Source organism: Dermochelys coriacea, chromosome 8, assembly GCF_009764565.3.
Source record: "Dermochelys coriacea isolate rDerCor1 chromosome 8, rDerCor1.pri.v4, whole genome shotgun sequence".
Taxonomy (NCBI): domain Eukaryota; kingdom Metazoa; phylum Chordata; order Testudines; family Dermochelyidae; genus Dermochelys; species Dermochelys coriacea.
The window spans coordinates 78,165,270-78,421,802 of NC_050075.1; the positions used below are offsets into that span (position 1 = coordinate 78,165,270).

The 256,533-nt window shown below is 41.5% G+C and overlaps 2 protein-coding genes across 4 annotated transcripts; one reads left to right on the top strand and one right to left on the bottom strand.

Moving 5' to 3' along the window:
* Window positions 1-17,469: 17,469 nt before the first annotated feature.
* Window positions 17,470-184,769, bottom strand: HS2ST1 (heparan sulfate 2-O-sulfotransferase 1). Of its 2 annotated transcripts, none has more exons than XM_038413998.2 (7): window positions 184,318-184,769; window positions 53,335-53,573; window positions 44,316-44,401; window positions 40,691-40,829; window positions 26,617-26,714; window positions 25,084-25,241; window positions 17,470-18,277 (listed from the first exon to the last, which is right to left on the bottom strand). In XM_038413998.2, exons 1-7 carry the CDS (start codon window positions 184,439-184,441, stop codon window positions 18,051-18,053), a joined length of 1,071 nt encoding a protein of 356 aa, XP_038269926.1. In that variant the 5' UTR covers window positions 184,442-184,769; the 3' UTR covers window positions 17,470-18,050. The 2 variants fall into 2 exon arrangements, with proteins under 2 accessions (XP_038269926.1, XP_038269925.1); XM_038413997.2 differs by having other exon boundaries at window positions 53,335-53,594; window positions 184,318-184,670.
* A 193-nt stretch (window positions 184,770-184,962) lies between these two features.
* On the top strand, window positions 184,963-219,561 carry SELENOF (selenoprotein F). 2 transcript variants are annotated; one of them, XM_043491407.1, is made up of 6 exons: window positions 184,963-185,081; window positions 185,242-185,392; window positions 187,596-187,763; window positions 209,020-209,083; window positions 218,057-218,106; window positions 218,726-219,561. In XM_043491407.1, exons 2-6 carry the CDS (start codon window positions 185,324-185,326, stop codon window positions 218,855-218,857), a joined length of 483 nt encoding a protein of 160 aa, XP_043347342.1. In that variant the 5' UTR covers window positions 184,963-185,081; window positions 185,242-185,323; the 3' UTR covers window positions 218,858-219,561. The 2 variants fall into 2 exon arrangements, with proteins under 2 accessions (XP_043347342.1, XP_038270199.1); XM_038414271.2 differs by lacking the exon at window positions 184,963-185,081 and having other exon boundaries at window positions 185,154-185,392.
* Window positions 219,562-256,533: the final 36,972 nt, after the last annotated feature.

The window sequence follows — 256,533 nt, forward strand, 5'->3', positions numbered from 1 at the left end:
GAGCAGCTCACAGCAGGAGTTTGCCTGGGAGTTCGCCTGGAGCGAGCCCAGTGAGGCTTACATCTTGCCAACGTCTCTGAGGAAGCTCCGTAGTAGGTAGGTGATATGGAAGGGGGGGATTCAGCTGTTGTGACCTGCACTGGATGTGCCATGTTTGTCTTTCTTCCACAGGACAGAAGCGACTTTGTCTGTACAAAGTGCAAGCTGGTCTCCATATTGGAAGAGAAGATTGAAGGTCTGGAGCAACAGGTAACGACCCTGCGTTGTATACGAGAGACTGAGGATTTTCTGGACCAAACTCAGGATAGCCTTCTAGGGGCACAAAGCTCTAAAGATGTAGAGCAGGTTGCACAGAGGAGCCAAGAGGCCAGTGAAGAAGCTTGGCAACATGTGACCTCCAGAAGAGGTAAGCGGAATGTCCGGGTTCCAGTAACACAGACACAGGTAACTAACCGCTTTCATGTTCTCTCCACAGGTACCAATGCGGAGAGTGGACCAGATGATATGTCTGGGGGGAGAAAGCGGAAGGAGACTCCGCTGGTTGGGAGGCATGAGATGCGATGTCCTGAGGTTGGGGGTTCCACGACCACCACTCCCAAGAGGAGAAGGCGGGTGGTGGTGGTCGGGGACTCTCTCCTCCGGGGGACTGAGTCATCTATCTGCCGCCCTGACCGGGAAAACCGAGAAGTCTGCTGCTTGCCAGGGGCTAAGATTCGTGATGTGACGGAGAGACTGCCGAGACTCATCAAGCCCTCGGATCGCTACCCCTTCCTGCTTCTCCACGTGGGCACCAATGATACTGCCAAGAATGACCTTGAGCGGATCACTGCGGACTATGTGGCTCTGGGAAGAAGGATAAAGGAGTTGGAGGCGCAAGTGGTGTTCTCGTCCATCCTCCCCGTGGAAGGAAAAGGCCTGGGTAGGGACCGTCGAATCGTGGAGGTCAACGAATGGCTACGCAGGTGGTGTCGGAGAGAAGGCTTTGGATTCTTTGACCATGGGATGGTGTTCCATGAAGGAGGAGTGCTGGGCAGAGACGGGCTCCATCTTACGAAGAGAGGGAAGAACATCTTTGCCAGCAGGCTGGCTAACCTAGTGAGGAGGGCTTTAAACTAGGTTCACCGGGGGAAGGAGACCAAAGCCCTGAGGTAAGTGGGAAAGCGGGATACCGGGAGGAAGCACAGGCAGGAAGGTCTGTGAGGGGAGGGCTCCTGCCTCATACTGGGAATGAGGGGCGATCAACAGGTTATCTCAAGTGCTTATATACAAATGCACAAAGCCTTGGAAACAAGCAGGGAGAACTGGAGGTCCTGGTGATGTCAAGGAATTATGACGTGATTGGAATAACAGAGACTTGGTGGGATAACTCACATGACTGGAGTACAGTCATGGATGGTTATAAACTGTTCAGGAAGGACAGGCAGGGCAGAAAAGGTGGGGGAGTAGCACTGTATGTAAGGGAGCAGTATGACTGCTCAGAGCTCCGGTACGAAACTGTGGAAAAACCTGAGTGTCTCTGGATTAAGTTTAGAAGTGTGTGCAACAAGAGTGATGTCATGGTGGGAGTCTGCTATAGACCACCGGACCAGGGGGATGAGGTGGATGAGGCTTTCTTCCGGCAACTCACGGAAGCTACTAGATCGCATGCCCTGATTCTCATGGGTGACTTTAATTTTCCTGATATCTGCTGGGAGAGCAATACAGCGGTGCATAGACAATCCAGGAAGTTTTTGGAAAGCGTAGGGGACAATTTCCTGGTGCAAGTGCTAGGGGAGCCAACTAGGGGGAGCGCTTTTCTTGACCTGCTGCTCACAAACCGGGTAGAATTAATGGGGGAAGCAAAAGTGGATGGGAATCTGGGAGGCAGTGACCATGAGTTGGTTGAGTTCAGGATCCTGACGCAGGGAAGAAAGGTAAGCAGCAGGATACGGAACCTGGACTTCAGGAAAGCAGACTTTGACTCCCTCAGGGAACAGATGGCCAGGATCCCCTGGGGGACTAACATGAAAGGGAAGGGAGTCCAGGAGAGCTGGCTGTATTTCAAGGAATCCCTGTTGAGGTTACAGGGACAAACCATCCCGATGAGTCGAAAGAATAGTAAATATGGCAGGCGACCAGCTTGGCTTAATGGTGAAATCCTAGCGGATCTTAAACATAAAAAAGAAGCTTACAAGAAGTGGAAGCTTGGACATATGACCAGGGAAGAGTATAAAAATATTGCTCGGGCATGTAGGAAAGATATCAGGAGGGCCAAATCGCACCTGGAGCTGCAGCTAGCAAGAGATGTCAAGAGTAACAAGAAGGGTTTCTTCAGGTATGTTGGCAACAAGAAGAAAGCCAAGGAAAGTGTGGGCCCCTTACTGAATGAGGGAGGCAAGCTAGTGACAGAGGATGTGGAAAAAGCTAATGTACTCAATGCTTTTTTTGCCTCTGTTTTCACTAACAAGGTCAGCTCCCAGACTGCTGTGCTGGGCAACACAAAATGGGGAAGAGATGGCCAGCCCTCTGTAGAGATAGAGGTGGTTAGGGACTATTTAGAAAAGCTGGACGTGCACAAGTCCATGGGGCCGGACGAATTGCATCCGAGAGTGCTGAAGGAATTGGCGGCTGTGATTGCAGAGCCCTTAGCCATTATCTTTGAAAACTCGTGGCGAACGGGGGAAGTCCCGGATGACTGGAAAAAGGCTAATGTAGTGCCCATCTTTAAAAAAGGGAAGAAGGAGGATCCTGGGAACTACAGGCCGGTCAGCCTCACCTCAGTCCCTGGAAAAATCATGGAGCAGGTCCTCAAAGAATCAATCCTGAAGCACTTAGAGGAGAGGAAAGTGATCAGGAACAGTCAGCATGGATTCACCAAGGGAAGGTCATGCCTGACTAATCTAATCGCCTTTTATGATGAGATTACTGGTTCTGTGGATGAAGGGAAAGCAGTGGATGTATTGTTTCTTGACTTTAGCAAAGCTTTTGACACGGTCTCCCACAGCATTCTTGTCAGCAAGTTAAGGAAGTATGGGCTGGATGAATGCACTATAAGGTGGGTAGAAAGCTGGCTAGATTGTCGGGCTCAACGGGTAGTGATCAATGGCTCCATGTCTAGTTGGCAGCCGGTGTCAAGTGGAGTGCCCCAGGGGTCGGTCCTGGGGCCCGTTTTGTTCAATATCTTCATAAATGATCTGGAGGATGGTGTGGATTGCACTCTCAGCAAATTTGCGGATGATACTAAACTGGGAGGAGTGGTAGATACGCTGGAGGGGAGGGATAGGATACAGAAGGACCTAGACAAATTGGAAGATTGGGCCAAAAGAAATCTAATGAGGTTCAATAAGGATAAATGCAGGGTCCTGCACTTAGGATGGAAGAATCCAATGCACCGCTACAGACTAGGGACCGAATGGCTCGGCAGCAGTTCTGCGGAAAAGGACCTAGGGGTGACAGTGGACGAGAAGCTGGATATGAGTCAGCAGTGTGCCCTTGTTGCCAAGAAGGCCAATGGCATTTTGGGTTGTATAAGTAGGGGCATAGCGAGCAGATCGAGGGACGTGATCGTTCCCCTCTATTCGACACTGGTGAGGCCTCATCTGGAGTACTGTGTCCAGTTTTGGGCCCCACACTACAGGAAGGATGTGGATAAATTGGAAAGAGTACAACGAAGGGCAACAAAAATGATTAGGGGTCTAGAGCACATGACTTATGAGGAGAGGCTGAGGGAGCTGGGATTGTTTAGTCTGGAGAAGAGAAGAATGAGGGGGGATTTGATAGCTGCTTTCAACTACCTGAAAGGGGGTTTCAAAGAGGATGGCTCTAGACTGTTCTCAATGGTAGCAGATGACAGAGCGAGGAGTAATGGTCTCAAGTTGCAATGGGGGAGGTTTAGATTGGATATTAGGAAAAACTTTTTCACTAAGAGGGTGGTGAAACACTGGAATGCGTTGCCTAGGGAGGTGGTAGAATCTCCTTCCTTAGAGGTTTTTAAGGTCAGGCTTGACAAAGCCCTAGCTGGGATGATTTAACTGGGACTTGGTCCTGCTTTGAGCAGGGGGTTGGACTAGATGACCTTCTGGGGTCCCTTCCAACCCTGATATTCTATGATTCTATGATTCTAAGTGTTCATCTCTAGCTAATGAATAATTGAAGGAAAGTAGCCTAAACTATGATCCCTCCTTGAATTATGTTACACATGTGGTTCTAGACAAAATAGGGGTTAGGAAACATCTATTCTATCTTGAACAGCTACAAACTGGAAAGGATGGTGGCAGTATTCCGTTATTACTAAAACCCACATAAGATGACTCACTATGTAGTAGTAGGATTTTATGTTTGTATTTTGTATAATTTAGAATAAAGGAAAGAATAATAATGTAGCATGCCCAAAATGTATTGGTGTATGATTTGACCATATTCTGCCAGACATCCTTTCTGAAAGCAGGAAGGAATGGCCTAATGGGCCATTGATAAAGATAATCAGCCAGAATTTTGTGTCTGAAGCTGATTTCATGGCAATAACAGACTTCTTAGGGTTACCACTTTGTTGTAGGTTTAGCATTTTAAAGTAAGTAAAAGAATGCAATCATTGTTTATTTTGCGTTGCAATTTGATGTTCCTATTCAAATGCTGTGTGTAAATCAATCCTGTTTTGTGTGTGAATGAGGAATGTGTATGTTAGAAGATAATTGTGAATGCTATCACCAGACCAGATGTTCTAGGGAGGAATCAAGGACGGATGGGTAAGGGCGCCAGGAAGATTGCCCTCTATTAAGATGTCAGAGGAGGGCAGATTGATAACTCTAAAAGATGTGGCAGGCACCTATCAATGGGGACAAGATAGCTGTGATCAAAACCAGCATGAGGTAACCTGAGAGACTAACAAAAAAACAACCTAAAGAATAAAAAGAACAATTTAAGAAAATGGGCACTCAAACGACAATTGATTACAGAATGACCGTGCAAAACTCATTCGTCCCAATGAAGGAAAACCACAATATAAACAGGGTGTTTTGCCATGAAACTTTGGGTTCGTCCTGCCAAGACTTCCCCGGAGCATCATGTGACCAACAGAACCTGGCTCCTCTCTACCCAAGATCAACCAACCTGGCCACTATATTGATCCAGACTCTGGACTGGTAACTATAACATCAACTGGAGGGACAGTGTGTGTGTGTGTGTGTGTGTGTGTGTGTGTGTGTGTGTGTGTGTGTGTGAGTGTGAGAGAGAATGCATATGCTAATTGTTTCATTTCCAATAAACGCGGCATCTTGCCTTTTCCCCTGAAAAAGATCCCCTGTGCTTCTTACAAGCATAACAACTTCACCTCCACAGCACAAGTCTGGGACAACTATTTGGTTCTTCTCTTCACCTCTGTATTCTTCACTGAGATGAGAATTTATCAAAACAAAAAATCTGAGTGGAAGTCAACACAAAGTTGCTAATAAAAAAACCAAACTTGTTGTCTATATTATATAGACAATAGAGATCTGGGGGAAGCCTAGGAAGGAGCAGTAAACATCTCAACACTATTCCAACAGACTTCTTACAATGTTTCATTTGCAGACATATATTTGGATATTAGAAGATCTGGAATCTTAGAGTAGCATTTTTGTTTTTAATTGGTATGGCTGAAGTTGGTTTGAGCATTTTTTTCTTTTCATTTTCTCCTACTTAAAACTATGTTGCCCGAAAGCCTGAGTTCTTCGAGTTTGGTTTTGTTTTTTTATGGCTGTGACATCATAGGGAAGAAAGTTATTGCTCCTTGAGGTTTTTTGTTTGTTTTAAAGATTTGGACATAATGACAGCAGTATGGTTTCTTGATTTATGTGGAAAGAAGAAAATACCTTAGGCAAAAAGTCTGGAATCAGCAGAAGCAGCACTTCGTCTTCAAAGAGTTAGATATGAGGCTCTCAAATGATTAATTCTTCTAACTCACATTTTTTTTTTCAAGATGTGATTGCAAGCAAGACGATCCAGAGAAAATGATAATTAAATATGAACACAGGGACCTACCAATTCGGCTCTTAAGTAGAAAATTTTGGTCTAAACTTCTAAATTTTGAAAGATAAGCAGAAGATGAAATATTGTCCCTGCCACGTACTCAGGTTAATCATAGTGCTCGCAAATATCTCACATCAAATCATGGACAATGAGAAAGATTACAATATACATTTATATGGCTGTGATCCCTAATGGGAGATGGAGATTCCTTCCTATGCTTTTGCACTACCTTTGGAATTGATCTGTAAGAATACCAGCCACCTAAACTCCATGTTTGATGTCTTGGATCTGGATGAATGAAAAATTTTCTTGGGAGGGGTGATGTTTTGAGAGATGAGGAAAGATCAATTTAGGGTAAAAGGAGAAGTAAATCTGTGCCTCCTTTTGGATATTTGATCAGAAATGTTTCACACATACAAGAAAACCTGTTTAAAAGAAAAAGAATGGTTCAACCATGTAACTCTGAGAAAGAAAAGCAACACAGGGAGACAGACCATTTAAATGGTAAAATAAACCAAAACACCTCTTCATCCCACAAAGATACTGGGTAAGGCTAATGTAGTGCCCATCTTTAAAAAAGAAATAAGGAGGATCCTGGGAGCTACAGGCCAGTCAGCCTCACCTCAGTCCCTGGAAAAATCATGGAGAAGGTCCTCGAGGAATCAATTCTGAAGCACTTAGAGGAGAGGAAAGTGATCAGGAACAGTCAGCATGGATTCACCAAGGGCAAGTCATGCCTGACTAATCTAATTGCTTTCTATGACGAGATAACTGGTTCTGTGGATGAGGGGAAAGCAGTGGACATGTTGTTCCTTGACTTTAGCAAAGCTTTTGACATGGTCAAACAGTATTGTTGCAAGCAAGTTAAACAAGTATGGGCTGGATAAGCGGACTATAAGGCGGATAGAAAGTTGGCTAGATTGTCGGGCTCAATGGGTAGTGATCAATGGCTCCATGTCTAATTGGCAGCCGGTATCAAGTGGAGTGCCCCAAGGTTCGGTCCTCGGGCTGGTTTTGTTCAATATCTTCATTAATGATCTGGAGGATGGTGTGGATTGCACCCTCAGCAAGTTTGCAGATGACACTAAACTGGGAGGAAAGGTAGATATGCTGGAGGGTAGGGATAGGATACAGAGGGACCTAGACAAATTAGAGGATTGGGCCAAAAGAAATCTGATGAGGTTCAACAAGGACAAATGCAGAGTCTTGTTCTTAGGACTGAAGAATCCCATGAACCGCTACAGACTAGGGACAGAATGGCTCGGCAGCAGTTCTGCAGAAAAGGACCTAGGGGTTACAGTGGACGAGAAGGTGGATATGAGTCATCAGTGTACCCTTGTTGCCAAGAAGGATAATGGCATTTTGGGATGTATAAGTAATGGCATTACCAGCAGATCGAGGGATGTGATCGTTTCCCTCTATTCGACATTGGTGAGGCCTCATCCGGAGTAGTGCATCCAGTTTTGGGCCCCACACTATAAGAAGATGTGGAAAAATTGGAAAACGTCCAGCGGAGGGCAACAAAAATGATTAGGGGACTGGAACACATGACCTATGAGGAGAGGCTGAGGGAACTGGGATTGTTTAGTCTGCGGAAGAGAAGAATGAGGGGAGATTTGATAGCTGCTTTCAACTACCTAAAAGGGGGTTCCAAAGAGGATGGATCTAGACTGTTCTCAGTGGTAGCAGGTGACAGAATGAGGAGTAATGGTCTCAAATTGCAGTGGGGGAGATTTAGGTTGGATATTAGGAAAAACTTTTTCTTAGGAGGGTGGAGAAACACTGGAATGCGTTACCTAGGGAGGTGGAGGAAGCTCCTTCCTGAGAAGTTTTTAAGGTCAGGCTTGACAAAACCCTGGCTGGGATGATTTAGTTAGGGATTGGTCCTGCTTTGAGTAGGGGGTTGGACTAGATGACCTCCTGAGCTCCCTTCCAACCCTGATATTCTATGGGTATGTCTAAATAGCCTGAAACAGGAGGCTCTTCCAGCCAAGGTCAATGGACTTGCTAAACAGGACTCATGCTAATGCTCTAAAAATTACTGTCTAGACAGCATTTTGCAGTTGTAGTTCAGGCTCTGACATCAGAGGAAGAAGTGGGGCCGCTTAACACTGAGGATGGAGTGGAGGTTAAAGATAATCTAGGCATGGCCCAATATCTAAACAAATACTTTGCCTCAGTCTTTAATAAGGCTAAAGAGGATCTTGGGGATAATGGTAGCATGACAAATGGGAAGGAGGATATAGAGGTAGATATTACCATATCAGACGTAGAAGCGAAACTGAAACAGCTTAATGGGACTAAATCGGGGGGCCCATATAATCTTCATCCAAGAATATTAAAGGAATTGGCACCTGAAATTGCAAGCCCATTAGCAAGAATTTTTAATGCATCTGTAAACTCAGGAATAGTACCGAATGATTGGAGAATTGCTAATATAGTTCCTATTTTTAAGAAAGGAAAAAAAAAGTGATCCTGGTAACTACAGGCCAGTGAGTTTGACATCTGTAGTATGCAAGGTCCTGGAAAAAATTTTGAAGGAGAAATTAGTTAAGGACATTGAAGTCAATGGTAAATGGGACAAAATACAACATGGTTTTACAAAAGGTAGATCGTGCCAAACCAACCTAATCTCCTTTTTTGAAAAGGTAACAGATTTTTTAGATAAAGGAAATGCAGTGGATCTAATTTACCTAGATTTCAGTAAGGCATTTGATACCGTGCCACATGGGGAATTATTAGTTAAATTGGAGAAGATGGGGATCAATATGAACATCAAAAGGTGGATAAGGAATTGGTTAAAGGGGAGACTGCAACGGGTCCTACTGAAAGGCGAACTCATGTTGGAGGGAGGTTACCAGTGGAGTTCCTCAGGGATCGGTTTTGGGACCAATCTTATTTAATCTTTTTATTACTGACCTTGGCACAAAAAGTGGGAGTGTGCTAATAAAGTTTGCAGATGATACAAAGCTGGGAGGTATTGCCAATTCAGAGAAGGATCGGGATATTATACAGGAGGATCTGGATGACCTTGTAAACTGGAGTAATAGTAATAGGATGAAATTTAATAGTGAGAAGTGTAAGGTTATGCATTTAGGGATTAACAACAAGAATTTTAGCTATAAGTTGGGGACGCATCAATTAGAAATAACGGAAGAGGAGAAGGACCTTGGAGTATTGGTTGATCATAGGATGACTATGAGCTGCCAATGTGATATGGCTGTGAAAAAAGCTAATGCGGTTTTGGGATGCATCAGGAGAGGCATTTCCAGTAGGGATAAGGAGGTTTTAGTACCGTTATACAAGGCACTGGTGAGACTTCACCTAGAATACTGTGTGCAATTCTGGTCTCCCATGTTTAAAAAGGATGAATTCAAACTGGAGCAGGTACAGAGAAGGGCTACTAGGATGATCCGAGGAATGGAAAACTTGTCTTATGAAAGGAGACTTAAGGAGCTTGGCTTGTTTAGCCTAACTAAAAGAAGGTTGAGGGGAGATATGATTGCTCTCTATAACTATATCAGAGGGATAAATACAGGAGAGGGAGAGGAATTATTTCAGCTCAGCACCAATGTGGACACAAGAACAAATGGGTATAAACTGGCCACCAGGAAGTTTAGACTTGAAATCAGACGAAGGTTTTTAACCATCAGAGGAGTGAAGTTTTGGAATAGCCTTCCAAGGGAAGCAGTGGGGGCAAAAGATCTATCTGGCTTTAAGATTCTACTCGATAAGTTTATGGAGGAGATGGTATGATGGGATAATGGGATTTTGGTAAGCAATTGATCTTTAAATATTCAGGGTAAATAGGCCAAATCCCCTGAGATGGGATATTAGATGGATGGGATCTGAGTTACTATAGAAAATTCTTTCCTGGGTATCTGGCTGGTGAATCTTGCCCATATGCTCAGGGTTTAGCCGATTGCCATATTTGGGGTCGGGAAGGAATTTTCCTCCAGGGCAGATTGGAGAGGCCCTGGAGTTTTTCACCTTCCTCTGTAGTATGGGGCATGGTTGACTTGAGGGAGGCTTCTCTGCTCCTTGAAGTATTTGAACCATGATTTAAGGACTTCAATAGCTCAGACATGGGTGAGGTTTTTCATAGGAATGGGTGGGTGAGATTCTGTGGCCTGCGCTGTGCAGGAGGTCGGACTAGATGATCAGAATGGTCCCTTCTGACCTTAGTATCTATGAATCGGGGAGGGTTCACAGCTCGAGCCGCAACTTCAAAACACTTCTACTGTTATTTTCAGAGCATTAGCATGACCCCCTCTAGTCCATGTCTGTCGATCCAGGATAGGAGGCTTGGTGCCATGGGCTGTGTAGACACACTCACTCAGATCCCATAAGCCTCCACTAGAGCTCAGTTGAGGCCCAGTTCTGCGACCTGTATTCTATCCTAATTAGATTCTTCCACCATGCCCACCACTCTTACAAGTTCCTCCCAGTGAGGTATAAAGTGATGTAGCTACCCAGAGTGGAAATTACATGCAGATTTAAAACCAAATTAAATTTCTATTTATGTACAACATGCTATGAACGTTTACTAGCAGAGACAAAGTTGAAGAAATGTGCTTTGCACTTGGAATGGAAAGTAGTGGTTTGTGGTCATTCTTAGCAGCTAGTCCAAGACTATGGAGCAAACTGCCACAGGAACAAATATTGCTCTGTCTCCTGGAAAATTATCTTTACACTATGTGGCTGAGATTCCATTGTACCAGAGAAGCATGGCTGGCCCCACAGCATGAGGAGAGCTTTTAGGTACATCTGGCCCAGATCACTGAAAGCTCTGAAGACAAGGACCGAGGTCTTGTACATGATGCAATACTATAAGGGGAGCCTGTGTAGTATGCGACAACAGATGTTCACACAAGCAGTCCCACTGAAGTCTTGATAAAATAGAGAAAGATGTTGTAGGAATTGCTGACAAAGGAAAAAAATGTACGAAAAATTTAGTGCTGGAATGTCACTCTTCCCATAAAGTCCATCTGATCCAAAGCCTAAGTATTTTGGTGATTTCACCCAGTTACCATGTGATCTGGTGAGAGTAGATATTGCCATTTGCATGCCTATGGAATTCCATGCTATACTGCAAAAATCCAGAAAAAGTACTTGTAGGGAACAGTGATCTGGTAGAAAGAGCAGGGCTTGGAGTGTGATTTAACTGTATGTCAATACAGAAACCTTAGTGATGAGTTCAAAGTTGAGCTAAGGTCTTGGGAACCAAGGGGATAAAGTCTTGGATGCTACTAAGAGGGGATAGGCTCTCAGAAGCTATCCCAACATACTCCTGAGTGGATAAGGTCTCAAAGGCAACCCCAAGAGAGACTTATCTCTTTGCTTGCACTTTATCTGTGTTCATTCTATATTGGCTTCACACAAGACCACACGTTTTGTGTTACACCCTGAACTAGATTACATAACTGAAGTTACATTCTCTTTCACTTCCCCACCGAATATTGAGTATGTTGTGACAGTTCTGACCAAGCTGGGTAATAACCTAACAAGCATGTCAGTCATCTGAGCCATCCATCATTTTTAATTTTATTCTAAATAAAGGAAACAAAAAAGACTAATACTGTGTGCCAACAGACTCAACCAATGTTTATCAAGATAAATGTATGGTTTTTAAGGCTGGGAAGGACAAATATGATCATCTTCTCTGACTCTCTTGCATAACATAGGCCATGGAATTTCACTTGGTAATTCCTGCATCAGGCTCAAAACTTCTAGTTAAGTTAGAGCATAGGAATTTCTGTACCAAATTTGTAACATTTGAGACTTCCTGGACTTACAAAAAATAAACAATGAATTCTGTTTTGTTCCCAACATAGGAAAGTGGTTTTTTCCTTTATTTTTTAAAATTGATATCAGCATTAGAATAAGAACCACGATCAAGAAACATCATTTTAACTCAGAGGACAAATTCATATCAAATTGCAGGATGTTGCAATACATATAAAGGGTGTTTGAGCAGTCTGACTCAAATACATGCAAATCAAATATTTCTTAAATATCAAAGAAATATGATCCATACAAACTACAGCCACAATTCCCAAGCCTAATATTACTATTTTAAGATATATATATTAATTTATTTGGCTTGAAACTTTTATTATAGTTACTGACACGTATGGGTCATTCCTCATGCAGCCATATTTATATCTATTCTTATTATAAAAATTTAATGCTTGAGTGTGCAGCAAGCCCAAGAATGTATTATCCAGAATAAACCTTGTAAGTGTGTAGAAAATGGACAGAGTATATTTACCACAGTATTTTTCATTTGTATGGGGGATACAGTGGGTCACTATGACAAGGTGAAAGGTCTTTAAGCCTTCATTTTTAAGCCACAGGTGTTCTTTGTAGAGATTTTTTTTTTTTAAATAAAGACTATTATTGGTCCTTTAAATTAGCTCTTACTGCAAGTTACCACAGCTGTGCTATGTGGTAACGAAGCAGGGAAAGAGGTCATAGCGGGGGACTCATACTTGAAGAAAACATCTGGACATTGCTTTGAGATTCACTAGCAGCTTATATTTTATTAAGCAATAAGGAAATTTATACTAAATTCAACTGTAAGATTTAGACAGGTTAACGGATTAATAAAAGTAAAATGAAAAAGCAAGAAGTGGAAAAATTTAGCCCGGTCTTCCCAATTAATTCCAATTCAAGAGATTAAATTATCCATAGAATAGCAGCATTAATTTTATACGATTGCTTGGGCAATTAATACATTGATATATTATTGCAATATTTTCTCTTTTACAGTAGAACTCACATTAATTACTAATATACTATGTAGTGAGCTATGCGCCTCTTTTTGGGCAATAGTTATTTCCATTACTACATCGTTCAGTTCTGGAAAAGATGCCTTTAGAGGATGAACTTGCATCCTTTTACAGACCACAGTATGTGTGTGTGTGTGTGTGTGTGTGTGTGTGTGTGTCTCTCTCTCTCTCTCAACTTCCCACTGACTGATAAAAGGCCAAAGTCCGTATGCAACAATTGCATCTGCAAGGGTAACAAAAATCAGTTTTAATTCTGGATTTTATCTATCTATCTATATCTATATCCATATACACATATATATGGGGGGGAATTAGGGAAATAGTCTACTCATCAATGCAAGAGACATAATTAATCTTCAATGGACTCCTCAGTGGGAAATAGCACAAATCTTAAAGGGCTGAAATGCTATGTGACAATTGGTTCTCAAATAGTAATGCTCTGGCTAAATATTTATGAACTATCCTATTAAGTAATCAAAGCTGGGTCAGTTGACTGACTATTCAGCTACTTGAGACGCTGCTTCATGGAACAGAAGGGCTAGAAATGTTTATAAAGTAGTGTTTATAATACAGATTTAATAAGTCCTACATTGCAGCACTGGATAGAGTGCTCATGAGACATCTTCTCATTTGAACATATTTGCATTTGCAGCTGCCAATACTACATTTTGATTGTATATACTACACTCATCCCCATAGTATCTGAGCACCTTCCAGTAAAGCATTAAGCAATGTGACCATCATCTCTCATATGTATGTTCTCTCATGCTCTCCTCATGGTGAGAGGCATGTGCATTTCAGCGCATTGCTTAAATGTCAACCTATTTAATTCTTTCAAAACTTAATTTTTTTTTTTATTACACAGAGCTTCTTTCCACTGACACTTCCATTATAACATACACCCTATATGCAGTTTATTAATTTCCAATCAGAGGTTCCACTGCAAGTGATACAGGGCTATACATTTCAGTTTACTCACAGCAGTTTAATAAAATAATCCCACAAACAAGTTATAAAAACTATTATAGATCAACCACAATGGAAACTGCTCCAGCAACAATGGCTGTAAGTGAAGTTCATTATAATGTATATTGATGCCTGCTAAAAAAATATCAGTGCGAACACTACATGACAAATATTAAGACAGGACACTGGACTTTTTTTTCCCCTTCCCACTGGGTGTTTTATTTTATAGCATTTGCATCAGTAATCAACACTTCAACAACAGAAGCTGGCATGATAGCGAGGAAAACTGAGTGATTATCTCTCAAACAAATGTGACAAAATGGTTTCACATCGGGATAATATTGCACGAATGAATCAATATACGGAGAGAGAGGAAAAAGAGCAGGAGTGAGCATATTCAACATGGATTGTGAGGAAAAAAGGCACTATTTAGCTGTGTGTGTAGTTAAAAAGTAAAAGTCATGAGGCACAATCCAAGTTTCTCAAAGTTACATTCAGTACTGCTTTAGAGATGCTCACAAACCTAACTCTCAATACAGAAGCTACAGAAAATTGCTGATCTAGGTATTAGACAGTACAAGTGTCTAAACACATTTATAATTATGTGCTATCAAAGTCTTCACAAAGAGGGCTCAATTTATAAATAGTGCTACAAGGGTTACATAGCTGCATGGGCTTAAAGTACAGAATATATCCCGACAACTAATCACCCATTTCAATTTCTGCAAGTCTGATCTCCAGTAGTCATAAAATAAGCCCCACTTTTAAAGAGCTAAACTGGCAGTGCACTTTGAAACAGGTTTTTCATCTGTCTGCCTAAGCAGCATAGTTTAGACAGCATCACAAATATCTCTTTCTAAACATACCTTTTCAATACCAGTGAAATTAATGCAAAAACATAAAAGCAATTGGACCTCCCTTGATGTAAACATCATTAATGTAAGGTTATAATAGGCAAATGTGTACTATTGGAACGCAGAAGCAGCTAAACATCTTAAGAAATGTGAAACATCTAGAAAAAGCATTCCAAACTCCCAGACGGACTTCCCCTTTGCTACATTCTAAAAGTATAAACTATGATTCTTGTTTTAAATAATCTAAGAGGAATCCATGATCTGTGTATAATTAACAAACAGAATATTTGAACATAAATCCATGCACTGTGCACAGCATTGATTTTGTGGCTTCTATTTCCTAAAATATTTTAAATATTGTGCATGGACACAAAGGGTGAAATCCTGGCAACATTAAAGTCAACGGTAGAGCTCCCATTGAATTTAAAGGGGCCAGAACTTCACCCCAAATTGCTCCCCTAACTTAAATCTCTTCCTGCTACCTCTGCATACAGCCCCCATTAACTTCAATGTCAGATGTGCATGCAAAAGGCTGCATAATCAAGTCCAATGATCACACAATCTGCAAGTCCCTAAATTTGACTGGACTCATTAGGGGAAAACTATTGAGACAAATTCTCACTTATATACTGTAAATTACTTTTAACCAGTGATTTGGAGAATTACGGAGTACAAGAATAGAGTAGGTTATTAAAAATGTGTAAAGTTGATTATCCCCTTGAGAAGCAGAAGTTGGACTGTTTGAGGTCAAAGGATTTTAAAATACTCTCTGCATGAATTATTTAATATGATATAAAAGTAGCCACAATCTTGATTCCTCCTCCACTCCAACATGTAATATGTTTAAATATTTTTCAATTAGTAAGTTTCTAAAGAGATGCATATTTCTATATCAGCACTCTCAATTTTATCAATTCACAGCAAGGAGAGGACAGGAGTTGATATTATCTGAGGAAATAAAGATTTTTTCCATGATGTGAACTACAAAAAAATAAATGTCTCCTTTAAAATACAAAGATTTTTAATATATTTTTAAGATGACTATTTCATTCATTTTCCTAAATTTAAATCTTGGCACAAGAGGAGCGGAAGTTCAAAAACCGTATTTATAGGATTATATCCTGGCAAAACTTATACTGATTTCAGCAGGGCCAGAATTTCACCCATAGTTTTCTTCTCAAACTAGGGCATTTGTTTGTATGTTTAAATGCCCTATTTCGTTAGCTAGTTGGGTACTGTGTTTTCACTTTGTATCTTTGTTCAGAGATATTATTCTGAAAATTTTACAAAAGGATCAAGAAAATAAGGTGCTTTAAGCAAATAAATCCAAATTATATGGAGGAGACAAAATGTGATCTGCCCTAAAAATGTTCTTTTTTTAAAATGATAAATATCCATTGTATTTCCAAAATTTACCAGTCTAACAGAAAATTTCAGAACTGCTATAACCACTCTATGATGACTCTCCAGTACTTCAGTTCTTCTTGTCCAGCTAGACAACCAGCTACTAGAAGAAACATAAATCGAGTAGCAAATCCTGTTCCCCAGTGATGTGTTGGCACCATTAATGAAGCTGATACACAGGAAAGGTATCAAGCAAAATCCTGTCTGGTGCATGCTACATAAATCAGTAATCAGAAAGAAAGATCCACCAGTACTTAATAGAGGAGAACAGCTATTTGAAAAAGTGTGGTTTTTTTTTTAAATCTCAAAAGAGGAAGGTCCAAAGGATAGTAAAGCAAATTTAAACATTAATACAGGATAGTGTCTCAATTAATCTTTTCAATTAATCTTTTTGGCAGCAAACATCCAATGTACACATGATTTTCAGCTCCCAATCATTTTCATATTACAAAAAACAAATGCATTAAAGAAACTCCATCTTAACTTTATAATATTGCTTTAAGCACCATCCTTAGAAATTCAGATACATGTCACATTATCTCCTCCCTCCACCCCAATCAAACCCAGGGAAACTAATTTTTATAAACTGAAGGTGAAAAAAGGGGTAATTACTGTGATTTTTTAAAAAGTTATATGTTCTTGGTAGGTATTCACTGCAGTTTGTTAAAACACAGTGTCCCCAGTACCCAAACATCTGTTCACTAATCTCAACTATACTTAATCTACCAGGTGTTTCAAGCTGCTAATAACAGCAAATCATACAAGTTTACAATAGTGATGCAAGGCAGTTACATAAACACATTTATGTCAAGTTCAACGTCTCTCTCAACCACGCATTTGATTTTCTTTTTCCTCTTTCAAGTGTTATAAAAAGATACAGACTAATTTTAGGTAAAGAGAACTTCTGGACAATGTGCTGTGTTAGTAAAGTTGTAGAGGTCATTGAAGTGCATTTCAGTGATGTCCAACAGTTAACTAAAATAGGAAGCAGAACAGCAGATGAGATGGTTTTTACTTCACATGTAACAAAACTGGTGCAAAAACCACTTTCAGCTAATTACTTGTAACCTTTTGGTCCAAATACATAAAATATGCAGTATTTACAGCATTTTACTCCTTTTGTAAATGCAATGCTTTAAAACACATTATAAAGCACCTTAGTAAAAATATTCTACAGGTAAAAGTATAGAAGAAGTAGGAAAACCCAAACCATACCACAGCTCACTAATGGAGTCATAATATGGATTCATCAATATCTCAGTTTACAGTCATTACAAAGAATGCATGGAGCAACTTGATACTGAATTTACTAGGGTTTTTTATATTGATATATAAGCATTAATTAGAACTGCAGGCAATGCCAACTTTTTTTTGCAGAATTTTCTCAACTTCAGCTGGCAGTTGGGGAGAGGGAGGAAAAGGAAATACTGCCTTGATTCTCTTTTTACAATATTAATATGGAAATTATTAAACACTAATGATTAGTTATAACTTTTATTTTTAATAAAACCACATTTATATATATGGGCAAATCCAGCAGCAGCATTTCTTAGCAGAACACGATTAACCATTCCAATGAATATCATGTAACATGACTCACAAAAACAAAGCACAGATGTCAACCAGTTATTAACACTATTCATAATTGTATACAACCAAAATCTCCATGTAGGAACTGAGAAAACAAATGAGTTCTTGTTTGCAGAAGTTTAAATGAAAATAAATTGCTCTGAGAATCAACAACAGCATAAATAGAAGCATTTTTTGTTTATATTTTCAACCAGAACCTCTGTGTGGTTAATATCTGTAAAGGAAAATGTAGGTTTCTTCAGGGAAAGGGTAGTAACTCCCACTGAAACTATTAGTTAGATAAAAGAACTGAAGCTTAAGTCAAGTATCCAACACCTTTGGTGTGATCCACAGCCCACTTTCCTCAGCTCTAGAGAGAAGTACCTCAGAGGTCTACCAGCAATCTATTTTCCAGGGCTGAGAACTAAGATGTCAAAGTGACCAAAGGTTTAGTCCATTAATCTAACAGTAAACATTTTTCTTAGTTCGACTTAGGGTAAATCTTTTCATAGAAAAAGTTTTGCGCCAGAATATACAATTCTCCATCTTTTTCCCGAACTGCATGCGCTCTGACAAACTGAAATTGCTCCAGTGCAAATTCATAGAACTCATTCTCCATTTTCCAAATTTCCGATTGCTGCAGCTTGGCAATGGTTTCTTTTGTTGGGAGCTTTTTCTCTGTTGTTTTCCTAAGATGAGACTTTTTTCCTAAATGGAAAATGAAAACAGTTATAACTCCATTTGCACTTACAAGTTTAAATAATTCCAGAATTGTACCATACAGACTACAGTTGTTTTATTTGCACAGTTTCTTCAATCAACATGTTGATAAATTGTATAAAAGTTGATAGAACTTAATCCCAAATTTATTATTATAACCATGTGGAACTGGTAAATTGAAACCTTTGCCACTAAGCATTAATGCATTTTGCATTAGTGTTTTCTCAGAGAACCTGCTCCTCACTCTATGCAAAGGACTCAGTTATTAAAGCTCCAAACAGGAAATGGTCACTTAGTGAACTGTTACACCCCACATAATTGGCCTGTAAGATCTTTATTTCTTGATTAATATCTACTTGGAAATTACTATGGATACTAAATACTAAGAAATTAAGAAAATTCAAAGCCAGAAGCATCTACTACCAGGAAAGCTGGTTCAGAGAACATGCTTTGTTTAAGATGCAGCTTTTCTAATTTTAACACTGATGATCACTCTTCATAAGAGCGATAGTTGAATGATTAAAAAACTACATATAAAATGTTAATTTTGCATATTTAGGGGCTTCTAAAAAATAATCTTGTCCCTCTTCCTGTTCAGAGGCCGAAGTCCTGCCCAGAGTCCTACATCATCACATGCAGCAGGGCCAACTGAGGCATCAGCAGCTACCTAGAGAGGGTTCAGCTATTTCTAATGGCAGCAGTCTATGATAACCAAAGGAGAGGAGAAACATGGATCTGTATGTCCATAGCCCAAACAATCTGATGCAGGATGGGGACAACAAGCCCTTGCAAAGGTAAGACACCAGAGCAAATAGGTAGGATCATGCTAAAAACAAACCAAAACTCAGCAGCAAGATGTCCAATTTGAAATAGACTTTGAGAGGCTGTAAGTCTCATGGGGTATGACTACACTGCACTTTACAACCTAAAGCAGCAAGTCTCAGCTGAGTAGACACTTGGGCTCAGGATGTAGCTCAGGCTCTGAAGCCTGGGGAAAAGGGTGGGCTTCAAAGCCTGAGTTCCAGGTGAAGCATCTATTCAGCTGTTTTTAGCACCCAAGCACAAGCCCGAGTCTGTAGACCTGGGCTCTGAGACTTGCAGCCACGGGTTTTAAAACACAGTGTAGACATACCCATTGTGACTTTATGGGCTCCAAATGTACAGGTACCTTCAGACACAGGTAAACTGGGCATTCTCTATGCCTACAAGAAGGGGATTTAGATTTAGTATAATCAAACGTTATGCTCTTTGGAGCAGTGAATATTTCTTCATCTTGATTTGGAAAGTGCTCATCCCGTAGGTGCTACAACAGTAGAAGTAATAAAAAACGGTTACTAACCTTTCCGTAACTACTGTTCTTGGAGATGTGTTGCTTATGTCCATTCCACATTAGGTGTGCATACACCGTTGCCAGAGATTTCTCAATCGTATCCATTGGGTTGGCTCTAGCAGCCTTTGGTGCCACACATTTCAGTGCTAGTATAAGGGGCGTCATCGGCCCCTCACCCTCTCAGTTCCTTCTTGCCAGCTAACTCTGACAGAAGAGAAGGAGGGTAGGTTGTGGAATGGACATGAGCAACATATCTCAAAGAACAGTAGTTATGGGCAAGTCAGTAACCGTTTTTCTTCTTCGAGTGCTTGCTCATGTCTATTCCACATTAGGTGACTGACAAGCAGTACCCAAGGAGGTAGGCTTGGAGTTCATGGGCATGCTGATTGTAAATCACTGCTCTCCCAAATCTGGCATCATCTCCAGCCTGCTGGGTGATGGCATAGTGGGAAGGTATGCACTTGAATCAGGACCTGGGCCAGAAATGCCGCTGATGAGCCCTGAGCAATTGTCGAATGAGTAGTCAAGATAGCAGGAGGTGGAATATCTGCCTGCTCATAGCACACCTGAATACAGGAGATTATCCAAGATGAGATTCTCTGAGCTGAAACTGACAGGCCTTTCATCCTCTCTTCTACTGCCACAAAGAGTTGCATACATCTACAGAATGGTTTAATCCTCTCAATGTAGAAGGCTAGGGCACATCTGACATCCAATGAGTGAAGCTGCCACTCTTCTGAATTCCTGCGTGGTTTCAGATAGAAAACTGACAGGAAAATGGGCTGGTTACTATGGAATTGAAAAACTATCTTTGGCAGGAATGCTAGATGGGGGCCCAGTTGAACCTGGTCCTTGATGAACACAGTGTATAGTGGTTCTGATGCAAGGGCCTTGATTTCTGAGACGCTTCTGGCTGAGGTAATCACTATCATGAAGGCAACCTTCCAGGAGAGAAACAGCAGAGAGCATGATGCTAGCGGCTCAAAGGAAGGGCCTACGAGTCTTGACAGGACCAGATTTAAATCCCACAGGGAAATCGGCTCACAAATCTGAGGGTAAAGTCTTTCTAACCCTTTAAGAGAGCAGAAGGACATCTTGTGCAAGAAAACTGACCTACTGTTCACTGGCAGCTGGAAGGCTGAGATTGCTGCTGGGTGTACCATGATAGATGCAACGGCCAAGACCTTGCTGTTTTAGGTGGAGCAGGTATTCCAATATAGATTGAAGGGAAGACCGAGTGAGTTGGAGATGGACCTGGTTAGGAAAACAATTTTGAAAAATGCTTCCACTTGGACATGTAGGTAGCCCTAGTAGATGGCTTCCTACTACCTAGCAAGACCTAGCGGACTTGTTCTGAACAGGCTTGTTCCTCCAGGCGCAACCATGGAGCTTCCACAAGATCAGGCGAAGGGCTCCGAGGTTTGGGTGGAGTAAACAGCCCTGGATCTTGTGAGATTAGTTGTGTTACTGACAAGTCTAGCAGCGTACTGAACCACTATTGGTGCGGCCATACCGGAGCTATTAGAATAATGCTCGCCTTGTCCTGCTTGATTTTCAGAAGGACCTTGTGTACAAAAGGAACTGGGGGAAATTCATAAAATAGGAGATCTGTCCACGGACACAGGAAGACATTTGAAAGGGAGTCCATGCTATGGCCGTGAAGCGAGCAAAACTAATGGTATTTCTTGTTCTGCCTGGTTGCAAACAGATCTATCTGGGGAGATCCCCACCTTTGGAAGATGAACCTGGTGGCCCGGGAGTGGCCTGGTGAGGGGAGAAAGATCAGCTGAGGTGATCTGCCAGGGCGTTCTGAGCTCCCAGAAGATGGATAGCCTCAAGGTGAATGGAGTGCTTCATGCAGAATTCCCACAGATGGATGGCCTCCTGAAACAGGGCCCAGGAGCATGCTCCTCCCTGCTTGTTGATATAGAACATGGCTACAGTGTTGTCTATAAGTACTCATACTACTGTGCCTTTGATCTGGGGAAGAAACACTTGGCAAGCTAAGGGAACCACTCTGAGCTCTCTGACATTTATGTGTCGGGAGAGCTCTTCATGGGTCCACTGACCCGGTCGTCTTAGGCGGTCGAAATGGGCTCCCAACCTAGATCGGAAGCATCCGAAATTAGGGACGCTGATGGCTGGGGGACAGGGTGACCAGATGTCCCGATTTTATACCGACAGTCCCAATTTTTGGGTCTTTTTCTTATATAGGCTCCTATTACCCCCCACCCCGTCCCGATTGTTCACACTTGCTGTCTCGTCCTCCTACTGGGGGATGACAAAGGGAATGCCCGCCATAGTTGGCTGGGGGCTCCTTCTAACAGTTGAGGGAGGCAAGGACCAGAGCTGGAACTCTAAGCACAAGAAGCTGAGAAGCGGTCAAGTTGCTGAGACCTGAAATGCCTCCTCGAAGGATCTGGTGCACAGAGGCCCAGAGCATAGCCCTAGAGTCGTTCAGGCCATGAAGTTTTGTGTCTGTTTGCTCTGAAAACTATGAAGTACCCTTGAATGGGAGGTCCTGGATTGACTGTTAGACCTTTTATAGCAGCCCCAAGGATTGCAGCCAAGCATAAACCTCATGACCACTGTGGAAGGCATCGTTCTGGCTACTGTGTCAGCTGCGTCCAGCGTCGCCTGGAATAGGGCTCTGACTATGTTCTTTTCCTCCTCTCAGAGGGCAGAGAACTCTTGCATGAAGCCCTGAGGCAGCAAATCCTTAAATTTTGTCAAAGAATCCCACATATTATAATCGTACCTCTCCAGCAGGGCTTGCTGGTTCAAGATACAAAGTTGCAATCTGCCTGTTGAATAAATTTTTCTGCCAAACAGATCTAGTTTAAGTCTTTCTGTTTGGGGATAATGTTTGTCTGGCCCTCTCATTGGCTGTTATGACTAGGGACTCAGAAGGAGGATGAGAATATAAGTACTGGTACCAATTGGCTGGCATATAGTATTTCTTTTCTGCCCTCATCCAAGTGGGAGGAAGAGAAGATGGGGTCTGCCACAGGGCTCTTATCAGACCCATAACAACCTTGTTAATGGGAGGGCCACCTCAGATGGTGATGCAGTTAGAAACTCAGTCAAGAAGGTCTTGTTTGGGGAGGAAAAGGCCTGTACCGGTGGGGGAGCTTCCTCCTCCTCTTCTGCCCCGATTACATCCATCGGGCCCACATCTTGTGTATTGGTACTGGACTTGATACTAGAGTTGGGGTCCGATGCCGAATGGAGCCATGCAGGAGCCCACCTCTTCGACGCCACTGTGTAGGACTGGTGGGACATAGGCTGGATAACGGCAACAGCTCTTGGGATGCGTGTAGGGCTCCTCTTCAGACTAAAGAAACGTCCTCCTGAGATGAATACAGGGAAGCAGTACCCTCATTTCTGCCAGTTGGTGCTGAGGGTCCAGAGACCGGTGCCGGACCGGGGATGACCTCACAGATGAAACATGGTCTGGCTTGCCTTTGGAAGATGCCAAGGGTCCTGGTGCTGGGAAAGAGCTTGGAGCCCCTTGCTCTTTTTTGCTCATGCTCATTGGAACCGGAGGTTGTGGCACTGGAGTCAGTGGTACTGGGAGAGATAAGTCCCTGGCCGCTGCAAAAGGCTCCGGGGTAGAAGGCACTGTGATGACTTCTTGGCATATACGGGGTGGTGGTGGTGATCTTGCACCAGAATCAATGGTCCTCAGGGTGGAGTCAACAGTGGGACCAGGGTGGAGAAGTGGCCTGGCAGTGGGTTGTACTCCACTGCCTTCCCCGTTTGCCTTACCTCAGCACTGGGGAGCATCCTCTCTCAGATCACTAAAAGAAAAGGAGTACTTGTGGCACCTTAGAGACTAACAAATTTATTTGAGCATAAGCTTTCATGAGCTACAGCTCACTTCATCGGATGATCGGATCACTGTTTCTTAGCTTTTTCTCAATACCAGAGATGGAGAACAGTGCCAAGAAACACGCAGTGCTGGAGAGGAGCTTCACAGTGAAGCTGAAGTGCTCGGTGCAGAATCTGAGCTGCTTGGCTCTGACATCAGTCTAAGACCGCCTTCTGTTAGGATAGCCCTCAGTGTTGCCTGTCTTTCTTCATATGAGGCTTAAAGTCCCGACAGTGCTCTCATACATGAACCTTTCCCAGAGGCTTTGGACAACTGGAATGTGGGTTGCTCATCGGTAGAGGTTTGCTACAGGAGGCACAAGGTTTGAAGCCTGGGGCCCAGGGCATGCCCAGTTCCAACGGCAAAGGGAGCTCCTCTACACTAAAGGAGGGGGAACTAATTACCTACACTAATATTATTTACACTATTTACACTACTACTAATGGAAGACTAATAAACTAAGCTGAACAGAAAATACCACTGAAACACCTTGCCAAAGCAAAAGATGTTCCAGCAACTGTCACGGGCGGTAAGAAGGAACTGAGAGGATGCAGGGCTGGCAGCACCCCTTATACTGGCAGCTAAGCGCACAGCATCAGAGCGCACAAGAGCCAGCCCGACAGATACCACTGAGGGAAAAATCTCCAGCAGTGGTGCATGTGTGCACCTAACGTAGAATGGACATGAGCAAGCACTCGAAGAAGAAATAATCATATGTTTGTGTAGCAATAATTGTATACATAATACATACATAAACACACAAATCATTTTAACACCACTTCCAGAAGATTATATTTCTGAAAATTACACTGTGGCAAAGGAACTGCCTGTCACTTGTTCTGCAGTGACTTTCCTTAAATAATGATTTGCTTTCCTGGGACAATACTTTTGGAAATGTCCAGAAATACAACTTAATATTTTTTGTCTAAAGTCAAAATGATCCTTCTGGCTTTAAATATGTCAACATTTAAAAAATAAATTACTTAAAAACAAAAGTGTAGCCTTAAGGAATCAATCTGAAAGAAAAAAGTGCAAGCTTCCCCTTTTCTTGTTTAAGGCTGGCTCTCCTCCTCCTTCCAGCACCCTGTACTTTCCTATTGTTTTGGCCTCACTTTTGCAAGCTGATCCACGCAGACAGACCTCAATGTTTGTATGATTCTCACTGACATACAGGAGTTTTATACAGATTAAAGGATCCTTTAGTGGGGCTCCACCTGGGTGCAGAAATCTCCCAGTACAGAACAGTTTGCAAGATCAGGGCCCTAGCCTGTCAGTTCCTCTTTGGGGCTGTGCCCTTTTATTAGTAAAGCCTACCATGTTTTACCTGCATGTATAAACAGCAGCAAGTTAGTCATATTACTGCAGAACTGTTGCACAGACCAAATACTCCACCCTGGTTGTGTGTAATGAACATACGGGCTAAAGATTCTTGGCCTGCATGGTAAAACTGATAGAACTCTTTTGGAATGATTCCGCCTCAGTCAATTGAGAAGCAACCCCGGCAGAGACTCAAGACTGCTCATCCAGGTCTGAAGAGGTCATGTGAAAGCATAAAAAGAGGTGCGGAAGAAATGAAAACAGCTATTCAAATACCTGTCCGGTACAGTTCTGTAGCACCCCTAAAGAATCGGGGTAAAGTTGCCTCCAATAACATAATAAAGTCTTCAAGCTCTTCAGTGACTCCCACTAGGAAGTATTCATTAATCAGGTTGTACTTGGCTTGTTCCAAAGCCCATCTGCTCCCCACATTCCTAAAATGATAAAAAGTAATTACAGCAAGGTTCTGAAGTCAGCCAAGAATTCTTGATTCCTAGATATAGTTTTCTTCACATCATCTCTGCACATGCAAGAGACTCATTTTAAATCACACCCTCTCTAATTTCCTTTACCTAACTCCCCGCCCCCGACAATTTGTCTCCTCTGTGATTATGTCAACACCAACTCAAATGTCATGGATTATGGCTTTACAAGGCTGCTCACAACAGTCTCTTGCTAATGCTAACACCTTACCCACTAGGCTTTAGCAATTATATGGCCATTACTTTAATTCATTCAATTTCTAAAATTTTACTTTTTCTGTGTCTCAAGAATCAAATGGTCAGAACTACCATTTTTTGCCTACTCAAAAAATGAGATGGGGGGCACATGCCCTCCTTTCTTTATCCTTTGATAAATATCTCAATTCCTCTGATTTAGCAAGTATTATTCATTACCATAGTTAAATGCCCACAGAAAAGCAAAGCTGGCCTTATAAAGGAGAAAGAATAGAGCTGCCATCTCTCCCACTCATGGATTAATTGCCAGAGAGGAAAGGGGGGATAGAAGGGCTCAACTTTTCTTCTTCCTCTGGTCCCACTGGCAAGCACCATGTACCCCAGTCTGGCCACATTATACAGACTTTGCACTTGAGTAAAAGTCGCCAAGTGGCCACCTGCTTTGCTTGTGATTAACTCCAGCAAATTTAGTGATAATAGGCTTGATAATAATGCTCCATGTCTTCGCTCAGAACCTTTAAGTATATTTGTTTCCACAGATACTCAGTTATAGAGAAGTGGCTAACTGCTGTTAAAAGGATTTGAATGGAATTGTTGTGCACAAATAAGCCATTTTCAAACTTGCATTCCCTGGAGACTAACTTAAAATACATGGCTCTTGTATAAGAAACAAAAATGCTTGATCCACATGTACAATTAGTCTTCATCAAATTTCATTTCACCTTCTAACAACTAAGCTGCATTTATTATTGACAGTCTGGCATACAGTTTATCACAACAGCACCTCAAACCAAGCTACTTATATAATTTTCCCTCTGTATAAAACTCAAATAGCTTGAACAGGAGAACACTTAGTTCAGGCAAACATGTACACTAAGATTTAGCCTGATTCAACAGGAAATTGTCATTGCTGAATCTGTAATACTGGGGTCTATAATGGAAATGCTGATTTTTAGTTAAAGAATTGTTTGCACACTTCTATAATGTCTATTACAAAACAAATGTCTTTTAAACTTATTCATTGGAAAATAGTTTATCAACATCTAACCCTCCACCACACATTTACTTATTAAATGTAGATTATAGTGATAATAGACTTGACTAGCAGCTTAAGCCAATTTTATCTCCCTACCAGCATTCTGAGCTGTGGCCACAGAAGAATGGAATTTGAAGCCAAAGTTTCTCTGGAGCACAGTCTGAGCCTCCAGCTGCTACACATTCATCAAAGGTCTGGAACAAAGACAAAGTTGCACAGTGAGCTATAAACCCCAGCCTTCATATCAAACATCTTACCACAGTTAGTTGTTAAACGTGCTGGGGATAAAGGAACACGAGATGTGGGGGGAAAAGAGAAAATGTATTTTTTTCAAGCGTTGTTTTCAAAATACCTTATAAAAAGAGAATCTATTGGTCTTAACATTTTGTGATTGGAATTAACTGACTACTTTAAGTCCTGCTTGTATCCTTTGCAGGAAAGTGGATTCTGTCAGAACCAGCAAAACTATATATTGTTATTACAGTTTTTCCTTGTTACAAAAGTCATAACAATGGTCCCAAATGCTGAAATAACATTACTGCAAAACGGAGTGTGGACTGGATCATAACTGTATAATACAGTGAATTTTTTGTTTTTATAAATTATAGGATCAATAGTCTACCACTATTTTACTGTACCAACGAATTACTGGTATCTCTTCAAATCTGAGTCTGTAAAAGATGATTACTTACCTTCTTGTAACTGTAGTTCTTCGAGATGTGTTGTTCATGTCCATTCCAATCAGGTGTGCGCATGCCGCATACACGGTCCTCGAAACTTTTTCCCTTAGCATCTCCCGTCGGGTCAGCTAGGGAGCCCCTTGGAGTGGCGCCTTCATGATGCTCAATATATGACTCTGCCAACCCTACCCCCTTTTCAGTTCCTTCTTGCCGGCTACTCCGACAGAGGGGAAGGAGGGCGGATATTGGAATGGATGTGAACAACACATCTCAAAGAACAACAGTTACAAGAAAGTGAGTAACCGTCTTTTCTTCGAGTGCTTGTTCACGTTGATTCCAATCAGGTGACTCCCAAGCTCTCCCCCGGGGGTGGGGTCGGAATTAAGGAATCACTGACTTGGAGCACCACTCTACTGAGAGCATTGTCATCTCTAGCATGCTGGGTGATGGCACAGTGGGTGGTAAATGTGTGCACCGAAGACCAAGTTGCCGCTCTGCAGATCTCCTAGATGGCCACCTGGGTCAGGAAAGTGGCGGACGAGCTCATGTTGAATGGGCCATAATAGCCGGCGTTGGGACCTTAGCGAGGTACAGACGCAGTCCGTGATCCAGGAAGAAATGCATTCTGAGGAGACTGGAAGCCCCTTCATGTGGTCTGCCACTGCTACAAAGAGTTGTTTCGATTTCCTGAAAGGCTTTGTGGGCTCAGTGTAGAATGCTAGCGCTCTCCGCTCACTTAGTGAGTGAAACCTCTGCTCCTGTCCAGTAGCATGTGGCTTGGGATAGAATACTGATAAAAAATGTCTTGGGCAATGTGGAATTGGGATACCATCTTGGGAAGGAAGGCCGGGTGCGGCCTGAGCTGTACTTTGTCCTTATGGAAGACTCTGTGTGCGCGTGTGTGGGGGGGTGTCGGAGGTTAATGCTGTTAACTCTGACACCCTCCTGGCTGATGTGATGGCAACCAGGAATGCCACTGAGATATACAGAAATTAGCATGTAGCCAGTGGTTCGAATGGGGACCCCATTGGCCTATTGAGGACCAGACTGAGATCCCAAGCAGGTACCGGTGGTCAGGACTGTGGATATGGCCTTTCCATACTTTTCAGGAAACGGCCCGCCATAGTGATAGTTGGTGAATACTGAACGCCCCAACTTTCCTGGGTGGAATGCCAAGATGGCCACGAGGTGTTCTCTGATGGATGATCCAACCAAACCCTACCGCTTCAGAAGCAGTAGATACTCCAGGATGCATGGTATAGATGCCTGAAGTGGAGGTACGCAACTCTGCTCACACCAGCATGAGAACCCTTTCAACTTAGATAGGTAAGTAGCCCTGGTGGAAGGTTTCCTGCTACCAAGCAGCACCTCCCTCACCAATTCCGTGTATTGGGGCTCCACTGGGTTTAACCATAAAGCTTCCAAGCCATGAGATGGAAGGACTGGAGTTTCGGGTGAAGGAGGCGATCGTGGTCCTGTGTGATCAGATCTGGGTGGAGTGGTAGTGCAATCAGAGTGTCCATTGACAGCTCCAGAAGCGTGGTGTAACCATGTTGACGTGGCCATGCAGGGGGCCAGCAGAATTACCTCCGCATTGTCTCTGAGGAACTTGAGCAGTAGCTTGTTGACGAGTGGTATCGACGGGAAGGCATACATTAGATAGTCTCTCCAGGGTAGCATGAACGTGTCCAAGGTAAGAGCTCCGACTGTGCTTTTGGAAAGAGCAAAACGTTGGACATTTCCTGTTACTCCTGGTGGCAAACAGGTCTAACCATGGAAACCCCCACCTTTGGAAGATGGAATGTATGACGTCCGGAAGGATGGACCACTCATGGTTGCGGAATGACCTGCTGAGGTGGTCTGCAAGCTTGTTCAGAACTCCAGGGAGATAGGATGCCTCCAGGTGAATGGAGTGGGCTATACAAAAATCCCACAACTGGAGAGCCTCCCGACAGAGAGGGAAGGAATGGGCTCCTCCCTGCTTGTTTATGTAAAACATGGCGGTGGTGTTGTCGGTCAGCACAGCAACACTCCGACCTTGTAATCTGTTCAGAAGGTCTGCCAAGCTAGTCTCACCACTCTGAGCTCCTTTATATCGATGTGGAGCGGGATCTAGGACTGCCACCACTGGCCCTGTGTCTGTAGATCTCCTACGTGGGCCCCCCAACCCAGGTCTTACGCGTCCATTACTCAGGTCATGGCCGGTTGAGGGGTGCTGAATGGGACTCCTTCGCAGACCATGCAAGGGTCCAGCCACCACCACAGGGTATCTAAGACTTGCTCCAGCACTGTTATTACAGTCCAAACTGTCTCGACCTGGGTGATAAGCTGAGGTGAGCCAGGCCTGGAGTGATCTGAGCCTCAGCTTGGCATGCCTGACCAAATAGGTGCACGCCGCCACGTGTCCAAGGGACTAAGGCATGTCCTCATGGTTGTAATGGGGTATCGCCTGAGAATCTGAATGATGCTTGAAATCTATACTCTGGTAGTATTGCTCCTGCCTGAACTGAGTCCAGCACTGCCCCAGTGAATTCTATTCATTGGGTCGGTGACAGCATCGACTTTTCCACATTGAGGAGTTGTCCTAGTCTCTGGAAGATGTCTGACTAACTGGACTTGGGACTTCATCTGCTCCCGGGAGCACCCCCGCAGCAACCAGTCGTCGAGGTAGGGATAAACCTGTACCTGCCTCTTGTGGAGAAAGGCTGCGACTACCGACATGCCCTTGGTGAACACCCAGGGGGACCTTTGATGCACCGTGAACGGATAGTGTTTGTGGTTGACAACAAACCTCAGGAAAGGTCTGTGGGCCAGCCAAATGACTATATGAAAGTGCGTTTTTCACGTCAAGGGCAGCGTACCAGTCCCCTGGATCCAGGGAAGGGATAATCATACTCAGGGAGACCATGAGGCGCTTCAACTTTACCATGAACTGATTGAGTCCTCGCAGGTCTAAGATGGGTCTGAGACTTGCCCTTTGCCTTGGGGATTAGGAAATAGAGTAGAATCCCTTGCCCCTTAGCTCCTGAGGAACCTCCTCCACTGCCCCTATGGTGAGGAGTGATTGCATCTCCTGGATAAGGACTTGCTTGTGAGAAGGGTCTCTGAAGAGGGACGGGGAAGGAGGGTGGGGAGGAGCAGAATTGGAGAGAATATCCCACTTCTACCGTGCAGAGAATCCAGCAGTCCGATGTTATAGGTGACCATGCACTGGAGAAGTGGGATAGATGGTTCAGAAAACAGGGGTAAGGATCCGGGATAGTGAGGGGTATGCTGTCCTCAGGCGTTCCTTCAAAGCCCTTGTTTGGATCCCGACAGTGGCTTGGTTGGGCCCTGCCCCTGGCCTGAAGGCAGGTTAGAAGGTCTATGCCTATTGTTCCTGCACCTATGACAGTATGTTCCCTATGTTGGGTGAGGCTGATATTGTCTCTGCTGCTGCTGGGGTTGAAGTTTGAAAGGGTTTCTCTGGGTAGCAGGCGAGTGCATCCCCAGAGATTTCATATTGCCCTTGAGTCTGTCTGCTCCGAAAACAGCCCTGCGCCCTTAAAGGGAAGGCCCTGCAAGGTCTGTTGAACTTCCAGGGGAAGACCGGAAGCTTGGAGCCATGCGGTCCTCCTCATGACCATTCCAGAGGAGATGGTATGTTCCACCGAGTTTGCCGAGTCAAGGGAGGCCTGTAGGGATGTCCTGGCCACTGCCTTCCCCTCCTCTACCAGAGCTGAGAACTCTGCCTTTACTCTGTGAGGAACAACTCTTTGTATTTGGGCATAGAGTCCCAAGACTAAAGTTACACCTGCTGAGGATAGGCTGCTGTTTGGCTATCCTCAGCTGTAGGCTCCCTAAGACATACTTAACTGCCAAAGAGGTCCATACATTTGGCCTCCTTAGCCTTGCGTGCAGCGCCTGTTGCCCTTAGTGCTCATTTTCATTCACCGCCGAGACCACCAGGGAGCAAGGGTGTGGATGGAAGAATAAAAACTCATAGCCCTTGAAGGGGACAAATACTTCCTTTCCACTCCCCTGGCAGTGGATGGAATAGGAGTCTGGAGTCTGCCACAGAGTCTTGTTATTCTTCTGAATAGTTTTTATTTTAGGTAATGCCACTCTGCAATGGGGATCTGGAACAGTGCTGGTCCGGCGACGAGGAGAGACTCATCATCATGGGTTTGCCTCTACATGGGACCCATCTAGGAGGTGCTGGAGGCTTCTCTCCAACAGCTGGGGGTGGGTGCAATTATTTCAATGAGCTCCTTAGCAGCTTCAAAAGTGTCTGGGGTGGAGGGGGGCTCCAAAAACTCCACCAGGCACTGCCCCGCTGGATAGTCATTAGGTGCCAGGCACAACGGTGCTGCCTGGGCGCCGGAGTTGACGGCACGAGCTCTTGCTGCTTGGGAGCCAAGTCTTTCCTCTGGAGCAGCAAAGCCTCCCCTGATGGTGTCGCAGCTCTCTGAGGAGAGCACCCTCTGTCCACCTTCTTATGGCGCTTGTGGGGCAACAGCGATGTGGATTGGTGCCAGGGCACTGCTCCTTGCTGTGGTGCCGGGGATCTTCGGTGCCGAGAGTCTCTCGCGCCAGAGTCCCTCCTCGGCACCGATTCACGGACCAATGAACGGAGTGCAGCTTCCATCAGTAACTGTTTTAAATGGAAGTCACGCTCCTTTCTAGTTCTAGGCTTGAAAGCCTTACAAATCTTGCAGCGCTCAGACTGATGCGCCTCCCCTAGACAAGTCAAGCACAAGTTGTGAGGATCGCTATTAGGCATAAGCTTTCGCATACACTGCAAGACAAACCCTTGGGCTTGAGGCATGCCCAAGACGGGGTGAGAGGATAGGAACGATCCCACACACCAATTTCTATACTAACTACAAACAACAAGACTAACTACTAAAACAAGAAACTGGGTAGAACTAGGTACTAGGCTAAGGAAACACTTGCAAGCAAGTGAAATGCAGTTCCAACGCCACCACAGACGGTAAGAAGGAACTGAAGGGGGGTTGAGCTGGCAGGGTCATATATTGAGTGCCATGAAGGCGCTGCTCCAGGGGGCTCCCTATCCGACCCAAGGGGAGCTGCTAAGGGAAAAAATTTCTGACGACTGTGCACGCAGCGCATGCACACCTAATTGGAATAGACGTGAACAAGCACTCGAAGGAGAACTTAAAATACTATGGCTCCAAATAAGGGTAGACATGAAAGTAAGTTACTGCATCCAACTTCACTTTGAAGGAAAAAAACTAGCCCATGACATCATTCTACACACATGGATACCTGCAGTGAATCACAGTGTTTCAAGCTTATAATGTCAGTTACAATAAAAGTTCTATTAACATTGGAGAGAAGTTAGTATTAAAAACATGCTATACATACAATAGTCAGAAATTCAAGTATTTATGATTTCTCTAAGCCAGATATAGGATACATGTTTAGAGTACAGTACTGTTTTTATTCTGTGGAAGTATAATATACTGAAGACAGCTTTTTACAATATTTCTGTGTTCTGTGTAATTAAAAACATTACTATTTTGATAAGTTCATCAAACCTATCAAATGAAAATAAATTGGGGAAAAGATTAAAAAAATATAAGACTGGAATTTGTTTAATTTTAACTGACTATAGACCTAGTAAGATTTAGGACTCTACCACTCTTGTAACTGTCATTAGGAATCCAACCCAAGATGCAGACACTTACAAGTAGATTGCTTGAAATTGCTGCAGTTTGGTAAAATCATGCATTTCCAAATAAAGCTCTGCCCATACTTCAGTAATATATATTTGCACATTTTCACTAGTGAAGAACTTTAAAGTGTTCAGAATTCAGCTCTGATAACAATGGGGCATCTCACTGAAATGATGCTTTTCTGAAAGATAAACATGTTTTATCCTGTTTCAGAGTAGTAGCCGTGTTAGTCTGTATTCGCAAAAAGAAAAGGCGTACTTGTGGCACCTTAGAGGCTAACAAATTTATTTGAGCATAAGCTTTCGTGAGCTACAGCTCACTTCATCAGATGCATTCAGTGGAAAATATAGTGGGGAGATGATTTATATACACAGAGAACATGAAACAATGGGTGTTGTTATACACACTGTAAGGAGAGTGATCACTTAAGATGAGCTATTACCAGCGCGGGGGAGGGAAGGAATAAAACCTTTTGTAGTGATAATCAAGGTGGGCCATTTCCAGAAGTTGACAAGAATGTCTGAGGAACAGTGGGGGGTGGGGGAAATAACATGGGGAAATAATTTTACTTTGTGTAATGACCCATCCACTCCCAGTCTCTATTCAAGCCTAAATTAATTGTATCCAGTTTGCAAATTAATTCCAATTCAGCTTAAATCAATTTAAGAATCTGCTCAGCTCAGAATGAGGTGGTTAGTATCTTAAAAGTTGCCAGAGAGAAAGATTTATGCTTGAAACGACAGAGGAAAATGATGATTTTATTTTTTCCTCTTTCATGAGTGCTAGTTTTCCACTCTAAGTATTTATACAGCATCAAATCAACATATCCAAGCATTGACCTGTCCTGGGCACATTTCTCAACCTGTGCAGACATATGCCAAATATCAAATATGAGTTGGAATTGATCAGCCGGTAAGATTTCTCCAGCAGCACAGGTCACTTTGTAGTGACCAGGGAGGGGATGATAGAGGCCAAGGAGACCATGCAGAACTTGAGTTTGACCATAAACTGGTTCAGATCCCGCAGGTCCAGGATGGGCCTGAATCCCCCGTTGGCCTTCGGGATAAGGAAATAGCGAGAGTAGAACACTTTGCCTCTGAACTCCCCAGGGACCATTTCCACTGCTCCCAGGTCTAGGAGCCGCCCCATTCCTGGTCTAGCAGGGCTTTGTGCAAAGGATCCCCCAGAAGGAACGGGGGTGGGAAATGGTTGGGCAGGGGCGAAATAAATTGCTGCATATAGCCCCTGGAGACCGTGTTGAGGACCCAACGGTTTGAGGTTAGTCGCAACCGCTCCAGGAGGAAAGCACAAAACCGATTGCAAAAGGAAGCTTTATTGAGAGGGGATCCCCTTCGGGAACTGTCAGGGTGCCCCCCGACTTCCAATCAAAACCGCCTTTTCCCCCCGCTAAGGGCGCCTCTTATAGTCTCTCGACTTTTTATAGGCAGCCTCGTACTTAGGCAGGGCAGCCGGAGCAGGGGCCTGCTGCGTCTTAAACTTAGTTTTGGCTGGAGCCAGAACAAAGACCCAGGGTCTGCAGGGTCGTACAGGAGTCCTTCATGCCATGCAGCTGTGTATCCGTTTGTTACGCAAACAGAGCCTTCAAAGGGAGATCATGCATGGCCGACTGCGCCTCACTGGACAGCCGGAGCCACGATGTCCTTCTTATGGACACCGCCGATGCCATGGATCGAGCTGCCGTGTCTGCCGCATCTGACGCCGCCTGCAGGGATGCCCGGCAGCAGCTGCACCCTCCTCCACCAGTGCCTTGAACTCTTTCTTATCGTGCTCCTGGAGGGAATCCTCAAATTTGGGCAGTGAACCCCACAAGTTGAATTCATATCTACCCAGGAGAGCCTGGTGGTTTGCCATCCACAACTGGAAACTTGAGGATGAATAAACCTTTCTGCCAGAAGAGTCCAGCCTCCTTGAGTCTTTATTTTTCGGCGTGGGGGCTGGTTGGCCCTGCCGCTCCCTGTGGTTGACCGACTCGACCACCAGGGAGTTGGGCGTTGGGTGGGTGTAGAGGTACTTGTGCCCCTTGGTGGGTACAAAGTACTTGCGTTGTGCCTTCTTCGAGATGGGGGCCAGGGAAACTGGCGTTTGCCACAGGGCATTTGAAATCCTTGCCACCCCCTCATGAAGGGGCAAAGCCACCCTGCCCGAAGAGGACAGTATATTGAACAGGGAGTCCGAGGGCGCCTCCAGTTCCTCTACCTGGAGGTGAAGGCTCGATGCCATCCGTTTTAAAAGTTCTTGATGGGCCGTAAAGTCCTCCTGCGCGACAGAGGGCGGCGGGGCCGCTATCGCCTTATCCGAAGAAGGCGAGGAAGCCGGTACAGTGCTCTGGGTATCCACCGGCACCGGAGGGTTCACCACCTGGTCAGTCTCCTGGAACAGTGCCAAGGACATACATCCCACCAACCCTCTCCTTGGGGGCCTGGAGAGAGAGGCTGATGGTGCCTCTGAGACTCTGGCTACCGAGCAGACCCCCTCCAGGGGGCTGCAGCTGAGGCCATAGTGCCCACTGGTACCACTGTGCCAGCCACTGAGCCCGGTGCCACTGCACCTGCTGTGGCACCGATGGCCCCGGCTGTTCGGCCTGGCCCATGGAAGGGTGACTACGAGCAGAGCCCGGGCTGACGAATGACCTGCCGCTGCACGGGACCAGGAGGAATGGCGGTGCCAGGAGCGGCGTAGCCCACGGGTTCACGATCTCCATGTGGAGGACCAGTACCGCTTGTAGCTGCTACTCCGTAATCTGCTCTGACAGGCGGACCTGTGATGGCATGGTGCCGTTGATCTACGCTCTGGGCTGCGGAGACGGTGCCTTGGCGGAGACTTGGAGAGGGATTCCGAGTGGGAATGGTGACGACGTCTGTGCTGCAACCGGCTGTGGTAACCCCTGTGAGATGAGAACCTCTGGCGATGGCTGCCTTGGTCCCGTCGGTAATCGCTCCATGGCATGGAGCAGTGCTGGGAGTCCCGCTCAGACGGTACCCAGACAGTCTGGTGGGAGTCGAGAACGAGCCATGTGAATTATGTCCTAAATGGTCGCTGGGTGGAGAACAGCGTTGGGAATGTTCCCGTGACCAAGATCGGTGCTGCGCCAGGGGCAACTGTAGAGAACCCAGTGGTGGCTTGCTTCTGAAGCGGCGAGCCGACATCAGCAGCACTCCTAATACTGGCATGGTCATGACGTCTCTGGCCGCCTGCAGGCTCTTTGGCGTGGATGGCATCCAGATATCCAGGGAGGCCTGGTCCGACGTGGCCGGGCTACTCTGCTCAACGCGAGTCGGAGGCCTAGAGGCCTGAAAGGAATGAGGTCTAGTCTCTGCCCCTGGTTTACCTCGGTGCCACTGTGAAGAAGGCACTCTCTTAGCCTTCTTATGCCCCACAAATGGGGAGAGGTGTCGACTAGTCAAAGGCACCGGGAGGGTCGCCATGCACCGATGCCACGGTGCCGACTCTGAGCAGCGCGCTGGAGCCAGGGTCAACCCCGACTCCATGAGAATGGCCCGGAGCCTACAGTCTCTTTCTCTCTTAGTCTGAGGTTTAAACGACTTGCAAATTTTGCAACGATCACTGATATGGGTCTCACCCAAACAGCATAGACAGTCTGCGCGTGGATCACTCTTTGGCATAGATTGCCTGCAAGTGTTGAATGCCTTAAAACCCGGGGCGTGGGGCATGTAGAGTACCCGGGTACTCTAACTAAATGAACTAACTGTAACAGCTAACTAACTACAGGTACTAACACTGAACGAACAAAAAGTTCTGGGGATGAGCTACAACAAAGCTGAAGCAGCACAGTTCCGATGCACCTTCGCCGGCGGCAAGAAGGAACTTACACCGCGCCATGGAGGCGCCACTTCAGGGGTCACTGGGGTGGCTTCCCCTACAGGTACTGCTAGGGGGAAAACTTCCAGCAACGGTGCACATGGCAAGCACGCACACCTATTGTGGAATACACATGAGCAATCACTCAAAGAACCTTAACTAGTTGCTTATGTACTTAAGAATTTTTAAGTAACATGATTAATAAGAGAAAAACGTAACTCTTAGCAATCTTAACTGTTTTTCTAAATGCAAGTTTTTGGTTTTGGACTGTATCAAGAAAAATCGTATCAAATAAGCAGCTAAACTGTCTTGGTGAAAGAAACACGCAGAAGATGCTACAGTATTGTTAATGCTTAAATTAGTGGCTCTTTGGCAGTTATCTGAAATCATATGTACAATGACAATTCAGATGGGATTCTAAGATATAGTAAATGATTATGATGGATACTCCGGTTGGGTTAGTCAGTTGTTGATCATTCTGAATTTTATATCTGATGCAAGTAAAACTGTCATCCTCTTGTTAAATAACTTTGAAAAGGTTGCACGGGCAGCACTATAATCTGAATTATTATAGTGGAAGAAATTAAATCTTGGTGACAAAATTTTATCTGGGTAGAATAGGGTGCTTGTGGGACAATTCAAATGTGTATGGCAACAACAACAACATCTAAAATCAAAATACATTTATGTTAGCAAAAGTGACATGATAAAAGATTGAAAACAAGAGCCTGAAATACAAGAACAGAGAGTTATTAAGTAACACATTAGGAAGGTTTAAACTAATGATAATAGCTCTAATCCCTGAAGGAAGTTATTTAAAGTGCATTCTATTCTGAAAAGAGATTCCATAGAAGTCGCATTGTGGCATTTTGGCTTATTGGTTCTTAATAAATGGACACCAGATGTGTTCAGATTACAAATTACACGTAAAATTATGTTTTTATTTTTTGTTTTTTTAATTAATTTCCAGTCCAGTAAACTTATCCTGAACTTGGAATCACAGTTATTTCTCTATCTCACACATCTCCACCAATGAAAAGTTCTGCAGGCCAATTATGCCTCCAATGACACTGTGTAACCACACTACTTTCAGTAGTTTTGCATAAGGGAATTAGAAGTAAACAATCCACACATAGAATAGAATAGAATAGAATTCAGCCCATGCACTCTTGGCTGTGCTGAGTCTGCACTGCTAACAGAATTTACACCTCCACAAAACATTAGATACGAGAGTTTTCAATAAACTTTAGAATCTTCAGATGTAAGGAAGATTTATTGTTATCCCAAAGTCTATTTTAGAGCTTTACTTTCAATGTCCAACTAATATATGCTACACTAATATATGCACACTCTTTGTTTAATCTGAGTTTAACTGAATCAGTCATCCAAAAGAAAAGCAAACATCCATGTATAAAATGGACATTTTTCTAGGTGGTCTTGAATAATGTTTTAAAAATGAAAGTCTTCATGGTGTTATGCAAGAATATAAGACTGTCCACAGTGGGTCAGACCAAAGGGTCTATCTAGCTCAGTACCCGGTCTTCTGACAGTGGCTAATGTCAGGTGCTTCAGAGGGAATGAACGGAACAGGCAATCATCTAGTGATCCATCCTGCCATCCACTCTCAGCTTTGGGCAATCAGACAAATCTATCCAGTCAATATTAATTTTTTTTACAGCAAACTGAAGGAAAATAAAAAAATTGAACCGATTTAACGCCTTAACTGATGTGATTTTCTAAAAGCAACCTTAAGAAATCAAAGTATTCCTTTTATATCAGGGTCTGATAGAAAACAAAAAAAAGGTATACTGTATATGGAACAGTTTTATTATACAATGCTGGTTTTAATTCTGTCAGATACATGTCCAGTGAAATAACAATAGTTCAATATTTAATTTGCCAAATCACTTTTTTTCAAACCATTTCCAATCACTGTTTGGGGTTGAAAATAAAGAAAACCCTGGATCTAATGTCTTCCTATATCACTTTGGGACAGATCATAGCAGAGAATGCACAGAGGTGGATTTAGTGCCCACAATCTGTATAAGGTGATGATTTAGTACTTTTTAACCATCAGTGGAGTAAAAAAGGACACAAAGGACCAGAGAGTAGACTATAAAATCAAAACCTATAATCCCCCTCTTTTTTAAATCTGATATATATCATACCATCACTATAGCAAGTCTACAAAGGACACATTTTAAATCCTTATTTTCAGTTACTGTTCTGCTAGAAGTTTTCATGCTTTTTCTTTTACTGAAAAAAGATTTTCCCTAAGGAAAACTTACAGGAAATTAATTAGGCATATTTTGAGTTGGTTAAATGTTAAAAATGCTTAACAGTAAAAGCCCCTGAACAGTTGCTTGTACTCAGAAACACAAGCAAACTTCAAGTTATCTTCAAACTTAGCACATATGTTGTTACGATCAAGGCTTTGCAACGTTTGAAGTAACAAACTTGAAATAAAGTTCAGAATGTTCGAAAGGTTACAGGTAAAAACCCCACACTTAACATACCAATGACTTTATTTGCAGAATCCTCTCTCTACTCACATGGTAGAGTCTGGTGATTGGAGGTGGGATGCAGGGGCAGCAGATGGAGCCAAAACCTTAGTAACAGAGGCAGAGCTACTTCTAACTAAGGAAGCAAGGAGGAGCAGCAGCTTCCAAATTAGTGGTCTTGCCAAAAAAACCCCAAAACCAAAAAACAAAAACCAAACAAACAAAAATGCTAATTTTAAAAAGTAAAAACTTACTTACTATGTCATTGTTTCTTTGCATTTGGCTCAGCTTGCATAATGAAAATAATCTATTTGGTTTGACTTTTGTTTAGTCAGTTTCACTTTCAGTTTTCCAAGGTATTAGCATAACGTATTCCAAGGTATTAGCACTATTTAGATTGCAAACATTGCAGAAAAAGTTTTTTGTTTAAAAATCCTGTGTTTCCACTGAAATTGAAAAAAAAAGAATGGAAAAATTTCAGTTCTTAAGTTTTGTAAAAAGCTTACTTTTACAAAACTTACATTTTGGGTCAAATTCAATCTCTTTAAAAACTGTCCATTCATCAAATATACTGCATTACTTTGCTTACTTATATGCAAGTACAATCCAAAGTGAGGCATTCCAACAGTATATATATTATAGTAGATATATAAATGCATCCTGGGATAAATAAATTATGGAATTAACAGGAAGCTGTAACAATGCTTGAGCAAGGGAGGTTTTGCGGTTTGAATATGCTAAGTTGGGTCAGTCCCGGTCAGCTCTAAAGAAGGGTGGGAAAGTGCAGAACATGTATCGCTTGAACACCACAATTTTCAAATAGTGCACCTTGCATATTTAAAGTCCTATCACAATACTAAGTGTTCAAAATCAACAGCTAGGACTGCTATTGAAAGACAAAGCTAATATTCTTTTAGCATGATAGCTTTAGAGTGCAGGTTCAGTTCAGCTTCTTGCAGGAATGGATTTCTGGATACCTCTAATAGAATAGTCTTTTCATTTAATGCTTGCAACCTTGAATATTTACAACAGTGACATTTGGGCTGAGATTTTTCAGACTTTAAGCCCTAAATTAATTTGTTTGCAAAGTTTCAAGAACATTTTTTCAGGTTTTTTTTTCAGAATTAGTCATTCAAATAAACAGTTGTTCATAAGAGGTCAGAATCTTGGATTTATACTTTTTCAAAGGTCTTACAGCATGTGGAGTTGTACACCTTGGTTCAAAACCAACAAAAAGTGGAGCATGCCACCTACCAAAATCACCAGCATCGCCATTGTTGATCCAAGAACAGCTCTGATTTTCAAACTTCACACAAATTCAATGGTGTAATTTCAACCTTAAATCCACTAATATTTTGGAATTTTTTCCCCCCCAAGAAATATGGCTTTAGCCAAACCATATTTTAAAGCTGTTTTCAGATCAATTTTAGTACGAATAAGATATGAAAGCAGAATCTAAAGCTTAGATTACCTTTTTATCCCCCTGTTTTCGCCTTCGTAGCCCTGGTCTGTAATCATCTCCAAACCGTAAAAAGTAATAATAAGAAACTAGTCGTTCTATAGGATCTCTTATTACATTAATGTAAATTGGTTTCTTTTTAACACCAAATCTGAAATAGAAAATAAATAAAAATAATGTCAAACCAATGTTTTTTCCTGTAGTTTCTCAAAAATGTATTTCCTGACATTATGTAAATGTGAACATATATACATATTAGAGACAGGACATTTTAATCTTTAGAGCCAGGAAGTCAACATTTCACATTAGGGCTCTATATTATTGTTCGAAAGAACAGAAGAGAGCTGTCTGAAAAAGGACACATGAAAAAAGTATTGAAAAGAGATACTCTCTACCTTGTGATGGAGAGTTCCAGAGACGTTAACACAATAGATTCTTGATTACAGGAACAAGACAAACAGGAACAAGACAAACTCAAAAAACCAAGCCACACACCAGGTAAGTCAATTCTGTGTGTTTGTATGATTTTTTTGTTTGTTTTTAATATAATACAACCCTAGTCTTTGAGCTAAAACAATATTGAAATGTCAATAATTACACCCCACCTGCTTCTATACCAGGTGCAGAAAGTTTTAGTATAAGTAACCTGACCTTAGAAATTCCTTCCCTCAGTCTAGCAACCAAATATTCACACCACAGAAGCCCTCAGAAGGTTCAGTCTTCTTTTTCTGCTTCCTGCTGTTGTTGCCTTTCTAACTGAGCTATGCACTAGTGAAGCAAGTGGTATTCCTGGCATGACTCCAAGGACAGAGATGCAGACTACAAGGAAGGGGAGGTGCTCAGGGACTGTCATTTGGCTATGATTATAAAATGTGTGCGTCTTTGATACTAGCAGAAATTTCGTTTTCTATTATAGTAAGTAACTTTTCAAGATTTTTAAGGCCACTGTGCTACCTAAGGAAATTTTGATTTAGCGTAGTACAAACTGGAAGCCTCATAAAAAACAAAAGGTGCTAACTCAAATGACCAGACAAGTGATCAAAAATAGTTTTATATTATTTCCACCCCAATTGGTCTATATTTAGGGGAAATTTTCCTTATTTTTCTTCTCCTTTTGAGACTTGTCAGCCATAGTTTAGGTAAAAGATCATGATGAACTAAGAAAAAAGCAAAGAACATAAAGAGCATTTAAACATTTCAGAGACCCCAGGAGGCGCATCCAATAATATCATGAGCATGCATGACATCCTCAAGTGAAACCAGAAACTTTAAAATGTTCAAATGCATTTATGTTCAGCTATAACTGCTAGAATTTTGTATTGACAGAGAATCATGTGACCGTACTAGCTAAACCAGAGAAACCTTAGCAAAGCACAACTCAAGACGCAGTACAATTAGGGGGAAAAACATTTGAAAAAAGTTATAAACTAAACTAACTGTTTGTAGGGGAAAACTATTAGGTCTTGAGTTGAAAGAGTAAAGAGGAGAGATAACAGAAGGGCAAAAGGTTAGTAGTAGTAAATGAGGAAATAAAAACAACTGAAAAGATTATTATTTTGGGGGCAGACTGGACAGAGGCCTGAACATTTGGTCTTATAACGACCATGCTGACCAACTAATGCAAAACTCCTTGGAGCCTGGATTGTGTCATGACATATATTTGTACATCACCTAGCATTATAGGTCTCAATCCTGATTGGTGTCTCTTGGCACTCTGTAAATATTCATGGCACAATATAAATAATAAGTAATAAAATAATAATGAAACAATATTGTCCTGTGTCAAAGGAGGCTATTTTCCTATTCATTTAACGAAAAAAACCCAGCATCATAATGGAGATCAACTGTTATGGATGATTGAAAGTGACATCAGAATGAAAACAGGATAAAAACAAAAAACAGAGAATCAAAGGATTTTTGTTATTACTATTACTGAGTCAGTGGGGTTATGGCACCACGCCCTCAACACCAACAGTCTCGGATTGGCTCCTACTGCTGCAATGTTTTTGGTTTCAGCATAATGTAAGAGATGTTTCTGAAATATTTTAGTGCATCAAAGTCTCATTCAGCATTTAATACACAGCCTTAATATTTTCTGAAATAGTTTACACTTGACAATTACAAGAATGCAGAACATACTCAGAGTTTCTTTAAAAGTATAGGTCAAAAGCCAAGAGCAACCATGACGCTCAATAGATGATTTTAATAATGAAATCCAAAAATAAGAGAAAGGAAGCTGTTGTGGAAAAAAATTAGTCATTTAGGTAAAAGGGCAACAAACAGAAAACACAAGGATAAAACAGCCCTGGAAGGAAATATGAACATGAATGAAATCTGTGAAATTGCTTAGATGCCTTTCTACAGGTACTATAATTATTTTAATTTGAAAAGTTCCAGTACCTATAAGATGTTTTCAGCTTTATGCCTTGAGTAATGTAAAGAATAATATTCACCTAGCTGTTCACAAGGCTGTTATTCCAATAAGGGTTCAATTCAAAAAGTCTATTAATATAGTATTTTAACTTTTTAAAAAAGGTGGGAGGGGAGGTTGATGCAATGTGAAGCACAGAGTTTATTTTTTTTATTTATTTATTTATTTTAATTTAGGTTTCTCTCCTGTTTCTTTCAGCAATCTTGAAATTTCAGCTGCTGCCCACCGGTAATTTCCAGCTGCTGTAGTGGCTTTTAGGACTTTCTATTAGAGATGAGCTAAATTGGGAGTTTGTGATGCTCCTCCATTTTACTTTTACTTTTTTTTTTTTTTAAATAAAAAGTTATTAAAAATTACTTCTAGAGAGAGGTTTAAAGGCTACAAACCAAAAGATCTTTACCCTCAGAGGTTAATTGTCTGAGTGGAAAGGAGGAGGAACACAAGTGATGGGGAATATGGGCATGATCTTGCACCACTGAAGTCAATAGGAGTTTTATTAGGAGCAGGATTAAGCCCTACAAAGGGGAACATCTTTCAGTGTATTTTCTATGCATTTTTTTTTTAAAAGTAGCATTAGTGTATAGCACAAAAGTGACTGCTTTAAATGTACTGCTATGTTATTAACTGTGGCATGTTAAAAACTAAATTGAAAAAAAGTTTAAAATGCATGGTGAACGTGAAGAGCCACACACTTCAAAGTAACCTCACTGAATGTGGTGTTACTTATTGGATATGGTGTGTTTGGGAACAGACTGCGTCTAAACAACTCAGCCTGTGAAGCATATAACTAGGATGACACTCTCAGTATTCAGAAGAGCTAGCTGAAATTCTCAGGAAAAGGCACTCCTGTTGCTCATCCAAGGAATAATATTGCTAACTTGTGGAGTCAGGTCCTAAACGATGAGTTAATTCTTTTTTATCATACAATAAACAGGTCAAAGTTGTATTAAAAATCTAAAGGGAATATTGTTCATTTGAAAGACACTCAATGTTTAATTTTTTTTTTAAAAAACAGTTGTCAGATTCTGAACACTAGAGGGCAGAAATATTTAAGATGGATCAACAATCTACTGAACTACTGGACTCCACAACTGAAAACTGGTAAAACTATCATATTTCGGAAGGAAATATTTTATCTGCTATGTAGTTTTAAGAATATAAATAGTATTAACCATTGCAGATGAAACAAATCATTAGGTAACTTACTTTGCAAAATCCAAGTAAGATATATGTCCATGATAAAATCCTGGTTTCATTTCCTTCCAGGAAGTTACATTCTTCACAAATCGCACCTACAAAAGTAGAAAACAGTCAATATTCCAATATCATTTGGAATGGCTGATGCTTAGCCTACAATAATATGTTCCATTCAATAAGTAAAACTGAACAATGCATTATGATAAAAATCTATCACCATGAATATTACCAAAAGACACATGACTAACTGAAAAGGATACTTTATTTAGAAGCACATGGCAATTGACTCACTGTAGAGAGCCACAATTTAAAGCTAAAAAAATATGAAGTAGTATATAGCAATCAGAAAGGCAAAGAAAGAAAAGTCAGAAACATGACCAATACAAACATTTTAATTAGTATTTTTTGTTAGCCTGAAACATAGTTTGAAGGCAATATAGAGTGTCCTCAGCAGTGAGTAACAGGGCCAAATCCATCAATCTGTATTCAGATTCCAACAGATTTTCCACAAGAAGGGAATGATTTTTTCTTCAAATATGTTAGGTGAAACTCTGTTTTGTTTATAGGATCTATTTTACAGGGACATGAAGGCATCAAACCAGGTGGACCATTTGCTCAAAAGGAGCAAAATTTTAATTTTTGGATGGACCATCAGCCAGACTGCATTTCAGCACTATATTTAGTTTAAGGTACATCTGCATTCTTCTCTGGAGTTTATTACTAGGAAAAATTAATTTAAGTCCAAAAGCTCAACACAACAATCTAAATCTAAACAGAGATGATATCCCTAGCCTGTTTGCCAGAAACTGGGAATGGGCAACAGGGGATGGATAACTTGATGACTACCTGTTCTGTTCATTCCTTCTGGGGCGCCTGGCATTGGCCACTGTTGGAAGACAGGTTACTGGGCTAGGTGGACCTTAGGTCTGACCCAGTATGGCCATTCTTATGTTCTTAGATCATACCAAGGCATGAACTAGCTCTTAGACAAGAGCTGATCAAGATCTAAGCAGACCCTGGCAAAACTCCACAACGGATAGAAACAGACCTCACATTTGGAAGATGATCATGCGGTAGAAAATAAGATACATGGTCAAAATTGCGAAGTATGATCAATTTAAGATAAAGTAGGACAGCCAAATGCTGGTAGCTTAGTTTTATTAGATGAAAAGAGTCTTAACACCCAGAACAATAAAACTATGAATATTATTTAATAGCTGGTGCATTAGTTAATAAAGAAAGTTGATAAATTTGAATCTCATCAGCTGTAGGGTAGTGATATGCCATTTCTGAAGCTGAAAAGCAGAGGATAGATCACTCACATAATTAAAGGAAATAGTTAAGAATCACACTTGGATATTAACTAAAGCACCAGGAATTTGCCCTGTACTAAGCTACGACAGAGTGATTGCCTATACAACTAAACCACAGAAATATCAACTGCAAAATTCTCAGTGTAGCCATTCTCTGTTAAACAGAACTCATTTTTTGTAGCAGTGTAAATGTAAAAAGTATCACAGAACACTTCACAGATACACAGAATACATATATACAAATATAAATAAAGTAGGGAGACTGTAAAATATTGTACATAAAGCATTTATAGATGTGCAACGGAACAGTGAAGACCCGTTACTTAACCAAGTTTCAAAATAAGTGGAAAATTGAGAAGCACAGGGAGAAGAGAATTGCTTGCAAATCCCCTCCTAAGGCCAACCATTTCTCACTAGGCCTGGTGACTCCTCTCTCCAATGTGTCAGTGAGGCACAGATGCAGAGGTACTGAGGAGAGACAAAGATTCGGAAAAGAAAAGTCTGGTATCTACAGATAACCTGAGATAATGATCTGAACAGGATAAAATGAGCCACTGAGGAACACGTGCTGAATTCAGAAATGAAACAAAGCTAGTGAAGATTCTGTAAGGCGGATATGTTGCTATTTCTTGGAATAGATGAGATCAGTTGTCCATTGTCTTGAGGTTCCTTTGAACCACTGGTTCTTAAAATTCCCATGTAGAAGTGGCTCATGCTACTTTGTCATATGCAGCTTTTCCTCCTTTGATGCAGAGCTTATGTATGGCAACTCCTAAACGGATTGAAATAATGTGCTCTGCTTAATGCCAGTCTTGAAGTTAACTTTCATCAAGTCTGGTTGAGGACAGCAAGATGTTATTATAATGCTGCAAAGCAAACTGCACTGGTTTCCCATCCGTTTCAGGATGCAACTCAAAGTTTTGATTCGTATCTATAAAACCCTTTATTATTTATAACCTGGCTAACTCAAGATACACCAGTTCCACAGTTTCACTGACTCTGTGCATACAGAGGGTGTGATCTGGCTCCTCCCTGGTGGTTGATATAATACACGCAGGCTATGTTGTCTGTCAGGATGTTTATATGTGATCCTGTTATCAGTGGGAGGAAATTGGCACAGGTGTTCCTCACCACTCTCAACTCAAGGAGATTGATGTGCAGGGATGTCTCTGCAGGTGACCATTTGCCTTCTGTCATAATATTGTTTAAATGCATGCCCCATCCTATGAGGGAATTGTCAGTGGTAAGGAGTTACGAAGGTGGCACCTGTAAGAAGGGGATCCCTTTGCATGCACTGGCCGGTTCTTCCACCAGTCCATGGAGTTCTTGACTCTGGTGGGCAATGACAGGGCTTTGTCCAGATTGTCCCTGTTCGGTCTGTAAACCGAGCTGAACCACAAGTGTAGACATTGCATTCGAAGTCTGGCATGTGAAATCACTGCTGTCCCAGCTGCCATATGCCCCAGGAGCTGAAGGCAGATTCTCACTGGCACTTGAGGGCTGTGTCTATAAGCAACACCAAGGCCTGATGTAGGAAGGCTTTGGCCTATAGCTCATCTAGGTCAGCCCATATGAATTCTAGGCATTGCCCTGGTCTGGGGGTCAACTTCTGGGAATTGATCTGCAGGCCCAGCTCTGTGAACAAGCATATCGTGTTTTCAGTGGCTCGATAGCTTCTTGAAGTGACTGGTTCTGAGGAGGCAATCACACAGGTAAGGGTAGATCATTATCCCTGGACATCGTAGATAGGCGGCCATCACTGAGAGAACTTTGGAAAATACTCTGGGTGCCGATGGAAGTCCGAAGGGGAGGAGTGAAACTGATGAAACATCTGCGAGCCAGTAGTATTGAGATGTGAAAGTAGGCATCTTGTAGGTTGAGGGCCAAAAACCAGCCTCCCTGTTCCAGTGATGGAATGATCGTCAACAGGGTGACCATCTTGAACTTTTGAGCTTTGACGAACTTTTTGAGAGCTCTGAAATCTTTTCCTGGTGCGAATTAGAAAGTAACGAGAGTAGAACCCCTTGCCTCGTAGGTACTGGTTCGGTTCCATGCTGGGGTGGCGAGTTGTATGGGCCTGTGGTGCCCGGGCTCCAGCAATATTCAGGGCCCAGGGACCCAGCTCCACCAATGTTTGGGGCCTGGCCCTGCCTGCCGCCCCCCTGAGCGTCCCTGGCCCCCACTTGCTGCCCCCACACACCTCCCCCGAGTCCCAGACCATCCCTGCCTCTCCACTGCAGCTCCATGCTGAGTCAGCTCTTCTGGCTCCCGGCATGATCTGCCGCCGCAGGATCCAAGTGCCTCCGATCCAGCCTGCCCTGCCCCAACCCTGCCCTTCAAACTCGGACCCTTCTTTTTTCCAGCAGGACCCTCCACCAGCACAGGCCCCCTCCTCCTCCCCCCGCCTGCAGTCACCGCTCCTGCCCCACACTGGGCAAGGGGCAGTCCCATTCCCCACCCCCCAGTGAGGCTACAGTGAGGGGCAGCAGCGGGGAGAAAGGTCAAGACGCTTCCAATCTCTGTCATAGGACGCTGTCCTGAAGCGGTGTTGTCGGCCATTAGAGTTCACAGCATCCACCACAATGGAATTGGGCAAAAAGGTGAGTAAATAGGAACTTTAATTTCTTTGCAGGAACATAATTTTTGTCTACCCGCTTGCATGTCGGGGCCACCGAAGCTGGGATTTGCCACATCATCTTAGCTAGGTCTAGGATGGCCTCGTTCATTGGGAGGGTGATTTTGGAAGTAGTTGAGGCATGGAAGATATCGATAAGCTAGTGGTGCATACCTTTAACGTCTTCCAATGGTATGTGGAGGATGTCCACCGCTATCTTCGCCAGCTTGAAATATCTGAAAGTCATCCGCCATAGATGGTGGAGACAGCATGACTGCTTCGTCCAGTGAGGAAGGGGATATGGCCTTGAATGTGACCTCCTCCGTGTCCACCTCTCATTCCTCCAAATGCCTGGGAAGCTCTTGGGCAATGCTTGGTGCCCTCGAGACAGGCTGGCAGTGCGCCACCTAGGGGTCCCAGTATGGCCACTGAGGGGGCATATGGCCTGGTGGAGATGCCCACGCGTGACCATACCAAGATGGTAGCAGTGACATCTGGTGATTCATTCCCAGACCCTGTTCGTATCAGGTCCCATATAAAGCTTGGGAGGAAGAGAGAGAAACCCTGTCCGGCTCATTGTGGGATCCCTCACTTGACATCGGAGAGGCATGGCATGATTGTGCAGAAATACCCTTTGGTCGGCCATGGCTCAGTGCAATGATCTCGATACCGAGGGGCAGAGAATCAGGAGCTTCCTACATAGCCAGGTCACTGGACAGATGAAATTTTGCTGGTACTGTGCATCCCAGCATCAGTAGTGGTGCAGGGAGAGATGAGGACCTCACTTGTACCCATTTTTCCAATGGCAGATGGGCTGCTGCTGTTGTGGTACCGATGACAGCTTGCATTCTGTGAACGTTTTAGGGCATTTGCCCTTGTCTCTCTGTACCGAAGATTCTATGCCTATGCCCAAAGGATCCATGAGCTTGTCAACAGTACCAGACACCAACAAAGATGGTGATCACTTTTGGCTATCCCTCAGGGTTAATGACGGGACTTGAGTTTTTGACTTATGAGAGGAGTCCCCAGACCATTTCTTTGACCCACTATCATTCAAAGTCGAAGGTTATGGGGAAGACTCACACCAGCCGGAGGGCTAGGGGCCTCCCTACAGATGATTTTCTGGCAGAGTTCTCTGTCCTTGCGGGAATTTCAGTCGGAGCTGCTGGAAGACGGAACACTTTTGTTGGATGTGGCCCTTGCCAAGGCAGCAAATGCATTTGGAGTGCACCGGGATTGCCACGCTGCAAGTGCAACACTTCTTGAAGCCTAGAGAGCTGGGCATATCCTTCTCGGGGTGGTGGGGGGGGGTCTCCTTCCACCCATAAGGGGTCAAACGAGAACAAAATCTTTTTTCTGTCTTTAAGTAAACAAATAAATAAATAAAATGTGTCAAATAAAAGTCAAAAGAAGTCTAAAGTGTTTCTAAAAGCTAAAGAAAAGGCTCCATCTCTAACCAAGGGTGGGTGAGAAACAACTGAGGATGGCTAGCCCACACACAATGGCTAGCCTCATGAAACAGCACGAGGAGACAGTGCATGTGCGGGCCCAATGGACACTGTTATCAAAGTTCTCTGATCAGCAGCGCAGAGATGCAGACACACTTAGAGTGGAGCACCCATAGGGGCACTACTCAAAGAACCACCATTAACTTATTCTTTGTTTCATGCTGGTCCAGGCAAAACCTATGGCTAAGAAGGTAATATCAATCATAGTATACAGTCATCATGTATATCAGAGGCCTGCTTAGCTGATTTAGCCAGGACTTTTCTTAGCTCATCTTTCAGACACTACTCAGTCCAGCACAATCCAAGAGAGGGTAAGTGAGCTGCTATACAGCAGCTGTGACAATTGTAGTATAAGTCCACATTTTAAGCCAGATGCAAAGAACTTCTGAAGTTTTATGACAACCTATACCCAGGCTGGGGTAAATGATTTTTTTTTTCCCTCACTGGATCACTGATGACTATTTCTTGCAATTCTCTCTCTCTCTCCTGTTGAACATGGGTTGGCTTTTGTTTGCTTGTTTTATTTTAAAGGGCCGTGTAGCTACTGGGGCTCACATGAGAGTGAGTGATTAAAGTTTGTGTCCAAACTAAGCAAGATCTTTGAGGTTATTTTGGAAAATACAAGCAAATGTGAATGAGTTTCTAGGAAAGTGTTTTTCAGGCATTTTTAGAAAAATAACTGAAAGGCTATTTCAGAGCTCCTAATAGGTGTTAGCTCAGCTGAGCTTCACTGAATTGAAAACTGGATCAAATGTAATCAGAGGAGCTAAGAAGTACTGCAAGGAAAATAGGAATGAATGAAGAACTTCAGTTTTCTAGGTAACTGGAAGCTTAAAATGCTTCCAGTGATCAAAAAGGAGGTGCCAGAAGGTCCTATATCAACTCAGCAAAATAAGTCGGTAATATTTACATTAAAGAAAAGTGCATACAGCACAAAACTGGTGTCCTACTACACAATTTGCCCCCAATCACCTCTCCTTGTCCCCTAAATCCATCCTTCTTCCTCCCTGCATATGTCTAGTTTTTTTCCTAAGACTGTGTGTCCCAGGAACTTCTTTTGAGACACCTGAAACATTCCAGCTTTTCATTATGATGTTGGTTTTGTTTATAACAACTAAATATTTGTTCAAGACATATTGCTATACAGAGTAGAATTAGCTCTGTGTTCACCAGGAACAAACAGGCCAATAGAATGAGTGCATTATGGGGTGAAGAGAAAATTCTAAAGAAACTATCAAAACTGTCTTTTTGCTCAGGGTGAATGATGATGACATTTGTTAAGTGTTTCATGCTGAACTTATTCAGAGCACTAAGTTAGTGGAAAATATCCACTCTGAGAAATATAGTTACCTTAGTCTGAGGCCCCTTACTTCCCAGGCTTCATGCTCCTCTTGTCAACAGCAGCAGCTACTCCACTGCTATGGTACTTTTCTCCCAATAGGCAGGGCTAAGCATTTTGCTGTTGCAGTGCTGCTTCTTCCCACTGCCTTGCTGTTATACACCTCTCTTTCTCTGGCTGTATTTTTCCTGCTGGCTATCTTTGAATTCCTTGTTCTGGAGATAATTTCCTCCCATGCAGCTCCATCTGAGTTGCTTATTGGCGTAAGGGTGGAACAAATGACCATGTAGCAGCCTTACGGGCTGGTTCTAAAGGGAATGGAGTTACAGCAACTAGCCCTTGACTGGCTGCCAAAAAATCCAGACATTTGCAGGAGAGGCAACATGGGCTGGACAGAAAACCTGAGATTCCCCAGGTCTGGGAAGGACTTGAGAAAATCATGCTAACTGACCACTCTGAATTTAGGAACACAGATTGCTACATTGAAGCAGACCAGCAATCCATCTATTTTTGTACCATGACCAGGATCAAGAGGTAGAAATCCTACCTAGGCAGGATTGGCTTAACCTGTCATCAAGGAAAGTTTCATCACCCCAAAAAGTTAGGGCTTGTCTATACAACCTCATAGTTTGGGCTACTGGGGTGTGAACTGCAGTGCATGCCAAAATAGTCTAGCTCCCTCGTGCTAGTGTGAACTAAAAGGTATCTAGTTTGCATTAACATAAACCTGTTTGAAGAGGACTACATTCATGTGAACTAGGTACCTTTTAGTTTGTGCTAATAATAGCCATATGGTAGAGTTAAAACCAAAGAAGTTGACTTATGCCCTGAAGCTTAAAGGCATTACATCCTTTCCAGAGTTTTGGTTTATTTAAAAAAAAAAAAAAAAAAAAAAAAAAAGACTATCATCAAATATTTACTACACAGTTGGCCTTGTACCAGAAGCCTTGGTACGAAAACCACTTCAGTTTCTTTAGGTCAGTGATTCATATTGTCCATTGAAACACTGCTTTTTGAATTAAAATTATCAAAAATTCTGAAATAAAACCAATCTTCAATTGCAGGTGTTCTCTCTCAGAGACAGACACACATAGTTCAATTACTTGTTAAGAAAACAGCTCATCATCCCCTGCCAATTATTATTCTTATTTTAGTTTACCTATAACTAAGGGCTCTTGAGATGAAACCACCACCCAGAATCTTGATCTTGACAGTACACCACAAGCAGCTATAGCATTACCGCTAATGCTATATTAGTTGATCCATGTTCACTTACATTACAGAAAAAACAGACTGAAAATCAGATCCCAAATCTCTGTTAAAGTCAGGAATGTGCATGTGTGAGACTAATTCAGGCACATGATTTCATATGCAAATTGGACAACTGTATACTTTAACAGGACATTATGCATCTAATTGGTCACTTGCATATGCAATTACCTCATTTGTGAATTTACTAAAAGTAACTGCTTTGGAAATTAGATCCACAATTGTGCACAACTTATTTTGCAAGTAATGCTTTTCTGTTAAGCTAAACACCGCAAGCAGAGTAACATTATGTAGTGCTGAATTTTTAAAAATAAGGTTTAAAAAAGAAATAAATATTCAGGAACACAGAAGTGGACTGAAAATTTGCTGAACATTACATAATACCAAACACTTCCTAATACAATTGTCCTTGAGATCTTCATTGTATTATGTTATTTCCTCTCTAGTAATTTATAACTCACCTAGCTGAATGAGCTTTTTAGTCTTCTCATTTAAAATATATTTTGGAGAGTTAACTTTGATTCACATGAAAGTGGTAAACTGGAAGCACTATGTACAGCCAAGCATAAAGTGAGTAAACTATATACTAGACAAGCATTACACATTGCTACGCCAATCCAGGTCAGTCCTGACCCACTGTATCCCTTTTTATTCTAGTCTTTGACCTTTAAGCAGAGACTTCTATCATGCCAAGTAGTATGGTAAATTAATCTTGTTACATAATGAAACAATATTAACTTTCTCCATATACACAGAAAATGTCATTCTAATTATAAACTTATTTAATAAAGCTACATTATAATGGCATACAATTCCATCTGTTCCTCCAGTTATATTTACAATAGCAAATTACTATTCTCTGTGGATGTACACACTCAAAATGCTTTTTCCTGAATAGTGCTGAACACACAATAAAATAGCTAATATGTTAAAAATGCTCAAGTGGCTAAAAACCCATACCATCATCTCCACAAATGTAACTTACCTGATCTTGCAGTGACATAACAGGATTATTTTTGGTTGTATTAATATGCAGAACATGATATTTGTTCTTTGAACAAAGGTCATAGGCAATATTTGTGAAAGATGTGCTTGCAGTTTTAGGTACTCTGTTGTAAATTATCACCCCATCATCATCTTCATCCGGAGTTGCATCTTGTCGGGGACCATCTATTGTATGACGTTGTTCTATTTCTCTGACTTCATGTCTTGCAATAGCTCTTTCTGTAAAAAGTAACAGAAAAACTAAGCTTTTAGTGATAATGAAGTAGATAGTGCAATCTTGAAACTCAGTCCTTGGAATTAAAATGACAAAAAAAGGTTAAAAAAACATCTTACTAATAAAGTAAACTACTAATTGTTTGTTTTTTTAACATCTGGATTTAAAATTTTCCTTTCCTGCTCAATGCATTTTTATAGATTAAACTAAATTATGCTTGGAGACAGAATATGTTGTCTGGAAACTGATAAACAGTGAGGGATATTCTTTCCTTCCTTTAACTTATGTAAGCATTAAAGGAAGCTAAGCTCTTTTCTTTAAAAAGTTGTTTCTGATGCGGTATCAAAATGGTAACCCTTCTCACAAGTCCCCCCCCAAATCCTATAAAATACCGAGTACTCAGAAATGACTCTAGGTAAAAGGAATAATTGGTTCAAATATTAAAGTATAAAATATGTATTTTAAAAAATGATAAAAGTCACTGACCATAGATGGTTTAGTCAATTAATGGTGAAGAGGCACTGGAGTTTAAATAAAACTACTATTGTTCTTATTCCAATTAACACCACTCCCCATGTGTAAATACTACAATGTATGGCTTTGCAAAAATCTAATTAGATGTATTGGACTCAAATTTGATAAGAAAAGAAACAGGAGAAGCTTATGAAATGATTTACATTAAGGGGCAAAATTATTGCACCGAATACAAAACTATCGTATATACTCATTCATAAGCTGAATATTTGTGGTAAAAAAAGCGATGCATCAAAGAGCGGGGGTCGGGTTATAAATGGGTCTACACAAATATTTGGTGACTTTAAACTCTATGAAATCATTGAATTGAATATCTAATACGTTATCGTTTTATTTACCTGGGAGCATCTTCAGGCATGGAGCCCCTCAGCTCACCACTTCCCGCAGCTCCCATTGGCTGGGAATGGGGAACTGCAGCCACAGGGAGCTGAGGGGCTCCATACCTACAGTGGCTCCAGGTAAACAAAAATGTCCCGAGCGCCAGCGGCTTACCCTGACAGGCTGTGAGCCAAAGTTTGCCAACCCCTGAAATACAAGATTGGTTTATGAAAGGGTCATACAGTTTTTACTATTTTTACCTATCCATCTTGGGGAGGGCGGCTTATAAACGAACAGGCTAATGAACGAGTATATACGGGTATATCAAACACAAAGAAGGAAAAAAAAGAGAAAAGCAAGCCCTGAACAAGACACGTTTTGGAGAGGTGGGTAAGCTACAAATAAAAATAAAAATTCCTTTTACAAGAAGGACAATGCTCTGGGCAATTGGTCTCCTCTTCAAATATAAAGCTACTTGGAAAATGAGAAGCAGATCGTTATGGCTCTACAGTATGCCAAACATACTTTGTGCTGACCCAGACAAATTTCAAAAGCTTTGTTCTATTCTGGCTAAGTAGAGCACCCACCACTATTTACAATTTAATGTCAAAGCATCTTTTTAGAACCATGCATTTTGATACTGTGCTTAATGGTGTACCTTTTTTCCACATGGGTCAATAACAAGGTTTGACCTCAGGATCCAGAGATTTACAGCACAAACCTTTTCTATTTGAACTAAAGGAGCAATTGTTAGTAAAAATAAGCTGCTGTCCTTTATATGGAATACTTCCTAGAGCAGTGGTCCCCAAACTTTTTCTGTCATGCCTCCCCTTACCAGTAGTGGAATCTGTCCATGCCCCCTGAAAGCCATTGTGGGGCCAGGAGCAGGGCCACAGTCATAGCCGGGGTGGGGCTGAGGCCAGGAGTGGGGCCGGAGCTGCAGCCAGGGACTGGGGGCCTGAGGTCAGGAGCAGGGCCTGAGGCCAGGAGCTGTGGCCAGGGCTGGGTGGTATTCCCTTCCTGCCCACTGTAGGGGCTGGTCCGGTCCCCTGCCGAAAGTTCCTACACGCACACCCCAGGAGGGTGTGCCCCCCAGTTTGGGGACCACTGTCCTAGAAGGAGGTTATGACACACACTCAGCGAGGCACAGCTATGTGAGACAACAGGGGAATGTTAGTTATGATCATGGCTTCTCTTCCTGGCTCAAGGGCAGTGTGGTCTAGTATTTAGAGCAGTGGTTACAGACTGCATAGCTATATATACAGATTTGGCACATTCATTCTGAAAGTCAGTGCGACAGAATGGGTGAGAGTTTGCTTTGTCATATTAGAGACCTGAGTTATAATTCCAGGTCTGCTTGAAGTGACCATGGGCAACCTCTCGGTTACCTTATTTGTAAAATGGATAATACTCACCTTCCTTTTAGCTTACAGATATGAAGCTTTGCTTCGTAGTAAGGATTATGAACCAATGAGACAAGAACCTCATGTTCTCTCCTGGCTCTGAGCCCATGCACTTTCCCTCTAGGCCAAATGGAGTTCAGGGAAAGTTTCTCGCTCCCCACTCTCATATATACACAAGATTTCACCTGCAATGCAGGTAGATGTGACAGGACTGCCAAATATGAGATTGTAATGAAGGATGCATGACACTTGGTAGAGCTGCATCCTCCCCCTCATCTCCCATTCCTTATCTCCTCTTCCATCACCTTCCGTCTTCACTTTTCTTCCTCTTCTTGTACTACTAACTCACCCCCTCATACTGTTCTTCACCCTACCTCTATACCACAGTTTAAATGTGAAATATTAAAAAAAAAAAAAAAAAACAATTTAGAACTATCAAGCTGTCACACAAGTAGTCTATGAAACCAAATATCACTGCCCTCAGCTACAGTAACTCCTCACTTAAAGTCGTCCCGGTTAACGTTGTTTTGTTACATTGCTGATCAATTAGGGAACATGCTCGTTTAAAGTTGTGCAATGCTCCCTTTTAACATCATTTGGCAGCTTCCTGCTTTGTCCACTGCATACAGGAAGCACAGCCCGTTGCAGCTAGCTGGTGGGGGCTTGGAACCAGGGTGGACCGGCAGCCTCCCTATCAGCTCCCCGTTCCCCTAAGTTGCCTGTGCAGCAGCCGCCCCAGCAGGCTATCAATTGCCTACAGTTCAGCTGTCCTTCCCTGCACTGACATGTGCTTCTCCTGCCCTCTGCCTTGGAGCTGCTCTCCGAGCCTCCTACTTGCTGGTGGGAGGGGGAGAAAGGGGGGACTAATGTCAGGGTTTCCCCCTCCCCCTTGCTCCTGCACCCCACTTATCCCATCTCCATAGTACAGGGGGACAAACAACAGGGCTCAGGATGGAGGGAGCTTCCTGGCAGCAGCTGTGTACAGTATTAACTTGTTTGTTTAAAACTTATAGTGTGTGTGTGTGCACGTGTGCGCACGCACGCAGTGTAAGTTATGTCTTGTCTGGCAAAAAAAATTTCCCTGGAACCTAACTTCCCCCGCCCCCAATTTATATTAATTCTTATGGGGAAATTGGATTTGCTTAACATCGTTTTGCTTAAAGTCGCATTTTTCAGGAACATAACTACAACGTTCAGTGAGGAGTTACGTACACTCCTACAACTTCTCTCCTACTGTTTGTTACACTCATTTCACAAGTCTTGTTTTAGACTGCAAACTTTTCAGGCAGTACCATCTCTTCCTATGTACCTGTACAACTCCTAATACAAAACCCCATTCCTGAAGGGGCCATTGAGTGTTAATCACAATAATAATATTAAGAAGAAGTAAAAAAATGTATGCATCTTTCTGCTGTGCACACAGACTTGAACCAAGTAGTGCTGGCAGCACAGTAACCACTGACAGACAAGGTTTCCTCTGGCAACCCAGATGGGTGTTAATTTTCCTGTAAATGATTCATGTAGTTCTCAATTGAAAGCCTAGTCTTACCCATTTGCCTGAAAAGTAGGCAGATCTAGAAGGAAAAGAGGAATTTTGTGTTTTTTTTTCTAGAGTAAGTCACTTAATTCACAAAAAGAAAAAGGATTACTTGTGGCACCTTAGAGGCTAACAAATATTATTTATATATAAATTAATATATGTGAAAATGTGAAAAGGTAGAAAAATCCAAAATATTTAATAAATTTCAATTGATATCCTATTGTTTAAAAGTGCGATTAAAACTGCAATTAATCGTGATTAATTTTTTTACCACGATTAATTATTTTTTTTATAGTTAATTGCATGAGTTAACTGCCCCTAGTGCCCCAACTCTACTTGTGCTACATTGATGACTTCATCATCGTCTGGACTGATGGGAAGGAAGCCCCGGAGGAATTCCACCAGAATTTCAACAAGTTCCACCCCACCCCATCATCAACCTCAGCCTGGATCAGTCCACACAAGAGATCCACTTCCTGGACACTACAGTGTAAATAAGCGATGGTCATAGAATCATAGAATATCAGGGTTGGAAGGGACCCCAGAAGGTCATCTAGTCCAACCCCCTGCTCAAAGCAGGACCAAGTCCCAGTTAAATCATATAAACACCACCCTATACCGAAAACCTACTGACTGCTATCCTTACCTACATGCCTCCAGCTTTCATCCAGACCACATCACACGATCCATGGTCTACAGCCAAGCCCTAAGATACAACCGCATCCGATGAAGTGAGCTGTAGCTCACGAAAGCTTATGCTCTAATAAATTTGTTAGTCTCTAAGGTGCCACAAGTACTCCTTTTCTTTTTCCAATCCCTCAGACAGAGAAAAAGACCTATAGGATTTCTATCAAGCATTCTTACAACTACAATACCCACCTGGGGAAGTGCAGAAACAGAATGACGGAGCCGGAAGGGTACCCAGAAGTTACCTACTACAGGACAGGCCCAACAAAAAAAAGTAACAGAAGGCCACTAGCCATCACCTACAGCTCCCAATTAAAACCTCTCCAGCGCATCATCAAGGATCTACAACCTATCCTGAAGGATGATCCCTCACTCTCAGAGCTTGGGAGACAGGCCAGTCCTCACTTACAGACAGCCCCCCAACATGAAGCAAATACTCACCAGCAACTACACACCACACAACAGAAACTCTAACTCAGGAACCAATCCCTGCAACAAACCCCAAAACCAACTCTGTCCACATATCTATTCAAAGGACACTATCATAGGACCTAACCACAACAGCCACGCCATCAGGGGCTCATTCACCTGCGCATCTACCAATGTGATATATGCCATCATGTGCCAGCAATGCCCCTCTGCATGTACATTGGTCAAACTGGACAGTCTCTACGTAAAAGAATAAATGGATACAAATCGGACGTCAAGAATTATAACATTCAAAAACCAGTTGGAGAACACTTCAATCTCTCCGGTCACTCGATTACAAACCTGAGAGTGGCTATCCTTCAACAAAAAAGCTTCAAAAACAGACTCCAACAAGAGACTGCTGAATTGGAATTAATTTGCAAACTGGATACAATTAACTTAGGCTTGAATAGAGACTGGGAATGGATGGGTCATTACACAAAGTAAAACTATTTCCCCATGGTATTTCTCCCCCCCACCCCACAGTCCCTCAGACGTTCTTGTTAACTGCTGGAAATGGCCCACCTTGATCATCACCACCAAATGTTTTCCTCCTCTGCCCCCCCTCCCCACTTCCCGCTGGTAATAGCTCATCTTAAGTGATCACTCTCCTTACAGTGTGTATGATAAAACCCATTGTTTCATGTTCTCTGTGTGTGTGTGTATATAAATCTCCCCACTGTATTTTCCACTGAATGCATCTGATGAAGTGAGCTGTAGCTCATGAAAGCTTATGCTCTAATAAATTTGTTAGTTTCTAAGGTGCCACAAGTACTCCTTTTCTTTTTGCGAATACAAACTAACATGGCTGCTACTCTGAAACCTAAATTTTACAAATCTTACATTTACTGTATAGAGCAATATTTATCCCCAAGGCTCCAGAAGAACCAGGATTTAAGTTTATTTTTGTTGATACTCTCTCCTTCCCCACAGCCTAACCCTATCAGAGTATTTGAGGGTAAAATTAAATTTTTTGAAGGAGATACGAGTTTCTTTGGTCTCCCAATACAATTAGTTATTGAAGCCAACTGAATAATTAGCAAAACCCAAATACACATCCCACTCCCTAAACTACGCTAAACAGATGTTATTCTTAAAACTGGATTAAGGAAACTGAAGTGGACATATTTACCAGCCCTCAGATCTTGCAGAATCTTATTCAATCTACTTTTATTTTTAAGAACAATCTGATCATCTGAGATATTCTAATGCCATAAGCTTTTAATTTAATGTCCATGCTGAAGTGCGTGTTGATTTGAAAGAGCTTGCTTGTTGATTCGAAAGAGCTTGCTTTTATGCATTTCATCTTGGCTATGATGATGGAAACAGAGAATTTTTCTGTAAAGCTCAGATTTCTAGAGACACTGTACGTAGCTAACAAAAAAAAAGAAAAAAAGTAAAGCTCCATCAAGCATATAAAAATTGAACTCCAAAGTTATGATTTTGGGAAGAAAGGACCACTTGTTTTGAAAAAGTTAGACATTATGTAACAGGGCCCCCTTTGCTCCTATCTATTCTATCTCAGAACTGGAAGGGGACCTTGAAAGGTCATTGAGTCCAGTCCCCTGCCTTCACAGCAGGACAAAGTAGCGTCCCTTATTTTTGCCCCAAATCCTTAAATGGCCCCCTCAAGAATTGAACTCAACCCCAGGTTTAGCAGGCCAATGATCAAACCACTAAACTATCCCTCCCCTCCTGCCTCTGTGCTACTCCAAAAACCACTCCAAGAGCTTCTGGCTCAGCAATCGCTGGTGCAGTTTATTTACAGTGTGCAATTCCCACCACCTTCTCACCATAGCCAACTTGCGGGATTCAGCCTTAGGGACTTCTCTCCTGGCTGCAGAAACTGAGAAGAGCTCTAACTCTCCTTCCATTCTCTCATAATGACAGGTTTCAGAGTAGCAGCCGTGTTAGTCTGTATTCGCAAAAAGAAAAGGAGTACTTGTGGCACCTTAGAGACTAACAAATTTATTTGAGCATAAGCTTTCGTGAGCTACAGCTCACTTCATCGGATGCATTTGGTGGAAAAAACAGAGGAGAGATTTATACACACACACACACACACACACACACACACACACACACACACACACAGAGAACATGAAACAATGGGTTTATCATACACACTGTAAGGAGAGTGATCACTTAAGATAGTTGGCGACGGGCTTTGTTGCAAGGACTCTCACAGATCTTGGGAGACATACCAGTCCTTGCTTACAGACAGCCCCCCAATCTGAAGCAAATACTCACCAGCATCCACACACCCCACAACAGAACCACTAACCCAGGAACCTATCCTTGCAACAAAGCCCGTTGCCAACTCTGTCCACATATCTATTCAGGGGATACCATCATAGAGCCTAATCACATCAGCCACACTATCAGAGGCTCGTTCACCTGCGCATCTACCAATGTGATATATGCCATCATGTGCCAGCAATGCCCCTCTGCCATGTACATTGGCCAAACTGGACAGTCTCTACGCAAAAGAATGAATGGACACAAATCAGACGTCAAGAATTATAACATTCAAAAACCAGTTGGAGAACACTTCAATCTCTCTGGTCACTCGATCACAGACCTAAGAGTGGCTATCCTTCAACAAAAAAGCTTCAAAAACAGACTCCAACGAGAGACTGCTGAATTGGAATTAATTTGCAAACTGGATACAATTAACTTAGGCTTGAATAGAGACTGGGAATGGATGAGTCATTACACAAAGTAAAACTATTTCCCCATGGTATTTCTCCCTCCCACCCCACCCCCCACTGTTCCTCTGATATTCTTGTTAACTGCTGGAATTAGCCTACCTTGCTTGTCACCATGAAAGGTTTTTCTCCTTTCCCCCCCTGCTGCTGGTGATGGCTTATCTTAAGTGATCCCTCTTCTTACAGTGTGTATGATAAACCCATTGTTTCATGGTGGGTGGGTGTGTGTGTGTGTGTGTGTGTAAATCTCTCCGTTTTTTCCACCAAATGCATCCGATGAAGTGAGCTGTAGCTCACGAAAGCTTATGCTCTAATAAATTTGTTAGTCTCTAAGGTGCCACAAGTACTCCTTTTCTTTTAGCCAGTTCCAATTTATCTCCCTTAATTGGAGTTGATGTGACAAAGGGTTGGCTCAGGAGTCTCAGCCCAGCAACCTGTCACAATCTAACCCCACCTTTCACACAGATTTTGTGTTAAAAAAAAAATGCTGTTCAAAGTTGAGCTTCTGAGTTCCAAAAATATAAGAGGGAAGTTATAAGCATCTGTCTGTAAAACAGGAACTGTCCCTCACTGGGCACAGCTGAGTGAATGTATGATTGGTGTATTCCTATAATTTCAGTTCCAACTTTTTGCTAACCTTACATTTCTAAAGATTTTTTGAGCTGGGATTTTTTGACATTATTGAGATAATGCCTGTGGATTGACCCATAACTTCAAGGTGCCTGAAAATACCTACAAACCTGATGAATGAGTCTCTGGTTTGGTTTCTGATCCAAAGAGACTTGTGAGCCATGGAATAGAAGGTTCTTTGTTTGCATAAAAGTGACCCCATTTGGTGATGCTAGCAACCTCAGAAGCTCCTGGGAAAAGTTCCAAATGGAGGAAGGGGAAGAACCAGCCTAGGCAAAATCTGAAGAAAAGGAAGAAGCCTTATTGCTCTTGCTGGCTGGCTTGGTTGCCTGCAGTGATTGCTGCTGTGGCCAGTGAGTATGCAATCCTACCATGCCTGTCAAAGACGCTTGTGATTTCTCTATCCTCCCAGCCAGCCACCCAGGAGTAGGAATCCAGCAACATGCAACATCTACAAGCAAGTAACCTCTACTCAGCCATCAAGTTAATTGATGTTTGATATCTGAGCTGATAAGACCATTAGGTAATCTTTTCAGCTACATGCCAGCTTCCTGAAGTTCAATGAAACCAAGAAAGTTGCAATAACCATCCTGCCAAAGTATCAGCCTTTTCAGTTTGGTTTTGTTTTCCTATCTTTATAAAGTAGAGGGATGTATCTATCTCTGCATTCTTGCACTTGCTTTTAAACTCTTAACAGATGGCTGGTAGTGAGTGTGGGTGTATATGACGGAGTGCAGCACCTGTAGAACAGTTTCTCAAATACCCAAAACAGACCTTGAATAATCTTGTCTAAAAGATAAATACATATTTTTGAGATGTTAGGAAATGTATGTTTAATTCTGAGAAATGTTATTTTCACCTAAATTTGTTAAGGAATATTCAATGTAATAAGCCTTCTCATCATGTATTTTACTGTAATGTTTCATTGTAACCCTATGTTAAGGGATGAGGGAAAGAAGTTGTTGGCTATTGACTATTACCTAGCTATCAATAATTTGAGCAGGCTGCTGTAGTAGGAAGAGGGTTTGAAACATAAGCCCATGTATCAGAGGCCTGCTATGAGGCCTGAGCTAAAGTAGTGGTCAAAACTTTGCTGATATAAAGCAAAGTCAGGCTGTAAGCTAGAGTCTGATAATGCAAAAATGCACATTCCTAAGAAGTGCTAGGCACACAGCATTCACACAAACACATCCCAGAAGCGTGGTATCAGAACACCTCGATACCAACACACTCCCCAAAGATAACAGGAACACACTGACCCATCCTAAAGGTGGTCAGGATGACAGTGTGATGGCCAGAGATGTACAGGGCGATGGGTAGTAACCGGCTAAGTCAGAGGGTCTAAACTAACCACGCCAGAGGGGCAATACCTAACTTGTTTGTACTCATGTATAAAATGGGGTCACAAAGGCAGTGTCTCTGGCCAGACTAGAGGGGAATGGAAAGTCCCGCCATTCACTGTGCTGCGGCCATTGCCATGGGCACATGTGTTAGCGTAACTGCAGACAATGATTGGGGGAGCTAGGACTGTGCTTCGGCGCCAGTAAACCTGGCCGGGTGCCTTCGTACTGTAACGGGACTGGGGCGGTTTGCTCGAGATCTGCTGTGCCAGCTGTCTGCACAGAGCTGGGAAGGCACACAGAGAAAACACATACACACAGCCGAACATCTGACAACAGCTGCCTTAACTGGTATCAGAGCTTTAGTTTCAACATAAGCTTCAAACTGGGAGTGATCTGATCCTACCTATATCAGTGCTCTCTACATATATTCTACTTCTGGGTGTGCATTTTCCCCATTCACTTGAAATAAGTTTCTGGTTAGCAGCCATTGGGATCATGAACGCATCCTGTGTGTCTTGTGCTTGTGGGTATAAAGGACTGAGCTGACTGAATTACACCTCAGTTCCTTCGCCAATACCAAATCCAGGTTTTATAAGCCCCTGCAGTAGGAGGGAAGGAGAGCGAGTTGTTGTATACATACGGATAAGGTTAAGATTTTTGTCACGGTTATTTTTAGTAAAGTCATGGACAGGTCACAGGCAATAAACAAAAATTCACTGGAGCCTGTGACCTGTCCGTGACTTTACTAAAAATAATTGGGGGGAGGGGAAGGGCAGGGCTAATTGGGAGGGATGAATGGAGTCCTGTGGGGAGGTGGGACTGAGAGGCTGAGCCCCCCCAGCATGGCAGGGGGCACAGCTCCAGCGACCACAGCGGGGGGTGCATAGCCACCACTCTGGAGCTTGCCACAGCTGCGAGACAAGGATGCACAGCCCCAGAAGCAGCCCCCACCAAGCCCCAGCTGGAGCCAGGCGGGAGGTGCATGGCCCTGGGAAGCTGCAAGGTGGGCGTCAAGTGAACTCCAGTGAAACTGCTAACCCTGAGCTCTTTAAGATCAAAAAATAATCCAGGATAGCTGGAATTTGGGTGCCAGTAGCAGACGAGTGGTGCTGCTTAGCTCAAACAACTAATTTCTTCCACTTGGCTGCATATGTTAGTCAGGTAGAGTATTTTCAACTTTGAACTAATGTATTTTAGACCTCCAGTCAGCAGGATTTTTCTGTGTCAGGCATACACGCAGTATCCAAGCTGTGAGGTTGATGGAGGACAGATTTAGATGCAGGATGTTTCCACTGGAGGCTGCGTGGACAAGTTCATCAGGTCCAGACACCAAAACTGTCTGGGCCAAGCGGATACTATCAAAATCATTATTGCTGAATCCGGTATGAGTTTCCTAAAGACCACTGATATGAATGGGATGGGAGAGTAAGCATATATTTTGCTTGGAGTGCATGCAAGCAGGAAGGCATCTAATTGACCCTTGGCTTACACCTCCTCTCAAACAAAACCTAAGACACTTGTGTTTGTGTCTTTAGTGAAGAGATATATAGATGTTTGTCCCCATTTGTGAAAGATTTCCTGAGTAATGGAGTCTTTGACTGTCCATTCGTGGTCTTTGGAGAAGTGCTTGCTCAGGTGCTCTGCCAAGGCTTTTTATAGACCTGGAAGGCATAAAACTATCAGGGATACTTTGCATCAGATGCATCAATTCCAAACACACACTCCTTGGCATGGGGGATGGAGGAGACAACCAGGATCCTCCCTATCTGTTTATAGGGAACGTAAGTGTCATGTTGTCAATCATGATTTGTACAGTCTTTCCTTGAATCACTGGTAGAAAAGCTGCATGGGCTCGGCAACTCGTTCTGAGCGCAACACATTTATACACTGTCAAGTTTCCTTGTGGGCCCACAGTCCCTTGGTTTGATGATGGTCTACTCTCTACCTGAGAGGGAGGCATCTGTAACTAAGGTCTTGGTGGGAAGAGAATGGGAGAATGGTACTCCTTTGCAATCCTGATCAGGATCTTTCCACCAACTCAATAATTGGACTTTGGAGGGGACCTGCATTACTGTCTATATGGTGTGTTTGGAAGGTACACAGACTTCCGCCATCCTTGGTGAATGAAGATGAAGTCAGGAATGCTCCGTGATGGATGTTCAGGAAACCATGTGACCAAGCAGACTTAAGCAAGCTCTTCTAATGGCTGAGTTTGTAATTAGTTGATAAGGTTCACCATGATGCTGAATCTGTCCTAAAGCAAGCAGGTCTTAGTTGTAGAAGAAACCAAAACTGCCCTATGAATTCTATTCTCTGTGTCAGTACCAAGGATGATTTCTCTTTACTGATTCTTAGACTTATTGTGATGAAAAGCTGGAGAATTTGATGAATTTAATTTTCTATTTATTGTGCTGACTTCTCTCAAACCAATACATTGTTAAGGTATGAATACACTATTGTTCCCTTTTTCACAGGTGGGCTGCTACTACTTTCAAGCATTTGGTAAAGACTCATGGTGCTAACGACAGCCCAAAGGGCAAGATCCTGTACTGATAACGGGCCTATCCCAGCTGAAATCTTAGGCATTTTCTTTGTGCAGGCTGAATAGAGATGTAAAAATAAGCATTACTGCTGCAACTGTACGTGTACAGAGGTGTACGGCTCCAGTGTGCTGGGCATTGAGGACATATCTACATGAGCACTTACTGCGTGGCAAGCTGGGGTACAACTCCACAACACTTCAGCAGGTTGTACCCTGGTGTGGACCCTGCTGCTGCGGAATACATGTTTCCCAGTCACACATCAAAACGCACTAAGGAATTTTCAGTCCACAGCAGCTGGGTCCACATGGATACTTAGTGTGCTGCACACTGGAGCACTGTACATTTATATCTTGGCCTGCAGCACCGTTAGCGTGCATGTAGAAATTCCCTTAACTTCTATTCACTTTACAAATCAAAGTCAGGCTAAGAATGATAGAGTATGCAAACCGAAGGGTATAGTTGTTCCCTTTCCAGTTAATGAAATCTGTAGAAAGAAAAAAAAAAATGAGCAAGATACAAAAAAAACAGCTTGGAGGTTGACAATGTGGTCCCAGTTTTAGCATAGTTGTACTAGTCACCAGGAAATGTTTGCAATACATAGAATATACTTATTGAATGTACTCCTGAAATAGGGAACAAATTGCATTACCGAATCCTCTCAAGTGAGTGAAAGTCAACTGAGGTCAGCAAGAGGTCTCCAAGGATTTTCACTTCCAAAATCAGTCAGTCACTTTGGGAAGTTGGACATGGATTCTGTGGAACTCACTGTTAATGAGATCAGGAATGCACTTAATTTACTCTTAGTATTTAAATAAGACATCTGCTCTCCACGAAAAGAAAAGGAGTACTTGTGGCACCTTAGAGACTAACAAATTTATCCGAGCATAAGCTTTCGTAAGCTACAGCTCACTTGATCGGATGCATGCAGTGGAAAATACAGTGGGGAGATTTTATATACACAGAGAACATGAAACAATGGGTATTACCACACACACTGTAACAAGAGAGTGATCAGATAAGGTGAGCTATTACCTGCAGGAGAGAAAAAAAACCTTTTGTAGTGATAATCAGGGTGGGTCATTTCCAGCAGTTGACAAGAACGTGTGAGGAACAGGAGGGGTGGGGTGGGGTTGGGGAATAAACATGGGGAAATAGTTTCTTTGTGTAATGACACATCCACTCCCAGTCTTTATTCAAGCCTAAATTAATGGTATCCAGTTTGCAAATTAATTCCAATTCAGCAGTCTCTCGTTGGAGTCTGTTTTTGAAGCTTTTTTGTTGAAGTATAGCCACTCTTAGGTCTGTGATCGAGTGACCAGAGAGATTGAAGTGTTCTCCAACTGGTTTTTGAATGTTATAATTCTTGACGTCTGATTTGTGTCCATTCATTCTTTTGCGTAGAGACTGTCCAGTTTGGCCAATGTACATGGCAGAGGGGCATTGCTGGCACATGATGGCATATATCACATTGGTAGATGCGCAGGTGAACGAGCCTCTGATAGTGTGGCTGATGTGATTAGGCCCTATGATGGTATCCCCTGAATAGATATGTGGACAGAGTTGGCAACGGGCTTTGTTGCAAGGATAGGTTCCTGGGTTAGTGGTTCTGTTGTGTGGTGTGTGGTTGCTGGTGAGTATTTGCTTCAGATTGGGGGGCTGTCTGTAAGCAAGGACTGGTCTGTCTCCCAAGATCTGAGAGAGCGATGGCTCGTCCTTCAGGATAGGTTGTAGATCCTTGATGATGCGTTGGAGGGGTTTTAGTTGGGGGCTGAAGGTGATGGCTAGTGGCGTTCTGTTGTTTTCTTCGTTGGGCCTGTCCTGTAGTAGGTAACTTCTGGGTACTCTTCTGGCTCTGTCAATCTGCTTCTTCCCTTCAGCAGGTGGGTACTGTAGTTGTAATAATGCTTGATAGAGATCTTGTAGGTGTTTGTCTCTGTCTGAGGGGTTGGAGCTTTTTATAGGTACAGACTAACATGGCTGCTACTCTGAAACCTTGCTTTCCTCTGTTTATCAACATCTATCTATCTATCTATCTATCTAAGGTGGAATAACTCTACTTAACTGTATATTAAATTAAAATGTCTTGATTCTCAACCTTACAGAAGAAGTTTTAAGCTGTTTAACTGTTAGACAAAAAAAAATATATATTGAGACCTATATACATTCATTTATTAAAAGCCTAATCATCCCACAAAACATGGAGTAAAAACTTAATTTAAAATTTCTCTTTTAAAAAAAGGAAATCCCCAAACCACCTAGGATTTGACTGCATTCACGAATTCAAAGGACCAGATCCTCAGCTGGTGTAGGGCCAGTGCCGCTACAATGACTTACAACCATGTGAATGTCTGGCTAAAAGCATTTACAAAACACACGGGACTTAGGTACTTATTTTTGTAATATTAAATAAAATAATTTAAAAGAACTATACACCATAAAAATATAAACAAACCCAAAAGTCACGTGATTGTGTTCTATGACTATGAGACACTAGTTAACAATTTTAAATAATAAATTCCATTCCATATTTCTCTATTATAAACATTTATGGAAAAATTTACAAAGGACTTTTGGAGTCATTTTCTCCCATAAATAGTCTAGTGAACAACTAATAGTCTAAAATGTCCAAAATATTTCTTTTCTTTAATACTGGATAAAGCATCTTTAGAATAAAGGGGGAAAATAATTATGTTGATGACAATCTATAAAAAACAATTATTTTCACACTCAACAATTGCACCTTGCCTTCGTGTTACTGGTGGGTGAAAGACACAAGGAGCAAATAGGACTCAGCTCTAGCTGGGCTTTGAGATCATTAACTAAAATGTAATGCAGCAGCTGTCTGCAATTTAGAACTACTGATGCCGAAAACCTGCAACTGTTTCATAGAAGTGTTTGATACTCATTTAATTTCAAGATAGCATTTTTGTCTAAGCTTTATTTGGAACAAGAATATCAAGCCATAATGTATTCTATACAAATGCATATTGAAACGTGTTATAAAACAGTTCAAGGTTTGGCTTAATCTAACTAGAAAATTCTGTCCTAAAGCTGAAATCCTCTCATTATTCTGCAGATGTATTATATCTAAACTAATCTCAACATCAGATTCTACATTGTCCACTGTTCTATAGATATTTGACAGAAGACTTGTCAGCTGCAATTTTATGCAACACTGAGTTCAGGATTAAGTTTTGGTCATAATTTTGTATTTCTTGGTGGCCAGTGAACACTTTATTATGTAGTAGAATCTCAGAGTTATGAACACCTCGGGAATCGAGGTTGTTCTTAACTCTGAACAAAATGTTATGGTTGATCTTTCAAAAGTTTACAACTGAACATTGACTTAACACAATTTTGAAATTTTACTATGAAAAAACTTTCCATTTTTTTTTAAAAATGTTGAACCCAGTACTGTACTATATTTGCTTATTTTTTTTTCTCCCCTCTGCTGCTGCCTGATTGAGTATTTCTGGTTCCAAATGAAGTGTGTGGTTGACTGGTCAGTTTGCAAGTCTGTTGTTCGTAATTCTGAGGTTCCACTGTAGTTTGTGTGTACATTTTTGCTAGGCCTTCAACTAAATGTTTTACTTACAAAATCCTGTTAAATATACAATTTGAAAGATAAAACTTGAATTTGGATTTTATACCAATCCAAAGTACTGATTTCTTCCCCCAACACACATTTTGTTTTTTCATAGAGAACACAAGCCAACATGGTTCTATATTATTTATTCATAAGACCCAGGAATGATGTTAACAGAGCTCTGCAAACAAAATCGGTTATAGTTACCTTGCACTTTCTCATCTAGCTTTGCGTCAGCACCAGTTGGTCATACTCAGTAGGGTATTTTGTTTAGTTTATGTAATTTTTCAGCAAGTATAGGTTTAAAAAAGTACCACAGATATCTAGAATCCCAAAGTCGGTTCAAATTTAGGGACCAAATTACTTAATTGTGTTCCCTTAAACAAACAGTCAGAAATCAGGAAAGGTTACATACAATCTTTACTATGGAATTACATTTATTTGTAAGAAACTTGTCAGTATGAGTGACCATACGAAGTAAACTGGGGGAAAAAAAACAAACAAACAAACAAGTGAACAGAAGCCCCTAAAATATTGTTTTTTGAAAAAAATTTTAAGTACTTGAAAAAATGGTTACTTTCTTGTAACTGTTAATCTTCGAGATGTGCTGTTCACGTCCGTTCCACATTAGGTGTGCACGTGCCATGTGCACGAGCATCGGAAACTTTTTCTCTTAGCGGCTTCTGTCAGGCCGGTGGGCCCCCCTAGTCGAGCCATTACGCCCCGCATATATATCCCTGCTGGACCGGCCCAACCCCCTCCAGTTCCTTCTTGCCGGCGACTCTGACAGAGGGGTAGGAGGGTGAGTGGGTGGTGGAATGGACGTGAACACCACATCTCGAAGAACAACAGTTACGAGAAAGTAACCGTTTTTTCTTCGAGTGCTTTTTCACGTCCATTCCACATTAGGTGGATTATAAGCTTAGCTCTGAAGAGGATAGGAGTCACGGAACAACTCGGAGGATCGCTCTGCCTGCTGGTTGACTGCATAGTGGGTTGTGAATGTGTGCACCGAGGACCAGGTGGCTGCTCTGCAGACCTCCTGGATCAGGACCTGTGACAGGAACGCTGTGGAAGTCGCCTGCGCCCTGGTCGAGTGGGCCGTGACCGCCGGGCCCGGAACACCTGCAAGCTCATAGCACACCCAGATGCAGCTTGTAATCCAAGACAAAATCCACTGCGCCGACACTGGGAGGCCTTTTACCCTCTTGGCTACAGTCACAAACAGCTGCGCGGATTTGCGAAAGGGCTTGGTGCACTCCAAAGAGAACGCCAGCACTCGACGCACATCCAAGGTGTGTAAGCTGCGATGACTCTGGTCCGTATGGGGTTTTGGGAAGAACACCAGCAAACAAATGTCCTGGCCCAGATGGAATTGGGAGACCACCTTAGGGAGGAAGAGAAACTTGGGGTGTGCTGGAGCTGCACCTTGTCCTTGTGAAATACTGTGTACGGTGACTCAGAGGTGAGGGCCCTCAGTTCAGACACCCTTCTGGCTGAGGTAATGGCAACAAGAAATGCCACCTTCCAGGAAAGGTGGAGGAGAGAACAAGTAGCGAGGGGCTCGAAAGGGGGTCCCATAAGTTTAGAAAGGACCACGTTAAGGTTCCATGGAGGGACTGGGGGGCGGGAGTACGGGAACACCCTCTCCAATGCTTTAAGGAACCGCCCCACCATTGGGTGGAAAAACACCAAGCCACCCCGAGAAACCCAGATGGAAGGCAGAGATGGCCGCCAGGTGCACTCTGAGTGAGGATGGGGCTAGCCCGTACAGCTCTAGGAACGACGTGTACCAGTGCTGGCGGGCCCAGGCTGGGGCGATGAGGATCACCGCCGCCATGTCCCTGCACACCTTGAGCAGGACCTTGTGTACCAAGGGGAGCGGGGGGAAGGCATACATCAAGCCCCCTCTCCACGGGATCGCAAACATGTCCGCGAGTGAGCCCAGCCTGCGGCCCTGGAACGAGCAGAACCGCGGGTACTGGACGTTGGCCCTGGTGGCAAACAGATATACCTGGGGAAACCCCCACCTGCGGAAGAGCAAAAGCATGACGTCCGCCCTGAGCGTCCACTCATGCATGCGGTACAACCTGCTGTGGGAGTCCGCCAGCTCATTCCGCACCCCTGGGAGATGACACATGGGCTATGCAAAGGTCCCAGAGGAGGAGAGCCTTGCAACACAGTGGCACGGAATGAACCCCGCCCTGCTTGTTTATATAAAACATGGCAGTAGTGTTATCTGTCAGAACTGTCATGCTGTGACCACTCAGAGTGGCGTGAAAGGTCTGGCAGGCGAGACGAACCGCCCTGAGCTCCGTCACGTTGATATGGAGCAACCGCTCTGCTCCGGACCACAACCTCTGCATCGTGAGGTCCCACAGGTGAGCCCCCCATCCGTGTCTGATGCATCCATCACCAGCGTCAGGTCCAGAAGAGGGGCGGCAAGGGGATGCCTTCGCAAACCACAGGCTAGGACTGCCACCACAGCAGTCCCTTGGGGCTGTCACCAAGTCCAGGGGGTCCCTGCCTGGGCGGTACACCCAAGCGAGCCATGCCTGCAGAGTTCTGAGTCTCAGTCTGGCATGCCAGACCACGCGTGTGCATGCTGCCATGTGGCCCAGCAGCTGCAGGCAGCACCTGGCCGTTGTTGGAAACTGGCGCAGGGAGGCCGCTACTTGTTGGATAGCCCGGAATCAGGATACTGGAAGGCTTGCCCTGGCCTGCACCGCATCCAGGACCGCCCCTATGAATTCCACTCTCTACGTGGGTACAACTGTGGACTTGGGTACGTTGATCAGGAGCCCCAGTCTGCGGAACAATCTCAGGGCCACCGCCAAATGGCCCCGCACCTCTGCCTCGGATTGGCCTGCCAGGAGCCAGTCGTCGACGTACACGTACACCCGGATTCTCCGTCTCCATTAGAAGGCCGCCACCACCTCCATGCACTTCGTGAACACCCTTGGGGCCGCGGCTAGACTGAATGGGAGAACCGCAAACTGGTAATGTCCTCGGCCCACAGTGAAGCATAGGAACTGCCAATGTGCTGGGAAAATGGCGATATGAAAGTACGCGTCCTTCATGTCGAGGGCAGCATACCAGTCCCCCGGATCCAGGGAAGGGATGATGGTGCCCAGGGAGACCATGCGGAACCAGGTCTTGACCAGGAATTTGTTGAGCCCGCGCAGGTCTAGGATTGGGCGAAGGCCCCTTTGGCCTTGGGGATGAGGAAGTACCAGGAGTACCTTTTTCCCTTTCTGCCTCCACCGCCCCCACTTGTAGCAGCAAGCGGACTTCCTCCTCTAGGAGATGCTCGTGAGAAGGGTCCCTGAAGAGGGACGGAGAAGAGGGTGGGAGGGAGGCAAACTGCAGTGAGTACCCGTTTCGTACTGTGCGCAAGACCCAATGGTCTGACGTAATGGTGGACCACGCACGGGAGAAACGGGACAGGCAGTTCAGGAAACAAAGGGACAGATCTGGTGACTGGTCTGGTACGCTGTCCTCGAGCGCACCTTCAAAAGCCTGGCTTAGTGCCCGGTAGGGGTTTGTGCTAGCCTTGGTTCGGGCCTGGCGCATTATTGTTGTTGCGCCGTCTCCTGTTATCCCTGCCTCGCCAACAGTAAGGCTCATGCCTATGGTGAGGCTGGTACTAGTGTTGAGGGGGAGGCTGCAGCTTAAAGGGCTTCCTCTGGATTGCTGGGGTGTGCATACCCAGCGACTTGAGCGTAGCTCGCGAGTCCTTGTGGCTATGAAACCTCGCATCTGTATGGTCCGAGAAGAGCCCGGACCCTTTGAAGAGGAGGTCCTGGAGCGTATTCTGGACCTTGGGGGGCAGGCCTGACTCCTGAAGCCACACTGAGAGCCTCATGACCACCCCGACGTGACTATTCTAGCCGCCGTGTCTGCCGAATCCAGGGAGGCCTGGAGACAGGTCTTGGCTACTAGCTTGCCCTAGTCCACCAGGGCTGTGAACTCCTGTTGGGAACCTTGTGGAAGGTTGTCCTTAAAAATTCTCCACTGCCACCCAGGAGGTGAAATTGTGCCTGTTGAGGATGGCCTGCTGGTTAGCAATCCTCAACTGAAGGCCTCCAGATGAGTACACCTTTCTACCAAAAAGGTCCAGGCGTTTCGCCTCCTTGGCCTTGGGGCTGGGGCCTGCTGTCCATGGCGCTCCCCTTCGTTCACTGCCAAAACCACTACAGAGAATGGACTCCGGTGGCAGAATAGGAACCCATAGCCCTTAGACGGGGCAAAGTATTTACGTTCCACTCCTTTAGCCATTGGAGTGCTGGAGGCCGGGATCCGCCATATAGTCTTATAGTTAGACTGAATGGTCTTAATGAGCGGGAGCGCTATTCTGGATGGACCTTCGGGGCTCAAAATGTCCACCACGGGGTCCTCCTGCTCAACCGTCTCCTCGGCCTGCAACCCCAAATTTTGGGCAACTCTGCGCAGCAGTTCCTGGTGGGCTCTATTGTCTACTGGCAGGGGGCCGGACACCTCTGTACCTGCCACCGCCTCATCGGGGGAAGACAAGGAGGTTAGCTGCTGCTCGACCCCCTCTGGTTGCTCCTCCTGCTCCCCATCTCCCAAGGTAGTGGCCCCTGGCTCAGGCAGGGGCAGGAGTCCATGGGACGACAATGGGCTCGGTGTCGGACTCTCCGGTCTATGCTGGAGGCCTGGATACTGTTGCCTCCGGCACCGTCTGGCATCAGTGAGGGAACCAGGACCGCTGCACCGAGTAACTTGCCCTGGACGGGGCCCCTTGGCACTCCTGATAGGCCCAGGGGGTCCAGAAGGGCCAATGGCCTGGCGGCCCCCATTGGCATTACAAGTTCCCTGAAAGTCCCTGCTGTCTGCGCCCTGGTGCGGGTAGCTATAGCGGTCGGAGCCGGCGCCGGACTGTGGTGACGCCGATCGCGAAGGCCGGAGGGGTGCCAATGATCTGCGACAGCGGGAGAACGAGCGGCTCCTGGATGAGCGTCTGCAGGAGACCTCTGGCGAGGTCCGTCTCAACTCCTCCCGGTGCCGGTCTCTGGGCGGTGCCGGAGATCAATGTGCCCTTTCTGGTGCTTCTTTGCATCGACCCACTGCCGGTGCCGCAACCTCCTTCTGGGCCGCTGGCAAGTGCTAGTCCGCGGAGCTGGAGCTTGACCGGGACCAACTCTGGGAGTGGTGCAGGGATGGTCTCTTCAAGTGGCATTGCTGGCTTACCTCTTGACAGAACCCGAGGCATGGGTGCCGGAGGGTTCTCCCCATACGGGAGGGGGCTCGCTACCGACAGCTTGATGAGGTCCCTTGCAGCCTCAAAGGTGCTGGGCATAGAGGGCTGATCCGTTATGCCTTCGAGCCCATCATCCGCACTGAGCTCACTTAGGTCTGGGCTCAGTGGGGCTTGTGCTGCCGGGACTGCCTGTGCCAGCGCTGATACCGCAGCCTTCCCGCTCTTGTCGGCGCTTGGTGCCTTGGGAGGCGCCAGCCTTGTTGTGGGGCATGACCATGCCTTTCTTTACACTGCGCTGGGGCCGCACCGGGGAGGACGATCAGTGCCAGGGCCCAGCCTGGCACGCCGGGGCCGACAGTTTACAGTGCTTCGCCGGTGCCGGGTCTCCCTTCGGCTCCGGGGAACTACACACTGAGGAAGGCTGAGCCGGCGTCTGCAATGCGGCCTCCATCAACAGATGCTTCAGGCAAAAGTCTCTCTTTCCTTCTTCTTGGCTTGAACGCCTTGCAAATCCTACACCTTTCAGTTTGATGTTCCTCCCCCAGGCAATGTAGACACAAAAGTCATGGGGGGTCACTAACTGGCACAGGTTTGCGGCACGTGGCACAAGCCTTGAAGCCGTGGGCCTGCAGCATGCCCCGCGGTCCAGGACAGGTGCTGGAGGCCTCCAAGCACCTAATCACTTAAGGTGTTCACAATCTATATGTAAAACAAACTTATAACAGCTACTCTAAAGGCTAAGGGACTGCTCTTCTAGGGGAGAGAGAGAGTTTGTTCCAACACCACCAGGGACAGTAAGAAGGAACTGGAGGGGGTGGGGCCGGCGGGGGTATATATGCGGGGCGCAGTGGCGCCATTCGGGGGGCCCAACAGGAGCCACTAAGGAAAAACGTTTCCGACGCTCGTGCACGCAGCGCGCACACACCTAATGTGGAATGGACGTGAACAAGCACTCGAAGAAGAATAAAGGCTTACACTAAAAGTGCCTCTTCTACCAGAACTACAGTATCCTGTGATGCTATAATGATGTAGTTAACATTCATTACAGATTAACATAATGAAATCATTACAGAAATGTTTCAGACAACATAACAGAGTGGCAAGATTTACTGCTTTTGCATAAACCAGGATTCCAAATGGCTCTGCAAACTCTCCTACATTAAACTGACCTTACTCACATCACTACCACATGTGGTATATATGAAATACACGATAAGGAAGGAACGCTGAAGCAGATAGAAAAGGCACCATTCAACTCCCTTTTTCATCTCTGTAATTTCAGATTTAAAAAAAAAAGAAAAGAAAAGAAAAAACAAGCCTTGTGTGAAATTTAGTCAGAAACAGAAATAACCGATCATGGAGAGAGGCAGCTTGATGCTTCTGGCATTTGCCAAATGCTTTTCATGGCAAATTGTTACAAAGTACTGTAACTACAAGAGCTACAGTGAAAAATTCTGACAAGTCAGGGTAGGACTTGTTCTGTATATACAAAACTGTAGTGTATTCTTTAACAGTGGGGCTTGTTCTTTCTTATTACTGTGCAATGAAGTTTTTAGCTGTTAACAGGAAAAGTTAATGGAACTGTTTTATATACGGATAAAATTGTCACAAGTGTTCCAGTATACAAATGTGCTTGTCATTCCCTCAAGCAAAATCCAATTTCAAAGAATGAAAAAAAGCAAGATCAATATAGATCGTCTGACTCCATTTAGTAAGAAAGGCTGGAGACAGCTTTTATACAAGCTTTCACTAGACATGCAGTCATTTACTTTTTCCAGTAGGGTACCCAGCTAGCATGGAAGGAAAAGGGATTACTTAAAAAAAAATTTTTTTTTTTAAAATCACTTAAATATCACTTTAAGGAAAAATATATGGACTACACTATGCTAGGATAAATCATCAATTGTATCCTACAAAACTATGATTGTAAAGACATACAGCTACTCCAATATGTTACAATTACATTTTTGACAGTCTTTTCCCTTCTTGGCTAAATTAATTTAGTTTAGAAAAAAATACAGCCAGTTTGTCCCCGCATGAGCATCAGACAATACTGGAAACTGCAACTCCTGCTGATTTAGCACAGCAATTGACATACCTCGAAAGACTTTAGAGATCTAAGAATCTGTGCTTACCAATGATAATTTTACCACAATTATATCTCTGGTACCTGTAGATGGGATATGGCACCAGCATAACTAATACTATTGACTATATAAGGGCTAAGTATTTATTATGATAAAACACTCTATTTCTGGTTATAATAATAATAATATTATAAATTGCTTATATAACAGCCCTTTGCAAAAACATGAAGAAGTCTATAGTTTGAAATAGCATCAGCTATTGGAAATCATAATATAATTAAAAATAATTTCAGTTCCTAAATAGAAGCCCTATATGCCCTTGATCATACAGCTCTAGTTTCATTTTCTTTGTTGAAATCTGTTAGATATTCATGGGGCCCTTCACAGTTTAGGTCTGAGGACTTCATATTATGGTATACCCTGGTTACTTTATATTCAAATCATCAGTAATCAAGTATCTATTTTCACACAATACCTGTTCAAACCGATTCATAAGCAAAAAATTCACTGACTTCAGTAACTTAAAAAGCAATAGATATAAATTATTTTTATTTTCCCTCTTGGAGATCTACACATTGAGAGCCTATCTATTTAAACTGAAGTGGAGCAGAAAAAGGTAGCAAGGACAGCAAAAAACAGAATGATTGTTAATTCGTGCAGCAAGCTTATTTTGTTGAATTTTATATTTGTCCATATTAACCACTCCTGTGTTCAAAAACTACATTTTATAGCACTCAGTTAAAGCTACTGCATAGTAAATGAAAGAGTGGAAAGCTTTTGAATGTGTCTTTTATGCAGTAAATACACTGAATATTAAGAAAATAAATTGGTTCTTTAAACGTGCTCTAAGTCATAGAATCATAGAATACCGGGGTTGGAAGGGACCTCAGGAGGTCATCTAGTCCAAGCCCCTGCTCAAAGCAAGACCAATCCGCAACTAAATCATCCCAGCCAGGGCTTTCTCAAGCCTCACCTTAAAAAACTTCTAAGGAAGGAGATTCCACCACCTCCCTAGGTAACGCATTTCAGTGTTTCACCACCCTCCTAGTGAAAAAGTTTTTCTTAATATCCAACCTGAACCTCCCCCACTGCAACTAGAGACCATTACTCCTCGTTCTGTCATCTGCTACCACTGAGAACAGTCTAGATCCATCCTCTTTGGAACCCCCTTTTAGGTAGTTGAAAGCAGCTATCAAATCCCCCCTCATTCTTCTCTTCCGCAGACTAAACAATCCCACTTCCCTCAGCCTCTCCTCATAGGTCATGTGTTCCAGACCCCTAATCATTTTTGTTGCCCTCCGCTGGACGTTTTCCAATTTTTCCACATCCTTCTTGTAGTGTGGGGCCCAAAACTGGACACAGTACTCCAGATGAGGCTCACCAATGTCGAATAGAGGGAAACAATCACATTCCTCGATCTGCTGGCAGTGTCCCTACTTATACATCCCAAAATGCCATTAGCCTTCTTGGCAATAAGGGCACACTGTTGACTCATATCCACTTTCTCGTCCACTGTAACCCCTAGGTCCTTTTCTGCAGAACTGCTGCCCAGCCATTCGGTCCCTAGTCTGTAGCGGTGCATGGGATTCTTCAGTCCCAAGAACAAGACTCTGCACTTGTCCTTGTTGACCCTCATCACATTTCTTTTGGCCCAATCCTCTAATTGGCCTAGGTCCCTTTGTATCCTATCTCTACGCTCCAGCATATCTGCCTCTCCTCCCAGTTTAGTATCGTCTGCAAACTTGCTGAGGGTGCAATCCACACCATCTCCAGATCATTAATAAAGATATTGAACAAAACCGGCCCGAGGATCAGCCCTTGGGGCACTCCACTCGATACCGGCTGCCAACTAGACATGGAGCCATTGATCACTACCTGTTGAGCCCGACAATCTGGCCAACTTTCTATCACCCTTATCATCCATTCATCCAGCCCATACTACTTTAACTTGCTGGCAAGAATACTGTGGGAGACTGTGTCAAAAGCTTTGCTAAAGTCAAGGAACAACACATCCACTGCTTTCCCCTCATCCACAGAGCCAGTTATCTCATTGTAGAAGGCAATTAAATTAGTCAGGCATGACCTTCCCTTGGTGAATCCATGCTGACTGTTTCTGATCTCTTTCCTCTCCTCTAAGTGCTTCAGAATTGATTCCTTGAGGACCTGCTCCATGATTTTTCCAGGGACTGAGGGGAGGTTGACTGGCCTGTAGTTCCCAGAATCCTCCTCCTTCCCTTTTTAAAAGATGGGCACTACATTAGCCTTTTTCCAGTCGTCCGGGACCTCCCCCCATCGCCATGAATTTTCAAAGATAACGGTCAATGGCTCTGCAATCACATCCGCCAACTCCTTTAGCACTCTCAGATGCAGGGCATCCAGCCCCATGAATTTGTGCTCATCCAGCTTTTCTAAATAGTCCCGAACCACTTTTCCTCATAGAGGGCTGGTCACCTCCTCCCCAGGCTTTGCTGCCCAGTGCAGGAATCTGCGAGCTGACCTTGTTTGTGAAGACAGAGGCAAAAAAAGCATTGAGCTTTTTCCATTTTCCATTAGCTTTTTCCACATCCTCTGTCACTAGGTTGCCTCCCTCATTCAGTAAGGGGTCCACACTTTCCTTGACTTTCTTTTTGTTGCTAACATACCTGAAGAAACCCTATTTGTTACTCTTAACATCTCTTGCTAGCTGCACCTCCAGGTGTGATTTGGCCTTCCCGATTTCACTCCTGCATGCCCGAGCAATATTTTTATACTCTTCCCTGGTCATTTGTCCAATCTTCCACTTCTTGTGAGATTCTTTTTTGTGTTTAAGATTAAGCAAGGATTTCACTGTTAAGCCAAGCTGGTCGCCTGCCATATTTACTATTCTTTCTACACATCAGGATGGTTTGTCCCTGTGACCTCAACAAGGATTCTTTAAAGTACAGCCAGCTCTCCTGGACTCCTTTCCCCATCATGTTATTCTCCCAGGGGACCCTGCCGATCAGTTTCCTCAGGTTGTCAAAAATCTGTTTTCTGAATTCTAGGGTCCGTATTCTGCTGCTCTCCTTTCTTCCCTGTGTCAGGGTCCTGAACTCGACCATCTCATGGTCCCTGCGTCCCAGGTTCCCATCCACTTTTGCTTCTCCTACTAATTCTTCTCGGTTTGTGAGCAGCAGGTCAAGAGCTCTGCCCCTAGTTGGTTCCTCTAGCACTTGCACCAGGAAATTGTCCCCTACACTTTCCAAAAACTTCCTGGATTGTCTGTGCACCGCTGTATTGCTCTCCCAGCAGATATCAGGGTGAGTGAAGTCTCCCATGAGAACCAGGGCCTGCAATCTAGTAACTTACGCTTGCTATATCACAGTATGACACTCTGCACCTTTGGATCATAACTTAACTAAGCAGAATGGGACAAAGGTATGCAGGCTGCCAATGACCTGTTTCCTTTCTCAAAAACAAGATTTCTTCACAAGCAATCCAAATGGATACCTCCTCTCTGGTTTGTGAATGAAGACAGTGCTACTGTTCTATTGCTCAGCTGAGGCAATAAGAGGAAAGATAAAAAGGAAGGTTAGCAAGTTTTTAGAACATTTTAAGACTATGCACAGTTTCCTTACACTGCATAATTCCCTATCTATTTGAAATAACCATCATTCCTCCACATTTGCCCTTACAACAAATGGGAGCTAAGCCTAACCCACAGGGTCGCCAGATGCCTGGTTTTTGACCAGAAAGTCCAGTTGAAAAGGGGACCTGATTGTATTCAGTGAGATCTACTGACCAGACACTCCAAGTCTGGTTAGTGAGAGTGGGGGAGGTGCTGGGTCATCACCTGCGCTCCAGCTCCATCTCAGTTGGGGCTGCCTACTACTTTTGTTGGGCAGCTGCAGCTCCAGCCCCTGCTCCTTTGGCAAGTCCCTCCTGATCTGGGATAGGGTGAGAGGAAGAGCAGAGGATGTGGTGGGGAAGAAGTGAAGCAGGAGCAGGGCTCTGGAGGGAAGGGGAGGTTCCAGCACTCCAGCTGGAGTGTCTGGTTTTTAAATACACCTCTACCCCGACATAACGCGGTCCTCAGGAACAAAAAAAAAAAAAAAAAAAAAAAAAAAAAACTTACCGCGTTATTTGTGAAGCCACATCAAACTTGCTTTGGCCTTGGGAATTTCCATGAATAGTCACTTCACACCCTGACTGACCCCTCAGAACCCCTGACCCATCCAACCCGCCCCTGCTCATTGTCCCAACAGGCCCCCCAGGACTCCCATGCCCCGTTCCCCATCCCCTTACCGCCCCGCCCCAGAACCTCCGAACCATCCAACCCCCCTGCTCCCTGTCCCCTGACCACCCCCCCCCCCGAGACCCTCTGCCCCTTATCCAACCCCTTGGCCCCAGTCTGGCACCCTTAATATACTGCTTAGAACAGTGTGTCGGAGCCAGACACACTGACGCACTGATCTGCTGGAGAGCAGAGAGACCCAACCCCCCCCAGCGCTGCTTTACCGCGTTACATCAGAATTAGTGTTATATAGGTTCGCGTTATATCGGGGTAGAGGTGTATTACCAAGCTGGCAACCCTACTCACTCAGAGTTATGTTTTTTGGTAGAAAATATTTTCCCATGGTCTTAGTCAAAGTTCCTGTTTGGCTTTCCTGACTCAGACCAGGTGGAACCACCAATATTGAATCTTCTTCTAAAAGCTATGTTTTGAAGAGCACAGAGGCATAAGCTGCCTGTAGTAGTGCAAGCCCTAAGTGCTCACCCTCTCTGTGCTGATAAATAGTAGCAGTCACAAAAGATAAAAATTTAATCAGCCAAACATGCTCAAACAACACACCAATGGAGAAAGCTCTCAGACACTAAGCATTGACAAATCTTAACCATATAGAGACAATATATATCAAGGGTCATAGCTATTTGATAAAGGTACAGAACCATTCGAGCAACAGGTTAGGTATGCAAATAAAATTTATATGTACAGAGAAGTATTCCAGCTGGTAGCAGTGAACTGGCTGCTCTTCCAGAAATTCTGGGAGCTAATCCAGCTTTAGGTTGGATTAAGGTTTTAATTAAAATAGTCTTCCCTGTCTGCATAAAATAATTCTTTTGATCTAAAAATAAGTCTTCTAACAGCCAGAAATATCATTTGAAAAGTCACCATTTGCTCATAATTTTTATACATATAAAAATGAGAACACAAGGCATGTTGGACTGATGCTGCATGAGGGAAGAAACCTCAGGTGCCGGGCTTAGAAACTTTACTCTGAGCCAACAAGAGCTAAAAGTGGAGTAATTTCCACCAGTCTCCAACAATTCATTCTGACTATGACATGCAGAAGCGTCGACTGTCACAGCCTGATGTAAACCAGGGGTTAAGGCTGCAATAAAACTCAATGCAGGTGAAATGAAGATAAAAAGGGGGATAAGAGGAATCTCTGAGAAACCCCTCAAAAATATTAGGACACAAATAAGAACTAAAAATATAAAAAATGTAAATTAAATTAATTCAGAAATGTCAATTTTACTAAACTCTCTGAACAGCCAAAAAGCTCATCTAGTTTTAAATACCACCTTTTTGGCCCTTCATATGGAGTTAACAGAGAAAACTACTGAGGGTACAAATACAGCTAAGTGATCTTTTTTGGGGGGAGGGGAGAAGGGGGGACTTAGTTGCTCATATTACCTTATTCAACCATTTAGATGTTTAAATTAAATTGTTAGATTTTACTTAATACAAGTAAATTAATCTGCTTCCCACAATATAGTTAACAATATGAAATCCAGCATTATCACTTATCTAATACAGCTGGGATCTTCAACCTCCTCCTTGCTGCCATTTATAAAGAATGATTTGTATTGATAACACTACATTTAGGAACATTTTCTTAATTTGATTTCAATTAATATTAGCATGTTGGATAAGGATGTGGGTAATATATTGCAAAGCTTTTTGTTATAAAGTGCAGGGGTACAGGGAAGGTGAGTAATTACAATGTTTATTAAAGTAATACCTAATGACACTCATGTTCTAAAGCAGCAGAAAACCGGTGTCCTTCTGGACATTTAAGACCTAAAGGGCTGTAAATGCTGGTTTCACAGCAAGTCCCAAAGGCCAGCCTTTCCCCTGAAAGGACACACATCCCCTGAACCCTTCCATCTTGGTGCCAGCATAGGTGAGTTGCAGCACACCTTGCCTCCTGATCTTCACAGCTCCTTATGCTAGATCAACAATTCATAATTTTCTATTGGAATTAGAAGAAGTTAATAAGTATTGCCATCAAACTGTCCTTTAATTAGAAATCGAATATTCTTTTCCCTTTATCATTTCATTCACTACTTTTTCCTTTGCTTTGATTCAGCTGATTTAGTCTTGCAATCTGTTTTCTCTAGGTCCATTTATCTACTAATGCTGTTAATTATTTTTGGCTAACACTCTGTTATTTCTTCACTTTTTATGCTTTTCTCATCTTTTCCTGTTGCACTTTAGGACACAATGCATCAGTTACAGCAGTGGCTCTCACTTGGGGGTCTATGTCAGGGGGTCTGCCAAGCAGTGCAAGTATCAGACTCACTGGGGCCCAGGGCAGAAAGCCGAAGCTAGAGCCCCATCGCAGTGGGGCTGAAACTGCAGCAGGGCTGAAGCCCAAGCCTTGCTGCTGAAGCCTAAACAATTTAGCTTTGCAGGGCCCCAGGCAATTGCTCTGCTTGCTACCCCCTAATACCGCCCGTGGCTTTTATATGCAGAAAAAAAGTTGTGGCAGGTGGGCCTGGAGTTTTTAATAGAATGTTGGGGGGAGGGAGAGGGAGCTCCAAAGGAAAAAGGCTGAGAACCCTTGAGTAACAGGAGGGTGGAATACTAGATTTACTATTGTGCAGAATTAGGGTAGTTTCTCCAAGCTTCACTACTAATTTACCCCCGTAAATTACAAAATTATAAATCTTGGGTGAAGCTTAGCCAAAGCACTCATTTTCTACTGTGATTTTACATATCACAGTGTACAAATACCAAAATGTTTAGGGGGAAAAAAAAATCTTGCAACTACCATGAAAAAATTTGTTGGGACATAATTCACTAACGTTGACTATTAAAAGCAAACCTGACCAAATAAAAATCCATGAGAACATGTTCAAGATAAATAAATAGTTGAGCTGTGAATAGACCTGTTCAGGAGAACAGAATAACTTTGTTATTTAAAAAAAAAATCAGTAAATACTACCGAAAGGTTGATCTCTCAGAACACTGAAATTTTTTAATTAATTTAAAAACACACGAGTTGGCAATGTCTTTAAACTTAAGCAGGTCAATTATGGAAGTGATCCAGTATATACTGTTACATCAAAAAAGTGAACCAGTGCATGTTACTATTAGTAGCAGAAGTACCACCGTAATGTCCAAAGAACGCAATCAGGATCATAAGTCAATTGTGCCAAGTACTATGTAAACACATGGGAAGACATTATCCTGACTCCAAACACCTTAAAATCTAATTTAAGAGGTAACAATGGCATGAAACAAACAGATGGGAAGGATAAGGGAGGACAAGATTAATGGTAATAAGATCACATGGTTACATAAATTATTATGTACAACTTGAGGGTTCTAAAACAGAACAATGGAAAGTTGCCTCCTCCTCTAGTTTCATAAATAAAAAAAGGAGAACACTGCCAAACTCAAACATTCAAAAATCAAGTGTCAGACCCTCCCTTCTTCCCCTTTCAACATAATCACTGGTTTAAAATCTTAAGACTAGAAGAAGAAGAATACACCTGGGGTTCTTTTAATTTACTTTTTGCATTTTCATCCTTTAAGGTATACTTTTTTCAAAACATTTTCAAAATATTCTCTACATTTTGGAGATAAGGAGCAGAAACTCCTCCCGTCCCCCTTTTTTGTCTCACTCAAATGAAAATGGGATTCTCAAGTAATCACTTGGATCCAGGAATTAGAACTTAAAGAAGACCACCAAAATTTGCAAAATTCATGATGAAATTGTGAGTTGGTAACACTGTCACTGTAACCAAGAGGGCTTTTAAAAGCATAAATAAAATCAACAGAAGCAACTTAATACATTCAGTAAGATGGGAAAATGTTAATAGAGTAATACATTTTCAGATCATGATCTTATAATTGGATCCATGCAGGCAGATCTCTGAACATTAATAAAGCTCAGCTGCCTGCCTGGATCTGATTGAAGGATCAGGACTTCAGAAGTGTCTAACTTTTAGTGCAACTGAATTGCATTTTCATTTGAAACTCTGCCCCCTTTAGGTAGTTACTTGTTTTTAATACAGTAATCAATTCTCAGATAGTCTCTATTTTATGCATGTCATCCTTTCAAACCACACATATAGAACGCCTTGCTGTCATATTTCTGTGTATGACATTTACATGCCTGCATTGCACTAGCATTATTTGTTTTGATTTTGGTAAGTTGAGAATGGCCCTCTCACTTTGTTTGCAAAAGTATGTGACAGCAATCTGTAATTAAATATGATTTTATTATTTCCATCTGTTCATGTGTAATAGTGTTTTATAGTGAAGTCCAGATTGCAGTCTGATAGAAATGCCCTATTACAAGAGAGAGAATTTTAAGTGGTCATTGTACATACTAATTTTTTTTAATGAGTGCTATATTAAATTTCTAAGCATAGTGAGAAAGTTGTCCACAAAATGGATTAACCCATTAACTGCAAAAAATGCAGCTTTGACTAATTAAAATACTGCTTCATTTCTCATTTCAATCTTTTAAAAAGATTCAGAATATCCTTATAATTACAAAAATACTGCAGTAAAACTTTATGTTAGCTTCAGAAGTTAGGAAGTATTATACATTCTTCCATATCTCTCCTCAGAGTTGACTTCTGCTGTGATGCCTACCAGCTATCAACCAATCAAGGGAGGCTAGATTAAAAAGCAGTTGGGGGTGGTAGATTTTTCTTGTTCATGGGCTGAATTCAATGGGAATTGAAGTCCCCTTACTTTGGGACAGACACTTTAAAAACAAGTATTACAAGTTTATATGCCATGATAAAAGGAATCAACATAAGAAATTACTTTAAAGACTCAGGGTTTAAAAATGACTGGTGTTTGTGCATTGGGGTTGCCACTTGTACCGGTTTTATCTGGCTTCTGTTTCCGGGTGCCAGTCCAGTCGAAAACGGGACCTGGCAATGTCTGGTCATAAGTACTGATCAGACACCAGAAGTCTGGTTACCATGGGGCGAGGGGAGGCATCAGGTCATTAACCTGCAGCAGCCCCTGCTCAGCCGGGGCCACTTCCTATCTGCAGGTAGGCTCCTTGTCAGGCTGCAGCAGTACAGCCCCGGAGCAGAGGGAGCCCAGATGGGGAAGAGGGGCGAGGGAGGTGAAGATGATCCAGCGTGCAACGGGGGCAAGTCCGGGGTGGCGGGAATGAGTGATGGGGGCAGAGCCTGGGGGAAGAGGCAGAGAAGGGGCAGAGTCTCAAAGGTCCGGTTACCAGCAATTAGAAAAGTGGTAACCCTATTGTGCATGCTTTAAGGGGGGGAACATACCCCCAAATTGCTTATCATACAATATTCAATGAATTTTGTTTAAATTGAATTATAACTTCGTGTAAATCACTCAGCTCTCTGGATGGATGACTGTTTTAAGCTGAAATAATAAATAATTAAAGCTGCCTGAGTACAAACATTTCTCCAAGAATATAATAAAATATTTGTATTTCAAAAGAAATTAAAATCCAAATTAAATATTCCTAAGTACTATATTAAGGGTTATGCTTTCACAGTTATGCAGTCCTCTTAAGTTAAGTCATTAAAAGAATAATTTTAGTCTAAAATTATCTTAATTTTACTGCTTTTCTCTCAAGTTTGGAAGGCATTTTGTGTGATGGCTAATGTCACTTTTTCCCCACTCTCTATCCTGATCCGCTCCATGACTTGGTGTCTGCTGCATGATAACCAGCAGTGAGACAGCGCACACAGAGCAGCATATAAACCATTTTTCATTTAGATCAACTTATATTAAAAAAACAAAACAAAAAAAAACCTGCAAAAAGAAAAAGGAGTACTTGTGGCACCTTAGAGACTAACAAATTTATTAGAGCATAAGCTTTCGTGAGCTACAGCTCACTTCATCGGATGCATTAAAAAAACCCCTTTCACTCAAGATGAAAAAGTCTTTTATGCCCTGCTGGTGACCTGCACTGGGTTTTAAATAATATAGTATTATATAATAAAATAGGTTTTAAGATAATTATTATTCTAAATTAAATTAGCAACAACACTTTGAACTTAAAGCACTTTTTGTACAAGACCTTTACTATCATGAACTGATGAAGATTACCATTCCTGTGAATTCAATAGGTCAATATATGTTAAACACCTTCAAATAGTCACGGGAAGCAAAATTTAGAAGATTGTCATTTCAGACTTGTCACCAGCAGTGAACACGCTGCAATATTGCACATCACATGCATTGGAGAATGGAGCCAGTGTAGGGTTACCAACCCTCCCGGATCAGCCAGGAGTCTATCAGCCTCAATCTCCAAATAACTACTAAAAGCAACCCGGAAGATTTTAATAGGCCAAAAGTCTAGTCAGTGGTACAGCGGGGCTAAGGCAGGCTCCCTGCGGCTCCCGGAAGCAGTTGGCATGTCTGGCTCCTAGGTGCAGGAGAGGCTGGGGGAGGGAGGATGCATGCGCTGCCTCCTCATCCTGCCCTGAGCATGGACTCCGCAGCTCCCATTGGCTAACGGGAGCCCGAGGTAAGCGCCACCAGAGCCTGCACCCCTCCTCCCCTTCCACTCAAATCCCCTACCTCAGCAGTCTTGGATGATGACCCAACACATGTTGTTCTAAGAACACTTTCACTGCAGATTTGACAAAATGCAAAGAAATTACCAATGTGAAATTTCTAAAGATACAGCATTCGACCCAAGGTTTAAGAATCTGAAGTGCCTTCCAAAATCTGAGAGGGACGAGGTGTGGAGCATGCTTTCAGAAGTATTAAAAGAGCAACACTGATGCAGAAACTACAGAACCTGAACCACCAAAAAAGAAAATTCATCGTCTGCTGGTGCATCTGACTCTCATGATGAAAATGAACATGAATCGGTCTGTACTGCTTCGGATTATTATAGAGCAGAACCCATCATCAGCAGAGACACATCCTCAGGAATGGTGGCTGAAGCATGAAGGGACATGTGACTCTTTAGCACATCTTGCACGTAAATATCTTGTGATGCCGGCTCCAAGAGTGCCATGTGAACGCCTATTCTGACTTTCAGGTGACATTGTAAACAACAACTATGCAGCATTATCTCCTACAAATGTGAACACACTTGTTTGTCTGAGCGATTGGCTGAACAAGAAGTAGGACTGAGTGGATTTATAGACTGTTTTGTTTTTGAAAGCAGTTATTTTTGTACATAATTCTACATTTGTAAGTTCAACTTTCATGATAAAAAGAGATTGCATTACAGTACTTGTTATAGGGGAATTGAAAAATACTATTTGTTTTTTACAGTGCAAATGTGTCAAAAATAAATGTAAAGTGAGCACTGTAGACTTTGTTCTCTACATTGTAATTGAAATCAATATATCTGAAAATTTAGAAAGCATCCAAAATATTTAAATCAATGGTATTCTATTATTGCTTAACAGCACGATTATTCACCAATTAATTACGATTAATTTTTTTTAATCATGCTGACACAGCTTGGGACCCTGCCCCCAAGTCAAGGATGCAACGTTTACCAGGTTTTCACCAAGCTTATCCTGCTCTACCAGCCTGGGTTGGCCCACTCTTGCACTCCTTACACAAGTAAAATTTCCCATGTGAATCAATTTCTGTATGATCTTACAAAGTAGAAGATGCACCCTCAGGCTCTGCAATTCATCACTGCTAATGGATTATTTCTCATGTTTTCTCCCATTAGGAAGTTAACAGAAAACTGTGGTCTATACCTGGAAGAAAGTCCCCCTAAGGAAGGTTGCATGAAATAGCCAAATGACTTAACCCCCTTTGCATTTTTGTGACAACTATAATTAGGGAGCTGGAGTGGCACACTCAGTATCATCCAATTACAACTGCTAAAATTTAACTGGTGTTTGGATTAGACACACACCAAAGGAAATTTAGGTACAGTTGGGCCTGCTGGATAACAGATTTAACCACAGCAACCCAAACATGGGGGTGTGCCTACATTAATTGTCAAATTGTTCAGGAACATGGGGGCCCATCTGCACAAAGCATACTCGAGAGTGCATAGGGCAGGTACTTTAACAGTCCTGTCCATACCATAAGCCAAAAGTCCCCGACACAAGTTTCTCCACTTTATTCTTTATTTGCCACAAGATGATGATAAAAGTACATTTTAACTGCTTCTCCTTTGGATTCCTTCTTCCCATGTTTCTTTCTACTGTATCTTTTCTTTTCTTTTCCCCACACTGTAATTCTTTGTAATAAATTTAATCGTTTAAAAAAGTCTAATCTCCTCTGGACACTTCTCTACAACCACTTATTATACAGTCCTCATCACCACAGTATCTGAGCACCTCAAAATCATGTATTTATCCTCAACTCCCCTGTGAGGTAGGTCAGTACTATCCCCACTTTACAGATAAGGAAACAGACACGTGGTAGATTTGGTGATTTGTCCAAAGTTACACACAATTTCTATGGCTAGGTGGAAACTGAACCCATGTCTAGAGTCCCAGTCCAGTGTCCTAGCCACTAGACAACCATCCTTCTTATATGGATTTTGATTTACTCTATCCCCTCCCTTCTTAACTGGGTTTACTGCAAAAATTCCTCAGCTCTGGTCTGGTAATTAGCCTTTCCTTCACTTTTGCTCTTGTGGGTTTTTTCAACTTGTCTTCATTTTGTTCTTTTTTCTACATATCTTCTTCCATCTGGATTTTCCACCTCTCAAATCTCTCATTCTCCCTTTCTCACATCATGGCACCTATCTTCAGGTACCCCAGGAACCACTCCTGCTCTTTCTTGATTATGGAAAGCAAACTTCCCTGCTTGTTTCTGTGGCTGGGGGTCCTCTCTTCACTGACTGAACAAAGAAGGAGCACACCTGCATGACCTGGGATTGCCACTCCTCTCCCATGAAGAGGAAGTGGAGGATCAATTATACGCAGAATAATTTCTGTCTTGCTCAGTCAAAATAGGGATCGCTCTTGTGATGGCGTCTCTGCCGGAACTCAGGCAGAGTGATCAAAGCCCCTATTGCACTTCTCCTGCAGACTAAGGGCGTGTCTAACTTACTGGGGAATCGACATGCAGCAATGGATGCATCGGCAGCTGATTTAACAGTCTTCTCTCCCATCGACTCCTGTACTCCACCAGATCAAGGAGAGTAAGAGGAGTTGATGGGAGAGCGCCTCTTGTCCACATTGTATAGTACGGACCCCGTGGTAAATAGATCTAAGCTACGTTGACTTGAGTTATGCTATACATGTAACTCAAATTGCGTAGCTTAGATTGACTTTTCCCTGTAGTGTAGATAAGTCCTAAGCTGTGCAAGCAACTCCTGCAGTGAGGCAGCTGTTGTTTAGGCCTCTTTGAAGTGCAGGCCTTGGATACATAGATCCAAGGTCACTGCTGTCAGTATACATTCCAATTTGATTTTGGTTTTAAAAAATGACTTCTGCATCGGCCACAGCTACCTTCTGGTTTGCTTTTCAACAACCAATAGGGGCCAAACTTTCACACTTAAAAAACATGCTTAAGAACTTCATTCTTTCACACATTTATAATGTGATTTTGAAATCTGGATGTGCAGATTCATATGCTTATCCTTCATTGTCACAATTCTATATAGTTATTTCTCTCAGAAAGAAAATATTTCAATGAGGGAGAATGTAACAAGCAACATTTTCTGCTTGACTCAGTGGAAGGAACCAGAAAAAGAACCTCTTAGTCACATCTATGAATTCATGGAATTTTAGACAAAACACAACTGAAATTTTTTAAAAGAACATAGTCAGTTGCACAGAAATAGCTTAAATACTTCAATGTTTTCTATATTCTGTGCCTTGATAAGATTTTTCTGTTGAACTTAATAAACTTCATTAAAATTTGAATGCTACAATTTCCAATTTCCACAGGAAAAACTGGCAAAAACAAAAACAAAACATTAGTGGATAACAGTTTCCTGACGCCTACTTGACCGAGGACAGATTACAATGTAATCATAGGTTTCAGAGTAGCAGCCGTGTTAGTCTGTATTCGCAAAAAGAAAAGGAGTACTTGTGGCACCTTAGAGACTAACAAATTTATTAGAGCATAAGCTTTCGTGAGCTACAGCTCACTTCATCGGATGCATTTGGTGGAAAAAACAGAGGAGAGATTTATATACACACACACACAGAGAACATGAAACAATGGGTTTATCATACACACTGTAAGGAGAGTGATCACTTAAGATAAGCCATCACCCACAGCAGGGGGGGGAAAAGGAGGAAAACCTTCCATGGTGACAAGCAGGTAGGCTAATTCCAGCAGTTAACAAGAATATCAGAGGAACAGTGGGGGGTGGGGTGGGGGGGAGAAATAACATGGGGAAATAGTTTTACTTTGTGTAATGACTCATCCATTCCCAGTCTCTATTCAAGCCTAAGTTAATTGTATCCAGTTTGCAAATTAATTCCAATTCAGCAATCTCTCCTCTGTTTTTTCCACCAAATGCATCCGATGAAGTGAGCTGTAGCTCACGAAAGCTTATGCTCTAATAAATTTGTTAGTCTCTAAGGTGCCACAAGTACTCCTTTTCTTTTTGCGAATACAGACTAACACGGCTGCTACTCTGAAACCTGTGATTATGCAAGGCACTGAATTTAGCCGTATAGAGTGGAAATCTGTCAACTTCATGAAAAAACTCGCACAGATACAGACAGACATCATCTTCCTCTCCAAATGCAAACAGATGGACATCATACCGAAAGGACTGAAGGTAAAAAATCCATTACAATCTACATACCACACAGACTATGCTGACAGCTTGTGCCACACACTCTCAAGGAAACTGCGGAACCACCTGATCAACATCCTCTACAGCAAACAGGGAAAGATTAAGAATGAGCTCTCAAAACTGGATACTCTCATAAAGAACCAACCTTCCACACAAACTCCTCGTGGCTGGACTTTACAAAAACTAGACAAGCCATTTACAAAACACACTTTGATTCTCTACAAAAGAAAAAGGACACTAAGCTATCTAAACTACTATATGCCACAAGGGGCCACAACAATGGTTCCCGTAACCCACCCAGCAATATTGTTAATCTATCCAACTATACTCTTAGCCCAGCGGAAGAATCTGTCCTATCTCGGGGCCTCTCCTTTTGCCCCTCCACCCCCACGAACATGATACAGTTCTGTGGTGACCTAGAATCCTATTTTCGACGTCTCAGACTCAAGGAATATTTCCAACACACCTCTGACCAACATATTAACCCACAGAGACCTTCCTGCCAACACTACAAAAAGAAGGATTCTAGGTGGACTCCTCCTGAAGGTCGAAACAGCAGCCTGGATTTCTACATAGACTGCTTCCGCCGACGTGCACGAGCTGAAATTGTGGAAAAGCAGCATCGCTTACCCCATAACCTCAGCCATGCAGAACACAGTGCCATCCACAGCCTCAGAAACAACTCTGACATCATAATCAAAAAGGCTGACAAAGGAGGTGCTGTCGTCATCATGAATAGGTCAGAGTATGAACAAGAGGCTACTAGGCAGCTCTCCAACACCACTTTCTACAAGCCATTACCCTCTGATCCCACTGAGAGTTACCAAAAGAAACTACAGCATTTGCTCAAGAAACTCCCTGAAAAAGCACAAGAACAAATCCGCACAGACACACCCCTGGAGCCAGGACCTGGGGTATTCTATCTGCTACCCAAGATCCATAAACCTGGAAATCCTGGACGCCCCATCATCTCAGGCATTGGCACCCTGACAGCAGGATTGTCTGGCTATGTAGACTCCCTCCTCAGGCCCTTCGTTACCAGCACTCCCAGCTATCTTCGAGACACCACCGATTTCCTGAGGAAACTACAGTCCATTGGTGATCTTCCTAAAAACACCATCCTAGCCACTATGGATGTAGAAGCCCTCTACACCAACATTCCACACAAAGATGGACTACAAGCCGTCAGGAACAGTATCCCCGATACTGTCACGGCTAACCTGGTGGCAGAACTTTGTGACTTTGTCCTGACCCATAACTATTTCACATTTGGTGACAATGTATACCTTCAAATCAGCGGCACTGCGATGGGTACCCGCATGGCCCCACAGTATGCCAACATTTTTATGGCTGACTTAGAACAACGCTTCCTCAGCTCTCGTTCCCTAATGCCCCTACTCTACTTGCGCTACATTGATGACATCTTCATCATCTGGACCCATGGAAAAGAAGCTCTTGAGGAATTCCACCATGATTTCAACAATTTCCATCCCACCATCAACCTCAGCCTGGACCAGTCCACACAAGAGATCCACTTCCTGGACACTACGGTGCTAATAAGCGATGGTCACATAAACACCACCCTATATCGGAAACCTACTGACCGCTATTCCTACCTTCATGCCTCTAGCTTTCATCCAGATCATACCACTCGATCCATTGTCTACAGCCAAGCGCTACGATATAACCGCATTTGCTCCAACCCCTCAGACAGAGACAAACACCTACAAGATCTCTATCATGCATTCCTACAACTACAGTACCCACCTGCTGAAGTGAAGAAACAGATTGACAGAGCCAGAAGAGTACCCAGAAGTCACCTACTACAGGACAGGCCCAACGAAGAAAACAACAGAACGCCACTAGCCATCACCTTCAGCCCCCAACTAAAACCTCTCCAACGCATCATCAAGGATCTACAACCTATCCTGAAGGACGACCCATCACTCTCACAGATCTTGGGAGACAGACCAGTCCTTGCTTACAGACAGCCCCCCAATCTGAAGCAAATACTCACCAGCATCCACACACCACACAACAGAACCACTAACCCAGGAACCTATCCTTGCAACAAAGACCGTTGCCAACTCTGTCCACATATCTATTCAGGGGATACCATCATAGGGCCTAATCACATCAGCCACACTATCAGAGGCTCGTTCACCTGCGCATCTACCAATGTGATATATGCCATCATGTGCCAGCAATGCCCCTCTGCCATGTACATTGGCCAAACTGGACAGTCTCTACGTAAAAGAATGAATGGACACAAATCAGACGTCAAGAATTAGAACATTCAAAAACCAGTTGGAGAACACTTCAATCTCTCTGCTCACTCGATCACAGACCTAAGAGTGGCTATACTTCAACAAAAAAGCTTCAAAAACAGACTCCAACGAGAGACTGCTGAATTGGAATTAATTTGCAAACTGGATACAATTAACTTAGGCTTGAATAGAGACTGGGAATGGATGAGTCATTACACAAAGTAAAACTATTTCCCCATGGTATTTCTCCCTCCCACCCCACCCCCCACTGTTCCTCTGATATTCTTGTTAACTGCTGGAATTAGCCTACCTGCTTGTCACCATGGAAGGTTTTCCTCCTTTTCCCCCCCCTGCTGTGGGTGATGGCTTATCTTAAGTGATCACTCTCCTTACAGTGTGTATGATAAACCCATTGTTTCATGTTCTCTGTGTGTGTGTGTGTGTATATAAATCTCTCCTCTGTTTTTTCCACCAAATGCATCCGATGAAGTGAGCTGTAGCTCACGAAAGCTTATGCTCTAATAAATTTGTTAGTCTCTAAGGTGCCACAAGTACTCCTTTTCTTTTTGCGAATGTAATCATAGAATATCAGAGTTGGAAGGGACCTCAGGAGGTCATCGAGTCCAACCCCCTGCTCAAAGCAGGGCCAATCCCCAACTAAATCATCCCAGCCAGGGCTTTCTCAAGCCTCACCTTAAAAACTTCTAAGGAAGGAGATTCCACCACCTCCCTAGGTAATGCATTCCAGTGTTTCCACCACCCTCCTAGTGAAAAAGTTTTTCTTAATATCCAACCTGAACCTCCCCCACTGCAACTAGAGACCATTACTCCTCGTTCTGTCATCTGCTACCCCTCAGAACAGTCTAGATCCATCCTCTTTGGAACCCCCTTTCAGGTAGTTGAAAGCAGCTATCAAATCCCCCCTCATTCTTCTCTTCCGCAGACTAAACAATCCCAGTTCCCTCAGCCTCTCCTCATAAGTCATGTGTTCCAGACCCCTAATCATTTTTGTTGCCCTCCGCTGGACGTTTTCCAACTTTTCCCACATCCTTCTTGTAGTGTGGGGCCCAAAACTGGACACAGTACTCCAGATGAGGCCTCACCAATGTCGAATAGAGGGGGAACCATCATGTTCCTCGATCTGCTGGCAGTGTCCCTACTTATACATCCCAAAATGCCATTGCCCTTCTTGGCAATAAGGGCACACTGTGGACCGATATCCAGCTTCTCGTCCACTGTAACCCTTGGGTCCTTTTCTGCAGAACTGCTGCCTAGCTATTTGGTCCCTAGTCTATAGCGGTGCATGGGATTCTTCCATCGTAAGTGCAGGACTCTGCATTTGTCCTTGTTGAACCTCATCAGATTTCTTTTGGCCCAATCCTCTAATTTGTATTGTGCTATCACTCTGCAGAAAACTGGACAATCTTTAAAAGACACAAATGAGCTATGCCAAGAAAAGACAATGGGATGGTCTCTTGAATTTATCCATTAAAAGAACCCTCTCACATTGCAATGTCTCACGGCTGCCAAAGCATCTATTTTTCTTTTTTCTACTAAGAAAGAGTAAATTTAATCACCAAAGTACTCTTTCATGTGCCGCCATTTGCTATGTGGGACACAAACCATTTATACTGAGAAAGTACAATAGCGTTGGCTAAAAGTGGCCTACTCTTCTAAATTCCAAGTTGGTTCAATTTTATATTTAAAATTTAGAACAAACAAAAATCCGCACTGTTTTTCAAGAGGCAAGACCTGATGTAATTTTTAAGGTTGGTTCTGACAGAGTCCTCACTAGTTGCCTGCCAACACCACCACACTATCAGAAGAGCCATTGTTATACGGACAATGAAAAAAACTTGAAGCTTTATGAAATCTAAAATGTACACAGAAAAGGGTCTTAAAATTCATCCCACTCTCCCTAACGAATGATCAACATTTAAATGTTTTCTAGAACTAAATATTACAAAATATAATCTAGAAAAAGACATTTTTAAAGAGGTATCTTCAAATATATGGCATATAAGATAGACAGTATTACCAGTTTGTACCTGTAGAAGTAATTCGTAGTTTAAGCAACTAGTTGCTGAATTTGTGTATTAGATACAATAGACCCTCAGAGTTACGAACACCTTGGAAAAGGAGATTGTTCGCAACTCTGAACAAACATTACGGTTGTTCTTTCAAAAGTTTACAACTGTACATTGACTTAATACAGCTTTGAAACTTTACTATGCAGAAGAAAAATGTTGCTTTTAACCATCTTAATTTAAAAGACAAGCACAGTTTCCTTAACTTGTCCAAAAAAATTAAACTCCCCCCCCCCCCTTTTTTTTTAATAGTTTACATTTAACAGAGTATTGTACTGTATTTACTGTTTTGGGGGGGTGGGGGAGGGGCCCTGCTGCTGCCTGATTGCATTCTTACATTTTACTTCAGAAGAATTATCTGTTTTAATTACCTCAGTCAGTTATAACCTTGTTTCTTAGCATCTCCTTCAATGTTAGGCATATGGAGTCAAATAAATCCAGACACTGATGCAGAGCTTGTTGAAAAAGTAAACAAAATTGTGAAATTTTTCACAGAAATTTCATTTACCTCTTTCATAGTTTCAATGAATAATTTCAGCAAGCTCTAATATTCATTTGTTAAATCAATCTGCAGCACTCACATTTCCTATAGTTAGAATAAGAAACCAACGATTGTGAAGACTAGAAAAGAATATAAGCCAGTCAGATTTTTACATAACCATGTTATAAGAAGTTTCTACATTCTAGCAAAGCAATCCTCCTGCAAACACTGAGTTTACAACCCTATCCACCTCTCCTCTCTAACATCTAATGGTGACTGATTCCATGAAGTACCCATGCCCCTAACTACTAATAACTCCACCCCATTCCCCTTCAGGCCTCTAGACAGTTTAAATTTTTTTTCCTAGTAGACTGAATAGTCATAATAACCACCTTGATGTTTTAATCACTTCCCTTGAAAGTTTATGCTAACAATGTAAAATCACAAATGAAGTTAGACCCTGAATTTTGTAGTATTAAAAATGTTTCAAGTACAGGTTATGTTCCCAAAAATATTCCATAGTAGTGTAGAAGTTTTTAAAATTTTGTAATAAACCAATGAAGAAAAGACATAACCACAGAGAAAACATACTGGACTGTTCTCCCTGAAACCTTCACCCCAGTGTTTTCCACAACCCTGACAATATACATTTACACGTAGTAAAGTAGACTAAATCAATAAAACTATGAACTAAAATTCATCTAATAGAGAATTACCATCTATACCTCGGACAGTATAAACCAACTAAAACTTATTAATCATTAGACGAGGCACATAATTACTGATTCGTTATCTAAAACTAATACAACCTTGATGTAATGGATATGATCAATCAGAAAAGTCCACTTTGTCTATGCAAATCAGCCCCAATTGACTACTAAATGCTACGTGTGCATTATTTACTGTAATGCCCTTTTATTAAGAATTCTTAGTGTATATATGTTGAATAATAGTAAACTAATATAGCAACTAATATGCCTCAAACCACTGCTACATCTCTTATTGAATTTTTTGGCAGTAAAAATGAGCTGAGCTGGTAATGTCAATGCTAAAATCCTGCCTTAATTCACCACTATTCCCAAGTGAAATGATTGTTATGACTAATTTGCTGCACATATTAAGGTAATGGAAGATACTCCTAGGGAAACAAGAAACATGTTACCATAGCCTTATTGATGCACTAAAGAGCCTATCACAGTCCTTCCAGAATTTCATTAAAATTTATAGTAAAACAAAAGATCTACCCTTCTCCAAATTTAGAAGAATGATAGCTTGATGATATAAATCACAAAACCTTAAGAATTTTTTAAATGGCATATGCACCAAATACATGAAATGAATGCTCAGTATTTGTCTTTTTTCTCTCATTTATGGTACTGTAGCTGTAAAGCTTAGAAGTAAATATTTTCATCTATATTTTTAGAATGAACATCTTTTTAAAAGCATTTTTATTAAATCCTTTTCTTTGCTGTTTCCTCAACTAAGCTTATTTCAAATGCACTAATATAAGCTCCCCCTATTACATCTACTCAAATGGAGAACAGTCCTGGAGTTAAAAAACAGACCTTTGGATAATTAAAAGAAAGCTGCTACTGGGGAAGGGGAAATGATTACTCAACCATTATCAGCAAAATTAAATTTTCCGGCATCTCCATCCAACTTACAAGAGGTCTTCAATCACAAGCACATATGCACTCACTTAATATGATGTTTCTGGTCACAGATGTCACAAGCATCAACACTTCTATTAGGTACTGGGGGGGCTAGAAGTGTCATTAATAAAGCAGTCATATTTTAATTGATTCAGAAAGTCAGTTTGCTTCTCTTTTTATTCCACTCCCTTTCTCTATATTTTAGTCCCCTTCTTTGTTTTCATTGTAGTTAAATGACAAAACTCGATTATTCCAGAATAACTCCATCAGTTTGAAAATTATATTTCTTCTGTGAAAATGTTACACCTATTAATTGTTACAGGTAATACTTGAGATTATTATAATTGAAAAATTAGAGAAACATTTATTTTTCCCCATTTAATTTGTGCATTTGGTGTAGAGTCAATTCCACTGACTGTGCATTGATGGTCCATTGCACTTTTCTTTTGGACTAGCATGAAGTCATCACCTTGCACTACTTTGGAGGTAGTTTACATGCATATTCTTATCCATGTTATGCAAAAATATGATTAACAGCACTAGCAAAATGAAAATTGAGGGGCAGCAGGACAGGATAAAAAGACAAAGGAGTGTCTATTTGATGAGTCTATTTGATGCAGTAGTTCTCTGACCTGGTCCAAAACACATGGTTAGGGAGCGGAAAAACAAATACTATTTTTATTCTTTTTAAGGAACTTACGGGGGTACTCTATCAAAACTTGAATGTTTTAAAAATAAATGTTGAAATATTTAAGTATCAGAAATAGTGCTTCAGACATCTGAACTCTAGTCAATTTAACAATGCTGCCAACATAATGATCACATTGGAAACTTAAGTCTTGCTCTCCCCCACATGAAAAAGTGCCAGAATATCTTGTTAGTAGGTTATATGTGGAAATACTGTAACCTTCCTTACAAGAGATACTCATACTCCCACATTTTGAAAGGGAAGACAGAATTACAATGTAAAGTGGTCATATTTAGTCAAAAGATAATCACTTTGGGAATATGCTATCAATTGTCCAGTTTAGTGCACACAGACTTAAATGGGAGTTATGTATATGGATTAAATACAGAATATGGCCCATAAAAACTGTTTTCATTTATTTTTTCTGAACATTGAAGGAGGTAAAATATTTTTAGGTCAAGGACATTCCCGTTACTAACCATAATAAAAAACTCAGACAAAGCTTATTTTCTGCAAACGCAAACACCACTCACAGCTGGTTTCTTTCATAATCTTTGTGTCTGGTTACTTTTGTAAACTAAACCTTGAGGCTCATTCTCTGTTAGAGTTATTCAATTTGTTTTCATATAACAACTGATTGTAAGTGCTGAGGAAAACAGAGTTCTTTCAAAGTGATGGATGCATTAAAATATCTTCAGGATCAGTAGCACCATTAGTGAATAATCAAATACATTCACCATCCAGATGGACATACTGCACTCAGCAGCTCACTTTTACAGGTCAGTGGGTTTTCCATAGAGCTACTGCTGAGAACTACTTCTAAAGTACCTTCTCAAATACGCCTGTCTAAGTCAATATGTCTATTTCACAAGCAAGCTGCCAGGCAATAAATAAAGTAGAATATTAGACAAGCTATTTATTTATTTCTCAGACACGTTATGGCTCCGTATTTCTTTTCATGTATAGTCTGCAATACTTTTACCATATACAGTACTATTCCAAACACAAACAAGGTCAGTTTTCTTTTAATGGCTGTCACAAAATTATGAAACCCATTATGGTTTAATCATTAAATCCCTGCAAAAGGTACTTTTTTTTTTTTTTACAGTATTGGCAAGTGTATTTTGAAGAGACTACAAAATCAGCCCTAATATCTAAGTTCCAATAAAATCTTAAATCACTATTAAAACTTATTAGTTTGTTGTAACTAAAAACCTAATGAGCACACTAAAAAATTCTTACGATTTTTGAAAGTGCAATAAAGCAACTTTCTGCTCAGAGAAAGTTGCAAAACAAAACAAAAATACTCTGATCAAATCCTAGATTTAAAAAGGAAAAGCATCCCTAATACTGCAACAACCACATTTAATGCAATCTCAGTAAAACAAAACTTAAAAAAACTCAACTCAGCTCGAACACTGATTTAGCAAAATAAACATCAGCACAGTAAGATTCACAAGCTGTTGAAAATTTTGCTTGGACACTGAAATGTGCTGCTTTGTAGCATACCCACTCTATTACAAAAGGACTGCATTATGTCTGGTTTTCACTAAAGGTTGCTTTTTTCAGAGTCCAAATCAATTTAAAGTAGGTTTTCCCCAAGCTAGGTTAACAGGTCCTGAAGCAACTTTATCCTTAAATTGCTTACTTTATAATCAGCATCCAAATGGTTTCAAAAGCCATACGACTAAAAAACTCTGTTTTGTATTGAGATACCAGTTAAATGCATTCATCCTATTCAAGCATCTTGGTTTCTGTCAAGCAGCTCAAGAAGTGAGAATTTCAAGTAGCAACTTGACTAAGTAGATGTGTTCCTGAACAAAAAAGCCCCTTCTTGCCCTAACACAATTAGTCAAGTGAACACTTAGACTTTGCAAAATCTGTTACACTTGCTTCTTGGACAACAAGTAGGAGAAGTGATGAAAACTAAAGGAGAAAATGTTCCCATTGACATCAATTGCATCATTCCACACTTTGTGAAAAGCTGATTATTAGCAGCTTAGCAACTAATTTTGTAAATTGTATTTTGACTTTTTAGTTTCAGAAAAGTTTTTTTTTTTAAATATAGTCTTTTGTAAACAAGGTATCTCAATGCATCTTATTCACAAACATATAAGGACACCCATGCACCTGAATATCTAGTTTATTTAGGCTGTAAGTTCCTTGGGGGAAGAACTGCCTTTCTGTTCTGTTTATACAGCACCTAGCACAATGGGCTCCTGATCCATGATTAGGGATCCTATGCACCATGGGAGCACAAATAAATAATAATAGTTTCAATTTCTACAATTAATATATGATATTTACCTAAAAACCTGGATCAGGTACTTTACAAATATCTGTTTTGTGCAAAAAAAATAAAATAAAATAAAAATAAAAAATTGTTACCTCTCTCCAAACAAAAGGAAAGTACTACATGCAAGCCATAGGAATACAAACTAAAAGGATCTCAGTGGACTAAAAGGATAGAGGAAATTACCAACCCACAAAGATCAGAGAGATGCATATGGTATCTAGCCTTGGAAACTGCAAGATTCAGGTTCTGATGGAGGACTAGCCAAAATGAACTCTAAGAACACCCTATTGCTTGTTCCCACAAGTTCCAAAAGATGCATCAGTCAAAGCTGATCTCAACTGTCATGCTGGACCACAGCAAGAATGTGTCATAACAAATGACTCATAATTGAGTCCTTGACTATTTGAAACTCTAGGTAATCAATACCTCAGAAGTTATACCACGAACCAATTGGCAAATAGTACAAAATACAGAACCTGAGTGTGAGCACTTGCATTTTGCAATAGTTGGAGCTTCCAAGTGGTAGCCATTAACATACATTCATGTAACGTGCATTATAGGAATCAAGCCTGAAGGTGACCATATGTGGATACTTATTTTGGTTAAGAGTTTCTTATATCTATTTATCTTAAATTAGATTCCTCACTATTATTTGCTAATAATAAAAGGCTATTTTCTAAGCTACTTGCATTGTGGGGAAAATACTTTCTTCGTGATGCACTGAAATAGAATCTCTTTTGCAATCAGTCAACTAAAATTGACTGTCAGATCTCATAAATGTCCCTCATTTTACCTATGTATGTCTTCTTCCTGCAAAGACCTGCTATAATGTCAGCTACTACTGTACATTTATATTAAAAATGCTGAATGGAACTGAGGAAATGAAAAAGCTTTACATTGAGGAAATGAATCCTACATTATTTCCAGCTTCAAAGATTAGCGTTGGTGCGTCCCAGATTTAAACAGAGACAAATTGTAAGTTATTCCCAAAGAAAGCCATCTGATGCCATCAGAAAGGGGCACGAGGCAAATGCATTTTGAATCCTAGAAAGAAACATTAACTTAAAAGAAAATGTATCCGATTCCCATTTCTACAAAAATATCACTGAAAACTACATAAATTACATTAACTGAGGAACATTACTACCCATTTACACAAACTCCGTTTACTAAACTGCATCAAGAGAAAAGATAATCACAGTCAACTGATTATACAATTATGATAGTATGATGCTGCATTTTCCTTCTTGGTGCAATTTAGTAAACGTGAGTTTATGTAAATGTGAAGAGATGTTCCACAGGTAATGTAATTTACACTTAATTTTCTATGCCTTTAGTAGAAGCATGACAAAGAAAGTGGGGAAGAGGCACCGTATTTAAGTGCAAGGACAGCATGTTAATAAGCACAAATGTTAGCATGGAAATGCTCTTCTGACTCCTGCTATTAGATTTAAATAAAGTTATTTTTGTTTTAACTGGAGTACATGGTATATATTAAAAACCAGAACGGATTATTAGCCATTTGCTAAAAATGCAGTAACAGCTCCACAGTGAAGGAGGGTAACAAAATGCAGGGAAGGCTGTTTAATACACACCTTACAAAATATCTTAGACTCATCAATGATAGAAATTGTGCTGACAGATTTAGATAGTCTATTCTCCTTTCCTTATGTTGCTTGCTGCCAATGAGCATAGATCCCTAATGTAATAAAATATAAATTGAGATATTGCATGTTTGTATCCACTGAGGTTGACATAAAATATAACCAAGCCTTCTTAGAAAGTTAAGTAAACACTTAACATTTCCAGTTTCTGCTATAACAAGGTTCTTACCAGAAAAGAGAAATATTATACGTTGTTGGCATTCTCAAAGAAAAACTGTGCTGATGCAGAGGTGTACAACAAATCAAAGAGGTTTCTTTGGGGCCTCTACAGTCCTTGAATAACTGTAAATCCCCCTAGCTTGTTTTGGTTGTGTTTTGTTTTTAAACAGTTACTCAAAGAAAAGTATGCACATAACATTAAGTTTCGCTTAGTCTTTGAGAGAGAGTGCAGAAATTCAAGATTTTTTTTTGCTTCCCCTCCTGAAGCAGCTTCTAAAAGCTGAACTAAATAAAATGTACATTCTGCAGCCCTGTGGAGATAACCAAATATACAATATTACATTTCAAAGTAAACCCTCACTTGTGACAAAGAACTCTTATAAATGTTAAGGTCTAAAAGCTCAGAGCTTTTATTGAAAACATACAAAAATGAAAAAAGTAGTGTTATCAATAAACAAGAAGAGGTTCAATAAAAAGAGTATGATGCATCCGATGAAGTGAGCTGTAGCTCACGAAAGCTTATGCTCAAATAAATTTGTTAGTCTCTAAGGTGCCACAAGTACTCCTTTTCTTTTTGCGAATACAGACTAACACGGCTGCTACTCTGAAATCTTTAAGATGTATATACACAATGATTTTTTTTTTTTAGGGGGTGGTTAAGTAATTAAGCTCTTTTGTTATGCTCATGGATTTGAAAATTAGACACTTAACAGTCTTGTTTAGCAGTTCCTTGCTATTAGCCCAATTCTTTCTTCCAAAATGCATGGGTGTCAATATTACAAGACTAAATACATCTCGGTCCCCTTTCTGGTCTCTCTGAGTGCATCCTCTTGCCAGGTCTCTTGCCTTTACCTAACCTGGGCTGGTATTCTGTTATTCTCTCCATGAGCACGCTACCCTGGATTTTAACTAAGCTTACCCAGAAGATCTGAATGAACATAGGTATCTGCACTGTGACCAGTGAGCATTTCTAAAACCAATGTGTTTATTTTGCAGTAAGAACAAAACATAGAAAAAAATAATTTTAGACATGCATGTAGACTATATTATCTTACCTAAAGGCCTGCCACCCTGATAATAACCGAGGCAATCGTAACCTCTCCAGACACCCCCAACATAGTGTTGCCTCTCTTAGATTTGTTACCCCGACAAACTTGACAGCATCTTTTTTAAAACCCTATTGTAGTTTGCATTCTTTTATGTTCACAGGCCTTTTCTTGTCCTCGATAAAATCAATTTTGTAGGCTGGCTGAAGAGGCAGAATCTTCAATGCTAATATTTTGCACATTGCCTCTTAACAACCCTTAAACATTTACCAAGCAGTGGCTTATCTCGAGACATTCTTTGCCTTCCTGTTTGTTCTTCTAGATAGCCCACCTATTAAAGTAAACCAATACATTGCTACACGAAACATCCCAACAACAAGGTAAACATACAGGATTCCTAAATTGAGCAGTTCTGTAATCAAAGCAGTCCCATTAGAAGAACTGCTGGAAAAATGCAAGCTAATGGGGTACTAGTGAACACCGAAGTATGGAGGGTCACAGGGTACTATCCCAACATGTCCAGAAAGGGTCACAGTTTGATAGCTCAGCTTGAGAAATGCCTGCATTGTATTGAGAAACAGAAAGTACAAATCTCTAAGGTGCCACAAGTACTCCTTTTCTTTTTGTGAATACAGACTAATACGGCTGCTACTCTGAAACCTGAGGTTTAGATTGTGATATGTTTTTATCAGTTTAGTCCACTGCATGTGCTCTAGAGCAGGGATATTCAAACCTAGACTCACAAGCGGCTCTTTAATGGTGTCTCCTAGGGCTCTTTGCAGCACATGACATTAAAAACCTGTGTAATGTAATTATTAACCCATCAGGATGCTTTTATTATGTTATCAACCAATTGTAGTTGATAAAATAATATTTGGCCAATCATTTTGCTGTGAGAATTACACACACACACACACACACACACAAAATAAAATATTTCTTGTAATACTGTTTAAATATAAATATACATTACTATAGTTAGAACCATACCAATTTCACGGCCATTAAAAAAGGATCTCGGACCACGAAATAAGCTCTTCCCCATGAAATCTGATCTACCCTGGCTGCTGGGAGTGCCCTAGCCAGAACTCTTAGATGTGAGTTCCTGCTAGATGGGGGAGGGACAGGACTTTTGGCCTTCCCTTGCATGGCTGCTCTGGTGGGAGGAGATCAGACCCATCTTTTGGGTTGGGAACCTCAAGGTTACAACATAGTAAAATTTCAGACAAACATTGGAAAATGTGAAACTGACCAATTTTAAAACGTCTGGCCATGAAATTGATCAAAATGGATCATGAATATGGTAGGGCCCCAATTATAGTAAATAAAATAATAAACTCACACTACTCTGGCTCTTTTGGATAATGTTGATTGCTAATTTGGCTCTTGAACCACTGAGGTCTGAGTATCACTGCTGTAGAGAATTGAGCTGGACATACTCCATACATTGAAAAAACACAGAATTTTTTGCTATGTACCTAACTTGGAAACATTAAACATTATCAACATTTTATTAAAACAGTACTTGGATTTTATGCCACTTGAAAACAAACCTTTTTGGCTCAACAATATCCAAGTAATTATAGTTATTATAGCACATTACTATGAATTTTGTAAGAACAGTTCTTGTATGTAACTTGTATATGTATATATATGTAATGTATATCTGCAAATTTGAGGATACGATCAAGACTGAAGTAGCCAGAAGTTATAGCATATCAGCAATGTGAAGACACTACTAACAAGTTACAATAAAAATGTGTTCAACACAAAACATATTTTTGGAAATGTAGCTTAAAAGTTATCAAAATACTTATTCCAACATTTCAAACATTAGTCGAAATGTTGAGCCTTAAAGTCTCATATTGTATCCTTCATCCATAAAAACCTTCAGTGCTCAAAAAATGAAATCTCCTTACTAATCTACGTCTGTGCTCTTGCAAGGGTTTATTCTTATAAAAAATAATCTGGTTTTAGAGAAAAGTATATTTTTACTAGTATCTATAGCAAAATTGAAACCTAGTGTGTTTACTGGTTAGATATCTTTCTTCCCATTTCATTAGCTTAATCCATTTTATAATTCAAGTGTTTATATTTTAAATTTAGTTTCAACCAACTATATACTGAAATAATGTCATTTACTATTTTAGTTTAACTCTTAGAGAACTGGCTTGATACCAAGAAAAATGCATTTGGTAGCCTCAATGTAACTGTCAAGTGAACATACTTTGGCCCAACTGGCACTATGCTAAATATAGAGAAAAGAACCCTTGAGTGAAGAATATGTGGGGAGCTAAAGCACAGAACTGAGATAATTTGGGCATCCTCATAAACTACTATAGATCTCACTTTATACGAGTGGTCTCCAAACCTGACATCATCAAAGGAGTGGTTTCAGCTACCTGTACCTATGACTGCTACTCGCCCTATGGCCAGGTGGAGAAAAGACAAAAATGAGGCTCTGACCTCCCAGGGCTGCCTTTCTCCCTGATTGGCCTCTATGAGACAAGAGAAGGTTTAGTAGCTTCAGAGGCCAGCAGAGACTAAGGAGGAGCCTAGTTGGGGGGTGGGAGGGGAAGTGGCTAGGGAACTGACCTTTTTATCCCCAGTGCAGCTCTCTGTAACTGTAGGTCTGAAGCCAGGGAGTGCATGGCTGGTGTCTCCTTTTAAGCCACCTTTCTGTCTTCTTTTCATAAACTGTTGCCCATCCAAAGCGCCTGTCCTCTGCTCCCACATGTGCACAGAAGTGCTAAGAGATTCTCTCTTTCTCCTTACCTCGAGTTCATGGATACCTCTAACTAATGGGGAAAGGGACTAAACGAAGCTATGGCATACCCATTAATAGTCCCAGTCTGTTTCCAGGTACTGGGTGAAGGACTTAGCAGGGGCAGGAGCAGCTTTCTTCCACTCAGCTGTAGGCATCCAGCTTCACTCCCCTGCAACTGCCTCTAGAGCTGTACTTACTTCAACAGGGCATGGATCCAAGTTGGATGCAGCAAAAAGAAGCAAGCATTACAAGAAGGAACAATAATACATTTGGAGTTCTTTTTATTTGCCTTCTGGGTCTTGAGCCTAACGTGCACTTTGTTCACATTTTTACGCTTTTTATATACCCCCAAAAAATCCAATAATGTGGGGAGATACCACATTGTGTTAGTGTAATAATGTTTAAAACACTGTTTAAGAAGAGAAGTAAGGAGGTGGAAGAGGCATCCCAATGGACTAAAGTTAAAGCCCCTTCTCTGTTAGAGAAGGAGATTATTGCATTTGGGACATGCCCTTGGATGGAAGATGCAGTGGAACCAGATGTAATACCTGATAGCTTAGAAAACATGATTGAGAAATATGTACAGCTGTATAAGCCTAATGCCAGTAAAAGGCAAATGGCCGTAGTATGGCTGTGGTGGCAAGCTGTAAAAAAAGGCAATTGCATGCAAGTGGGAAGTCTGTGCAGAGTTACAAACATTACAAGAGAATTTTAAAATTTGGAACAGGAAGTGCGACAGGCACAGATAATGCAACTCAGTAACGACAAACAGGGAAACAAAACAGGGAACTGGAGAAAAGAAACGAAACAGTTAATTCGAGATTTGACTAAGGAAAAGGAAGGAGATCGCAAGCGTTTCTCACAGTTGGTGTCAAAAAACTATAGCAGCGTTGAAAAAGCAAGTGAAAATACAGGAGCTGCAAGTTACGGTTGTGTGTCAAAGAGAGAGATTTGGATTCCAATGATATTTGGTATGGAGAGGATCTGCGAGGGGGGTCAAGAGAAAAGGGTATTTGACCAACCTCAAGAGGAGCTTCATACTAAGTTGAGGGAAGAGATAAGAAACTGGCCAGGAAAGCCTAAGCCAGAAAAGCCTGTAGCACTGATAGACCAGAGACCAACCATTATGGATGCAACGAGGGAGATTCAGTGAGAGCAGACAAGTAATTCCTGCGAGTTCATTAGATTTACAGTTGATGGGAAAGTCATTAGGCCCAGTGAATATGAAAAATTTACCTACATGGTTAGTACAATGGGCAGAATTAGGAGGATCAGAGAATTTAAATACGAGTAAATTTATAGGTTAATCAGGCCAGCTACCACTGGAGAGATTAGACAGGCAGTAGATTGAGTGAAAAATGCTTTAGACAGGCAGCCAGAAGCCCATCAGCTGATACGACGATTTATTATGCTGTTAGGAAAAGAGATACTATAGGTCAAAAACCCATCACGGTGTTATCCAGTGCAGATTACATGAAGCTTGGAGAGTCACCCAGGAACTATCTGTTAAAGAGAACAACAATGGGATTATTGGCTGGAGAAATACAACGGGTGACTAATCCCAGGGCGGGTGACTAATCCCAGGGCGGAGGTCACCAGACATGTCACAGCTGATTCTTTGATGGCAGTTGATTTGAATCAGAAGGGAATTTTGGAATGAGGTGTTTGAAGGATTGGACAGAAATTTATTAGTGATGGCTACTAATTTGGTGAACAAAGCAGCTCAGGATGAGGGGTTAACTGTTATAGATGCACTGGAGCACTGAATAGTACGCCAGCGAATGATGAAAGGTAGAAGCAAGGTAGAAAGATTGAAACCCAGAGTACCTTTTGTTGAAGCAATATCAAATAAGAGTGCTTATAGATCAGGATACCTTGAGAGAGGAAGGTGTGTGGTAGACTGCAAAACACCCCACCCTAAGGAGGTAGAGGGCGGAATAATCAAAATGAGCCCCAGAAAGGAATAGATGTGATTCGGAATATCGCTTGGAGGTATTTGAAATTGATGCGAGTAGATATGGATACATGGAATGGGAGATGTACTGATGAATTGATCAAAGAAATGCAAAGGATGGAAGATGTTTAAGGAGCAGAAAAGGGTTGCAGCTATGTAAGATGCAGGTTCAGAGAAACCTGCTCTATAGGGAAGCCCCGATGACAAATTGCTCCCACTGGAAATGGGTCCTCAGCAATGAGAGATGGTAACTAAAGTAAGATGGGATTCAAACAGAAGGCCTAAAGATGGACCCAAAGATGCCCTATTGGCACTAGTGGGGCTAGTGCAAATATTGTAAATAGAAGTTGTGATTTGACTCTATGTGTCAGAGATTATTACAGCAGCCTCTTGGGAAGGAGTGGCAGGAAAAATTTATCATTTAGTAGAAATAGCTATACCCAGAGAGAGTGTGGGGGATTTTTGTTGTAAAGAACAAATGCTTCAGATAAATCAGGCCCCTGAGCCAGTAATATTGGGGGCTCCTTTTTGAAGAGGAATCGGTTAGTTTTGGGTTTAACTAATGGAGTTCTGTGGTGTGTGTACTTAAAAGGAATTCCCCAAGGCCTACATTGCGCTCGGGCTATTGTGCACCAACATGTGATGCGAATGCTGGATCAACTATCCAAAGAGGATTGAGAGAATGTCACTGCATATGTAGATGACATATTAGTGTGGGGGGACACTAAAGGGGAGGTGACTGAGTGGACTATAAAAGTAGTGAGACTCATCCAGGAAACAGCTTTCAAGGCTAATAAAAGAGAAAGCCCAACTAGTGCACAGGAGAGTGAATTATTTGGGGGTGACCCTAGGGGAACAAGGAATTCAGGAAGATCAACAAAAGGTGAAATCATTAATGAATTTACCAAGACTAGAGGATTCTCATGCGTTGAGGGTGATGTTAGGAGGTAACTATTTAAGGAAACAAATCTGGAATTTTGCCACTATAACTGGACCCTTGTGGCATTTACTAAAAAAAAAAAAGTAGAATGCGAGTGGGGGCCTGAACAAGAAAAAGCTTTCTGTAATTTAAAACAAGCCTTGATGCAAGCTCTAACATGGATAGCATTATCCAGGAATAAAAATGTCGTTTGTGATTAAGTTGGAAGCAACTCAACGAAATCTAGTGGCAGTATTGATGCAAGAAATTGATAGGAAGTTAATACCGGTAGTATACGAGTCCAGAAGATTAACTCCCACGGTGCAGCAGTTTGGGATCTGTGAAAGAGAATATTTAGCTGCTGTGTGGGCTATTGAAGCTTTTGCTTTGACTACTGGCACAGCCCCTATTATAATACAAAACACCTCACTCTCTCCTGAAGTATATTTTATCAGGGAAAGTAGTATCGAATACCAGGATGGCCCAATGGACCTTGATGTTAACTAACACATGTTACTTATGAGAACAACAAACCACCAATGATGTTACCATATGCCCTCCTGACGGAAGGAAAGGAGCATGAATGCCCACTTCCAGAAACTGAACCAAAATTAGTTGAAGCAGCTTCCCTCGTAGACCAAGTTTTAAGCCTTGGAGAAAAAGAGGTTTGGTTTACAGATGGTAGTTCATACAATGAGAACTCTAAGAAACATACGGGATATACGGCGGTACAAATTGATGGGGAAACTATTTCTGTTTCTGTGAGTATGACTTCAGCTCAGGGAGCAGAAATCAGAGCTCTTAGTGATCTGCTTAACCAGAAACAATGCTGCAGAATGTCTTTATGTCTATATGGATTCAGACTTTGTGGTACCAGGACTGTTGTACTGGATTGGGATTTGGAAAAAATCATTGGGAAACAGCTAAGGGGAAAAATTTGGTCCAAAAGGAGGATTGGAAATCTCTCTCTGATTGGTAGGAAAAAAAAACAAACACCCAAGAAAATTAAGAGCAAGACATATTAAAGGTCATCAAAAGTGATAAGGGAATGAAAAATATTGGAATGATAAAGCGGATGCTTTAGCTAAATTAGCAGCAAAAAAACCTTTGGGAGTTATGGTAGTTACTAGAGCTCAAGCCATAAAACAGGAGGTTAAACCTGAGGAAAGATGGGGAAACTGGAACAAACAAGGTGGCTATACCATGAATAAGAAAACAGGAGAGGTAAAGTGGATACCTGACAAACTTCAAAGACAAGAGATTATTAACCTGTGTCACTCTATAGCCCACCAAGAAATAAAGAATACTCTCTGAGGTAAAAAAAAAAAATTAGAATATGGCCTAAGATGTGAGAGAACATAGAAAATTTTGTTAAAGACTGCATAAAGTATGCAGCAGATGGGAATAGATCACTGAATTTGGGACCCTTGTTGCACCAAAGAATTGTGGGACAATGAAGTAGAATACAGATTGATTATACTGATAAATTGCCTAACACCCAAAGGGGGAAAATCAGTATTTATTAGTGATAGTAGATTCCTTTTCTGGATGGGTGGAGGCGATTCCCACCAGAAATCATACTGCCGAGGCCACTGCCAAAAAATTGAGGGAAGTCGTGTTTAGTAGATATGGAACTCCAAAAGTAATTGATTCAGATAATGGGCCACATTTTGGAGGGGGAGTTATTAAAAGTGTATTAAAAGCTTTAGGAATAAAGCAACAACTACATATCCCCTATCACCCTCAATCACAAGGGACAGTAGAAAGGATGAATCAAGCTATTAAACAGCAGCAGTGCAAGAAAGTGGCAAAGATTGGGACGATAAATTGCCAGTGGTGTTGCGGCAATCCGAAGTAGTGATTGATTGGGTACTGGCTACCAGCCTTATCAAATTCTCTTTGGAAGGCCTATGAGATTGTGGAGCCCTTTATTGTACCCAGAAGAAGAAGAGGAGGAGTTATCAGTTACCCAATGAGTAAGGAAGTTACCAACAGAAGTTAAGAAAATGGAATTTAAACTGACTGATGCCATTGAAAATGCAAGAGACTGTGGATTCTTGTATGGCTCAGGACAGTACATTATGGAAAACTAGAGACAGAGTAATGTATTTGAAATTAAACATCAAAAAGTTACATCCTGGAATCTAATTGGGTTGGACCATTTTCCACCATTAATAAAATTTCACCTACTGTAGTGCAGATTAACAAGGGGGAAAAGGGAAAGTGGGTCCACACATCACATCTAAAGTTATGGACTAAAGATAAAATAATGTTCCTTTCTTTTTCTTTTAGTTTCTTATAGAGGGAAAGGAATACCCAATTGCACTGGAGATTATCCTATATGGACCTTGGATTTGGAGTATGGATATGGTGCTACAATTTTTGTAATTGGTTTATTGCTTAAGCTTGCTTTGTATTTTGTGCTTAGTAGAAGAATTGTGTGGTGTGTGTTATATTTTAGGAAGAAAAAAAAATATAACCGGAGCTCGAGTGATGATAGAAGAGGTTAGTGTAAGTATCTAAAATAATACGGCTGGAAACATCAGACATTATTCCTCTGGAATAACGACCACAGCGCCAATGTTAAGGATCCTCATAATTCAAAAAGGGTGGAAATATGTTTTTTGGCTTTTATGTTTTTTGAATATTTGGTTAAATTTACAGGTACATGGAAATATGGGACCTCTAGGATGGAGGTATGGATCAAGGTTATAATACATTTGACTATTCGTGGGACAGAATGGGAAAAACAGGACCAAACAAAACCATACGTAAAGAAAAACCTTTTGAGGTAAACTTTGAAATATGGTGGGAAGATGGCAAAATGTGACATGGGAATATCTAAAGCCAAAAGATTTGGAAGAGCAATGGAGCTATTTGTAAATACTAAGGGGGGGGGGAGGGGAGAGAAGGTCATCTAAGGTTTAGATTTAGTTACGATGAGAACAATCTGAATACGAGTTCGAGTTGTACCTTTTGGAGTCTGGGATTCAATGTAGTCACCCTAGATGTGACTACTGAATAAGAATTTGCTAATACTCATGTGGGATTGAATGAGTCAATGGCTCTTAAATTATGGGACTATGGTGTAACAGCAAATCCTTCCATAATAATCAGATTGAGTTGCTTTAGGAAAATTAATGGGGGAATATATTTTCGGGGTTACTTTTTTTTATGTTTATTAATCAGATACCAGTAAAAAAGATTGCACCGAGAATCATGGCAGACGAGCATCCATATAGGAGGGAAGAAGTAATCGAAGCCCCAAACATTGTGGATCAAACAATCTGGTTGGAAGAAGCACATGCCATATGCCTTGCCTCTATTACAAGCGTGGCAACCATGAGGAGATGGGACTATACGAAAAAAAAGAGGTATAGGGGAATAAATTGCAGGTATTATTGGAGCTGGAGCTTTAAACTCATTTGATATTGAGGTGTTACACGGGAAAATGTTATCTTTGGGTAAGATTGAGGGCTATACAGACATGTGACACAAAATTCTGGTGCATTATTGGAACAAGGAATAAGAAATGTGGAACTCCAACTGAAACAAGCCCAAGCCTTGAAAACATCTCTAAATGTAAATCTATTTGGTATATCTGAAATTAACAATAAAAACTGTACTAGCAATACGATGTGTACAGGTGCAAATTTATGGGATACAATACACAAAGAGAATGGTTAATCTGTTAAGTAATGGGCAGTGGCCTTTTGAATGGTTCAAAGATCCTCACATACGGAATCAACGAATTACAGGATGAAGGAAATATATGGAGTTTAACTAGGATCAAGCCACTCTGAGGGGAGAGTGGAAAGGCAGAATGCTGTTACACCACACAGGGAAGAAAAGCAACAATGGCCTGGGTGTTGTCAAAAATTAATGGAGAGTTATGGCAAATAGAAATAAGTGGGACACACTTGAATCAAGAAGAAGGGAATTACAAAATGAGTAGAATTCACAGAACATTGTGAAGAGTGGGGACGAAGCAAATGGGTGTGCCCACAACTAACTCGGTCCCTAGAGGGATGTCCTTTGAACTATTCAAGCAGAGAATGTACCATGCAATATTTAGCTTCTAATAGCACAAGAGTGTTTGATTTAGGCAATGGGAGTATTCGTGTGGTAACCACCAAAAAACATGTCTTTTGGGGAAGTATGACAGAAAGGCCCAATTGAGTCATGTAAATGTAATGTAACAGATATAAATTTTAATGGGATTATTTACCGAGGTCCTCTATTTTTAAAAAAGGAAATTGTTTGGGAACCAAAAGATGTGGACTGGTCCTTTGATTTGGGGATACATTGGGAACAATGGGAAAAATTGATTGATGAAAGCAAAAAAAAAATCAGGCAATATGCAAAAGATGTATCTAAGTCTGCTCAACTGAGAAAAAAACATTTTGATACACAATGATCAAATATTAAAATTGGGGAAAGAAGGAGAATTGGTAATTTCTCATTGGTATAATGTTTTTAAAGGATGGTCTCCCAGTGTCACAGCTCTTCTAAATTTAATGCTACATCCTACTGCGATATTTACATTAATGATTGTTAACTTTTATTTATGCTATGTTTATACTGCCAAATAAGAAAGCGACAAGTTTTGGATCAAGTGATATATAAAATTGAATTGCTTGTGAAATTATAAAGTGATACATGATTAATGCCATTAATTATTGTATCAAGGGGATGTTGGGGAAAAAATATGGAAAATCAAAGGAAACACCACCAGCTGGACTGATAAAATTGTATAAGAATTGGAAGAAATGGCACGCCTTGGATCATGGCAGCCCGCCACCCAGGATTGTCTCTTTAGACCTGTGTGGGTAGAAGGCCTAGTAAACAAAGGCAAAGAACCGACGACGCGACGGAATGGACTATAAATGGATGACTATGAATTCTGCAAATTGGAGTTGTTTATGGATCCAGAGTCCGATGTGGATATAGATGTGGTTTTTGCTGGCTCCCTGCATCTTATGATCTTATCCCGACAGAAAGAGCCTCAACTGGCCATCGGGACCATTCTGACCTTTGGGGTGTGAATGTGAAGTGAGTAAGATTTGTTTTGTAATCAATAAAGAGCATTTAGAGTATTATATACCAACACTGTGTCCGGTATCCACTTGCTCCCCATTCCGTAGGGAGATCTCTATTACGGGGTCTAACACTCTTCATGAGCTGCTGCCCATCCAAAGTGCCTGTCCTCTGCTCCACATGTGCACAGAGGCACTAAGGGATTCTCTCTCTCTTTCTCCTTACCTCGAGTTCATGGATACCTCTAACTAATGGGAAAAGGGACTAAACAATACTATGGCATACCCACTAATTGTCCCAGTCTGTTTCCAGGCACTGGCTGAAGGACTTAGGGGCAGGAGCAGCTTTCTTCCACTCAGCTGCAGGGGAGTGAAGCTGGATGCCTACAACTGCCTCTAGAGCTGTACTTGCTTCAACAGGGCACGGATACAAAATGGATGCAGCAAAGTGAAGCAAGCACTAAAAGAAGGAACAACAATACATTTGGAGCTCTTTATTTTCCTTCTGGGTTTTGAGTCTAAAGTGCACTTTATTCACATTTTTAAGCTTTTCATTGCAACCAAGAGGACTAGAAATTTATTTTTAAAAAATGAAACCTGAAATTCTCACCTCACCACTTGAGTCCAACAGCTGGGATTTTACAAAAAAAACCCACACAAAATATTGCAAGATTAATGATAAAGTCTCAAGTACTAGCAACATTGCTTTCATAAGCACCAAATTCACACTCTGTAACAGAGCACTAAGCCTTGAGACAGATGTCTGCCTACCAATGCGCCTGCTATGGCCCTTGGGACCTTTAAAGCAAGAATCTGTAGTCATTGAGCACATGACTAGGAGTGAGTGATTGATATACAAGAAGTCAAATACAGGCTTCCTGCCTTAGACAAGGGTAGCAGCAAGGAAAGGCCCAGTTAAGGACCTGGGAGGGTGCTTTCTGTAGTACACAGGAAGGGCTACCAAGGAGAGAAGCATGTGCCCTTCTCCCCCCTCTCCACCCACCAAGTTTGTAAAAAGAAGGCAAGTCTCAATCATTTCTATTACTTTGGGCCTTTTTCATCTTGTTATTTAATAAAACCTACCTTTAGAAAAAGAAAATGGAACTTTACTTGAGTATTTGGGCTTTGTTTGGACTTCTCAGACAGGTGAATCCACAGAACCAGGTTACAAACCCCTTCCCCAAACTTATGTCCCCCAGAATAGAAGTATTTAAACAATATAACCACACTCAAATGGATATTTTCTCTTTTGTGCAGCCCACCCAACCCCATGCTGTGTACACCTGTGATGTTCCTTCAGCCAAAGAGAACTGCAAGAGATTTACCTCACTGTTTCTTGATTGTCCAAAGGGTTCATTGTGAGAGATTTCCCCTTTCCACAGGGGAGTGCATTTCTTTTCAACGATCATCAGTTCGGGGAAAGTGAAACCAGACCCAGGTTCTTCACAGGGTTGAAGAAAATACAAACTAGAAAACTAGGGCCATACTGTACAAGAGGCACAAAGGGCCAGTAAGTTTGTCAGCCTGCATTCACCATATTGCATTTACATCATCACCAGTGTAGTCCTCTAATGCAATTACATGTAGAAAAGCTCAACTTACATCACCAAAGGGTTTATCCTCCTTTCAATTAGCATTCTAGAATATGGATGTGTGAGCTCTATTACCACCATTGTGGCCTGTCAGCATAAGGGAGCTGAAGCAGAAAAAGCAACTATTCCATTATTACACAGGAAAGAAGGTATGAACTCTTCAAATCAAAGTAACACCAACCAGTTACAATAATGGGGTTATTGAAAGTTCAGCTCCATTTTTAAGGTTTCATGAATTATAAGAGGGATGCTACTTAATTGGAAAAGAATGAGTGTGGTTTCTACTTCCTCCCTCTCTCACATAACAGGCCTCTGTTCCTAAAAATTAAAATGTCTTGTATTACCCGATTTTTATTTTTAAACTAAGAATGTCCTGATGGGCTTGGAAAATAGCCAAAAAAGAAACCAGTTGAAATACATGTTTCAGCTGGGTGAAATAAAGATTCTCTGTTGGGCAGTCTGAATGAAAGAAAATGACTTACAGATGGATGCAGTTAATCCATGCTTGGTTTATCTGTATGCCTGGGAATTCAAAAAATGTAAGTAGTAGCTAATTTTAAAATTCATGTTCCAGTATCACTTTAATCTAAAATCCAAATTTAAATAGAATTAAGTGCAAGAAATATCTTAATGCAACTCTCTGATTACATAGGATTTACCATACTATTGGTTCCTCAAGTTTGATGTCTTGACTGACATATGCAACTGTATGAAGATATACACAAGTGTGTCACAAAAGGAGGAAGCAGCAGTTTGGAGTGGGAAAACAATTAATTTTCTCCTAATGGGGTTGCAATTTTATAGCACTAAAGTCATGAATCTCAAAGCTCTGGTTCCTAGAGTAATCAAAAACACTATCCCCTTGATGGTAGGAAAGTATTATATGTTACTAAGCGCAGACCTGCACAAAGAGCAGACTAAGCACATGCTCTTTTCCTTTCCAACTCTCAGAACCAAAGTTCATAGAATCATAGAATATCAGGGTTGGAAGGGACCCCAGAAGGTCATCTAGTCCAACCCCCTGCTCAAAGCAGGACCAAGTCCCAGTTAAATCATCCCAGCCAGGGCTTTGTCAAGCCTGACCTTAAAAACCTCTAAGGAAGGAGATTCTACCACCTCCCTAGGTAACACATTCCAGTGTTTCACCACCCTCTTAGTGAAAAAGTTTTTCCTAATATCCAATCTAAACCTCCCCCATTGCAACTTGAGACCATTACTCCTCGTTCTGTCATCTGCTACCATTGAGAACAGTCTAGAGCCATCCTCTTTGAAACCCCCTTTCAGGTAGTTGAAAGCAGCTATCAAATCCCCCCTCATTCTTCTCTTCTGCAGACTAAACAATCCCAGCTCCCTCAGCCTCTCCTCATAAGTCATGTGCTCTAGACCCCTAATCATTTTCGTTGCCCTTCGTTGTACTCTTTCCAATTTATCCACATCCTTCCTGTAGTGTGGGGCCCAAAACTGGACACAGTACTCCAGATGAGGCCTCACCAGTGTCGAATAGAGGGGAACGATCACGTCCCTCGATCTGCTCGCTATGCCCCTACTTATACATCCCAAAATGCCATTGGCCTTCTTGGCAACAAGGGCACACTGCTGACTCATATCCAGCTTCTCGTCCACTGTCACCCCTAGGTCCTTTTCCGCAGAACTGCTGCCGAGCCATTCGGTCCCTAGTCTGTAGCGGTGCATTGGATTCTTCCATCCTAAGTGCAGGACCCTGCACTTATCCTTATTGAACCTCATTAGATTTCTTTTGGCCCAATCCTCCAATTTGTCTAGGTCCTTCTGTATCCTATCCCTCCCCTCCAGCGTATCTACCACTCCTCCCAGTTTAGTATCATCCGCAAATTTGCTGAGAGTGCAATCCACACCATCCTCCAGATCATTTATGAAGATATTGAACAAAACGGGCCCCAGGACCGACCCCTGGGGCACTCCACTTGACACCGGCTGCCAACTAGACATGGAGCCATTGATCACTACCCGTTGAGCCCGACAATCTAGCCAGCTTTCTACCCACCTTATAGTGCATTCATCCAGCCCATACTTCCTTAACTTGCTGACAAGAATGCTGTGGGAGACCGTGTCAAAAGCTTTGCTAAAGTCAAGAAACAATACATCCACTGCTTTCCCTTCATCCACAGAACCAGTAATCTCATCATAAAAGGCGATTAGATTAGTCAGGCATGACCTTCCCTTGGTGAATCCATGCTGACTGTTCCTGATCACTTTCCTCTCCTCTAAGTGCTTCAGGATTGATTCTTTGAGGACCTGCTCCATGATTTTTCCAGGGACTGAGGTGAGGCTGACTGGCCTGTAGTTCCCAGGATCCTCCTCCTTCCCTTTTTTAAAGATGGGCACTACATTAGCCTTTTTCCAGTCATCCGGGACTTCCCCCGTTCGCCACGAGTTTTCAAAGATAATGGCCAAGGGCTCTGCAATCACAGCCGCCAATTCCTTCAGCACTCTCGGATGCAATTCGTCCGGCCCCATGGACTTGTGCACGTCCAGCTTTTCTAAATAGTCCCTAACCACCTCTATCTCTACAGAGGGCTGGCCATCTCTTCCCCATTTTGTGTTGCCCAGCACAGCAGTCTGGGAGCTGACCTTGTTAGTGAAAACAGAAGCAAAAAAAGCATTGAGTACATTAGCTTTTTCCACATCCTCTGTCACTAGCTTGCCTCCCTCATTCAGTAAGGGGCCCACACTTTCCTTGGCTTTCTTCTTGTTGCCAACATACCTGAAGAAACCCTTCTTGTTACTCTTGACATCTCTTGCTAGCTGCAGCTCCAGGTGCGATTTGGCCCTCCTGATATCTTTCCTACATGCCCGAGCAATATTTTTATACTCTTCCCTGGTCATATGTTCATCAAGAACTCTCTCAATTGTTTAATACTGAAAATTGCATTTTCTGATTGTAGCCTTATCCCTCACTTGATATTCCACTCTGTCAGACACAGCTGCTCTGGAGACCACAATTCCACTCCTAGGCAACCTATACTTTTCAAGAAGAGGTGAGGAGAGAATGACACTCCTCCCTCCCACCAGGTAGGATATGAGTGCAAAAGACTATATATGGCACTTCCCTGTAGACCCATGTGTAAACCCCAAAGGATCCTAGAAATCATGCCACCAGACTCTGGACTTGTGCATGGCTACTGTCTTAGAGCCTTCTACATGATTCTTTAGTCCAGTGGTTCCCCCCGGGGTCCTAGACCTGCTGTGGGGCTGCGAGCACGTTTCAGGGCCAGTGTGAGACTCACTAGGCTCCAGGGCAGAAAGCCAAAGCCCCACCACATGGGGCTGAAGACCAAGGCCCTGAGTCCCACCACCCAGGGCTGAAGCCTGAGCAATGTCACTTCACAGGGAGCCCTGTGACATGGGGCCCCAGGCAATTGCCCCGTTTGTTATCCCCTAAGGCTGGCCCTGGCTTTTATATGCAGAAAACCAGTTGTGGCACAGATGGGCCATGCAATTTTTATAGCATGGGGGGAGGGGAGGGAGGCTCAGTAAGAAAAAGGTAGAGAACCCCTCCTTTAGTCCACACCAGAGTAATGTAAATTTTAGTCTGCATGAGCATGTTGCACATTAAGAGATCTGTGTGGACCTTGCTGGCATGCACTAAAAGTTCTCTAGTTTGCATTAATGTATTCTTGTTTCAAACAGTACTACGTTAACACACGGTAGGGATCTTTTCGCGTATGCCTGCAGGATCCATATAGGGCAGTTAGTGCATGTCTAACTAGTTAAGCACTGGAATTTACACCTCTCTGGTGCAGACTAAAGCACTGTGTAGACAAGCCCTCTGTGAACATGAGCTGTTTAGCTCAGTTACAGTTGCGGAAATGGTAACTGAATTTTCTGTTTTTAGTATTATGATATTTCAGCCATATGTTGCATTAATGTAGGTTTTCCACCTTTAATTTCCTTAGAAAAAGAAGGGAAGTGAAGGGAAAAGCTAAACGATTCCAATATCCAAATACACCCACCACCCATATTTCAGTGCATGGACAGAGTGGCAAATACTTCAGGATTACCAGATTCTTAACCTCATATCTGTGAGGGAAATATAGTACACCAGACGCTCGCTAGAACACGGGATTTAGGATCCAGGCGTGGTACTGCGTTAACGTGAGGACTGTGTTATACTGGGGACCACGTTAAAATGAATTGCAATTAAAGTAATAAAATTTGGGATCCATGGCCGCAACCGTGTTACATGTGAATTCACACTATATAGACACGCGTTCTAGTGAGGGTCCTGTGTATATGCATATGCAGTACACTATTTTTACTTGCTTGTAAGTTCTTGGTTCCTCAGTAGTTTTCTGAGGAACCTGGCACAACATATGAAGAATATGGGGCGTAATGTCACAAAAATATTGTGAGTTATGCCATATTCATATTGTAAGATATGTTTTATCCAAGATGGGTCATGTGAGGTATCACTGGAAAGGTTACGATTTACTGAATATGATTATCCAATTTATATGCATGTATCATTTCCGTATCTGAAGTTAGGAATGCTGACTATGTAACAATTACAAAGGTGTGTGTACATGGGGAACACCCACCAGACAGTATGCAATCAGCCTGGATGGGCCATTAGGAAAGACAATATGACTTGGAAGATACTAATCTCCCTCATTCCTGAGAAGTTTCCTGGGATGCCGCTTTGACACTGCAGAGTTATGCGATCATGTCACCTGGTACAGGATACCACCTTAAAATGGTGGTATTTTTCCACAGGAGGGAAAACAAAGGATTCTCAGCATATGCAAGTCCTATTTAAGGCTGGGGAGTGAGTTAGTCTCGACTCTTCTCCACTGCCTCTCCACTCAAGAAGGAAGGCTGCTGAAAACACCTGAAGAAACAAAAGGAACTAAGCTGGGGGAGACAGGGGCTGAGCCCAGGCGAGATACATCAGTCTGGAAAAGGAAACCCTAGAGATTTAAGCTGCAAGTGTAACACCAACAGACCCCAGTCGTCAGTGAGTGGAATTGAACCTGGGACCTCTGGAACTTAGTGCATGAGCCTCTATTGCATGAGCTAAAAGCCATGTGGCCGTTAGCTAAGGCTATAGAGTAGAATCATTAATCTCTTTGTGACTTTGTCCTCACCCACAACTATTTCACTTTTGGGGACAATATATACCTTCAAGTCAGCAGCACTGCTATGTGTACCCGCATGGCCCCACAGTATGCTAACATTTTTATGGCTGACTTACAACGCTTCCTTAACTCTCGTCCCCTAACACCCCTATTCTACTTGCGCTACATTGATGACATCATCATCATCCATGGACTCATGGAAAAGAAGCCCTTGAGGAATTCCACCATGATTTCAACAATTTCCATCCCACCATCAACCTCACCCTAGACCAATCCACACAAGCGGTCCATTTCCTGGACACTACTGTGCTAATAAGCGATGGCCACAAACACCACCCTATACCGGAAACCTACTGACTGCTATACTTACCAACACGCCTCCAGCTTCCATCCAGGACACACCACATGATCCACTGTCTACAGCCAAGCTCTAAGATAAAACTGCATTTGCTCCAATCCCTCAGACAGAGACAAACATCTGCAAGATCTCTATCAAGCATTCTTACAACTGCAGTACCTACCTGCTGAAGTAAAAAAAACAGATTGATAGAGCCAGAAGAGTACCCAGAAGTCACCTACTACAGGACAGGCCCAACAAAGAAAACAGAATGCCATTAGCTGTCACCTTCAGCCCCCAATTAAAACCTCTCCAGTGCATCATTCAAGATTTATAACCTATCCTGAAAAATGATCCCTCACTCTCAGATCTTTGAAGACAGACCAGTCCTCACTTACAGACAGCTCCCAAACCTGAAGCAAATACTCACCAGCAACCACACACCACACAACAGAACCACTAACCCAGGAACCTATCCTTGCAACAAAGCCCGTTGCCAACTCTGTCCACATATCTATTCAGGGGACACCATCATAGGACCTAATCACATCAGCCACACTATCATTCACCTGCACATCTACCAATGTGATATATGCCATCATGTGCCAGCAATGCCCCTCTGTACATGTACATTGATCAAACTGGACAGTCTCTACGTAAAAGAATAAATGGACACAAATCAGACATCAAGAATTATAACATTCAAAAACCAGTTGGAGAACACTTCAATCTCTCTGGTCACTCGATTAGACCTAAAAGTTGCAATTCTTCAACAAAAAAAGCTTCAAAAACAGACTCCACCGAGAGACTGCTTAATTGGAATTAATTTGCAAACTGGATACAATTAACTTAGGCTTGAATAGAGACTGGGAGTGGATGGGTCATTACACAAAGTAAAACTATTTTCCCATGTTATTTCTCCCCCTCCCCCACACTGTTCCTCAGACGTTCTTTTCAACTGCTGGCAATAGCCCACCTTGATCACCACTACAAAAGGATTTTTCCTCCCACACTCCTGCTGGTAATAGCTCACCTTACACCATCACTTTCCTTACAGTGCGTATGGTAACACCCACTGTTTCATGTTCTCTGTGTACGTAAATCTCCGCACTGCATTTTCCACTGAACGCATCCGATGAAGTGAGCTGTAGCTCATGAAAGCTTATGCTCAAATAAATTTGTTAGTCTCCAAGGTGCCACAAGTCCTCCTTTTCTTCTAGTGTCAGGGTCTATTGTGACAGGGTCAGGTCAGATGGCTATAGGAGAGTAATAGAAGGCAGATATATTAGCCCCAGGTTAAGTAGGTCCTTTTTCCCTGGGTAAGGTAACAGGGAAGGTTCCAGAACAATCAGGAACCTTCTGGAGACAATTAAGACAAGCTGATTAGAACACCTGCAGCCAATCAAGAAGAATCAATTAGGGCAGGCTAATCAGGGCACCTGGGTTTTAAAAAGGCTCTCACTTCAGTTTTTGGTGTACAGGTAAGGAGCTGGGAGCAAGAGGCACTAGGAGCAGAGAGTGAGAATGCGGACTGTTGGAGGACTGAGGTGTACAAGCATTATCAGGTGGAAGGTCCCAAGGTGAGGATAAAGAAGGTGTTGGGAGGAGGCCCTGGGGAAGTCGCCCTGGGAGTTGTAGCTGTCGCAGAGCTGTTCCAGGAGGCACGTTAGACAGCTGAATTCCACAGGGCCCTGGGCTGGAACCCGGAGTAGAGGGCAGGCCCGGGTTCCCCCAAAATCTTCCCAACTCCTGGTCAGACACAGGAGGAGTTGACTTGGACTGTGGGTTCATGAAAACGGTCAAACTGAGGGCTGCTGTGAAGCTCTAAGGTGAGCAAATCCACCAATAAGCATAAGACCCACCAAGGTAGAGCAGGAACTTTGTCAAACCATTTATTCTTTTACATAGAGACACTAGAGACTACGGTTTTGATTCTGCAAAAATACTTATGCTTTGGCTTTTAACAACCAATAGGACTACTCACATGTTTGAAGTTGAAAATGTGTTTAAGATATGGACCTCTGTTTTAATAATTTCAAAATATGGAAACAAACCAGGGTACTTCAGAACTGTTCCTTTATCTTCAACAATATAGATGCATATTGCTTCTCTGTCCCAGTCTCCGCCAACAACTAGCACTAGAGAAAAGACTGTTACCTTTTCCATACCTGGTGTTAGAGATGTGCTGCTCATGTCCATTCAACTTAGGTGTGTGCGCTCACCACATGCACCGGTGCCAGAAGTTTTTCCCTCAGCAGTATCTGTAGGGGACTGGCTCCAGCACCCCCTGGAGTGGCGTGCATGTGCTGTGGTATACGGGGCGTCACTGGTTCCCCCCACTCTCAGTTCCTTCTTGCCGGAAACACTGACAGTGGAGGAGAGCAGGTTGTGGAATGGACATGAGCAAAACATCTTGACGAACACCAGTTATGAGAAAGGTAACTAACCGTCTTTTCTTCGAGTGCTTGCTCATGTCCATTCAACTTAGGTGATTCCCAAGCAGAACCTCTCGGAGGTGGGTAAGAGTTCACGGACGTGTAGATTGCAACACAGCTCTGCCAAACCCAGTGTTGTCCCTGGCCTGCTGAGTGATGGCTTAGTGGGCTGTGAACATATGCACCAAGGACCACATTGCGGCTCGACAGATGTCCTGGATCGGGAAGCGTGCCAGGAAGGCCACCGAAAATGCCCACGCTCAGGTTGAGTGGGCTCCGACAATTGGCAACAAGGGACTCCTGCCATCTCACAGCAGGTCCAAATATAAGAGGTGATCCAGTTAGAAATCCTCTGCATAGACACCCAGAGGCCCTTCATCCTATTAGCTGTAGAAAAGCTGAGTTGACTTACAGAAAGGCTTTGTCCGATCTAGGTAGAAAGCCAGGGCCCTTCTTACATACGAAGTGTGAGGGTGCCTCTCTTTACTAATCTCATCGGGTTTAGGGCAGAAGACCGAAAGGAAGATGTCCTGGCTTATGTGGAAAGTAAGATATCACCTTCGGGAGGAAGGCCAGGGGGGCTGGAGCTGTATCTTGTCCTTATAGAAGACAGTGTATGGCAGTTCTGAGGTCAGTGCTCACAGCTCGGAGACTCACCTCACTGACATCACCGCCACCAGGAAAGCTACCTTCCACAATAGGTGGGACAGGGAGCATGAGGCCAAAGGCTGGGTCTGTGAGCCTAGAGAGAACCAAGTTGAGATCCCACTGAAGGGCCGGGGACCGAACTTGAGGAAAGTCTCTCGAGGCCTGTGAGGAACGTGATAGTCATGTCATGGGAGAACACCGTCTGCCCCTGGATTGGCGGATGAAAGGCAGAAATGTCCATCAGATGCACCCTGATAGAGGAGTGCACCAGGCCCTGGTTCTTCAAATGAAGTAGGTAGTCTAAGATCGACTGCACTGAAGAACAAGAAGGGGAGATAATCCGTTCGGCTGTCCAGCGGGAGAACCTCGTCCACTTTGCCAGGTAGGTCTGCCTAGTCTAGGGCTTTGTACTCTCAAGAAGGACCTTCTGGACCCCTTCCCAAAAGGACCGCTCCTCTGGGTTCAGTCACACAACATCCACCCCGGGAGGTAGAGGGATGCGAGGTTGGGATGCAAGAGTTGGCTGTGATCCTGTGACAGCAGATTAGGTCGGTTCAGCAGGGGCCAGGATGGAATTGCTGACAAGCTTGATAGCATCACGAACCAGTGCTGGCAAAGCCACGCTGGGGCGATCATGGTAACCTGTACTTTGTCTCTCTTGATTTTTGCTAGGACCTTGCTGATGAGCAGCATCGGAGGGAACACGTACATCAGGGTTCCTGCTCATGGGAGAAGGAAGGCATCAGAGCGGGAGCCCCTGCCCAAACTATCTGAAGCAAAACCTGTGGTACTTCCTGTTCTGCCTGGTGGCAAACAAATCCACTTGGGGAGTTCTTCACCTCTGGAAGATCATGCCGGCTACCTCCAGGTGAAACACCCACCTCGTGGTGAGAGAACAAGTTCCTGCTTAGGTGATCTGCTAGTGTGTTCTTGGCACCTGGAAGGTGACATGCTTCTAAATGGATTCTGTGGCCAATGCAGAAGTCCCAGAGACAGTTCCTATTGGCGGAGGGCCAAGAATCGCACTCCCCCTTGTCTGTTGATGTAAACATCGAGGCTGTGTTGTCCATCAGGACTCTGACCACTTTGCCCAAGAGGTGAGGTAGGAAGACCTTGGTTCTGAAGGGTGCCAAGGTACGCCCCCCGGCCGAGGTCTGAGGCATCCAAAACCAACTTGACTGAGTGAGGTGTGCTGATGAAGGAAACTCCTTCCAGGACTTTCCTGGGGTCGGTCCACCATCACAGCGAGGTAAGTACCATCGCAAGGATAATGACTACCTTTTCCAGGTGGTCTCTGAACTGGGAGTAGACAGTCGCCAGCCATTGCTGCAGGGTCGCATCCGGAGCCTGGCATGGCGCACCATGTATGTACATGCTGCTACGTGACCTAGTAGGCACAGGCAACCCCAGCCATGGTCAGGGGAAAAGCGGAGACTTCTGCGATTGAGATCAGTCAGTACCTGAATCTTTCCAGCGCAGGAAACCCTGGGCGCAGGTCGAGTCGAGCATTGCACCAATGAACTCTATCCTCCGTACTGGAACTAATGTGGATTTTTTTTTCCCCGTTTACCAACAGGCCGAGGCAATGGCAGGTGGCTAACAGCATTGCGACATCCCTTTGGACCTGGAGCTGCCCTTGACTAGCCAGTCATCGAGGTACACATAGATCTGGACACCCTGACGTCTGAGGTAAGCAGCCACCACCAAAATACACTTGGTAAATATCTGCAGTGCTGATGGTAGGCCAAACAGGAGGACCACAAACTGATAGTGGTTGGGACCTACTGTTAACTAGAGGAAGCGTCTGTGTTCCTCGAAGATGCCGATGTGAAAGTATGCATCCTTCAGATAGACAGCGGCATAGCAGTCTCCCAGATCAAGGGACGGGATGATGGGGCCAGGGAGACCATGAGGAACTTCAACATTGCTAGGAAGCAGTTCAAGTCTCACAGGTCCAAGATAGGTCACAGACCGCCCTTGGCCTTTGGGATTAAAAATTAGTGGGAATAGAACCCCTTGATCCTGTATTCTGGAGGAATGACCTCCATCGCACTTAGCTGTAGTAACCCTTCATCTCCAGTGCGAGGAAACTAGTGAGAAGGGTCCCTGAAGAGGGATGGGGAGGGGGTGTCGGAAGGAGGGGTAGAGAGTAACTCAAGAGTGTAACCCCGCACCACCATACTGAGGACCCATCAGTCCGATGTTATAGATACCCACGCAGGAGGGAAAGGAGAAAGGCAGTTGGCAAAATTAGGAGAGGGAGGATCCTGGGAACAGGCATACTCTCAAAATAAGCGCCAGCCCGTCTGCTTATTGTGGGTCGAGCTCAGAGGCCTGCAAAGGCTGTTAGCTAGGACGCCGCTTGTAGCCTCTGAATTTCTTATGGGGAGGCTCCTGGTGAGGGTGGGTCCCGTGGACCTGAGGTTGCTGTGGTTTGAACATTATGGGCAAGGCTGGGAACACATAGGCCTAGCATTTTAAGGGTTATGCGCGAGCCCTTTAGACCACGGAGCTTATTGTCCATCTGTTCCACAAACAGGGCTTTCCCATCGAAGGGAAGGTCTTGCATCAACTGCTGAGCCTCCGTGGACAAGCCAGAGAGGAGCAGCCAGGATGCCCGGACCATGGAGACGGCAGAGGCCAGAGTTCAGGCGGCAGTGTCCACTGCATCAGACAATGCCTGGAGCATCGCCCTGGCCGTACTCATGGCCTCCTGCATAATAGCTCAGAACTCCTTCCTAGAAGTCTCAGGAAGAGAGCCTTTGAACTTGGCTATGGCTTGCCACATGTTAAAATCATAGCATCCCAGGAGGGCTTGGTGGTTGGCCACCCTCAACTGGAGACTAGAGGTCAAATAAACCTTATGCCCAAACAAGTCTAGTCTCTTGGAGTCTTTGTTCTTGGGATAGCCCCAGGTTGACTTGGTCACTCCCTGTAGTTAACCACTTCTACCACTAGGGAGTTGGGAGCAGGGTGGGTGTACAGGTACTCGTGGCCTTTGGATGGCACAAAGCACTTGCACTCAGCCCTCTTGGAGATGGGTGGCAGGGAAGAGGGAGTTTGCCACAGGGCATTAATGATTTTAGAGACCTCATCATGATGGGGCAGAGCCACCCTGGCCAGAACTGTGGAGCAGAGGACATCGAAGAGACAGTCTGAGGGCTCCTCTAGCTCCTTTGCCTGAAGACCAAGGTTGGCAGCAACCCTCTTCAGTAGATCCTGGTGCACTTTAGCATCATCCAGAGGAACCAGGGGAGGGGGCCCCGTTATAGCCTCCTCTGGCGACGATGAGGAAGATGATGGTGCTGTAGGGTCCTGCACAACCATTGGTGGTCCAGTGGCTTGTTCCCCTGTTCCCTCTTGGGTCTGTGGAGTCCTCAGGCCTGAGGCTTTGTGCGCTGGAGGAGGATGGGAGAGAGAGGCAGCTGGTCTCTCTGAGGCTCCAGACACTGAGCGGGCGGCCTGGGTGAACCCCCCTGGGTTCCATGGATACTGTGGGCTGAGGCCACGGGGCCGGTTTCAGGGCCGACAATGTAGCCAGTACCACCGGTACCGTAACTTGTCCCACCATCAGGGAACCTCACTCCGAACTAGGGCTGGATCCTGAGCAGTCACTCCCAGGTGATCAGGAAGGAGCAGAACAGTGGCTCTGTCCCAAATGGTGCTGCTCACACTGCCTGGAGTGAGGTCTTAGGGATCAAAGGCGCTCGATGGATCTGCAACAACTTGGAGCCGGTGATCTGGCTCGCACTTGACAAGCGGTACCGGGATGAGTAGTGGGACCAGGAGTCGGAGGAGGCCTGGAGCCAGGAAGCACCCGCACGCAGTGATGCCCTCCTTGGGGATCGGCGATGGTCTGAGGAATGGCAACGTTGATCCCTCGACGGGTCCCTGGAGTGGTACCGCGGTCTCAGAGATAACGGGTGCTGGGACCAGTACTCATGCTGGGGGGCACATGACTTGAAAGGTCTGCGCCTGGTGGCCAACGAGCTGCGCCTTGAGCCTCTCTGCCTGTGCCAAGGGTCTGGGGACCGAATGGGATGGAACTGCGTCTGCCTTTTGTGGTCGGATGCGTGGCAGCTACAGGAGGACGTGCCCCACGATGGGGAACGGTGCCACTGCGGTGGGGACCGAAGTGGTCCGAACGCAGATTTACCCCGTAACCGGGGAACCGCAGGAGCCAGTATGGGTGGCACCGGAAGGGACATGATCTCCTGCACCACCTGCAGGGCCTCTGGTGTGGACGGCACCCGGAGCTGACAGAGGCCTCTGCTGCTATCTGGTGTAGCTGGCAGGGAGCAGGTTGGACTACGTCACTCCACCGGAGCTTGGGCCCGAGATCTCTACGTGGGTGAAGAGTTGCCTGGCATGGGACCTTGCTCACACTGAGTCTTAACCTTTCCCTTGCAGGAGGTTGGAGACTGGCCTCACCCTGCCTTCTGGTCAGAGCCATGGAAGGGGACCGGTGCCGGCCAGTGGACGGTCCCCACTGCATGCTGCGTACCAAGGTCATGGTACTTGGCACCGAATCAGAGCATTGCTCCAGTGCTGGGATGAGGGCCAACTCCATAAGGAGTGCTCTTAAATGAATATCACAGTCCTTCGCCTGAAGGATTTGAAAATTTTGCACTTCTCATTAACGTGCCCTTCGGCCAACCAATGGAGACAGCTGCTGTGTGGATCATTAACAGGCCTGGGCCTCTTGCAGCGATCACAGGGCTTAAAGCCTGGGGACCAGGGCATGCACCGTCCTGGTTCGGGATCTATAAAGTCCCATTCTGGATCTACGAAGTGTCTAACTATAGCCAAGAGATTTATAAACACTAATAGAAAACTACATACAATATAATACAAGAGATAACTAATTCGTACAAACAAGCAGTAACAGCACTAGCTGAAGCAGCAACAGTTCCAGCACCGTCGCTGGCAGCAAGAAGGAACTGAGGGTGGGGGGAACTGGCAGCACTCTATATACTGTGGCATGTGTGTGCCACTCCAGGGGGTGCCAGAGCCGGTCCCTTAAGAATACTGCTGAGGGAAAAACTTCTGGCACTGGTGCATATGGCGAGCACGTATACCCAAGTCGAATGGACATGAGCAAGCACTCCAAGAAGAAAATGTGTAGTCTGTCAGAGATGCAAGAAATCATCAAATTCTTTCCTCTCTCTATTCTATGATCTGTCCTTCACCATCTGAGTACTCAAGTCGAAAACCCTCCATCACCAGCAACCCCCAATAGAAAACACCATTTTAATTATGTTTAAATAAAACAATCAAAAGAATTAGTGTTTTAACAATCACCCCCCTGAGTGCTTTAAAACGCTAGTGTAGACAGGCTCAGAGTGCTGGAAGCTGTGCTCGGAGCTAATCCCCTCATGGAGGTGGATTACCAGGAGCACTGGGGGAGCTCTCTCCCAGTGCTCACACGTGCACTTCAAAGCGCTGCCACGGGAGTGTTCCCACAACAGCAATTTGAAGTTTCCAGTGTAGCCATGCCCTTTAATTGTGAAGATAAAACACAAGGTATCAAGTTACTTGACCAAGATAGCTTTTAAACTTCAGAACAGTTTGCTTTCTCCTATTTAAATATAAATACAGTGTACGGCAGCTGCTAAATGACTGACCTGTTCTCAATCTAAAACTATTACCATGAGGGTCTACAACCTGGAATATGTGACAATATCAGTAAGTCAATAGAAATATGAGCTTCAAACGCATTACTTGAAAATTTGTGTTAAGCTAGAGACATTGAAGTCAAAATGCTCATGTAGAAAGGTAACTGTACTTTCTAGATGGTTAAGGGGAAATTACCAGAGGCTTAAAATATTTTTTAAGGATGAAGTGACAGCACCAAGGATAAATATTTTTTGTCAACTGTGAAATCCAAATACATAAAATATACCCAAAGAATCTCATTTTCACAATAAATGTGATAATCTTTTTCAGTGCTAAGAATTTGTCTCTTTCTTTTGCGTTACCAGGGATATTTACCTTTAAAAACAAAGGTAAAACATCTTAAGATTAATGGCTTTCCTGACAGTTATTTATTCTACCAAAATACCCAGAAGTTATATTTTGTCATGTTTGATATTTTCACTAATAATTAAAAAGCCAAACTCCCACTGATTAGATACTAAATGTAAATAACTTTGCATATTTAGCACTCCCCAAATGTGACATGCATTCAATTTTAGTTTTTAGCAAGGTTTTGCAAACTAATCCTAGTAAATTGCTCAGAAGTCATTATCTAAAGGATAATCAGTGAAGGCCCCCCCAAAAACATGCAATCAGGTCAACAGTCAATGAATGCTTTTGTTTTCATTTAAAAAATTAAAGAGTGAAATACAAATAATAGCTGCCCCTCCTACTCTCACACACAGCCATTCTTGAGGAGTGTCTCCTCTAGTCTCCTGAGGAACATTATCAAGACATTAAAATCTTCTGAGACAATTTTCATGAAATCCTTAAATAAAAACAGCACTTTAAAGCAGGGGTCTCAAACAGGCAGCCTGCAGGGTTATTTCCTGAGGCCCCCCTCAGCGTTTACCTAGAGCAGCTCTGGCCTGGGGTACACTGGGGGCAGGGCAGGCTCTCTGCCTGCCTGCCCTGCCCCCACGCTGCTCCGGGAAGAGGCCAGAACCTGGGGGGAAGGGGGGCACAGGGGTCTGTGTGATGCCCTGGCTGCTCCTCCAAGTACCTCCCCCAAAGCTCCTACTGGCCACGGTTCCCCATTCGCAGTCAATAGGAGCTGTGGGGGGAGGTGCGTGGAAGCAAGGGCAACACAAACCCCTGTGCTGCCCCCCCTCGTTCCGGCCGCTCCCCTTTCCGAAAGGGAGCCTGCCCTGCCCCCGGTGCACGCTGGGCCAGAGGTCACCCCCCAAACTCCTCCTGAAGCCGAACCCCCTGCCGCACCCCGTACCCCTCCTGCACCCCAACCCCCTGCCCTGAGCCCCTGCTGCACCCTACACCCCAACCCCCTGCCCTGAGCCCCCCGCTGCACCCCTCCTACACCCGAACCTGCCCTAAGCCCCTGCCGCACCCTGCACCCCTCCCGCAGCCCATCCCCTGCCTCACCCTGCACCCTGACCCCCGCCGCACCCCCTCACCCCTCCTGCACCCCAAACCCCAATTCCCTGCCCTAAGCCCCCTGCCACACTCTGGGAAGAGGTTGGAATAGGAGCAGGGAAAAGGTGGGAAGAGGTGGGACTTCATGGAAGGGGTGGAGTGGGGGTTGGACTGGGATGGCGGGGGTGTCAGTGATGCGGCCCTTAGGCCAATGTACTAGTCCTCATGTGGCCCTTGTGGTCATTTGAGTTTGAGACCCCTTACAAGAAATAAGTAACATACATCACAAGTTATTTAGGTTATATTTACAAATATGTTTGGAAAATCCACTGCGTGGCCATCCATTTCTTCTGATTAATGTTTTAATTTAAATAAAACGAGTTTGTTTCTAACCCTTATAGTTGTGAAGATAGCTTTCCAAACAGGAAGTGAGTGCTGTTTGTTTTCATTGTTTTCTGGCTAATGAGTCGGCACATAGAGGGTTTTAATATCTCTGGGATTACTCATAGCTTTGCCAAACAGAGAAAAATTTAAAAGATACCAGTGGTTTTACTCAGAAACCTGGAGGCAATCGTGATTTTAACCAGAAAATACATCAGATTCACTCTCCTGCTACAGCTTGGGAAAGCTGTGAACAGTCACACTACTCAACATTTTCTTCAATGATCTGGAAGTAAATAAAAAGTCACTGCTGATAAAATTTGTGAATGACCCTAAGACTGGTGGAATGCTAAACAATAAGGATAGGGCAGTATATTCATAGACATTGGTAAACTGGGCCCATTCAAACAAAATGTATTTTAATACACTCAAATACAGTGGCAAAATTGACTAATGAATACTTGACTGTATAAACAGGGAAGTAGTCAGAAGTAGGAGGATGATACAACTTGTGTAAGACAGTGGTGACACTAATACTGGAATACTGCATCCAGTACTGTACTGGTGCCAACATTTGTAAAAATTATATAGAAGGGTCCCAAAAATTATTCAAGGGAGACAATGTCTAACAGCAATAGAATTAAAGAGCTCAAGCTGTTCAGTTTTATCAAAAAGGAGAGAGAGAGAGAGAGAAGTTTAGGAGTGAGGATGAATAAGAGGAACAAACTACCAAAGGAAGTGGTGGATTCTCCATCTCTTCTAGTCTTCAAAAACAAGACTTAGAGCATAAGCTTTCGTGAGCTACAGCTCTAATAAATTTGCTAGTCTCTAAAGGTGCCACAAGTAGTCCTTTTCTTTTTGTGAATACAGACTAACACGGCTGCTACTCTAAAAGCAAGACTGAATGCCTTAATTTACATCTGGGCATAAGGGACTAGGTTTGGATGTAGAGGTTGCAGACAGTCAGTGAAACAGAAGGGGATGGGAGGGTGACATGGAAGGAATTTGTGGAAGGAGGGGGGGACTTGAGGAATGCAAAGAACCCCAATGTTGTGCAATGTGCTCTATCTACAGAAGAAACAAAAAGTGCAATCCTTTAGCTAACTATTGTTACTACTCTGTTTAAAAACTTTCAAATAGGCGATCTCATCATATTCAAATCAAAAGTATTAACCAACATGCCCAACACATGAGAAAATGAAGAATTAACAAGATTGACAGTGTTTCAAAAAGGCCATTAAAGAACACTGTGCATCTTGTCCTCAGTTTCTATAGTTGTTCAGGTCTACTACCTAGTGCTTTCTAGGTTTCTGTAGGACTTCCCACTGAAAACCCTGAAGCAGGAGGAAATGAATACCATCATTTCTACTGATGAAAGTGAACTGCTAATCACACTGAACAAAGAGCATTGTGCTGACAGAGCAGAAATAAGAAGACCCCTGCGGCTGTTGCACTGCTTTGAAATTCAGAGGCCACTCATTGCATCCACCCTGATGATAAAAGGTTTTAGGTGCTTTGGCTAATTCAAGTCAGTTCAGCTTTTTATTCCCAAAACCTAGATGAAGTATTAAAAAAGTTCGAAAACTATAGTTTTCAACAGAAACTAACATTTGAACTTGAAGCTTTAAAAGAAAACAAAAATTAAATAAAATGCAAAATATTTCCTAGGTAATATTTTATCCAGCACATATTAGAAAGAATAGTTAAAAACTACAACAAAGAACAGAACTAATTACAGTAGGACACTTCAAATTAATGGTAAAATTGACATAACTTTGCTCTCATTTCTCATTGTCACAGTACAGGGCAACTGCTCCTGTATTTCCCCTTATTAGCACAGGCAGGACACCCACCCTAAGGCTTCCGGCTCCCCGGCGGTCACCTCTCTTGGGTGGAGAGAGACATTTCTTTTTCTCCCTTCTGACCAGGGCATCGCCAGACTGAACAGTTCCTTGCCTTCACTGTGTTACTCCCAGCAAAAGACAGGCTACCTAATCTGGCTTCTCTTGCCTACCCTTCAGAGACTAACAGAGTAATTGCCAACCATCAACCCCAGCACTTCCCATGCACACCTATTTATTCTTTGGGTAAAATACTGAAGAGGAAACATTAAAAACTAAAATGCATGCATTCTAATAAGTTTAGACTGTCTCCAACACTGGCTCTGGCACGCGAGTCCTTTAGCCCTCTCCCCGACCCCAAGGGGTTTCTTTAGTTGTCACAAATTTGTAACAGCCCCATATCAGAATCAGCACACTCATGAACAGTTTAATCCATTCTTTATATAATTTGGGTGTCTCTGAATCTGAAGTTTCCAGAAGTAATCAGTTGACAATGGGTCTCTGTTTCAAGGGCACAGCTTCAAAAGGCTAGCTCAAAGGTCTTTGCATTTTCCTCATTCCAAAGTATTTCCCAGGAAATCCGTTTCACACATATTGGCCCAAAAAGTCCTTTGCAGTTCCTAATCCTTCCCAATTTAGTCAGTCTCCTAGAAAAGTTACATACAATTCCACAACAGTTACCTTTTATTACAACGGACCCCAAGTATTAATTCAATAGTTTACCTTAACTCCATGAAGTTTGTTCAGGATAATTATATTTTTCACATTCACAATGCACCCAAAAAGTGTATTCAAATTAACACTACCACAGGGCCCGGAGTCTTCTTATTTAAAAGCTAATAGTAAAATCAGAAGGCTATCGTCAAAAGACTAAACTGAAATGTCACTAAAGTCACTGATGTTTAACATGTGAAGGAACACTGCCTGGTTACCCACTGTGCTCTTAGAAAAATGAACAGGAGTCATTCAGTGCTGAAATTTTACTATGGAGTCACTACATATCTGTATGATTGCTGTGGATAACAGGTCTGCATTAGGCTTTTTATTACCTTTGGTTGTGATCTCGTGAATGGTAGAATTATCAAAAGAGTCCATATTACACCTTGAGTGTGTTACTCTGAATTTACTTTGTTTTCAACCACATGTGATAACTAACTTGGATACTACCTGGTTTTCTTGGGCATTGTCAAAAATATGCTGTGGCTTCTCAGCCATTACAATACAGTAGGTCAGCCATATTCATTCATAGTTTAAACAAATTTCTGACATTTTAACTTCTTGTACTAGAAGTAAACCTCATTTCATTTATGATTTTGGAATACAGTTCACCCACAAACCTACAGATTGTGTCTACATTCCAGTTATTTGCATGTTCAATTTCATCGTGGGTTGTCTGACTCAGAAAATTCAGAACACTGCAAGGAACACTGCAAAAGATGTGCATCTATCAAGGGTTAAGGGTTCCCATACCTTTTCATAGTGTGTACCTCAGCTTGATAGAGAAATTAGTGGGCCAACTTTCCTGTCAGCCTTGATTGCATAACAACCAAATGGCAACTACAGCAATTGCTTTATATGGAAAATAATATTTCGGCAGTAGATTTCGCTTAATAGCAATTCTGATATTAACTTCTGGTTAAAAGTAACATTTTTTCCAGGAACCTATCCAATCCATTGACTTGAATGTTAAATGGATTTCGATATAGGCAACAGCATGCCATTTATCGAGAATTGGAGGGTGGGGGGGTTGGAAGGATCCAGCCACAGGTTTGCAGAACCACAGCCAGGAAAATACTTGGACATATCCTTCCCTGCTGCAGCTGCACAAACCTCCCTGCACCTGGGAATCTGCTGCCCACCCAAGAAGTAATGGGGTGGGGCATCTGTAGCCCTGTCCCGCAGAGATGTCCCAGCCAGTGACCCAGCACTCCAGACTGCGAGGGGAGGCTGTGGGCAGGGCAGCAGCAGGAAGGGGAGCTACAGGCCAGATGTCAAGAGCTTTCCATGGAGAAAGGTGGTGCTGGAGGCCTGTAGAGCAGCACACTACCTCTCCCTGCACTCTCCAGGCTGCATGCTGACCTAGCACCAGGGGGCAGAAGGGGCTACAGCCAGTGAAAGAAGCATTGGGTGTGCTGAGCTTGGGCCTCTGGTGTCAGGCTAGGGTATAGCCCTGAGTGTGCAAGGAGTACAGTGCAGCTCTGCGGGCCCCGGTGTCTTCACTTACCATGGAAAGTCCTGGTATCTGGGCTGCAGACCCCTCCATCCTGCTGCCCTTCCCCGCAAGCAGGTCTATGGGGCTGCAACCAGGAAAGGCACATCCCAGCCTTTCCTTCCTGGTTCCAGCCCCATAAACCTGCCTTCTACTTATTGGCAACTCTAGTAGGAACAAAGATGTTAACAAGTGCAATCCATTGCACTTTAACTGTAAGTGATGTGTTATGTCCAGAATAAAGTAAATCACACTATCTACTTGATGCTCTTCATTTCATCACCACCTACCATATGTTCTCCATCTAGTTGAAACAAGGTGGTGAGTCAGCACTGTGGGAGTAGCCAGTTCTCTTCAGATTACTGGCCGGTGTGCCACAGTTCACAGTCTGAGACCGGGGTTCTCAAACTGGGGGTTGGGACTCCTCAGGGGGTCTTATGGTTATTACATTGGTGGTCATAAGCTTCCACCCCAAACCCCACTTTGCCTCCAGCATTTATAATGGTGTTAAATACATTAAAAAATGTTTTAAGTTTATAAGGGGGGGGTCTCACTCCGAGGCTTGCTGTGTGAAAGGGGTCACCAGTACAAAAGTTGGAGAACCACTGGTCTGAGACTTTCAAATCAGAACAAAGGTAAAATTTGCTTGTACTTGCTTGATACTTGAATTAACAGAATTAAGACTGTGCGTTTAATTGCGATTTTTTTTCCTCGAGACCTGGAGGAAGTGAGTTTGTATACAATCCCAGTTAAGTGGATTAAGAAGGAAAATGCTTTTTAATCAAAATAGATCTATGACTTGTATTCTTCAACCCTCTCTGGTCCAATATTTCAAAGACAGAATCTTGAATACAAGGGAAAAGGTCAGTGTGTGAGTGAGAGCGCGCAAGAGTGAGAGAAAAGGATTTCTGAGTCGATATGTGATGGTAGTAATATCAATCAGCTTTACAACTCTACATCTTCAGGACAGCAAATTTCAAATAATCTAGTTTTTTCTGCAACTTTAGATTTCTGTTAGAATTAAGTATTTCTAAGAACTAAATTGCAAAATGGCCACTTTAAAAGTTTATTTTCTTGTTTCTTCATTGCAATGTCACCTTTTTAATAAAATCTATGTTTATAGAACTATTGCACCTAACTAAGGTATCTGGGTAATTTTGAGAAGTATTGTCTGTCTGATTCCCAACAGAAACCCCTCAAAAGTGAAGTTCACAACAGTTCATTTACTGGGTCTTAAAGAGATGATCATTTTGGGTGCTCTCTAAAAGGTGTTAAAAATATACATAGGTTTACAGATTGTATACTTTAAACATAACATGTAAAAAGAGGTCTGATAAATATGGAGAGATGCTCATTTCAGCATAGAAATACTGAAGACTAACGTCAACCTCAGACCCACTTCTGACACCTCTCTCCCTTCATAAACCTAATATATCTATACATGAGATCAGACTGAAGTTTTCCTATGTGCAATCTGATTCAATAGTTGAACATTTTTGGAGTTTTAGAAAAATCAGAGATGTCATTTCAGAGGTGAGAGTAAAAAGTTAGAGATTTCACTTCTAGGAAAGTTTTATATTGGCTTAGCATTTCAGATTGACCTAGAAACTCTAGATTTATTTTGTTTTATATTGTTTGTCTCAGTAAGATCTTCTGGTACATTTGGTGGGTTAATAATTAGATATTACATTCAGTTTTCATATACATCAGGGATCCTTGCAGGAATTATAATCCTGTAGATGATGATCTGCAAGCTAAGGGCTTTCTGAAGTCAGGACTGGAGACACCTCACTGTGTGAGAGTATTATATAGAAAGAGAGAGAGAAGACCATGAGGATCGTAATGAAGTAGTTGTATACATATCCATCTAAGATAGGGGTAGATTATTTTTGTCAAGGTCCAAATTTCTTAGTCAAGGTACTGTCAAGGTGCAGACTCCAGAAGAAAAATAATGTTAATAAATAATAAATGATAATAATAAAAAGATTTTGGAGTCCATTCAAAAGTGTCTGGCGGTCCGGATTTGTCCTGCAGTCCACTCATTGACTACCCCTGATCTAAGCATTGCGTAGATGGTGCCTCAAGTTATTATCCAGGCTCCTTATCTCAATGACAGGATTTCCAACAGTTTGCACAGCTAGTCTGCTCTGTAAAAGTATAACCAAAGAGATTCAGAAAGTTCATGCTGTAGTCACAATATGAATACAGTTACCTTAATAAACTATATCCAGTTAGTGTATACCTTGGAAAACAACACATGGATAGGCTGTAGGACAACACTTCTGAAAGCATTTGCAAATTGGGTATGCTGAGGTGTTGGCAGTTTGTGCCAAACATCTGGTTTGTTTATAGATAACGCACAAAAATCTGTATCCAGACAAAGGTTTTTTTCTATATTTCACTCTGGAGAAAGCTTTGGTGTATATACTTCTTTCATGAAGTGCACATGTATCACGGTACGGTTGACTAAAGAAGCACAGCCTCAAGAGCCAGTGACCCAACCAACCAAACCACATGAGTACATGATTTGCAGTATCTCATCAGGGATTTTTCAAAAAACCCTTACTGACTGGTCCACAAGTTCCAGGAAAAAAATACTGCAGAAAGTCTTAAACTGAGGAGCAATATACTGCCATTAAAGAAGCAACACTCCTAAAAATGTGAGCGATTTCAGCTCGAGCTTCAAATCAATATAAAGTCTTCAAGGAAGAAGTAAGACTTCAAAAGACTATATACTTCATCTCTGCAGTCAGAAAAACTGGATCAATAAATGGAGGTTGCTTTTCCAGAATGTTATGAAATTCTACCATCTTACAAGCAATTTTATATGCCTCTTTCTTTACCAGCATCATTTACAGCAGGGGTCTCAAACTCAATTTACCTTAGGGCCAGTGCCAGTCCTCAAATCCCCCCCAGCGGGCCAATAATGTCACTCATGCCGCCCAGAACCCGCTCCCCCAAACTCTGCCCCCCCACCTGCCTAAGGCTCTGGGAGGGAGTTTGGGGGGCAGGAGAGGATATGTGGGGGAGCTGGTGGGGATGCAGGCTCTGGGAGGGGGTCAGAGGGTGCGGTGCTTACCTGGGGCTCCACGGCGGGGCGGGCCTGTAGGCCTCAACACACTGCTTCCCCCAGGCACCGCCCCCACAACTTCCCATTGGCTGCAAGGGCGCTCGGGGCGGAGGCAGCACACAGAGGCACAGCCCTGCCGAGGGGCCACAGTGAGGCCAGACGACAAACCGCTCAGCTCTGCTGGTGGTGGGCGGGGCCCCGGGCCATTGTAAATCGCCCGGGGGGAGCACCCAGAGGCAGCAAGTGGGGCCAAGGGAGAGACCCAGCACCAAAATGGCTGGAGCCCCACGGGCCACATCGGGGAGATTCTCAGGCCACAGATGACCCATGGGTTGGGAGTTTGAGACCCCTGATTTACAGTATGCTGTTCCTCATTTTTAATTGTATTTAGCTTTTGCCATATTATGCTGAATATGTGGTATTCAAGCTGATTGCAGGAAGAAATCACAGAAGTGCCAAGGCCGACTGAACTCTTTAAAGCACCAGTTAAATCCTTGCAGGCTGATATATATGAAGGTGCTGCTTAGTTAAAGAACAGAATAGTAACGTAACATTCCAAATGCAAGCATTACGTGTAGAAAATCTAACATACCATGTTTAATATTTAATATGTGGAATAGTATGTAGACGAGACAGACAGATTGCTATCGCAGATGGTACATAATCTTCAACTTTTTTTTTTCCAATAAAGTTTTCTAAGTGGTATAATTATTTTATCCCCCGAAGACCTGATTTTCATCATCAACAACATTAAAATTCATTTGGAATTTATCAGTCTGTTGAGCTATCATGTAAGTTACACTTTAATATCGTTCTATATAATAATTCAAAATCCATGTGCACTGCACTATTTGAGGACAGAAATACTAAGTTTGAGGATTGGAAGCTCATCTCTGGACATCCTCTCAAGACAAAAAAATTGGTTCCCAGTATATTGACTATAACCCCACAAAGTAAATTTTCCAAATGAAATAGCTGGCTGTGAAGACTAGAAGCCAATATCAAACATTAGAACTATATATGTACATATACATGCATTACTGTCTTATAGGGTGCAATGTGTACTTAGAAAAGCTCTTCATAAACGTGTCCATTTTGTTAAATGTCAATTTTATACTTCGCCTACATTAACATATATATGTAAAGGCAATGCTGAAAAAAGTTGAATACTTGGGTGCAGTACATCTAAAGGTATCCCTCAACGTGAAATGCAAAGGATGAAACAAAGTAGGAATAAGTGAAGAAAGTAGGATTGCCAGGTGTCAAGTTTTTGACCGGAACGCCTGGTTGAAAAAGGACCATGGCAGCTCTGGTCAGCACCATTGACCAGGCCATTAAAGTCTGGTCAGTGACGCAGTAGGGCTAAGGCAGACTCCCTTAAGAGTAGACAGTGGGCTCCAGACGATACTGCCCCTGCACCAAGCACTGGCTCTGCAGCTCCCGTTGGCCAGGAACCACGGCCAACAGGAGCTGCAGGGGTGGCACTTGCGGAAGGGGCGGCGGGCAGAGCTTCCTGGCTGCACCTCCACATAGGAGCTAGAGGGGTGCCACTGCTTCCGGGAGCTGCATGCCCAGAGCCTGCACCCCTGACCCCCTCCTGAGCCCCAACTCCCTTACCCAGGCCTGATCCACTTGATTGTAGCCAAGAGCACCTACCTGCACCCCAAACTCCTCATCCCCAGACCCACCCGAGACTACACCCCCAGCCGTAGCCTCACCCCACCCCATCACGCACCACAACCCCCTGTCCCAGCCCCCTCCCACACTCCAAACCCCAGCCCAGAGCACCCTCCTGCACCACTCATCCCCTGGCCCACACCAGAGCCCACACCCCCAGCCCGAGCCTTCCCTCCCTCCTGTGCCCCAACCCTAATCCCCCTCCCACCCTTGGAACCCCTCAGTCCCAGACCAGGGCTGCCTCCTGCCCCACCCCTGAGTCTTCACCCCCAGCTGCCCTCACCCTCCCTGCACCCCAACCCCCTGCCCCCAGCCTGGAGCTCCCTCCTGCACCCCAAATCCCTCATCCCCAGCCCCACACGAGAGGCCGCAGCCCGAACCCAGAGCTCCCTCCCGCACCCTGAATCCCTCATTGCTGGCCCCATCCTGGAACCCGTACCCCCAGCCCGCACGCCCCCCTCCTATACTCTGAATCCCTTGGCTCCACCCTTGAGCCCAATCCTGCATCCCAAACCCCTCATCCTTGGCCCCACCCCAGAGTCCACACCCCGAGCCAGAGCTCTCGCCCCCTCCCACTTCCCAACCCACTGCCTCAACCTGGAGCCCCCTCCCCACCCTGAAGTCCTCATTTCTGGTCCCACCCTGGAGCTGTACCCCAGCCAGAGGCCTCACCCCTCCCACACCCCAACCCTCTTAGCCAGCCCAGTGAAAATGAGAGAGGGTGGGGAGAGAGTGACGGAAGGAAGGGGGGATGGAGTGAGCAGGGAGTGGCCTCGGAGAAGGGGCAGGGGCCTCTGAGGTAGGCAGGGCAGGGAAGGGCCAGGCCAGGGAAAGAGCATTCGGTTTTGTGCGAGTAGAAAGTTAGCAATCCTAGAAGAAAGATCCATGTGTGTACCTCAGTCTGCATGCTCTTGCTGTATCCTATAGAAGGATAACTGTCACAAAACTGTCAATCCTAGGGTGGGTGGGTGTTTGCTTGCTTTATCAGAAGGAGGGGGATGAGGGAGAAAAGAGAAAACACTCTTCCCCCCCCCCCCCTCAATGCCCCCCACAAAAAGAAAAAAAAATAATCCACACACCACCACATACACTGTTTTATCAGTTTTAAGAGCTAGTTGTTTTAATTGCTACCAAACCAAGAGTTAGAACCAATAGATCTATCATACAAGAGGAAATGTATTAACTGCCAATTTTACCTTCTATAGTATCTATACCATCAATAGTTTGGATCATGCAATCCAAGTACTAAAAACATAAAAGGGTAGAAAAAACAGCTGCTTCTATATCCAACACGGAACATATTGTCAATAGAGAGACAAATAAAAGTACTCGGAAAACTATAGACTGCTTATCAGTGAGCCTGTCACGCATGCCAATCTTGCAAAGCTCCACTTGCCTATTCACATAGTGAGCATATTTTAGGTTATTTTTTTTATTGATATACACAAGCTCTTCAGGGCAGACACCAACTACATGTTTGTATAGTGCCAAACACAAACAGACCCTAATATCAGTATTATTGTTTAAGTGACGCTAATATAAAAAATAAATTGTTAGAAACAGAACAACCCTGTCTCAAAAAATTGGAAGAGATACAGATTTGCTGCTCTTGACGACAGTCTTCAGTAGTCTTTAGCCTTTTGGGCATTTACAAAACTAGAATGTCTGCTCTTGACATTTCTAATATTGTTGCGTGTCATGAAGGATATATATACCCAACAGCTAACAGACTGCACCACCTCTGTACTAAGGCATTCATATCTCAATCATTTTCTAACCATTTTTCTTTCTGAAGTAGCAAGGAGCTTCCAAGTTATTTATGGGAGATGAAGACAGACATTTGTGGGACTCCCCAAGTATGGAAAAGAGTACCATTTTGAGGCTTCCAGTCTTCTAGATTCAGTTTAATCAATTTGTTGTGCACTGTAGCAAGGACTACCAGGCGAGTAGCAAAACCTTAACATATACTAGTTCCTATTACCTCTATGAATAATCATGACCAACTATTTGCAATAGCTTATCCTGTATCCAAGTATGGACTGCTAAAACCACCCTTCCTACCAGAGCCTTGAGCAATTTTGATATTATAAGACTGACTTTGTCGTTTAGCAAAAAGTTTCTGTTCAATCAGCAGTTCACAAACTAATCTGCAAAATGGCTCAATAGGTGTTCTTCAGTCCTACATAGTGGGCAAAGATCTATTAAGCATGCAAAAATTCTGCTGGACTCTTGATTACAGCAGCCAAGATACAAGTCAAAACTTCTGGTGTGCTGTTATGAAATTCTATTCCAGCAGATGATACTGAACATTGCATGAGCAGCAAACCTGCTTCGGTCTACAATTTCATCCTAGACAATCAATTATTGGAAAGGCCTCAGGAAAATTACAGACGACACTAACTTTGTGGGCAAGTTATTCTTACAGTTTTCCACCTACTGGAAGTGATTGGCATAACTTTCCCAGTCCAGGCCAGCATGAGAAGAACATACTCTGAAATAATTTTTTTCACAGTTCAAAATCTAAATAAACTATACTGCAGTCAAAATTACTCTTATATGTAAGTATTATTTATTATAGGTTTGACAGTTTTCAGTCTTTGGAAGGAGCTAAAGATAGATGTTTTTATTTATTTCAATTTTTCTTATAATCTCCCAAAAAGCAAGTCTTCATATAGAAAAAAGTTATAAATAAATATTCCCATTGTGCTGCTGGATAGTTACAACTCCTCCCGCACTCCCTTCCCTCCTGCCCCCGACCCTAAAGAACTTTAATTAAAGCAATGGAACAAGTGTCCTCAGATGAAGGCTAGAAGCCTGAACACTGAAGTCAATGGGTGCTGCCAGGTGCTCAGCACTTCTGAAAATATGGCCACTTATTTACATGCTATATATTGATTTAATAGTCTTAATTTATTGTCCTACTTTTGAAAAATCTTAGCAGAGTGATGTTACACAATTGTAAATGGGAGGTAAGTCAGTCTGGACAAGAAGACTGGTAATCCATGAGTATCTCGCCAAAAATATATGAGCTATACTATGAAAAAGTTTGAGAATCCTGATATAAAACTACTGTTTCTCTTACACAAAGGCCATCTATACACTGCGACTCTACAAACACTGCTTCCTGTTTAATCTTTACTTTAAAAAAAGACTATACAATTACACATTAAGTTAATATTATCAGGGTTCTTTTCGCGCGCACTCTCTCTCCCTCATTTGTTTGATGCTGCAAGCCTTGAGAAGTTTGACCAAAGAAAGATGATTTAGTTGACTAAAAATTTTAGAACCACCACAAGAGGATGTTAAAACCACGTACACCTAAATAACACTGACCACCTCATTAGTCCCACTTATTAACCTTATTTAACCTCTAGCACCCTATTACACTAGAGCAGGGAGTTGGCTTGTGTCAGGAATGTGACTTTTGTCATCCTTGAGAAAATCCATCCTAATTTGACAGAGTTAAGCTTTTGAACAAAACAAAAAACACATACACCCTGCAGTTTTCATGTGCTCAGGAAAGATGCGTTCGATTTCCATCCGCTAAACTCTCTGAAGATTCTTTTCATACCAAGAAAGCTCAAGCGTCTCAACTCAACATTGCTGACCAGACTGAGCATGCACCATCACAACAGAGTAAAAGGGCCTGGTTCATCCCATCACAGCTCCTACGTGTGACCAGACTGTATATGCACCAGTCCCATAAAGTGACTCTAACCCCAGAGCCATAGAGGCTCATAAGGACTTTCCCTGTGATGGCTGTTCCATGACAGAATGGGTCCAAACACTGAAAATGAGAGCAGGGAGCCTGTCTCTCTTGCGCTCCCAATGACCCCTCCTGTTCTCCCCCACTGGCAGCCAAGCAGCATGGAAGAAGCAGCTGTGTGAGGAGAGAACTGAATCTGGCTGGCAAAGAGCTGTGGGAAACAGAGCTGGGGGGGAAGAACTGTGATTGGCTGGGCAAGGAGACTGCAAGTGGAAAGGGAACAAGAGGGCTGGGATTCGGACAGCAAGCCTGAAGGACAAGGGACTGGGAAAAGGAGCAAGTGGTGAGGAAGAGACCAGACTGGAAACAGGACAAGGCATAAGGGTTCAAAGCTTTGGTGGAAGGAGACGTTATAGGGAAAAAAAGACTATTCCTCCTTGAGCATGAAAGGGAACCCAAGATTCCTGAGTCTCACCCATTCCTCTATCACCAGCAAATAGCTGTGAAACCCACTGTGTTTCTCATTCTCCTCTAGGGTTGATCCATACAGAAAATGACAACCTGCTACTGCTATCAATTACTCCATTAGCTCCAGTGGCAGAGGTCTGTCCAGTTGAACTAAAGGGTCCAACCCTGCTGATAACTCACGTGGGTGTCATTATGATGTCACCATGATTGAATTTCTGCTTTTTCAGTTTTTAAAAATCCAGGGAATTACACACACAAAAAGTATATTACTAAGACTGCAAAGTCAAGCACTCAAAACATAGTAAATGCCGGAATTAAGATGGCCTGTGCCCGTGTCTTGAGATGCTGGGGTCTGATTTGCAGAACTGCTGAACACTCATATCTGCAACTGAACTCGATGGGAGCTGTTCTTTGAACATAAAGTGCTTATAAAATGCTAAGTTCCCTGAAAAATCAGCTCCTAGTCATCTCAAATTGGACATCCAAAATTCACGAAAACTTTACCTTAATCTGTCCCTTAGATCCCCATCTTTAACATGGGGATAATACAACCTCTTCACACCAACTGGGTGTTTGAAGATTAATTGTTTGTGATACACTCCAATACTATAGTGATCATACGATAAAAAAGCCAATGAGAAAATTAATAATTCTGTCTTCAGAGCAGGATTTTAATAGGGTACAGGGTTTGAACAGAGTTTAAATAAGGCCTGGAGCCATACACTGACCAATGAGGATAAAACAAAATATTGAATAACTTAACTACCCTGTAAGTGAGCACATTACATTCCGTGCATCTAATGAGGCCCAGATCCCATGGCAAAAATTGTATGTGATCATGTAATTAGAGACTATACCATAATGCATATGCATAAGTGACCCAAATTAAGGTCACAGAGGCAACCTTAATTCCAGCATTTACTACACTTCTGAATGCTTGACTTTGCTACCTTAATAATGTTCTTTTAAAACAACTGCGTGTGTGCAATAGTTTATACATTTCTTCACTGGGGCCAATACACAAAAGAGTATAGTAAAAACAATTTTAGCAGTTACTGGGGCTGTTCTGTTAGTTTGCCAAACTGATTTTAATTTGTTCTATTGATTGTGAGCTATTCGATACTGAATATTTATATGAATTGATAATGTAATTTAACATATTGAAAGCAAGGTTCAGAGTGTTACAGTAGATTAAGTGCGATTTCAAATTAAGTCAAGTTTACATTGATTTGTTATTAGGTAAAAACGTACTATCAGACCTAATTAAAGCTTCAAAGTTCTTCAACTCAATTTTAAAGATACTTTTGAACAGCAATTTTACTAATTTTAAGCAAATCTAGTCAAACTGATTACACTTTAAGTAAATAAATAGGCTCTTTACTAACCAATTTATAAAAAGACAGTAAGAAGTACAGCACAGTTTTATTCCAATTACTGTGAAACCAGTGCAGCAGACCACCCAACTCTTACTAAGTTCTATTCTACTACACTCCTACAAACACCACCAGTATAGTTTAAAAGCAATCAACTTGTTTTTTGGTTCCTGAAATGGTCACTTAAGAGAGGAATTGCTGCATTAGGGCTAGGCAGTCCAGTGAAACACCCCGGAGCATCAGCCATATGAAAATGACATTTAGTTCCATACCTTATTTTCTGCAGAAGAAACCACAGCCACTATCAAGAATCATTGATTTTAGGTCCAAAAGGCACCACTGAGATCATCTACTACTCATTCCTTCTGCATAACACAACTCTAGAATTTCTCACAGCAATTCCTACATCAAGCCCATAATTTCTGGCTGAACTGAAGTGTATCTTTTGGAAATTAATCTAGTCTTTAGCTGAAGACTTCAAGTGATGGAGAATCCACCACTTTCCTAGTAAGTTTTTCCAATGACTGATTACCCTCACTCAGTGAGGTTGTTTAAAAAATGGAGCATATTACTAATCGATTTTATTTAGCTTCAGCTTCTGGATCTTGATATATTTTTTGTCTTCTATCTTAAAGAGCCCTCTACTATCAGAAATCTTTTCTCCTTGTATTACACAGATCAAGGTCCCTCTTAACCTTTTCTTTAATAAACTAAGTAGATTGACAGGTTTCAGAGTGGCAACCGTGTTAGTCCGTATCAGCAAAACAACGAGGAGTCCCTGTGGCACCTTAGAAACTAACAAATTTATCTGGACATAAGCTTTTGTGTGCTAGAATCCACTGATTCCTTTTTTTTTTTTTTTAAAAAAAGATCAAGTTTCTTAAAAGACACTCTATAAAACAGATTTTCCAGATCTTCATTCTTAAAGCTATTTTCTGAACTCTTTACAAAGTTTACAATTTCTCAATATCCTTTCTAAGGGCATGGCTACACTTACAGATGTAGAGTGCTGTGAGTTAAACCCACCTTCGTAGAGCGCAGTAGGGAAAGTGCTGCAGTCTGTCCACACTGACAGCTGCAAGCACAGTGGCGTGGCCACGTTTGTGGCACTTGCAGCGCCTTTGGGAGCAGTGCATTATGGGCAGCTATCCCACAGAGCACCTCTTCCCTTTCTGGTACAGTGGCTTGTGGGAAGAGGGCGGGGAGTGCGGGGCATTCTGGGTCCTATCCCAACACCCAATGATGCATCAGTTCACATCCCAGCATTCCCTTTGCTTCTGTCCACATTTTGAGCCATCTTTCAACATTTTTTTGTACTGTGTGCTCTGTTTTCCCTTTTGGTCTGCCGGAACGGAGCCCGAACTGCTGACGAATATGCCGACAAGTCTCGCCAGCACACTATGTCTGGTAGTTGAGTTATTCCTGATAATCCAAAGTGACAGTGAGGGCTCCGACAACATTGACTCGAGTAACGCATATGACACAAGTTTGCTTGTGGCATTCATGAATATGCTCACCACCATGGAACGCCGCTTTTGGGCTCAGGAAACAAGCACTGTTTGGTGGGATCACATTGTCATGCAAGTCCGGGATAACGAGCAGTGGCTGCAGAACTTTCAGATGAGAAAAGCCACTTTCATGGGACTGTGTGAGAGCCTGCCCCCACCCTGCAGCGCAAGGACACGAGATTGAGAGCTGCTCTGATGGTGGAGAAGCGGGTGGCTCTTGGAATCTGGAAGCCGGCAACTCCAGACAACTACTGATCAGTCGCTAACCAGTTTGGAGTGGGGAAGTCGACTGTTAGAATTGTGTTGATGCAAGTTTACAGGGCCATTAATCGCATCCTACTCAGAAGGACCGTGACTGGATAACGTGCATGACATTGTGGCTGACTTTGTACAAATGGATTTCCCTAACTGCGGAGGGGCGATAGATGGCACGCATATTCCAATTCCTGCACCATCTAGCCTCCAAGAACGTTAATCGGAAGGGGTATTTCTCTATGGTTCTCCAGGCACTTGTGGATCACTGTGGGTGTTTCATTGACATTAATGCAGGCTGGACCGGAAAGGTGCATGATGCACACAACTTTTGGAACACTAGCCTGTTCAGGAAGCTGCAAGCTGGGACTTTTCCCCCCAGACCACAAAATCACCATAGGGGAAGTCGAAATGCCCACTGTGATCCTTGGAGACCCCACTTACCCCTTAATGCCATGGCTCACGAAACCCTACACAGGGAGCCTTGATAGCAGCGAAGAGCCAGTGCAGAATGACTGTGGAGTGTGCTTCTGGCAGTTTAAAGGGCAGCTGGCGCTCTCTGTATGAGAAGCTGGACCTGGTCGATGACAGCACTCCCGCGGTTATATCTGCATACTGTACCCTCCATAAATTTGTGAAGGGAAGGGTGAAAGATTCACTCAGGCACGGAACTCAGAGGTTCAACACCTGGAGCTGAATTTGAACAGCCAAAGAGCAGGGCTATTAGAGGGGCCCAATGCAGGGCTGCTAGGATTAGGAATGCCTTGAGGGAGCAATTTGAGGCTGAAAGCCACCAGTAATGTCTGGTGCCCTGCACGGGAGTGCCTGTGTGCAGCAATGGTTCCCCCGCCCCTCACAGTGGCGTGGACAAGTTAGCCTTACTGGGACAAGGAACATAGTGGCTCTCCCAAGAAACCTGCGCAAGTGCATTGCCCAAGTTCTGGATGAGACCTCTGAAGAGGTCACTGAGGCCAATTACCACGATGTGCAAGAGCACATCAATGCCCTATTCCACATCTAGGCATGCATGCTGCCCTAACCCTCCTTACCCCAAGAGCCCACACCGAATAACTTCCTTCCCAAAATAAAAGCTGCTTACCGGGAACCTCCTCTGATGTTTGTCCTTCCCCAAGCACTGGCCACCGCGACTGGCTACCTTCCTCCTGGCTTGAGAACAGCTCCTGGCTGCATGCATCTAGGGATGCTGGGGTGTCTTACTCCGCCTCAGCACCCTTGCTCCCGCTTTGCTCCTCCTCCTCCTCTTGCCTTGTTGAACTGGGCTCTGAAGTGTCCATGGTGGTACTTGGAGTGGAGGTGGGGTTGCCCCTAAGTATCACGTCCAGCTCTTTCTAGAAACGGTAGGTCACAGGGGCAGCACCGGAATGGCTGTTTGTCTCACGGGCTTTGCAGTAGGCATTCTGGAGCTCCTTCACTTTAATCCTGCACTGCAGTGCGTCCCAGTTATGGCCCCTTTCCATCATGTTCCTTGATATCTGCCCAAAGGTACTGTAATTCCTACGGCTAGAGTGCAGCTGGGACTGGACAGCTTCCTCCCCCCAAACACTGATGAGGTCCAGCACCTCGCCATTGCTCCATACTGGGACTCTCCTGGCACATGAAGGCATGGTCACCTGGAAAGATTTGCTGAAAGCACTCCACACCTGGCTGAGCAAACAGGAAGGGGGTTTTCACAACTGCCAGAGAATTTAAAGGGCGGGTCTGACAGTTGGTCATCTGAGGGTAGGGCAGTAGAGTTCAAAGTGATGACCAGAGTGGCTAGCACAGGCATTGTGGGACTCTTCTGGAGTCAGAGCGCTCTGTCTCTTGCCAGTGTGGACGGATAGTAAGCTAGTGCACCCGGGACTCCTTTATTGCGCTATAATTCGCAAGTATAGGCAAGCCCTAAGTGTTAATGCGAGCAGTGAACACAGTATTCCCATACTGATCTCACCAATGCTCTATTCAGATATCCTACTCGATACTGTCCTGCTCATTCAAAAGATCAAGTTATCCCTCTTAGCTACACTTGTGCATTTGGAAATCATATTCAACTGGTTATCCACCACAACCCCATGCCCTTTTCAAAGTCACAGCTCTCCAGTATACAGTCTAATCCAGTAAGAGAGCACATTAAATCCAAGCTCCAGTCAGCTTCTGCTGCAAGTTCAAGGCTTTTGTTCTGATCCACAAGCCATTAATGGAGCAGATTCCAGCTATGTTACAGAGTAAGGCCCAGACCCTCACAAGCATTTAAGCTCCTAACTTCTACTGAAATCAATGGGCATTAGCTGCCAAATACCTTTGAGGATCTGGGCCTAAAGTTCCATCTATGAACTTCAAGGAAAGTTGCACTCTTTTCGCAAGCAGCAGTTCAAAAACAGAGGATGAAGTGCCTCAGAGCTACAGATAAGGCATTTTTAGTCAGAGGGGTCTTTTGTTCTTGGAACAAAACTCCAAAAGGGAGGAGACAATCCAGACCGAGTCCTGTAGGTAGTGTTGCATGATCAAAGCAACATATTTGATCAAACCTTTCCATTCTATACGAATGAAAAAGCAACAATTGCAGTCTTCTACTGTTCCATACCACCACCAAGAATAAAAACAAAACAAAACCCCAGAATTTCCCATCAGAGAAGGGAGAAGAAATAAAGACTTTATGAAATCCACTAAAGACCTTATTTGCTCATTTTCTATGGAAGATGCTTAGATTATGGGATGGGGTCCACTACAAAGTCCTAAATTTAAAAACTGGATACTAACTTTAGAACTGTTGTTGTTGCCTCGTATTCCAGCCTTGTTGGGCAGTTTCCATACTTCTGCTTTCCTACTTCTTTCCACATTCTCTCCAGATTACTTCCTTCCCTTTGATTTAAAAAAAATTCCCTCTTTTTAAACCTGCAACCTGCATAAATGTTTAACTGTAAAGTAAAACTGATTGATTAGAAGGTTAGTCAAGGTATTTCTGCCCCTTAGCACAACACTATTCTGAAGCCAGTCGCTTTCAGTACTTTGCTGCCCTAGCTGTACCTCAGTCAAGAAACAGACTAAGGTATGTGCCTAAAAACGTGACAGGGTGGTCTTATAAATGGGGAGCCCACCACATTTTGATTTAACAATAGACATTCTAATGGTAGCATACTCTCACCAGTTTTAAATAAGCTTAAGAACAAAAGTATCTGAGGCAAGACGAAGTTAGATAAGCAAACAGGTAAAAATAAATATAATGGCACCGAAAGGGTACAGTCTCTGCTTGAAATGAAGATCTCATTTCTCAATTACCTCCATTTGAAAATCATGGATTTAGACAAATGTACAAATAGCAAGTCAAACCACCCCCCACAACACACCATGGAGTAATCTGAGGAAGGTCTTCATTCCTATTCCCAGAAGCAGTACTTAAATTTTTAAAAAATTCCCTTTTCTCCTTTAAATTGCACGCTTACTGTTCATACTTCCTTGAAAGCCTGAAATGAACCTTAAAGGATTCCTATTATCCATATATCCACCGGTTGATATTATTAGGCTGTTCATAGTTGCTAGTCTTACCAATTAAAAAAAAAAAAATGAAACAGTGAAGCAATTTTACCACTACGCAGATTTATAAACTGACAGGAGGGAGATAACTGTGTGAATATAAAGCCTGTCAATCATGAAAACTGCCCTTTAATCAAAGTTGAAATATCTACTCTTCTTACTAAGAAGGACAAGCGTGCCCTGATTAGTACTGGGACCCATTAATTTTTGAAAAATTTAAGCTCTTTTTAAGAAGTTTCTAGTATTCAGTTGTAAAACCAACCTTCCAAATGATAAAGAATGCAGTGCTCCAGTGCTTCTGCAGTATCTCCTAGCTCTCCCAAGTAGCAAATGTGTGAAACAATACCGTGGTCTGTTTGACCACCAGTATTTTTAACCCCTGGGCCAGCAGCAAAGCTAATAAGAATCACATCAATCTTACTGTGAGGACAATAATAGAATATTAACAGAAGCAGAGAGAGGGGCGCACTGGCATCTTTACAGTCAGATGTTAAAAAAAAAAAAAAAACACCAGAGCACTAGCTATCAAGCACTTACTATATCTGAAACCCAAGATTTCCCATGCCAACATGTAGCTACATGTTGGCTTAACAACTTGAGCAAGATTCAACCACGGAAGTCTTCTTGTCCTTCCCCCTCCCCACCTGGCTGAAGCTCTCTCCTTGACAGACTTAAACAACCAAAAAAAAAAAACCTATCATGTCTCAGATTTCTTCAATTAAGCACCCGTTAAATCATCCACCTGCAGAAATTTGCAGTATTTAAGGTACTATTAACTAGCATATGAAAATATTTTCTAGAGTTACTTTTCCCCACTCAAAGCCAATTCTAGTTTTTATAACTCAAATAACTTTTCATTTATCAAATACTAGTTGATGACTCCATTGGTTCAGTCTGAGTAATTTATAGAGTAGTACCAAAGAGCAATTTAGCAAGCATTTTTATAATTCCAAAAAAACAAACCACCACCAACGAACCAAAGCCTAACTAATTTTTACATTTGTAACACCAGTACTGCTGTCAAGTTAAGATTATAATATAACAGCACTAGAATGTATAGTTATCTCAGTACGCCTTAGTAGTCATTTCGCAAAGCCCCAACTGTCATTTGTTTGTTATAGGTTTCAGAGTAGCAGCCGTGCTAGTCTGTATTCGCAAAAAGAAAAGGCGTACTTGTGGCACCTTAGAGACTAACAAATTTACTTGAGCATAAGCTTTCGTGAGCTACAGCTCACTTCATCGGATGCATTCAGTGAAGTGAGCTGTAGCTCATGAAAGCTTATGCTCAAATAAATTTGTTAGTTAGTCTCTAAGGTACCACAAGTACTCCTTTTGTTTGTTATAGAAAATGATTAGAGAAATAAATAGCCTCAATTACCAAAAAATATTTTTGACAACTAATTTATCTGCTCTTTGGCACATATGCCATTCAGAAATTTTTTGCTGCTCTTCAAAACTATTATAAAAAATAAATGCTAGAATGCATCATTTATAAGGAATATTAGACAAGAATAAATGTTCACCATTTATCTGAACAAGAAGCAATAGCAAAATTAGAAAATGTGATTTGAGCATAATATTTTGTCTGCAAAGCACTCCAAGAAATTTTTTTTTAAAATCATTCACTCAAACCAAACAAATTAACCATTTATCTGTATAATTAACGTAGAAAACCCATAATAAATTCACTCAAGGATATGGGGAGGAGAAATCTCACAACCAACCAGCATAGAGCATATTAATATATTCAATCTTGTACTGCATGTAGTTACTACACGTTTTCATGTCAGTTACCAAGTACAGTATGTTAAATACTACCGCAAGTTTTGACAAGATCAATTGATGTTATAACAAAGATGAGTAGTTTTAGAAATCAACTTTCAGGATCCTGTGTATCCAATTCTAAACTCTGATTTGCTTGCAGTGACATTAGTAATCACAAATGGAGAAAATGTTTTTAAGTCATAGGCAAAAAGCTATGTCACGTTATCACCATTAGACTATTCACTGACCCTTGGAAGTGAATGTCTAGGTCACAAATGCAAAACATTTTTCTTATGTGTTTCTCTGATTGCATTATGGTTGCATAAAACATGCTATTTAAATTTCAAAACAGCCCTTTTTCCCCCAGTAGTTTTAATCTAGCCAAATAACTGAGTTTGTTAAAGTAAAAAAAATACAACAGAGTTTGGTTAACAATAGGAAACAACCAAAACCTTAAGTATTTTATCCTAGCTGTTCTTATATTTGTGGGATTATCTTCTTCCAGATTAAGCCTGACAGTGTGCAAGATTGAACATGTTTAAAAGTCATCCCAGAAAACGTCAACAGATCTGATAAAAATGTGGCCTCTATTATGATGTACACCTTCAGTTTCATTAAGAAAACTAGAATCATTTACATATTATTGTAATTTTATACCTCTAGCTTTCTGGAAATAAGATGTATTTTAGACATTAAACAACAAAGCACAGCAATATACTGTACACTTACTTCTTTAGGCAAGCAGCTTTGATGATGCCACACCTGAACATAAGGGGGAAAACATTTTTTTCAGTTAACAATATTAACCTAAGTTCTCTTTTTATGTTACGTAAGTTAACAAACTAAAGAAATTCAGTTTCATATGGAATAATAAGGGCACCAACATTTTAATTGCTATAATCAAATCCTAATCAAACTCCTATTGCTAATTATAATTTACAGTGGATAAGTTTTAATAAATTAAGCGGTACTACTGTAACCTTAACTATGGTATACTGGAAAGCTGAGGGAAACTAGTGGGACCACTTATTAAATCTTTGCTACATATAAAAAGTTTGCTGTACAGTCTAGCCAGAAAAAAACCCCACCACCCTACATGCTTGTCCTGTCAAAAAAAATAAAGGCATCTGTGATGATCAAAGTTCCACTTAAACAATTCACATGCCCAGCCATGCATCTTCTTCTAAGCACCATGCATTTAACACAGTATTTGCTGCAACACGAAAGCTCCCTCATCAGGAAGCATCTGTATCCAGCATGGGGAAGGGAGGAAGTTTAGGTTCTTAATACTGCTTCTATACATGGAGAGAGGCCTCTCCATTCCCATACCACTAGTCAATCCTGGCAAGGGAGAAGGGACACATATTGCACCCTTTACAGAAGAGATTTCTGTGGCTCCCTTTCCCCATTGATGTTCTTCTCCCTCAGTACAGATGACAGAAGTAAAAGATTTCGGAGTTCCTTTTCTCCAGATGAAGGGACTTAAGGGGCTCCCTTTTTCCATCTGCTCAAGAAAATATGTTCCAAACATCCTATAATTGGTGTAATTTCTCCTTCTCCCCTCCTGCTCGTCACCAGCTAGGCAGGAAAACAGGTTAGAGGGATGGGGGGAAAACAACAGTTGATGGACTGAGAGGGGAAGGTGGGAAAAGACAGTGAGAAACTGGGTGATGGAATTTATAGGGAATGGGGTGATTCTGGAAGAAAAAAAAAGTACTAAACAAGTCAGGATAAGGGTCTAAAGAAAAAGCAGCTCTCACACACACACAAAAATTAATCCCACTATGGCTTTAACAACATTCATCTTGAATAACTGACCAGACCAGAGATCTCTTAATCTGACCAAAAGTTAATAGGGTCTGTCTACTCTGACATTAGGTCCATATTATAGAAATTGATTTTTAGAAATCAATTTTATACAGTCGATTGCATATGTCCACACTAAGCACATTAAATTGGCGGAGTGCGTCCTCACTACTATGGCTAGCATCGACTTACAGAGTGGTGCACTGTGGGTAGCTATCCCACAGTTCCCAGTCTCCATTGCCCATTGGGATTCTGGGCTGAGCTCCCAACGCCTAATGAGGCAAAATCATGGTCGCGGGTGCTTTTGGGTACATGTTGTCAGTTGCCCCTTCCTCCGTGAAAGCAATGGCAGAAAATCGTTTCACACCTTTTTTCTGTGCAGACGCCATACTGCTTTCAGGAGACAGTGCAGTAGAACTGCTAACTGTTGTCATTCACTACTTCCACTGCAAATCTGCTCTGCTGCTATTGTCTCAATAGCCAATTTCTCCATATTGTCTCTCATGGGCTCCCAGGTAAGCGTGTGTTCTTCTTTGGGAAATGTGCGCGGTGCTAACTGTCGTCCTCCACTGCTTCCGCTGCAACTCTGCTCTCATGAATCCACACTGCAGGTCCTTGTCGTGCTCTATAAATATCTATTCTCGTGGTATCCATCATCAGCCACTGCTTCCGCTGCAACTCTGTTCTCCTGCAGGCACCATACCACAGCAAGCGTGGAGTCCGCTCAGATTACCGCAGCAGTTATGAGCATTGTAAACACCTCGCACATTATCCTGCACTACGTGCAGAACCAGAACCTGCAAAAGCAGGCAAGGAGGCAATGGCAACGTGGTGATGAAAGTGATGAGGAAATGGGCACAGACTTCTCTCAGAGTACAGACCCCGGCAATTTGGACATCCTGGTGGCAATGGGGCAGGCTCATGCCGTGGAATGCCGATTCTGGGCCCAGGAAACAAGCACAGACTGGTGGGACCGCATAGTGTTGCGGGTATGGGATGATTCCCAGTGGCTGCAAAACTTTCGCATGAGTAAGGGCAGTTACATGGAACTTTGTGACTTGCCTTCCCCTGCCCTGAGGCACAATACCACCAAGATGAGAGCAGCCCTCATAGTTCACAAGCGAGTGACGACAGCCCTCTGGAAGCTTGCAATGCCAGATACCGGTTAGTCGGGAATCAATTTGGAGTGGGCAAATCTACTGTGGGGGCTGCTGTGATCCAAGTAGCCAACGCAATCACTGAGCTGCTGCTATCAAGGGTACTGACTCTGGGAAACGTGCAGGTCATAGGAGATGGCTTTGCTACAATAGGATTCCTTAACTGGGGAGGAGGGCGGGTGGTTACACAGGGGTTGCACGGCGCTCTGTGCTCCTGCTGCCTTTCATGCAGCTCCACCAGATGCCGGAGCATATCAGTTTGATTCCCCCAGTAGCCTCAGCATTGCATCCTGCCTCCTCTCATCACACTGCTGCCACCTCTCCTCTTGCTTGGTACAAGGTCGCATTTTGCCTCTCATATTGAGGGCCTGCCGGTTTGGTGAGAGATCACACACGCAGGCCGGGAAACAGAATTTGGCTTGCAGGCATCCATGGTAAGCCAGTCTTTTGGCTTCTTCAACCTTCATAACATGTGGCAATGGTTTCAAACAGCAGCCCTCTCCTTTCCCATACCAAGCACCCGTTGGGTTGGCCATTTAAAAGGAGGGGCTGCGATGTGAGTAGTATCAGGGAAGATCCCTGCCAGCCAAACTCAAACAGCTCAGTATGAACGGGCCCCCCGCTACACCACATGGCTAAAAGCAGGGATGATTTCTTTTCAGCCACAGGCAAACAGCCCAGCAGGAATGGCCCACTCTGAATGTCCCCTTAACAATGTCCCTGGAGGATTTCCACTCCATCCCCAGACACGTTAACAGACTTTTCCAGTAGCTGTACTGGCCGCGAATGCATCCCGAGTCTTCAGGGCAAATCAATCATTAAACATGCTTGCTTTTAAACCATGTATTATATTTGCAAAGGTACACTCACCAGAGGTGCCTTCTCCGGCTTCATGGTCTGGGAGCCTGCCTTGGGAGGGCTGGTAGGGTATTGGCTCCAGGGTGATAAACAGTTCCTGGCTGTCAGGGAGAACAGTTTCTCCGCTTGCCTGTTGTGTGCTATCCTCCTCTTCATCTTCCTTGTCCCCAAAATCCTCATCTCTGTTGTGACTCCCCACTTGCAGGTGTCCATGTACAGGGGTGGGATAGCTGTAGGGGCACCCCCTAGAATTGCATGCAGTTCATCATAGAAGCTGCATGTCTGGGGCTCTGACCCAGAGCAGCAGTTTGCCTCTTTGGTAGGCTTGCCTGAGCTCCTTAATTTTTACGTGGCACTGCTGCGGGTCTCTGTTATAGCCTCTGTCCATCATGCCCTTGGAGATTTTTTCAAATATTTTGGCATTTCATCATTTGGAATGGAGTTCTGATAGCACAGATTTGTTTCTCCATACAGCGATCATATCCAGTACCTCCCATTCGGTCCATGCTGGAGCTCTTCTGTGATTCTGGGACTGCATGGTCACCTCTGCTGATGAGCTTGCCATGCTGGCCAAACAGGAAATGAAATTCAAAAGTTCCCGGAGCTTTTCCTGTGTATCTGGATAGTGCATCTGAGTTGAAAGTGCTGTCCAGAGCGGTCACAATGGAGCACTCTGGGATATCTCCCTGTGGCCAGTATCGTTAAATTGAGTCCACACTACCCCAAATTCGACTCAGCGATGTCTATATCAGTGCTAATTCCTCGTCAGGGAGGAGTTCAGAAATTGATTTTAAGAGCCCTTTAAGTAGACAAAAATGGTTCGTCGTGTGGATGGGTGCAGGGTTAAATTGATCTAACGCTGCTAAACTTGACTTAAAGTCGTAGTGTAAACCAGGGCTATGTACACTTATCTGCTTTAATTTTTCCAAACAATTCCAGAAATGCTTTCTCACAACCAAGGAGAAAAGCAACAGCCTTGGGAAAAGTGCCCTTTTGCTACAAGTCATTTTACTTTAATCCTAAATAGTAAGCTGAATATTCTTAATTCTTGACAGTATAGCAGTATTTTATTTGTGAAAACTGAAACAAAGAAGGGGAGAGGAACAGACCTTGTTAATAGTGCAAGGTTCTTGTTCCTCATCTAGTTTTTGAAGGTACTAGTCAGTTACAGCAATTTTATCTACTCCAAAAGCAAAATATCTGCTTTTGTAAAGTCTTTTTATGAACCACAACGATAAATCATCTGTAGCAGGATATTTTAGTCGTATCTACAGAAGGAGAAATTCTATCGGGGCCTGAAAATAGTCGCAACTTTTCCTTAAATCTGTAGGTTTCAGAGAAGCAGCTATGTTAGTCTGTATTCGCAAAAAAGAAAAGGAGTACTTGTGGCACCTTAGAAACTAACAAATTTATTTGAGCATATAAACACCTTATATGTGTATATAAGCTTATGCTCAAATAAATTTGTTAGTTTCTAAGGTGCCACAAGTACTCCTTTTCTTTTTTGCTTAATTCTGTAGCAGCATCTTAAGGGGTTAACCGTAAGCACCCTCCAGAAAAATCACTATGTTTTATATTTACATACATGAAGTCTATATTCTAACTGGGTTCTTTCCACGTTCATTACATCTATCTAATAAACAGAAGCAACAACAATCACTATGTCATTTTCTACAATAAATGTATGCTTGACATTGCTTTATGCACAGTGGTTTCCCCTACTATGCAAATTGTGCTCACAAGAGTGAAACTTATGCACTCATAGATGCTAACTCTGCACACAGGGAAAAAGTTAGGTAGAACACTGGTGATGAACCTAGACAACATCATGGAAGAAATGAATTGTTCCACCACTGTTGAGTCTAACTCTATTCTGTCCTTTAAGTAATTTTTGCTTGCTATCTCACAAAGATGCATCTTTGACAGACCTGGGTATTTTGTAACAAATAATTTGTAGTTTAGTATTTGTTCATAAATTTTCTGTAGATAGAATGCGATTTTCTTAAATTGTGTTTCTTAAATTACTTTAATAGTTTACTAATAAATGGTCTGTAGATTGCTCATGTATTTGATATTCAAAATTTTAGCTGCTTTGAATGGTTCGTGCAATCCCATGGTACTATTTCTGCTCATAGACTCAATGAGTACTACTTTGAAATCAGGTTTTCAGTGAAAAAAAAACTAAGTCCCAGTTCAAAAAATTTATTCAATTTGGAAATATTCCCTGAAACTTGTTTTGGCAAACATTTCCACTAGTAAACTTGTTTGCTAAGCTATGAACAGAAAGCACAGACATTAATGCAAGCCCAGATCAGGGGAATTTGTGTAGAAGTTAAAACTTTTATATTTCCCCCCCGCCCCCCCCCAGTATTCACCCAGTTGTAAATCACTGACATTCAAAAAGTCAATGTGATATAACTATCTGGAAGTTGGTAACTTGATATATTAAGTGCTTTAAAAAGCTGTTTTACCACAAACTTGGTGGGCGTTATATCCAATAATTGCCAATAATTTTATTTTACATGAATAATTTCCTATTTAAAAAATAACTGTGTACTATGGCTAAAAAGGGCTTTGTTTGTTTTAACAGATATGTACTGGGTCAAGGTAAATGCGTTGCAAGATACCTGCATACAGACCTACAGAACATTTTTACAAGCCACATGCATAACTAAGTATCCCATGAAGAGGTGTCTCCCCGTGAATTGTCCTATCCATCTTTTTAATATAGAAGCCACTGGTGGCAGATGACAAATTAGCCACATTAACAGAAAAGATTTCTTCTAAAATCTGAGAATTTAGAAGTATTGTACCAATTCAACTAACTATGAAAAAAATGGTTTTGCCTCCTACTAGCTAGTATCTGCACACCAGAAAAAATTCTTCCTTTAGTTAACTTGAGAACATCTATTATTTGTAATCTATAAAAAAATCACAGGTCATAAAACTCTGCTACATATTAAATGCAAGCCTGAGTGGCTCCTCCTTCGTTATTCAACCTTTACCTTTAAGCTCAGCAGGCTTGTTGGTAATGCAATTCAAAGTTTTAAAAATAAAAAATTTTCTAGTCTACAGGAAGGAAAGATTTCTCAGGCCTGTTCTACACTGGGAGGAGGGGGGAGAAATCGATCTAAGGTACGAAACTTCAGCTATGTTAATAACGTAGCCAAAGTCAACGTACTTAGATCTACTCACTGCATTGAGTCAACAGCTGATGCTCCCCTGTCGACTCTGCCAACACCTCTCGCTCCGGTGGAGTACTGGAGTCGATGGGAGAGCACTCGGCGGTCAATCTATCATGTCTAGACTAGACAAAATAAATCGAACCCGCTGGAGTGATCGCTACCCGTCCATCCTGCGGGTAATGTAGACAAGCACTCAGTATTTCCAATGTCAGCCACTGCGACTTAAATTTTTTCCTCAAAAGAATTTACCTTCATCTCATCTAAAACACTAAATAAAAGCATTCTCCACATATTATTTTCCAGAAGAACTTTGCTTTTTGTGTTGTGTTTTAAGTTTGATCAATATCTGCATTTATATATCAAACATCTCCTAATGTCAAATGAGGACTTTGAACCTTATACAATTTCCATGGAAAAGGGAAGTTGATGCTCTCAGCGCCAGTACCACGTGCATCAAGCAGTAGCTCCATAAATATGTATGGATGAAGAATTTATGAGAAAGACCTGAAACAAGCTTTAGTTTTTAAACACTAAAATTAGCACTAAAGGAGAATGTAACTATAAAATATTTTGACCCATTTAGAAGGTTATGTATCGCCAAGGTGGGGATCTATGTAAGGAAATTCTCAAAGAAGAAAGCAGAAATAATTTACAGACAGCCACTCTTGAAATAATATCTTGGTAAACTGAACGAAGGTTTAAAAAAACAAAACAAAAAACAACAAAAAAACAAAACACCAAACAGTCCATCCATCTTCCATATACTCAAATAATCAAAAGGGACAGCAAAAATCTAATTGTTTCCTCAAAGGGTAGCAAGCCACTTATTGAGTATTTACCTAAGGATTGCTTTGCTGGCAGTCAAATTAACACAGCAAAGCTCATTTGTACAAAAACCTATTAAAAAGACTAAACCCGTTTAAAATAAGAGACATTTTAGTGTATTTAGCAAGTTTAAAAAACAAAACATGGATATGCTCTGTGGGCTGGAAGATGTTTAGTATTCAAAGAGCACAAGTTAAGACTAAGGGCTTATCTACACTGAAAATGCTGCAGCTACACTGCTGTAGTGCTTCTGGGAAGAGACTACCTACTCCAACAGGAAGGATTCTCCCAATGGCATAAGTAATCTACATTCCTTAGAGGTGTTAGCTTGGTCAATGGAAGAATTCTTCAAATTGATCTAGCAGCTCTCATCTACAGCAGGGGTTAGGTTGGCATAGTTACATCTCTCAGAGGTGTGGATTTTTCACATAGCTATGCCATGTAAAATACCAGTGTAGAGCAGCCCCATGGAAAATGGTTCTAGTGCCTATACAACTTTCAGACACTAAGATTCATCTTTAGGTAACATGCCTAGTACTCACTGTAGCTGTATACATTTTCTGGAAAACATGCTTTTAAAAAAAATACATAAATAAATACAATGCTATAGGCTTGTATGATACCATGCTCTCAACTTAAAAAACCAACAAAAAAAACCCTGTGGATGAAATTTTGACACCCCCCCAGTCAATGTTAGTTTTTCTAGTGACTTTAGTTGAGCCACGATTTCATCCCATGGTCCCTTCCCAAAATCATCAAATCCACATCTGAAGGATCACCATATCTCACCCTCTAAAAACATATTTCAGGTAGATCCTATCATTACATGTATGTTTGTACTTGGCTAAATCCATACTCAAAGATGTAAAAAAAAAAAAACTGCAAGGGGTACCAATCTGAGTCAAAAGACATTTGGGAAGATACCACTCTGCGGATTTTAATGGGATTCGGTACTTGAAAAAGTCCTCCTACAATGATTCTTAACAAGTCACTCTGACAAGTGGTGATCCTGCCCAATATTTGATAGTGATGGGGATAAATCCCACAACTGTCACCAAACACAAGGTCCAAAAAAGAGCAGCCTTTAGAAAATACAGCTTGATTCATCTCAAACCAGCCATATTTCATTAGATAGGGCAAGCTGTAAGAAATAAAAATATTAGGATTCTATCACATTAGGACATGCTTTGGCAGTATGAGAAATTAGAATCTGTAAATTTACTTTATTATGAATGCTCTTAACTGAGGCCTGTAAATGATGACCCAATAGCCACAAAACATAAGACAGCTTTTTCCTTTTGCTCTGAATTTAACAATCAAGTATGAGGAAAGCAGACAAGTTCCTGTTCTTAGAGTTGTATTTTAGATAACATGACTAAAAAGATGATTTTACCTAAGAAATAAAAATACTGGTGATGTTTGAGTAATTTCAACTGTTGCAGAAAACAAAAAAAATTTTGAACTCAGAGCTTACCAAGTACAGATACACATTTTCGACTACTGAAATTAATATATTGCTCATATTAACCTGGGATCTTATAGTTCTTTTGGAAAAAAAAGCGTTTCTATTCATTTTAGCTTCAAAATTTGTTAAACATTTTGTTTTTCATCCCCTTTCACTTTGCAAATCCTTGTCAGAATTACATAAACACTTCCATCTAAACCCACACAACCTAATCTTGATGGGACAATCAATGGAAAGTCATTTCCATTGTGTTTTGTAAGTCCAAGTGAATCCTATTCATTACTTGGAATTTGAGAGATTGATTTTTTTATTGGACAAAGTATTTGCTACTAATGAAAGAGTTGGCCAGTTTGAGTGATGCAGGCTGTGGTGGTTCAGCTTGCCAAAACTTATTCCCATAAGCAAAACAGACCATTATTCAATCAACAGTTTCATGTCAACAAGTAGTAATTGCACTTTCAGACAAATTAGCAGATTTCAAGAGGATAGAATTACTCTTTTGTGCTCCCTCACCACTTAGGCACACAATGTTTAAAAAAATTTCAACTGAAACATTCAATGGTTAACTAAATATTTAACATTTCACATGCTGAATTCCTTGATTAAGGGAAAAATACATTAGGTGTGGCCAAACTACTGCCAGTAAGGTTCCTAAAATGCAGCTCGTATGCTGGATGTAGCACAAGCAACTTTTCTGCCACTTGAACACTTTCCACCACATACACTAAAGTAAATCAGAGTGGATAAAAAAATTTTTAATTTAAATCAGCTTTTATTCAAATAAAATGCATTTTTGTTTTTAAAACTAAACCTACCACTTATAGTAAAGCGAAATTTACTAAAATCATTAAAGTAAATAAAAACATTAATACATGTTTGCTGCCCAGTTTTAAAAAAAGTCAAAGCACTAAACTGATGGAAGTCTCTGGCTATGCACACAATGCCAGAGTCTGCTGAAGTGCTTCATGAGCGTATGTCAGCAGTAGCTAGTGCAGATAGAATATTTTCTTCATTTCAGTTTACTTAACTCATTCAGTTCAATGACTAGGTAATTCAAAATTAAACAACCGATTGAAAAAGGTGAAAAAGCATGAACACTTATTTTCCTATTCCAGTCTTTCAATTAAAACTAGGTGGGAGAGAATGACACCTACAAGTTCTAAAATCTTAAAGGACATGATGACCAGAAACAATCACTTCAAATCACTAACTATAAACAATATTCTTTTGTTAAACCAGTTTGTTTTAAAAGCACATCAGGTTTTGATAAATTTATTCTTATCTAGTGCATTTAAGGTAGATGTATTTAATAAAAAATTAAACACTGTTTTTGCACGTTTTATTGAATTCCAATTTTTCATCCAAATACAGCTTGACAAATGACAAAGTAAAAATTAATCATCCAGCAAGTTAGAAATGCATCATTCACCATTTTCTATAATTTAAAAAAAAAAAAACCAAAAACACAAAGTTAAGTAATTTCTTAAGTAAATATATACAGATATAATGTATTGTCCTGCTTAGCAAAAAGTATCAAATTTAGTATAAAAGATATTTGTAAATCAACAAGTTTTAATAGTTACCAGCCACAAGAATCAACTTTTCTTTAGGAAGGTAATTAGAAAGTAAAAATGCAAAACAAGGTAAAATTAATTTAAATCAAGGTTTCTAGCTTACTGATTTAAATCATGATTAAAACTGGAGTTCAAAAAAAAGAAATCAATCCACCGCAAAGTACATGGGAAGAAATGAGAGGTTTTGCTTGTTTTTTTTTTTTCTTCCTTTTTAAAGTGCTTTTCCCACGATTGCATTTGCATTCCCTCTTCATCTTCAGCAAAAGTGTATAAGGAGAGGGGATAAAATATCAAGAGTGTGGAGACTTCTGGAAGATGAATTTTTTTTTTTAAAGTAACAGACAAAATGAACATAGTAGGCATAGTTTTTCTCTCCACTTTTCAAAAGCTTAGTGGAATACAAGTAATCCCTGTTTCTGTGATCCCATGTGTCCAAGTTGCTTAATTTTCTCTGCTGGCTCTGTTATCAGCTTCCCTTAATCCCTCTAACAGTCTTATCCTTACCTCCAGGTAAATGAGATGTTCTATCTTTTTCCCCTCAGACAAGCAGTGCTGTACTGCATATTGGAGTAGAAGAGATTCCAGACAAAAAAGTTCACAGATAAAATTAATGATTTATATTAAAACAAACAGAGAAGTAAAATAAGATGCTTTTTTTTGCGGGGGGGTGCGCCGTCGGAGGATTAGTTACTCATCTAAGTCAATGGAAAAAGACTCAAATTTTAATTAAAGAAACCAAGATCTCCCTTCCCCCAACACAGATTTTGCAATTTTAAGGTAATTAAGCAGGTATCAACACATCACTTTTACATGTTTCTACACAAATTGGTAAATCACATTGACATAATTCAAAGTAGCAGCCGTGTTAGTCTGTATGCGCAAAAAGAAAATGAGTACTTGTGGCACCTTAGAGACTAACATTTGAGCATAAGCTTTTTTGAGCTACACATTTGTCATCATCTTCACCTCAAAGGTGAAGGGGGATGGAGAAAGAACAAACAGGTTTGGTCCAAAGCAATAATAAATTTCCCCTTTTCCAAGCACTTTTTTTTTAAACCATTTCAATAAGCAAAGTCAGAGAATAAATTTTAATAACTGTCTGGTGAATAATAAAGTTAGCCACGAATGGTTAAGAATGTCATGTATAATAATAACTTTGTTTATATATCAAGCAACATACAAAAATCTCAAAGCACTCTGCAGACATTACTGAATTAAGTCTAAATCATACCTCAAAAGTAAGATGGTATCCCCACTTTACAGATAGGGAATGCTGAGGCACAGAACAGTAAAGTGATTTGCTTAAGATCAATGATGCTAGTCTATGGCAAAACCAGGAACAGAAACCCTGGAAAAGGAGCAGTACAGAAGTCTCAGCCCAGGGCAGGAGGGACTCTGGTGGCTTATCCTTCATGCCCTTATGTAAATGAAACTTAAAATCAAATGCTAGTCACGATTTTTGCAACACAAATTTGTTTTGCAAATACACATCTTCACCTTATTAGAGCAAACTCAAGATTACTACTTTAAAGTAAATAAGAGTGGGGGAGAGCAGCAGTTTATTACAATATCCAATTGCAGTGGCAGTGTACTTCTATGCTTGACTTGGAAGGAATACACTAATTAATAAGAGGGTAGTTCAGTCTCTGTGCCAATTCACATCCTCAGCAGAAACTGCCAACATGGGTAAGAAACAGTATCAGTTGTAGTGGTTTTGGGACACAGACATCCACACATCAGAAACTGAACTGATACTGCCAACTTATTGTACATAAGATGCCAAACATTTGTGAATAAAGTTCAGCCACTACTGAATTGGGCCACTCACGTGCATCTTACAGAGATCAACAGCCAAGCTTTTATATTTATCTGCAATTCTTATGCACACCGTTAAGATATGACATAATTAAGGAATAAAGCCATGCAATCAACTTCGGTTTTATGTTACTTTCATATACTGTATTATCCTAAGGTGGGAGGGTATCAAAACCCATTCAGCGTTCACAACCAAATACGCGCTTCTCCTTTTCTGTACAATTATCTAAAACACCCTTTTGCAACTATTGTCAGATGTCACCGGTCTGAGTTTGTGTTCCCCAAACTCCTCTCATTGTTTATGCATTGCTCTTATAAAACATTCATTCTGTTTCTACTCTGCTCCAGTCAGAGTACAAACCTCTCATTCAGATATCACTAACCCAAAATGTGTAGCCACTCAAATCTGTTCTTTGTACTTATTAATATGTTTTCTTTCACATAACCTTCATTCTCATGAAATCTGAGTAGGCCATTTCCAACGTTGAAGATCTATTTCATAGAAACACAAAAATCACAGAAATGTCCGTCTGGAAGGGATCTTGAGAAGTCATCAAGTCCACCATTCTGTGCTGATGCAGGCCCAAGTAAATTTAGTCATCCCAGACAGGTATGTCCCATCTATTCTTAAAAACCTCCCATGGTGGGTATTCCACAACATCCATTGGAAGCCTATTCCACAGAACTACCCTTATAGTATAGAAGATTTTCCTAATATCAATCCTAAATTTCCCTTGCTGTACATTAAAAGCATTACTTCTTGTCCTATCTTTAGTAGACATGGAGAACAATTGACCACTCTCCTCTCTGTAACAACCCTTAACATTTATGGAGACTGATACAAGGTCCCCCTCAAGTCTTCTTTTCTCAAGACTCAACGTGCCCAGTTTTTTTACCCTTTCTTCATAGGTCAGGTTTTCTACACCTTTTATCATTTTTGTTGCTCTCCTCCTCTCCAATTTATCCACATTTTTCCTTAAGTGTGGTGTCCACAATTGGGCACAGTACTCCAGCTGAGATTTCATCAGTGCTGAGTAGAGCAGGACAATTATCTCCCATGATTTACATATGGCACTCCTATGAATATGCTCCAGAATGACAGACTTTTTTGAAATTGCATCACATTGACTCTCATTCAATTTGCGATCCACTATAATCACCAAATCCTTTTCAGCAGTACTACTACCTAGCCAATTATTCCCCATTTTGTAGATATGCATTTATTTCTTCCTTCCTAAGTGAAGTACTTTGCATTTACCTTTATTGAATTTCATCTTGTTAAATTCCAATCAATTCTCCAATTTGTCAAGATTGTTTTGAATTCTATTCCTACCCTTGAAAGGGCCTGCAACCCCTTCCAACTTGGCGTCACCTGCAAATTTTATAAGCATACACTCCACTCCATTATTCATGCCATTAATTAAAATATTGACTAGTACCAAATCCAGTTTTGACTCCTGTGGGACCCCATGCGATACACACTCCCAGTTTAACAATGAACCGTTGATGACTACCGAGTCTTGTCTTTCAACCAGCTGTGCACCCACCTTACAGTAATTTCATCTAGACTGCATGTTCGTACTTCGTTTATGAGAACGTCAGGGGGATTGTATCAAAAATCTTACTAAAATCAACTACTTTTGCTCTTCTAAAAATACCCCTCTATCCACCAGAACAATAACCGTAGGAAAGGAGGTTATTAGGTTGGTTTGGCACGATTTGCTCTTGACAAACCCATGCTGGTTATTCCTTATAACTAGGGATGTCAAGTGGCTAAAAAAATTAATCATGATTAATCACATGATTAATCGCACTGTTAATAGTACACCATTTAAATAGTTTTGGATATTTTCAACGTTTTCAAAAATATCACTTTCAATTACAATACAGAATACAAACTATATAGTGCTCACTTTATTTTTGATAACAAATATTTTCACCGTAAAAAACAAAAAAAAGACAGTATTTTTCAATTCACTTAATACTGTAGTGCAATCTTGATCATGAAAGCTGAACTTACCAAATGTAGAATTATGTACAAAAAATAACTGCATTCAACAATAAAATAAATGTAAAACTTTAGAGCCTACAACTCTACTCAGTCCTACTTCTTGTTTAGCCAATCGCTCAAACAAGTTTGTTTACATTTGCAACATATGTTAACAAGAAGAGGGCAACATTGTCACTAAAGATTCACATATCCCTTCATGCTTCAGCCACCGTTCCAGAGGACATGCGTCCATACTGATAGAGGGTTCTGCTCAATAAACGTCCAAAGCAGACCAATGCATGTTTATTTTCACCCATCTGAGTTAGATGCCACCAGCAGAAAGGTTGATTTCTTTTTTGGTGGTTCAGGTTCTGTAGATTCCACATTGGAGTGTTGCTCTTTTAAGATTTCTGAAAACATGCTCCACACCTCATCCCTCTCAGATTATGGAAGGCACTTCAGATTCTTAAACTCTGGGTCAAGTAATATAGCTATCTTTAAAAACCTCATTGGAATTTGGTACCTTCTTTGTGTTTTGCCAAATCTGCAGTGAAAGTGTTCTTAAAATGAACACCATGTGCTGGGTCATCATCTGAGACTGCTGTAACATGAAATATATCGCAAAATGCGGGGTGAAACCGAGTTAGAGACATACAATTCTCCCCCAAGGAGTTCAGTCACAGATTTAATGAATGCATTTTTTTTTAAAAAACGAATGTCATCACCATGGAAGCATGTCCTCTGGAATAGTGGCAAAAGCATGAAGGGACATACGAATGTTTAGCATATCTGACACGTAGATACCTTGTGATGCCAGCTACAGAAGTGCCATGCGAACGCCTGTTCTCACTTTCAGGTGACATTGTAAATAAGAAGCAAAAAGAAAAGGAGTACCGGTGGCACCTTAGAGACTAACAAATTTATTAGAGCATAAGCTTTCGTGAGCTACAGCTCACTTCAAGAAGCAGGCAGCATTATCTCCCATAAATGTAAACAAACTTGTGTGTCTTATCAATTGGCTGAACAAGAAATAGGATTCAGTGGACTTGTAGGCACTAAAGTTTTACACTGTTTCTTCTGAGTACAGTTACATAGCAAAAAAGTCTACATTTGTAAGTTGCACTTACACAATAAAGAGATTACACTACAGTACTTGTATCAGGCAAATTGAAAAATACTATTTCTTTTGTTTGCCATTTTTACAGTGTAAATATTTGTAATAAAAAATATAAAGTGAGCACTGTCAACTTTGTATACTGTGTTGTAACTGCAATCAATATATTTTAAAATGTAGAAAAAAATCCAAAAATATTTAACAAGTTTCAATTGGTATTCTATTGTTTAAGGGTGGAATTAAAACTGCAATTAATCATGATTAATTTTTTGAGTTAATCACATGAGTTAACTGATTAATCGGCAGCCCTACTTATATCCCTATTATCCTCCAGGCGCTTACAAACTGATTAATAATTTGTTTCAGTATCTTTCCGAGTATTGAGTTAGCCTGACTGGTTTATAATTGCCCAGGTCCTCTTTTTTTCCCCTTTTTAAAGATAGGTATTTGTTTGCCCTTCTCCAATCCTCAGGGACCTCATATGTGCTCCATGATTTCTTAAAGATCGTTGCTAATGGTTCCAAAACTGCTTCAGTGAGTTCCTTAAGTAGCCCTAAGATGAATTTCATCAGGCCCTGATGACTTAAATACATCTAATTTGCCTAAGTATTCTGTAACCTGTTCTTTCCCTATTTTGGCTTGTATTCCTTCCCTCTAGTTAATATTAATTCTGTTGAGTACCTAGTCACCATTAACCCTTTTAGCCCTGGTCTACATTGGGGTGTGGGGAATAGATCTAAGTTATGCAACTTCAGCTACGTGAACAACATAGCTGAAGTCGACGTACTTAGATTGACTTACTGTAGTGTCTTCACCGCGGTGAGTCAACTGTTGCCATCCCCCATCAACTCTGCCTATGCCTCTTGCACCGGTGGAGTACAGGAGTCAATGGGAGAGCGCTTGGGGGTCAATTTATCGCATCTAGACTAGACGCGATAAATCGATCCCTACTGGTTCGATCGCTGCCCACCGATCCAGTGGCTAGTTTAGACATACCCTTAGTAAAGGCTAGAAGCAAAATAGACAAACATCTCAGCCTTCTTGATGTCAGTTATTAGCTCTCTTTCCCACTAACTAGAGGACTTACAATTTCCTTCATGTTTCTCCTGTTCCTAACATAGTTAAAGATCTGCTTCTTATTGCCTTTTACGTCCCTTGTTAGGTGTAACTTTTGTGCTTACCCTTTCTGATTTGTCGCTACATGCTTATGCTATTCTTTTGTATTCTTTGTTAGCAATTTTTCCACGTTTTGACTTTCTGTAGGATTCTTTCTTCATTTTCAAGTCAAAAAAACTCCTGCTGTAGTCATATTAGCTTCTTACTATTCTTTCCTGCTGCACAGGAAAGTCTCCAGTTATGCCTTTACTATTATCTCCTTGACAAACTGCCAGCTCTCCTGAATTCCTTTTTCCCTTAAACTTTCACCCCACGGGACTTTATCTACCAATTCTCTGAGTTGGTTAAAATTTACCTTTTTGAAGTCTATTATCCTTATTCTGTTGCTTTCATTCCTTCCTAACCTTACAATCATTAAATCTATTATTTTATTATCATTTTGCCTTCCACCTTCCGACTGGAAACCAATTCCTCCATATTGTTCAGAATCTACTCTAAAATGGCTGTCCCCCTGGATACTTCCTCTTTCTGAAACAAAAAATTGTCCCCAACACATTCCAAGAACTTACTGGAAATGTTGAGTTTTGCCGTATTATTCTCCCAACAAATGTCTGGGTAGCTAAAGCCCACCACTACTACCAGGTCTTGCATTTTGGATAGTTCCATTATTTCTTCTAGAAATGCCTCCTCCACCTCTTCTTCCTGATTTTTTTAATCTGTAATAGACTTCCTACCATGACATCACCCCTATTTTTTACCCCTTTAATCTACACCCAGAGACTTGATTGGTCTGCCTCTTTCTGAGCCTTAGAACAAGTGTCTATCTCTTTGACATATAATGCAATGTCTTCCCTTTTAATCCTGCTTGTCCTTCCTGAACAAGCTGTACTCTTCTATACCACAGCTGAGAAAGGAAAAATGGTCTATTGGTAATAAAGCTAGCCTGGAACTCAGGAGAGCCAGGTTTAATTTTCTGCAGGGTGGATAAAAATCAATGATTTAAAAAAAATAAAAATATAATCAGATTTTTTTTTTAATTTAAATCAGATTTTTTGATAAAATGCTTTTTGAGGAAAAAAGCAATCTAAAGAGTTTTAATTAAGATACATTATAGCTCAAAGACATCATCATGGAATAGGGATTATTAATTCTATAGTAAGAGACAATACTTTAATGTAATATTTAAGAAAAGTTTTTAAATAAATTCCAGTAGTTCATGATTAGGTACCCAATCTTATGGGGTTCCACAGGCTTCTGTGTTGATTATTTAGGTGAATCTTTCTATCTACCCAATGGGACTCAGTGCTCAGTCTAGAAGATACTATCATAGATGCTTAGTTTTGCAGTTCTCAACTGTGGATTTGGTGTCTCCAGAGGTACCATGATTGTTATCAGCAAAAATGTTTTAAAATAAATAAATATATAGAGGTGAGAAATAACAGACCTCAACTCTATTATCCCGCTGCAAATTTGTGTAGACAGAGTCAATCCCTTACCTCTCTCTAAAAGTGCAAAGTTTCAAAAAGTTCAATGAATAGAAGATTGTTGGGGCCGGAACAGCTCTGGACAAGGAGAAGAAGTCTGGAGATAAATGTAAGAAGCGAGGAACATGCACTTTTTTGTTAAAATATTGTATGTTTGCTGTTGAAGAAAAATATCCAGAATACTTAATGTTGTTGTTTTAGTTAAATAAAACAAGATAAAATGTCTGTCTGGTGATGTTCTCCTCCTAATACAGCATGGCAAGAAAATCCTCCAAATATTAAATGATTAACCTATTGAATTAGAGATAGTTCTCCTCCCAATGACTTCATAAATATCTGCTTCGATTACTTTTGGTAAATGAAATAACCAATCATTCATTTTCTGATATAGCTGTAAAACTAATTTGAAAAGTTTTCAAAATAAATCACTGTTTAAAAATGTATATAGTGTGTATCTATCTCAGAGTTGTGAAGAATATGTATTAAGGTTATAACAACCAACAAAAATGCACTTTTATGTAGAAAGCCATGATTAAATAGAGTCTTCCTGCCTAGTGATTTAAATCAAATCCATCCTGATTTTCTGCTTTGCCACAGACTTCCTGGGTGTCTTCGGGTAAGTTACTGAGTTTCTCTTTACCTCAATTCATCTTCTGCAAAATGTGGATCCAGGGTATTCCAATAAATAAATAAAAAGATTGTGAAGTTCTAAACACTATTATAGTGGGGGGCCATAAATATTTTAGATACCTAGTTTTCATACACTCCTAAAATACACCATAAAAACCCAAAACTAAAAAAGAAAAAAGTTTTGCAATATCCCTATCATTTGATGTTTGTGCGCGTCCAGTCGATACTCCAAGAACGAAATCAGACAAAATCTAATTTAATTTCTGATTCTACAGGCAAAACTAATCCATAAACCCAATTATTCATGAGTAGAAAAGCACAACATGGTGCTAGCCTTCTACAAAGATGCTTTTAAGTACTTATAATATTTTTATGATATAAATAGTTTATGACCACTATCAATGGAATTTGAATCAGAAACATTAGCATCATAAGTAAAGCCATTTATTTGGGGAATAAAAGATAGGTTTAAAACTGGTATGAAATGTGGGAATGTCCATAATCAAGTGTTTTGTCCACATTCAGGCAGTAATTTGCTTATATAATGTAAATTAAGGCATCTGAAAAATGGTCCCCATATTTAAATGATCATACATATTAAATAGTCCCAATATTGCTATAAAGAAGTTATATATTCTAAAATTGAACAATGTAGAAGAACAACAAAGTCTGAACCTAATTCTGGATGAAAATATTGGACTTAAGATACTTCAGACCACGCTGCCAGCACACATATGTTGGGTCAGACCCTAGACATACACAAGCCAAAAGGACAGAACTTCTAAAATGTGTCAGGATTGGTTCAGGGGCAGTGTCTTACATAAAAGGATGGCCTGGAAGTAGATCTCTTCCTGTTCTGCACACACCAGCATCACTTTGCAGTTCAGCAGTCTGTAAGAGTTTCCCACTCCTCCTTCCTTCCTCTGGACAACAGATACCACCTACCCTCCCCTTTGTATCTACTCTTGTAGTTTCTTTTTCTACATTCAGCTGACAAGATCAACCAGATATTCCCTTCCTGTGGATCACTGGCCATAATATCCCTTGGAATCATGTGCTGCCTCAATGGTTTGGTCAGCAAATCATATGGTGTGATCAGCTGATGTCTTGGAGCTATGAGCTGCAGTGGCTGATTCTCCTAACCCAGTGTCTCATCATCCACCTTAGGGATGACAGTATGATTAAGACTAGTGCTCCTCCTCCACCTGAAACAGGACTGGGCAATTCTGAACCCTTTCTTTCAACTGATTGTGCTGTATGGTCTGAGCTGCTGCCATGCAGATGACAAAGGACACATATCCAGCAGGCAGTAAGGACATTAGCTGATTAAACTGGAAGCCAGACCCTGAATACCAAAAGTATTTCCTATGACAACACTGAACTCTTTCATCATGATGGTGGGCAGCTCTCTAACACAAGAATGTATATGTTTAACGTAAATATTGTCACAGTTCAGATCAACAGCACCCATATTCCCCATTTATGGTTCAGCAATGGAACCCACTCCAAGCTGCTCAGCCATCACCTCTCTTGGGTGGAGATGCATCTCTCTGCATTCCAACCAGACTACACAGTTCCCTGACTACACTGTGATATCCCCAGAAAAAGGCAGTCTACCTAACAAGGCCTACTTTGCTCCTCTTCTCAGAGACAGTACACAGTGTAATTGCCACAGTTAAGTTACTGCACTGTTCTTTCCAAGCAAGCACATTTATCTTTAAGGTAAAAGCATTACAGTGAAAACATACTAAATATAATAAAATAACCCACACGCGTGCTAGTATGCTTACCAAATCTCTTGCACAGCCCCATCTCCACAAGAACACCGGTCAGCACCAGTCCTTCCAACCCTTCCCTAAGGACTGGGGCCCTCCCTTCAGACAGAAGATCCTGTCCATATGCTGGATCAGAAAGAAGGCCCCGAGTCAGTTTAAGCTCAGGTTATTTATCCAAAAGTCCTTACTTTGTGAATACGTCTCAGGAGAATCCAGTTTGAACCAGTGAACCTCTCTCCAGGGGGCAGCAGCTCTCTGGTGTTGTTACAACTGAGTTTATTTGCCTAACTACCCACCAGTTTACTTAGTTCTTGGAGGCCTGTGGTCCATCTCCCCCATAAAATTACATACAATCCCTTAGTAGCAATAAAAATTTGCATGTTTAAAACAATCAACTCCTAAAAAAAATTCAATAAAATTTTACTCAATTCAATAAGGTTTATCCAGGATACTGTCATATCTGTCACAAACATTTCCGCATGTATTGAGAAGTGGTGGCCTAGTGTAGATCCATTTTATCAAGGTAGTGATGGGGGGTGAGGGCTGATTCAATGCAAAAGGTCAGGAGGCTGTGGTCAAGCACTTTCACTAGGATTTAAGCATCAACCATGTCTGAGAAAAAGGGTTGATTCACTATACTAACAGCTTAAATGATTTTTTTGGGAAGATGCCTGTCCAGGATTCTGGGCTGTAAACAGAAGCTCTAATACAGCCTTGATTTTAATTAGATGGTTTAAGTCAATAGGATTGTATGATGTTTGGGATTTCAGCATCAAAAGGCAGGAAAGTTAGTGACAGCCTGAAGCAGATGTTACTTGCCCTTCCCCCATTTCACTGTTGCAAGGACAAGTTGCCCTCAGAAATTATCCTGTTTAAGTTTGTATGTTTAAATAAAGTTGCAGCCATTTGGCCAAATTCCATGTGTGTCTGTCTTTACTGGCCCCTTGCCATTCACAATGCTTTATTTTTCATTTATGACTGAAAAATAAGGGCAAGCATTTGATTTCCCAGAAATGTTAAACTATGCCAACACCATCCTATTGAAAAACACTTTTTGCCAACATTAAAATGTACACAAATAAATAGCATCACTTCTCACCTTTTGTACACCTGACACAAATGACAACATTAATTACACATTACACGTATTTTCACAAACAGATAGGTTTTTGGATCAGCTAAGTGGCAGTATGTGGAAGCTTTGACATTTAGAAGTCTTCTACTTTCTAAAGTGGTGCCAGAATAGTCAGACAAGTCATGCAATACCAGAAGGCAGGATAAGCCTAGCCAGAGTAATTCTATGTGTGATTCATGGTTGCCAGTCGGTAGATATGGAAATGACTGGCTCATGAACCGTTCAACTGTCCAGTTAGCTTCAACAGCGAGGGACTGAAACATACTCAACACTCCCAACTCCTTGATGTAATAAATACTCTTTCGCTATAAGCCCAAATTAATATATTATGCTACTTCTACAGCAAACAACAAGCACCCTTTTTAATAATTTTTACATTTTTATATAATTAAACTAGTACATTTTAGTTTAAGTATAAGTAACTGTTCTTTCTAAATAAAGTCCAATTATAAGTAGTGTACTAAGGCACAGTACTTGCTACACTGTCAAGGACAATTAAACAAGATTCCTGACATTGTTCTGAGTGTTTGGTTTAAGAACCACATGCTAAACTGGTAGCACACTACTGAAAAGTAGGCAGCATCTGATTAAAGGAAATAAAGGGATTTAAAAAATAAATCTAAGAACAATAAAATGCCTCAGATTTTTAAACACTAGAGTAGGAACAGTTCATTTGCCCCAACCTTAAATAAATTATTTAAGCTTCAAAAGGGGCTTTTTGTTATATATTTGTATGGTGCTTAGTATAAGGTGGTCCTGATTAATGATTGGGACCCAAGATGTTGCAACACCACAAATTACAGAATAATAATTGCAGCACCTAAAGTTAAATTTAAAAAATAGTTGATTGTCCTCAAGCTTTCACTTGCAACATACCTTTTCAAAAAAAGGGGGTTCAATAATGTTGATAGAGTTCTTTGAAGTGTTTTAAACTGTCCATTTGATGAAAGATGCTCAATTAGCAGCCCCAAGAAAACAAGTCTTCTATTTGTCCATGTAACAGATCCCGTACAAACAGCAGACATACAAGTTCCTTACTCTATCTAGCCAACATGTCTCAACCCTTGACCTGCAGAGATCACCTTCAAGGGTAAGAAGATAATTCAATCCTTGCCTTCTCTGCAAATCTGGTGGTGAATTTTGCAATTTGGAACCTGGACTGTGAACAAGCTTATTTCACATAGGCTACAAAATAATCAGATGGTAACAACTGTAAGTCACTACTATCCTGAACAAGATTAAGCCTTCTCTTTTCTACCTTTCCCCGCATTTTGTCTGATCTTTTCCTCTCCTCTTTCCTCCAGGCATTCCCTTCTTTCCTCCTCCTCTTCATTCTCCCCAACTTCTAAAGTGCTTCTAACATTTGCATTTTGAGTGTCCAATGAATTTCTTATATCTAAGAACAGAAGAGACAAGGCAGGCAAGTTAGTGATACTTGATTATGATTGTACGACCAGGTTCAGTATCATTGGGAATAAACTCTGTTTATGAAACAGATTCCATTAGTGTCTTCTGATGTAAGAGGCCCCAAGACTACAATCTAGACCAGTGGTGGGCAACCTGAGGCCCGTCAGGGTAATCCACTGGCAGGCCACCAGACAATTTGTTTCAATTGACCATCAGTAGGCACAGCCACCCGCAGCTCCCCATGGCCACGGTTCACTATTCCAACTGGGAGCTGCGGGTGGCCATGCCTGCGGATGGTCAGTGTAAACAAACTGTTTCGCAGCCCGCCAGCGGATTACCCTGATGGACCGCAGGCTGCCCACAAATGATCTAGATCATAAAAAAGACCCTTTACATAGTCCCTGGAAGAAGTGAAAAAATATTGGAAACAATTCCAGTTCAGACCTAATTTTGCTTTTCATATCAAGCAGCAAAATGCACTCACTTGTACACACGGGTTTTTTTGTACATCACTGATGTCTTAATATTTTCTTATATATAGTCTTTATTTCCCAATTCCCACCTCCAGTTAGGGTGCACTGATTTAAATCAAAGAAATTAAATCAACAAGCAGGAAACCCTGATTTAAATAATCAATTTTAGTAGTGTTTTGCATGTGAACTTTATTTTCCCCAAGAAAAGTTGATTAGCTGATAACCATTAAAACATGTTATTTGTAACAAAATAAAGCCTATTAAATTTGGTGCTTCTATTTGCTAATCAAGAGGACAAATGTGTATAGATATAGTATGTATATATAATAACATTATATTTAATTAAATTACATTTATTCAGATTCTTAATTTTTACAGTTAGAAAATGATGAATGATGCATCTCTTTTTTAATGATGATATTTTACTTATGGGTTTGTGTCAAGCTCTATCTGGACAGAAATTCAATTCAATTAAAATGCACTAACACAGCATTTTATTTTTTGTTAAATAAAACTACCTTAAAAGTGCTAATACATAAGGAAAAGTTTATTAAAACATGTTTTGCATTTAAATCTGATTTATTCAACAAAAGGAAGCAGTATCTGTAGCTAGTGAATTTAAATTGTTTCAAGTTCTAATGTCATTTAAGATTTTAGAACTAGTAGCTCCCATCCTTTCATACACAGTTGTTATTCTTAGATTGAAAGTGCAAAACAAGCTGGTTTAGCACTTCAACAGATTCTGGAGCCAGGTGCTTAGCCAGTAACTGCCACTAGTTCAGTGGTCTGATTTTCTTTAAACCTTGGCATCAAACATGCACTGTTTAATATTTTAAATTAAATTAAAATTATCTTAATAGATTATAATAAATTTAGGCCCCAATATAGGTTGTCTCATTCAAATTTAATTTTAAATAGGTTTGGTTTTAAAAAATAAACCGGTCTTTAATTGATTAAAAAAACTGATTTAAATAAAAAAAACTGATTTTTCTAAAAAATAAACTATTTTAATCCATCCTGCCTCCAATGCTATCCTTGAAGCATTAGTCTTGTTACACTGAAGTGAAAAAGTAAGCCTAGCAGTCAAGCTTCAGCTCATCAAGGAAGTCTTTACCAAACAGTGTTAAAGTAGGCTTAAAGCTAAATTGCTGATTCAGTGAGAAGCTAACCTGCACTGAAGCATCTAGAGGAGCCTCCAACTTGCCTGAAGTGTATGAAGAACAGAACCTTCAACAAAACACAAACATGGGAATATTACAATACCCTTTTCCGTAATCACCATCACCAGAATTTTCATGAATACAGCCTTAAAGAAAATCAAACTTCGAAGGTGAGGTGGTTGTTCTGTTTTAAGTTCAACAAAAAAATATGAAAGGATTTCTGTAAATACTTATGCATCTGCACTCAGATGACTCTAAGCTCCTGAAAAGGTCTAAAATGGTAGCTGTAAGAGATGTTTAATGACCCACCATTAATAGTGATGTGAAATACTGAAAATATTAGCTATGTAAGTAATGTTAACTTGAAATACCAATACTTTTAGCAGAAACATTAAACAAATGTGCTTATCCCACAATTTCAGTCTCCCATGCCTTCCCTGGTGTCAAAAACATAAATGGCCTCCATCCAAACACCACAACCTACAGCTTTCTCCTAACAAATTCTAAGTTATCAATACAAAACTCTACAATACATTGTACATACAACATTTCACATTGACAACTGAAAATTATGGGGCAGATGGAAATTATAATATAGAAATAATCAAATTGTGTTCATTTTTCATATTTAATTCCATAAACCTCCATTTTTAATTCTGCTAGATCTGCCACAAAATTTTGAGTCTGATGTACAAAAGTGTCATATAATTTATGTCCAGTTAGCCAAAGGGTACAAAAGGTTTTTAACATAAGGCTATTCTCAAGCTCAAAATAATATGAGTCAGCGGAGACTTACTATAGTAGTTTGGACCTTAAAATGACAGAAGAAACTGTTTGGTTTTTCAGCTTGAAGAATCAGTAGGATTTATTTCCCATCCCCTTCAAAAGGAAAGGGCATGGAATACTGTGCCACTCCTACTGACACATTCAGTAAGAATTCAAACACAGGTAATTTTTTCAGCCCATTTCACAAGATCCTTGCTGCAAATGGGTGGAGATGCCACAAGGATGTCTTACCAATGTCTGTAGGTCACAAATCCAGCAATGCCATAAACAGAATCAGTTACAGAAAAAATATGTTTAGAAATAAATCCAAGCAAGAACTGCATATGTAATGGCATAGCCACGTATTCAATAACTCAGAACTGACTCTTTTGGATGGTCAATGGAGCTCTTACCCTCAACAAAACACATCACTGCTCATACTTGATCTCACCAAAATGCCTAAAATGTATGCCCATATATACGACGGAGCAATCTGTTCCTAGCTCAGTCACTATATCACAGCAGAATTACACAGATGTGTATGAACCACATGACCCAATTTCTGCTGGAATGCAGGAAATTGTAAACACCTTTTCCTTTAAGGGTGATCAAATAAAAGGGGCACTATCGGTCAGTCAATATTAAAGTGAAATCAACTCTTTGTTAATAAATGTTTTATATATTTGTTGGCGTCAGTTGGTAGCACCATCATTATGTAATGTGATTATAGAGTGAGAAACCAAACAATATTATGGGATAGCGCAGGGAATAAATCCAGTTATAAACTCTCAGAGTTCATTTTGACAGAAAGTAAAGAGAGGCTTACTTCAAAGTCATGTTTTACCTTCGCAGAACAAAGTTAGAATTCAATCTTACTAAATAGTTAATAAATAATATTTAGATATGCTTAGTTAGAAAATTGCAACAACACAAATTAAGATTTGTCACATATTTTAGAGAATAAATACATTTTAAAAATGTTTTCTGTAAAATTAGCGATTATAATCAGGATTACTGGTTATAAATTAATACCCCACCCAAAGAGGTACCTGAACCTGGGATTTGACACTAGAAATACTCTGAAAGACAATAAATTAAGTATTAAGAACTGCTTGCAAAAGGCCAGCAGGCCCAAAGATCAGTCGCTTTCTGGGACCATGGGCCTTTGGAAATAGCCAATATTCAGTACACTATAAGAAAGTAATTTAGATTAATATATACCCAAGAAGTGAACCATAAACAAAAAAGAAAATCAGGGGGAAAAAAACCAAAAAAAACCCCCACTTTTTTTTCTTTATCATCTACTTTATCTGCTCAATTAGCAAAAAAATATTTTCTCAACAATTAACTAAATTTCAAAGAAAAAAAAACAAGTTTTCCCAGGGTAGTTTGGCACAGGAGACAATAATAAATCCTTTTCATAATCAAATATTCCCTTAATAAATATGGAACTCTAATAAAGTATTGCTTTAATATCAGAGAAGTTGGTCTCAGGATTCTTATTTTTCAAGGGGCTTCTTTCTTATTGTTTCATGTGGACAGAATAGCAAACTTTTTTTTTTTTTTAAACTGAAAAGGATTTCGCTTACTTAAGACACAAGTGTTACCCATGGTGGGCTCATCAGTTATGCAAAAGAAAAATCAACCAAGCTCACAATAACACTATTTAAACATTTTTAAAGGCAACAAGCTTATGCTCAAATAAATTTGTTGGTCTCTAAGGTGCCACAGGTCCTCTTTTTATTAGGAGCACAGCAATCTGAATAATAAAGGGGGAATTTAGCCACAATGTGAGAAAAGCAAATGCCCATTGCAAATTAACTTCTGCAGTCCTTAAAGAAAGAGGTAAAAATTATACATAATAGTGAGTTTGGAATTTAGCTGCAAGAAAATAAAACCTTCCCTCTTTCTCTGTCTCCCATAAAGATGCATCCATTCCTCATTTAATGGGAGTTATTTTATATTAGTCTTGAATCAGAGTGAAAATCTTCTTGCGATATGGAAACCAATGTAGCTTGCATGTCAGAAAATCCTGTTCCATCAGAAAGCGTCAGGAAGTGCTGTTCTGAGTTTTACTCATAAGACTCTGTAGAATTATTTTCTGCTGAACTGTTCCACTTAAAGTGACATACTGTAGTTTTCTGAGTCAGAACACAAGTCATGCAGTTATTCATGTTTACATCCCATCAAGACATGGTTTCTCATATGATATATTAGGTACATATAATTCAATAATATGGGACTTAAACCAAATTACACATTGTACCATGTTAAGAGCAATATTTAATGTCACGCAGACTATTTTCACAGGCCTTTCAACTAAATTGCAATAATTATTGTAAGCAGTCCATGGAATCACTAGTCTGTTTTCCCCCTTCTTTTTCTTTATCTTCACTTCTCTAAACCAAGTGCATCGGGCCAAAATTCATTAGTTTAATTTAGTGAAACTACATGCTCTTTATCACAGTTGGATGGAAATTGTACTAACAGATACAGAACGTTTCTAAAATTTATTAATTTATTATTTTTTGTGTACGTTTAAAAAAAGGGGCGCCTTTTGGTGGACATCATTGTAGCAACAGGCCTTTCATACAAAGGGACTACCTAATCAAGATTAAAAACACACGAGATCTAGCAGGTTGTTAAACACATAGAATAATTCAACACTAAAAATAAAAAGCCCTAGCTTCTTCTCTCACACAAACCTTGACAGCCACGAACAAGTTCGTTATCAGGCAGTATTTCCCATTATATTTTAATACCAAAGCTCAGAAACACAGAGTTTAAGCATTTTTTAAAAATAAACAGCATCAGCAAAACGGTGATACGATTCTTTTCTTGAGGCAGACTGAGCTGTATATTTCAATCCTCTAAATATGTAACTTAATCATGTCCAGTGCATATATATTAAGGAGGAGCGAAGGGTTGGGAAATCTTGCCAGCAATACTCTTCACTCTCGCATTGCATTACATTAATCCTTTTGTGCCAGGAGTTGGATTTTCCTGCATGACATCCCTTGCCAGCATTAGATGCCCTGAAACCACTGGCACCGAGCAATTAAAAATAGACTTGCATAAAACTAAACCTCGACTGCTCTATCAACAATATCTGCTCAAAATACTCTGATTCCATAACAAGTATTTCCCTTTTTCACTTAACACCATTGCTTAAAATATTTAAACTATGAAAAAAACAAAGTCATCCTTCAAATATTAATAACTTTTAGTTGAGTAAGTATAGATCAAGACGATTCAGACCGCTCATCCAGTCAATCACTGCCTTCTCACAGGACACTAACTTCCATTACCTAATCCAGATAACAAACCAAGTCTAATACCTGTTCATTATTTTGACTTGAATACTTTAAGTTACTCTGATTTCACCTCTTTCATAGGCTTGCAACATCACACTTCTCATTGCACTCAAAATACATTTCTAGCCTTATTGCTAGTAAGAACATTGTATAGTCATTCCCTTTTTTCTTGGATTAACCCATAAACATTCAAATATTAAGAATTTTACCACAAACTAATATTGAGCAGATTAGGGAATCAGAAACATGCTCTGAACTTGTTTTCTGCCCACCACACCATGCCTAGATATTTCTGGGGGGTCCCACTGCTCTCCAGTTACAACTCTTGCATAAACAAACGAACTGTATTGTTTTAGAAATGGCATTTCCTCATTTTGATTAGGTTTAATCCGATGCTTGTTGGTTCTGCAGTCTGACATTTAATGTACACATGAAGTGTTATTTTAGCAGATGAATTACAACTGAAGAGTGAAACTTTTTTTAAACAGGAAAATACAATTTTATATGGCAGTTATAAGGACCTAGTTTTATACTGTTTAACTACTGTTTCATAAGAGAGCATATGAGGCTAGTAACACCACCACTACCTGCTAAATAGAGGTATTTAAAACCTGTGTTCAGTAAAATAAATCATATGAATTTATAATTACAATGATTTAAGACGATTTTCACCAAAATGCATGTTTTAACTATAATTATCTTCTGTATTTTGCTTTGTTATTATGTCAAAATAAAGGCGATTAGGCAAAATATGTGCAGCAGCACATGGAGGAGGAGGAGGAAGCAGAGCTGGGCTTGCTTCAGGTATCACTGCTACTCCTCAATCTCCAACTGCATCTCGCACAATACACACAGAGGCCAGCAGCTGCTAATAGCACAATACTGATCTTTAACTTCCCTTTTCCTTTCCGAGAAGGAATGTGCATTCTTTATAACTATACATTTTTCCAAAACACCAATTTCTCGTTGGTTTCACGATTCTGCATAATGTGCATACCAACGCATAACGTGCATACAAACTCAAAGGTCACGGCTGCTTCCTCTACTGTTTACAACCTCTTTAGCAAGGTCCCCCAAATCATATCGCTCAAGTTACTTATAATTTCCAGGTTTCAGAGTAGCAGCCGTGTTAGTCTGTATTCGCAAAAAGAAAAGAAGTACTTGCGGCACCTAACAAATTTGAGCATAAGCATCCGATGAAGTGAGCAGCAGCTCACGAAAGCTTATGCTCAAATAAACTGTAGTCTCTAAGGTGCCACAAGTCCTCCTTTTCTTTTTATAGTTTCCAGACATGTAAATACAAGGGCCACATGCGAGAAGAAGCGTTAAGTTCCCATATCCCACATTAGTGGGTTCAATATATGAAAGGGGTGGGGGGTTACGCTTTGCAAGTCCTCATCCTCCGGATACTCCAGATTTGTGCACTGCCATCTCTCCCCTTCCCCGCCAGCTCCACCTTTGTTCACGGTGCCCTTCCCTCTGAGCTCTGTGTAGTATCCACCCCACACACGTGCATAGTCCCCGTACCTCACCTATGCCCCCATCCCGCCTCAGCGCTTCTGGTCCTTGGGCCTCGTCCCTCCTCTGAGCTTGTGTCCCCGGCTCTCCCCAGCCCTGCCCCTCAACCACAGCAATAGCCCCAGCCCCTCCGCTCCCCCCCCCACCTCTCTCTCCCCAAGCGCCCCCTGGCCCGCTCGCACTCACCGAGCTTGCCGCGGGACTCCTCCAGCTTCTGGATCTGGTTCTCCAGGAAGAGCACGGCCACCCCGAACGTCAGCACCGCCAGCAGCTGCAACTTGGGCGGCAGCATAATCCTGAGCAGCCCCATGAGCAGCCGCAGCAGCGCCGCCCGCCCGGGATCACGACATAACGTGGGGCCCGGCCGGGGAGGCCGAGGGGAGCCTCAGCCGGGCGCAGGGACGCAGCGCGCGAGGGTGGCAGTGAGGGGCACGAAGGGACTCACACGCCGCTCATATCCCTCGAGAGCCCCCTCCCCCCGCCACAGCCGCCCCCCGCGCCAGCCCGCCCCTCACTAGCCTCGCTCCGCGGCCGCCAGCCAGCCCACGCCCCTCCCCCCGCCTGCGTGCGCTGCTCAGCAACCGAACGCCCAACCGCGCACACGCCCACCTAACCCCACCATTGACTAGCAAAACACACGCTCTGCCCACGACCCCACCGCCATTGGGCGGCATCAGTCCAATACACCGCCCACAAATGCTCCACCCCATAAAACGGATGGACGGACCTGACACCCCTCCCACACGCGTTCCTTCTCCATTGGATACCTGCTCTGAAGTCCGGCCCACATATCTATATATTATTGGGTAATGGCACCGCGGCAATCAGCAAATTCGCAGCGCCATTGGTTAAGCTGGTTGCCAATCTTCAGGATTGTAGGTCTGTTCGCTTTTGAGCGGTCGATTATAAAAGAAAAAGGACCCCAGTGGGGTTACTACGTTGACGCCTGAGTACATTTCCGAAATGATATCTCCAGCTACATTATAAAGCCCTTCCCTTGATAAGGCCAGGTAGTTCCTCTTCAGATTCTCTACGTAAAGAGCCCTAGGATAATCTTTTCCCTCGGCCGTGTAAGGGTCCTATTCGTCCATTTTGCTTCCTTCGCCGTAGGCAGCGAAAAGTCACCCTACGAGGGCGGGGTCTTGAGAGCAGCCTCCCGGCGGCGGTGCTGACAGAGCCGACCCGCACTGAAATGGCGGCGGTTACAGGCTTAACGGCTCCGGGGTGTTGGCCCCTTGGGTTCTTGGCGGTGCTGCAGGCGGTGAGGGCGGTTTCCAGTCTGGTTAGGCTCGAGGGAGAGGGCTGCCGTGGGTACCCCCTCCCTAGGAAGATTAAAGCCCACGGGGCCTGGCGGGCAGAGAGGTGCCGGTTGAGGCGGGGGCAGCCGGTGACAGAGAGAGACGTGGCCTAGCGGCCGGGGTGGCTCTTTTCATGCTCGTCTCTTCTCCCGTAACTGACACCGGCTCATTCTTTCCCCCTGCTCCCGCCTGTGCCGTTCTCCCTCTTTGTGCCTTCTAGAAAGCGGCGGTGCTGATTGTCCCGCCCGAAGGGAGGGCTTGGTCCTGCACTGGCTGACGCCCGTGGTGGATACGGCTTAGGAGGGTGGGTTGCTCTGATTTGGTTGTGAGAGGTAGAGTCTCTCCTCTCCGGGTTACCCTCTAGGCTCTAACCTGGGTTGACTATAACTAAAGAAAAGGAGTACAACTTTAGTCTCTAAGGTGCCACAAGTCCTCCTTTTCTTTTTGCGAATACAGACTAACACGGCTGCTACTCGCCTGAAACCTATAACTAAAGAGTTGTTGTTCTCGGGGCTGGGCGGTAACTCGGGAAAAGAGTTTGCTGGTGGTCTTCTTCCAACTGGATGTTGTCCATATGCATCCCTAACCCGACACCGTACCATAGTATTGGTTAGAGCTTGGCATTCTCAGTCCCAAGAGCAAGGAGTGGTTTGGATTTTGTAAAAGGGCTGTGTGGCTGCTTCCTTCGGCTTATGGTTTATGAAGGTTGTATCGTGGAGAGAATATTGTGTTACTGCTGCCCTTGCTATATCTGATCTGCAAGATTTCTCCCTTTCTATGGTGTTGATGAGCAGTGATGGCTTACATTTTTTTTTTTAAATACCCTTAGTTTCTCCATTCTCCCAAAAAATGTAGGATTGTATTAAATACAATATTTATCCCTTTTCACTGAGCTGCAAAACACACAGCTACTGAAAGTACCATAGGAAGAAAGTTAGAGGAAATGTTATAGAATCATAGGACTGGAAGGGACCTCCAGAGGTCATCTACTCCAGTCCTCTGTGCTCATGGCAGGACTAAGTACTATCTAGACCAAAGGTTCCTAAGCTGTGCGGCACGTCCCCCTAGGGTGACAAAGAGGAACTTTTTGGGGGGTGGGATGCAGCGGAAGCCTGGGCCAGCCCCCATGTGGGCAGTGAGGGAGCATGTCTTCCCCCCCCCCCCCCCCCCAGCTCCTGGCCTCACCCACACCACTAGCTGTGGACCCAGCCTTGGTCCTGTTACCCCTGCCTGTGTCCCCCTCCTCCCAGAGGATGACCCGGCCCCACTCCCTGCCCCAGCTTGACGGGGGGCAGGGTGGCATATGAGGTAAAAAGTTTGGGGACCACTGAACTAACCTGCTCTTAAAAATCTCCAATGATGGAGATTCCACAGCCTCCCTAGGCAATTTATACCTTTTAACACAGGAGTTCTCAAACTGGGGGTCGGGACCCCACTTTGCCTCCAGCATATATAGTGGTGTTAAATTAAAAACACTTTTTTAATATGTTTATAAGGGGAGGTCACACTCAGTTATTTGCTATGTGAAAGGCCTCACCAGTGAAAGAGTTTAAGAACCAATTTTAACATGTTCATTCTCCCATTGAAAGATGAAAATAATAATAATAAATAATTTAGGAGTAATAATACTTAATATATCGATGATTGCCAAGTTTCATTTTGGGTTCAGTACATTCTCTGCCTTTTTTTTTTTTCTTTTAAGCATTCATGTTTTATTTCTCTCCCTATTGCTCCCTTCACTCCTATGAATGCTTTAATCATACGGTAATGGGCTGAACTGTCCATGGTGAAAGCTGTGTGGGGCTAGAACGTTTTCTCATAGCTAAGTGTGGTGTTAGACCATGCACACACACAGAACTAGGCCTGCTGAGCTACTTCATGAACTTGTATGCAAGAACAGCTGTACTGGGGGTTGCTTTGGAGCAGGAAAACAAAGTAGCTTTCAAGATACTGCCCACTGCTACATCCTGAGGAGCACATATGCTACAACTCTCCATTGCAGATCTACAATGCTACACGAGTTTAAAGTGATTTACCTAAACTGAAAAAGCTAATTAGTTGTAGAACCAAGAGTCCAGACTAGCTATCAAACAGCATTCCCTTCCCACAACTGCAAATAATTATTTTAAATACTAAAATATGTAATGATTGTTTGTTCGCTTTCAGATATCTGTGTATGGGGCGCAGTTATCATCAGAAGCATGCAGAGAACTAGGCTTTTCCAGTAACTTGCTATGTAGTTCTTGCAACCTTCTGGGACAATTTAGCTTGAATCAGCTAGATCCATTCTGCAGAGAGTGTTGCCAAGAAGAAGCTCAGTTTGAAACTAGAAAGGTAAGTTTTAAAGCAAACCTTCTGAAACATTTTAAATTAAGTAATAAGTTTCCTAGGCTTGTATAAATACTCTAATTAGAACCTCATTTAAGGCTGGAGAAATACAGCTATTCTATGACAGTCCAATATAGAGATGATCTGAATTTGAAGGTTTGGCACATTCAGCTTCTGAGACAATGCTCGGGTATGAGTACAAGCACCTTTTGTTTTTCTACAGTCGCCCTTCTGGTCACTCGGGTACTACTAACTAGCTCTGGTAGGAACCCTGTTCAACTTTGGTTGATTGGGATTTGAGGGGAGAAGGGAAGAAATGAAGGATAGGAATAACTTTGTTTGTTTGTTTTTTGGCAGAAGCTATTATTGCCCTAATGACCCAAGTATTAAAGGACACTGAAGAATTTTTTTCATTTTATTTTAATCTCCATAGTTTGCAAAATAAGTTTATTTTCAAACTGCTTTATCAATAATTATAGCCAAAATAAATAAAGTAAACAAGTAAAATAGTAAGCCTAATTATTTCAATGTTACTAAATTCCAATAACTACTTCAGGTTTCCTTTCTATGGTTCTGAGGGAGCAAGAAATTAACTGGCTTTATTTTTTACTTTGTGCCAATATATTCAAAAATGTCGACACATTTCTGGAAATTACTATAGCTGGTAAGCCAACAGAGAGAGCGTGAGTATAAAACACTTCCTGGACTCGGTTCATACAGAAATAGCTCTCATTTCAGTCTGACAATTTTAAAATTCACTAATCTATGTAACAGAATGGCATAAATGGCATCAACTTTGAATTTTCTAGCTCTTTCGTAACATACATTGTATATTAGTTTTAATCACTTTTTTTTTTTAAATGGTAACAAATCTGTGTGACTTCACCCTACTGGTGCAGTGAAAGGTTTAACGTTTATAAATCCAGCAGGAGATCCTTAGAAGTGTGCTACCATAAACAAGGTATCTTACATGAAGAATGATCTGTTACAATAGATAGCAAACTCCAGGGGACTACTCAGTATATGTAAGCTTTAAGGATTCCAGCCTCTTTACATGCTTTATTTTTATGTGAATTCCTTGCCATTCTGCTCTTGCTCTCACTTTGTATCTGTGCTAGCAACACTGAAGGAAGACATGCTGACAGTCGGTTGCAATTCACTAAAATCCATCTGTCAGCACTTACAAGATAATTCTAGTAAGTTTTACTTGACTAGAAACAGACACAGCAATATTAAACGAAATAGGAATATAGACATGGCAGCTGACCTAGGAAAAAACACACAAGTAGGTGGTGATGGTATAGGCACAAATTGCATGATAACACCAGGGCTGGCCAAACTTACTTACTCTCCAAGCCGTATACGACCGTCTTCAGAAGTTCAAGAGCCGGGGCGCACCTGCTGGGACTCAAGGCTTCAGCCCCACAGGATGCACCTGGTGAGGCTTGGGGCTTCAGCCCTGCTCCTGCTGATGCCCTGAACCCCAGCAGGCACATCCCGCAGGCTGAAGCTACGAGACCCACTTCCCTGGTGGGCAGAAGACTCTATCCCCACCACTCTGCTGCAAGGCAGAGGTCCCAAGCTCTCTCCCCACCCCCCAAAGTCTGGTAGGTGGAGAATTGGGGATGGGAGGCTTTGAGGGGCTCTGTTAGCCACACTTCAACTGCAAAAGACTTCATTTTTGTGTTAAGGTTGTGGGAGAGGGAGAATAGATGTGAAAACACTGAGTTAACAGGAATCAGTTATAATAGGTGACTGATGCAATGCACCCCTGTATTCACATCCTATACACTATTCTAATAATCTTTGTACAAAATATGCCTTGGGAGTCATGTTTTTGGCAGTCTTCAAAGGTGCCTGATATTAAATCCAAAAACCTTAACGTTGTGTTGTGTTTCCAGTCCCTTGAATGTTTCCCTTCTCAATCATTGCATTAAGTTGATATAGGTTTTAGTTTAATTTTGTATGTAGTAGTGGAAAAAGATCATAGAAGGAGGGAAGAAAACTATATATGCAAATATTCTCCTCTTCCACCTAGTACTAGCTTAAAGTTCTCTCATGGTGCTCCATCCTTCTGATACATATGCAGTGAAGGTCTAAAGTAGCAACTGATGGTGGTAGTAGGAATAACTAAAATGGGGTGAGAAGATTTTCCTATCTGAAATGTGTCTGAACAGAGAGGTACAATTTGTGAAGTAGTTAAAGAGGTGGCAGTATGCCATTGAAATACCAATTATCAGCTTGGTACTAGTGAGGTTGTGCTAGAGGAGAAGCTACTGCCTTCCAGCTGTGTTAAAGGAGAACTAATAGAAAACTTTCTGGACTGACACTCAGTGTTTAAAATCTTCCTGGACACTTCACTTTAGACACTGCAAGACCTTGGATTTGAAGATAATTTGCCTTGACACCAGGTTCATTAGTCTTGAATCTGAAGTTTTGACAGTATGGCAAGCTGCTTAAGATGATAGTTGGATTTTTAGTACAGTTAATTCTTTCATTGGAAAAATGGATTCTTCTATTCAATGGTTTAGAAAGTATGCACCTCTTCCAGTTCCCAAACTGAGTATTAAATACATGAGCCTCTTTGAAGGCCCATCCTGTGTCAGGGACAACTGCAAGGTCCTTCCATTTTGTGCTGAGTTTATTTGTTCTGTGATTGTATTTTAGCCTTCTCTACAATATGTAAATGTCTTTAGTTATTTTTTCCTGTCATAAAAATGAAAAACATTCACACAACTACTAAGTAAAACACATGTCAAATATATTTAATTAAAGGGGATCTGAAGACTTGTAGAGGACAAACTATCTAGACAGAGAATTGAAAGTGAGGAAAATACTGGATTCCCTTCCTGTGGATAGGGAACAGTTGAGTGAGAACATGAAAATAAGGAGGAGACCTAGCAGTCATCAGCAACTAGTTAATTTCAACATGACTTGAGAAAGGGTTCGGAGAATGCAGTAGAAGTGTATTAGATTTCAAGAAGTCTACATGTGGGGACTTGAAAAAAATCTAATGAATATTATACAGTTAAAGAAATTAGTGAAGTGCCTTAGTATGAAGGCTGGAAAATCTGAAGACAGTTAAGGTGAAAGACTGTGGTTCCTTTGGGGATGAAAGAATGTCAATAAAAGAGGCTATTGTAGTTCAAAAAGGACTGCTCAAAGATTAAGTTAAAATGCTATGCGTAACATTTACTCCAAGAATGTTCTACAACAAATTCAAAATACACAAGCTATGCTACTTGATATCTGAACAGATCTCTTATTGACAATAATGCGTTTCAGTATTAGAGGTGAGATGGAATAAAAAAAAAACTATAACACATACCCAGAGAGAACCTGAAGAAATAAAAGAATCCTGCAGTGGGGAGAGGAAGCAGTCCTTGATTGGTACTAAGGATCTGTATTTAAAACATTGCACTACCTTTTCTCCATGAGTGAGATTTTCAAAAACTGTATCATGGACTTCAGTATAAGCAGAAGTTAGATCTATGAGGAAAGATTGGGGAAAAAAATGTGAGAATGTTTAGTTCTGAGAAAAGATGACCAAGTGGGTGGAGGGGGGGAGACCTGATAAGTCTTCAAATATGCTAAGGGCTGTTTTACAGAGGACAGTGATCAATTGTTCTCCATTTCTACTGAACGTAGGGTAAATAGTAAAGGGTCTAATGTGCAGCAAGAGAGATTTAAGTTGGATATTACAGAAAACTTACTAACTATAAGAATAAGCACTCAAATAAGCTTCCCTGGGAGATTGTGAAATTGTTGTTGGAGGTCTTTTAAGAACAGGTTAGACACCTGTCAGGATTGTATTATTTTAACTGGCTGAGTAGATACAATTTTACCAGTGGGAGTAATCTATGATCAATCTGACCATGTACAGTGGAGTTCAAATAGTTATTATCGGATGAATTCTTAATGTTCATGATGCTGAGAGTAGACCTTCTCAGACATCCTGCAGCGGTCTTCCAGAGCTGTAAGATTGTGTGTTCAATGTTTTGAAAACTCTCCACTTCAGGAAACAAAACTTGTTATCCTGGACTACTTTACTGAGATTTAAAGGTTAAATTAACTGAAAATGGAAACTTGTCAACTTCAGGCAGTGATGCCAGCCCTCTTCACTGCTGTTTATCATAGTTGAACCCCTGGCTGCTATCAGAGACTGCATACGTGGAGTTGGGGTGGGGAGTGTCAAGAAAATTGTTCTTTGCAGGTGATGCTGCTTTTATGCAAATACTATATATTTTTCCAAGTTTCCTTAGACCATGTTCAGGTCTCAATTTAAAATGATTATGAATAATTAAGATGTCTCCCTACTTGCAGGCTTTCCAAAAAATAAATTAACTTAAGGCTCCGGAACTAATTGGTATTCCCCTCTCTTTAGCATTTTCCTTTTGGCTCATGCTGTAGCCACTCGGCCTTCTCCCTTTGATGCCTGTACAATGGGATAAGAATTTATGGTTTGTCACACAGATTAACAATATTTTCTGAGAAAATACTTGAAGAAATATTGCAGTTCAATCATTGTCTGACTTAATGTGCATGACCTTTCATTTTCATCTGACAGTGTTTAAACTGAGAGATTAGTTTTACATAAATTCTGGAAAAAGCCTATATTTGCTTTATACTTATGAGAAAGTTTTGTGCATTTTTTTTAAACAGGTGGGAAATATTACAAGTGGGAAGAGAAAATAAGATTAGCGGTATATGTTGTAAAAACTAGTAGATACAGGATCCCGTCAATGTGACTACTTTTCAGCTGCAACATTTGATCTTTTCAGCTCTGACTCTAACCTATCCTATATATAACTGAGATAATGTTGGGGTTATTTTCCAAAGACGTGTCTTACAGATGTCAGACCTTGGACGCAATTGTACTAGTAAAATCTGGAGCCAAGATTTAAGTTACCTGTTGAAGATCAGTGCACTCTAGTACTCATTTGAAGCTTAATTGTGTAACAAATCAGTTCTTTGCACTATATAGTCTGTTGACCAACTATGATCTGACTCTGCAAAACCATTTCTCAGGTGTTATAAATGTCACTCCTGTGGCTTACTGTCTTTCTAGTTTGAGAATGCTTTATGTTGTACATAACCACCAAGTTGGATATTGTAGGCATATGCATCTAGATGTCATTTTCCCAGGGAATGACTAAGCTATAACTATAATTTCTAACAGTTGGGGGTGATGAGAGATGCCACCCTACCTGAAGTTAAAGAAATCTTAATTTTTACATTCAAGTGTCCAGTGAATCATCTTGCCTTTCTTGTACTAAAAGGCATATGTTTAAGAAAATTATCCAATCTACACAATACTAGTATTTTGTATAGCATTTTTATTAAAGCATTTCACACACACACTTCTGTTTTATCATCTTGACTTAATGTTTCTAGAGAGATGCAAAAATAAAACATTTTACACTGATTCTTAATTACATTTGACAAGCTAACAGTGTGAAAATCTATGTTTCAATATTCAGTCATGTATTCCACAATAATTGCCCTATAGACACACAGCCTGGAGGTTAGTTTGGGCACTGTACAATTTTTTCATTTAGAATGTATTGTTTAAGAAAACCACAAATTTGATTGTATAACTATTTTTAAGATTAATTAAATTTTATACTGGGACATGCTGAAAATGTGTGTTGTGGAATTAGAGGGATTTCTGAAGCTGTCGTAGCTATTTCTTAGGCCTCCCAATTTTGGGCTCTGATGTTGCAAAGGCTTATGTATGTATTTAAACTTACAAGCTGGTGAAATTCTGGCTCCATCTCAGACCTTGGAAATTTGGGGAGCAGAGCAGATAAGATTTCAGCATATGAGTAGTCAGTGACTTCATAGAGACTACAGTGTGTAAAGTTTAAGCATGTTAATAAGTCTTTGCAGGCTAAAGGCTTTACAGTGTACGTCAAGAGTTTCCATTTCAGTAAAGCTATTCAACAGGATATGCTGTATATTTAAAGGGAAACAGAAATGATATGAGGTACTACTTGATTTCCTGGTGAAAGAAAGCTGTCTTTTTATATTGCTTTACTCTGCTGCAGTACTCTTGCTTGGGTTTTGTGGCAAGTGCATTAAAGAAATGACCCTGGTAGGGTTCAAGTACTCATTTTGATTATCCTTCTGTCCTTTCTTACTCAGTCTGCTGTCTTGTTGGAGAAACTGTCAGATCACATTTGTGATTTGAAGCTGGCTCATTAAGTATCAATTTGATAAAGCCAGTGAGACTAGGTCGGAATTGCCAAAGTGATTAATCACGGAAGCACTAGTACTAGTTGCATTTACAAATTGGATAAGAAAATAAAGATTGACTTTTCAGTTATTTCATATCAAATATTGGATTGTTTTACCATGGTTGTCGTAAGATACATCATGTTGTAGTGATCTTTTAAAGAATATTTCAGATTTTTTTATCCTATTAAACTCAAGTTGCAATGGGGGAGGTTTAGATTGGATATTAGGAAAAACTTTTTCACTAAGAGGGTGGTGAAACACTGGAATGCGTTACCTAGGGAGGTGGTAGAATCTCCTTCCTTAGAGGTTTTTAAGGTCAGGCTTGACAAAGCCCTGGCTGGGATGATTTAACTGGGACTTGGTCCTGCTTTGAACAGGGGGTTGGACTAGATGACCTTCTGGGGTCCCTTCCAACCCTGATATTCTATGATTCATGTGTAAAACCATTGCTTGGAACTGCATAGCCTGGATTTGCCAGGTTTTTAAAACTCAGACTCTGAAGAGTAACTTCCCCTGTAGACTAACCCAGTTTGATAGTGGTAGAAGGAGGAGTGAAGAGTGTCTCTTCTTCTTCTGATTTTTAAATGTCACATTTTCAACTGAGTGGCATAGTATCATAAAAAGAAAAGGAGTACTTGTGGCACTTTAGAGACTAACAAATTTATTTGAGCATAAGCTTTCGTGAGCTACAGCTCACTTCATCGGCTGCATTCAGTGGAAAATACAGTGGGGAGGCTTATATACACAGAGAACATGAAACAATGGGTGTTACCATACACGGTGTAAGGAGAGTGGTCACTTAAGACGAGCTATTACCAGCGGGCGGGGGGGGAGGGAAGGGAGGAAGGTTCCTTCCCCACTCTGGAGTACAGATGTGGGGACCTGCATGAAAACCTCCTAAGCTTATTTTTACCAGCTTAGGTTAAAACTTCCCCAAGGTACAAACTATTTTATCCTTTGCCCTTGGACTTCCACTGCTACCACCAAACGTTTAACTGGTTACTGGGAAAGAGTTGTTTGGAAATGTCTTTTCCTCCCAAAATCCTCACCAAAACCTTGCATCCCCCTGCCTGGGGAAGGCTTGATTAAAAAAACCTCACCAATTTGCATAGGTGACCACAGACCCAAACTCTTGGATCTTAAGAACAATGAAAAAAGCATTCAGTTTCTTACAAGAAGAATTTTAATAGAAGAAAATGTAAAAAGAATCACCTCTGTAAAATCAGAATGGTAAATACCTTACAGGGTAATTAGATTCAAAACATAGAGAATCCCTCTAGGCAAAACCTTTTAAGTTAAAAAAAAGACAGACAGGAATATCCATTCTATTCAGCGTATCTTATTTTCTCAGCCATTTAAAGAAATTAACGCATATCTAGCTAGATTACTTACTAATTCTAAGACTCCATTCCTGTTCTGTCCCTGGCAAAAGCATGACACATCACCCCTCCTGCTGGTACTAGCTCATATTAAGTGATCATACACACTCTAAGGAGTGATAACACCCATTGTTTCATGTTCTGTGTACATAAATCTCCCCACTGTATTTTCCACTGAAAGCATACAATGAAGTGAGCTGTAGCTCACGGAAGCTTATGCTCAAATAAATTTGTTAGTCTCTAAGGTGCCACAAGTACTCCTTTTCTTTTTGCAAATACAGACTAACATGGCTGCTACTCGGAATAGTATCATAAAAAGACTATCTTCAAAATAACTACAGCATTTGCTTTGTAAATGAACTCCCATTAAAAGCATCAGTTCCCAAAGATTTAGTAGAACTATGAAAAGTTCTTTAACAGTGGTGCAGTTAGTAATATAGTGTTCAACCCAGAAGCAAATATTTAATTAACAGTCTTGTAAAAATCATTCAATTAATTTTCATTAGACAGCACCAAAAATTAGTGTCAGTGATTTCTGATAACATGCTCAATCCAGCAAAAAGAGTTCTAAAACAAATGTTTGCCTGAAATCCTTATGTATATACTTTTATTTAATATTTACTTAAATATTATGAGTTAAATACAGTTTAAATATTGTGACTTAAATACAGTGAGCTTCCATTGCCAAAGCCAGGACAATAACTGAAGAATTTTTAAAGAAATCCCAACCTGAACTACCTTTGAGGAAATACTCAAGATCATTGATAAATTCATAATGTATGGAAGGTCTTAACTGGGCTGGGTGTGTGGGTGAAACAGGGTGCTGACTAGGAAACCCTGAGTCAGACCTCTGTCATGCCAGCTCCAATCAGGAATGGGGAATTGGAGCTGTCTGAGTAAGCCCAGGCTTAAGAGGTAAATAGGAAACAGCTGCGGGCCTTGTTAGCAGTCCCTGAGGCTGTGAGCCTGATGCTGGATGTAGCTACAAGGTGGTGGGAATTTATACTGTAAATAAAAAGCAAAGGTGATTGCACCAAAGCAGAGGTCTCTGGCTGGTTTGTGGGTGCAGAAGATAGAGGGGCCTGCCTGGGTCCTGTTACAGTGGGACTCTGCAAAGATGGGGCAGCAGCCATGACCATAAAGAACAATGAGGTTGCAGCATGAGTAAAGATAGTGTTATTAGCAGCAATTTGGACATTGCATGATTCATTACCGAGTTTTGATGTTGAAGTGCAACCTGAAGTACAAAGTCCTCATCCATTCTTATTAAAATAGTTTATAAAATCTCAAGCAGTTACCGTTTTCATTTGCTGTACAAACAGATGGGCCCTGACCACACTGAGCTTCTGTTTCACAGACAAGTCAGGTGGTTGTCACATGGGAAAGTGTTACAATGGTCTTGGAATTTTGTTACATCAGAACTTTCCTCTGGAAAAGAGACCTTGCAGATTACATGTATAATGTGGACTTCTTGACTAAATTATCTTACCTGATGGACATATTTGATAAATTGAATGATCTGAACCTATCACTTCAAGGTAGGAATACAAATCAACATCAGACTTCTTTAAAAAAAAAAATGGAGTGAAAGTGATCAGAATGCTATTAAAGACTAAATATAAACTGGATTATATTCCCATTTTAATGAATATTTTCCTGGAGTCGAACACGAATCTCCAGATACAGATTGATTCAAAACTCATTCTCAGTAACTGTTTACTCCATTCCAACCTTAAGTAACTTGGCTCAAGAAACTATCAAAATTATCAAGTGATTACTTGCAAAAGACCAATATAAATCTAGGAGTTCTGTTACATGAGTATGAAGAACTCAGAGAGGAAACTGTAAAAATGCTGTTTCCATTTGCTTCCAGTTACCTCTGAGATTAGGTTTTCAGCCATGATTTCTGTGAAAACTAAATATAGGGGAAAAAAATTAAACTCTGAAAACACTTACATCTGGCACTATCATATACAACCAAATGTTGTACAACTATGCAATTTGGAACAGGCACATTCTCACTGAAATCTTAGGCTGTCCCCAAACATGCCAAAAAAATTCATTTTTTCAGTTTTTAATTTTTAAAACCCAGATTGGATAATTGAACTATATGTAGTTGAATAAAAGTTGCAGTGAGTTGGTTTAAAAAAAATTGGGGGGAACCACAAATGTCTAAAATATGTGTAAGGGAAATACAGTACTAAAGTTTGGGAACCATGGTTCTAAAGAAAGCAGGAATGTGTTCTTGTGTGGAGTAGCGCTTTGATTATTCTAAATCATCAAATATGAATGACTGCAAGTTGTGGCACAAGAATAATATTTTCCAAAAGCAGGAAATTTCTTCACAATAGGGAGTTCATAAACTTACAATTCAGCACCTGGATTTTTAAGTTACCTTGTATGGCACTTGGACTGTGCACTCTGAGCTGCCAATAATATGGACAAAGGGATAGTTAGAAAAATATAGGTTAGTGATGTATTAGTGTATTTAGCCACTTGCACTGAGAATATAAAGAGAAATTCAGCATCCGCTTTTTCACCTTGCTAGTGTTTAATGTAATAGTGCACAAGGTTGAAAATGTGTAAATTTGGCAGTTGGCCTGTTTTTATGTTAGCGAAGAAATTTTAAACTACACATGCTGTAATGCTTGAAAATTTGTCTTCATCTTTAAATTCACCAGTTTGGACTAATAGTTCAATGTTGCTACAAAGTTTTGAAGAAATAAAACACCAGAAGTATTACTAAAATTGCCTTCTTTGATGTGTTAGTCGGCAATCGAGGCTAAAGCATTTTTGAAGTCCTACTTCAGTTAGCTTCCTGCTCATATCTGGTTCCAGGTTCTGCTTGACACTAAAATAGTTGTAGCATTTGTGATTCTGTCATTTGGCAGTTAATGCAGTTTCTTGAACCAAAATCCTTAAAATTGCTGACAAGCAGAAGGAAACCACAACAAGATTCAAAAGCACTTCAGATTTAGAGACCATTTAGCAAGATGGTGCCAGCCTTCTCTGTTCTTTGTTTCCCACATTTCGGAGATTGAAGAAGCAGAAATTGAAGCCTTCTTCCCAGTCCATATATAACACAGCAAGAGATCCTTCACTGGAGTATTTTGCTTTTTCCTTCCATCTTCTGCTCAGTGTCCCCATCAGGTTCCTTTTGTTTGACTCTTTGACTGCACTCCTATTCCTGTTGTTTTATTAGTTTTCCCCCAAAATAACATGGCTTCCAGGTCCTGTGGATCCCCCCCTTAGGCTGGGGGGGGCCCTTTACCAGGGGGTGGGCTTCTGCCCACCCATTTCCTGGATCCCAGTAGGATCAGATGGTTTCCCCTAATCAACAGAAACATCTTCAGGGTATATCTTCACCAGAATTAACAGGATTGATTGGTACCCAGATGTGAACAGCCACACTGCAAAGCCATATCCAAGTTACTGTTTCCTCACTAGTAATTTAGAAGTTGCAGCAAAACTGAGATTGCGTTAAAAAGTGTTTTGTTTGACTGCAGTTGAATTACTTACAGTGCATTTGTCAATATGGCAATGAGTGGTGAAATAGGGAGCTGCAGAAGGATAGTAGCAATACAGTATACAGAGAAGACATATTTTGTTATTTAAATAGCACATTTTTCTATTTAAAAAGGGCATTCACAAAAATACTAACTAGTTAAGGTTGCACTTATGTATAAACAAAAGAAGGAAATATAAAGTTAAGGATGAAAAGGTTGCAAAGTCAAACATGCTAAGTTAGGAATTGCCAGAATGAATGTTGCCCAGGAAACCTTAATTCAGAGCCTTTGTGCATGCACTTTATGATACTGCCTTTAATTACATGCAGAAGTGACTGTCTGGGGTGAATTTTGTGTGAGGGCATATCTGCACTGTAATTAGACACCTGTGGCTGACTCATGCCAGCTGATTCAGGCTAAGGGTCTGTTTAATTGCAGTGTAGTCATTCGGGCTCAGGCCACAGCCTGAGCTCTGGAGACCCCCCCCCCCCATCTCACAGGATCTTGGAGCCTGAGCTGCAGCCTGAGCCCAGATGTCTACACTGTAATTGAACAGCACCTTAGCTTAAGTCCCACAAGTCAGCTGACATGGATGACCGTGGGTTTTTAATTGCAGCATTGACATGCTCTAAGTGACATGCCTAAGGAACGTGGTGGCAGGGCAGAATCCAAATTTCCAAGATGACATTCAACTGCCCTTACAAAGACCATCTTTTCTCTTTCTACAGTCCCCTGCCCCATTCACAACAAACCTGCCAACTTCTGAAACAAATGAGGTCCTACAGACAAACCCCTTCATTGCAACCTCAGTTCACTGCCAAAGCAGATTTGAGTGTATTAGGAGTCCTGTGAAGTTAAAACAATCACATCATTAGACTATCATAATGCATACTCACAAGGGGGTCAAATTAAGGTTGTGTGGGCAACATTTATTCTAGCATTTCCTAATTTGAGATACTTGACTTTAGAACTTAACTTTATATTTCCTAATTTTTTATTTTGTTTATTGATTAGAGCAACCTTAACTAATGTAAAACCAAGTTTTGTTTGTGAATATTAAAGATGTTTAGTATTAATATAAGATGCAGTTTTAGAATAGCCTCTTAAAGCCCCAGCTTTCTGTAACTATTCACTTTCTAAATAGTCTGTTATGGGTGGTGGAAGAAGTAAGGGAGAAGAATTTGAACAAAAAACTTTGAACACTTTATCTGAGTTGCCTAAAGAATCTACAGTAGAGTAGTTGAGTGATTATAGAAGGCATTTTATGCTTTGAGCTAATTCTACGTTTGAGTGACCTGATTTCATTTTTAAGTTGGGTTCATTCTGTTTTATTAAGTGCTACAACAAAATAAGGCTTATTGTTGTCTAAGTCTAAGCAGCCCGAGTTCTGTTCTTGTCAATATGCTGGATATTCTAAATACATGGTTTCTAGTGAGACAGTCTCATCTGGCTCATGATGGTGTAAATTGAGGAATTGTTAAGAGTTCACTGCTATTACACTAGTGTAAAATGGGTGTAAAAATCCGGTCCACTAAATTGTGCTAGTGAGTGGCAGTATTAGTTTATTTCCAGCCCATCACAAAAATCCTTTGTATATCCTATATCTTGATGCACACTAGTGAGATCCCTTGCTTGACTTTAGAGAGGATCAAATTGTGGCTTTAAAAAGCTGTACCCCTCACTTCTGATACATTGCACGAGTGGAGTTAGATATTGTTCAGTACCCCCATTAATAAGTTATCCTACTTTTATTACAAATGCAATTTTGAAATTGCAGAAAGAGAGATAGTGTTGTATTTCACCATTTAACAACCGAGTCATGACCTTAATTCCTTAATTAAGGCTGAAAGGTCAAAATAATTCAACTTTCCAACTTTTTTTTTAAAAACACATTTCGTTTCCATGTGCCGTCCATATATGGAATAAATGGTTTTTGTTTGTTAGAGGAGTGCAGGTCAAACTGGGGACAAAAAGTCAGGTAGCTATGTTCAGAGGTTGTGACTCTGTCCACTTGAGATGATAATGGAGATGCCTTTCTTAATAAATAAATTGTGCAGATGTTCAAACTGTGATTAAGCACATAGAGTTCTTTGGCTTTGGTTCCCATTAAGTGAAATTCAAATACACCCTTGATCTTTTGGGCTCATTAATGGGATTTAGGTGCCTCATTAGGCTCTGTTAGTCTGTATCCGTAAAAAGAAAAGGAGTACTTGTGGCACCTTAGAGACTAACATTTATATGAGCATAAGCTTTCATGAGCTACAGCTCACTTCATCGGCTCTGTTGGCATGGCTCCCACATTGGAGTGGAGGGAAGATGTTAAATAAATGGTACTCTTCCCAAGCCCACCCACTCACTCACTGTAATTCTTAGTAATATGATCCTCTCTCTGTGCTTTAATGATTTATTCAGTAGTGGAATAGTCAATGTTGACAAAAGATATATCTAGGAAGAGAGATTGGAGCTAGGTAATCTGTTCTTAGGGCAGACAAGTTTACCACCTTTTAGGTGGATGAGATCAACCAAGGTGGATCTCAATTAGCTAAATCAAGGTTCAGAGATATTAGTCTGTGTCTGTAGTAGGTAGAAGATGACTAGCCTTGACCTCTTTTTGTCTAATCTAGACATAGCTATGGAACATTTGTCTACATTTGGAAACAGGTTGAGGAGCAGCGGGAATCAAGGGTAGAAAGCAAGGTTAAAAAAAAATTGTGAATCTGCATCTACAGTAGAGAATAGGATGTAGTCAGCTAACTCTTAACCTAACCTAGTCTTTTTTCTTAATCCAGACATTCTTAAAGTATTACTGTTAACATCTGAAAAAAGAAAAGGAGTACTTGTGGCACCTTAGAGACTAACAAATTTATTAGAGCATAAGCTTTCGTGAGCTACAGCTCACTTCATTGGATGCATCGAAATGCATGAAGTGAGCTGTAGCTCACGAAACCTTATGCTCTAATAAATTTGTTAGTCTCTAAGGTGCCACAAGTACTCCTTTTCTTTTTGCGAATACAGACTAACACGGCTGCTACTCTGAAACCTGTTAACATCTGAATGACTGTCCACATTCATTTCACTGGGTAGTCAGACCTCAACATTATTATTTGACTGTGCAAACAAGTACACAACTGCTTGTTTACATTTAACATTTTCAAGGTTCTTAGTAGTCATGCTAGACCTTTTTTTTTTTTTTAAATGAAAGATCCTGGAGAATAAGGAGGTAGTTTGTGAGAGATCATTTATGCTGTGCTGGCTCTCCTGAGACATTAAAAGTTATTTAGACAGATTCTAAAGTTGAGACTCAAATTGCTAGTTTTCCCAAACTTTGCCACTTTTTTACTTCAATTACGTACACTAACTGAACTTGGTATAAAATAATAAAACTGGTTCTGTTTGCTAATTTTCAGGGATGACTAGCACAGAGTCCTTTTCTGGCGTGGGGGTGTGCCAACATTTGTTATATAGATATCTGTAGTATTTTTGTTTTGGCTAGTAACGTTTACAAGACATCCATTTATATCCTCTAGTTTTCTACTTTAAGAAAATCTAGCTCTTAATTGCAACATAGCTACTTCGCATTTGTCTTGCATCCATAAGTCTCAAACATCCACAGAGGTAGGCAAGTATCACTAGCCCCACTTTTACCACTAGAGAAAGGTTGTGACTTGTCCATCCTAACACTGAGTCAGTAGCAGAGGTGACAATGGAACCCAGGGTTCCAATATGATTTCCTATCCACTTAGCCATGCTTCCCTTTGGCTCTCGCCTCCAACAGGTGCCCAGTCTTTCAGGGAACGTTGACATGGACATCATCCCTATTCTTTTAGTAATGAATAGGGCCCTACCAAATTCATGGTCCATTCTGGTCAATTTCACAGCCAGAAAGTTTTAAAATTGGTCAAATTCATGATTTCAGATGTTTATAGCTGAAATTTCATGGTCTTGTAACTATGGGAGTACTGACCCAAAATGGGATTATATGGGGTTGCAAAGTTGTTGTAGAAGGGGTCCCAAGATTTCCACCCTCACTTCTAAGCTGCCTTCAGAGCTCCCTCCAGTTAGAGGAGGTTCCTGGAGATGGAGGTGGGTAGGATCTCCCCCATGCTGCTGGGAGTACCCCATCCATGGGTTCCTAGCTGCTAGCCCATGCCAGGGACAGATTAAGGCAGCCGCCCTCCCCCCCCAAAAAATGGGCACCTAAGCCCCAGGGTGGAAGCCCTGACCAGGTCACTCCAAACCCACGCTGCCCCGGGGGGTGGGGGGGAAGCCTCAAGCTCAGCACCTAGAGCCACGGCAGTGAGAAAACTATGTGTGCGGGGTGGGGAATGGAAGCCCAGCTCCCAGGCTGCTACAGTGCAAAAGTGAGGATGTACCACCCTCATTTCTGTGCTGCCTCTGGAGGTGGGTCTAATCTCCCTACAAGGAGCAGCCATAGAGGGGAAGGACAACTCCTGTCCCTCCCCAGCGTGTCCAGACTAGCAGCTAGGAGCCCGTTGCTCCAAACAGCAGGGGAGATCAGATTTCATGGGGAAGGGTTGATTTTACAGTCTGACATCTTTTTCATGGCCATGAAATTGGTAGTACTCTAGTAATGAATGGTTTTCATCTCTGGGACAATGAGACCCTTCATTCTACTTGAGAACTACGAAATTTAATTTTTTGTTCTCTTGAAAGTCAGAGGTTGTGCTTTGGGAAGGGGCTGGTCTAAGGACCTTCAAGACCACCACAATCCAGTGGAATTTCTGGTCTTGTGTAGATTAGGGTCTTTCACCTGTTTCATGAATAAGACCTCAGTCCAAAGCTGTTGCTAACTCTGCCAGAATTGTGTAAGGGAGCCGGTTGGCCTTTCATGTACACAATTTTGAAATATTACAGATAAGATGAACCTAAACTCTGCAGCAAGGCCCACCAGTTCTTCTTAGTAAGTCAAGAAATGCGTTGATTAAATATGAAGGTGTGTTAAAAAATAAGTTTCCTGATTGAAATATTCAATTTTACACTGTCTCTAAACTTTCAGTATGCTTCAAACTTTTGTAGTGACGAGGCATAACTACACTGCATAAGTTGTTAAGCAAGTTGAAGGTTTTGGCAACTGATTTGCAAAGAGGTGGGTGTTTGGGCACTCACGAACTAGACATTTCTGTTAAAATGAGGAGCAGTGTTTGTCTGATAGTAGTCATTAGCTCAGAGAGAAAAATTGCCCTCATTTATCTTAAGGATTGTTAACTAGTATTCATTTTCTGTGTTTGGGAGGCTTTCAAAAGCTAGAATTTAAACTTAAAGTAAAGCTTAGATTCTGCAGCAGAATTCTGCTACAAAGGGTTGATTGGCAAATTCCTATGAATACAGATGGCCATGAACACAGGAACACCACCAGACAACAATGCCTTTTGACCATCTGACCTTTACATTCTTAGCTCTCATCGAGAGCCTGACTTCTCTGCCCCCCACATCCCTGGGTGAGGTTTGAATGAGAGTGGTTTTTGTCACCAGATTTAGCCTGATGCCTAAATTCCATGTTAGGAATTATGCAGAAATGGACTTTTGTTGGCTCTTTTACAGAGCAGTAATTCATAATGGCCCTTGGAACAAGGTTCTCCTACTACTTCCTTGTATTCTACTGATTCCTGTGAATTTTTTGTCTCCTGGGAAGACTAGGGTCATTTTGACAACATGCATAATCTATAATCTGTTTTAATGACCTGCTCCAAAAAGAGTACAATGTATGATTAATCAGTTACCTTAGTTTTGTCTATGTTACAGTATCTTCAAATTAAGATTAATTATTGCTGTCATACAAAAAAGGATTTCAAATGTAAGTGTGGAAAAAAAATATAAAAAAGAATTAGAAAGAACCTGATTTAGAATTCCAATTTCATAAAAGGCAGTGTCAGTCAAATTTGGTTGTGAAGAGATGGTTTGATGATGAATTATTTTACCAGATTATACATTTTGTAACTGGAAATTCTCAATGCGCACTCTCTCTCTCTCTCAAGTATTATTTATTAGTGACTTCTCTTGTTAGAGTTCAGAATTCTTATTCCCAGTACTTTAAAAAAAAAATTTTGTCAAGGTCTTTAAACCAGTGGGTGCAATAGACAGGCAAATGCCACAACAATTTTTGATTTCAGAAGTTATAATTTTTTTATTTTTTTATAAAATGTTGCTATCAGAGTATCTGGATACTTAAAGATGAATGCTTATTAGCTGACTAATGTATCTCAACAATCCATTTTATGTTTTTAAAAATAACCATAAGATTATAAGCTATGTTCAAGTTAGCTATCAGTCTAAACAAGATCATGCCAGGTCAGCATCTGGATAGAAAACTTAGTTCACTTACAGATTCTATGGTAGTTTTCCTCATTTAGATGTAAGCTGTGTCAGAGGCCCTGTTACACTGGCAAGTTTCTGTGCAATAAAGCCCCTTTCTACACAGTTACTCCTGTAACACTGTTGCTGCACACAGGCAATCCGCATGGGGCCATGGCGGAAGCCACAGTCTTGGAGAAGACCCTCCCTTGATTCCCTGCTCACCCTCAACAGTGAGATAGCTTCCATAATGATCACATCCTGTGGTAAGGAATGATCATCAGTCCCCCCCCCCCCTCATAGTACTGGCTCTCCAAGAGCCAAATGCCTAGTGTACAGCAGGGTTCAGGAAGAGTGATTTGCCCTGCCCCTGGGGGCTACTCACCATTTTGGGGCTCATCTGTGCTTGCCTGGGGTCAGACAGTTGTGAGTACGGGCTGCGTTTTAAATCACTGAATCAATATGTGTGTGTGTGTGTGTGTGTGTGTGTGTGTTGCGGACAATACTACTTCTGTAAAATATTGCGTTTTTAAACTTCAGAGATGACCTTGGGAGCCGAGCCTCCCTCTTAGTCAGCGTCTGAACAGCTGTGCAGAATTAGAAAGCGGCCAAGAAGAACTAAGGAGGACTTTCTATGTGATATGTTGTGCTCCACAACTGAGAAACAGAAATTGGAGTGGCAGGACAGCAAGAAGAGGGACTGAAAGGAGAACACAGCATGCCAGAACGAAGCCACGGAGTGGCTCAAATGTTATGGAGCACTAAGCAGACGTGCTAAGCAGACTAGCCCTGCAAACTGAGCAGCTCCATGCCTGCCTTCCCCTACAGCCGCTGTCACAAAACTCTTTCCCATGCTCCCTCCCCCAGATACCACCAACACACTCTTATGAACCTCTTGGCTCCAGTCTATACCCACGGCATTCCACTCTTCCCCCCACCTCACAGTCCAGCACTGCAGACTCCCAGTACCCCTGCACTCAACATCCATCCCTCTGCAGTTTGGCCCTGCTGAACTACAGTACCTGCTGCATTGTACTGTAAAGGAGAAGGTTGGATATGATCCCTGGACATACATAAATCTTCAGCTGTTCTGGGACTCCATCTCTTCCGGAGACCTTCTTTTCCCCCATTCCCCTCACTGCTCCTGATTTTTGGATTCTCTCCTTCAGTTGTTCTTTTTTTAATAAAAGACTTGTATTGGTTTGAAAGCAGTCTTTATTCCATTAATTGATAGCAAACAGAGCCCTGCAAAGCAACAGATAGTTATGTTAAATCTTCATATTGCATCGTCTGCACCAATCAGAACTACCTCCTAGCATTACAAGCACTGCACTGCACTCCTGAGCATAGCAACAAGTGTTATTGGCTTTCAGCGTCAAATTACTTTCATCTTCAAGGCATCCCTAATCCTTATGGCCCTCCACTGCACCCCCTGGTCTCTGGCTGTTCTCAGCCTCCAGGCACTGAGCCTCTGAGGTCCAGCCCTGAGTGAAGCTTTCACCTTTCCCTTCACAAATATTATGGAGCGTAAAGCACGCTGCTATAAGCATAGAAATATTGTCATCTGACAGGTCCAGCTTGCCGTAGAGACAGCGCCAGCCAAAAGCACACTCAGTCATTCTGCACTTGCTCAGCCTGCTGTTGAACCGCTCCTTGCTGCCGTCAAATTGCCCCCTGTATGGCTTCATAAACCATGGCATTATGGCATAAGCAGGGTCTCCCAAGATCACAATGGGCATTTCTGCTTCCCCTACAGTGATCTTCTGGTCAATGAAGAAAGTCCCTGCTTGCACCTTCCTGAACATGCCAGTGTTCCAAAAGATGCATGCGGCACGCACCTTTCCGGACCAGCCTGCGTTAAGGTCTGCGAAACACCCATGGTGATCCACAAGCGCCTGTAGAACCATTGAGAAATATCCCTTGCGATTAACATAGTTGGGGGCTAATCACATCAGCCACACTATCAGAGGCTTGTTCACCTGTGCATCTACCAATGTGATATGCCATCATGTGCCAGCAATGCCCCTCTGCCATGTACATTGGCCAAACTGGACAGTCTCTACGTAAAAGAATGAATGGACACAAATCAGACGTCAAGAATTAGAACATTCAAAAACCAGTTGGAGAACACTTCAATCTCTCTGGTCACTCGATCACAGACCTAAGAGTGGCTATCCTTCAACAAAAAAGCTTCAAAAACAGACTCCAAGGAGAGACTGCTGAATTGGAATTAATTTGCAAACTGGATACAATTAACTTAGGCTTGAATAGAGACTGGGAATGGATGAGTCATTACACACAGTAAAACTATTTCCCCATGGTATTTCTCCCTCCCACCCCACCCCCCACTGTTCCTCTGATATTCTTGTTAACTGCTGGAATTAGCCTACCTTGCTTGTCACCATGAAAGGTTTTCCTCCTTCCTCCCCCCTGCTGCTGGTGATGGCTTATCTTAAGTGATCGCTCTCCTTACAGTGTGTATGATAAACCCATTGTTTCATGTTCTGTGTGTGTGTGTGTGTGTGTGTATATAAATCTCTCCTCTGTTTTTTCCACCAAATGCATCCGATGAAGTGAGCTGTAGCTCACGAAAGCTTATGCTCTAATAAATTTGTTAGTCTCTAAGGTGCCACGGGTACTCCTTTTTTTTGCGAATACAGACTAACACGGCTGCTACTGAAACCTGTCAAAGTAGCATACTTTGAGATTGTTAATCTACAAAATTATGAAAGAAATGTTGTTTGACCTATATTCAAGAAAGAGGTTCAGAAGCTAAGCTGCAAATCCATCCTTAAGCCAACTTTGTAATGCTTATTTTGAGACATCTGTAACACTGTGCACAAATTTACTTTGTGGCCACTGTTAATTCAGCAGAAGTAGTAATAAATTAAAAATGAATATCATACAGGGATGACTATTTGAATGAAGAAAAACTAAGTTAATTACAAGCTCAGAATCAAGCCAACAAACGTTAAGAAATTCATATATAACCTGTGCACTTTACATCAAACCTTATGCAGTTCTGCTGTGAAAAGTGGATTATATGGGTCCTTCATTGTCACACACACTTTACTTAAAAAATAACATTCTCTGTTTACAACTGCCAGCCTTCAGTAGGTTAGCCCAGGTGTAACATATTTGAACTTGAACTGAAAAGCAGTTGTGTTTCACACTTATCACTGACGGGCATCATTTGGCCTACAGAACCTTTAGTTATGATGCATGAGATTTAAAGATGGAAGGCAGACAGCTTGACTGAGCCCAAAAGAGCTCTAGAAATATGTATTAGAAACAGAGTTGTTTATATTCAACAGAATTTATAGTTCATTGTATCTTAGCAGTGTTGTGAAAACAGAAAGCAGTATAAGCTTGTGTCATTGGAGAGAAAAGATGTTTAAAATACTGTTTTTACAGAGTTCTTAAAGTAAAAATGTAGTTTCAAATAGTTTTTAGATTCTTAAACCTGTTGAGGGCTTGTCTTCATTACTATGCTACATGGGTGGAGCACTTTCCCATCAACATAATTACTCCGTCCCAACAAGAGATGGGAGCTGTGTCATCGGGAAAGCATCTCTGGCATACATTTTAAACAAGTATGATGAAAGGAATGTGTTAAAGGACAAAGGAGCGATCTTTTTGCAAAATGAAACAATTTTAATAATTAACCAGTTAAGTAATTAAAAATGGGTTATTAGTAAGATGACTTTGCTTAAAAAGTATCTTTAAATTATCCATGTAGCACTGAATTTTCCCAAAGATAATTAAGTAGATGTAAAAATAAACTAGTAGTCTGAACTTAATAAATAGAAAATATTTCTTCTATTGCAGCTCTATGCGGGTGCTATTCTTGAAGTGTGTGGATGAAAATTGGGAAGGTTCCCTCAAGTTCAGGGTAAGTAAAGGTACCACTAAATTTTCTGTCAAATATATATAAAAATTTGATCATTCAGCTATGACACTATTTAAATAGTATTTTTTCTTAAAGCAAGTTGTGAATTTAATAGGAAAGGGATAAAAATTGAGTCCCATAGACTCTAGACTACTGGAATTAAGGCACAATAACTTTGTTTTGTTACATGAAGCTTGCTGGCCATTTTATAGACTATTCTTAACCCAAATCCTGATGTAACTGCCTCTTCTCTCAGTGGATAAGATGACTAGCATGGCTGGAATACAGTAGTGTAAAAGGGAAAACGTGTCAGTGTGAGTGTTTCAGGGTTAAATCTATAAAGAACTTCAATATGGAAATGTTTATAAAGTGGAGAGGATTTAAATGGCTGCAACCCTTTCATCTATTTAGTAAGTTCTTAATTTGTTTTATTTAGATGCGTTTTAGAAGTACCTATCCTAAGCTTTAGTCTTTCTGCTATGGACTTTTATCCTGATGGACCTATCCTTTCTAATCAGTCTTCCGAAAACATCATCTATTATAGGCAGGGCTGATAGCATTGTCCATAAAGTTTGCTCTGAATTTCATTTGCTGTTCATAATGTGAAAATGTTATACAACTGTGTCAAACTTGGAGTGACATTTTTCATGCCAAAAAACAGGTTAGCCATTTTAGAGAATGAGACCTGGCCAAAATAAATTTTGCCCATGTTAAAATTTTTCTTTGAAATGCTCTAGCACCATCCTACTTTGGAGAGGAACTTGAAACTTGCAGAGGTGCAACCTTTCTGTAAAGGATATGCTTTTTGCTATCCCCAAGGAAGTCTGGCCAAATTTGGCCAACCTATAAGGCTTTGAGAAATTGCTGTTTAGACTTGCACGCTACAGTCTTCAGCATTAGTAACAATCTCTGCAGATTCTGATCCTCACTGCACAAGCTTGAAGACTCTCTCAGTTCCTACATGTGACTTGTACCATCCCTACACACCAACAGTGCATGCACCAGACTCTCTCAGGTCCTAGTGCTGGCCTGACTCTACATACACAAACCCCCCAGAGTAACTCAGCTCCCGGGTTGCAGAAGCTCACTAGGACTTGCCCTATGTTATATCAGAGGGATAAATACAGGAGAGGGAGAGGAATTATTTAAGCTCAGCACCAATGTGGACACAAGAACAAATGGGTATAAACTGGCCACCAGGAAGTTTAGACTTGAAATTAGACGAAGGTTTCTAACCATCAGAGGAGTGAAGTTTTGGAATAGCCTTCCAAGGGAAGCAGTGGGGGCAAAAGATCTATCTGGTTTTAAGATTCTACTTGATAAGTTTATGGAGGAGATGGTATGATGGGATAATGTGATTTTGGTAAGTAATTGATCTTTAAATATTCAGGGTAAATAGGACTAATCCCCTGAGATGGGATATTAGATGGATGGGATCTGAGTTACCCAGGAAAGAATTTTCTGTAGTATCTGGCTGGTGAATCTTGCCCATGTGCTCAGGGTTTAGCTGATCGCCATATTTGGGGTCGGGAAGGAATTTTCCTCCAGGGCAGATTGGAGAGGCCCTGGAGGTTTTTAGTCTTGCTCTGTAGCATGGGTCACTTGAGGGAGGCTTCTCTGCTCCTTGAAGTCTTTAAACCACGATTTGAGGACTTCAATAGCTCAGACATAGGTGAGGTTTTTTTGTAGGAGTGGGTGGGTGAGATTCTGTGGCCTGCGCTGTGCAGGAGGTCGGACTAGATGATCAGAATGGTCCCTTCTGACCTTAGTATCTATGAATCTATGTTCTGCTTCCAGCTGGGATGCCTGGGCACTGGAACTGAGAGCAAGGAGCACTTGAGGTACTAAAAAGGGGTCTAAAGAGCACAGGCAATGTGGAGGAGGAAGATGCCCGACTTAAATAAAAGCTTGAAGAGGAGGTAGATTATTGGGAAGGGGAGACTGGGACTGGGACAGCATGGAATGAGGGAGGGAATGTAAGAGGAGACAGATTGCATAAGGAGCTAGAGGAGGGGGACTGGGAGTCTGTGGAGATGGGATGGAGGGGCAGATCAGGTGGGAGGGGAGGTACGAGCTGGGCTAGGAGGCTGGGACAGATTGGAGGGGATGTGTTTGAAGACTCTGTTCCCACTAGAACACGCTCCTGCTCCAAAAGCCTAGAATGGAACCCGGTGACGAAAGTTTCACTATTCCTCTGTTGTCAGCAAATATCTGTGAAACTACTGGCAAAGTGGGTATCTCATCCCCCTCTAGTGCTGGTCCACATGTAGGATGTTGCTATCAGTACTCACTTAGCTGCGATCCCAAATGTTTGAGGCAGATCTAAAGGTTCCAACCCTGCTGATGACCTCATATGGGTGTCAATACAATGACATGTTAGAATTGTGTTTTCAGTTGACTTTCTTAAAAAGCTAGGAAATTACACACAACTACATTAAAAGAATGTCAAGGTTGCCAAGTCAAGCACTTAGGCTAGGAAATACCAGAACTAACGTTGCATTAATGTCTGAGCAGTATTAACTCAGTCCCTTGTATATATGCATTATGATCTAATTATATGATCACATCAGAATAATTTTCCACAGGACCCCTGCCTGATTCAGTGCACAAGATGGTCCAGCTCAGGGGATGAATCAGGGTTGGGTGGTGAAAGAGGCAGTAGAACCCCTTCATTTGTAATGGTAGAAAAGTGCATAGTGACTGAGAAAAGGGAACTGCAGCAAGAGAAAGGAAGATCTCATGGTTAAGGCAGTTGAATGCTGCCATGGACAACTGGATCCTATCCCTGCTTCTGCTGTAGAGTTCCTATATCACTTAATCTAGACTTTTCACAGATGGTAACTAATTATGTTCCTCACTTTCTTGGTGTCTGATGCAAGACCCTAAGATCTGATTTGCACAAGTGCTGATCACTTAAGATGCAACTGATGTTGATAGGAGCTGTTCTTTGAAGTGCTGTGTAAGACTAAGTATTCTGAAAAATCATGATCTTGGTATCTAAAATGGGCAACCATAATTGGACACACTTTTGTTCTGCTTCAGCTCCTTATCAGTAAAATGAGAATTTTCCCCCTTGTCCCATTACAAGTCAGCTGCACTTCAGACTGTTTAGTCCTTCAGGTGAACCTGTCTGGTGATACGTTTCACTACTTTAACTCCTCTCTGGACAGAACCATGTGATCCTACCTACTTGAGACTGCATCTCTGGGGATGCACCCATTTACAAATTGTTATAGACAAACAGGCCTGACTGTATTTGGCGCCTGCATGCCCTCTTTCTCCAGGAGCCTGTGGCTGATTAAAGTCCTAGTTTCTTCAAAACAAAGCACTACTTACTCATCAAGCAAAGCTATACAAACAAAAAGCCTGTCTGCCTTGGTCTTAGCTCCATTCTTTCCTTGCAAGATTTGGGGAAGTAAGTTCCATTAAGCCCAGACCCCTTGCTCCTGGCCTGGAGGAGACTGTGGCTTATTCTCAGTCAGACTTCTGCCCAGCTACTACTGCCTGTTCACCCCTTTTCCTCACTAGGCTGGGTTTTTACTAGCTTAGTGCCCCTTTGACACTAGCCTTGGGCCAGGGAAAAACTAACCTACTAGCCTGGTTGGTGCACTTTTCCCAATTAGTAGAGCGCTCATTGTTTCCCCTGGTGACCTTCCTTGATACGATTGTACCTGAATGACATGAAGTGCATAGGATTATTAAATACTGGTAACTCCATTCTTCACATATCCCCATTTAACAAGGATGTCAAAGATATAGTATGAGTGCTTCACAAACTAAGCGATGAGCACCATAGAAAAGCCCCAGATGAAATCATTCTGTCTTCAGAGCAGGGTTTGAATAGTGTGCAATAATTAAGGCATGGAGCCACACACTAAACAATGAGGATAAAAGAAAATCTTAGAAATGAAGGGCTAGAAGGAACCTTGAAGGTATCAAGTCAGCTACTCATTAACTGAGCACTATCCATCAAAGCACATATGCACCAGGGGGCCAAATTAAGCCTGTACAGATATAAAATTGCCTTTGTTCTATCAACTTATCTTAAAATAGTAGTGTACATACTGTTCCAAGCACACTTCTTCCTCACTCCACCCTCTAATGAAAAGCCCAGGCTCCTTCTCATGAGACTTCATCTTCAGTTAAAACCAACTTCAACATCCCGTTTCTTTAGTCCCCTACAACTTGTACCCATTTTGGGAAATAATGGTGAACATACAGGAAGACATTCCATAGAGGGGCTGGGGATAATTATCCTGAAAGAGAACTAATTAAAAATCAGCTTTCAAAGTGGTAGCTGTGTTAGTCTGTATTAAAATCAGTTTTTCATTCAGGATCTCTACAATCTAATTTCCTGGAAGCTGGCTCACATTTGTAATAGAGTCCTTTCTCTTAATCCTTGTTTTTTCAAAACAAGTTCATAAATTTCTTTAACTCTACTAAATTTAGCTTGCTTTTTAAAATGATTGAAGGTATGCCTACATTGCAATCACCAGATTGGTATGCCTACATGAAGGAGCAATCACGAGTCAACTTTAATCTAGCTAGCTGCAATACTAGAGCAGTAAAATCTTGGCAAAACATGCTTCAGCATGAGCTAGTCATGCAAGTAATCACCCAGGGTTTCAGGTTGGTTTGTACAGCCCATGCAGGAGCATACCTTGTTGTAGCTTCAGTGCTCCAGGTACACAAGCTAGGTAAATTTAAAGCTAACTCCAGTATGTCTGGTATTGTGCAGTGACTTCAGTATAGACATATCATGACTGAAGCTTGGGAGCTTGCCAGTAAATACTCGCATTTGTCTGGCAACTCTTCTTTTGTACAATGGTAATAGAGGAAAGATAGACAAACCTTTACAGGTACATAATTTTCTCTTAGTCATGAACTTCCATATAGTTACAAGATCTAAAGGCATCATAACTGGTGTCTTCAAACCAGTTTTGATACAACCAGTATTCAACTTGTTCCCACATACTGTAAAATATTTAGAAGCACAATGGAGTAATTTACTTAATTTGAATTTATTCTCAAGTATTGGTACCTTAAGTTGTTTAGTATACATGCCCATTAATTTTGGCAGGAAGTAAAGATTATCATTTTTATCTTGAGATTCCACCTTACATTTTAACATTTTGGGAATCTTAAATTTATCTAAGGGTTCTATACATTTCCAGTTGTCACTTGACTGTTGGTTACAGAAGTGAGGTTGCCTGAAGGTCCTACTGCTGCTTCTGAAGCTTCAGGAGTGCTGGTATTTTTAGGTTATATTGAACTGTGTAACCTGTCATTGCCAATGCTCTCATTACAAATGCTCACTTCAGTTTGATTCCTGTCTGATGGCTCCCTCTAGGATTTTTTTTTCTTGTAGAGTATACACAAGATGGCAGCACTAATTGCTGGATTGTGAATGTATTAGAATTACGTAAATTACTGTTTACTTCTGTAGATGACCAAGTTCTTTATTTAAGTACTTATAAAACATTGATTTAAATTTTATCACTTGGCTTACAATTAAATCTGATGGCACAGTACCTCTGTCTTGTTTTTCTATTTGGCCAGAGATGATCTTCACCATACAGAGCTCTAGTTTTAAAGTTCTTGTTTGTGAAAAAGTTACACAATAAGGAGAGGAACCATTATTTAGCCACTGGTAGAAAAGAATAATAGATTATCTAGTACTAATACATCAAATGGAACTCTCAGTAAATTTCAATTGCTGTTTTTAATTTAGGAAAAGGTCAATATTCAAGAAATGTTTTTTAAAATCTGTCTCGCTAGATTAAGCTCAAAAATGTAGTCAATGGATATTAAGCACGTAAGAGTATGAGAGACTCTGAAATATCTTTAGTCCTAGCAAGTTATTCAGTTTGGAAAACTGGTTGCTTACTGACTAAACACTATATTTAAAAAAAAAAAAAAAAAAACCACCACTTCCAGAAACATTTTAAATAAGTCTTTGTACATACTTCCAGAGTCACACGTTATCTGTCATATAAACAGCTTTAGGTATACAGAAAAATATTTTTCTGCCAATATCTGTTCAGGGGTACTAGCAAAATGCTGGTGAACGTTCCTCAAAATTGTTCTGTTATGGACACAAGCACACTGTACTCAATTTGTACTAAGTGAGATTGGACTTCTACTCTACTACTAAAATTCTACTCTAAATATTAAACCTTTTCTGTTTTAAATTTTTTTAAATTTAATCATTTAAATGTATTAATTCACAGTAGAAAGCCAGAAAATGTATTCCCATTTGGCTGACTAGTCTAATTATTCTTGCATCTGAACACAAACTTTTAAATTAACCAATCACTGAAGGTAATCAGTTTACCTTAAGGTAGAACTTCAGTAGTTGCCCTATTTTGTTCATGAAGGAGATAAAATTGTGATATTTAATGTATTAACATTCTTTCCATTGTTCTAATAAAGACATTCATTGAATGTTGCTGCTTTCCCAATGCATTCAGTTGATCAGCAGGAGAACAGCCAGCTCACCTCCTTATGAGACTGGTTTTAATCAGGCAATTGTCACACTCCCAGCAAATCTGTTATACAGAAATCTTAACCAAATTCTTAAATATTGGAAATGTCTAATTTTTCACAAAATCCCATTGATTAAGACTTGCATCTTGCAGTTATTTACTAAAATCCCTTCTATTTTCAGTGTGGCCTTTGTTCCAAAACACTGCCCCTAAATACTCACTGCCCTTTATCCCAGTCTTCCTTAGCCAGATTATTATTCAGATAAAATAAACATCTGCAGTAGGAATGGTCAAAAACAGTGCTCTTCAAATCAGAAATGTAACAGATTTTTTAGTCATGCTGAGTGGGAAACTGCAAATGCACAACCTGTATCTTTTTTGTGAACAATCACATTCCTCATTCCAGATATCTTGAATTGGTTTTTGAAAACTTTAGTTCTTTGTAATCTATCAAATTGCTATTGTGAAGTACTTGTTCTTCATAGAAATTTATAGTCCTCAATATGCCATCCATATTAATAAACTACTACTATTTCTCCAGAGTTGAGGTCTCACAAGGAAAATGATTGAGCCTGTTAAAGTCTAGATGTGCACTTCATCTTTTGTAATTTAGTCTTCATAAAATATGGGTCATCATGGAGATTTTGAAGCAGGACCATGTTATGTTCCTTCCTGCCCCCCAAAATTATATATTTACAGAAATGTCCTTGCTGGAGGAAATTCTGCATACTTTCCTATTCAGAATGATTTATATATATTACCAGTCAACCCTTTACTCAACAATTCATTGTATCTTACCTTTATAAATGAGGCTCAAATGTCCAAACATAATAGGATGAAGTTTTATTTTTACTCTTCTGTGCAATATCACTTCTTGAATGTTCCCTTTGAAAACTAAAGGCTTAATGTTCCTTATGTGATAAGTTGAATGAAATCTTTAGTTCATTAGTCTTGGTAGATCCCCTTACTTCTGTACTAATTTTCTGTCTTTTGTGACCTTGCTGACTAGAAAATTAAGTTCTTGTTTCTAATGTTGTTGTTCACCTGAATGTTTTTATTTTACTGTCAAACCTACTGCCACTAGTACTAATTTCATGCCCAATTCTGCCCTCCCCCCATGTTTAGTATCTCTGATTTCAGTCCAGTGTTGTGTGTGTACACATTTTTTGAAAATAATTCCTATTTCCTATATTTACCACAATATATACAGTACAGTTGTTGCTAGTAACCAGTCTGTTAGGTGTACTTGAGGGTGTATGAAGTCCTCTTATACATTAGTATACTCTAAATGAATTATTCTTGTATATAGTTTGAAGTTGCACAAATCCTGATGTTACTACTTTAATGAAGCTTAACCTCTCAAAGAAAAGTTGTAGTGAATATACCACTAGTTATCAGAGTGATTTAGAAACGTTGCTTTTTTCACTATTCCCATGGCAAAACGGTACTGTTGTCTCAATGAAAGCTGTTGCATCAGATACCATACTTCCTAGTAGGAAATCCCGTCTTGTAACACTTAGATAGGAATTGTATTTGTCAATTTAAATGCATTAGCAATTTTTAAATCTTTTTTTAATTACCTTATACCAGCATTGAAAGATCTTCCTCCTTTTCCATGTATGTAAATCCAGAGTTTTTATGATGTTGCTTTCAGAAGATGTCAAGAGATGCTGGGATTAAAACATGTAGAGATCTGGCACCTCTCCTATAACTGTCAACTGCAGTGGAAACAGGATCCTGTAATAGTTTCTTGTGAGGCATTCCTGTAAAGGGAAAGGCCAGCTGTAGACATGGTCTCAATCATGGCTTCATTCTCGGACTGGCAAGATGCATTGGTCTGAAGAGACACCCCTGGTATCTTGGAAGAAAATGGGCCAGATGGTTTCTAAAGGATGGAACAGAAAGGGGAGGATCTGAATTTGACTGAGTTGGGAGTCCTGGGAAATTCTCAAACCTGCTGCCTCAAAGTCAGACTGAACAGAAGGATTTCTGCCTTTTCAGTAGAAGTTTAGGTTTTCCCTGTGTGTGTGAGATGGCTAGGAGACATCCCTTCCCCCTCCATTCACAAAACTGAATGCACTGTCAACTAGGTTCAAACTAACGTTCTTGCACATTCGCACCTTGTACTAGCACTAGACTGCCCTCAACAATACAATATAAATCTCCTTGAGATTCTCCTTCATACATGGAAGCCATGAGTGGCATTAGATGTGCTTCAGGTGTTTGGGGGGAAAAGGACAAGATGTATTCAAAGTAAAAATGTGGCTTTTTCCAAGTACGATTCATTCCACAACTGTTGTTGATTATGGATGAGTATTTAATGCTTGTAGCAGTACAGTTTGGAGCCTGAAGCACATTCATAATCAAAAAGTATATCTGCAAAAATTAAATCTCCAAATATCTGAGAGACCACATAGGAGAAAATTAGTTTGTGTTTTTTTCAAATAGTAAGTTTCAGTCGGTTTTCTTTGTTCTTTCCTCTAAACTTCAGCTTTTGTCAGGAGTGACAAACCCAAACTATTCAGGGGACTGCAAATCAAGGTGAGTAGCATTTTTTTTAAACATTTTAAATTCTGGCTTTTAAGAGGAATTAAACCTACTTGAAACCTGTCCTTTCACACAGTGTTTAGTACTTGCTTATCAAATAAGCCTGTATCCTATACAAACTGTTTATTTAAGAATAAGAATCCAGTTCAGGATGGATGCTAGGCACTGTTTTCAATGTTGGAGCAAATGCTGATAAAAAGTGTCAAGGTTTTTTTAAACTTAAAAGGTTTACAACCTTACTTAAGCCCTAGCAGGAAGGACTATATTTTCCTAAATTAAGTTTGGATTTTTAAATTAGCATAACCTCTTCCCCACCCCAAAAACACAAACACACACAAAAACTACTATGCTTAGATTTCCCAGTACAATTTGCATGGCCCAAATTAAATAAACTTTGCACTTTAGTGCTTCATGGTATTAAGTCATTGAGGGTTTTTTGGTTTAATTTTAATTCATTTTTATACCTGCATATAAAAAGTAATGCAATTTGAAATTGGTATTTCAGCAATTGAGGCATTTAATTTAAAGCTGATTTGTGAGGTGAAGGGGGGCAGAGGGGAGAGGTAGGAATGTGATTTCCTAACAGAAGATAACTAACCTTCTCTTTGTGCAGTATGTGCGTGGTTCTGATCCTGTACTAAAGTTGCTGGATGACAGTGGGAACATTGCTGAAGAGCTGAGCATCCTCAAATGGAATACAGATAGTGTAGAAGAATTCTTAAGTGAAAAACTAGAACGCATATAAATCTTGCTGCTGTCAGTCCTTTCCTCACATTTGATCCTGGTTATCTTCGGAGATAAAGTGTGCTACACCCAGCAAATCATTCCAGCTTCTACATTAAATTTTAAAATCATATTGTATAGTACTAAATATCTTAATTAAAATTGAAGCTTCAGCACAGCATACATCTGACAAGTTGGCAAGCTGAACAAATAGTTTGTGCTAGTACATATCAGCTCTTTTGTGTTTATAACAATGCATTTCATTAATGATAAACTCAGTTAATTATGCAAATTCCTGAGTTTGTTGTAATTTGACCAGTTTTTACAAACTTAAAACTAGTTGGCAGTTCCAAATAATTGAGATGATTACCATGCTTTTTGTACGTTGCTTTTCTGTGTACAGGAAGTCATAATCAAGTGTGAGATGTACTCTGCCTCCAAAAAGATTAGTTTGCTAGTCCTCACATTTTGTATTTCTCAGCTGTCCTTTTTATAGACATGTTATTTACAGTTTATAACAAATGCCTGGTTATGAGGGAAGAACTCATGATTTGGAGTGATTGTAAAACATGAAGTAGGTGCACATTAGTGAAGACTACATAGAAAACCTCTAAGGCATGTGTAAGTCTGATGTCACGTGTACTTTACACCAAGTGTTTTACTTTACTACTGTAGTTCTGAGTTATTAGAATATAAAGTGTTTTGAGATGGCAATAAATTACTCTCTCAAATCTCTTGGATATGTTTTTTATTTATTGAATTTATAAAGCTTGTTTCCTTTTTTAAAAGCATCTATTTTCCCTTTTTAATCAACTCATTACTGTGAGCAGAGGACAGATACCTGTACACACAGTATACTAAGGCTGAGACCCAGTGTGAATTGTCAGTTTTGCTAGTTGAGTGAATACATACAATAAAATATGGATAACTTATGAAACATGGACTGACTTAAATGTCAGCTTCAGTACAAGTTAAACAAATCTCTCCCCTTAACTTATTTTCAGATTTTTAAGGTTTTTGGATGGATGAGGTATGTCCTCATGCAACCTTAACTTCTACTCGACATAATTAAAAGAAAAAACAAACTTCCTAGTTTCTTAAATACATCTTTTTATCTCAGTGGATAGCTCAGAGTAAGGGAGAGAGCACTGCACCTGCCTGGAAAGCAAAGGGAGAAATTGTGCAAAATGCTGTATTAATCTTGTATGACGACGGTGGTGGATGGAATAGAAAGTTTGCTATCTTGCTATCTAGCAAGAGGAAGTGAGACAGAATCTGCTAAAATGAAGCATTTTTCAGATCAGCAGGCCTGGATAACTTGCATCCAACAGTCTTAAAAGGAGCTAGCTGTTGAGCTCTCTGAACCACTGACATTTGTTTTGAACAGTCGTGAAAAACTGGGGAAATTCTAAAGGCTTGGAGTACTGCCAGCATTTCAAATATTTGAAAAAGTTAAAAGGGATGACTGGGGGACCTATAGATTGGTTAAGCAATGGAAGAGTTAATTCAGGACTCAAAAATTAAAGGCTAAAATTATACGAATCATTCAATAGAGGCATTCAGACTATATGATCAGTAATCCCTTCTAGCCTTATCATTAAGGCTAAGGTTTTGTCACAGGTATTTTTAGTAAAAGTCCTGGAAGTCTGAGCCCCGCCACCTGGGGTTGAAGTCAGAGGTCACGTAAAATCACAGAATCAATGACCTGCATCATAGAACGTTAGCCTTAATTATAATTAAGACTAAGATTTTGTCAGATATTTTTAGTAAAAGTTAGAGACAGGTCATGGGCAATAAAGTAGTATTCATGGAAGCCTGTGATCTGTCTGACTTTTACTAAAAAAAAAAAACAAAAAAAAAACTGACAAAATGAAGATCTACGGGTCCCCACACTGCCCGCAGCGGGGCAGCTGCGCTGCAGCTAGGAGCTCTGGGGGCTCCCCCCCCAGGTTCAGTGTTGGAGCTCCAGGGTACCCTACAGCCCATGGCTGGGAGCTGTAGGGCCCCCTGCTGCCTGCAGCAGCTGGGGTTGCTTCTGTCTGGGAGTTGAGGGGTGCCCCTGCTGCCCACTGCAGTCAGGTGCTCTGGGGGCTACCAGAGGTGGCAGGGGTACCCACAGCTCCCCACAACTTTGGGCACCAGGGGGGACCCTGCAGCTCCCCAGCACCATAGGCTGAAGTCAGGGAGGTCACAAGAAGTCAGATTTTGTTACTTCTGTGACCTCCATGACTGAATCATAGTCTGTTTTATAATCCATGAACATGGTTTCATGGAAGGTAGGTCTTATCAAATCTGTCTTTTTACAAGATTATGGTACTGGTTGATTTTTTTCCAAGCATTTAATCTAGTACCACATGACAGATTAAAAACAAATAAACTTGCATTAGATGAAACTAACAGAGCACACATTAGATGGACTAAAAGCTGGCTCATTAACAGATCTCCACATGTAATTGTTAGCGGGTGACAAATGAGTTGGGTTATTTCTAGCAGGGCACCCTAGGAATCAGTTCTTGGTCCAAATACTGTTCTGTTGAAAAGTTACTATCTAAATGCAAAGTTTGCAGATGACAAAGATTGGTGGGGTAGCCTATAATAACAGGTCACAGTTAGTAATCTGGAGTGCGTGGTTAAGTGGTCACAATTCAACAAGATGCATTTTAATAGCCAAATGCAAGGTCTCACAACAAAGAATGCAGGCTATACCTCTATAGGGAGACTGTCTTGGAAAACAGTGTCTCTGAAGGACATAAGGCTCTTCACAAGTTAACTGTCAGTGTGAGCTTTCAGTGCAATTCTGTGGTAAAGAGGGGTAGTGTAATCCTTGGCTACATAGACAAGGGAATATCAAATAGTAGTAGGGAGTTAACTTGCCTCTGTACACAGCATTGGTAAGACTGCTTTTAGAATACTGTGTCCAGTTCTAGTATCCACACTTCAAGAAGTATGTGGAAATACTGGAGAGTTCAGAGGGCTACAAAAAATGATTCAGAGACTGGAAAACAAGCTTTGACATAAGGCTTAAGGAGCACAACCTATTCAGCTTTAAAGAAGCTTGAAAGGTGACTCAATCACTGCATGTAAGTCCATACACGTTGAAAAGAAGAGATGGGGGGTAAGTGGGGGTGCTTTTCAGCCTTCCTCCTAAAGGCATAAGAAGATCCAGTGGCTGGAAGTTGAAGTGAGACAAATTCAACCTTGAAGTTGTAATTTCCTGGCAGTGAGGGAGGGTAATTAAATATTGAAATTGTTCACCAGAGAAGGTGGTAGATTCACCATTGTATGCAGTCTTTAAGAAAAGCTTAGATCTGTTTCTAAAAGGTATGCTTTAATCCAACATCTGAAGGAGTTGGAGACTTCTAGATCTTGGAAGAAGTGTACTACTATTTGAAAGCATTTCCAGGGCTTTTATTGTAGGATTAAGCACTAACTACAGTAGTTAGAATTTCTCTAGATACCCATAACAAACTGCTTCACATCCTCTTATTTGCAGTTTTAAGGAAACATATTTAACAAACATATTAGAATTGTGACAAGCCACAAGAATCATTCATCCCAGAGCAAGTGTCCCTACTGACTTGTCATTCAGATAAGTACATAATTAAACTATATATACAGTTTAGTAGCCTAGTACTGTACCATCAGTGGGATGTACAACCTGGGCCAAAAGTCACAGATTATGTATGACTGCTGAGAAGTCTGTATTCTCCATGCAGATGGCCTATTTCTGACTCTTCTGTTTAGGCAAGGCAAGCGCAGTGTAGGTCTAGGGAGTTGGGAATGAGCAGGACGGAAGTAGTTTTGTCACTGTGGCACTTCCTTGAGGGTGGGGCCAATCTGGTTCTAAGCCAGTCCAAACCATAAATTAGAGCATCTGAAAGGCTGCTGTAATCCATAGCTGCTCCTATGGTGCTTAAAGGCCCATTTCACTGGCCTGAAATAATCCAAAATTCAAGGGAGCTCAGTACCCAAGGATTTCCCTCATAGTCCTGCAGCCAGGTAAGTAGGATTTAAGGCTGCCTTACACCACTGAAGTGGTACAAAATAGCCCTAATGAAGGAGTAAATCAAGTCTAAAATTTAACGTTTTGATTGAGGCAAGCCATGACTATACCTGGCTTCTTGTGCCTACAACACACATGACAACATGAAATACAAGCCAGGTCAAAGGGGGACAAGGGCTGAAATAGTCACCCCTACATAGTTTCAAGGGTGTACAACAAATAGGAACTTAAATTTGGTGGCTGTTTGCACAGTTTGGATGATGTGTGGGAAAAGTTAGACAATTGTGAAGAGACTTGCCTTGTTATAGAAGCTATTTTAGCTGCCTGAGAATATAGGATATTTCTTTCCTCCTATGAAAGGGGGAGGCATGTCTGTAGAGGAGAATTCAGAGGCTAAAAACAAAACCGCCTCTCTGTCAACAACAACAGGGACTTAACTCATGGAAGCTCAGTATCTCTTGTAGCTGACCTGCTGCTCCTCAAATCATAGGAAGCCATAAAATGCCTATGGTTTATTCCAACATATTGAAAAAAGATCATTTAGTGACTGGTTATTAGACTCACAACAGATTTTTCCTTCAAGAAAAGCGGTGACTAGAAGACAAGACAGTTCAGCATATTGCCTTACTGAATTATTGGTCTGCTATTGATCAGTAGGCTGTCTTCCCTACCAAATGCACTTTTATATTAGAGTTCTGTAGTCTATATATATTGTCACTAGGGCATTAAATTAGATATTGGCAAGTGATAAATGTAAAAATAGCATGCTAGAGAATGGACAGAGAACAGGTTTGGCCAATTAGTTATTAAGAGGACAGTTACAGAAAGTGGGGTGGAGGCTTAGTAAAGCTATGCTTCCATTAGGAACTATGGTGCTAGGCACCTAAATTTAGATACAGGCTTAGATAAAGTATATCAATAATTGATGTTGAAATATGTTCCTGAGAGTAAGTGAGTCCTACTAGCCAATGTCCTTCATAAGGCTGATCTACTGTCTGAGGGGAAAAAAGGGGGTGGGGGGAAGAGAACCTATTCTAGGTGCTTCTTGGTGCATTGAAATACCTGAAGTTCAGTGATACTTAGGTCTATCCCCAACTATTTGAGGTACTTGGGAGGTCCTAACTGAAGTGGAATAAAATGCATCTCTTCTTGCTTTCCACCACACCAACAATTTGAGAATAAAAGGAGTTGAACAGATTTGAAAAGAAGCAGAACTTGTTTTGTCATAATCTTCCTGGTATCATCTTAACACTTATTACCAGAGTTACATGCATGGCAAGGGGCAACTGAGTCATTGGGTGGTAATTCAGTGGGAGTTGCAGATACTGAGCACCAGACCAGATTAGGCCTACACAGAACATGTGTTGAACAGTGAAGAGTGATAGAAGAACTTCATCTTGCTCTTCTGCCCCAGGCAGGACTGAATGCTACTTCTGATTTCAGACTGAGCTATAAGAGAAATGGAGGTCAGATCAGCTGAATGGACATGAAGGCCACAGCATCTAGTTATGTGCTTGGCCCTGTACAAGACACAAAGAAAAACAGTCCCTGCACTAAAGATCTTCCCATTGAGAAGACTGGCAGAGAAGATGGGACACACTTGGAAAGCCAGAGAATATTTTTATATTTAGTGACAGTATATTTATATGTAGTAGTAACCTGAGCATGAACTATGGGCACTGAGACAGAGAATTTAGGAGGGGTTTGAATGAGGAGCAGGTGTGGTAGCCTGATAGCATAATTAGATAATGATTACAAAGCTAGGGCACACGCTAATTTTCTTCGTATAAAGAAAAGGAGTACTTGTGGCACCTTAGAGACTAACAAATTTATTAGAGCATAAGCTTTCGTGAGCTACAGCTCACTTCATCGGATGCATTTGGTGGAAAAAACAGAGGAGAGATTTATATACACACACACACAGAGAACATGAAACAATGGGTTTATCATACACACTGTAAGGAGAGTGATCACTTAAGATAAGCCATCACCAGCAGCAGGGGGGGGAAAGGAGGAAAACCTTTCATGGTGACAAGCAAGGTAGGCTAATTCCAGCAGTTAACAAGAATATCAGAGGAACAGTGGGGGGTGGGGTGGGAGGGAGAAATACCATGGGGAAATAGTTTTACTGTGTGTAATGACTCATCCATTCCCAGTCTCTATTCAAGCCTAAGTTAATTGTATCCAGTTTGCAAATTAATTCCAATTCAGCAGTCTCTCCTTGGAGTCTGTTTTTGAAGCTTTTTTGTTGAAGGATAGCCACTCTTAGGTCTGTGATCGAGTGACCAGAGAGATTGAAGTGTTCTCCAACTGGTTTTTGAATGTTATAATTCTTGACATCTGATTTGTGTCCATTCATTCTTTTACGTAGAGACTGTCCAGTTTGGCCAATGTACATGGCAGAGGGGCATTGCTGGCACATGATGGCATATATCACATTGGTAGATGCGCAGGTGAACGAGCCTCTGATAGTGTGGCTGATGTGATTAGGCCCTATGATGGTATCCCCTGAATAGATATGTGGACAGAGTTGGCAACGGGCTTTGTTGAAAGGATAGGTTCCTGGGTTAGTGGTTCTGTTGTGTGGTGTGTGGTTGCTGGTGAGTATTTGCTTCAGATTGGGGGGCTGTCTGTAAGCAAGGACTGGTCTGTCTCCCAAGATCGGAGGGAGTGATGGGTCGTCCTTCAGGATAGGTTGTAGATCCTTGATGATGCGTTGGAGAGGTTTTAGTTGGTGGCTGAAGGTGATGGCTAGTGGCGTTCTGTTATTTTCTTTGTTGGGCCTGTCCTGTAGTAGGTGACTTCTGGGTACTCTTCTGGCAGATTGACAGACAGATTGACAGAGCCAGAAGAGTGTGTGTGTGTGTGTGTGTGTGTGTGTGTGTGTGTGTGTGTGTGTGTATATAAATCTCTCCTCTGTTTTTTCCACCAAATGCATCCGATGAAGTGAGCTGTAGCTCACGAAAGCTTATGCTCTAATAAATTTGTTAGTCTCTAAGGTGCCACAAGTACTCCTTTTCTTTTTGCGAATACAGACTAACACGGCTGCTACTCTGAAACCTTTCTTCGTATTGAATCTGTACAAACACTTTCTTTTTTAAGTAATAAAATAGACACACACTTGCTATTTTTTTTAAGTCTCTCTTAGGATTTAGCTTAATTGCTATTTATAGTAATAATATAATTAGTACACACAGTCAAGCTCAGATCCTCATTGTACTGGGGGGCTGCTCTTCTAGAGAGAAGTACTTCTTACTTTTTTTTTTTCTGATTTATAAAGTTTTCCCTTCCATAGCAAACTACAAAGTTAAAGATCAAACTGCGAGAATAATCCCTTTAGCCCAAAAAAAGAAGTTAGCCTCATTTCAATGTAAGTGATTTGTAATATAGCTTTGATCAACTCATCACCAGGAAGGGAGTCACTCCCAAGAGTCAAACCCTCAGTTCTGTGCTTTGAGGCATTATCTTGTAACTGTTCTTCTGAAGATTTACATTCATGTAATCCCATTATAAAAGTCACTGTTGGAAGGGATAGAACGAATCAATCGCATTGCAAAGCCACAATTTCATCTCAGAAAATATTTGCTAGTTTATTTTTTTAATATATATGAAGCAATTCCTCACAGAGGGAGGGCCTGGCAACTGTCTTACTGGAATAAGTGAACAAAAGATTCTCAGTGTAGAACTGAATGTTTGCAGAATTATTCACTAAGCAATTTCCTTGCCAGGAGCCTTTTGTCCAGTATTCACTATTGCAATACAGCAATGCATGCTGGAGCTGAGATACACACCACCCTTCCCACTTGGGCTGAAGCTCATCAACTAAGGCACTTGAATACCTAAAAACTACACAAAGAAGTGATTCTGTACCATAAGTGATCCACCCACAGAGGGAATGGAGACCAAGCAGATACCCAGGCAGGAAAGGTAAAGAAGAGCATCCATCCCTTACAAACTGGGTCAAAGATCTATGCATAGGGAGGTAAAATACCTGGGATGTCCCAGTACTCAGAGCATGGTTTCACAGAAGAGTTAATAGTGACAGAATCCTCATTCTCATATTATATATATAAATAAAACTCATTGCACGTGTCTTTTTAGGACAGACAGACAATCTCACATGCAAACATTTTGGAACAGGTATGGCTGCTTGTCAGTCATGCCTGCTTTGCAGGCGTACAACAAGCTTGCCAGTGATGTTGTACACCAAGATGGTACAGAAGAAAGCTCGCTGTCAAAAGGCAAGATGGCTAGGATTTGAAGTGAAAAATCGCTGGTCTGTGGTGATTTGAAAGAGAGATGCCAGAAGAAGAAATCAGACAGTGGTTTTCTTTTGGTGAGGAAGCTGAATAATAATTTGGAAAATTCCTGATATATCTGTATGCCAATGAGACATGCAATTATATAAGCATTTTACATACCAAACTGAATGCCTATGTTTTTCTGAGACAAATTGGGTGAGGTAATACCTTTTACTGGACCAACTTTTGTTAGTGAGAGAGACAAGCTTTCAAGCCACACACAGCTCTTTTTCCTTTCTGGGAAAGGTACTCCCAGATTGGTTAGTTAGGACATTGTAGTTAGCACTATTTAAGGGACCATTCAAGGTACAGTGGCCCATTAACACCTCTGCAGTCTTTTGGCCCTATATTTCCAGGGGTAGAGGCACCACAAATTGCTTGTTTGGAAAGATCAAACTAATCAGGTTGTCTGGTCAACAAAGAGAGTTCCTTCTACAGTTCTACATATGATCTGTGATAAGCAAATTCCCCTTGTTAGATACTAAAGCACATGCAGAACTAGTAGAGGTTGATAGGAGCAGAAGTCTTTCCCTTTCAAGGCTTTGACAGAAGCTTTAGGCCATACATGCTGCTGGCTTTCTATATTTGGAGAACAGAGATAATTAATCCTCAATATCCTGTAAAACATCCCTAAAAACCCATCTCTCTCTTCTCCACCCCTGTGGTTAAAACCCTCAACCCAACATGGATCATCTCCCTCCCTCTGGGTTCCCTAACCTAGTCTAAAAGGCAGGGGTAGTTAATAGGCTTGCTGCAGGCCAAATATGGACCACGAGATGCTTTTGAATGGACCACGAAATCTTTTTTTATTTACTTACATAAGAACAGCCATACTGGAACAGACCAAAAATCCATCTAGCCCAGTATCCTGTCTTCCAACAGTGGCCAATGCCAGGTGCCCCGGGGGGGATGAACAGAACAGGTAATCATCAAGCGATCCATTTCTGTTCTGTTGCCTATTCCCATAATTATTTTTTTCCGTTATTTTCTCTGGAGTCTGGACCTGGATTATATCTTGACCAAGAAATCTGGACCTTGACAAAAAAATAATTGGCTAACCGTACTAAAAGGACTTCCTTGCTTACTGCCTTAGCTATGTCATCCTTCTCTACTGGATTCCTGTTGTCTCTTACATTATGCTCAGTCTCCTTGTCCAAACCTTCAGAGCTCTACATAACTCCACTCGAGCCTCTCTTTTCTTCTCCTGCACCTTCTTTTGCTGGTTCTTCAAGATAAATATTTATTTGTGCATTTCTCACCTTGGTAGATGGAAATTTAGTAGGCTCACGAGAAAATCCCCATCCATGAAGGTGAGACTGCATCCCTTATGCTGAAAAGTTATGCTTAGTCCTTGATGCTCTACACAAAATTATTTGTCAAATGTGCTGGTGTACACTGAATAAATCAGAGTTCCACGGCACTAGTACAATTCATCAAAATCTTACAGTCCCAGAAGATATGGCTATAGAACAATATGCTGCTTCACTCCCTTCCACTACACACACACACACACACACACACACACACACACTTACTTCTTCAGGCCAAATGTTTGGTGCCATCTGCCGGTCACATTATGTTACAAAAAGAAGATTGTTGTTAAATGTCTTGGGCATTTCTCTGATGATTTAAAGGTGGTGCTCACCCATCTGCTTTCCTTTAAAAAAGCTTAGGTCAGATTTTTACTCTTTTAAACTTCCCCATGGGACCTTTAATGCAATTTTCTACCTTTACTTACAACCTCTGCACACACCCACTAAAGTTGATGAGCTGCATCCTAAATCTTGTCAGAATTTGGTCATTAGATCTTCAGTTACACAATTCTAGAGACAATGTTACTTAATCATTGCCCTAAATGAAAACAAAAAAAAAGCCTATGATAGTCTATCACAGGAAAGGAAAAAATGGACACCTTGGCTATGAATTTATAATATCACATGTATACATAACATAGAAAATGTCATTGTTGGAACTTCCTGTTCATGCTCTTATTCCATCATCAGGTTAGCTGTTAGAATGTAAAGGTTGCTATACAAAACACCAACACCACTATAATACAACTCCACTGACTTCAATCAAATTGCACCAAGAACAAATTCAGCTGCTTAATTTGGTTATTAAAAACAGAACAGTGAAAGGCTTTACACAAGACCCAATGCCTGCAAAAGGATTTTTTTTAAACCAAGTATATCTTAACACTTCAAATATGACAAAAGGATCTAAAATTTTTAAAGTTTCTCCCAGACTAGAATTAAGAATTAGGTTCACTAGATTAAAACATGTTGAACCAATTTCATCCCCAGGTGATTCTTAGCTTCAATTGAGTACCATCAGGGATAGATGAGCTTCTTGACACTATAATAAATCAGCTACAGTTGAGTTTGAGATCCTGTTGTGCTAGACAACTGTACAAACACACTGCCCTGAAGAGTTTACAATCTAATAGGCAAGACGGGGGGAACGGAGGGGAGGAGAGGTTGACGGTGCATGCAGAGAGACAGGTATATCCAAGGTCACATTGTAAGTCACAGCAGAAACACCAGTGGTTCCTCAGTTATGGCAGTGTTGCTATAACAAGCAATGATCATATTTAGGTATGTACTCTAATTTTCAAGATGAATGCAGGTGCCGCCAAACCTATGCTACTGCTTGTTAGTTCCGAGAGGGATTTTGTAGAAGAAGCACTTATCTTTTGTTAACACACTCAATCCAGTGAATATCTAGCTCACTAAGAAATCTGGCATACGGATTATATATTATATAGACATGCCTGTGACCGACTTCAAAGGGAAGTGACCGTGAACTCCCACATTCCATGCTTTCCATTACATGATACATCTTATGCAGATAAATACCTAGAATCCTTAGCTGAGTCACTGCTGTCATGAAGGGGAAGACTCCTTATAAAAAACAAAGGGATGCAAGCCATTGTTTCTATTGTTAAAACTCATGGAGATGAAAACCACCTATCAAGTCACCTAGATCAATCCCTTTGGCAGCACAATGGAAAGGTTGACATTTCAGCAGACTCTTTGCAGTGTGCTTATACCAGATATATTTGCTTCTGCCTTTTCAGTCAGGAAAAAGGGAGGATGTCAGCTTCTTAAATTACACTTGCTTTAAATCAAATCTATTGTGGGTGCCTCATGAGCACTGGCATTTAGCACAACCCATGTAAGAGTATCTGAACTCAGAAAAACTGTTCCTCTCAGAGCTTCTATTTGTCACTCTTGCTACAACATGCAATAAAAATCACAAGTGTAGTTACCGTGCCTACCAGTCCCTGTTCTCCCCTAGAGATAAGGGATATAGAGTCAGTGGGGAGTATGTTTGAACCCAAGACTGGACAGCAGTCACTGTTAACTTGGGAGCTGTTGATTCTGCATCCTGATGTCTTACAGATACCACCCAATGCTTTTTACACTCAGATGTTCTGCAAGAGATGAGCAGATAAATGTACTTTGATGTGATGGTAAACAGCTAACAAATACCCTCCATACAGCAGTCACCATTAAAGAAAGTCAACATTTCCCAATGTTAACACACAGTGGTCTCTACAATAGCACAGAAATTTCCTATTTGAAACATAAGAAAATGTCTGCCTCTCTTCAATACCATTGCATGGCTACCGCTGCCAAGTGTTGACTTTTTAATGACAATCACAGCAGCTGCAATGGGCTGTGGGAGAGGCTAGTGAAGAGGAGAAAGAGCAAAGTCACCAACAAACAGGCTCCCCAGAGAGACCCTGAAGTTATCCAAGAGGTTCTTCCTGCTTTTACTCCCAAGTATAGTGGGGGGAATCTCCAATCTGGAGAGTCAGGTTGGGTTGACAAGCATAACTCTTTTCAAACTGTTAAGGAACTATTCAGTCCTGGAACTTAAGGTGCTGAGCAGTCTGGCCCCAATCAAGATCCAATCAATCAATTAGGCATATGAAATTAACATGCATGCTTAAAGGCTTTGCTGGATCAGGGTGGGCAGCACTCAACACCACAGGATTAAACCTAAAAGATGATATTTACCATTATTTGCCCTAGCACAGAAAAAAATACAGGTTATGTGAGTAATTAGAAGTGTCCAGGACTTTAAATATTGCTTTCACCACATTTCCATACATGTTCCCTTTTTACCCTGACTCCCCTGGCATATTTCCTAACCATCACATGTTCCTAACAAAGCTTAATAAAAGCAGGCAACATAAAATTTAGCTTAACATTCCAATTAACCCATTGCAAACTCAAGTGTGCAGGCTCCTTGCCTTCTTTAAGAACTATCTATACCCCACTCTAGTTTAGGAACAATGCCACAATGTTAATGAGATGAAAGCAAGTCCCTTTGGAACATGAATCGCAAGTTACCTATACATCAGGTAAAATCTATATTTCTAAGTTGACTGTAGCCATCCTTTGCAAAAGTATCAATGCTTTCCGAGTTGATCCACTCGGACAGAAAATGTAGCAGATATTTTTAGTCAGTAATGTTTATGAAAACAGAAGTATTTGACTAACTGAGCTGGACAATCTCAGGACAAACATTTCTCCTTCTGTACCATCTGAAGAAAGAAGTCTCTTTCAAGGAAAGATTAATCTGCTGGTTGTCTTTGTGACTGTCAGTGGTTGTTTGCTCAGCTTTTTCCACAAGGCCCTTCCCTATTTGGAGTCTCATCTACCCTGTTTATCAAGATGTTCTCTCTGTTGGCACAGAGTTACCCAGATTGTAAAGAAATGGATCTTCTTATGGTGCAAAGGTGCATAAAACAGGAATACAAACATTGTGGCTTCATATTGTGTCCATATAGCAACAGCATGTCAGCAAGCTGTAGCTCATGAAAGCTTATGCTCAAATAAATTTGTTAGTCTCTAAGGTGCCATAAGTACTCCTTTTCTTTTTGCGAATACAGACTAACACGGCTACTACTCTGAAACCTGTCATGTCCTTACTTGTGCTGAAGTGAACATTACTACATGAATGTATTAGAGACCATCATTATCAAACATGATTACAGAACTTTTTTTTTTAAAAACCTTTTTAAGATGTAATGAGTATATATTAAAAGTAACATCAAACATCCAGAGACTCCTCGCCTGTCCCTGCCCCCGAACGTGTCAAAGTCAGTGAGAACCTGTTCTGACCAAAACCCTGAAACCATTAGAGTCTGGTTATGACTATCATCTCAATACTAAAAAGCCTTATATAAGTAAAAATAAAGAATGTACAATGTAGAGCCATTTGATAGACAGACTCTCTAAAATGCTACCATTTTGGTGTAACTCCCCATTAACCAAGTCAGTGTTTGATACCACACCCATCATGAGGTGGTATCCAAGCACTCCTATGGTATTTCAGCTCTCCCAGCTGCTCTGCTCCAGGATTTAACTACCACACACAATTCCAAGCAGGGCTCTGTGTTGGGGATCTACAGGAACCCAAATAGCTCCCTTTTACTATTCATGGTGAGTCACCAAGGGCTATTGTTGTGCCTCAAACTGTTTGTGCGACTGAAATAACACAAGAGCTCATCTTTATGGTATTACCATCATTCAAACAGTTAATACAAATATAAAATCTCATGTACGCCCCCTAATTCCAAGAGTCAGCATCGCCCCACTTAGGTGATGTTGACTTAGGTTTTAAAACTAGGGACTGTGTGGATTCAGAATCTCTTCTATACAGGTTTTTATACCACACATCACTGTAGTATCAGAACATCTTCCAATAATGCATTAAGCAATGTGATTACACATCTGTCACATGTAACTTATTCTCCCATCCCTTGGCCTTGCTCAGTGCCTATATGTGTTATAAGGAAGACTGTCCCTAGTGACGAGTTCAAGACCAGTTCAATGGAGTGGAACAATCAAGCACTCTGAATTTTGTCTACTAGTCTCAAGAAAGGCTCTAGCCAAAGGGGAATTTTGTCTGGGAATTTCTGGAATATTTTCTGCTTTCAAACTAGGAAAAACTACCATCCCCTCAAGGCCTAAATGCCAGGACACCATTAAACAAACTCCAGCTTCTCTCCGAGACCTGCCCTGTTAGTATTAGTGTCTGTTCAGCCTGTCTTAGTCCATAGTGCTAGTTTCCAGTGACACAGGCTGCACCAGAAAGCTTAAATACTTCTCAGCCACCACAGCTGTTTCAGACATAGCCAGACATAGCTCTACAGACAGATACTTTACACCTAGAAATGCACGATCAACTTTAGAGAGCTAAGAGGAATGAGATAAATCTCTTTTGTTGGACCAACTTCTGTTAGTGAGAGAGACAAGACAACCCTGTCTTAATTTGGAAAATAAGTTAGATTCTGCCCTCACACTTCCCCCCCAGGATACAGAACAATCAATTAATAGAAAGCTGAATGCATCTCCACCCAGGATACTGCCCCAAATCTTTCAGGGCATTAGCAACCCTGTGACAAACATCAGGCCCAGACCAGAATAGGAATTAGAGCCCTGGAAGAGATTGGTAATTGCTAACCACAGCAGGGCAATGCGCTCCCGTTCTTTCTTCTCAGCTCCCTACTGTGAGAATTTCCCCTTGGTCTCCTCACAGATTTTTCATAGCTTCTCCTTTTTCTATCCTACAAAATCTGACCTTGTCTCCAGGCTGGCTTCTGGGCTTGAAGAGGAGGCTAGAAAACGGAAAAGGACTAAGCCTTCCCCGAAGCAGTTTCCCCCTAGACTGTAGCAAAACTGGAGGTAGATGAAACCATTGCAGAGAAAGGCAGAATAAGAAAGCAACAAATCTCTAGAGGGGTTGAACTCTCCCATTGGTTTCCTGTCTCTCTTAACATTAAATTCAAGTGATGTCAGCTGAGCCACACACCATTGGGAATAGCCCCTTGGTTGTTGAGGGAGCCATAAGATCTTGATTTGATCTGCTAGAATTATTATCTACATGACTTCATAAGGAACCAAGAACAATCAGCCTGTAGATGTAAAGGGCTATAGGTGCAAGATGGTATTTATTTCTGTATTAATAAGAAAAACCATTCAAGTTACACTCACACCAGGTTTGGTTCCTGTGTCACCACTTCCCCACAGCCCTAGGCAATTAAGGGTCTGTCTGCACAGGGCTTAAAAACCATGCTCAAGCATAGATGAGACTTTGGTTGGGACAAAACAAATGTTTGTTCAAAAGCTGTTTTCTAGCCTATGTCCCTACTTATGTTAGGCTAAAATGTGGCTGGTATTATACAGTTTGGGTTTTGTGTATGTATCGTTGATTCATTTGGCATCTGGGCTGGCTGATCAGGCCATGTTAGAACCTTTTTAGGTCACAACCAAGTTTAAACTATGCTTAAGTTCCTTTTAAACCCACACTTGGTTAGCCAGTGCAGGTGGGGTACTAATGGGCTCTCCAAGAATTACAACCAGAGAAAGCAACAAGGAGGGTGGAGGAGAGGAGTAAAGAACAGGAAGTATCAATCTTCCATCCATTGGAGTTTCCATACTTAGGTCACCAAAAACATGACATTCAAATCTCAGGCCCCCTTTCCCTTTGATATTGAGGGAAAAGGCCTTCAAAGTTTCCCCTTTAACTCCCATTTCCAAAACTGCACTTTTTAGGGGAGGTAATGAGATCTAGTGGATAGGGTACTGCATTGGGCATCAGGAGGCCGTAGCTCTATCCAACTCTACCGCCAATTACCTAGGACAAGGCACCTCACCACTCTATGCCTCACTTTCCCCATTGGTAAATAGGGATAATGATACTTACCCACCTTTATGAAGTGCTTGGAGATTTCTGACTGCACAGTGCTAATAGCTATTATTTTAACTCTGGATGCAGTTAACAGACTGGAAAGCACCTATAGTGTCTTTGTGGGAAATATAAGCATGCAGTAGGAGACTGTACCCGCCTGATGAAATTCCCAATAAACCTTCCTATGCATCTGTTTCCTCTCCCACCATAATTCCTTATTTGGTGTGCTCTTTGTGTTAGCATCCAAACAACCAGAGACCATTAAGAGGGCTTTCTAGTCCCTTTATAGCAGCTGAGCTCTCATAAAGGGGCCTCAAAAGAGACTGGAATCAGGACCATTGTGACCAGTAAAGGGTTTATGAAGTCTTTACCTAGTAATTTCCTCATTTTTAAATGCTTGGGTTTTATAAATGATGTGTCAGTAAGGCCAATATAGCAACTTTAACTGGCTTTTGAAACAAAGTTTCACATTATTGGCATGTTACAGGTAGGGTATAGTGGTGTCTATTATTTTTGTTTTTGTAACTCTACTTTTTTCTGTTGTGTAAATACATGAAAATAAAAATTGGGGAATGGATTGGTCATCAGATTATGAAATTAAGGGAATAATTATCAAGGGTAGAGCTAATGATAGCTCTTGTAGAATCCAGCCTCAATGTGGCCTGATATACTCATTCTTACTGCACAGCTAAATTAGCCATACATGCATATAATGCCTAGCCTGCCTTCGCTGTAAAGGCAAATTTTCACATTGCTGGGTTCCATGATCAATACCCAAACCACTAGGCCATAGTACCTTCCAGCTACAGCCCTGATTCAGCGTATGCTTACGTTAATTTAGGCAAGTGCCTAAGTACCACTGTGAGAGCTTTGATGAATAGGAATGGATTTGGACATGTGTTTAAATGATTTGCTGAATTGGACCAAGTTGTTGAGTTTTTTTAATCTTAATTATATCATCTGAAAAATTGGGTTAGCAACAATGCTTTGCATTTAGATATGTAATTCTAGAAGAATATGACAAAAATACATATTAATTGCCTAATTTTTTAGTGTCATGAAAATAGAGATTTGAAAAATCTGTATGAGAACCACTGGCATCTAATGGATAAGATATGAGCTTGCCATTTCAGAGAGTGGCTTTTGGTACCAGCTCTGTCACCAATTTCCTGTGTAGCCTTTGAAAATTGCCCTTTCTTCCTTAATTCCTACAGCTCTCTCTTCCTTAATTACCAGCTCTAGAACATAGCCTAGGAGAATGTAAACAGGTTCATTTTCCAGGGGGGGCAATTGAGGAAGAGAGAGTTGTAATTTTCAAAGGCTAGCTAGGAAATAATTCTCCTAGCCCAGGGCCCATTTTGGTAAGGAAAGCCCCTAGAGACATTTCCTCTCACTTTGGAGAAGACTGTGTCTGAAGAAGACTTTTTCCACTGCCATGTTTTTATTCTCTGTTGGTCTAGATTTTACAATAAATTAATTTTCTTAAACATATGTCTAGTTCATTCCTTTAGATGTGTCTCCTGCACACAGCTACTATGTTTAAAGAAAGTAATTGTATAATGTGATTGCACTGGCCAGAAACACACAGAATTATGGGACACAGCAAAGATTGCAAAAAGCAGTCTTCACTTTGGTTGCAACCATAACTTTGGAGAGTCTGTTACCTCTCCATAATAAAATACACATATTTGCAGAATGGGAACTAGAACCCTGCCTCTAGAGGTTCAAAACCACAAGCCTCTAACCCCTGAACTAGAGAAGCAGCTCTATTAACTATAGAATACCACATTGTTTTTTCTAAGCAGCAACCAATGAAAAGCAAACTTGCTCACAACACACATCCTGGTTCCACTGAAGTCAATGGCAAAAAACTTCTTCCATTGACTTCCATAGGAGCAGCGCTGGGCCTAAAGCCTCCACACACGTTGTGAATAACTTTGCTTAAATACAGTCTCCTTTCTTCAAACGTAGCCAGTGCATGAGTTTTCAATTATATGGAAGATTATGGAATGTTTGAAGGGATAGCTGTGTGGCATTTTTGAGCTAAAATAAGAAAGAAACATTAGACAAAAGTCAACATTTCAAATTAGGGTGACATTTTTATTAAGCTGTAATTCAAAACACATTTTGATTAATTTTCTTCAAATTTCGTAGAAAACTTTTCTTTCCCCACACAGTAAATCTGACATTTTTTTACACAAATGAATTTTCCAAGCTAAAATTACATAGGGACTAAAAGAAACCATTATAATGGACACAGAAGACAACCTTAACCATGAAGATGCTAGTACCTCTCCATAATAATGGTCTGGGGTGACAACATTCTTTGGGTTAAAAAAAAAAAGTCCTATTATTCATCATAAAATGAAAGCATTTAATTATATTAGTGGGCTAACAAGTTAGGGCCAGATCCTACTTTTTCCTCAAATTACCACCTTTTACACGTTGTATTCTTGGAAATGGAATTGATGCCATTCAATTGAAAATGCTGAGGCAAAGATTTGGCAGTGCACTTTAAACAAGTACTAAGTAATCTTTACTTCAAGGGAATTACTCACATGCTTATGGTACTTTGCTGAATCTGGGTTTTCACATTTTCAGTGAAGTGGCACCAATCCCAATCGCACAGTGTGTAAAAGGTAGATATTTGAGGAAAAATTAAACACACAATGGGGGAAGCTGTCTCCCTTTCCTGCATGTATGTACATAGACCAGTCCATCAAATCTTTGTTCAGATATTTTCAAGATTTCTAACCAAAATACTTTTAACTTCTAAATGTACAGAAAACATTTTGCATGTTTCCAGACTCCTGCTCCATTTCCACATTGCTGTTGAGTCTCAAGAATTAAAATAAATTGCACTCATAGGACCTGCACTGGAAGGAGTTTGTTTCTGGAAAGGTAGTTTTCAGCTGATTCTCCTTTTGAAACAGCAATTTCCTAGCTCATTATTCCAATTTCAGTAGTTTTGCTTCTGCCCATAACTGTGTAAAGACATTTTAAAGCTTTAATTCATTTTGCAATTCTAAATAGCTTCCCTTAATCGTTCATGTCAGATTCCTATTTCACATTTTTAAAAAATGTATAAAACAATTCTGAGCTGTCAGAAAAAAAACCCCTCTTTAACATTCAGATTAATAACTTGATGCACGTTCCCCATGCTAATGTGTTTTTCCATCAATCACTGGTGTCAGGAAACTATTTGTAAAAGATTTAATATTCATAAAGTAATTCTGTATTTTCACTCTGTCCACAGCTGAATTATACTATGCATCAAACTGTCTTATTTATTTGGAGGCTTTCATCCTGCCAGATGCCTTACCTATTGCTCCACATCATTGAATAGCAGTTTTGTTGGTAATACAGAACAGGACACATTGAAGAGGGTCACGAGGACCAATGTATTTGCAGTTTCAGCTGGCACAAATATTCACGGCTAAGTGAAACTAACAGGCTTGTGGTGTACAATTTCATGTGCCCAGAGTAATAAATTAGGCTACAACCATTGTATTAGAGCATCCCCATTGTTAATTTAACTTAAAATAGGAAGTGGATATAGACTAGGCTATAAATCTGGTTTAGTAAGAAATTCTGGCTCTCTGCTACTTCCTAGGATAAAAAAAGAGGATTACTAAAGAGGATTTGTATGTGAAAAGGATGTGTGTTCCCAGTGAGGCTGAGCCAGGAAGATCCACTTACAGTCTCACTGTATACAACAGACACCCTGGCTCCAAATTGTTAGATACTCTATACTCAGGGTTTAGCTGATCGCCATATTTGGGGTCAGGAAGGAATTTTCCTCCAGGGCAGATTGGAAGGGGCCCTGGAGGTTTTTCTCCTTCCTCTGTAGCATGGGGCACGGGTCACTTGCTGGAGGATTCTCTGCTCCTTGAAGTCTTTAAACCACGATTTGAGGACTTCAATAACTCAGACATAGGTGAGAGGTTTTTCGCAGGAGTGGGTGGGTGAGATTCTGTGGCCTGCGTTGTGCAGAAGGTCAGACTAGATAATCATAATGGTCCCTTCTGACCTTAGTATCTATGAATCTATGAGATCAAATGATCTAATCCTGCAGTCATTTTCTGGACAAAACTTGGGTGAAATGCTGATCCCACTGAAGTTAATGGTAAAACTCCCTTTGGCTTCAGTGGGGACAAGCTATCACCTCTTTTATTTCTAGTGGGTGGCTCTTTTGAAGAAAATCTATAGGATTAAGCCTGGTTTTATTTGGGGTTACTGGGCCTTTGGTTTAGGTGCTTCTGCGTCTCTTCCCTATTAAAGTTTCTTCCAAGCTGAATGATCTCTTGCTCCTCCAAAAGTCTCCAGCGGATGGAGGTAAAAGAAGCCATGAGCCAAATGATCTGCACCAGCTTTTCTTTTTAATTAAAATGCTTCAGTCACAAATGAACTCCTTTCTGTTCAATATTTAATATTGGTTTAGTTCCCTGGCAAATGGAGACATTCTAAGCACATTGAAATGTGGATTAAAGGGTCATCTAGTTGCAATTTCAAATTTTCTACTGCTATTCTATTTTGAACCCCTTTCAGAAAAGCACTTATGCATGTGCTTAAAGTTACACATGTGCCTAAATGTTGTACCTTGAACAAAGATGAGAATACCCGGATGCTCAAAGTTCATCATATTTTTTTAATACTTTGCTGCATTGGGGGCCTAGCAACTTTGAGCACCACTCCACAGCAAAGGTAATAAAATTCCTCATTGCTAATCAGCAATTGGACACTAAGGAGCACAATTCTGAAGTCCTCCTTCACTTTTGGGACCACTCTCAGGGATGCAAGATTGTGCAACAGTGATGAACACCACTATCCAAATGCTTTATCAGTCAAGATATTGGTCCTTTCATTTAAAGTCCCCATTGCCCTAAAAATTGGAAGGTTTTGGTGCCGGTGATTTAAATGAAAATTCTGGAAATATTCAATTTTCCTTTGGACTGACTCATGATTATGTGCTTTGTTTATTTAATGGCAAGGAAAACAGCAGATTTCAGGGGTCCTCCAAAAATAGAATTTAAGAGAACTGCAGCTCCAGCAACCTCCTGATACTGGCAAAAATGTTAACTACTAAACTAAAGATGCTGTTCCCATATTTGATTCAACACAGTCAGCTGGTTTACTCTCAGGAATGTATTCTCTATACATAATAGGAGTCACGGATCATAGATAGTAGAGCCAGAAAAGATCATTGGATGATGTGCTCAGTCACACTGCAGCTTTACAAGTCATCTCACTAATCATCCCTACTGTTATTAAAAGGCTATTGGGATAAATTATATGCTTATCATGAGAATGAAGACAAAGCTGAAACAGCTCAGTTTTTAAAAATCCCTAGCAGGTCACCTTTAATAACCCTTAAAGTCCTTGTTCTCTTTTCAGGTGAAAGGAAATGATGTAACTGACATGATTTTTGCTAGCAATTTGATTCAAGGAGGTAACCTGGCATCTTTTGAATGAGTGACCACAAAGCTTAATTTTCCTCATAAACATTTATTTCTTCCTGGCAGGTAAGCCATGAGTTCTTTATTGTGCCTCGGCCTTATGATCATGGATTCTTCCTTTGTTTTCAGACAAATACTAGAAATAGACCGGATGCCTAGACCCCACATACAAACAACCTCGAAGCGTTGATGCACATGGCCGTTTAGAACTCAGGCCCCAGTCTATTGTTCTCATATAGTTCCTACACGATGAGCTAAACCACAACCCCAGCTTGGAATATCCCCAGGAGCTGGGTTGTTCGAAATATGAAACAATTCTGATGTTTGATCAATTCTAATATATATTAAGAGGCCAACTGTCCCAACAGGCTCTATACTGGATAACAGTTTCACAGCGTAAATTTTAAACAGTCTGCATGGCCATAACGTGGATACACTGCAGCTGAATTCTTTCAAGATTTATTTCTGGTTCTTTATGTTTTGTCAGCTTTAATAAGTTCTCAATATGTTCAGGCTTTCAGAAGTTCCACTTTCAGTTGCTTAGCAAAATAGATAGGTCCCCCCAGCGTCTCCCACAATGTGTACATAGCAGCCCCATATCTTGCAATGCTTACTTTCATGAGTAGTCCTAAACAGGTCAACAGGGCAACCTGTGTGGAAAAGGACCATTAATTGCATGGGTAAAGGTTTACAGGATAAGGCCCAGTGTTATCAGTTTGTCAATTAACTAACAGCCCCAATCCAACTCACACTGAATCAATGGGAGTTTTCCCCCTTTATCTTACCGAGAGCTGGATCAAGCTCTAAGTCTTTCCCTCCCCTCTCCTCTCCTCTCCTCCCCCCCCCCGCCCCCCCAGCTCTGGTTACTGCATCTAATCCCTTAGCCACACGTGGCCACACTGAGCTGGGAGCATGCCTCCCAGCCTGCACAGTCAGTGACAGGCAGACACTAGCCCCACTTGGAATAGCAGTGTGAGCAGTGTGGTGGCACAGGCGAGCCATCCAAGCTTGGACCCAGGGGAGTGCGTGGCCTTGTACTTGAGTGGCTGGTGCAGGCCATTGCCCAGGCCACTACAACAACACTGCTATTTTTAGTGTGCTAACTTGAGAAGAGCTATGGCATGTCTTTTGATCCAGGAAGAGAAGCACACTCCCAGCTGCAGGGTAGTCAGAACTTCACACTGTATTTCTGACTCAGCCAAGTTTCTGCCTTCCATGGAAAGCTTGCCTCAGTGGGCCCTAACTTCTGGAAGGAAATCTATGTCTTGTGTATTGGGATGAATGATGCATAATCTTGTTCCTTGCGGCTCTGTCTGTTACATTCACGACAGAAGTTGATTGGGCTTTCTTCCAGTTATGGCAAACCTCAAGGAATTAGCAAATTTGTTCTGCTCAAGTTCCTTATTTACTCCCAGATTTTTTTTCTTTTTAAGAGCATTATTGGTCTAATGCATGCCAAGAGCCAAACAGATGGAATAAGCTAACAAGGGAAAGACAACTGAAGCAAAAGAAATGAGTACATTCAAGAAAGCCCTAGACTTAGTTTCGTGAGGAGGAAACGGAGGGGCGTACTGGAAAGGCAGGAAGTAAAATTAACCAAAGATAGGTAGTTGTGGTGGGCTAGATGAACTTTTTCTGATCATACCGTTCAGATCCTCAGCTACAGTGGCCCCAAATCTCTTAACATGCTGATCACATTTAATAAGAACAGTTTGTTTATGGCTTGTGTAAGTGAGTGCTCGAGTTATCGGTTACAAAAGTTGAATATATACAAACTTTTTGATCAAAAGACAGCTCAAGACTTGACAGCGACTTCTTGATTTTTAAAGTTATACTAAGTAACTTTAAGTAAGCTCTAATTAAGTGCTCAGCATTTCTGCAAAGCAAACCCCCACGTATCAAGTTGGGCACCCAGAACATGAAGAACACACAATTAGTGACCACCTGTGAAGAATTTGATTTAAGTGATTGACTTAGCATCACACACAACCTCTGTGTCAGGGGCAGAGATAGAATTGCAAGCTCAAGGGCATCAGACCCTTTACTGTGAGACCATCCTTTTAATTCCTGCAGTACCCTGCCTCAAACACAACACATCATCCATCTTCTGCAACAAATGAGACAGGGGTCCTACAATCAGCCTGCCTTACTATACACCCTTGATTCATCCCCAAAGCAGTCCATCCCGTGCACTGAATGAGCCAGAGGATTCTGTGGAAAAATTAGTATGTGATCATATAATTAAAGACTATTACAAAGCATATGCACAAGGAGGCTGGAATAAAGTTAATTCTGGCATTTCCTAACTTGTGTCACATTAATGTTCTTTTAAAATAGATTACACACAAACTACAAGGGCCCAGTTCCTCCAAGGTATTTAGGTGCCTAACTTCCATTGAAATGAATGGAGGTTAGGAGCCTAAATGCCTCTGAGAATCTGGGTCTCGGTATTTTAAAAAAAGCAAACTGATAAAAACAAATCCCATCATGTGGAATCATTCTGACACCTACATGGTTTATCAGCAGGGATGGAACCTTTAGATCCACCACAAACCTCTGCCCTTTGAGCTAATGGAGTAACTGATAGAGCAGATACTCTCAAGCTTTTGTTTTGGTGACCCTTTTCACATAGCAAGCCTCTGAGTGCAATCCCCCCTTATAAAGTTTTTTTTAATATATTTAACACTATTATAAATGCTGGAGACAAAGTGGGGTTTGGGGGTGGAGGCTGACTGCTTGCAACCTACCCCCCTCCCTCCAAATAACAACCTCGCAACCCCCTCAGGGGTCACAACCCCCAGTTTGAGAACCCCAGTGATAGAGGATGATAACCTACTATTGCTATATGAACCAGCACTAGAGAGGATTGGACAAACACTTTGCCAGTGGGCTTCACAGCTGTTTGCTGACAGAAGAGGAACGGCACGACTCAGGCATCCTGGGTTCCATTCCGGCTTCTGAAACGAATGAGCCTAGTGGTCACAGACCTTTCTACCTATAACCCTCAAGCCTGCACCATTCTACTCCATCCCTTTCAGCCTGTCCTGGTGCTGTCACTTCTCCCATAGCTGGCTTCTGGGCCCATTCTTTTCCTCACACCTCTGCCACTCCCCCCTTCCCACAAAACTTCTGATCCCAGTTGCCACCTCTTGGAGTCCTTGTCCCAGTTCCAGTCCCCCCACCTCTTAATTTCCCATCCTTCCCCGCATCTGGGACTCCTTGTCTCAGTCTACTTCCTCTACCACCCCGGTTCAGTTCTTGACCCTCTGCCTTCAAGACTAGCACCTTCCTCCTCCTCCTTGCCTGAGAGCCACCAGGGTGAGCGCAGAAAACACAGGAAAGTGTTTCCTTGCTCTCAGTTCTTGAGTGCCCCCCTGCGGCAGCTAGGAACAGGTATTGCAGGTAAAGTCCTGCTCAGCACATGCAGCCCTAGGCTGGAGCATGCTCAATGCAGATTGAATCAGAACTTAGCTATCAAACTCTAAAAGACCCTATGTGGAAACAGATTTTTCAAGGGCTTGTAACTTGGCCACATTTGGGGTCTCCCTCACCCCGACAGCAACAGCAAGAGACACATCCCTGATAGCAGAAAGAAAAGGAGTACTTGTGGCACCTTAGAGACTAACAAAGAGCAACCCTTCCTGCCAAACTCCAGTTCCTGCTCCAATTGTGTTCCCTTTGTTGCCCTGACAATATGTTAATTACTATTGGTGTAAGAGTAAGTTCAGGAATGGCTCATGTGAGACATCTGTGTCTACTGATTCCCAGAGAACTGTGAATCTGATTGTTTGGTCCAATGCAGTGTTGACAAAAACCTGTTTGTCAGTCTGTAAAATTGTTATAGCAGCACCTCACAGGGGGCAGGGTTTGAGGCTTGTTTGTAAAATACTAACACAGTCAGAGGAAGGTACTGGATCAGCACCAAGTATTTTTACAGGAAGTTTCTAGTCTCAAACCCATAGTTATCCTGATCTTTTTTCAAATTGCAGATAAAACCTATTTTCCTGAATGCACCTGTATTCTGCTCCTCCTGCTGCAGGGTCTTTTGCATGGGCCGAAGAGCAAATCACCAAGCACAATCAAGCATACCCATTCTCCCTGCCTCTTTGTGGCTGAACGCTGCACCTCTTCAGTTTCACCTTAGCTGCTGTTAATGGCATACACCTTCCTGCAGGGCTCATGTAAGTGGGTGAGTGGATATTATGAGCTTAATCACTCTAGCTAGGCATGAATGATATAAGCCCCCATCAACACAACAGGGAAGTTGACTATAGACATCAGACTAATACCAGAAGCAATATATTGGGGGGAAATATTTTCTTTAATAAGAACATAAGAACGGCCATAGTGGGTCAAACCAAAGGTCCATCTAGCCCAGTATCCTGTCTTCCAACAGTGGCCAATGCCAGGTGCTTTCAGGTATTGCAATTTTGGTTGCTGCCTTTGACAATAGTAGGGCCCTTTAAAGTTCATGGTTTCCAATCTAATTCCTGGTTTTAGTCATTTTTAAATTTTCTGAAACTTGCATCTTTTAAAAACTAAAGTTTGGAATCAAAAAAGTCCTCACTGAGGAACAGCAAATGGCCTTATTCTGGAGAAATTAGGTTCATAAATCAAATCTTAAGCCAAAAGCATTTGAAAATCACATTTTGAGCATGTGCAGGGGATTTTTTTGGTTTTGTTAAATTCATTAAGGCCCTAATTCTGCAATGGGCTCCATGTGATCCAAGCCCCAATGAGTCAAAAAGGCTCTGTGCAGAGTGCATTGAAGGATCAGGACTTGTGTGTACATTCTGAGAACAACATGCTGTGTATGCGTATGGAGTTAAGTTAGCTTTGCAGTGAGCCAGTCAGTCACCTAAGGCCATATTTCCTCTCTCTTTCTCTCTCTCTTTTGGAGTGTAGGAAATGCCATAATAAAAAGCTGTTTAATTATGTCCCTTGAACATTATTTTAACACATCAGGAAATTTTAAAGTCAGGTGTGTACATACAAGCATAACTCTTGCCTGTATGTGTGCATTTGGATACTGTTGAATGACATGAACACATCCTATTTCTCAAATACAATGTATTCTCCAATTTTTATTCAAAGCCTTAAGATTCAGACTTTCATGTCAGAAGGGACCATCATAATCATCGAGTCTGACCTCCTGCACATTGCAGACCACAGAACCACACCCACTCTTGCAACAGACACCTAATGAGTTAAAGACTTCAAGTTACAGAGCATCCACCACTCACACTACTTTAAACCTTCAAGTGACCTGTGTCCCATGCTGCAGCAGGAAGCAAAAACCTCCCAGTGTCTCTGCCAATCAGATCTACAGGGAAATTCCTTCCCGACTCCAAATATGTGTTGTCTTACAGTACAGTAGTACACAATGCCCCATGATACTGAGAAGAGTCAGTACATATCAATTGTACGGAAGCAGTACACTACACTTATCTAGGACTTTTCCAAATACAAACAGAATAATACTTAAGGTCCTCCAGCACCTCTAGGGGTTTGAAATTAAATTAAAATTCTTCCAGTGATTACAATGTTCTCAATGGTGCTTCATTAATATGTATTTGAATAATATAAAGGCATGTAATTGAAGGCTATCATCCCCCAGAAGGGAACAGAATTAAGCACAGCCTTAACTTTCATTGTTCATGTCAGCAAATGCCATTCTCTGGAGACTGCATGATTAACTCAGGCCCTAATCCTGCAATCATTTCCCTGTGAGCAGAGCGTCAACTTCACTGGGGCTGAGCACAACTACACTGGGGCTGAGTTAACAGCTTACATGCAATTTTTAATAGCTCTTGTGTCCAGCATGACAGAGGGAAATAGTGTTTAAATTACAATTTACACCAACAATTTATTCTTATTTATCTGTACAGTCCACCAGGCTCATTTCCCTACAAGAAACAGAATGTAGAAAAATGAAAATAAGGTGTATAAATTGTCAAAACAAAAACAACCAAAATCGTCTCATAGCACTGCAGTGTCCCAATTTTCTTTCACGGTACCAGGCACTAACATTTGGTCATGCAATGTCCCATCTGAAATATCTGAGAGAGAGAGAGAGAGAGAGAGAGAGAGAGATTTTCCCTCCACCACACTCAGGGTTTAACTGAAGATCTGGAGAATGTGTTCATGGGACCACACTGGAGCCAAACTATGGTACTGCACATGCTGGACTTCTTGTTTTGTACAGAATGCCTGGCTCTCTTTTCTGCGATGAATCTACATCACTGTGTATCACCCAGTTTGCTATGGGAAGTTCTTTTTAAACCAATACTATAAAGGACTCTCCCAGGAACATACCCTGTTGCCAGTCCTGAAGGCTTCTCTTTCCAGAGCTGACAGCAAAAGCCATCCAGCCAATCTGAACTGCCTGGCATGAGTCAGCTTCTTGTGTAACTGGGTTCCACACAATCTGGGCCTTTCTATAACCAGAGGATGGAATTACACCCTGAACTGCTAACCACTGCTGAGCACAGAGTACTAGCATTACGTGGAGTACTCAGTGTCTCCGCACATTTGGAAGAAGGGGAGCTGAACTCTGCAGCTTCCAGAACAGTTCCAATAATGTACCTTGTAATAATCCAGCCTGAAAATAAAGACATGCAGAACTGTGGTGAGGTCCAGATTAGAGTGGAAAGCTCAAAGCCTAATGACAAATTCTACATGAAAAAAGCACTTAGCTTCTTTCAAAAATGTGCCTTAATAGATTTAGGAGCACAGGTACCAACTGTCTCTCAGTGGGACTTTGATCCTAAATCCTTTAGGGGTTTTTTGAAATTGTCCCCTGTAACTGAGAAACCAAGAGCAGCAATTGATCCAATATAACCCTGATGCAAGGACCTCTCTTTGCAAATGGAAGAAAACTCCTACCCCAAAAAGGAGCTAACACAGCCTTTCCCCATGTCTCCAAATGTTTTCCTTTACAGGCATCACTTCAGCCTGATCTGAAATGAGTCTCACCACACACCTTATCTCAGCTAGGCAATGAGAAACAGACACTGCTACAGAATCTTAATTCTGTGAAAAGCTGGGGAAGAGCTATGTATCGGCAACCTAATGACTCTGCAGCTCAGAATCTGTCTGCAACAGCTCAATGCACCACTAAACAGGACAGGTGACAAGACAGAATTGAGTTGGAACCCACATATGAGCCTGGAGAGCAGACGAGCAGTTAATCATAAGTAGGGCCCTATTGAATTCATGGCCATGAAAAATGCATCACAGACCATGAAATCTGGTCTCCCCCATGAAATCTGTATAGTATAGGGTAAAAGCACACAAAAGAACAGATTTCATGGGGGAGACCAGTATTTCTCAAATTGGGGGTCCTGAAGAAAAGGGAGTTGCAGGGGGGTCATAAGGTTATTTTAAGGGGGTCTAGTAGAGCAGGCTTCTTCTATACCTGGCCCACCAGGTGGTAGGTGTTTCTGATTGCTGTACCTGCATTACAGTAGCAGTCCACAAGGACATAAGAACGGCCATACTGGGTCGGACAATGGTTCATCTAGCCCAGTAACCAGTAGTCAATGCCAGGTGCCCCAGAGGGAATGAACAGAACAGGTATCATCAAGTAACCCATCCCCTGTTGCCCATTCGCAGCTTCTGGCAAACAAAGGCTAGAGACACTTCAGAGCATGATTTTGCATCCCTGCCCATCCTGGCTAATAGTCATTGATGGACCTATCCTCCATGAACCTATCTAGTTCTTTTTTGAACCCTATTATAGTCTTGGCCTTCATAACATCTTCTGGCAAAGAGTTCCACGGGTTGACTGTGCGTTGTTTATTTTCTTTTGTTTATTTTAAATCTGCTGCCTCTTAATTAATTAAGGATATGTCTACACTGCAATTAGAAACTCAGGGCTGGCCTGTGCCAGCTGACTTGGGCTTGTGGGGCTTGAGCTAAGGGGCTGTTTAATTGCAATGTAGATGTTCATGTTTAGGCTGCAGCCCTGAAATCTGGAATCCTCCCATCTCCCGAGAGACCAGCAGATAGCAATATGCACCGATTGTTCATATACTGCCTATCCAGAGTAAGACCCCTCAGAAACAAATTCCTTGCCTTCAACTTCAGAGCTTTCTTATGCTATAATGCAGATGAGCTTCTTAGGGAGCTTTGTAATTTTACATAGGTCAACTAACTCAAAATTCCCACTGCAAAACCCAGCATGGAGACATCATGTGGATATAAGACTCTCCCTGAAAATTTATATCCCTAAACCAGTACATGGATGCACTCAACCCTATATATAGATTTTTAATATGTGACAGATTTAAATGATATTCTCTTTTAATTAATCCATGATCATACAATTCGGTAGCATTCGTTTGTATTAACTGTTTCAGAAGGCCTTATGAGTAAGAACAAAAATGGGACTAAATACAAATTGTGACTTGGGGCTGCAAATAAAGTCACCAAAAGCTGCAACCCTACTAGATTCCCTACAGGCCAGTTCAGTGCATTGCTGAGGCAGAGGTAGCTATTTTTCCTGTAAGAGCAGAATGATGAGCAAATTAACCAAATATTTTTTATTTCTTGGTCATAGATGTATTGGTGAAATCAGAAGTGTGATCATAATTGTTCTGTTTGTCTTGCATTCAGCAGAGAAACAGTTAAATAGTCTTCCAAATGGGACAGCTAGAAGAGAACAGTATAGAAAACTATTGAATGCACTAACACTTAAACAATGGCCATGTTTGGCAGAAGCATCATTATGGAAACCACATCCCTCTCACAATGGAGAAGTCTGCTTCAGTGACCCACTCCAAAAAAGTGTAGGTTTGGCAAATATATTGATGCATGAACTATTATTTTAGTTAGTTATGTGTTTCCAGGAGAAGCTAAGGTTGGGCCTGATCATTTCAATAGGATTTTGTACCTTTTCTCTAAGGCAGGATATCATTTATATTAAATTTTAGGATCAGATTTTAAAATTAGTTATTTTAACAGTTTGAAAGATAGCTTCAGGCCAAAACATCATGGAAGAACAAGAGCTTGGGGAAGAAGTGAATTTTTCCCGTCTGAAATAAATCATACAACCCTCTTCAAAAATCCTAGTTTATTGCAGTGTAGGCAGTAGCTGAATATTGTGACACACACAGCATGTGCCTACAGCCTTTGTACTGTAAGAAAGGAAATGTCCATTCTGATCCTCTTACTCTGAAAGATGTGGTATATCATCATATGAGCCAGGATGATAACCCGGACACATGATCCCAACTCTACTTTTTTTTTTCCTCTCCCCTGGCATGACTGTAGTCAGGGCTCTATATATTCCATGATTCTGTGGCTGTGAAGAATTTGCCAAAGATTTGTGCTCCAGACTCAAAACACTTAAATTAAAAAGAAAAACAAGTGAGGGGGTGGAGGTGGTGTTCAGCAGCATGGTTGTAAAAATCTAAAGACACTAACTGAATGCAAATGAACACAATGTGCCTGATTATGCAGAGAGCCTGAAACAATAGCTCAGGTCAGAATCAAATGAGGGTGGGGGGTTTGAAACCTAAATGCAACAAACGAAACATTAAACTTAATTACTTCAGTGATATTTTAATGGACATTCAAGTTGGTGTTTAGTTTAGTTTCTTAAATATAAATTAAGCTTCATATTTTCCAGTCTGCTACAGAAACTGATAACCCTGCTCCAGAATTTAGGTTCAGCTTGCTGCACAGTACACAGCACTATGACTATGTTGATTGATATGGTACAAGCCCCCTGATAGCATTAATTCAATACAACTACTAAACAGGCCAATACGTATGTATTATTCAGTGGTGGAAGTATGCGCACCCACATAGGCCAGCACAAAAATTGATCCCTAAGTACCTACGCCACCTGTATAGAGTAAACTCGGAATGTATTCTGCATTACCACCAAAATTAAATAAACCAATCTGAGAATTAACAAAAGTAGTAAAACTAAATTGCTCTGCGAAGTCAGAAATACAGCCTCAGTCAGAGTTTCTCCCTCCCCACCCCCAGTAGTGTTCTCAAGTTTGGTTACTAGAACTTAACTAGTATCCAAAATACCAAAAGTTGTTAGTGTTTCGAGACAGAGCTATACAAGGCACTAGTAATACTACTACTGGATCCTACCAGTAAAGTAAAAAGAAAAGGAGTACTTGTGGCACCTTAGAGACTAACAAATTTATTAGAGCATAAGCTTTCGTGAGCTACAGCTCACTTCATCGGATGCATTTGGTGGAAAAAACAGAGGGGAGATTGATATACACACACAGAGAACATGAAACAATGGGTTTATCATACACACTGTAAGGAGAGTGATCACTTAAGATAAGCCATCACCAGCAGCAGGGGGAGGGAAGGAGGAAAACCTTTCATGGTGACAAGGTAGGCTATTTCCAGCAGTTAACAAGAATATCTGAGGAACAGTGGGGGGTGGGGTGGGGGGGAGAAATAACATGGGGAAATAGTTTTACTTTGTGTAATGACTCATCCATTCCCAGTCTCTATTCAAGCCTAAGTTAATTGTATCCAGTTTGCAAATTAATTCCAATTCAGCAGTCTCTCATTGGAGTCTGTTTTTGAAGCTTTTTTGTTGAAGGATAGTCACTTTTAGGTCTGTAATCGAGTAACCAGAGAGATTGAAGTGTTCTCCAACTGGTTTTTGAATGTTATAATTCTTGACGTCTGATTTGTGTCCATTCATTCTTTTAAAGCTTATGCTCTAATAAATTTGTTAGTCTCTAAAGTGCCACAAGTACTCCTTTTCTTTTTGCGAATACAGACTAACACGGCTGCTACTCTGAAACCTACCAGTAAAGTAGTATCCTTTGTTCTATGACCGTGGTTTTCAACCTGGGGTCCACAGACTATATCTAAGGGGTCTGAGAAAGGTGATTATGAAAATAGTTTCAGATTCCAGAAAAGGCATTCAAAAGTATGTGAATACCCCCATCTACAGGTCAAAACCCAAAAGTGTTGTCATTACCATAGAAGCCCACAGTTTAGCGCTCTTTCTCATGCTGCATTAAATGCCATGCAGAGCATGTGCAACATTTATAGTTGAATTCTCTTTAGACAGTTTTCAGTCTGACTTCTATGGGAGGGGCCTGCAGACCACAGGTTGAATTTCCAAAGGGGTCCACACCATTTGAAATTTTTTAGGGTCTGCAAATGAAAAAAGGTTGAAAACCACTGTTGGAGGACCAACAGATTTCTAATGTAAAGGACGGTGCGAACAAGGCTTACCTTGGAAGAAGGAAAAGTGAACAATGAGAGCTGCATAGAAGTGTCAGGGAAACAAAATGGAAGTTGCAATGGAAAACAAGGTTTTGTACCCATAGGTACATGGTCCAAGATAAGCTGGTCCTTAAACAAAAGTCGTCTCTCTAACGTGCTTACCAAACATAGGGTAAGCCACTGTTTAGCAGCAGGCTTCCAAAAGAAGATGCCAGGTATTTAAAAATAGATGATGTATTTCCACGTTACAATATTGGTCCCAAATGTTTGGAAATTTTCAGTGAGTTTGATTTTTGCCTGGTTATGGCCCAGAGTATGACCTCAATTTACTGAAGCATCTCAGAAGCACATCCCACATAGAACTTCTGCTCAGAAAGCCTAATGTCTTAGGCTAAGCGTAAGCCTAATTACTTAGGACTAATACAGCTGAAGTGTTTAGACAGTGTTTTCCTGCAGCACAGTGCTATTGTACCTACATCCTAATTAGAATGCATAGCATAAAAAACTAATATAATTGGCTGAGATGAATAATGCTTCATAAAATACCTCAATAGTACAAGTTTATGCGTGTTCTATAATTCATGTGAAAATAAAGAAATTTAACTGCAAGAACTACAAAATGATTTCAGCTTCCTCAAATATCAGTCTGGCATTAAATACTGCTTATACTTTATTATAGAAATATATATGGTCCTCATGGTTCATTTCAGTATTGAATTATTCTTTTGGGTCATTGCTAATCACACCTTAGTTTGACTATTCATTTATTATGCCTTTATTATATCAAATGTGTCAAACTAAGAACGTGAAGGAAGATGGAAACACACAACTAAATTTAGAAACCTGATAGATCTCCAGCTCTCCCTCACTAACCTCAACCAATGGGGCTTTACTTTCGGACACCCTACCCCTGCATCCCAGGGGAATGTTCATACAGAGGCTACTTTTGACTGAACACATTATCCATTTTTCTCAGGATGATCAAATGGTCAGAAGGTCAAAGATAATGGACCATTGTGAAATGAAGCTATAGGATTCATCAAGACTTCTAGCGAACAAGAAGGTAGCAATCTTTTTAGAACTGGTGTTTATGCAGCATATAGGCTATGCATTTTGTAATATGCGAGACTGAAGGTGAATACTTTGGGACAGAGTGGGCACAGGACAGGTCATGTGCATGATGGCACAGTTACATCACTGTTTTTCCTGTTCTGTTTTGTCAGATGCATAGGGAAGTTTATCCACCCTTTCTTCTCCCAGACTCCCGTTAACAAAGTTAACTTATTTCCATGCACATTGTGCTTTCAGCACATCTCCAGCTTATTTATATTCACATACCTAGACGGGGGTCAGGGTGGACTGACTGGAAGTTCTGGGAGGGACAGATAGGACCTTGCATTTCTCTGTCCCAGGCAATTACACAACTTAAGGCACAGACTGGTGGGGCCCAAAACCAAAGGTGGAGATGAGACAAAAATGTACCCTCTTATAGCCCAAATGAAGGGTCTGCACATAAGTAAAGGAAACAAACATTTATTGAAACTAGTGCATGTAGCGTAACTCTGAACATTAAAAAGAAACAAACAAATCAGACTCCTTGGAGTACATTAAAACTTCACTGCCTATGACCCAGTCTCCTTGGCCTTGACCTCCCTTTCCCCTGGACAAGGAGGGGGTGAGGAACAGCTGTTGAAAAATTTGAGGTGGGGGGGCAGGGGACCCAAAGAAGGGCATCTCCAGCATGGCACTGGGGGGACAGACAGACGTGTTCTTCAGGCACAGTCTCAGGCTCATCCCTCTGCTGCACTGTCACAGATCTCCCCCATGAGGGGTTTTGGGTACTTGTGCAGGGTGTTGCGCCTGGAGTCCTGAGGCCTCCCCTCCATCATGGAGGTGGGGAAGGGGAGTCCTCCACCTTAGCAGCACAGTGGGCTGCAGATGCAGGAGGAGGTACCAGCTCTCAGATACTGGCAGCAGCTATTATGGCAAGCAGGACCCAAATCTGTTTCACCACCACTTGTAACAGGGACTACAACAGGACATACTCCCGGGCCCTTTGGGCAAGCTCCCATTCCTTGAATCACAAGTCCTGTTCCAGGAACTGGACCATTAATCCCTCCTGCCTTTGACAAAAACATTCCTCCCACTCTACAGTCTGTTGCTTGCACTCCATAGCTCTTTGCTCCCATCTCCTCAAAGTCAAACTGCTCTTAGCTTTCCCTGTCAAGCACAGGGAGCAGGTCCTCAAGTAACTTTCTCCATCTGGCCCTACTGTCCCTGCACAGAATAGGTGCAGTCTCCTCAGCCAAACGTCCTGCAACTACAATCTCAAGAGTAGCGCTATATTTTAATCTTTCCTTTGAAGGCGGGTAAGAAACCCTCCCACAACTTTGCTGTGGAAGGCAAAGATATGGGCACTTTACAGCATCTGAGGAATGCCATTGTTTCATTCAGATGCCTTTTACAAAGAAAGGAGCTTCTCCAGCATGGCACTGGGGGGACAGAAAATGGTACGTAGCATGAACTAATGGTTTTTAAAAATGTAATGCCTTGAAAATGTGTGATTGGGTTGGTGGGGGGCATTTATTTCAGGGGCAACATTAAGAGTTGAAGAACCAAGTTGTGTCTTGGTTGGTGACCACTGGGAGTTGTGGAGTGGGGCATATATATGTCGATACTGGCTTCTGTACACAGATCACTCACATGTTTATGACAGTATTCCCCTACCGTCTGCATCTAAACCCCAGAAACACAGACTTCAAGGCACGTACGGGGAGGGGGAAGGCTTCCAATCATGCATGGAGTCCCAGAGAAAAAGGAAGCATGTTGTCCAGGAGAGCCGGATTTTAACCAGTGATGGGTTCTGGATCCTACTGAGTCTCAGGGTCATTCTCTGACTTCTCAGGAGGGGCTTGCTCAACTGGCTCCTCCAGATAGAGGTGTAGAATAATGTGCTCCTCTCCTTCTCCATAGTTCCTGCTGCCTCCACGACCTTGCCTCCATTAGCATCCCACCAGATGACGAAGCCAGCAGGGTTGAGGAGGGGATCACGCATCACCTCCGGCTCAGTACTTGAAGCTTGGGAGAGCACCTGGTTCAGCTCCTTGAAGAAGGGATACGGTGCAGGACCCCTTCCACAGCAACTGCCAGAGTTTTTTGACCTCTGTTACTGGAGCCTCAAGTATCCTTTATCCATTCCTGGCCCTGTGCCACGGTGCAGTGAATGCCCATTTGCATTAACTCTCCAGAACCTCCCCGTACAGGTGTAAATTCCTGGTGTTGTAGGAGAGGCCATGGAGGATGGTGAACTTGAATCACAGATTTAGCAGGACCTGAGCATGCTCAGCTGACCAGGCAGCTACTCTTGCATATTCCGTGTGTGTATGTATGTGTGTGATGAACCTTTGTAGATTTGGTTAGAGAGTCAACAAGAAAGTGCAATGCATTGTGGGAAAAGGACTAGAAGACTAACTATTTCAGTGCATACACCTTACCCTCATCCACACTACATAGTGGCATGGGTAGGGGGCCATGCCACACCACACCCCAAGGCATGATCATACCCACACCCCTCAGGAGTGCTAGCGTTCTTGCCTAGTACAGGCCTGGAAGCCTGTGTTTCTGAGGTTTAGGTGCAGATGGAAGCGGGGTTCTGGCCAAACACGTAAGGGAACGTGTGTCCAGAAGCCAGAGTAGACATAATTATGGGTATGTCAAACATATTCCACACCATATTGAGTATTTTATTCAAAGGAAGGTCTAAATGGTAACTAGTTCCAAACTGTAACACTGGAAGAGCGGTTCATTGTGGTTCCCCTCAGACACATTCTAGGAAGTAAGAGTGGGCAGGAGCAGGAAAAGCTGATGCCACCAGAAGGTATATGTATACGACTCAGTGGGTGGTGAGATGCAAGAAGGTTGAGCCCTTCAACATGACTGGAGCACTTTTCATCTTTATTGGGTCAACTGTCAGTCACAAGCCCACTCCAAAGGAATTCAGCATGAAAATCAAGGCGATCAGTGCTCAAGAAAATTAAGGGGGCACCAGGGGCTGTTTCGGCAAATTAATTCTTAGCTTAATTGCAATTAAGTTGTGTTCTGCTTCTGAACAAGTGTTAATGTTTGTGTATTCCTCCCAACCTCCCCTTCTGTTCCGAGTGCACCCAGTCACCTTTAGTGATATTATTACTCTGCCAAACTGTTACCATTGTAAGGAAGAGTCTAATTACCTAGAAAAACAAAACAGATGCAGCTCCCTTTTTACCTCTGCTCTTAAAATAAAATAATAATACGGAGTTCAACTATTTGGCTATCTATTTATTCTAGCCCATCACACTTGTGTTAGGCCCTCAGAAGATCTCCTGCATGTTCCGAGACAAGTTCTGGGTTTCCTTTACACATACATTAAGAGCTAGTTTTGATCATCTCCAGACATTTCATCTACTTTCACTATTTAATAAATGACGTTTCATTAGATCCCCATTATCTTTTTCAAGAGCGAGGCTGCTCTGTGGCAGCAATATGTTGGTGCATCTCAGTAAGATGCAACTGACAACTTACTGAAAATTCAATTAAGTCCTTTGATTAGTTTGAAGTTAGTATTAACAAACACTAAGTAAGAATAAATTAGTGAATTGCCCACCTTTGCCTATATGTGACCTTGAACTTAAAACCACATCTGATGCAAAATGCGTTCCTTACATGAAAGGGACAATTAAAAATAGCATAAATTGACCCTGACTTGTGTCCTGTGGTCAATGTCATCAGTGGAAGTTATGGTTAAGTCACTGGGTCATTTTCTGCTCCCAAGACCTCAGTACTATCCTTTCTTACTTATAGTGAATGCATTCATCTGTTTGCAAGTAAAATTGCAAACATTTATGATGCTTCCTGTGACATTTATATTCAATGGAATGAATATCTAGAATTTTCCTGGAGCTTGGCTGTTTCTTTGAGTAGACTGCAATAAGCCAGTTGGTTCATATGTTTGCTTTATTAAAGCTTTGGCACGAGGGAA

What these genes read in the sequence shown, in the direction of transcription:
- HS2ST1 (XM_038413997.2), bottom strand. Translation starts at nt 184,441, where the DNA reads ATGGGGCTGCTCAGGATTATGCTGCCGCCCAAGTTGCAGCTGCTGGCG. An exon ending in GGAGTCCCGCGGCAAGCTCG is followed by an intron (nt 53,595 to 184,317) that starts GTGAGTGCGAGC and finishes CTAAAAGCTTAG; the next exon opens with TTTTTCTGTTACTTTTTACA. An exon ending in TACAGAACTGTACCGGACAG is followed by an intron (nt 18,278 to 25,083) that starts GTATTTGAATAG and finishes TTTTCCATTTAG; the next exon opens with GAAAAAAGTCTCATCTTAGG.